We start from the raw sequence: 213,380 nt of genomic DNA on the forward strand, positions 1-213,380 counted from the left end.
GTCATCACACACTAGGTGGCCACAATAAACGTAGCTAGTTTCCTTCACATCAGTTCAGATATACAAATTCAGGAAAACTCCAGATGCCTAAGACATATATTTGGGAAAACCCCAAATGCCTTCTTAATGGAGGAAAGAATATATTATTATTTTTTTACTTAAAGTGGATACTTTAAGGGAAATTTGTGAGTGCCACTTGCTATGAAGCAAACTGCTCCAACTGAACTACGCCAGATCCAATATTGATAATGATACCTGTGGTATGATGCCCAGAAAATGACATTGAAAACACATTTTTGGAACTTTTGGGTCCCTGATATTAGATTGACATCTGGTGGTCACTTTTGGAAACATCCTAAAAGTGAAAACAGAGCGACTGCCAATAAAAAGCAAATTCTTGTTTTGAAAATAACCTATGTGGCATCGATATGAGTCAGAAACAAATTTATTCTAGCTCTGCATGGGACCTGATTGTAATGCCCATGGTCAATTTGGTTTGACATTTGATGATCTCCCTATGGGGGACAGAGACCATCAGTAAATTACACAATGTACATTGGACAATATTTAAAAATGTCAATACGTGTAGATTTCAATGACTTAAAAACATTAAACCAACTATAAATTGTAGAAATTCATATACAAATATTGAAAGCATTTAATATGTGCAACATGAAAATATTGTCCCATTTACATTGACGTTCCATAATTACCCCCGCTATCCAATGTCAAACTAACTTTGCCACAGTCGCACACCAGCTAGTTGAAGCTAATTGGCGAAAGAAGTTCAAGACACAAGACCTGGTTAGACTGTTTCAAGTTATCGAGAAGGGTGACTGTAACTGTGTACTGTTTTGGCAGAGTGAATGAACAAACCAAAGACTGCTTGCCAAGTGCGAACAAACACAAAAGAGACACCCACATTAACCCTCTCCCCAAGACAACTCTTTCTTCTTTACCATGGCCGCTGCATTTCTTAATGGCCAAGCCATATCAGGAAGTCAATTGAGACCAAGGGGGCCAGAGTTCTGGTCTAGAAGGTTTCGACTGCTCCTACAGACTTGCTTCGGTACTGCAGTTTAACTGACGCCCTGGCCCAGAAAGACAATTTCCATATACGGCCACATAAAGAAGTCAGATTTGAAAATTCCTAATAAGACACTTTAGTCATCATCTTTGTGCACAAAACTTCCATTGAATTATTCAAATAATTATTGCCTATGCCAATGTTTTTTTCCATCACTCACAGCCGAAGATAGAGGCCTTGTTCGACAGTGCAAGCAACTGCCAACAACTGACTGATCTACGGATATCCTTGCATCATACCGTAAATTCCGGACTACAAGCCGCAACTTTTTCCCCACGCTTTGAACCTCGCGGCTTAAACAATGACGCGGCTAATATATGGATTTTTCCCGCTTTCAATTTTTTTTTCCCAAAAAAACACATTCTGTGACGTGCTTAGTTTTTTGCCGGCATGAAGCTTTCATTAGACCAATGAAATTGCCGAACGGGTTAAGGTCAAACAACTTTTTTGTTTACTGTTTAGATTAAATCGAGTGCTCTCAAACTTCCCATCATTCTGATTACGGTAGTCATTTTGTCACCCTCATCATGGCAAAGACACGGAGAAATGCATATGATGCAGCTTTCAAGTTGAAGGCGATTGATCTGGCTGTTGGAAAAGGAAATAGAGCTGCTGCACGGGAGCTTGGTCTTAATGAGTCGATGATAAGACGTTGGAAACAGCAGCGTGAGGAATTGACTCAGTGCAAAAAGACAACTAAAGCTTACTGCTAATTTTTTATTTTTTGTTACAAGCCGTGTTTCGTTAAAGCCTATTTATTTTTGTTACAAGCCATGTTTCGTTAAAGCCTGTGTAAAGTTCATTTGTTTCAATGTACCGGTAGGCACCTGCGGCTTATAGACATGTGTGGCTTATTTATGTTCAAAATAATATATATTTTTTAATTCATTGAGTGCGGCTTTTATTCAGGTGCGCTTAATAGTCCGGAAATTACGGTAAATAACGACTCATTATTATTTGTAAATCAGTTGGTCACAATTTACCCATGATACATCATGGTTTTGATGCTCTCGAACACGGCCATTGACATTTCACATTAATCCAATGTCTGCCATGTTTTCGGATTACGTGATGACGTCGTCGCTGCTCACGCTGCTTCCTGTGCGCACTGAGTGCTAGTAGACAGATATAGACGTCCATGAATCGGCGTATACAAACAAAGGTCAGACATCTTGGACACAGTCTCCAGTTCTTTATGGGCTCATTAGAGCGGATCACTTTTGTCGAGTCGGTGACCAACGCCTTTCAAAGTGTGATGCATTATAGGGATAGAAAACTGTCTGAATTGCACCTACATGAACTTTCCAACAACCATGTGATCGAAGGTCATGAAATTTCAACTTCAGTCAACTGCGTTTGCTCATCCCCAGCTGCAACTTGCAGCCATTACATTTCAGTCATTTAGCAGATGCTCTTATCCAGAGTGACTTACAGTAGAGAGAGCATACGTTTTCACACTGGTCCCCTGTTGGAATTGAACCCACAACAACCCTGGCATTGCAAGTGTCATGCTCTACCAACCGAGTCATCACCTGCCTTGTGGAAGGCTCTATTGTCAACCAATCATTAGCGTGTTTTTGTTTGACCCACGAGGACGTGAGCAAAGACGTGACCGAAACAAGAACAAACTTTGCGCATTCATGTTTACAGTGGATATGTACAAATTAATTTGTGATATTTGAGGCTCTCTCTCACCAATTGATAGTACAATGTTCAGACATATACTGTATTTAGGCTACATTGTGTGTGTGTGTGATATGGGAGGTTGGAGACATTACAAAGAAAAACTTTTATAAACAATGGCAACCCTGCCGTGTTACATTGAGCCTTACTGATGGCAAGCCACATCAGTGTCCGTCTTTCGGCTGTCACAGATGCACCTCCCCTGACTTCACTCCTCGAATTTCATCTGCAGTCGATTACTTCTGCCTTACCACTCAAACAAGCCCATTACCTTGGTGATTGAGACGTTTTAGAGCCAATTAACCTCACTAGATGGGTCTGCCCTGGAATCTGTCAGCTCATACAAATCCCTGGGTATCTGGCTGGACACGGCACTGTAATTCCACTCATACCAATAATCCTCAAGCAAAGGTCAAATTCAGAATAGGCTTTCTCTTCAAATCTTCATTCACACCCTGCTAAACACACGCTGGTTTAATTGACACTACTCCCATGCTGGATTATAGGGATGTCATCTACAGGATGGCCCCAAGTCCGCCCTCCTTTAAACTGGACGTACTTTATCACTCTGCCATACGCTTTATCACTAGCGATCCATTCCAAACCTGAAAAATATGGGTAGATTGTAGAATCAAAGGACCATTCAAATAGGAGGAAAAATGTAGGTGCTGGTTTTAGGCCGGTAGTAACCACTACAAAATGTCAGGTTAGAACGAGGTATTCCAGTTTAAGGGGTTTTAATGGACAGAAAGTATCCACACACACACAGGTCTGACCACTCTTGAAACTAACAGACTATGGTTGTTTAGCTGCACGAACAAAAAATCATCAGAACAGCAAAGATATGTGACCTTGACCAATAGGAACTAAAATAAGTTTAGGACCTTCTGAATGGGGCTGAGCTGCCTGACTAAAAAACACCAGTAGAGCATGCTAGAACAGCTGACTGAAGCTGCCCGTCTTAACAGATGTGTTGTACCGATTTGAAATCAACAACAAATGGCAGCAAGGGCAGACAGTCACTGAGAGGGATGACATGAATACTTGTGGTCATCCAGCGAGGCAGAGACATAGACCAGATGGGAAACTGGTCCAACAGAAGACCTATCCCGTGGTGCACCTGGCCACCATGTCATGAAGTTACTTGAGGTCACCAGACCAGGGTGTTTGACGTGGTGGGGGCCAGTGGAGGCTTTAAGGCTGTTCTGGACGAGGGGAGCCAGCAGTGGTGGATCCGGTGGCAGTCACCCCCTCTGCCCAGGAACAGCCAACAGGAGGACCCTTAGCATTGAGGGCTTGTAAGATCCCCAGGTAAGGAGCAGGAGTCAGGAGACCAACAGGATGCAGTGTCCAGTTATTTCAATCAATTGAAGCATACATGTTTGTTTAATTAATAAGGAATAATGAGTAGAAAGCTGAGGTCATATAAGTAATATAGTCAACCATAGTTGAAAGAACATACATGATTTCTTTCAATCACGCTATATATATATATGTGTGTGTGTGTGTGTGTGTGTGTGTGTGTGTGTGTGTGTGTGTGTGTGTGTGTGTGTGTGTGTGTGTGTGTGTGTGTGTGTGTGTGTGTGTGTGTGTGTGTGTGTGTGTTTAAACAGTTTGTGATACATAGTGGTGTCAGATGGGTACACCAGGACTGGAGACATCATGGCCGCAGTGGCAGAGATCGGTCCCTGGGTCATGATACTTTGGTGGCTGGACCCACGAAGCAGCAACGGGCGGTGGCTGAAGGACAGACCGGACCCAGGCAGAGGGACCAGGTGAAGGCCCCGGATCAGAAGGTCTCAGCATGGCAGGCGGCGGAGGATCAGCCGCAGGTCTCAATGAAGGCCTGGAGACCGCATGGCCGCAGCAGCAGAGCTCGAAGAGGGCCTATGGAGTGAAGACGGCGAGGCCGCCCCATCAGCGACAGGAGCGGACCCAGGACAGGAGCTAAGGTTGGCTAGATCTCTACTGCAGTGGCGGGCTAAGATCTCAGAACAGCAGACGTCCGGACCCCCATGTCAGTGACAGAAGAGGGCCGCGGTTCAGGAGATAAGATCAGCTGGATCCCCACAGCAACGACAGGAGATAGCTGCACACCTGAAAAAGAGGGAGATAAAGACTCAAAGGTGGGAGAGAGCTGGATCGTTGGTCCAGGAGAAACTGAGTGCCCAGACCAGTTGATATGGGGCCTGACAGAGGTAGTAACTTGGGGCCTGATGGGGCTACAGACTGTGAGCTAGGGGAAGTTAGACCTATTGGGACAGAGAGCTCTGTGCCTACTGAGTTAGGAAACTGGGGACCTAAGCTTAGCAGGATACTGTGAATCCACCAGATGATCGGGGAACTGAGGGCTAAGATGCTATGGACCTTCTGGAGCTGTCAGGTCAGGTCTGAGTGGCAGGACTTGCTGCTGCTGCTGGAGGCACGGCTCCCACATTATGGACCAACTGACATTCTGAGGTGTCGGCTGGAGTAGGGGTAGACTTCTCCCTCAAGGTGAGCTCTGGCAGCTCTTCCGATCCTGGAGAAGGCACTGGAACCACTGTGAGGGACGTAACAGTGGGAGACAGCTGGAGCACAGTTGTATGGTACACCCTCAGGGTGAGGTCAGGTAGCTCCTCTGTCCCTGGAGAAGGATATAGGTCTTCCTGCTTACGAACAGGCAGGGAGGAGAGGATTGATCTTGGGTCGAGAACAGGGGTTGGCAGAAAATCTTTCACTGGACATGGTGATGGCACAACTGTGGGAATCAGATGCGACTGCAACAGGATCTGGTTGGAAAACAGTGGGGTGCTCCCCCAGGGTGAGGTCAGGTAGCTCCTCTGTTCCTTGAGAAGACTGTAAAACCGCTGTGTAGACCAGTTGAGACTCCATGGCAGGAGCTGGTTGAAGCACAGCGGTGGGAGTGGTGAGTTGAGGCTCTGTGGCAGGAGCTGGTTGAAGCACAGAGGTGGGAGTGGCGAGCTGAGGCTCTGTGGCAGGAGCTGGTGTAGTAGACCCCAATACTAACTTGAGTTCCATGGACGGAGCAGGCTGGATCTGAACGGTTGGAGCACAGTGGTGTGGTTCTCTCCCAGAGTGAGCTCTGATAGCTCCTCTGGCTCTGGAGAAAGCTGTAGCCCTGCTGTGAGGGACTCCACGTAGTAACCACTACAAACTGTCACGTAGTAACCACTACAAACTGTCATGTAGTAACCACTACAAACTGTCACATAGTAACCACTACAAACTGTCACGTAGTAACCACTACAAACTGTCACGTAGTAACCACTACAAACTGTCAGGTTAGAACAACGAGGTATTCCAGTTTAAGGGGTTTTAATGGAAAGAAATTATCCACACACACACAGGTCTGACCACACTTGAAACTGACAGATTATGGTTGTTTAGCTGCACGAACAATAAATCATCAGAACAGCAAAAGGCATGTGACCTCATGCAGGAGGACGAGTAGCAGGAGGGGATACGTAGTGCTCGTCTGGATAGGAAAAGCAAGTTTCTGCCCTGTCTGTGCTGGGGTCTTGCCTGAATGTCACGGCAATCTAGGCTGCTGATAGGCTAACATAATAATAAGTCCCGTGTAGCTCAGTTGGTAGAGCATGGTGTTTGCAACGCCAGGGTTGTGGGTTCAATTTCCACGGGGGACCAGTACTGAGAAGAAATGTATGAAATGTATGCATTCACTACTGTACGTTGCTCTGGATAAGAGTGTCTGCTAGATGACTAAAATGTAAATGTAATAATAATTGGTGTGACCTTGACCAATAAGAACGCAAATAAGTGTAGGACCTTCTGAATGGGGACTGAGCTGCCTGACAAATAAAACACAGCTAGAATGTGCTAGAATAGCTAACTGAAGATGCCCATTTTAACAAAACCCATCACTGTGACATATTAATCCATTGACTGGCCATCCCTACACGTATGACGTCAAACCCACAGGCTCATATTCATATACAAATCCCTTCTCAGCAAGACCCCCCTTTATCTCAGCTCACTACGAAGACTCCCCACCACCAACAGCAACCTCAGATCCAGCAATTACACAAACCTGGCAATCCTCACGTCACTCAGTTTCTTTGGTGAAACTGATTTTCAATTCTCCCGCTGCTAGAGACTGGACCATCCTTAAAAAAAACTGAAACTAAGCTGTTTTGTGTCCATTGGTAAAACAAATTCTAATAGATCGCCTATTTCAGTTAATGTGACAAAACAACCAAGTATACTGTAGAGAATCATTGTACCATCTAAACCGCTGTGAAATATATTTTCCATTGCCCAAAATATTGTATTTTCAGCCATTTGAAACGGGTGTACAAAACCAAAAGTAAAAGACGCAAAAATGAAACTTAAGAACATCAAGCATAGAAATAGCCACATAGAACATATATACGGATTGTTAGACTTGTTTTCAATTTGAATGACAGATCTATAACTCACATTTCTATTTGAATTAGGTCGGGTCGCCCAAAAAGTTACACATTGCAGCTTTAACTGATAACTGCATGTGTTTCCCCCCTGCCTCTTAAATGCTGCCTATTGCTGAATGTTTTACTGACTGTTTTACTGATTGTGCATTATGTGTATTTTGACTGTTGTTTGTAGGATATTGTTTTACTATTTGTGTGTTATATGTGCTGCCCCCATTCCGTTTTTTAAATGTTTTATTTAACCTTTATTTTACTGGGCAAGTCAGTTAAGAACAAATTCTTATTTACAATGACGGGCCATCAAATATATCACCATTTAGATAATCCATGGGTTGGATTAATGTATACAGTGTGTACTGTTGCTATCCTATCATAAATCATGTTTGACCTTATCAACATGGACACCCTCATCTGACACGTTTCTACGTAATTCATATAAACGTCATATCCGGCTAATGGGGTCCGTTTTGTTTCCCCGGATCCGCCATTTCATTTTTTGAAGTTACTTGTGACAAGTTACAAGATTTGATTCAAAATTGTATTGTTTTACAACTGGGTTGGGTAAGTTCTAATCGACATATTTTAATCGGGCGATCAGACACGTTTTGTACGAGGACCGACTTTTGCATTTTAAATTGATGGGCATAGGCAAGTTGCGGATGTCGCCTATTTTCCAAATGTGTTCTACGCGCTAAAGTTTTTGTATGAGTTGAATGCTGGTTGTGGATAAGGGGATTCAAAGGGAAGGCCCGTGAAGCCTCGGCTTTGGAGTGGGAGTCATGGCCGGAAATTTTGACGCAGAGGATCGTGCAAGTTGGTACTGGGGAAGATTAAGTAGACAGGAGGCAGTTTCACTTTTACAAGGACAGAGACACGGAGTGTTTTTGGTGAGAGACTCTATTACAAGCCCTGGCGACTACGTCCTGTCCGTTTCAGAGAATTCCAAAGTCTCGCATTACATAATCAACAGCATCAGCAACAACCGGCAGTCTGGCTCAGGTAAGAGAGACATGGTTTGGGGCAAGCCACTCCACGTTCATTTGGCTTTATTTGGAAAATAATTTAAGATGAACTTCCTACGAGTGAATCAAACAAACAGTGACATTTGGTTCAACCAGACGTCAAATATGTAGTCCGCTGCCTTTTAATGCGCCAGAAATGTGGTAATTCACATGCCGGTTAATAAGGCCTAATACCTTTGCCAGTGAAATGGTTTCGGTTGTTCTTTCCTTCTTTTCTACTCATCCCTCTTTCCCCACCCTCCTTTCCCAGGCCAGGCGCCTCCACGGTTCCGCATAGGTGACCAGGAGTTTGACGCCCTCCATTCCCTGCTGGAGTTTTACAAGATCCACTACCTGGACACCACCACACTGATAGAGCCCATCAACAAGGCCAAACACTCTCCCTTGGTCGGTGTCAACGCAGGTGCTGGAGGCCCGTCGCAGCGGCAGGAAGACGAGATGGTCCGTGCCCTCTTCGACTTCCCGGGCAACGACGATGAGGATCTGCCTTTCAGAAAGGGCGACATCCTGCGGGTCCTGGAGAAGCCTGAGGAGCAGTGGTGGAATGCCAAGAATTTAGAGGGGCGTGCCGGGATGATCCCTGTGCCCTACGTGGAGAAGTACCGACCGGCCTCTCCCACCTCGGGGGGCTCTGGAACAGGGGGTCCAGGTGGGGTGGGCTCGGTAGACGGCTCAAGTGCTCAGGGACCACCTCTGCTAGACCCGAGCCAGTACGCCCAGCCCACACCTCTGCCCAACCTGCAGAACGGACCCGTCTTTGCCAGGGCCATCCAGAAGAGGGTGCCCAATGCCTACGACAAGACCGCCCTTGCCTTAGAGGTACCTACCTAGCTGTGCTCTCTCGTTCTCTCATCTCCTCTTTCCCTTTATTCATCATCCCTCTCTCAGATTCTTTGATCCTCCTCATTTTGTCATGGATTTTCCTTTGTCCTCAGCCTTCAGTGCCATGAAGCTAATAATGACTGGTCTTGTTCAACATATATTTTCTTTGGCATTATGTTAAGATTGAGGCCAGAGAATCAAATCACTTATTTATTTATTTTTTTATGCCATTAAAAAAAAAACTATGATTTTAGAATGATATTGAATTAATGACATTTTTGAATGGTTGTCTGTACTGTTATATTTGTAATGCCAATATCAGTGTCTAATTGGTAATCCTCGCTACTGGGACTGGTTTCATCTGTTGGAAAGTCATAATCTGAAGAAGACCCTAGGTTCCTTCCCAGTGGGTCATTCCAAGTTACCCCTAGGTTCCTTCCCAGTGGGTCATTCCAAGTTACCCCTAGGTTCCTTCCCAGTGGGTCATTCCAAGTTACACCCCTAGGTTCCTTCCCAGTGGGTCATTCCAAGTTACACCCCTAGGTTCCTTCCCAGTGGGTCATTCCAAGTTACACCCCTAGGTTCCTTCCCAGTGGGTCATTCCAAGTTACCCCTAGGTTCCTTCCCAGTGGGTCATTCCAAGTTACCCCTAGGTTCCTTCCCAGTGGGTCATTCCAAGTTACCCCTAGGTTCCTTCCCAGTGGGTCATTCCAAGTTACCCCTAGGTTCCTTCCCAGTGGGTCATTCCAAGTTACCCCTAGGTTCCTTCCCAGTGGGTCATTCCAAGTTACCCCTAGGTTCCTTCCCAGTGGGTCATTCCACCTTTTACCCCTAGGTTCCTTCCCAGTGGGTCATTCCAAGTTACCCCTAGGTTCCTTCCCAGTGGGTCATTCCAAGTTACCCCTAGGTTCCTTCCCAGTGGGTCATTCCACCTTTTACCCCTAGGTTCCTTCCCAGTGGGTCATTCCAAGTTACCCCTAGGTTCCTTCCCAGTGGGTCATTCCAAGTTACCCCTAGGTTCCTTCCCAGTGGGTCATTCCAAGTTATGTCTTACTTTCCACTCACTGCTGGAAGGAATGAAGGAGTTGGTATGTGGCCTCTGTGACTCGTTGTCTGTGACTTCCTCCTCAGCTTCTTAACCAGTTGCATGCCCCTCAGTGTCCCAGCCGCTAGGTTTGTTAAACAAGGTAGTCCGGGTCGTGTCCATGAGTCACCAAACAGAAAATTGACTGAAACGGGGGGGGGGATTTTCCTGATCTTGTCCTATAAGCAAAACGTTTTGCCCTAATGAATATGACCCAGTGCATACAGGGTGGTGGTCAGTCAGTCTGAACTCAATGGCCAACTGCTCTAAAGCTCATTAGAGAATGCTGCCAGAGGCTCCCTCCCTGACTGTCTTAACTAACTGTCCGGAAGGGGAAAGAGGGCTTCCAAAGCGGAGGTCGTTGTGGGAAGGAAATACTTTGTGTAGAGGAACATTTCCTTTCATTTCTATGAGGACATTACTCTGAGCCAGAGCGGCCTCTGGGCAACAAGCCAGCGGTCTTAGTCTCAGCTTTCCCCCCTCTCCTCCTAACCTGCTTGGAGAGAGGGAAGAAGGGAGAGAAGGAACAGTAACACTGAAACAGATACACAATGTTCACTTTCTGGACTTTCTGTCTTGATGGAATGAGCTACAGGGTGGAAGTAGTCTGTTTGTCCTCTGTCTTTTGGAATACCAAAGTGTTAGGCTTCGTGCTTACAAGGACGAAAATTAATGTCAAAGACTTGTGTTAAAATGTTGCCTAAAGTTTATATACTTTTTGGTCCCAGACAGGTTAAATTTTCTATCCACCCAAGAATCAGTCAGCACAGCGCTCCAATGATAACAAACAGGATATTTACCCTCTATAAAGGTGTTTGCCAGTGGTATGACTCAGGAGGTATATAGGTTTAATGATTAGCCCCTGCACATACTTCCTGGTCACATCTTAGTCGATGAGAGAACTTCACTCTGTAGAAGAATGGTCCAACTGTAAAGAAGAGGGCCTACAGGGTGAACCAACAAATTAACCTCAGGAGTACTGGTTTGTGTTTAGTTGCGCTGCGATTTGTGTGTTTGCGAGGCCAAATGAACCGCTGCGATACATAGACAAAGTTTCACACGTGGCTATCAAGCTGCAACTACTGCAACAAGGTCATTACAGGGTGAACACAGTGTTCATTGGGCAGCAAACGGACTGAAACGGGGAGCGTCTCCCTGGACTTGTCCAGTTAGAAACGCGCATTTTTGTGTTCCGTTGAAGTGTTTTGAAATGTTTTCCGTCGCGTGCCCTAATGAACATGAGCCAGGTCTGTCTGTCTGACGAGTCCTTCTCCTCCTGCAGGTGGGCGACATGGTGAAGGTGACAAAGATCAACGTGAACGGCCAGTGGGAAGGCGAGTGCAAGGGCAAACGAGGCCACTTCCCCTTCACCCACGTTAAGCTGCTGGACCATAACAGCCCTGAGGAAGACGTGAGCTGAGAGTGGACACTGGGCTCCTTGACCTTCTCCCATCCCTCACCCTGCCCTTACACACACAGACACTCACTCCCTCACATGCCACCATCGCCCCTGTGCCAATCAGCAGCCTCCGCATGGCCACACTCAGACACACACACACACACACCACCACTTCCTCTCCCTCAGTTGGCCCTGTTAGATAATCATTACGCTGTGTCTTCGTCTCACACACACCACCATTATTTATACCACTTCAGCACCATGGCCAGCTCTATCAAAACACACACGTTCCCCTTCTAAAGAAGAAAGACTCAGGCCTTGTCTGATGGGATGAGGACAATACCAACAGGAATCGTACACACAGAGATCCATGGAGAAACACTTTCCTCTGGCTGTCGAAGAGAGCCGTCAGAATGACACTACACTGTACACAAAACTATCATCCTTACTACAAATCCACGACCAAGTAACTAGTCTTTTTGTAAGGGAAGAAAAATAACATATCGTTATGAAATTGTTGAGAACCATTACAGGCTAAAATCATGTCGTTTTTTTCTCTTTTTTTGCCTCGTTTTTCTGAGAAGTGAGATTACCAGTCCACCACTATTGCGGAGATCTCATCAAATGTGTCGGCTATGTTGTGAGCTTGCGGTATTGTCAGGCGCTAACCCTCTCTGTCTTACTTGTTTGTGTCTGTCTTGCTTGTCTGTGCTCTTTGACAAGCCTTTGTCTGCTCCACTCCTACTCCGAATCACTGAGACTTTGTTTTTTTTCCCCCACACACGGCTGTTAACTTGTTCTAAACATTGGAGATGCCTTTTGTGTATGATCAGCCAGGGTCGTGGAAACGTTCTGCCATATCATACCATAGCCAAGGATAGACTGTTAAAATGACATTTTTTTGTATGACTTAAGCTCAATGGTAACATGAATTGGCTTTCTCCTTGGAAGCTGTTAGATTCTAAACTGGTTACTGTAGTACTTGTTCTCCTGTACACGTTGGTTACAAAGTCAAGGCACTGCATTGACACCGAGTTCTCACTTTTCCGTTCTAGATTCCTGTCATCCACTACCTTTTGAGAATTGATGTCTGTCCCTATTCATTAGTGTAATAGAGCGAGCAAAACACCCTTTAATTTGCATGCATCCACAAACCACCACACTATTACTTAGACTGTCAACTTTGAATAGGTGTCCTCTGTTGATAAGAGATCACAGTTAAGTCCAGCTGTTGACACATAACAATAATCTTTCCATTCCTATCATGTAGGATACTGGCTACGTTTGCTCCCTGGCACAGCATCATACATGTTACATATATGTCCTAAACTGTACACTGCAGATTCGTATCTCTGTTCCACTATAAATGAAACCTGTATCTGAGCATTCTTACACTTTGCACCCCACTGAATGCGCCCATGAAATTCACTTGGATAACATCACCTCCTAGAGTGGTTTCCCATAGATTAAGGCAGAGGTGACTTGAGAAATGGGTTACCTCGTCTTCAGTGGAACTGGCCACTAGGGTGCACTGCAACAGCATTAGGCAGAGAGGTGCTGGGTGAACCAACGTGCTCGTCTGCCTCCTAGCTTTAGCCCATGTTGATCAATACAGTTGTCTGTGTTGAGGATGCTGGAGGTGAAATGTTTTATTTTCAGAATGCACTTTAATCAATCATTTCTTACAATTACTTGCCAGTTCAGGCCCCTCCCTTTCAATTGCGTTTCTTGCCTTTTCTGCTGTGTTCATTGTCTGTGGCAGAACTTGTGCTGGCTTTTTTTAATTTGTATATATAATCGAAGGTAATTTAGCCCCAAATTTATGACGCAGCTGTGGAAAATCCAAATGCATGCATTGTCAGGGTGTGAAGACTTGAGTATGGTTATACAAGTTAAACTCCAATTATGTAGTACCTCATCCAAAATACACCATCTGCTGTCCATAGATGTAGGTTCTGGGTAGTAGATGCTGCAGAGTCCAGAGGAATAGAATATATAACCTTTTGACAATTGGATTGTCCTCAAACCACAAGGGTTTTCCATTGTCCTCAAACTTGTACCATTTCTCTGTATAATTGTAGCTTTCGGACCAACTGACAAACTGTTTTATAGCCAATTTATGCCACAATCTATGTTTAAGGGCACGGTTGGGTAGGTTACTTTCTAAATGTAATCAGTTACTAGTTACCTGTCCAAAATTGTAATCAGTAATAACTTTTGCATTACCCAAACTCAGTAACATAATCTGATTACTTTCCCCTTCATAAGCATGAAAAGGTACCATCAAACACATTTGGGGTGTCATAGTGGTCTCTGACTTGTGGTCAGACCCGGTCAGGTATAACAAATCTAAACTTGCACCTTTTTTCAATGCGAAAATGAATGTCATTGAGAAAACAGAAAGGTGTCAATGTATTTTTTCCGCAAACGTCCTTTCTGAATTTAGAAGTAATATAGTTTTTCAAAAGTAACTAATCTGGTTAAAATATTTTAGCTGGTAATGTAACTGATTACAGTTAGTTTCTTTGTAATCAGTTACTCCGGTATTAACATCTGTTAAATCATGTCTGCTTTTTCATTCATTCTCTCAATGCATGCCTGTTTATGTAATCTGCCCTTATTTTTTATGATTTTGTTTTGTCAATCAGGCCTATAAATATTTTAAAGTATTGTATTTTTGTAACCCTGTGGAAGTCATTACCTTTCATAAGGGGGCTTGGTTGGCAACCGCAAATGGAAATTGTGATGATATCAAAATGTGCCATTGTATTATAACACTATATTCTTTCAAGACAATTGAAGTGACCATTTATTTTCTGTAGCATGTAATGTGTTAAGATATACATAGTAAATAAAGTCAAAGGATTGGCAAATGAAAATACTGTACCCTATCGATCTTGTGGATTGTCATAAATGTGAGATCAAACAGCAACGCCTTTTTTCATTCATAATTTCTCTCACTTGTCATACATACGCCAGTTGGCCTACTTGGGTGTTTATTTGTATTTAAATATCCAGACAGCTGATTATTATTGCAGGCCTGTCCACCAAAACTTGGTCCCAGATTTGTTAAAGATGTCACAGCCAGCCTGTTTCACGTGTTCTGGTTAAGAAGAAAGATTGAGAAAGCCTTATCAGGCTTTAAAAAAAAAAAAATGAATGTGATCATGCTCATCATGATCATGGTTACTGTGGGTGGAAATGGAAATGTCTGGAATCCCGAGTCAGTGGTTGCCAAGCCGTGCTAAAATGGGAGGGGGGGTTTCTGAGCCAGGCGGGGATCCTCAATGGAGGTGATGCGTGTGTGGTGTGAAAGGTTCCCGGATGTAGATTTTCGCCATTTTTTTTTTTTTTACTCCAGTACAACCGGTGGGGTGGAAACGCCACTGATCTATCCGTTGATTTTCCAGGAACCACCGACAGATTGACCTAGTAGCAGCTACTGTCGAGCCTTTTTTAGCAATTTGTCAGTTAAACTAGACTATTCGACACTCGGAACAAAATGGGCGATCGGGATGATTTAGTATATCAGGCAAAACTCGCCGAACAGGCTGAGAGATATGACGGTAAGAGACAATTGTATTATTCGATGGAGGGACATGTTCGTTGCTGGGGATTTTTCTTCACCAGTTAGCTAACGTTAGCTAGCTAGTAGCTACCAACATAGCTAACACTTGCACTCACTCATCCTCACTCCCTCTTGCAGGGGGCCTCTAGCGAGGACGGTGAAGTCAGTGCGCTAACGCATTAGCTTAACTAGCTAGCTGTGTAGCTAACATTAATTAGCCAATACGATAGCCACTTAACCAGATTTGTTTAAATATATGGATAATTTAAAGAGAATACAAAATGGCGGATTATTGATGGTGCGAGAGCTAGGTGGCTAACGTTAGCAAGCAAGTGGGGTGGTAGTTAGTTAACACGATAGCCAACTAACGTTATATGTGCTAGCTACGTGGGGGTTACTTTTCCCAAACAATGATGTCAGCCAATGTGAACATATACTACAGTACTAGATGGCAATCGAAATATGTAAATCTGTTGGCCTGCCAAATACCCTACCCTAGTTTACTAAACTTCTCGTGGTCCAACGTTAGCCATAGCCTGCTATCTGGGTGTGACGTATCGAAGACTGACCTGAAACAAAACCTACCCCAATGATAAGAAATTTTGACGTAGGTAGCTAAGTTAGCAAGCTAGCTAACGTGCCTGTCAATTGGCATGAAGCAGAAGCTGTTTTTAGATGTGTTATTACAGGGCATGGTCACGCCTGTCTGGCTGGCCACACGCAGCTTTGATTTGCCCCGAAGTAAAACCAGTTGAGCTGCTTCATTTCACCCTCAAATCAAATGCGATTATTCACAGACATGCTGCTCTCATTCTTGACACTGATGTAACTATCTGTTTCTGAAAGGTATGGTTATGTACCTTGTCACTGGGTATACGTTGATTGGGTATAGATGTAGTCTTGTAGAATTAATGCCTCGGCATGACTGAATTAAGCCTAAATGTTGCAGCAGATACTACCTTCCAAGATCGTTTGATCAAGAACCTGTATTTATCCGGCAGATCAGAGTAGGCATACTGATCTAGAATCAGGTCTCACCTGTCCTTATTCATATTCATTATGGTTGATTAGGCAAAATTGATCATAGATCTACTCTGAGACTCTGTGAATACAGGCCCAGGTTTAGGGACAGAGACACTTGTAAATAGGACTTTATATGATTGGGATTGTATTGTTAGGTTGAGAAATTCAAATCTGTAACTTCATCATAAGAAAAAGGAAGAAAAAAATCTCTGAAGTCAAACTTTGTCCCGTGGTTTTATTTTATGATCTTTCAGCCCCAATTACTTACGACTTCCTCTCTGCTCCCCACAGAAATGGTGGAGTCCATGAAAAGAGTGGCCGGGTTGGATGTGGAACTAACAGTCGAGGAGCGAAACCTACTATCAGTGGCCTACAAAAATGTCATTGGGGCGAGGAGAGCATCATGGAGGATAATCAGCAGTATTGAACAAAGGGAAGAAAACAAGGGTGGAGAAGACAAATTGAAAATGATCCGGGAATACAGGCAAACAGTGAGTAAGCCCAGAAGTATGAGTCACTGAGTGCATTCGTGTAGAACTGGTGCGAGAGAGATCTGACATGATGGGAGAAGCATTTGACCTGCAGCACTCTTAAATCAATATGGTCGCATTTCTACTGGAGACAATTGTGAACGATATAAAATAATTTAGGCAATTCACCTGAATGATAACATTTGTGTATTGTTGAGTGTTGCTTGTTGTGCCTAACATTGTGCCAGTGGCTGGTCATTCATTGAGTCATTTTCTCCTGCAGGTTGAGAACGAGCTGAAGTCAATCTGTAATGACATTTTGGATGTACTGGACAAGCATCTTATTCCAGCTGCCAACACGGGAGAGTCCAAGGTCTTCTACTACAAAATGTACGAGCCTCTTCACTTGTTTGGGAATAGATGCTTGATAGATGGTTATTGGTGGGGGGGTTTTATGACCCTGTTAGAATAGTATTCCACAACCATTTGTATTTATTTAATTTAACCCTTATTTTACCCAGTAAGTTGACAGAACACACCTAGGGAATAGTTACAGGGGAGATGAGGGGGGATGAATGAGCCAGTTGTAAACCGGGGCATGATTAGGTGGCCATGATGTTATGAAGGCCAGATTGGGAATTTAGCCAGGACACCGGGGTTCATACCCCTACTCTTAAGTGCCATGGGCTTTTTTAGTGACCACGGAGAGTCAGGACACCCGTTTAACTCCCCATCCGAAAAACTCTTAATGGCTCTAGAATAAAGCGTAGAGCAGGGATTGTGATTCCTCCAGCTAAATCAGGAATTCCTGCTTTGACATTTCTCCTCCATTTGTTGCTCATCGAAACGGACCTATCCCCTAGATTTTCTTCAGGTTGTCCTGTTCCCGTCCCTGGGATAGGAACGTAGTTGTTTCCCATGGACCCGTGTTTGCATGGAGCCTTATCTTTTACACCACGGTGACCCACTGATGCTTCTCTGTCTTGCTCTTCCCTCAGGAAAGGCGACTACCACAGGTATCTGGCTGAGTTTGCCACCGGGAACGACAGGAAGGAGGCTGCAGAGAACAGTTTGGTCGCCTACAAAGCTGCGAGCGACATCGCCATGATCGAACTGCCACCTACACACCCCATTCGCCTAGGCCTCGCTCTTAACTTCTCCGTATTTTACTATGAAATCCTCAACTCGCCCGACCGCGCCTGCAGGCAAGTACCTCGCATAGCTCTCCCTTGATAGACTTCTAACTTAAAATATCACATTTTTATGTTGATTCAATACGGTGACCTATTCTCTTGATACAAGTGTGACATAATCCCGTGTTTGTACTGCAGGTTGGCGAAGGCTGCGTTCGATGACGCCATCGCAGAGCTGGACACGCTGAGCGAAGAAAGCTACAAGGACTCCACACTAATCATGCAGTTGTTACGCGACAACCTGACACTATGGACTTCAGACATGCAGGGAGATGGTAAGCGTGAGTGAGAGGTCCCCCACTTGGACTTTTAGAATGTATGGAGGAAGTTGGTCATATTATGAAGGGGGGGAAATAGATTTGAGAGCATGCTCAATTCTGCCATTTCTTCCAGTCTGAGTTATGCTTGCAATATTACAGCAGTTAGCCTTTGCCATTTTTTTGTCAGTTAATCCATTACAATATGTTTGTAAACAGATGCTATCCTACCAGAAGAGTGTAGCACTCAATCTTGTTGAGTTGTGCTGTTGGTTATTCGGCTCTTTTCTAAGCTGCTGACGTGGATCATTACGCTAACCCGAACGTCTCCCTTCTCCATCCGTCTCTAACCCAACCTTGTGCCTTTCACCTTGCAGTTCCTTCTGCATTGCTTAGTGGTCTTCTCCCCCCTCTCTCTGCCCTCTAGAGTTGTAGCTTCTTCAACCTTCATCTTAACGTCCGACTCATCTCTCCTCTCTCCTTCCGTTTGTGTAGAATCCTAAAGGAACAAAACAGCCGTTTATTTCCCATAATCTGTACTTTGTAAGTGTTTTCTGCATTTAGTTTGACTCGTTTGTGTTCTGTCCACCTTCACTACTAAGTCACTGCAACGCCACTCACCTGTCATCGGTTTGTGTCATGGGGAAAGTTGTATGTTCACACTGTGTCTTATGAATCGTCCTTCTACGTAGTGATTGTTTTTAAATCACCGCTGTATCAGTAATGCATTTAGTTAGAGCAACTGTCTTTTTCATGTTCTGATGGACAGCTGACAGATTATTGGGTTCTGTAGGACAGCTCTGTAGGTACAAGGTGACCATCTTTCTCTGTGGGGCTGCAAGGTGTTTCACCAAGTTCCAACTTTGGTTTGTGTGTAGAGTCTGACGCTCTGAAGTTGCCTGCCTGGTCTCCGTAGCTATTGTAAGAGGACTAACAGCATGGCACCAGTTGTTGAGCAAGCTGTATGTGATATCCTGTCTGTCTTTGACTAGGTGACATTTATCTACATCCAGTCTCGTAATCGCTGTGTCATTCTGTCTGCCTGGCGTCCTGAAGCATGACACAAATAGACAGTTGTCTCACTAGCAACGGAACACCAGCACAATATAGTGGCTAATGTTGGGAATATAATACTTGGGTGTAGAGTCTTGGGCAGATCTATCCAAATATTCTATGTTACTGCATTAGCTAGATGGCTAAGGAGAAATTCACCAATCAAACTTGCTTCTCAATTATAAACGGAAGTCATCTATTAGGTTGTCAAGTATGGCCCAAATAGGACTTTTCGTTCGAAAGCTTTTTAGTTACTCTGAGATGTCCTTTTTTTATTTGAAGCACCACACTGGTGCGTTTTGATATGCTCTACGAGGTCGTAGTTAGTGGTTGAAGTTTCACTGCATGTGCTAAGATGTGACGTGGCACGCTGAATGAAACCACCGCTGGGCTCACTTCGGCTTGTCCACCTGCAACTTCGGAGACTTAATTTAAAACTGTCACAGGAGTAATGCAATACTTCCACAGCATCTCTGTTTGGACACTGATTCTGATCACCTAGACTGAGGGTTGTCTCTCTTGTAAATAACCTGAAAGCCCAGCCCTCACCGTCCATTGTCTCTTGTTTTCAAGCAGGTGAAGAACAACAGAACAAAGAGGCGCTGCAAGATGTGGAGAACGAGCCCCAGTAAGACCTCACAGCCAACTTGAGACCCCCGCCTCCACACTCACCCCTCCCCCAAAATGAAAACAAACCAGAGTCCCAACAGGAGCCACCACGCCCAAGTGACAGCGGCTCTCTAGAGATAATCAGTTCTCTTCATTAACATTTTATTTTTTTCCCCTTAAATTCAATTCAAATATAAATACCACTTAATTGAGACGACATACAATTTTGGAAAGACAGAGTCCCTGGATAATTTTATTTTTCTTGGTACAAGCATTTCTGATTTTTATCTTCATTATTGTATTTTTTGTTTTTGCTCTTTCCTCAATATTTTATCAGTTGCTGGATGTATTTTGAGAATTTTTTTTCTTAATGTAATTACAGAAATTAACTTTTATTACTGATATGTCTATTAGTTGTGGGAGCTGTAATATTTCTGTGTTAGTGAAAGATGCAAATCATTAAACCTTCTAAGGGCAAGTCTAAACAAAGTGCTCTTCTTAACTTAGTTTTTCAGAGGAAGTCGGCAAAATTCTTGATATCCACGTGGAGCAAAATGCTTAACTTTTACACCATAGTGATTCTATTGTGATGTTTTGGATTGTACTTTGTGCTAAAATACTGTATTGTGCGTACTTGCTGATTTCAGATGGTGGCTGGTAGCGGTTTTAAAACTCCAAGGGAGCATTGTTGCGTTTAGTGAAGAAACGGCTCTCGATTGGCTTCTGTTGCAAAATGACAGGGTTCTAAATAGATGACTTCAAGCCTGCATGAGTTAATGAATAGTTTTTCTGCCTCTTTCCCCTCCTTTACGTTGTTCATGTTTTTCTTTTCTTTTTGCTGCATTATGTGTAACTTAAAGCTAATTTGTACTACTGGATATCTGACTGGAGCCACAGATAGAGCACCTGTATTGTTCTTACTGAAACACAGCATGGAATTAACATTAAACAATCTAAATTAAACATACCTAAACGTCTGGTGTTGATTTCATCAAACGATTTAATTCGTGCTACTCGATTTTTGACTGAATGTTTATGGTAGGCGTAAAGACATGGAATTGGGTGTTTTAAACGTGGATTAGAAATTACTCACGAAATGGTACTTGCCTACTTTCGGTAGGCCATGTTAAGTCACTGTCGTTTGAGATGCACCGGAGGAAGGTTGGAGATGGACAAGGTGGTTTCGAACACCACCACAGACCTCATGGTTGGTTGGCCCCTACACTAAATCTCTAATTGGGAGTTTTTTTGTTGAAGATTAAGTTAAAACAATTTTAATGATGGATTTCATTTATTTGCTAGCACTTGTCATACATAAAGTGCTTTACTTGTATATCAGTTAAGCATGTATGGCAGGGAAATAAGTAGGCCTACATTACAAGAATGTTGGCTTTGACAAGTTATTCAAATGAAAAGGGACAAATAATCCTACAAAACGCTTATATAAATTGTCACCGTGACACTCCGGTGACAGGTGACTAAGACCCTAACTAGGTTACAGGGGCCCTAGTCTCAACAGCCACAGTGTCTATAAAGAAAGCCCTAGGTGCTGGTCTAGGTTTGTTTGAACACGTTAAGTCTTGAAATCATTAACAAAAGTCTAGTCGTTGATGAAATGTAGGAGTAGCAGAGCTTCCCCATCAGTGAGCTGAAGTCTGCCTCTTCCAAACGGGCATTTTCACTTTTTTTTTTTTTTTCTCCAGATGTTGATATTTCAAGTGTTGATTTAACCCAGTGTTAATAGTAATAACTTTCAAGAATATAAGGATTTATATTTGCTGGTCTTTTCTTGATTGTTTATTCTTTATGTGAAAGTGAGTGAGTTCATCTCATTCATATGAGTACACCTGGTGTGTTTATTTTGTCATTTGACAGTTGGTTATGTGTCAATCATAAGACTGACTTACATTAACGCGGAGTGAAATAATCTTTCAGGCAGGGCACATGTTGCGCAGAATGACACACAATCAAAGTGTGATTTTTCATCTGCGTCAATCAATACCACCAGCCGCTGGAGCTGCCTTGCGGTGACATTGGCCATGTACAGGTCGCATATGCCACGTTCCATTTCCTGCAATACAGAGAGACAACCCATTGTACGTGGTTTGTAAATTGTGATTCGATATAGATTTGTCCACAGCTGCTGTTTTGCACATAGTATTTTGTAACAGGATTATACATTTTAAACGGATTAAGATTCTCACATTTCATCCATAAACTAGTCAGTCTATTGTTTCTGCTGGGTAGGCGCCTGCTGGTGAGGGTTCCTCTCAGACCATCCGCTGTGGTGGGGGGAGCCACGTTACATGATGCCATTTGATTTGGATTTACCTTGAGAGAAAGCAGTCCATCTCTGTCCTTATCAAACTTCTCAAAGACTCTCCTGTAGAGGTTGCTTCTTCGCTTACACACTCCGACAGAACCTGCAGAGATAGCCCCGTGGAGAGAGGCCTGGCTGGGACACAGAGAAAGATGAGAATGACCTCCAAAATCGTGTCACTTCCACCAAATGAATGAATGACAGATCTCACATTCTGAATTGATCTGTGGCATATCCATCCAAGCCACTCTCCAGCTGTCTGAAGTCGATTGGCAGGTCAAATCGACGTATCGTTTTGGATGGACACAGCCTTGCCTCCATTGGTTGGTGTTTACCTCTCTGTTATTGGATGAATGTGATTGTCAGTATTGTTAAAGACAGACAGTGCCAACTCTTCAGTGAGTATTCAATGTATAATAAGGCAGTCTTACAGCATTGTCCAACTCATACAACTGTGTGCGTATGCTGTCCAGACTCTCCTCTCCCGCCTCACTAGTTACAGGGTGACACAAGAGCAGCTTCTTTAGCACCCCCAGGAGAACAAGACGTGTACATACAGAGGCTGCTTCCACTGAAACTCAGCTAAAACTACATTCGATATTTGAGAGAAGAGATCAAAGCTGATCTGTTGACTGTACCTATATTACGTTGTCAGAAATAGAAAACAGGTAAGGCATTTGTGAAAATCTGACATTTGTGGAAATATTTTGTAATTATGAGGATCCCAAGCTTGGAATAGGTCTGACCTTACCTGGGGGTCAAATATCGATGGACTGACAGGCAGAATCCTTTCCTTCTCCTCACACTCTATTTTCCTCTTCATTTTCCCACTCCCCCTTCCAGCTGAGATCTGTCCATCAGATCTAGGATGGCTGTAGATGATAGTTGACATGTAAAATAGGAGATGGATTTTATCATTAGTCATGTTGTACACCGAGTTTATCAAAACATTATGACGTCACCTCTTAAATCAGTGTAGATGAGGGGAAGGGAAGGAGACAGGTTGAAGAAAGATTTTTAAGCCTTGAGACAATTGAGACATGGATTATGTGTGTGCCGTTCAGAGGGTGAATGGGCAAGACAAAAGATTTAAGTGCATCAAGAATGGTCCACCACCCAAAGGACATCCAGCCAACTTGACACAACTGTGGGAAGCATTGGAATCAACATGGGCCGGCATGGGCTTTAGACACCTTGTAGAGTCCATGCCTGACGAATTGAGGCTGTTCTGAGAGTAAAATGGGGTGAAACTCAATATAAGGAAGGTGTTCCTAATGTTTTGTACAACTCAGTGTATGTATCTGATGTGTATGGTCAATACGTGAGTGATTCCTCTAATGTCCTATGGAGCAAACAGAAAAGACATTTGAATGGAGCGTGATTAAGAGGTACTTCACTCACCTTTTTGCACTTTTTCCCTCTTCAATATGACTTTCATGATACAGAGGAACACTCAAAGACCGGGATCTTCAGTGCTGGCAACATTTATGCATTGGGCCAAAAGGGAACGCTGTTCTTTCATAGAATCATTACCTGGTATACTGCAGAACTAAAACATGCCTTTTCGAAAAGTTTCTTTCGCTTTTTTTTTTTAATTGATTTTCTCAGCATTCATACTTCAGTCCTTCTCATTATAAACACTGTTTTTTCTTCTGAATGTGTTGCTTACCTAGTGAGTATGGAGACTAATCACCTAGCTACTAACTGTTTGGATTAGGCCTATAGTTGCTTGTAGTCTTCTTTAACTATACATTGGTGGGTTCTGGTCTCAACTGCTGGAGTGTGATTTCATTCTATCTTCAGTGGAGGCTTCAGATTTGTGTGCACAATAGATTTACCATGACACCATAATTAATTCCAACATTCATTGTGAGACTCATCGTGTGACTCAAGCTGTGTTTTTATCTGAAACCACAAGAGGGCAGCAATTGCTAGAGCTAGATAAAAAAAAAAGATTAGCTCAAATCGGCACGAGTTTGGCCCCATTCAAAGTTTTTATGGCAAATATAACCTACCGTAGGGGAAATGTAAGAAGAAAATAGAGTACCAAAATACAGTGTAATCTAATTAAAATTCATATTTTATTCATCTTTTGGACAAGTACAATCAGAACATTTCTGGGGAAATAAGAGTGAAGTCTACGCTGTAGTGTGAGAACAGTTCTTTGGGCTGGTGTTTGAGTGGTAGCCTAATCGGCGTCCCGTGCTTTCCTGTGGAAACGGCCCTGCTGAATCCTGCGTTGTCGGAGGCTGATAACGGCTTTTGAGCAGACAAGGAACAAACGGCATGGAAATATTAGGGATTTCCTTTTTAGGGTTAAAAGTAGACATGGCTATTTCCAGTCAACACTGTGATATAGCACCAGCCTATCCCAGTTTGTTAACTTCAGTACACAGTATGTTCTTGAACCTCTGCCCTACCACTCCCTGCCCTTTCTCGTTGCCGTGGCCACGTGCCATTTACTCACAGATTGGCCCATAACTCTCTCTCTCACACAAACAGGATGCAATTCCCTCTCTACATCCTTACAGACTTCTCTGTCAGTGACAAGTTGTGTCCGCGCCTAGTTCAGGAACACTGGCCCCTCGTGTAGGAGTTCTCCCACTGCGCCTGGCTCACCTTGACACACACTACCGTATAAAGGCTTTATAGGGCAATTCATAGTTGCCTTCTGTAACAGTTCTTGTTCTTCCCAGTATGTTTCAGGGATGTCTGTGTGTGTTCTCTCTCTCTTCTCATCCATAACAGTCTGCTAGGCTGAGCCCGGCCTGAGGACTTGCTGCGTCAACTCCACTGTTTCCTGTTGATGCCCAGCAATCAGGAATACCTTGAGCGCGGGTCAAAGGATGTGTGTCACTGTCACTTCCCCTCTCAGCAGCCCCCCAGACACTGTAGGAAGGCACACACCAATGGCCCACTACCACCACATGTACAAATAGCCGTGCTCTCACACACATATCTGCATGTTCACAAGGCCGTACACAAGGCTGTAATGAACACACACATCTAGGGAACACTGTGATTGAGGATAAGAAGGAACAATAACATAGAAGTTACAGAAGAGACACTGCCCACAGCCCACTATAGCGCAAACACTTTCCCCAAAACACTACTCAACACAACCACAATCAGTTTCTATACTTATTCTCAGTCACCCTCACCACATATCCCACCACTGACTGACCATATTGATGACCAAAAACATACAGTAATATAGAGCCATTGTTCCTTCGCCAATCATACACCCAAAACCATGCTGTAACTCCAGACTCAGCAAAACACAATCTATCGTTGATATTCAATCCATATCAGTGTTGATAATTAACATTTTGTGGTGGCATTGCTGAGATCGCTAGATGTCAGTGGTCCAGGGAGGGCAGCTTTTAAAGGGTTTGATTCTGAGAGGATGCTGAGATGATGCTGGTCGAGGGAACAAACAGGAACCTTGGGAGGGGTCACAAGGCACTGAGGGCAGTCAGTGTCACAGCAAAGATCAACGGGGTCATCAATCTGTGTGTGTGTGTGTGTGTGTGTTTACACCATTCTGTCACCGCAGACAGTGATATGGTCACAATGTCGCTGCTCCAGCCTCTGTCTGATACCCCCTGGCCTACTCCCCTCTGCCCATCTGCCTGTCTACATGAATTAGTGCGCCCCTTGGGGAGAGGAAACAGAAGACACTAGAAACACAAGAGGCACAAGTCCCTTATTTATTTCTGGAGAGGTGGGGGAGGCATGTGGTGTGTACGCGTGCCTCCCAGTTGTATATCCAGGGGAAATGTGGGGAAGCAGAGTGGGTTCCTCCGGTGTTTACCCTGTGAATGTTGAGAACGTCCGAGACAGGATGCATGGGTCCAGGAGGAAACCCTGATACCCGGGCTAACCCAGAGTGCACTGCGCCACAGCGATCTGGTGTGCAGGGGACATCAATTATACTGCTGGGCCAGCTGTGGAAAGAGAGCCTGACACTAACTATCTACACATATCCTTTGCCTGCTAAGGGAAAATTCGCACTAGAGCACTCTGCACAGAAGCAGGAAACATCCTTGTGCTTTGACTGTCTTGGCCTCGTTAGATAACTGAGAAAAGAAGCATACATGTAAATGACTGTATGTGCTGCCAGTAAAATATCTGTTTTTCTACTTTAGTTTTCCTTTCCTTCTTTCTATTGACAGTGTAACAGAAAGTGCCATATTCCTCTCGCAGACGTTAAGGGGAGGAATTTGTACAAACGTGCGAGGGGTGAATTCATTGCGACGCCGTCAGAAGGACCGAGTAAGTGGGCGGAGGACAGAGAGAGACAGAGAGAAAGGGATTGAGAAAGAGAAAAGGAAAGAGAGAGCGACCATGATGGAGCTGAGGATCCAGTTGATCCCTACAGGTGAGATCATCCTGTCCCCTGGGAAGAATGGAGAGAGCTACTGCCACAGCTGCACCAAGGTGAGTCCATCCATTCAACCTGCTGACTCCTCATACACTTGAAATAACTAGCTATCCTAGAGTAGGATTTCCCTAGCCTGGTCCTAGATCTGTTCGTGCTGTCTTGCTAACTTTGGCGAGACAGCACAAACATGTCTGGGACCAGGCTAGAATCTGGCTGTGTGGAAGTAGAGCTGGTGTATCATTTTAGAGGTTCACTGGGCACGGGGGAAAAAGTTGTTTACCGTGGCTGCCCACACTGTTTTTTCGCTTGACCACAGGAGGTTGGTGGCACCTTAATTGGGGAGGACAGGCCCGTGGTAATAGCTGGAGCGAAATAGGTGGAATGGTATTAAATAAATCCAACACGTGGTTAGATGCCATTCCGTTCGCTCCGTTCCAGCCATTATTATGAGCCGTCCTCCCCTCAGCAGCCTCCAAGCGGCTTACAGAGTGCAATCAATACCATCCTCATTCGATTTTTCCACTCAGTGCTAGGCTATTGATGTTGATTATGCATACTGGTTCAGCAGAGTGCCAAGTGAAAAAAGTTACATGTGGCTTATAATGTGCTGGCTACTTCAGTGTGTGAAGAGGTGTGAAAAGTTCATCCAATGTAAATGCAGATTCAGAAAAGTATACAAGACAAAATTGAACGGTGGAGAGGCACTGTCTTCACTTCAAGATAGAGGGCGTCATTTGAATAAACTAATTATAAACAATAAGAAAATCCAAACCAACTGAATGGTTGATTGCCACCTCAATAATGATATTAACATAACGTATGATCAAGTTAAAGAAGGGTTACATGTTTCTCTATGGAATGGGGAGAGCATTATTCTCTGCCAAGACATTTTGTCCATCTCTGTTGCACAAGTTCCTGGTGAATGTGAGAGTGGGTGGGACTGGTTCTCCAGTTCACGCAATCTAAGGAATGCAGGGTGTGGGGCTTTAAATCAGACAGCATATGGTGAAATAACAGGCCGTGCCATAGAAAGCAGTGCAGGTTAATGGAATGTTCAACTAGTACACAAACCAAATTTGACCAACTTGGATCTTAAGAATGAATAGAAATCTATAGTGTACAACCAGTGAGACGCTGTTTACTTTATACGTTTAGTTTGAGCCTTATGTTAATTCAGTGAGCAGGAGTGGCTAATGACGGGAACGGTATGGAATGTAGGTGAGGAAAAGACAGAGAAATTCCGGAACAGCACATGCGTTTCCCATACATCCCAACATTCCGCCACGGTCACATCACCCTCGCGTGCCTCTGATTTTGGGTGCGTGTGTGTGTGTGTGTGTGTGATTGAACATGTGGACTTGTGAACTGAAGGCACGTGTAGTGTGCGAGTTAATAAGTAGGCATATGCGCTATTTTCTAATTCCTTATTCGAGGAACAATGCCCTCTTCAAGTTTCACAAAGATTCTGTGGTGAAAGACAGAGACACTCCCTGGAGTACAGTCTGTCTTACCATTGAACAGGGCCTTGTCAACAGGATACAAGCTTTCCTCCCAGCATAGTTAAAGCAGAGTGAGGAGAGATAGCACAGTTGGGTGGTGTGTTTTTTAAGAGAGTGTGTGTGTGTGTTTGTCAGAGAGAGAGAGTGTGTTTGGGTGGTGGGAGGGGGGGGGGGGGTGTATGTGTGTGTGAGAGAGAGAGAGACATATTTCCCTCAGATTACACAGACCCACAAAGATATCGAAAAACAAATCCAATTTTGATAAACTCCTGTATCTATTGGGTGAAATACCAGTGTCCCATCACACCAGCAAGATTTGTGACCTGTTGCCACAAGAAAAGGGCAACCAGTGTGGCTCAGTTGGTAGAGCATGGTGTTTGCAACGCCAGGGTTGTGGGTTCGATTCCCACGGGGGACCAGTACGGAGAAAAAAATGTATGAAATGTATGCATTCACTACTGTAAGTCGCTCTGGATAAGAGTGTCTGCTAAATGACTAAAATGTAAGTGAAGAACAAACACATTTGTAAATACAACCTGTTTATTTATTTTCTCTTTTGTACATCCTTACAACACTGTATATAGACATATGACATTTGAAATGTCTTTATTCTTTTGGAACTTTTGTGAGTGTAATGTTTCCTGTACATTTTCTATTGTTTATTTCACCTTTGTTTATTATCTATTTCACTTGCTTTGGCAATGTAAACATATGTTCCCCATGCCAATAAAGCCATCAAATTGAAAAATTGAGAGAGAGAGAAAGAGAGAGCGGGGAGGTGGGCTATAGTAATGAATCGATCACTATGGTAGCGGTGCTATTGCAGTCCATTATCACATACAGGCAGGCAATTGAACTGCAAAGGTCACCTTCACATGGGAAGAGGGCGTGTAATATGCACCAATACAAATGCTGACAATAATAAGGCAATGCTGACAGTGGACTTTTGGTACAGTGTACATGCCTCAGACCTATAGTCTACTATGACAGTAGAATGTGTATAATAGACTTGAATAAGATTTACATTTATAGCAATAGCAAATTGTTGAATTCGCGCATGTGGCCACACCCTTTTCAAGAACCATGCAACGCATGGCAGAACGCGGACTAGTGTAGTGACAGGTCTATTGACAGTAGAGGGTAGAAGAACACTACTACGAAGTCAGCGAAGGGAAAGTGAGTTGAATACCGTCGGCGGTTGTTTTTTCCTCGTTCAGGTTAATTTTCAACTGCATATTCTCACCAGTACAACAATATTTACAGACACTCAACCCTTGTTGTTCTTAGGGTAGGAGCTATAGGCATACACTCCTAAAGGCATACATTCCATATAGACACACATAAAATAGGCGAATCAAAGCAAGGACGTGTGCTCTACAGTGCAAAATTAGGTTCACACATGGCTATCAAATGCAAACGTTGCATATGCTAGTCCCCATATAGCCTATTAAGTGTTACACCTGTTGAAAACTGTTTTAAAGGAAAGTTGTGACAGCATGATGTAAAACAAACAATATCCCACCTTAAATCTGTGGGATGGGTCTCGAGAACTTCCTGGTATCAATGATACGTTCATAACCAAGTGTGAAGGTGGTATTTACAATATACAACTGGTAAAAATCCACTTGAACTCCCCTCCAACACGTAATTACACGTGGGACTCTTCTATTGTCGCAGTCAAGTGCTAGTCGGAACTAGGAAACTCCGAAATGTCTGACTTGCTAGCTAGTTGAACGCGGCACGTGTATAACTATAACCGGAACAATTTCTGAGTTCCAACTAGCATATGAATGCCACATATATTTATAAAAAGCAATCTATTCATATAGTTTTTCAACGCTATAATTTGTTTACAACCATAATTTTTTTATTAACAACAAATATAACACAATATACCAAATAACACAGACAAACTTTATACACAGGGGTATACACATTTATACAAAAATACATAGGCTTCACTGGCATTTAGGATTCGCGTTGCTTTTACAAGCATGGTAGCTGTTTTTTTAGTTTATGGTTAATACACCTTGTTGATCATTAGCCAATCGGCGTTTCTCAACGAGTTCAAAGCACTTGAAGTCATCCAACATTATTTACGACTACAGAACAGGTAATTACCACCTTCCCAATTGGTTATGAACGCAGCATAAGCGCTGTTGCGTGTTTGAAAGAGGGAGGGGAAATTACTGACATTTGTTCCACGACTCACCAGGGGACTGAAATACTGAGTGGCTCAGAATAATGTAATCATATATATATATTTTTTTATGACTTGAAATTACTGTTGTATAATATAAGTATATTTGATGAACATCGTTACACTTAAAAAAAGAAGTGTAAATTAATTTAAAATAGATGAATAGTGGTGGATATTGTAGGCTACAAAGGCTGTGGACAGAGTTAGCCTATTGTATTTGAGAGAAGAAACCTTCACTGTAGAATTACAGCCCCAGATTGGAGTTGCTTGTGAGATCAGTAACGAGGAACCGCTAACAGGATTGGTCAACATAGAGACAGAGTTGAATCTGGGGCTTTTCACTATTGTGCTGGTCTAACGAGAGAGAGCAGTTTGCTGTCTTTTTGTAGCCTGCCGGTGACGAGACATCAGGGCGAAGAAGCCTACTGTGTCGCATTGACTTCGACTCATTGAAGGTAGGTATATCTTTAGGTACCTTGTTTCTCCTCCGTTTCCTAAACAGGCTGTTACGAAGTTATTTTGTAGCGGGAGGAAGGTTGCGTGCGTCGTATATGTGACAATGTAGCATGTCGGCGACGAGTCGCACGCTGGGTTGAAATCAGGTGTCGTACATGCAAACAAGTCTGTGAAAACAATCACTAACCTTCGAGTTTGTCTGATCAACCAAGGTGAATGAAATGAACTCAAGACACCTGTTGTAGCCTAACATTAAATAGTGGCTTAAAACTGTTTTAATAGATAGGCTTACTCGCACACCACCAGGCAGCTTAGTCCAGTTAGGTTGTTACCCTATTTAGTGATACTTATCTTGTGGTAACTACTACCATACATGTTTTAATTCGTCAATGTATGGGATCCTGAGACTATTAGGAGCGGCTGTCAGTCAGGGAAGCAATGACATGTATGATGTAACAACTTAACCACCTGAACAGCTGCCAATCCCATGCCCTAACCCTGATTTATGTGAGCTAGCTGTGTGAGTGTGTCTTCTTGGGTGACCTGTGGTTATGTCAACAAGACTGTGAGTGTCCAACCCCAACTGGATATAGGGTTGAGATGTGTCATGGCTCTCCACTCAGATCTTGTGGCTGTATGTGTAGATACAGTAATAAAATAGTGTTTTTCTTTATCAATTGTTCTATTAGGCAAGCACTAAAACCAATCCATGGGGTTGTCAATACTGTTTCCCACAACAGAACTTCTTGGTTTTTTTTGTCTGCTGTTTAACTAACTAAGACTTTCCATTAGACTAGCTCAGAGGGATGCTATGATTCCCCCCCCCCCCCCCCCCCCTCCAAAAAAAAAAAGTCATCACAACAAGGATTCCAGTTTTAGCCCACAGCAGAATCATTTGGGGATTGAGCTTTTTCTCGGCTGTCTGCGCTCTACAGACAGTTAGGCATCTCCCAGCTCTGTCTCACAAAGCTTAAGAGTGGCATTCACATAGCCAAATATAACCCACTGCTTGACCCCACCAAGTTGTTTGCATAATATCATTTTTGCATATATTGCTTTGTCATTGGGCAATTGTGTTTGTTATTTAAAGCTCCCGTCCTCCCGTCTTTGTCATCTGCTGCTACGTGTGTGTGTGTGTGTGTGTGTGTGTGTGTGTGTGTGTGTGTGTGTGTGTGTGTGTGTGTGTGTGTGTGTGTGTGTGTGTGTGTGTGTGTGTGTGTGTGTGTGTGTGTGTGTGTGAACAGAATGGTGGTGACATGGGCTGCTCTGAAGACCTTGTCTTGTTGTGGCCCTCTTGTCATAGAGCCAACTGTCAATGCTGCATAGCCTTACCCCAGGAGACTTAATAGGATACACCTGCCTCGGCATCTTCCACCTCTAACAGGAAACTCTCAGGGCTTACCACTCAAACTTGGCCAACATGGCTGCCTGGCTGATTGCTCTAAACTAGGTATTCCCAAACTACCCCCAGGGGTATGCGCAATGCCGTCGGGGTACGCCAAATAAAAATGTGATTCACGTTTAAAAAAAATATATACAGTTGAAGTCTGAAGTTTACATACACCTTAGCCAAATACATTTAAACTCAGTTTTCACAATTCCTGACATTTAATCCTAGTAAAAATTCTCTGTCTTAGGTCAGTTAGGATCACCACTTTATTTTAAGAATATGAAACATCAGAATAATAGTAGGGAGAATGATTTATTTTAGCTTTTATTTCTTGCATCACATTCCCAGTGGGTCAGAAGTTTACATCCACTCAATTAGTATTTGGTAGCATTGCCTTTAAATTGTTTAACTTGGGTCAAACGTTTCAGGTAGCCTTCCAAAAGCTTCCCACAATAAGTTGGGTGAATTTTGGCCCATTCCTCCTGACAGAGCTGGTGTAACTGAGTCAGGTTTGTAGGCCTCCTTGCTCGCACACGCTTTTTCTGTTCTGCCCACAAATTTTCTATAGGATTGAGGTCAGGGCTTTGTGATGGCCACTCCAGTACCTTGACTTTGTTGTCCTTAAGCCATTTTGCCACAACTTTGGAAGTATGCTTGGGGCCATTGTTCATTTGGAAGACCCATTTGCGACCAAGCATTAACTTCCTGACTGATGTCGTGAGATGTTGCTTCAATATATCCACATAATTTTCCTGCCTCATGATGCCATCTATTTTGTGTAGTGCACCAGTCCCTCCTGCAGCAAAGCACCCCCGCAACATGATGCTGCCACCCCCGTGCTTCACGGTTGGGATGGTGTTCTTCGGCTTGTAAGCCTCCCCCTTTTTCCTCCAAACATAACGATGGTCTTTATGGCCAAACAGTTCTATTTTTGTTTCATCAGACCAGAGGACATTTCTCCAAAAAGTACGAGGAGGCTGGAGATTCGTGAGAAGATCTTTGTCCCCATGTGCAGTTGCAAACCGTAGTCTGGCTTTTTTTAAGGCAGTTTTGGCGCAGTGGCTTCTTCCTTGCTGAGTGGCCTTTCAAGTTATGTCAAAAAAGGACTCGTTTTAATCTGGAAAAAGATACTTTTGTACCTGTTTCCTCCAGCATCTTCACAAGGTCCTTTGCTGTTGTTCTGGGATTGATTTGCACTTTTCGCACCAAAGTACGTTCATCTCTAGGAGACAGAACGTGTCTCCCCCCCTGAGCGGTATGACGGCTGCATGGTCCCATGGTGTTTATACTTGCATGCTATTGTTTGTACAGATGAATGTGGTACCTTCAGGCGTTTGGAAATTGCTCCCAAGGATGAACCAGACTTGTGGAGGCCTCTCTTTTTTCTGATGTCTTGGCTGATTTCTTTTGATTTTCCCATGATGTCAAGCAAAGAGGCACTGAGTTTGAAGGTAGGCATTGAAATACATCCACAGGTACACCTCCAATAGGCTAATTGATATCAGTTGAGTCAATCAGAAGCTTCTAAAGCCATTTAATCATTTTCTGGAATTTTTCAAGCTGTTTAAAGGCAAAGTCAACTTAGTGTATGTAAACTTCTGACCCACTGGAATTGTGATACAGTGAAATAATCTGTCTGTAAACAATTGTTGGAAAAGTTACTTGTGTCATGCGCAAAGTAGATGTCCTAACTGACTTGCCAAAACTATAGTTTGTTAACAAGAAATTTGTGGAGTGGTTGAAAAACAAGTTTTAATGACTCCAACCTAAGTGTATGTAAACTTCCGACTTCAACTGTGTGTATTTACATGCATACATGCATACACTACCGTTCAAAAGCTTGGTGTCATTTAGAAATATCCTTGTTTTTGAAAGAAGCACAGTTTTTGTCTATTAAAATAACATCATTGATCAGGAATGCAGTGTAGATATTAATGTTGTGAATGACTATTGTAGCTGGAAACTGATCATTTAAAAAAAGATATATTCATTCCGATTCCGGGATGCTGGCCTTCTAGGCAGAGTTGCAAAGAAAAAGCCATATCTCAGACTGGCCAATAAAAGATTAGGATGGGCAAAATAACACACACTGGACAGAGGAACTCTGCCTAGGATCCTCTGTTTGGACCACCACCCAGGACAATGGATCGGATCCCAGTAGGCGACTCAAAACAACGGCGCCGCAGAAGGGGCAGATGGAGCGGTCTTCTGGTCAGGCTCCGTAGACGGGCACATCACTCACTGCTCCCGAGTATACTACTCGCCAATGTCCAGTCTCTTGACAACAAGGTAGACGGAATTCGAGCAAGGGTTGTCTTCCAGAGAGACATCAGAGATTGTAACATTCTCTGTTTCACGGAAACATGGCTCACTCGGGATACGTTATCAGAGTCAGTACAGCCACCTGGTTTCTTCACGCATCGCACCGACAGAAACAAACATCTCTCTGGTAAGAAGAAGGGCGGGGTTGTATGCCTTATGATTAACGAGTCGTGGTGTGATCATAACAACATACAATAGCTCAAGTCCTTTTGTTCACCTGACCTAGAATTCCTTCCAATCAAATGCCGACCGCATTATCTACCAAGAGAATTCTCTTCGATTATAATCACAGCCGTGTATATCCCCCCCCCCCAAGCAGATACCTCGACCGCCCTGAAAGAACTTCATTGGACTCTATGTAAACTGGAAACCATATATCCCGAGGCTGCATTTATTGTAGCTGGGGATTTTAACAAAGGTAATCTGAAAACAAGGCTCCCTAAATTTTAGCAGCATATCGAATGCGCAACCTGGGCTTGCAGCGTTCTGGATCATTGCTACTCTAACGCCCGTGACGCGTACAAAGCCCTCCCTCGCCCTCCTTTTGGCAAATCTGACCACGACTCCATTTTGTTGCTCCCAGCCTATAGACAGAAACTGGGTCTCGACCCCGCCCTGTGCAACAGCGCTTCTTCAACCTAAGGAGGCTGAAGAAATTTGGCTTGTCACCAAAAACACTCACAAACTTTTACAGATGCACAATCGAGAGCATCCTGTCGGGCTGTATCATCGCCTGGTACGGCAACTGCTCCGCCCATAACCGTAAGGCTCTCCAGAGGGTAGTGAGGTCTGCACAACGCATCACCGGGGGCAAACTACCTGCCCTCCAGGACACCTACACCGCCCGATGTCACATGAAGGCCAAAAAGATCATCAAGGACAACAACCACCCAATCCACTGCCTGTTCACCCCGCTATCATCCAGAGGGTGAGGTCAGTACAGGTGCATCAAAGCTGGGGCTGAGAGAATGAAAAACAGCTTCTATCTCAAGGCCATCAGACTGTTAAACAGCCATCACTAACATTGAGTGGCTGCTGCCAACATACTGACTCAAATCTCTAGCCACTTTAATAATTAAAAATTGATGCAATAAATGTATCACTAGTCACTTTAAACAATGCCTCTATATATAATGTTTACATACCCTACATTACTCATCTCATATGTATATACTGTACTCTATACCATCTACTGCATCTTGCCTATGCCGCACACAGCCATCGCTCATCCATATATTTATATGTACATATTCTTATTCATTCCTTTACACTTGTGTTTGTATAAGGTAGTTGTTGTGAAATGGTTAGATATTACTGCACAGTCGGAACTAGAAGCACAAGCATTTCACTACACTCGCAATAACATCTGCTAAATGTGTATGTGACCAATAAGATTTGATTTGATTTAGAAGGCCAGCATCCCGGAGTCTCCTCTTCACTGTTACGTTGAGACTGGTGTTTTGCGGGTACTATTTAATGAAGCTGGCAGTTGATTTGTGAGGCGTCTGTTTCTCAAACTAGACACTCTAATGTACTTGTCCTCTTGCTCAGTTGTGCACAGGGGCCTCCCACTCCTCTTTCTATTCTGGTTAGAGCCAATTTGCGCTGTTCTGTGAAGGGAGTAGTACACAGCGTTGAACGAGATCTTCAGTTTCTTGGCAATTTCTAGCATGGAATAGCCTTCATTTCTCAGAACAAGAATAGACTGACGAGTTTCAGAAGAAAGGTCTTTGTTTCTGGCCATTTTGAGCCTGTAATTGAACCCACAAATGCTGATGCTCCAGATACTCAACTGGTCTAAAGAAGGCAAGTTTTGTTGCTTCTTTAATCCGCACTTCAGTTTTCAGCTGTGCTAGCATAATTGCAAAAGGGTTTTCTAATGATCAAACAGCCTTTTTAAAATGATAAACTTGGATTCGCTAACACAACGTGCCATTGGAACACAGGAGTGATGGTTGCTGATAATGGGCCTCTGTACGCCTATGTAGATATTCCATAAAAAAATCAGCCGTTTCCAGCTACAATAGTCATTTACAACATTACCAATGTCTACACTGTATTTCTGATCAATTTGATGTTATTTTAATGGACAAAAAATTTGCTTTTCTTTGAAAAACAAGGACATTTTTAAGTGTCCCCAAACTTTTGAACGTGTGTGTGTGTGTGGTTTTTAAATATATATATTTTTAATCTTCACATTTTCAAACAGTCGATTTATATTTTCCAACGGGGTTAAACATTTGGGTGGTTTTTTTCTCGCCTGAGTAGCCTCGTTTCACTACCAAAAATAAAATTAAACCATCTAGTGTTCAGAGAAATAACGACACAATGTCAAATACCGGTAGCCTGGTCAAATAATGAACATCCAATCACATGAACCGTTACTCTCTTGCGGGAATTCCGCTAACGGTCCGTAAGTAGCCAAACGTAGCTGCTGCTCATGTTGGTATCTGTACTGATGGCGCAAACCCATGACAGGGAGACATAGTGAAGTGGTAATGCGCGTGCAAGCAGTTGCTCTCGATGTCACTCGGGTACACTGCAGCATCCACCGAGAGGCTCTAGCTGCCAAGGGAATGCCTGACAGCTTGAAAGACGTTTTGGACACTACAGTGAAAATGGTTAACTTTGTGAAAGCGAGGCCCCTGAACTCTCCTATTTTCTGCACTATGCAATGATATGGGCAGCGACCATGTAACACTTTTATAACATACAGAAGTGCGCTGGTTATCAAGGGGAAAAGTATTGACACGTATTTTTTTTTTAATGAGAGACGAGCTTAAAGTTTTATTTACTGACCTTAATTTTCACTTGTCTGACCGCTTGCATGATGAAGGGTTTCTCACACGACTGGCCTATCTGGGTGATGTTTTTCCTCGCCTGAATGATCAGAATCTAGGATTACAGGGACTCTCCGCAACTATATTCAATGTGCGGGACAAAATTGAGGCTATGATTAAGAAGTTGGAGCTCTTCTCTGTCTGCATTAACAAGGACAACACAGGTCTTTCCATCATTGTATGAATTTTTTTTTTTTTTTTGTGCAAATGAACTCAAGCTTACGGACAATGTCAAATGTGATATAGTGAAGCACCTGAGTGAGTTGGGTGCACAATTACGCAGGTACTTTCCCGAAACGGATGACACAAACTGGATTCCTTATCTCTTCCATGCTCTGCCTCCAGTCCACTTACCGATATCTGAACAAGAGAGCCTCTTTGAAATTGCAACAAGCGGTTCTGTGAAAATATAATTTAATCAGAAGCCACTGCCTTGGTAAATCACACTGTTAAGACACTGATGCACTTTTCAACCACATACCTATGTGAGAGTGGATTCTTGGCCCTCACTAGCATGAACGAAATACAGGCACAGACTGTGTGGAAAAGAATTTAAGACTGAGACTCTCTCCAATACAACCCAACAGTGCAGAGTTATGTGCATCCATTCAAGCACACCCTTCTCATTAACCTGTGGTGAGTTATTCACCATTTTAGATGAACAAATAAGGTTTTATATGTAAGATGGCTAGATAAAGAGGGTCTGTAAGAGCTCTCTGTCACTGTCACAACCAGGCTCATGGGAAAACTCACACTCATTCTTCTGTTTATTAAACATATCGTGTAGTGTGTGAGGCAGGGTTACAATGATGGCAAAAAAACAACATTTGAGAGTACGCTGACCCTGGTGCTAGAGGGGGTACGCAGCTGGAGGTTGAATGTTTGAAGGGGTACGGGACTATAAAAAGTTTGGGAACTACTGATCTAAACCATTTCGTCACCCTCTGACGACACCCCCACTAAACACTTGCCACCAACACTGTAGTTTGTTGGATTACCTTGTTATTTGGAACAGATGAACGGTTGGATTTGTACTAGAGACTAATGAACAGTGATGGAGAAGGGAGATGATGAGGATGTAGAAACAGGAACATGCTAGGTCAAATAATGTATGGTCTTGACAACATTCATCCAGGCCTTGTGAATTGGTGGACCTCGGGACTGCTTGCAAAAGTACTGTACATTCTCAGTTGCTATGGTTTCACAGGTGTGACGTGTCACACTCCCTGACCGTGACTATTTTGAACATGCTCTTGGTGCCCAGAGTTTGAAACCCAAGCAGCAGCGAGCGAGGTCATGTCTGGGTCAAGCTGCCCTGATAACAGCCACATTGACGTACTTCTGTTCTTGTCTAATTAATGTTCTGTATTATATCATGTTGTGTGTGTGTGTGTGTGTGGACCCCAGGAAGATTAGCTGCTGCTTTTGCACCAGCTAATGGGGATCCTAATTACATACCAAATACTGTGATAGATAGTGAGGCCAAACTGATGTGTTTCACAACCTGGTAGAAGTGGAGGAGGGTATGGAATCTGGGATCCATAGCCTGCTTGAGCAATAAGTCCCGAGGAGGTGTGGTATATGGTCAATGTACCACGGCAAAGGGATGTTCTTATGCACGATGCAACGTGGAGTACCGGCACCTAAAATGAGTACCGGCACCTATTTCAGTCCAAGTCAAGCACTGGTTAGAGAGGTATATGTATGGAGTGAGTCAGTCTGGTAGAATGCGTGTCTGGTAGTGAGTCAATGTAGAGTGCTGCATGTACGCCGGTGAGTCATGAACTGAGCTGGTTGGACGATCTGGAGGATGTCTCATAGTTGTGGCTTTTCCACCAGAAATATCCTGGCCTTCGAGGAGAGAGCCCATCCCTCGTTGCTGCTTCCTATCAGGATCAAACTACTGTCTGACTGGGAAACCCATCTGGCTCAGGCAAACCTGGGTTGTGTTCATTTTAAGGCACAGTAACAAAACCTTTCAAAACGATGTGGAACAGAAAATGAAAAATGGCCTTTTTGTTATTAATACAGTTTCAGGTAGTACCTTCCTGTTTCGGTCAGTTTTCTTCCGTTTCGTGCCTAGTGACCATGACTAGTTGAGGTAAGATGTCTCAGAATTCACGACCTTTGTGGTTGCCTGAAAAGTTAGCCTCTAGCCTACCTTGACATTGTCTGTTATCAGACTACTGTCACTCGTCTGTGTTTGCCTGTTTAAGCCCAGGCACTGTGCGGACTGTGCATGTTTTAGATGTCAGACCCTGTTTTGCCTCACACACACACCGTGACTCACACTGATTAACCTGATGGTGTGAGATATTTGGTTAATCCTCTGTCTCTCATTCCCCGTGGCCTTCACCGTCAGGACAGACAGTCAGGGGTAGAGTGAAGGGCTGTGGGAAAGGAAAGGGGGTGGGGCTTAGAGATCCTCTTTCCATCGCTAATCCTTTACTTTGTGTTTTTCTGCTCCATTAAAGTGAACACAGGAATTGGTATCCATTGACTTAATAAGCCTATAGCATTCATGATGCCATGACTTGAATTGTGGTATTATTGTGACGTAGGGGTTTATAAAGCCTTTATGAATGAACATTTTGTTCATGTTTAACTTTGACCTCACTGACTGAAGTACAAAGTAAAAGCATTTTAGTGATGGTTTGTGCATGCATCCTTGTATCACGATAACCACCACGCCTTCTCTAACAAATGGGCAACACTTGGACGCAATGCCTTCTATCCAGACTGGAGACTCCTGTAGTTTCAGTACTGCTTTCAGTAACACTTTACTTAAAGCCTGCACGTACATTGCTTTATGCCTTGCTATAAGCATGTATGAGACTTTATAACGACTTTTCATTAACTTGTGGCTCGTTGTATTCCAGCCCTCCTGCTCTACTCCGATGAACGAGGTATGTGCTCACTAAAAAAATGGCCCCTTTCTGTGGTAGATGACCTGTAGCCTTATGGACCTATCTCTGTGGACCTGCACCTCCTTTTATAGGGCTGTGACAATACCAGATTCACATTTCTTGTTGTTGTCCGTGGCAAAAATGGAAATACGATGCAGGCAACTCTTTGTTTCGTTTTTTTCTTACCACCATACTAACAAGTATCGCGGTACTGGTATTGTCCCGGCCATACCCCTTTACCCATTGAATGTGACTTTACCACACCATACCCTGAGACTGTCTGTAAATGGCCCATTCACTCTCTCTCTCTGCTGGCACACCCACCTGTTGTGACCCACTGTTTGTGTTGGTTCCCATACACTCTTTGTACCAGCTAGAGCCCTACTTGTTCACCTTCCTGTAGTTTGTATTGTGGTCCTCCTGAGAAGTTAACCTGGCATGGATATAGCCTGGTTCCAGATTGTTTGTGTTGTCATGTCACGTTTGGCAAGACCGCACAAACGGATCTGGGACCAGGTTAGCATTACAATTTGGATACAGTGACTGTGTGTATATATAAACTTTGTTCCTTTCAGTGGTTGTCAGTGCTGGGACCTTGGCCAGCAGCACTGTGCCTGCCTGCCCCCCCCCCCCCCCCCCCCTCTTCCTGATTGGCCAGCCCTAACCTTTACCCAGGTCTACTCCATGACTGCCTGGGCCGTAAGCTGACAGCAATCCCAACCAGGTGTGTCCTTGTGTTGTCCCAGCCCTGTACTGTCAATGACTCAGCGTGGTAGAGGAAGGGTAGGAAGGGAGTGTATGGGTCAAAGGGGAAAAAACTATTCGGGGCGGATGGATCGGAACAGGGCTGCGTTCAGCAGGACACAACGTTGTGGAATGTTGCAGATAACGGTCACAAATAAAGCTGCCCCGATTCTATCTGCTACATGTCAGAGAAGCATGGTTGCAGCCTGGTCACGAGGACTGGCCGCGGCATTGAGCTAGCGCGCGATCCACCAGTGTAGCATGTTTGTTCTAAGTCATATAGTTCAATCTGAATGCCAGCCACCCACCCACAGGTGGCGGTGTAGAGGGAGGTAGTAGTAAAAATAGTAGGAAGTGTGTCTGTCAGTTAATTTGTTGCTGAATGTTAATGCAATTACAGTAGAGCCTCTGGATTGGCAAACCCATTAGCCAAACAATTCACAATGAGTTAACCACTGATCGGCTAAATTTAAATGTGGGGCTCTGAATTAGACAAGGACATTGCATAGATCCTCTGTCAGCAACACAGACCTCCTTTTTTATCTCTTCTGAAACATGTAATTAGACTTGCCGTATTGTCTGTTCAAACGAGACTTCCCAAAACCTCCATTCCAGTGTAATATCACATACTCTCAAGTAGTTTTTGCTTTTCATTCAGCTGCAACCGATGTGTGGGGGCAGGGCATGATAAGAGCTTGGCCCGTATGGGAGGAGAAGTCGGAGCGAGTGAAGGAATGCAAACACTGCCGAGGAGATGGGCTTGATAAGAGGTGGAACAAAATGGAGTTGACACCTGGCGTCATGTAGAAGAATCCCTCACTCCAATGGCCTATGTGTCTGTCTCTGTCCACACGGAACTCCCATGCAAACACACTAGTCTCAGCTCACTCTGAGACACGTCGAGGTACGTTCATACCACACCCAAGTCTACGTCCAACTATGTGCTTGGATGGATAGCCTGCTTAGTGCACGGAGCTGTTCCCTTTGGTGGGATCCATTCGCACGCTGCTGCCTATAGGCCTGTACCAGCTAGGCACGCTGCTGCCTATAGGCCTGTACCAGCTAGGCACGCTGCTGCCTATAGGCCTGTACCAGCTAGGCACGCTGCTGCCTATAGGCCTGTACCAGCTAGGCACGCTGCTGCCTATAGGCCTGTACCAGCTAGGCACGCTGCTGCCTATAGGCCTGTACCAGCTAGGCACGCTGCTGCCTATAGGCCTGTACCAGCTAGGCACGCTGCTGCCTATAGGCCTGTACCAGCTAGGCACGCTGCTGCCTATAGGCCTGTACCAGCTAGGCACGCTGCTGCCTATAGGCCTGTATCTCTCAATAAGCTCCTGTCAGCAGTCATCTGATCCTCCAATAACGCCGTCCCGACTGGTCCCTTGGGAGAGCTGTGAGCTAAGCCCTGTGTGTTCAGGTCCTCTGTGGGGGGGTGAGTTGGCATCCAGTAATTAGGGGGATGTGATGCGTAGAATGAGAGGGTGGGGAGGGCGCCCGTCTGTCCGTCTGTTTGTGTGCCATTGTGTTTTAATAATTCCAGTGCTGTCTGGTCATTCGTGGGTAGTAATATTACCCAATGACCTGCCACAGAGACTGGTGTGTGTGTGTGTGTGTTTTCCAGCTAGGCAGCCCTAACCCCTGAGTCTGCCCTCGGGGTGGTCAGGAACAACATTCCTGAGATGTTGCAACGTGAAGTGTGTTTGTCCCCAGACTGTTGAGATCTTCTGTTGGGAAAGAGGTCTATGCTTACATTGTGCTCTGTTAGGCCCAGATCCAAACCTCACCTTTCATCATTCCTAGACTGCTGAATTTATTATAACGTCGAACCACGCACAAACTCACATCGTATGGTGGGTTTAATTCTCACTCCTGCACAGTCTTTCTTTATCTGGCGTCGGCCAATGGGTGAACGTGTGTGTGTGTGTGGTGTCTGTCGTTGCATTGAACAATATGGACGCTCAAGTATCTAACCATATTCGCAAAGCAGCTCTGAGTAGGAGGGTTGCTCTACGATCAGTTTTTCCTTTCAAATCGTAATGAATGAGAGGGGACCTGATCCTAGGTCTGCACTCTTACTCTGAGATGCTGGATGAGTACGGACCCTGCTCTGTTGGGCTCCTGTCCCCTTGTCCGTAAACTGCTGTCCTATATGTTCCTGTGAGCAGCTGAGCACCCCAAACGACAATCGGAGCCTGTGTGTCTGGGTGTGGCCGGGTGTGCTGCATGTCTGGCACTCTGTCTGCTGTTGGGAGTCAATGCGGGATGTTGTAACAACGTTTTGGTTAGAGCAGTGAGGAGAAATGGCAGATATATGGGATGGGAGAACTGGTTACATCATTTGATATGCTGTCGGATAGATGGAGAGGACTAGAGGGAGTTGGATAGAGGATTTTTGGCAGCAGAATGCAAAATCCATTATTTAGTCCTTTGTGTCGGGCAGCGGTGTAGTCGTTATTGATGTGGAATCGGCACTCCAGAAACCATACTGGGAACAGGAAAGGCCGCGTTCGACATTTTGGCAACTCGTGCAAGAGCTTCTGATTCAATCCATTTACACTGGGTCTGTGATAGTAAGCAAAGGATTAACGTCAACAAAACAAAGTGACTCCGCCGGCCGACCGACAGCACACTACCTTTCACCAGAGCTGCCGGAGGAAGGGAGGAAAGTTTGTGTGGCCAGTATTGGTCTTCCATCTCAATATAGGACAGGGAGCTGAGAGGATAGGAGGTGGAGAGTATTTCAGCGGGAAGACTCTGTAGACTGTACTCTATACCCCTCAGCCTGCTGCCTGCAGCGGGAAGACTCTGTAGACTGTACTCTATACCCCTCAGCCTGCTGCCTGCAGCGGGAAGACTCTGTAGACTGTACTCTATACCCCTCAGCCTGCTGCCTGCAGCGGGAGCTGCCCATTATAAGGCTGTGTGGGTATAAATAAGCCTGAGAGGGCCCCTCTATCCTGGGGGAGGAGACCAGAGAGGGAGGAGGGAGGACAGGCCCAGCTGCCCTATTTGTACTGTACAAGTAGGAGTTCCAGCTGGATGGAGCCAGCCAGTGGTGTGCACAGCAGTCTCCCAGATATTGAGACGGGGACGAAAGCGAGGGAGAAGGGGTGTTGGGGGTGAAGGGGTGTTGGGGGTGAAGGGGTGTTGGGGGTGAAGGGGTGTTGAGGTGAAGGGGTGTTGAGGTGAAGGGGTGTTGAGGTGAAGGGGTGTTGGGGGTGAAGGGGTGTTGAGGTGAAGGGGTGTTGGGGTGAAGGGGTGTTGAGGTGAAGGGGTGTTGGGGGTGGGAATGAGAGAAATGTTTGGAGTTCCTCCTACTGCAAGTCTCCACACGCCCCTGTTGACTCCAAAGGCTTGTGTTCTCTATCTCTCTGTGTGTGTGTGTGAGAAAGAGTGTGTATTCCCTTTGTTGGGGGAATTGCCATTGCCCTACAGCCCTGTCTCTCGCATGTCTTCACACTGGACCAGTTGCCCTGAGGGCAGGGTCAGGCTCATCTCAACTGGGATGATGGAGGATTGGTGGGGGAAAGGTGGTGGATAATCCCTTGTCCCTAAAGGTCAGTTTAGCAGTTGAGCCTCTAATGGTGAATAGTAATAAAAAGCTGATCCCAGACCAGGGTGTAGCCTTATTGTGAGCTAGACGACTAGAGTTCACCTCGCCCACACAGAGGAATCTCCACTGATTGATTTAGACTCTGTGTGTGTGTTCAAACCTCTTCCTCCTCCTCATTCCTGCTGGGGTAATGGGGGGGAGAGAGAGAGAGAGAGAGAGAGAGAGAGAGGAGGGCTAGCCAGGGCTGGCTGGCTGGCTGGGATAACGTCTTTATGCAACACTGGAGACGCTTTAGGAAATGCCTGCTCGGCCCAAAGTGCTGTCTCAGGCAGAAAAGAGGAGTGTGTGGCAGCGTGTGTCTCTGGGCGAGAAGGAGAGGCAACCAGATGTGTTGCCCTCACGACGCCAGGACAGCGGAGTCAATCACCACCTTCCGGAGACACCTGAAACCCCACCTCTTTAAGGAATACCTGGGATAGGATAAAGTAATCCTTCTAACCCCCCCTTAAAAGATTTAGATGCACTATTGTAAAGTGGTTGTTCCACTGGATATTATAAGGTGAATGCACCAATTTGTAAGTCGCTCTGGATAAGAGCGTCTGCTAAATGACTTAAGTGTGTGTGTGTGTGTGTGTGTGTGTAAGAGAGCGAAAGCACTCGATTTTAGCCTGTTTGCTTCCGTTACCCTTGCAAGCTGACTGCTGTAATATTGCTTTGTCTAACTCTCCTTGGTGACAAGATAAATGTTGATGCTGTTGGCGTAGATAGATACCTGGGGGCTGTAAATGGCCCAGAGATTGTAAATGACCCAATGTGTACTGTGGTTATACTTGCTGATGCCAAAAGCAAAGATGTACAAGGATGCTTTATTCTTTCCTGCAGATGAGCAGCATTACACCGCTGTACAAATGAATCATGTTTGTGTCTGTTCTATTGCACAGTGGGTCCCGCCTTGTGATCTCATTGAATGATGTGTTTGTTTCCATGTTTTATCTGCTTTAACCAATACTTTCCGTGTGCATAATGAGCGCCCTCAGAGGAGGCTGGGGGGGGGGGTCTATAGGAGGACAGGCTCATTGTAATGGGTGGAATGGAGTCATGCTGTTTCCATGTGTTAGATGTGATTGGGACCATTCCAATGATTCATTCCAGCCATTGCAATGAGCCCGTCCTCCTATAGCTCCTCTCACCAGCCCCCTCTGGTCTCCCTGTTCTAGGGGGGGGGGGGTGTGTGTGTGTGTGTGTGTGCTTGACCTGCAGTAATTAATTTTTTAGTACCATTTTCATTATTTTATTTCACTTCGTCTTGTTAGATTTTCACTTCACCCTGCAGTCACACCTGCAACCCTGTACGTGTGCCTATTAATCCCTCTGAATCCTATAAGTACTATATTTTAGAGGAATGTAATGGAGTTCACTCACTGCCATGTATTATGGGGACAGATGCTCTGTAATATAGTCCCTCATCCCTGTGTCAGGCCTAATGGCCTGTTCACTGTGGAAACGGCTGTGTATGGGAAAGTAGACGGCGACAGCACACTCTCACAACCCGGTGCTGTCACAATGATTCACAAAACCCAGAGAGGAAGAGGGGCACAGCAATGGAGTCAGATGAGAGAGAGCGAGAACAGGTCAGTTTGAGAGTGTTCATCGATGGCTCGGGAAGCCCCCCATGTCAATATAACACTGTCACCAAAGAGACGGCGTTATGTTATGGCAGAGTATGAGCTCATTAGCATCCTCTTTGACCACACTCTGAGGCTGCGCGACTGAGGCTACAGCTCTCTCTCGCTCTCTCTTGTCTTTTGCCATCTTCTTTTCTTTACCTCTTTATGTTGCGCTCTCCTGTCTCGTTCTCTCCTCCTCGCTCCTTTTCTGTCTTCTTCCCTCTTTTTCTCTCTCTTTTTGACTGGCTCTTTCCCGCCCACATGGCTTACATTCTTCTGACCTGACATCATAGTGGTCTTTCATCTTCTCCTCCTTCGTCCCCCTTTCCCTCCCAGTCAAGCCTCCTCACATTGCTTCTTTAGCAAACGGAAGGTTACCGTCCCTCTATAGATATATTATCATATAGATTACAATATAGACCTCACTGCACCTTTCCCTGTTCTTTCAACTTAAGCTTGTCTGTCTATCAGTTATCACACACAAGCATACCACACACACTCGCAAACCCATGAGACAAGACAGAGACAGAGGGTAAGGTTAGTGAATAGGAGGCAGACGGTCTGGTTACTGTCATCGTGGGGGAAGATGGCTGTAGCTAATGGAGACCATTGTAGCATTGCGGAGGGCTGTGTTTGCAATTGCATGGCGTTTTAGATGTGTATCTAGTTAAATAGAAACTACAGTGGCAATGTCATTTATTTTAGCTGGGGATTTTAACAAAGCAAATTTGGAGGGAAAAGCTACTGAATTCTATCAACATATTGCCTGTGATACTCGCGCATCAAAAACTCTCAACCATTGTTACTCTCCCTTCTGGGATGGCTACAAGGCCCTCCCTTCGGCAAATCAGATCTCGACTCCATCCTGCTCCTCCCTTCCTATAGGCAGAAACTCAAACAGGAAGTACCTGTACTATTCAGCGCTGGTCTGACCAATCCGAATCGATGCTGCAAGGTTGTTCGGATCACGCGGACTGGGATATGTTCCGGGTAGCCTCTGAGAATAACTTTGATGTATACACAAACACGGTGACTATTAAAACCTACCTAAACCCTGGACAGATGGCAACATTTGCGCAAAACTGAAAGCGCGAACCACCGCATTTAACTACGACAAGTTGACTGGGAATATGGCAGAATACAAACAGTGTAGTTATTCCCTCCGCAAGGCAATCAAACAGGCAAACCGTCAGTACAGAGACAAAGTGGAGTCGCAACTCAACGGCTCAGACACGAGACGTATGTGGCAGGATCTACAGACAATCACGATTAGAAAGGGAAAACCAGCCACGAAGTGGACGTCTTGATCCCAACAAGCTAAACACCTTCGCTCACTTTGAGGATAACACCGACACGGCCCGCTCCCAGGGACTGGGCTCTTGTTCTCCAGTGGCCAACGTGAGTAAGACATTAAGAATGTTAACCCTCGCAAGGCTGCCGGCCCAGACTGCATCCCTAACCGCGTCCTCAAAACATGCGCAGACCAGCTTACTGGAGTGTATATGGACATAGTCAATCTCTCCCTACCCCAGTCTGCTGTCCCCACATGCTTCAAGATGGCCACCATTGTTCCTGTAGCCAAGAAAGCAAAGGCAACTGAACTAAATAACTATCACCCCGTAGCACTCACTTCTGTCATCATGAAGTGCTTTGAGAGGCTAGACCCACTTCAATTTGCTTACCGCTCCAATCGATCCACAGACGATGCCATTGCACTGCACACTGCCCTATCCCACCGCACACTGCCCTATCCCATCTGGACAAGAAGAATACCTATGTAAGAATGCTGTTCATTGACTATAGCTCAGCCTTCAACACCATAGTACCCTCCAAGCTCATCATCAAGCTCAGGGCCCAGCTATCTCAAGGCCATCAGACTGTTAAATAGCCATCACTAGCCGTCCTCCACCCTGTACGCTGCCCTGAACTTAGTCACTGTCACTAGCCGTCCTCCACCCTGTACGCTGCCCTGAACTTAGTCACTGTCACTAGCCGTCCTCCACCCTGTACGCTGCCCTGAACTTAGTCACTGTCACTAGCCGTCCTCCACCCTGTACGCTGCCCTGAACTTAGTCACTGTCACTAGCCGTCCTCCACCCTGTACGCTGCCCTGAACTTAGTCACTGTCACTAGCCGGCTACCACCCTGTACGCTGCCCTGAACTTAGTCACTGTCACTAGCCGGCTACCACCCTGTACGCTGCCCTGAACTTAGTCACTGTCACTAGCCGGCTACCACCCTGTACGCTGCCCTGAACTTAGTCACTGTCACTAGCCGGCTACCACCCTGTACGCTGCCCTGAACTTAGTCACTGTCACTAGCGGGCTACCACCCGATGACTATGTACATGAAATCACTGGTCACTTTAATAATGTTTACATACTGCTTTCCTAATTTCATATCTATATACTGTATTTTAGTGAATGGCATTCCGACATTGCTCATTCTAATATTTGTTTCCTAATTCCATATTTTTACTTTTAGATTGTGTCTATTGTTGTGAATTGTGAGATACTACTGCACTGTTGGAGGTAGGACCACAAGTATTTCACTACACCCGTAATAACATCTGCTAAACACGTGTATGTGACCAATAACATTTGATTTGAAAGATGGCAGAGAGGCTGCGATGTGTTTCTGGCCAGGAGGGTTCTGGGTCTATTTATTCTCCTCAGTGTAGCAGAGCTGTATGACAACACAACAGCCAGAGAATCTAAAGAACCCTAGTGACCAGCAAGACGGACAGGAGGAGAGAGGGAAGAAGAGACTGAGAGAGAGATAATAAGAATGGGATAGATAGGGAGATGAAACTACTTGAGAGCGTAAATATTTGTTAAGTGTTACAATTCTTCATATGTGACTAATTAGAATGTTTAATTTAAGAGGCCTGTCTTCCTGTTTTTCATTCCGAGGCTACAGAAGACACTGGTCGCGTTCCAGGCAGCCTGTACAATGCAGTCGCCTGCCAGATGTCATATCAGAGCTTCAATTGTGGCTGCATGCAGCTCATCTGCCATTAGTCGGTCTGGAACGTGGCCGCTGTCTGTAGCTACTCGGGCCGGTCTCCTGGGCTATAAAATGTTGGAAATGAGTGTGGGTTGAAATAGTAGTGTGCTGCTCTGTGAATGTGAAGGTAATGGATGGTGGACAGTAGCAGTGCGTTGGCACCGGGCCCAGCTGAATAGAACATTGTGGGTGGATGAAGCAAGCAAGGACGTGTGCCTGTGTGTTTCTCACAGAGCTGCAATTTCTCTCCCTATGACTCACTCTGTAAACTAAGCTGCTCCAGCTCAGCGGAGGGGTGGGGTCATGTTTACTGTATATACAGTACCAGACAACACCGTCATATTGTCCTTCAACCATATGTTGATTGAGCTGATGAGTCACCGGCAATAGTTGAGGGTTGTCATAGATTTGTGTCGCGCAATGAGCTATCTCCCGTACTAGCGATATGGGTTTGCCCCGACAACGGGGAGAGGGGATGGGAATTATGGGTTTATGTGTGTCCCTGTTATAGCAGCAAAGAGTGCTACAGAGAGAGGGAGGAAGTAATAGTGGGTCTAGATGAGGGGAAGTGATAAAGAAATAGGGGAGGGGAAGAAAATTAGGTTCTGTTTTTCCCCCTCAGCATTCTGTTTGGTGTGCTATCAGTGTTTTTCCCCCTCAGCATTCTGTTTGGTGTGCTATCAGTGTTTTTCCCCCTCAGCATTCTGTTTGGTGTGCTATCAGTGTTTTTCCCCCTCAGCATTCTGTTTGGTGTGCTATCAGTGTTTTTCCCCCTCAGCATTCTGTTTGGTGTGCTATCAGTGTTTTTCCCCCTCAGCATTCTGTTTGGTGTGCTATCAGTGTTTTTCCCCTCAGCATTCTGTTTGGTGTGCTATCAGTGTTTTTCCCCCTCAGCATTCTGTTTGGTGTGCTATCAGTGTTTTTTCCCCTCAGCATTCTGTTTGGTGTGCTATCAGTGTTTTTCCCCCTCAGCATTCTGTTTGGTGTGCTATCAGTGTTTTTCCCCCTCAGCATTCTGTTTGGTGTGCTATCAGTGTTTTTCCCCCTCAGCATTCTGTTTGGTGTGCTATCAGTGTTTTTCCCCCTCAGCATTCTGTTTGGTGTGCTATCAGTGTTTTTCCCCTCAGCATTCTGTTTGGTGTGCTATCAGTGTTTTTCCCCTCAGCATTCTGTTTGGTGTGCTATCAGTGTTTTCCCCCTCAGCATTCTGTTTGGTGTGTTTTCCATAAAGTGGTGTGACCAGTGGTTAGGGACAAGAAGTGTTTCCACAAAGTGGTGTGACCAGTGGTTAGGGACAAGAAGTGTTTCCACTCTGGGAACCAATGAGGGAGGAGCTGGACCCTAGTCATCATGTGTGTCTACTGTCGTCCTCTCTCCCAGATGTGTGTCTGTACAGTATGTCCTGCAGTGTGTGTGTGTGTGTGTGTGTGTGTGTGTGTGTGTGTGTGTGTGTGTGTGTGTGTGTCGGCTCTGCTACATTAACTCCAGCCCAGGTCCTGGCAACACTGTTGAACTGAGACAGACAGTGCTTGGCTGCTGTTTTTAAACTTCATAATGACCCAGGTTGTCATCACTTCAGACACACTTGGTGCACATCGTCCATCTTTGAAAATGAATCTCTTTAATTCATCAACTCTCTTTTTAATTTCAGACTTGATCCAGTAGGAGTGTGAGGGAGGAGTACTGAATAACAGAATAAAAGCTGTAGTGTAATGAAAGGAAGATAAGAGGATACAACATAAGCCTTAATATCAGACAGATGTGAAGAAATAGTCTCCTGACTCTTGATAACGTTGTTTATGTTTGTTGCGTTGCCAAGGTTATATCCCCTTTACAGTCCCTTGACAACAGTGCAATTTACAGCCGGGCCATAAAGGCTGAATTTGAATTAGTCCTAGACAGCAGACCTGGGTTCAAATACTATTTGAAATCTTTCAATTCGTTTTGAGTGTTTGCTTTAACCTGCCTGGGGTGCCAGATGGTTGGGGTTTGGACTTCTATTGGTGCCAGACAAGCTCAATCAAGCACAGCTAAAGTATTTGAAATAATTTAAAATAGTAATTGAACCAAGGTCTCTCTAGAGGGCATGATGTCCTGACTGAGAGATGTGGGAGAGGAAAGAGTTAACAACCAGGCCTGATGCATACTGGTGGTCAGAGACCCCCCCCCCCCCCCCCCTCCACCCTCTCTGTTCAGCACAAATATGCTACATCAGCATTCTGTCAACATACACTTGACATGGATTTAACCAACGCTAAAGTCACTGCAAATCTGTCAGATTTTTCTTGTTTTTGTTTGTTCTCTGTCCATTTCTCTTTGTTTCTTTTTCCTTCATTCTCTGTTTTGTTCTCATGCCCAGCGGTGCCCATGTGAGAGAGGGAGAGTGAAAGAGTGAGTGTGTGTGTGAGCGACCGAGAGAGCGCGTGACAGACCGAGAGAAACTCACACCGTCTGGAAAACATTACTCAGATTCCTGCAGGCGGGGGCTCTGATAATGTTGGCAGTGGTGAGAGGTAGACAAACGGGTATGAACTACAATCCCCGAGCGTAGTTCTGCAGCGTTTATTGGAGATTACAGACAGCTATAGAGTGTGTTTTGAAAAGTGAAGGTGAGGTGAAGATTCTGTCACATGCTACGACTGCCAGCTGAGCAGTAGGCTTGTCCAATAGAGGGGGCTGGAGAGCGCTGTCAGCAGCAGCAGCAAGCGGGGACGGCTGCAAGGCTGCAGACAACAAGTGTAAAAACGGCCAGTTTTTTTTTAAACCTGAGCTGTGTTAGGGGCTGGCCTGGGGAAGGCTGGGACCTGTCTGCAGGGTGGGGCAGGAAAGAGAGCCACCAACCCCCAACATCCTCACCTGGGTGCATGAAACGGAGGAAAACTGACAAACAGAAAGGGAATATCTGGCTTTCACACTACTGAGCCGAACTGAAACCAAGCTGTACTGAGCTGGCCTGGTTATGCATCACCTAGAACTGTGCTGAAAAGGACAATGTGAAAAAAAATATCTGAGCTAGATATTCCATTTGGTTCGGGTCAGAACGATAGTGTGGAAAGGGTATATGTGGCTTGGCTGTTTACTGCAGCCACCAGACACCACCACCTCCACAGACAGGAAACACTGACTCCTGCTAATGACTCTCATAAAGTTGGGATTTCCTGGGCCTTTGTGGTACACAGCCATCATACCCCATAACTCTGGAGCTCACCACCATGGTCATGATTTAGGGATTTCTGAAGTTTTCAGTTTATTTGCCCTCATTTTCACTCTTTGGGCCAGACTTCTGGACACAGATTAAGTCTACTACTGGACTAAACTCTTTCAATGGAGATTCTCTATGGAGCATCATTTTTAGTCCACGACTAGGCTTAATTTATGTCAACTGGCCCTTTTTGTGTTTAATCAGAGCTTGTTAAAGGGTTATTATAAATCAAGATGGTTTCCTTAAAAGCAGTATATGGACAAGAAGAGACTGCAATCCACACTGATCTTGTTGTTCCACACTGATAACCTTTTTTCTAGGTAAGGAAACCTATGTACTGTTGCTGAACTATCCCTTTTTAAAGCTGCAATACGTCCTTTTTCTGGGGACCTGACCAAATTCACACAGAAATGTGTGTCTATAGGTCATTTTCATTGAAAGCAAGTCTAAGAAGCGGTAGATCTGTTCTATGTTCGCTATTTCTATGTGTCCCGTTCTTAAGTTTTGTTTTTTTGCGTCTTTTACTTTTTGTACATCAGCTGAAAATATAATTTGCTTGGTTATGAAACATTTTATCTCACAGCAGTTTAGATGATACAATGATTCTCTACACCAGGGTTTCCCAAACTCGGTCCTGCACCCCCCCCCCCCCCCCCCCCAAAAAAAACAGGAAATGGCGGTGCGATTTCCGCATAGTGCATCTTAAAATGTTCAAGCTAAAATTGTGTGCTTATTTCTTTGATTCACAGCGAAGTGGCTGGTGTTGTGTTCAGTCTGACTGCCAGACTGCTTTGGACAAATTTACAGTGTCTCAAATGGCACCCTTTTTCCCTACATAGTGCACAACTTTTGACCAGAGACCTATGGAATAGGATGGCGTTTGGGTCACAGCCATGGTCATAATAACAGTCCTACTTAGTGACTTCTCAGGTGAGGGAGGCAAAGAAACTGGGAGCTGCTCGGCTCCGCAACATGGACTGTTCCACTCCCTGCCTGCCTTGGTTCCTGTTAAATCTCCATCTCCTAAAAGAAGGGAGGGAGAGGAAGGAAGAAGCGAAACTATATGATTCATCTATAGCTCATAAAACATTTTAGTAAACTACCGTTTTGTCTTTCTGTGTAAGTCGTCCTGTATTCTCCCATAGCCCCTCACAGGTCCCCCTCTCCTTGTACAGAGGGACACATTTTCCATTTCTTCTTTTTTCTCTCTCCAGGGGTGGTTGAGTCCAGATGTGTGCTTGGAGATGTTTTTGTGGGATTTTTTTTTATGCCCCATCTGCCTTGTTTTAAGAGCAGAGGAGGCAGAGAGAAACTAGAACTAGTTCAAAGCTAGTGTTTCACCTTCCACTGTAAATCCCTTGTTGGGCCCTGTGCTGGAGGAGAGACGGAACGAGAGAGGGAATGAAAGGGAGGGAGAGAGAGAGCAGGAGCGTGGAGTGTCACTACACAGGGACTGCTTACTCTGTAGAAGGAGGGAGGGAGAAAGAGAGAGAAGGTTGAGAGAGAGAGAGAGAGTGACTAACTGAGAGGGAGAAAATAAGTAAGAGGAGAGGTGACGGCAGCTGGGTCGCTCCTACACATGGCTCCGGAGAAGTTATAAAAACAAACGTTGCACGATCGCTCTGACGTGGACGACTCACATTCTGGTAGTATAAACAATTGTTAAAGCCGACCAATAAACAGGAAGGAGAGAGATGAAGTACAGAGCCACGGTAAGAAAAGAACTGCACGCTCACTGCTCATTCTGCTCAAAGGCAACACTCAGCAACAACAGTACAAGTTTCATGTTGAGTTGTGTGTGTGTGTGTGTGTGTGTGTGCGCGTGCTTCAGTTTAAGTTGTGTACTTGTGGCGGTGCTTAAGGGCAAAACATCTGTCTAGGGGAGAGGGAGCTGATCGGTGGAGGTTTCTCTAGGAGAAACTTAATTAAGAAAATGTTCGCAGTGTGAATTAATTGCGTCACAGCTTTGAAAGTCGGTGCTCTTGAACTGCAAGGACACAGGAGAGAGGGGAATGTAGCTGGGTTTTTGACCACAATGCAACAGTTTCACCTGACACCAACTGAGTTATCCATCTATGGAATTCCTATATCTAGCTCTCTATCCATCACTTGTAACTGGGGGGGGGGGGGGGGGGGGGGGGGGGTGTTCTGTGATGAATACCACCCTTCTATCAGTTCTATGCGGTATCCATGTGGAGGTATCTGTTTGTGTTGGTGTGTTTGCGCCACTACAGTGTTGCAATGGCAGGCCTGTGTTATGAGGCTGGGCCTGGATTCTTTGGCGCTGACTGGGAGTGAGAGGGATGATGTTAATGAAGCTGCTGTCAGTCTGTCACAGCACCGAGACAGCGCTCCAAGTCTTCCCCAACCCTACTGCTTGTCTTCCTGTCACTGTCACCTCCGCAGCCTGGGCACACATGTGACTCCGACTCTCTCTGGGGGAAGGGGTCTGGGAGGTACGACTGTGGGTGCATCCCAATAACCTCTGTTTCTTCCTGAAGTGTGCACTTGTTCACTTCAACCCACACATTTAAAACCATTGGATTGGTGAAGGCATAGGCTAGGCTAGGAAGTTTCCACCATTTCATATAATATCTTTTTTTGGACTGCATGCCCCAATGTGTTTGGCTCCTACCAGCATGTTGTCCTCAGCCGACTTTAAAACTCCTCTGAGGGGTGCGGTCACTTGAAAGAATTCCCATGGAAAACCATTGACCCAGTTCAACCCCTGGTTGTATGTCAGTGTTATGATGGGCCAAATATGATGATTTGCACCGTTTCCTGTGTGTTTTGTTGACTTCAAGGACACGGTACGTAATCAAGTAGTGCTAGTGTGTATGAACCAAGGCTGCTGTGGACCTCCAGCTAACTGCACTAATGAGGAAGACGTGGACCAGACCTTTTTGAACAGGGTCGTATTCACTAGACACCAAATGGAAGAAAACTGTCCAATAAGAAATTATATTTTTGTTGTTGTTGCAAAACCAGGTGCCTGATTCTCAGGGTCTCGTAAGGAGTGCATTAGAAGTTGTCCACACTAGTTTAGGTGGAATGAATACAATATTTTGACCAACAGCAATATGACCTGTCATTCCTGGGTCCTGCTAGTCTCTCAATGAAAGCAGCACTCTCTGAGACTGCAATCAAAGCTACTCATACTATATGAGTATACATTGTATACAATACTTGAGCCTGCAATAGATGACTCCACTATTTCCTCCCTCTCTCTCCCCATCAGTAGATCCTGATTAGAATCTCATTGGGAGGAAATGCTGTTTATTTTAGTGGCACACTGCAGTGAGGGGCTGGTACACAGAGAGACACGCACTGATTACAGAATACACTGAGTGTCCCCTGAGAGACTGAATGTGCAGTCGCCGCTGGCTCTTATTGGCCGTGCGGTTGCTTTTCTTCTCTTTTAATTGGCTGATTTGTTTGTAGTGAGGAAAGGTCTAGTTTGCGTGAAGGTAAAGTTTGGCAGAAAGAAAGAGAACCGAGCCATTTGAGTTGAACCTGTTGACTGGTCTTCTTGAAATGCTCTAACCCTACGTTGGGTCTGTGTTTCGGGACGGACGTGAATCCTATACCTTGTCCTTTTCAGGGGGATATTTTTTTCTACCTCAGCTGCCCGTATGAGTGGGAGATGGAGAATGTTTTCACCTGCTAATGTAGAGCTATTGTTGTCACACTAGTCTGTCCACTTTCCCCTATACACATATGTGGGTCAAAGACGTATAATGATTTCAAAGTAGCAAAAAATAAAACCGCAATTACAATTCCCTAAAAGGCTTGTTTATGTTCATTGGAGTGTTACGTATGCCCTTATATTAGTTATATGCAAGAATAAAGCCAATAATATTTTTTTTATTGTGATTCATATGAATGTACCCTAGTAAAATGTCATTTAGTATAACACAAGTGTGTTAAAAAAAATCACAAGGTTATATATCCATGCTTAGACTGGCAGAAATATAACTACCCAGAAAAAATGACATTTTTTATTTTGAATACCACGTATTTGATGTGTCATGGGTACAACTCAACATTTGTTAAGTTTTTTACAAAAACATCCTGCCTTACACTGAAAAAAAAATGAAAAAATCTATGAAAATATCTTTCACTTCATCCTTTGAGATTTGTTTTTGTCTCTAATGACTCAAACCAAAGTTATTGTATTTTAATATAAAATACTGGTGTTATACTGTGTTACCCTGAATGGCACAACTGTGCAAGAGGACAAATACATTAGTGTCTAGTTGGAGAAACAGACGCCTCACAAGTCCTCAACTGGTAGCTTCATTAAATCGTACCCGCAAAACACCAGTCTCAACGTCAACGGTGAAGAGGTGACTCCGGGATGCTGGTCTTCTAGGCAGAGTTGCTAAGAAAAAGCCATATTTCAGACTGGCCAATCAAAAGAAAATATTAAGATGGGCAAAAGAACACAGGCACTGGTCAGAGGAACTCTGCCAGCATCCCGGAGTCGCCTTTGCACTGTTGACTTTGAGACTGGTGTTTTGCGGGTACTATTTAATGAAGCTGCCAGTTGAGGACTTGTGAGGCGTCTGTTTCTCAAACTAGACACTCTAATGTACTTGTCCTCTTCCTCAGTTGTGCACTGGGGCCAGTTAGCGCTGTTCTGTGAAGGGAGTAGTACACAGCGTTGTACGAGATCTTCAGTTTCTTGGCAATTTCTCGCATGGAATAGCCTTCATTTCTCAGAACAAGAATAGACTGACGAGTTTCAGAAGAAAGGTCTTTGTTTCTGGCCATTTTGAGCCTGTAATCGAACCCACAAATGCTGATGCTCCAGATACTCAACTAGTCTAAAGAAGGTCAGTTTTATTGCTTCTTTAAATCAGGACAACAGTTTTCAGCTGTGCTAACATAATTGCAAAAGGGTTTTCTAATGATCAATTAGCCTTTTTTAAAATGATAAACTTGGAACTTGGATTCGCTAACACAAGGTGCCATTGGAACACAGGAGTGATGGTTGCTGGTAATGGGCCTCTGTACGCCTATGTAGATATTCCATAAACAATCTGCCGTTTCCAGCTACAATAGTCATTTACAACATTAACAATGTATTCACTGTATTTTTTTTTATCAATTTGATGTTATTTTAATGGACAAAAAATGTGCTTTACTTAAAAAAACGAAAAAAACATTTCTAAGTGACCCTGAACTTTTGAACGGTTATGTACTGTGTGTACGGTTATGCATGCGTACACACACACACACACACACACACACACACACACACACACACACACACACACACACACACACACACACACACACACACAGATAGCTTCACATGCGTCCCTCTTTTTCAAGCCTTGAGGGGGGACTCCATGGCAGTCAATCACCATCAAAACGTTACTATAAACTTGAAGTAGGCCACTGATTCATATCATGGTATCATTAGACCTCTTTTGAAACAGCTCTTCTGAAGTCTGTCATTGTAAACCCTTATTGATTTCACCTTCAGTATGTTTCCATGTGAAATATTTCTACAGTAACACTTCCTATGAATACCCGCATTATAAACATTTATGACAAGCTATCCATTCTAACTCACCATAAATGCACAAATGGCAGTTCAAACATTCTATATACTCAAAGATTATGCTTTAAAAGTGAAAGTGCTCAGGATACCCTGTTGTGCTTTGATACATATCTTGACTTTTTTAATCATTTTGCTTCCTTCCTAAATGGCCACGTGTGACCTCACTTGCGGCCATAGAAAACCCAGAAGCTTCACAGTCAGCCTATAACCTTGAGAGAGACACATGACCGCTATCCCCTGTCAGTTCTGTAGTGAGTCCCAGTATGTAGTCACGTGTATGATCCCTGAAGTATCCATCTGTGTTACTCCCTTTCCTTCTGTGTTACTCCCTTTTTTAATAACAAGGTAGAAGAGAGGAGAGCCAGACAACTGATTCATAGTAGAACATTTTTCAAAAGGGCAAAACTCTTGAGTGGCTAACCGTGCGCTCCGTAGAAGCAGATTATACCCATATTTGTTTTTAGTTACGCTGGCTGAAACAGAACTGGGGAAAGGCCTATATTCTCCACTTTCCCACAGACATAAATCCCTCCTTATTTTTACTCATGCTGCCTTTTTGGATGAGCCGAGGTAGACTGCAAACCGGATGTCATTGTTTTCAATGAGAGAACGATGCTGAATGCCGTTCAGGCTGCCGGTGAATGCCGTTCAGGCTGCCGGTGAATGCCGTTCAGGCTGCCGGTGAATGCCGTTCAGGCTGCCGGTGAATGCCGTTCAGGCTGCCGGTGAATGCCGTTCAGGCTGCCGGTGAATGCCGTTCAGGCTGCCGGTGAATGCCGTTCAGGCTGCCGGTGAATGCCGTTCAGGCTGCCGGTGAACGCCGTTCAGGCTGCCGGTGTAGATGGGACCAGGGGCGGAGCCAGAGGGGTCTCCGGGGGGCCACTGGACACCCCTGACATCTGATGTGCCACCCAAATGTCATTCGCTATTGGCAGTTTGATGCTGATTGACATCTCATTTCACCTCTTGTTGAAAGAAGCATTTACTTTGACGTTCGGCAGCGCAATTTTCAAATCGAGGACGAGAGAATATTAACATTGGTTGTGAGACAGAAGAATAAGAAGAACATACAGAAGAAGAGAATATTTCCATAGATCCACAAGCTCTTTTCGCGATTGGCGAAAGCATCATATTTGAAGTAAGTTTAAGGTTTAGCATCGGGTTTAGTTTTCCTGAGCAACTTCTACATAACTTACACAGCGATTCAACTTAACGTTAGACCTTTGGTTCCATTAACAGACAGTTAATCAGATAAGGGAGATCGGTTCCCAATTTAGCCTAACATTGTTTACATTTGTGCTAGTAAGGCACACATATACAGTGCAGTGTCCTAAATTAGAGTATACGAATGTTTAGCTAATGTGGGGTAACTAGTAGGCTACAGCTGTCAGTGTTCAGCAAGTTAACATTCAGCAATTTTTGTACTTGAACTCAAAACTAAGTTATTATCAATCTGTTAACGTTACTCAAAAGATTACCACAATTTGCAGATACACCTTTATGATAGCAAACAGGCTAAAAAAGTATAGCTAGCTAAGTTACTTACTGCAGAGTAGGGCTAGCCATGATCTAACTAGTAACTTAGGCTGGTAGTTGATTTTAAGGTACAGTTATGATAATGTGATTTGTAATTAAGATTGAGATTGGACTAAAATCTGGGTAATTGGATGCTTAGATGTAACCATAGACTGTCTTATTTTTGCATAGGGTCAATTAACATGAAAAGAAAGGGAGAGATATCAGACTTCTGTCCCTGAAGGACACAATGGTAGGCCAGGCCTATACTTTAAACTACACATTTTAGTTACCAGCTGTTAGTATCTAATCTTGTGGATCTCTTAATTATATATTTTGATAGAGATATGACACATTATTTAATGTGTATTTCAGACGTTTCAAGATCCAGAGAAGGGGGTCCTGTACAGCCGTGTCTGAAAACATTTCCCAGAACTCAGCATGGTACTAGGAAAAGGGCTTTCAACAGCTCCTGGTATAAGGACAATTCATGGCTTTAATATTCTCTAAATCAAGATTCTACTTATTGTTTCGCCTGTAGGCATTTTTCTCTGCCCAATACACCGGAATCTGCCTTCACATCACAGTCAGGTTTTTGTAACTGGAAAAAGGCACTGTTTAAAGATTCTGGGTTTAAGCTCCATTTGAAGGCAGAGCATCATATCAATGCCATGTATGCTTGGAATCAGCATAAAAGGGTTATTGACAGCAACTCAATGTTAGATGTCATAAATGAGGACCGGAAAAAGAAAGTTGAGAAACTGTACTTACATTAAAACAATTGCAGATGTGCTCCTATTAACTGCCACTCAAAATATAGTGCAGAGAGGTCATCGAGTATCTGACTCTTACAACAAGGGTCATTTCTTTGACAGTCTTAGAAGAAATAGCAAAGCATGACCCTCTCATAGAGGAAAGGATGAATGCATGTGGCAATGCTAAGTACACAAGCCACCAAATCCAGAAGGAAGTTCTTGAGGGCTGAGCTGAGACGGTACAAAGTGAAATAATAAGAGAAGTAAAAGAAAGTGAAGTTTTTTGTGTAATTGCAGATGAAACCAAAGATTTAAAGAAAAAATAACATGTCTTTTTATTTGTGAGGTACTATTACAACGGGGCCATCCACGAAAGCTTTTTACACTTTCAGTCAGCTGAAAGCTTGCAGCAGGTCTCACAAAAATTATAATTGATTGCCTTGAAAAAACATGGTCTGGACCACAGAAATAATCTTGTGGGGCAAGGCTATGACGGTGCATTCGTCATGAGCGGAAAGCATTCTGGTGTGTCTGCACAGATTAAAAACAGTGCAAGATTTGCATTTCATGTGCACTGTTATGCACATTGTTTGAATTTGGTTCTTGTCGATGCTGTAAAATCAGTGCCTGAGACAGTTCACTTTTTTCCTCTCCTGCGGAAGCTTTATAACTTTTGTATCTGGCTCGTACGTTCGTCTCAAGTGGCTTGCAGTTCAGAAAGAGCTGTATCCACAGCAGCAGCCCAGGGAACTACAGAGACTTATGGATGTAAGGTGGGCATGCAGATACATGGCATGCAGTTCTGAGAGTGCTACAGGATATCACACTTGAAAATAGTGGTGATGGATCAGTGGAGGCAAGGGGCCTTCTTTCTCAGATTTATATTTCATAGGGCTTTTGGTTACCTTTTGTAAAGTGCTTGGTGATGCCAAATCTATTTCTGACATGCTCCAATCAAGCTCCCTTGACCTAGCAAGGGCTGTGGATCTAGTAGGTGCCCTTACAGACACATTACAGGACTACAGAAGTGAGGGTTACTTTGGAAAACTATGGAAAGAGGTTGAAGAGATTGCAGTGCACTGCAAAATAAGTGTACAAACAGTGTGTAAAAGACAGCCTAAAACAAGCTTAAGATTTCACGACTCATTGAGCACTGTTGGACAGAAAAATAGTGACCAAAGTGATGGTGAGCGCTTCCAAAGAGCTATCTTTTATCAGGTGCTTGACAGTCTCACAGCTGAGCTGCAGAGGTGTTTTTCAAAGAAGAATTGCGAGACAATGTAAGGGGTCCAGTCTCTCAACCCACAGAGTACACCATTCTTGAATGAGGAGCCTTTGCCTTTGCCCAGACATTTAGAGTCAGATTTAGAGGACCTCAAACATGAGGGTCATCAAACCAAGCAGCTTCTTGATAGGAGAGAGAAAAGTGGAAGGGACAGACCGTCTACTCTCCTTGACTTTGTTGTGTTTCTAGAACCTTATAAAGGAGGTCTCCCATGAGTTATTTCGACTTGGTAAGATTTATATTGTTACACCAGTCAGCCGTGCTTCTTGCGAAAGAAGCTTCTCGGCTTAAACTGTTGTCCTAAGGTGGGTTTTAATCGGTGGTTGATGACAGGTTGTCACCTCGGAATTCTCAAGGTTGAGTCAAGGAGGGTATGCGCCCTCAACACGGATGAGTGTGTGAAACATTTTGGCAGTTTTCACCAGAACTGCAGAATTATGCTGTTTTTAAATCTACCTAGGATAATTTGGCACTTAGGCGGTCCCTCTGGTAAAACATGCACTGTGTACTAGCTAGTACACTGACATTCTAAAATGATACATCTAAAGGGTATCTTGTCACACATATTTAATTTGGTCTTGATTAGGCCAATTACAAAAAATGTCTTTGCTATTAGTTAACATATGAGCATAAATATGATACTGTAGTTTGTAATATTGATGGGCACCAAAATTATTTGTATTTTTCAAGTCCAATTCTGCTTGATACCTGGTTTGTCAAATTGCATTTTTTTTTTTTTTTTGTAAATAAACTATGCAATTGATCTCCTTGGTGCTTGAGCTTTATTTTCTGAAAATATTTGGGATATTCAACACTTTTATAGACCCAGATTATATATTAATGAAAACAGAGTGACTTGTGTGTGAGAGAAATGTAACTACAGTTCCGAGGTAGAGACACTGACTAGAGAATTCTAGTGAAGTAACCCTTTTGGACCACACTATCTGCGACATTGAAGAACTCCCGGTTAAGTGGATTATCACTTCTACCTCTAATCACCAAACAGGATACATTCATGCGCCTTAGATGCCAGGTTCGGGTTACACACACACACACATTTTCTGTCATGGTCTATGGACCCCCTGAAGTAGCCTTGGCCACCCCATGTACAAAACTCTAGTTCTGCTACTGGACGGAACTTGCCACCAGAGTTAAAATATTACAAATGTTTGCCGTCTGCGGTAGCACTGTTTGTTTGTTTACTGAAATCACGATAGCAACGCAGTCTTGATGGCTTGCTTTTACGGTTACCATCTTGCTTTCTTGTCCCGCTATGCCGACTGTTATGACGGTTTTGGCGTCCCTCGTCTAAATGCAGCATTAGTCTTTCTTTCTCTTCTATTAATATTTTCTCAGGTAAATAATCTAATCAATTAGTGACCTTTATAAAGCAGCCTTTATTCATTCATTTAACTATTCAACCCCCACCATTCTGAAAAGGATAACATAAAATGATATTTATTAAGTGATAATGCCCGAGAAGCCGGTGTTTGAAGGATATATTAGCACGGGTGTTGGCAAACCGTGACAATATGTCCTCCAAACATCGGCTTCGAGGGAATTATCACTTTTATACATTGGATTACCAACATATTCAAATCATTTACATTACAAAAAATTTACATATTTTCATTACTTTATTTGAGGAATTATTTCATCCATCCACAAGATATTGTCCCCACACAAATCTAGGGTTGCTACCCAAGCCGGCTGGTCGTTTGTTCTATCGGTTCGGTTGCCACAGACGCGACCCAGTAGTTTATTCTAAATGTTCTATTGCCATACTGGCTGGCTACGTTCTTATCCCTTGCTCGCTAGCTAGCCAACTACAGCTAACTTACTGTCATGTCAAACAGTGTAGCCAGAATAACATCATTAGCTGCATATCCTTTTGTTTACGCTGTTTTCTAGTGACATTTACTTGAATACATCCTTAAAAATGAGTTGAGGCTCTCTCGTCAGGACACTGTTGTTCAGAGCAGCTAGCCAACAACACAGCAAACACAATCACTTCAAACTGAAGCTGGAAAGACTGCAAACTAGCTGCACTTCGTTTCGTTTGACCTTTAAGTAAACATGTCTTTGTATATATCCATAAAAATGATGCCAGCTGATTAATGATTTCGACTGGCTGAGAAACGCTGCCTGCCTGTCTGTCTCGTCCCGACTTCCGACCCCTACACGTTAATTATTATGGGACAGCTGGAGATCGGATTTAAATATTGAAACAATGTGGCAAATGTCTGAGAGACAGGCAGCAAGGCTAATACACATCTCTGCTGTTGAAAACTAAATGTTAGCCTAAAATAATGTGAGAATGTCTAAATATTTTTTATAGTGGAGATCAAGTTTACAACTTCCCTGGCTGGGCTGATGAGACGGTGGATTACGCAGTCAGATTGAACAGAGTAAATAGGCATTTAAATCAGATTTAGCTAGTGGTAACTTGTGGAATAGACACCGGCTGGAATGCGGTTTTAATCAACCAGCTTTCAGGTTTAGAACCACCTGTTTTTATAATTAAGCAATAAGGCATGCGGGGCTGTGGTATATGGCCAATATACCAGGCTAAGGGCTGTTCTTATGGACGATGCAATGTGGTGTGCCTGGATACAGCCCATAGCCGTGGTATATTGGCTATATACCACAAACCCAGAGGTGCCTTATTGATATTATAAACTGGTTATCAATGTAATTAGAACAGTCCAAATCTGTTTTGTCATACCTGTGGTAAACGGTCTGATATATAGCACGTCCGCCAGCCAATCAGCATTCAGGGCTCAAACCACCAAGTTTATAATATTGTAATGAAACAGCAGGGAGCAGGTCTCGAACCCTCGACCTTCAAACCCGAAGTCCGGCGCGCTATCGACTGTGCCACAAAAGCATGCTCGAGCGGCACAGTCGATTTCCGCGCTTATAAACCCAGGGTCGTCACAATATGTAATAATATAACAGGATACATTTACATTTACATTTAAGTCATTTAGCAGACGCTCTTATCCAGAGCGACTTACAAAATGGTGCATTCACCTTATGATATCCAGTGGAACAACCACTTTACAATAGTGCATCTAAATCTTTTAAGGGGGGGGGTTTAGAAGGATTACTTTATCCTATCCTAGGTATTCCTTAAAGAGGTGGGGTTTCAGATGTCTCCGGAAGGTGGTGATTGACTCCGCTGTCCTGGCGTCGTGAGGGAGCTTGTTCCACCATTGGGGTGCCAGAGCAGCGAACAGTTTTGACTGGGCTGAGCGGGAACTGTGCTTCCTCAGAGGTAGGGGGGCAAGCAGGCCAGTGGTGGATGAACGCAGTGCCCTTGTTTGGGTGTAGGGCCTGATCAGAGCCTGAAGGTATGGAGGTGCCGTTCCCTTCACAGCTCCGTAGGCAATCACCATGGTCTTGTAGCGGATGCGAGCTTCAACTGGAAGCCAGTGGAGAGAGGATACCATGGCTAAGGACCACTTAGTTTATTCCCTTATAGCAACATAACCCTATAAGGGGTGGAAAAAGTACCCAACTGTCAAACTTGAGTAAAAGTAACGATACCTTAATAGAAAACGATTAAAGTAAAAGTGAAAGTTACCCAGTAAAATACTACTTGAGTAAAAGTAAATCTACTTAAGTATCAAAAGTATAAATAAATGTAAATTCCTTCGCAAACGGATAGCCAGGGGCACACTGCAACATAATTTATAAACGAAACGTGTGTTTAGTGAGTCCGCCAGATCAGAGGCAGTAGAGTTGACCAGGGATGTTCTCTTGATAAGTGTGTGAATTGGACCATTTTCCTGTCCTGTAAAGCATTTGTATTTATTATGGATCAAAATGTAACGAGTACTTTTGGGAGTCAGGGAAAATGTGTGGAGTAAAAGTACATTTTCTTTAGGAATGTAGCAAAGTAAAAGTTGTCAAATATAAATAGTAAAGTACCGATAGCCCAAAACTTTTGTACTATCAAGTGCTTTTACTTTACGCCACTGCTTACACATCACTCAATGTAACTGCAATGGATAATGTTTAAATCTCTTGTCTGTCACAGCTGTTGTTCATCGCAGACTTAAAGATGCTGATAGGAGACACGTGATGCCGCGGAGCTGAACAGACGTTGACAAACCGAGCTCTTGAAATTTATCCTATTATTACCTAAATAACAACGTTCAAACAATATTCTAACATCGGCTGATAAATTGTCAAATACTTACCTTCCCAAAGAGCCATGGACCTCCGACCGAGAGGCAAGAAGGACGACCAAAACGTCGTTGAATCCCAAGACAACGATAACGCCACAGCTAGCAAGTTTAGCATTAGCCCTCATATCTCAGACGACGGTTCCAGACTATTGCTCTCGGCAGCCTCGCAAGACATGCTGGCTACTCTCCTCCGGGAAATTCAGGATGGTAACAAAGGTCTTTCTATGAAAATTGACAAGAAATCGGCTGAACTCCATTCTTCCATCGACGACCTGAAATCCTCCATGAATGATCTCCTTCTGAGAACGACTGAGGCCGAGATGCGCATTAGCACAGTTGAGGACACCGTCGCTCGACATGACCAGGTTCTGATAGAACTGCAGAAGGATAATGCCTACCTCAAAAACAAAGTAGACCAGATGGAGAACCAGAGCAGACGCAGTAATATCCGTGTGGTGGGATTGAAAGAGGACAGCGAGGGCCGTGACCCGGTCCGCTTCTTCACTCAATGGATCCCGGATGTCCTAGGCATAATCAACTTCACCAAGCCGCTGGAAATCGAACGCGCCCACAGAACATCAGCGCCGAAACCCCGGCCAGAGGAGCCCCCACGTACCGTTCTGGTCAGGTTCCTCCGTTTCCAAGACAGAGAGAAGATACTGCAACTCGCAAGAGCCAAAGGGGACATCACCTTCGATGGCAATAGGGTCAGCCTTTTCCCGGACATGAGTGTTGATCTCGCCAGACGTCGCAAGCAGTTCAGACCTGCCGCCAAAGCACTGAAGGAGAAGAACATCACCGGCTACCTCATCCACCCTGCGCGGATGAAAGTTCAGTACAAAGGCGGATGCCATATCTTCAACACACCGGGAGAAGTATTCACTTTTCTCAAAGAACCGAACCGCGACTGAAAAACGGTCTCTCTGGGGGATAAGATCCAATCTGTTTGTTTTCTCTTATCTGGACTGATCTGCTGATATCGGATCCGTCTACCCCGCTATCCGGTCGCTATAATTGATTTGTACATTTTCAACTAACCGATTTTCCCCGGGGTGAGTTCTATTACATTTACAGGAGACTATATTTTGGTTTAGTCAATATCCACTGGACGAAGCAATAAGTGGGTTTAGGCCCACCGCTTCCCCCCCATTTATGTTTCTCCTCTCCCGAAAAGAGACTCAAGCAGCCCTTACCGTGGGCAGTAATTATTCAGCCATAAATGCTTATTCACAACGTTTGTTTTCAATTTAGAGAGCTCGCAGGTTTTAGTTTACGCCAAGGTTTAGCTAGTAAGAGTAAGGTGGAAAGCGAGCAGCAACGTATCTCTACAAGTGTATTCATGTTTGATTGTTGGGATTGTTGTTTTAGTCTGACAATCGGGGTGGGTGGGTTTTTTTCCCCCTTTTTTTCCATGTTTATTGTTGTTTCCTTCCTAAAGAGGCACATAGGTCACTTCTGTGTTCAAACCAAAGTTGAAACATTTCCTGACTATTTACATATGAGCGATTTCCATTCGGTTACATATTTCAAACCCAACCTATGCTTAATCCACTAAAATATGTCACATTCAACGTAAAAGTCCTTAACAGCCCGATTAAAAGGAAAAGAGTCTATACATGCCTTAAGAAATTAAAGGCCGATATTGTGTTTCTACAAGAAACACATCTTACAGCCAGCGAACACAAGAAATTGAAGAGGGAATGGGTAGGACAAGTTTTTGCGTCCTCTTTTAACTCCAAAGCAAGAGGAACTGCAATTTTGATAAGTAGACACATCCCCTTCTGCGTCAACAACACCATCTCTGATCCCTCGGGCAGGTTTGTTTTGGTGCAGGGGCATATGTTTTCAGAGTCTTGGACCCTGCTGAATATTTATGCTCCTAACTTCGATGACCATATGTTTATACAGAATGTCTTCCTTCAGGTCGCTCAAGCACCACCAGGATGGCTACTGGTTGGAGGAGATCTACATTTTTGTTTAGATACAGTCCTTGATAGGTCCTCGGATAAACCCTCCCTTCTTACCAAAGCCGCCAAGCTCACCATGTCATTCATGAAAGATCTTAATTTACTAGACATCTGGAGACAGTTGCACCCACAGGATAGGGACTACTCTTTTTATTCACACCCACACAAGACACACACACGCATAGATAACTTTTTACTATCGACCCAACTGTTTCATAGAGTGTTAGATATCGAGTATCTCCCCAGATTGCTTAGCGACCATTCTCCTCTGGTATTATCAATCTCCATTCCTAACAAGGTAAACGGAGCATATAGATGGAGACTAAATCCTACACTCCTAAAGCAACCAGAATTTTGTGCATTTATCAAAGAGCAGATCAATATTTTTACTTTGACAAACAAACCCTCCGCTCCTGACAGTTTCATTCTTTGGGACACATTGAAAGCCTATCTGAGGGGACAGATCATTTCCTATACTAAAGGGTTGAAGAGAAAATACGGTGCGGAACTGAATGTCCTTGAATCTGAAATCTCTGAGCTGGAGAAAACCTACCAAAGAGGCCCGACTAAAGATCTATATAGGCTTTTGGTAAATAAAAAACTGAAATATAATATTCTGAACACATATCAAGCTGAGAGGGCCATCACTAAATCAAAACAGCGTTATTACGAGCTTGGAGAGAAAGCTCACAAAGTACTGGCATGGCAACTGAAAGCAGAGGAAAGTAAGAGGACAATTAATGCTATAGAAACCCTTACTAATGAGATATCTTTCGACCCTACCGAAATTAATAATACCTTTAAGAAATACTATGAAGACCTCTACACTTCCCAATCAAGCGATGATCTGTCGGAGATCGACTCCTTTCTCTCCTCTCTCAACCTCCCATGCCTGTCAGAGGAAGACAGAGAGCGCCTGAGTGAAAACTTCTCTGTTCCTGAATTGGTGGAAGCCATTAAATCCTTACCTTCTAATAAATCTCCTGGGGAGGATGGCTTCCCTCCAGAGTTCTATAAAGAATTTAGGGAGCTGTTGGTCCCCTACCTCATGGAGGTACTTAAAAAAGCCGGGGAAGACGACTGCTTTCCAGAGTCTTTCTCTCAAGCAGTGATTACTGTAATCCACAAGAAAGGGAAAAACCCGCTAAAGTGCGCCTCCTATAGACCAATCTCTCTCCTTAACACAGATTGTAAACTGGTCACCAAGATGCTATCTAAGAGACTGGAGTCATGTCTTCCCCTGTTGGTCAACCCAGATCAGACTGGCTTCATAATTAATAGACTGTCCTCCAATAATCTCAGAAGGTTCTTTGATATAATTCACCTTGCTAACAAAAACAAAATACCTAGTGTCGCAGTCTCCCTCGACGCTGAAAAGGCCTTTGATAGGGTTGAATGGCCATACCTCTTTCGCGTCTTGGAAAAGTTTGGTTTAGGTACCGTTTTTGTAAATTTGATAAAATCACTCTACAAATCTCCTAAAGCTAGGATTGCTACCAATGGGATTACTTCCTCCTCTTTCCCTCTCTATAGGGGGAACAGACAAGGTTGCCCAATTAGCCCCCACCTCTTTGCCCTCGCCATCGAACCGTTGGCTGAGGCTATTAGATCGTGCCCTGACATACATGGCTTTGAGGTGGGCCCCCATACCCATAAACTATCACTCTTTGCGGACGACCTTATCTTATTTCTAACAAACCCAGAACACTCCCTCTCTCACTTGCAGATCCTACTACAGTGTTATAGCTCTTTCTCTGGATATAAGGTTAACTTCGATAAAAGCGAAATCTTACCGCTGTCTGTCTTTGACCATCATACCATCAAGCACAAGTTTCCTTTTCGATGGTCGCCTCTGGGCTTCACATATTTGGGCATAATGGTGGATGGTAACCTGAACAACCTCTATAAACTCAATCTGGCCGGCTTGTTGCAGAAGGTGGAGGGTGACCTGTGTAGGTGGATGGACTTGCCTCTCACCCTACTGGGTAGAATCAATGTGATTAAAATGAATATCCTGCCCAGATTTCTATATTTGTTTCAATCTCTCCCTATCCCTGTGCCCGCAGCATTCTTTTCCTCTCTTGACAAGCTGACCAGACGGTTTATCTGGCATGGCAAAACCCAGAGGGTTAGCCTGGACAAACTGACCCTGGATTACGGTCAAGGGTGCTTAAACCTCCCCAATTTTAGAATGTACTACTGGGCTGCTCAGTCTAGGTTTCTCGCTCAGAGGTTTGACAATGGTCCCTCCCCCTCATGGTTGAACATTGAAAAACTTGAGATGAATGATGACACGGGGGCAGAATTGTTTTACAAATGGGACAGAAAATCTATAAAAACCATCAGACAACCCTTTAATCATACATTCTGTCCTGGCATGGTGTAAACTGCATGAGCTGTTCGGACGAGGGGGATTTCTCTCCCCTAAAACCCCTTTATGGAACAATAGATTGATCCCTATGTTTTTCCAGAATAGTAACTTTAGACCATGGTCTGATAAGGGGATCACTCTTCTGGAACACTGTTGTGAGGAGGGAGTTCTTATGTCTTTTGAACAGCTGAAACAGAAATACCACTTGTCTAACAGGGACTTCTTTAGCTACCTACAACTACGAGACTTAATTAGGGTGACTCTCAAGGGACAATGGAACCTACCTAAGATGTCACCTATTGAACAATTCTGCCATGCAGACCAACCACTACTCAAGACCATTTCCCGTGTTTACGATGCTCTAATGTCAGTACTAACACTGCCTGAGCTAGATAAACCCCGACTTAGATGGGAAAAAGATCTGGGTATTGATCTTGATGAGGGCCTATGGAGTGACCTATGCAGGGATGGTGTTACATCCACATTGAACTCCAGATACAGATTGATCCAGTTTAATTTCCTCCATCAGCTCTATATCACCCCATCTAGACTGCACAAGTTCAATCCTGATATCTCCTCCCTATGTTTTAGATGTGGCTCAGATGAAGGAACATTCCTCCATTCCACTTGGCAGTGTTCAAAACTATATGGTTTCTGGCAGGGGGTATGCGATACCATATCCTCAATCCACGGGGTTGCATTCCCTTTAGACCCCGAGGTCTGCCTACTGGGTAACTATACTAACACCAATCTTAGGCAAAGTCATACTATAAAGCTAACAGAAATATTGCTAGCGATTGCCAAGAAATGTATTGCCTTGAAATGGAAATCGGATTCCCCCCTACCAGTGGCAATGTGGCTATCGGAAGTTAATAGTTGTATCCCACTGGAGAAAATCACTTACTGCTTGAGGAATAAGTTAAAGACATTTTACAGAATTTGGCAACCTTTTATTGACTATATGGAGAATCTCCCCCCACACCACATTGATTGAATCTCTATATAATTCTTATATAATGTTTCACACGTAATGTATAATATGTAGCTTACAGCAGGTGACCATATGAATCAATGTCTCATTATTATTATTAATATTTATTTTATTATGATTTATGTATCATGTATGTTTTTTATGTATTATGTATGCCCGTATATATAATTTTTATTTTTTATTACGCTCGTCTGTTACCGTCACTTTGTCCTTTGTTGTCTAACATATTTTCACTTTTGTTTTGAATGTTCTTAATTGGAAAATGCAAAAATAAAATATTAAAATAAAAAAAAAAAAAAAAAAAGATGCTGATAATACCAATGAACCCTTTTCAGCTGCTTGGTTCATCCTGTATATCACAATATAGACCTTTTTAAGCAACCAAAGGGCAATGCTAAGGTTAGGCAAAGGGCAAGCATTGTTTTGTGGTTATGCAGCAGACACACTCATTCCCCTTAGCCCCACCCGGTTGTTCACTGCTCTGTGAGAGCAGGTAGAGTGAACACCAAATTGACTCTCCATGCAGAATTCTGCAAAATTATCTTGTGTACAACGTAAAACACCAAATAATGCATGCAGAGCAGAATTAGACCGATACCCGCTAATTATCAAATTCCAGAAAAGACCCGTTTAAATTCTACAACCACCTAAAAGGAAGTGATTCACAAAACCTTCCATAACAAAGCCATCACCTACAGAGATGAACCTGGAGAAGAGTCCCCTAAGCAAGCTGGTCCTGGGGCTCTGTTCTCAAATACAAACAGACCCCACAAAGCCCCAGGACAGCAACACAATTAGACCCAACCAAATCATGAGATAACAAAAAGATAATTCTTTCCAATGTGTTGAGCAATTAACAAAAAAACAGCAAACTAGAATGCTATTTGGCCCTAAACAGAGAGTACACAGTAGCAGAATACCTGACCCAAACTAAAGGAAAGCTTTGACTATGTACAGACTCGGCGAGCATAGCCTTGCTACTGAGGAATGACGCCGTAGGCAGACCTGGCTCTCAAGAGAAGACAGGCTATGTGCACACTGCCCACAAAATGAGGTGGAAACTGTGCTACACATCCTAAACTGCCAAATGTATGACCATATTAGATTTTCATATTTCCCTCAGATTACACAGATCCACAAAGAATTTGAAAACAATCCCAATTTTGATCAACTCCCATATCTACTGGGTGAAAGACAGGGGGAGGGTAGGAGAGAATGGTTAAGAGGCGGAGGGCAGGAGAAAGAGGGAAAGGGTGGGAGAGAGGGAATGAGAAGTGTTGAGAGAGTGGGAGAGTGGATTAAAGAGGAGGTGGCCAGAGCAGGCACACAGCAGTAGGCCTAGGTCCTTTGTTTTCTCCACAGGATTTGGAAAAGGTGACCGCATGCTGGTAGTGGCAGTAACGGCATGTACAGTTGGTAGTGCAGGAGTGTTGGTGTGTTCAACAAGGACGTGTGCGTGCATGCATGTGTGTTGTGGTCGGAAGGGGCAGAGTGTGGGGAGGCAGGAAAATAACTAAAAGCCCCATTGAGGAACAATGAAGTAATGGAGAGAGGTGGTGTTGGGAGAACGCTGAGAGAATGGGAAACTGAAGCGGGAGAAAAGGGGTTCCTCATCCTCTCCCTGTCAGAGAGAACTCCCTCCCTGTGTTAAGAAGAATGTTGGCACTGTTCCATTGTTTCTTGAAATGGTTTCGCCATAGAAATAGAATCAATAGAACGGTCCACCCACCCATTGTGGCCTCATTAACTTGGATGGGGATGTCCGTTCTAGTAATTATATTTCTATGGCTTTCCCCTGTCTTATGTCAGTTACTGATAGTCAGTCAATTAGCCCATGTCAGCTAAAATGTTTTAGGTTGCTGAATTAGCCAGCTATCTGAACTTGTTATCGTGGTCGAATTACCAGTCGGGTGCACCCCATTGATTTTGTTAGTCAGTTTCATGGATGTGGGTATGCAGACCCGCAAGCAACTATGGCCCCTCATGATGAGTTCAGATTTGTTGTGGCCCTCACCCCCTCAAAGTTGCTCATCCCTGGATTAGATGTCCAGATAACAGGCTTCTCACTAATGAGCCCAACGAGCCCTGTGAGAAAGGAGATTCCTCTTCCTGTCAGAGAGCGAACTCCCTCCCTGTGTTAAAAAGAAAGAGAACAATGTTGGCACTGTTCCATCATTTCTTGAAATGTTTCCCCATAGAAATATAATCAGTAGAATGGTCCACACATGGCATCATTAATTTAGGTGGGGATGTCCATTCTAGTAATTCTATTTCTATGGCTTTCCCCTGGATGTCGGCGCAATTAGATGCCCAGATAACGGACTTCTCACTAAGGAGCCCAACGGACCCTGGGAGAGAACTTCTCTCAGCGCAGCACCGGCCCGAGACGGATCACTTTTTCCTCAGGAACTGCAGGCTCTTTGTGTTCCCCCGGGCCATGTGAAACGATGGCTCACCAAGGCTCAGGGCCCGTATTCCAAAAGCCTTTCGGCGTCGAAGTGCTGATCTAGGATCAGGTCACGCCTCTCCATATCATCGTATTTCAGTATGATCTGAAAAGGCAGAAAGTATTCCAGATCAGCCCTCCTACTCGGAGACTGTGAATACGGGCCTGCGACTTGAAGGGGGGATGATGGAGGAGAGAAAGGAGATGGAGGGGTACCTAAAGACCCTCGGAGGGATGCAGTGTGAATGAAGTGAGTTAAAAAGGCTGGAGTGAAAGCTTGAGTCATCACCCCATGAATCTTCATCTGAGCCAGTTTGCTACAGCATGAAAATAAACTTGCAGCAACCGGTAATGTGGATTATAATTAATGACTTTTTTTCTAAGGGTTGATACATTTTTTTGTAAGGGAAAATCAAGTCTGAAATTTCGAAGTGGAAATTCCAAACTTCAGAAGCCTTTTTGAACCTCAAATACACTGCATTACAGGAAGGTTCTCCTACAACAGGGTGATCTCAGTGAGATCCTACTTCCTGTAGGAATCATTAAGCTGGAACAACTCGCCCGCCATTAAGTCCTAACGCTGAAGTACATTAAATGGTGCTATTAGGTGTTGGTGTGTGGAGACTCCTCAAGCAGAGGCAATTCATTAGGTTTAAAGTCTAAAGGACGCTACGCAGTCTTCACAAACGGGGCCGGCGAAGGTCAGTCTCTGTTGCGCTCAAATGTACGGCTGATTTTTTTTGGAACCTCCGTCGACCTAGTTTGCGTAGACTGTGTAGAGCTCTTAACAACCACGGGTCGTCACAATTGGCACCCAATTCCCTACATAGTGCAATACTTTTAACCAGAGCCCTTAAGGGACCTGGTCAAAAGTAGTGCACTATATAGGGAGTTGGGTGCCATTTGGGACATATCTATTGCGACTACTTCACTATCTCTCCTGTCATCTCTCATTATAACTCACTGTTGCTTTAGGGAGAGGGGGAGAGAGAGAGGTAGCAGGGTAGGGTACTGTGTGAAGCAGGGAGTTGTTTTTGGAACGTTGAGTACAGTGATGATGCTGGATAAGGAATGGAATCACTTCCTGGCAACACACACACTGGCACACGTTTCTCTCCCGTCTCCTCTCCTCAGCTACACTCACGCGTTCTGTCTGCTTCATCCCTCCTCTCTCTCTGTTTTTCTCCTCTGTGATACAAGCTGCATTGTCAACAGCTGCCTCACCTACTGCAGCCCTTAATTAGGAGGAGGAGCACCTCTCTCTCTCCTTCCCCTGGGCAGGGCCCTACCCTGTCAATAACAAAACAACAACATATGCAGCTGCTCTGTACAGTGTGTGTGGTAATGAACATGGACAATGAACAATAAACGTGCGTGCAGTCAGTGTGTGTATGTGTGTGGACCCGTGTGTGTGCTGGCATAATCATCTGTGCATCCCTCCAGAGCGTAGTGACAGATCTGTGTAGTGATAGTGACTACTGTATAGCAAGCCATGGATCTGGGTAACATTTGCGGTCTGGTGCGTAAAACTCAAGCCTCCATCGTAGAAAACAGGTTCCTGGGCAAACGCATTGACGAGCTGAAGGATGTAAGTTAAGTGTTTGAATGCACGTTTTATTTTTTTAAGATCGGGATTCTAGCTTGGATGGAGCCCGTTGGATGGAGCCCGTAAGACTTTGGTGGAAGTGCAAACTTTTTTTATTTCGGGTTGGGTGTTCCTCCGCTTCTAGTTCTAGCATGCACAAGATTACGAAGTGAGCTGTTTTCTAAGGAGAGCTCCTTGGTATGGAACACTGCAAAACTCCACTTTCTACAATATCTTTCTGTCCGTGTATGTTATTGAATGTGGGAGAGGGAGCGCTTGTGCTAACTATTCTTTGTCATAGTTTGATGGAAATGGGTACCTTTTTGTGAAGCGTTGTGTCCATAGTGTGTGTTGAAGTACGTACTGTAGCTAGATTCCGGGGTACTGTAGCTAGATTCCGGGGTACTGTAGCTAGATTCTGGGGTACTGTAGCTAGATTCCGGGGTACTGTAGCTAGATTCTGGGGTACTGTAGCTAGATTCTGGGGTACTGTAGCTAGATTCCGGGGTCCTGTAGCTAGATTCTGGGGCCGTGATGAGCGCTTACTTGTCAGGCATAAATGAACACTGAGAGATGGATACTCGCACGCAACGATGATCTAACTTAACCAGAGTCTGCTTAGAATGTCTCTTCTGTCTTTTGGTCTTTTTTTGCTTCTCTCTCCTGCCTTATTTTTATGGTTCCTATTGCTGACCTCCCTCTGCTCCTCTTCTCTCTCCTCCAGACGTTGGGGAGTGACGGGGTGCGGATCACCATGGAGAGTGCCCTGACGGCCAGGGACCGGGTGGGTGTACAGGACTTCGTCCTGCTGGAGAACCACACCAGCGAGGCAGCCTTCATGGAGAACCTCCGCAAGCGCTTCAAGGAGAACCTCATCTATGTAAGACTCGTACCCCAATTACACTCACCTCCTGGGTCATGTTCATTAGGTAGCAAACAAAAGCAAAAAGAGGAAGGACTACCTGAACTTGTCCAATAAACAACGCTTGTTTTTCCGTTGCGTAACATGTTGCTGCCCTCATGAATTTGTGCCTGCTGAAGAGACACTATTTGTATGTAGATGCATTCCCCCACTGTGTTGTCACCTTAGAGAGAGAGAGTTCATGGTGTCTTTGTCTCTCTCTCAGACGTACATCGGCTCAGTCCTGGTGTCGGTGAACCCCTACAAGGATCTGGAGATCTACACCAAGAACCACATGGAGCGCTACCGAGGTGTCAACTTCTACGAGGTCTCTCCCCACATGTGAGTAGCCTGAACCCGGGTGTCCCAACCCACCATCTGTCCCCCTCCTCTCCCATCCCAGTTGACTGAGTCGTGGACTAACAGTTATGTAACGGGGGGTTTTCTGAGTGTCTGCTCGGCATACATTACGTCGGCCCTGTTTGTTTTGAGTTGCTAGGGGAAGAGGGAATTCCTGGCCGGTTCCTCTGACTCTCTGACCACGGACGAACAATGGACTGTATTATGGAAATTCCGCCATGCGCTCGACATTCCCGGCTTCGCTGCTCCTAGACTCCGTGTTTTTTCCCCCCGTTCTACCCAACTATGAAGCCAAATGTTTTCTGTCTGTCTGAAGGGGAAAAGAGGGATGTGGGGCTGCATCTCGGTGCTAGAGGCATCACTACAGACCCAGGTTCGATTCCAGGCTGTATCACAACCAGCCATGATTGGGAGTCCAATAGGGCGGCGCACAATTGGCCCAGTGTCATCCGGGTTAGGGGAGGGTTTGGCTGGGGTAGGCCGCCATTGTAAACTAAGAATTTTTTTCTTATCTGACTTGCCTAGTTAAATAAAGGTTGAATAATATATATATTTTAAATGTGTTTTGGAAGGGAGGGAATATGGAGGAGGGACAGAGACAAATGGGCGATGGGGTGGGGGATGGTGCTATCAGAGGTATTACATTTGCAGTGGAAATTGTTTAAGGTAGTCCTTGTGGAATTGTCCATATACGAGATGGTCAAAACAGAACTACACATAATAAGTAATATATAATAAACTAATGAACAGTTCAGGATTTGCGTGGAAATGTGTAGTAATATCCCCTCTACTATATCTACTCTACTATATCCCCTCTACTATATCTACTCTACTATATCCCCTCTTCTATATCTACTCTACTGTATCCCCTCTACTATATCTACTCTACTGTATCCCCTCTACTGTACTGTATCCCCTCTACTATATCTACTCTACTGTATCCCCTCTACTTTACTGTATCCCCTCTACTGTACTGTATCCCCTCTACTATATCTACTTTACTGTATCCCCTCTACTGTACTGTATCCCCTCTACTATATCTACTCTACTGTATCCCCTCTACTCTACTGTATCCCCTCTACTATATCTACTCTACTGTATCCCCTCTACTTTACTGTATCCCCTCTACTGTACTGTATCCCCTCTACTATATCTACTCTACTGTATCCCCTCTACTATATCTACTGTACTGTATCCCCTCTACTGTACTGTATCCCCTCTACTGTACTGTATCCCCTCTACTGTACTGTATCCCCTCTACTATATCTACTGTACTGTATCCCCTCTACTGTACTGTATCCCCTCTACTGTATCTACTCTACTGTATCCCCTCTACTATATCTACTCTACTGTATCCCCTCTACTTTACTGTATCCCCTCTACTGTACTGTATCCCCTCTACTACTACCTCTACCCCCTCTACTGTATCCCCTCTACTATATCTACTCTACTGTATCCCCTCTACTGTACTGTATCCCCTCTACTGTACTGTATCCCCTCTACTATATCTACTTTACTGTATCCCCTCTACTCAACTGTATCCCCTCTACTATATCTACTGTATCCCCTCTACTGTACTGTATCCCCTCTACTGTACTGTATCCCCTCTACTATATCTACTCTACTGTATCCCCTCTACTCTACTGTATCCCCTCTACTCTACTGTATCCCCTCTACTCTGTATCCACTCTACTGTATCCACTCTACTGTATCCACTCTACTGTATCCACTCTACTCTACTGTATCCCCTCTACTCTACTGTATCCACTCTACTGTATCCCCTCTACTCTACTGTATCCACTCTACTGTATCCCCTCCCCTCTACTGTATCCACTCTACTGTATCCCCTCTACTCTACTGTATCCCCTCTACTCTACTGTATCCCCTCTACTGTATCCCCTCTACTCTACTGTATCCCCTCTGCTGTATCCCCTCTGCTCTACTGTATCCACTCTACTCTACTGTATCCCCTCTACTGTATCCCCTCTGCTCTACTGTATCCCCTCTGCTCTACTGTATCCCCTCTACTCTACTGTATCCCCTCTGCTCTACTGTATCCCCTCCGCTGTATCCCCTCTGCTCTACTGTATCCCCTCCGCTGTATCCACTCTACTCTACTGTATCCACTCTACTGTATCCCCTCTACTCTACTGTATCCCCTCTACTGTATCCCCTCTGCTCTTCTGTATCCCCTCTGCTCTACTGTATCCCCTCTGCTGTATCCCCTCTGCTCTACTGTATCCCCTCCGCTGTATCCCCTCTGCTCTACTGTATCCCCTCTGCTATATCTACTCTACTGTATCCCCTCTACTTTACTGTATCCCCTCTACTGTACTGTATCCCCTCTACTATATCTACTCTACTGTATCCCCTCTACTTTACTGTATCCCCTCTACTGTACTGTATCCCCTCTACTATATCTACTGTACTGTATCCCCTCTACTGTACTGTATCCCCTCTACTGTACTATATCCCCTCTACTGTACTGTATCCCCTCTACTATATCTACTCTACTATATCCCCTCTACTGTACTGTATCCCCTCTACTGTACTGTATCCCCTCTACTATATCTACTGTACTGTATCCCCTCTACTATATCTACTGTACTGTATCCCCTCTACTATATCTACTGTACTGTATCCCCTCTACCCTACTGTATCCCCTCTACTATATCTACTGTACTGTATCCCCTCTACTCTACTGTATCCCCTCTACTATATCTACTCTACTGTATCCCCTCTACTCTACTGTATCCCCTCTACTGTACTGTATCCCCTCTACTATATCTACTCTACTGTATCCCCTCTACTATATCTACTCTACTGTATCCCCTCTACTGTACTGTATCACCTCTACTCTACTGTATCCCCTCTACTCTGTATCCCCTCGACTCTGTATCCCCTCTACTCTGTATCCCCTCTACTGTATCCACTCTACTCTACTGTATCCACTCTACTCTACTGTATCCACTCTACTCTACTGTATCCACTCTACTGTATCCACTCTACTCTACTGTATCCACTCTACTCTACTGTATCCACTCTACTCTACTGTATCCACTCTACTGTATCCCCTCTACTCTACTGTATCCCCTCTGCTGTATCCCCTCTGCTCTACTGTATCCACTCTACTCTACTGTATCCCCTCTACTCTACTGTATCCCCTCCGCTGTATCCCCTCTACTCTACTGTATCCACTCTACTGTATCCCCTCTGCTCTACTGTATCCCCTCTGCTGTATCCCCTCTGCTCTACTGTATCCACTCTACTCTACTGTATCCCCTCTACTGTATCCCCTCTACTCTACTGTATCCCCTCTACTCTACTGTATCCCCTCTGCTCTACTGTATCCCCTCTGCTCTACTGTATCCCCTCCGCTGTATCCCCTCTACTCTACTGTATCCACTCTACTGTATCCCCTCTGCTCTACTGTATCCACTCTGCTGTATCCCCTCTGCTCTACTGTATCCCCTCTGCTGTATCCCCTCTGCTCTACTGTATCCCCTCCGCTGTATCCCCTCTGCTCTACTGTATCCCCTCTGCTGTATCCCCTCTGCTCTACTGTATCCCCTCTGCTGTATCCCCTCTACTCTACTGTATCCCCTCTACTCTACTGTATCTACTCTACTGTATCCCCTCTACTGTATCTACTCTACTGTATCCACTCTACTCTACTGTATCTACTCTACTGTATCCCCTCCGCTGTATCCGCTCCGCTGTATCCGCTCTGCTCCGCTGTATCCCCTCCGCTGTATCCCCTCCGCTGTATCCCCTCCGCTGTATCCCCTCTGCTGTATCCCCTCCGCTGTATCCGCTCCGCTGTATCCGCTCTGCTCCGCTGTATCCCCTCCGCTGTATCCCCTCCGCTGTATCCGCTCCGCTGTATCCGCTCTGCTCCGCTGTATCCCCTCCGCTGTATCCCCTCCGCTGTATCCCCTCCGCTGTATCCGCTCCGCTGTATCCCCTCTGCTGTATCCCCTCCACTCCAAATTGAAGGTTTATGAGGATGACACAAAGTGCCTCTGTTTGCTAGCTGTCCCACTCCACTACAGTTCTTCACTGACTCATGCTCTTTCTCTCTCTGTTTGTTTGTCCCTCCTCCCAGCTACGCGGTGTCTGACAACTCCTACCGGTCCATGCGGACGGAGCGTAAGGACCAGTGCATCCTCATCTCAGGGGAGAGCGGTGCCGGCAAGACGGAGGCCTCGAAGAAGATCCTGCAGTACTACGCCGTGACCTGTCCCGCCAGCGACCAGGTGGAGACGGTCAAGGACCGCCTGCTGCAGTCCAACCCTGTCCTAGAGGTCAATACTGGAGGGGGAAATACCATGTCGTCCACTGCATGTGTCTAGCTCGGTCCAGTCTAAAACAAGACATCATATTTGTGCGTGTGTGTGTATGTGTGAGTGCGTGCGTGCGCGTCCTGGAGTGTAAGCAGGCTCTCTACTCATTTGGTGTACTGTATTGAGCTGTGGTGTGTTTTGGCTGGATGGGCTGTAGACTAGTGGAGTCCAGACAGATGGGGAGCAGATGTGTTAGGATCACAGCAGAGCGGTCCAGACAGACAGACCCACTGCCCTGTAATCTAGCCCCGTGTCTCAGCAACAGTCACAGCCCAGCACACCTCCTGAGCCTCTGTCACCACTTTAACACACCTGTCTACCCTCCCCACTCCTCTCCCTCTTCTGTCTACCTCTTCATCCCAATGTGTGACCCCAGGCTTTTGGAAACGCCAAAACGTTACGCAACGACAACTCCAGCCGCTTCGGTAAATACATGGACATCCAGTTTGACTTCAAGGTGAGTGAGTGGTCACTCACACACACACACACACACACACACACACACACACACACACACACACACACACACACACACACCAATGACAGAGTATGTTCCTATAAGGGGGAAACCAGTACATAAACACTGCCAGTCCTTCCATATTAACTTGTACAATATGTTTATTTTTCCACTCCTACGTTACTGTACTGTCCACGGGGCGCGTTCGTTTCCTGGGGGCGTGTACACCTGCATGTGGCTCTCTGTCTGTCTCAGTATCCCTGCATCACCACCCTCTCCTCCTCCCCCTTTCCCCGGTTCCCTCTCTCCTGGCGGCAGGGTGCTCCGGTAGGGGGCCACATCCTCAACTACCTGCTGGAGAAGTCACGGGTGGTGCACCAGAACCACGGAGAGAGGAACTTCCACATCTTCTACCAGCTGATTGAGGGGGGTGAGGAGGACCTGCTGCGGCGCCTGGGCCTGGAGAGGAACCCCCAGCAGTACCAGTACCTCGTCAAGGTGGGACGCAGCAGACTTTCACTCTGTGGTTGGGTCTGGAATGGGCCACTTCCCTAGTCTCCAACCTCTGACCGGAGCATGTGTCTAGCTGTTTGGGGCTCAGGTCAAAAGTTATGCAATCGTGTGTTTTTTCAGATGTATTCCCAAGTCTCTCCTTTTTGCTTTTACAGCAGGAAGAGGTGTGTGTCTTCTCTCGCTCTCGTGTGTGTGTGTGTGTGTGTGTGTGTTGGCTCTGTCCCAGTGGGAGTCCTGCTTAATGGACCCAGTGTGTTATTAGTGCTGCTATAGAGATGTTCTCAGGTGAAGGAGTCTCTCCCTACTCACTCCCCCACTGAGACCTACAATATCTCTGCAAACACGCACACAAACACTTATTTAGTCAGCCAATGAATGTGTGGGTGTTCAGTATCTGACGTGCACACGCGTGCATAAATGAGTGCACGTGTCTGTGTTTGCTGGACCTACAATTAGTACGCATACGGCCGGAAGAGATAAAACATGAACCTGCCGATCTTTCAAAAACGTCTGAACATGTCTTCATAGAGCAGCTTGGTAGATGATTTTAACTAACACCTTACTGTTGTACTTCTTACTAACACTGATTTAGATGTTGGCTGCTTTGTTGAGGAATGTTTTTACTTGCAATGTAGAATTATGGTGTTTTGGCTTCAACAGTGTTTTGTCTGTGTGGGTCTCTCAGGGGAACTGTCCCAAGGTGAGCTCCATCAACGACCGCAGCGACTGGAAGGTGGTGAGGAAAGCCCTGTCTGTCATCGGCTTCAACGAGGACGAGGTGGAGGTAAGAACCTGTTATTACAACACAGACACACAGACAATGTTAGCCACTTAGGTAGTGTGTTGTTGATTACCTTAAAAACTACTACTGAATACTTATTCCATTTTGACTGTCTGACCAATCACTGTCTGTGCTTTGGGTGCAACCCTCTGTTTTGTTATTGTAGTTGTGCAGTAGCATGCTGTATGCCCCTTCACTGCAGTCTTGTGTACATAGGCAGGTTGTGTGACTGTCTATATTGACCAATAAAGTGGTCTTATCTTATATGTGAGTGTGTTGGGACAGGGGGTGAAGAGAGGGTGTGTTTGTGTGTGTGGTGAGAGGGCTGATTTGTGCTTTGTGTGGATGTCTTTTGCATTTTCATGACTGTAGTCTGGGCTTTGGGCCAGAGCTCAGTATTTCTCAGTTCAGTGAGGGAAGAGGGAGAGAGCAGGTGGTTATATGTATACAGTACTCAGTGGTGGGAAAAAGTACCACATTTTCATATTTGAGTAAAGGTAAAGATACCTTTTTAATAGAAAATGACTCAAGTGAAAGTAAAAGTCACCCAGTAAAATACTACTCTAGTAAAAGTCTAAAAGTATTTGGTTTTAAATATATGTAAGTATCAAAAGTAAATGTAATTGCTAAAATATACTTAAATATCAAAAGTAAAAGTATAAATCATTTCACATTCCTTATATTATGCAAACTAGACAGCACAATTTTTTATGTTTTATTTGTATTTATGGATAGCCAGGGGCACACACCAACACTCAGATATAATTTACAAGCGAAGCATTTGTGTTTAGCGAGTCTGCCAGATCAGAGGTAGTACGGATCACCAGGGATGTTCTCTTGATAAGTGTGTGAATTGGACCATTTTCCTGTCAAAATGTAACGAGTACTTTTGGGTGTCAGGGAAAATGTATGGAGTAAAAAGTACATTATTTTCTTTAGGAATGTAGTGAAGTAAAAGTTGTGAAAAATATAAATAGTAAATTACAAATACCACAAACATCTACTTGAGTAGTACTTCAAAGTATTTTACTTAAGTACTCTACACCAATGACACACACACACACAAAAAGAGGCCAACTTCACTATATGTTGTATATGCATGCATGTGGGGGAGGATGGTTAGTTGAATTATATTTTATAACTCTTCAAGTCCAAGATACCCTAATCTAATACTTGTGGTCATCAAGATAACTATCTTCAGAACATCACAATAAAATGTCTTTAATCTCATGTCTAATGTTCACATGGCTTTTTTTCTCTCTCTGTGTCTCTCTCTCTGTCTCTGTGTGTAGGAGCTGTTAAACATTATTGCCAGTGTTCTTCACTTGGGGAACATTCAGTATGGAGGAGAGGACAGCGGCAATGCCTACATCACTACAGACACACAGATCAAATACCTGGCTAGGGTAGGACCTCTTCCTCCTGACTACAGTGTACCCATGGGGACACTACTCTTACTGCACTCAGTCACTCATGTACCCTGTCGATGCTCATGTACCCTGTCGATGCTCATGTACCCTGTCGATGCTCATGTACCCTGTCGATGCTCATAACACATTACTCTCTTCGTAACTCGGTAGTATCACTGTTCAATAGGATAAATAACATTTGATACTGGTGTTGAATGAGTTTGGAGGTGGGTTAAAGGTTTGTTGTCGACGTTGCAGTTACTAGGTGTGGATGGTTTGGTCCTGAAAGAAGCGCTAACACACAAAAAGATCATCGCCAAAGGGGAAGAGGTAGGCTGGAACCTTCTCTAAGTCAATGCTCTTTATAATGAACTCTATGAGAACGTTTCCACATTCTATATTCAACATAAATCGGCTCCTCTGTACCTCGGCAACTGAGAAATTGTAGAAGAACTGTTTCCATTCTTCTCTCTCTGTCTGATCTGTGTGTGTCTGTCCTCTAGCTGAAGAGCCCTCTGAACCTGGAGCAGGCAGCGTCGGCGCGGGACGCCCTGTCCAAGGCCGTGTACGGCCGTACCTTCACCTGGCTCGTCAACAAGATCAACGTCTCCCTGGCTTACAGGGTAACACCACACGCCCCTAACTAACTAACGCCCCATTAACTCCCCTCTTACCGATCGATGATCCCCCTCGTTGGCATGATATCCCTATATCTACCCCATTCTTCTGCCCCTCCTGTCAGCCTGCGCTTTTGACCTCTTAGCTGGCCGTTTATAGACAGTGGTAGGACTCCCCCTTGTGGATGTGTTGTAATACTACGTGTTTGACAGAGCAGTATTGTTGGTTCCACAACAATGCGTTTCTGTGTACACTATTGTCTGATAGGGGTTAGGTTATTGCATGTTTGAGCTGTGAGATAGTGTAATGCGTCTGGTCCATGTCTGTAGTGAGTTCATCGTTAGACAGTGCTTATCGTGCTTTATTAGGTATATATGTTAACAATTAATGGCCTGCTCATTTATTCCTAGTCTGTTGGCTGTCCACTGTTTAGAAACAGTTTATGAATGCTTCTTCATGAAAGCTATTATGAAGCGTTAACCGTTCTCTTTCATCTAGGATGAGACTTATAAGAATGCTTCTGTCATTGGTCTCCTTGATATCTATGGTTTTGAAGTCTTCCAGCACAACAGGTACCAGTGGAATATATATATATAACTCATTTTCCCATAATCCTGTGTGTTTTTGACAGCGTTTACCATTTACTGTCATTACGATTCGGTATATATTAATGTCAAGTTTACGTTGAATATCTTGTCACGTGAAAAGATAATCTGTAATCGTGTGTGTGTTGCAGTTTTGAGCAGTTCTGCATTAACTACTGCAACGAGAAGCTGCAGCAGCTCTTCATCGAGCTCACCCTCAAGTCCGAGCAGGATGAGTACGAAGCGGAGGGAATCACGGTGAGACTGCTCTCTTTGTTTTGTCAGTCCATCTTCTCCTTCTCCTCCTTACTCTGCCTCCCCTCAGCCCTCTGCCTCGACGCTTCTATCCATCTTGGAGGGACCTTACCCTCCCTCTACTGCTCTCCTCCATTTCTCTAGCTTTTCTCTCGCTCTCTCTCTTCCCACTTCTTCCTCTTTTCATTCTCCCTCTCTCTCCTTTTAGTCCTTTTCCACCTCTCTCTTTCTTCTCTGTCCGGTCCTATCCTTCTACACAGTGATTGGTGGGCCACTCCACTACGGTTCAGGGCCCATATTGGCAAAGAATCTCAGAACAGGAGTGCTGCTGATCTAGGATCAGTTTTGGCTTTTAGATCATAATGACTGAGATTATATGAAAAGGGTGAACCTGATCATACGTCAGCACTCTAACTCTGAGCCCGTGAGGGAGCTGAGTGCAGAGGGCCGTGGGAGAGAGATTCGCCTCCAGTTAGACACCCGTCAAAGGGGACATTGTTGTACAATGTGTAACGTGGGCCGTGTTCTGTGGTGTTTGTGATAATAATGTGGCGGTAAACTGCGTGTGTGCGTGCGGCAGCAAACGTCAATAAAGGTTTGATTGACAATGTGCATAAAGTGTGGGTTCAGAATGTCCTTCTTGTCCTGGATTCTCAGCATTCTGTGAATGTTTTCTTTTACAACCGTTAACATGTACACCAGTTCCGTTTTCTAAACAAGCCATTAAAAGATGCCGTTGTGTTCCTTGCTGTCTCGCAGTGGGAGCCTGTGCAATATTTCAACAACAAGATCATCTGTGATCTGGTGGAGGAGAAGTTCAAAGGCATCATCTCCATTCTGGTGAGAGTCCGTGTCAGTCTTTAATGTAACCCTGAGCTTTTCAAGTTGACCTTTCACCTTTCTCTCTCTTGGCCCCTCTGCATCTGGTATAGTCAACTGTCCAGCTAATGTATTTCTCTCTTTCATTCTCTCTGTCTCTCTGTCTCTCTCTGTCTCTCTCTGTCTCTCTCTGTCTCTCTCTGTCTCTCTCTGTCTCTCTCTGTCTCTCTCTGTCTCTCTCTGTCTCTCTCTGTCTCTCTCTGTCTCTCTGTCTCTCTGTCTCTCTCTGTCTCTCTGTCTCTCTCTGTCTCTCTCTGTCTCTCTCTGTCTCTCTCTGTCTCTCTCTGTCTCTCTCTGTCTCTCTCTGTCTCTCTGTCTCTCTCTGTCTCTCTCTGTCTCTCTCTGTCTCTCTCTGTCTCTCTCTGTCTCTCTGTCTCTCTGTCTCTCTCTGTCTCTCTCTGTCTCTCTCTGTCTCTCTCTGTCTCTCTCTGTCTCTCTCTGTCTCTCTCTCTCTCTCTGTCTCTCTCTGTCTCTCTCTGTCTCTCTCTGTCTCTCTCTGTCTCTCTCTGTCTCTCTCTGTCTCTCTCTGTCTCTCTCTGTCTCTCTCTGTCTCTCTCTGTCTCTCTCTGTCTCTCTCTGTCTCTCTCTGTCTCTCTCTGTCCTCGTGTCTCTCTGTGTCTCTCTCTGTCTCTCTCTGTCTCTCTCTGTCTCTCTCTGCCTCGGTCTCTCGTGCTCTCTCTGCCCCTGTCTCTCGTGCCCCTGTCTCTCTCTGTCTCTCTCTGTCTCTCTGTGTCTCTCTCTGTCTCTCTCTGTCTCTCTCTGCTCTCTCTGCCCCTGCTCTCGGTCTCTCTCGTCCTCTCTGCCCTCGTCTCTCGTGTCTCTCTCTGTCTCTCTCTGTCTCTCTCTGTCTCTCTCTGTCTCTCTCTGTCTCTCTCTGTCTCTCTGTGTCTCTCTCTGTCTCTCTCTGTCTCTCTGTGTCTCTCTCTGTCTCTCTCTGTCTCTCTCTGTCTCTCTGTGTCTCTCTCTGTCTCTCTCTGTCTCTCTCTGTCTCTCTGTGTCTCTCTCTGTCTCTCTCTGTCTCTCTGTGTCTCTCTCTGTCTCTCTCTGTCTCTCTCTGTCTCTCTCTGTCTCTCTCTGTCTCTCTCTGTCTCTCTCTGTCTCTCTCTGTCTCTCTGTGTCTCTCTCTGTCTCTCTCTGTCTCTCTCTGTCTCTCTCTGTCTCTCTCTGTCTCTCTCTGTCTCTCTGTCTCTCTGTCTCTCTCTGTCTCTCTCTGTCTCTCTCTGTCTCTCTCTGTCTCTCTCTGTCTCTCTCTGTCTCTCTGTGTCTCTCTCTGTCTCTCTCTGTCTCTCTCTGTCTCTCTCTGTCTCTCTCTGTCTCTCTGTGTCTCTCTGTGTCTCTCTCTGTCTCTCTCTGTCTCTCTCTGTCTCTCTCTGTCTCTCTCTGTCTCTCTGTGTCTCTCTGTGTCTCTCTCTGTCTCTCTCTGTCTCTCTCTGTCTCTCTGTGTCTCTCTGTGTCTCTCTCTGTCTCTCTGTGTCTCTCTCTGTCTCTCTCTGTCTCTCTCTGTCTCTCTGTGTCTCTCTCTGTCTCTCTCTGTCTCTCTCTGTCTCTCTCTGTCTCTCTCTGTCTCTCTGTGTCTCTCTCTGTCTCTCTCTGTCTCTCTGTGTCTCTCTCTGTCTCTCTCTGTCTCTCTCTGTCTCTCTGTGTCTCTCTCTGTCTCTCTCTGTCTCTCTGTGTCTCTCTCTGTCTCTCTCTGTCTCTCTCTGTCTCTCTCTGTCTCTCTCTGTCTCTCTGTGTCTCTCTCTGTCTCTCTCTGTCTCTCTCTGTCTCTCTCTGTCTCTCTCTGTCTCTCTCTGTCTCTCTCTGTCTCTCTGTGTCTCTCTCTGTCTCTCTCTGTCTCTCTCTGTCTCTCTCTGTCTCTCTCTGTCTCTCTCTGTCTCTCTCTGTCTCTCTGTGTCTCTCTCTGTCTCTCTCTGTCTCTCTGTGTCTCTCTCTGTCTCTCTCTGTCTCTCTCTGTCTCTCTCTGTCTCTCTCTGTCTCTCTCTGTCTCTCTCTGTCTCTCTGTGTCTCTCTGTGTCTCTCTCTGTCTCTCTCTGTCTCTCTCTGTCTCTCTCTGTCTCTCTCTGTCTCTCTGTGTCTCTCTCTGTCTCTCTCTGTCTCTCTGTGTCTCTCTGTGTCTCTCTCTGTCTCTCTCTGTCTCTCTGTGTCTCTCTCTGTCTCTCTCTGTCTCTCTCTGTCTCTCTGTGTCTCTCTGTGTCTCTCTCTGTCTCTCTCTGTCTCTCTCTGTCTCTGTCAGGATGAGGAGTGCCTGAGGCCAGGTGACGCCAGTGACATCACCTTCCTGGAGAAGCTGGAGAATACTGTGGGAGGCCACGCCCACTTGACAACGTGAGTCTACGCACATACAAACGCACACGCCCAAACCTCCCTCTGCTAACCTAGCAACAGAAGTTGTCGTGAGAGCTGGCTGTAAAAAATGCACTTGGAACAAAATGCATGCGAATTCATGGAAAACTTTCAAAATACAGAAATCATCCCTGCATCATAAGGAGATGATTTCTCTGTTGAATGTTACATATCTTGAAAACTTGATTGGTGACTGTCCCAAAATGTTTTGCTTATGTCAACAATTGACTAATAGTTTTTGGGTGGAGTTTTCTTTTAAGCTGTACACAACAGAAAATATGTAAACATAAACTCAGCAAAGAAAGAAACGTCCTCTCACTGTCAACTGCGTTCATTTTCAGCAAACTTAACATGTAAATATTTGTATGAACATAAGATTCAACAACTGAGACATAAACTGAACAAGTTCCACAGACATGTGACTAACAGAAATTGAATAATGTGTCCCTGAATAAAGGGGGGTCAAAATCAAAAGTAACAGTCAGTATCTGGTGTGGCCACCAGCTGCATTAAGTACTGCAGTGCATCTCCTCCTCGTGGACTGCACCAGATTTGCCAGTTCTTGCTGTGAGATGTTATCCCACTCTTCCACCAAGGCACCTGCAAGTTCCCAGACATTTCTGGGGGGAATGGCCGTAGCCCTCACCCTCCGATCCAACAGGTCCCAGACGTGCTCAATGGGATTGAGATCCGGGCTCTTCGCTGGCCATGGCAGAACACTGACATTCCTATCTGGCAGGAATTTGCGCACAGAACGAGCAGTATGGCTGGTTCCATTGTCATGCTGGAGGGTCATGTCAGGATGAGCCTGCAGGAAGGGTACCACATGAGGGAAGAGGATGTCTTCCCTGTAACACACAGCGTTGAGATTGCCTGCAATGACAACAAGCTCAGTCCGATGATCCTGTGACACACCGCCCCAGACCATGACGGACTCTCCACCTCCAAATCGATCCCGCTCCAGAGTACAGGCCTCGGTGTAACGCTCATTCCTTCGACGATAAACGTGAATCCGACCATCACCCCTGGTGAGACAAAACCGCGACTTGTCAGTGAAGAGCACTTTTTGCCAGTCCTGTCTGGTCCAGCGATGGTGGGTTTGTGCCCATAGGCGACGTTGTTGCCGGTGATGTCTGGTGAGGACCTGCCTTACAACAGGCCTACAAGCCCTCAGTCCAGCCTCTCTCAGCCTATTGCGGACAATCTGAGTACTGATGGAGGGATTGTGTGTTCCTGGTGTAAGTCGGGCAGTTGTTGTTGCCATCCTGTACCTGTCCCGCAGGTGTGATGTTCGGATGTATCGATCCTGTGCAGGTGTTGTTACACGTGGTCTGCCACTGCGAGGACCATCAACTGTCCGTCCTGTCTCCCTGTAGCGCTGTCTCACAGTATGGACATTGCAATTCATTGCCCTAGCCACTTCTGCAGTCCTCATGCCTCCTTGCAGCATGCCTAAGGCACGTTCACGCAGATGAGCAGGGACCCTGGGCATCTTTCTTTTGGTGTTTTTCAGAGTCAGTAGGAAGGCCGCTCTAGTGTCCTAACTTTTCATAACTGTGACCTTAATTACCTACCGTCTGTAAGCTGTTAGTGTCTTAACGACCGTTCCACAGGTGCATGTTCATTAATTGTTTATGGTTCATTGAACAAGCATGGGAAACAGTGTTTAAACCCTTTACAATGAAGATCTGTGAAGTTATTTGGATTTTGACGAATTATCTTTGAAAGACAGGGTCCTGAAAAAGGGCTGTTTCTTTTTTTGCTGAGTTTATGTTGTGTTCATTAGGTACCAAATGGAAGAAAACAGACTGCAACAGGGAGGGATACCTGAACGTGTTTTAATAAGAAAAGCTTGTTTTGGTTTTCCATTGCATAATGTTTGCTATGGTGTGCCCTAATAATTTGTCACTTAATGTTTGTGTAATCCTCGTAGTCACAAGCTGGCCGATGGAAAGACCCGGAAGGTGATGGGCCGAGAGGAGTTCAGACTGCTGCACTACGCTGGCGAGGTCAACTACAACGTCAACGGTGTGTGTGTGTGTGTGTGTGTGCGCGCGCATGGAGCAGCAGGATCAATTGTTAGGGGGAAGCGAGAGTGAGATGACCAGAGGGAGAGGAAGGATGTTACGTTTGTCCTTGGATATTCCTGTACTTCTTGTAGTGGTCTGTTTACTGTGTGTGTGTGTGTGTGTGTAATCATTTTCATCCGCAAACCATATTTGGTGTGCATGTTCTCTTACTCTCTCTCTTCCCCCTCTAGGCTTTCTGGACAAGAACAATGACCTCCTCTTCAGGAACTTGAAAGAGGTGAGAGAGAGAGAGTTCAGGACAATGGCAAAATGATTTAGATGGGAGATGGATGATATCATTGGAAACTAGACTCTAAGATTATGTTGTGTCACTGTGGTAGACTCTGTCTCTCTGTCTCTGTCTCTCTGTCTCTGTCTCTCTCCGTGTGTGTGTGTGTGTGTGTGTGTGTGTGTGTGTGTGTGTGTGTGTGTGTGTGCGCAATGTGTGAGTTTGAAGAGCAGTGTGGTAGTTCTAGTCGTAGTGAGTTGTACTCATTCTCCATGTGTTGTCCATCCACAGGTCATGTGTATGTCTGATAATAAGATTCTGACCCAGTGCTTTGACCGGGCGGAGCTGAAGGACAACAAGAGACCTGAGACGGTGAGAACAGCCACTCGGAGTGCAAAGGTCATACAATGTATCCCAACGCGTATACCGATACACAATCACAGACCCATATATACATGTCCTGTCTCATACACACTTACAAACAGCCACTTGTTTACGCTCTGTGGATCTTCCTTCCTCCACACTGTGGGGTCAAGTGAGTGACAGGGGAATCTCTGCTCCCCGCTCACACACTCAGGAATGCCCTGACACTCGGTTGCCCTCCACACACGCACGGTGGTCGAGGGTGCGTGGGTCGCTGGTGTCGAGTCCATTGGCTGTTTGTGTGCATTGTTGACGACGCATTCTCTCTCGCCGGCCCTGCCCCCAACCCTGTCACTGCCTGGGCAATGTGACCAGCACACTGGGACCTGTGTTCTGTCCGGTCTCAGCCTCAGTCTGGCCAGCAGCCGTCCTCCCTGCTCCTCTCCTCTTTCTGCTCCTCTACATCCCTCGCTCGGTGCTCACTCTTTCTTCTTTCCTTCTGTCTCTGCCTCCAGGCAGCGACCCAGTTCAAGACCAGCCTGGCGAAGTTAATGGAGATCCTGATGTCCAAGGAGCCGTCGTATGTGCGCTGCATCAAGCCCAACGATGCCAAGCAAGCAGGTAGGATGGAACCGATGCCTTGCTCATAACGTGCTGTCAACGGGGTTGTATTCATTAGGGCGCAACCGGGTCAAAATGTTTCAAAACGTTGTTCGACAGCGAACGAAAATGAGCTTTTCTGATTTGGTTGTGGTAGACCCTCCTTGCTTCAGTACCTTTGCTTCCGTTTGGTGCCTAATGAATACAATGTTTCCCCTATATCTATTTAGCAGTGGCGCACCGCTGCTGTTAAATCGTTGAAATAAAGTATGTATGTATGTATGTATGTATGTGTGTGTGTTTTTTTTTTCGGGATGTAAAATGCTTAAACTTAAAACTAAAACCAGATATAAAGTATGTAGAAAATATGTAGCAATATATTTTTTAAATAAGATCATCTCTGAGAACTAACAATCACCAAAATAAAAACTAGACAGTCGGAGAATAAAAAAATGGCATGGTGTGTGGGCCCCCAATTTGATTTTGTTATGTTTAAGTACAGTTGAAGTCAGAAGTTTACATACACCTTAGGTAACTACATTTAAACTCAGTTTTTCACAATTCCTGACATTTAATCCCAGTAAAAAGTCCCTGTCTTCGGTCAGTTAGGATCACCACTTTATTTCAAGAATGTGAATTGTCAGAGTAATAGTAGAGAGAATTATTTATTTCATATTTTATTTATTTCATCACATTCCCAGTGGGTCAGAAGTTTACATACAACCAACGAGTATTTGGTAGCATTGCCTTTAAATTGTGGTCAAACGTTTAGGTTGCCTTCCACAAGCTTCCCACATTAAGTTGGGTGAATTTTGGCCCATTCCTCCTGACAGAGCTGGTGTAATTTAGTCAGGTTTGTAGTCCTCCTTGCTCACTCACGCTTTTTCTGTTCTGCCCACAAATTTTCTATAGAATTGAGGTCAGGGCTTTATGACGGACACTGCAATAACTTGACTTTGTTGTCCTTAAGCCATTTTGCCACAACTTTGGAAGTATGCTTGGGGTCATTGTCCATTTGGAAGACCCATTTGCGACCAAGCTTTAACTTCATGACTGATGTCTTGAGATGTTGCTTCAATATATCCACATAATTTTCCTCCTCATGATGCCATCTATTTTTCTGAAGTGCACCAGTCCCTCCTGCAGCAAAGCACTCCCACATCATGATGCTGCCACCCCCGTGCTTCACAGTTGGGATGGTGTTCTACAGCTTGCAAGCCTCTCCCTTTTTCCTCCAAACATAAGGATTGTCATTATGGCCAAACAGTTCTATTTTTGTTTCATCAGACCAGAGGACATTTCTCCAAAAAGTACGATCTTTGTCCCCATGTGCAGTTGCAAACCGCAGTCTGGCTTTTTTATGGCGGTTTTGGAGCAGTGACTTCTTCCTTGCTGAGCGGCCTTTCAGGTTATGTCGATATAGGACTCGTTTTACTGTGGACATAGATGCTTTTGTACCTGTTTCCTCCAGCATCTTCACAAGGTCCTTTGCTGTTGTTCTGGGACTGATTTGCACTTTTCGCACCAAAGTACGTTCATCTCTAGGAGACAGAACGCGTCTCCTTCCAGAGCGGTATGACGGCTGTGTGGTCCCATGGTGTTTATACTTGCGTACTATTGTCTGTACAGATGAACGTGGTACCTTCAAGCGTTTGCAAATTGCTCCCAGGGATGAACCAGACTTGTGGAGGTCTACAATTTTTTTCTTGTGGATGTCTACAATATCTTTTCTGAGGTCTTGGCTGATTTCTTTGGATTTTCCCTTGATGTCAAGCAAAGAGGCACTGAGTTTGAAGGTAGGCCTTGAAATACATCCACGGGTACACCTCCAATTGACTCAAATGATGTCAATTAGCCTATCAGAAGCTTCTAAAGCCATGACATCATTATCTGGAATTTTCCAAGCTGTTTAAAAACGCAGTCAACTTAGTGTATGTAAACTTCTGACCCACTGGAATTGTGATACAGTAAAATAATCTGTCTGTAAACAATTGTTGGAAAAATGACTTGTCATGCACAAAGTAGATGTCCTAACCGATTTGCCAAAACTATAGTTTGTCAACAAGAAGTTTGTGGAGTGGTTGAAAAACGAGCTTCAATGACTTCAACCTAAGTGTATGTAAACTTCCGACTTCAACTGTAATTCAGATAGCATAAAAACACGGAAAAAGCCATTGCAGGAAATTTAGCTTTGACACTGCAATTTCTCTCAGTCCAATGACAAAATGTGTAGAATTGCAGGAAATTAGCTTTAAAACTGCTATCACACTTAGTTTTTCTGTGCCAGTTCTATATCTTTTTCTAACATCTTGTCTGTCTTGGATCTACGATTCTTAAATCTGACCATGTGTTTTGACTGTGTTCAGTAACATCAATGGCAGCACTGTACTTCACACTGTTTCTCAGTATATCGAGCTGCCCTTTGTCAATAGATGGCCTTCTGTGTCTTTGCTACTGTTGCTATTTCTCTCCTCACTCCATCCTTCCTTATTGTCCATTGTCTACTTTTCTGGGAATAAGTCGAATCAATTGTGTTTTATTTCTTTCATTTGCATAAGCATCACGCGTTACTGCTCCAGTATGCTAACAACTGTAACACCAAACCATTTAACAAAAAAACCCCCAGAAAACATCAATAACAATGTATTGCAATCTCACCAGTTATGTACTAACTCAGGCTGTGGTTTCTCTGTCTCAGGACGGTTCGACGAGGTTCTCATCAGGCATCAGGTGAAGTACCTGGGTCTGATGGAGAACCTCCGCGTGAGGAGAGCTGGCTTTGCCTACCGCCGCCACTATGAGACCTTCCTCCAGAGGTGACTATGGTTCAGAGCTAGTCCTGCCCGGCTCGGAGCTAGTCCTGCCCGGCTCGGAGCTAGTCCTGCCCCTATCAGGCTTGAATGTCGTTCCCTGACATTATAGGTTTATTCAATGGCAGATTCATGAATTATGTTAGAAAATCAATACACCTGCAAGTGATTAGTCAATCTCCACAACTATTCAAAGTTAATGATATAACCTAAATTGAATATTTTTCATATAATATACCAGTGTCTGTGTGTGTTGTTTTGTCCGTCCCTGGCAGGTATAAGTCCCTGTGCCCAGAGACCTGGCCTAGCTGGCAGGGCAAGCTGGCAGATGGAGTCTCCACACTGGTCAAACACCTGGGTTACAAACCTGAGGAGTACAAGCTGGGCAGGTGAGACCCTTATCCGGTGACAACAGTCAAGGCGGTACGCAAACACACAGATGCAGACTAACACACACACGTGTTAATTCTAGTGACATACAGTACATGTATCTCCCATTTGTTTATCTACATCCCATCTCCCTAACAAGTTCAGTGCCCACTTAGTGTTGATCTAATCCCATAACTTTGTCTACTCTCAGGGGAAGGCTTAAGTGACCAAAGTCAATTATCTCGTCAGGGCTGAACTAAATCCCCCCCGGTGTTGAACACTCTGACTGCCCCTGTGTGTTGTATAAAGCCACACTGCCAGCTTACTGGAGCTCCGTTTGCTTTCCAGATCCAAAATCTTCATCCGTTTTCCAAAGACCCTGTTCGCCACAGAGGACGCGCTAGAAACGAGGAAACACAGCCTTGGTGAGAGAGAGTCACATCACGTGGTCTTACTTGACGCCCATCACCTGCTGTCTGTCTGGACTGTAGTCTCTCCTCGAAGATACAGTAAGTAGAGTATCTGAACACTCTGAACATCTTTTGTCTCTCTCTCTCTTCAGCCAGCAAACTGCAGTCATCCTGGAAGGGCTACAGCCAGAAGACCAAATACCGCAAACTCAGGTCATCAGGTAGGAAGGCTTCTCTTCTCTTCTCACCTACGTCTATAGACCCATGTGTCATCAAGCATATACTTCCTCTATATTCACCGTGCATGTCTATTCGATTACGCTCGTCTTGTTCAGTTGGTCGATGGATTATTAAGCGTCTCAGAGTAGGAGTGCTGACTTCGGATCAGTTTTTAGCATTTTTTTTATTTGTTATCACAACGAATAAGATTGCTTTGACAGAAGGGACCTGATCCTAAATCAGCACTGCTTCTCTGAGACGCTTGATACATACAGGCCTACAGTGGGGGGAAAAAAGTATTTGATCCCCTGCTGATTTTGTATGTTTGCCCACTGACAAAGAAATGATCAGTCTACAATTTTAATGGTAGGTTTATTTGAACAGTGAGAGACAGAATAACAAAAAAATATTGAGAAAAATGCATGTCAAAGATGTTATTAATTGATTTGCATTTTACTGAGGGAAATAAGTATTTGACCCCCTCTCAATCAGAAAGATTTCTGGCTCCCAGGTGTCTTTTATACAGGTAACAAGCTGAGATTAGGAGCACACTCTTAAAGGGAGTGCTCCTAACCGCAGCTTGTTACCTGTATATAAGACACCTGTCCACAGAAGCAATCAATCAATCAGATTCCAAACTCTCCACCATGGCCAAGACCAAAGAGCTCTCCAAGGATGTCAGGGACAAGATTGTAGACCTACACAAGGCTGGAATGGGTTACAAGACCATCGCCAAGCAGCTTGATGAGAAGGTGACAACATTTGGTGCGATTATTCGCAAATGGAAGAAACGCAAAAGAACTGTCAATATCCCTCGGCCTGGGGCTCCATGCAAGATCTCACCTCGTGGAGTTGCAATGGTCATGAGAACGGTGAGGAATCAGCCCAGAACTACACGGAAGGATCTTGTCAATGATCTCAAGGCAGCTGGGACCATAGTCACCAAGAAAACAATTGGTAACACACTACGCCGTGAAGGACTGAAGTCCTGCAGCACCCGCAAGGTCCCCCTGCTCAAGAATACATATACATGCCCGTCTGAAGTCTGCCAATGAACATCTGAATGACTCAGAGGACAACTGGTGAAAGTGTTGTGGTCAGATGAGACCAAAATGGAGCTCTTTGGCATCAACTCAACTCGCCGTGTTTGGAAGAGGAGGAATGCTGCCTATGACCCCAAGAACACCATCTCCACCGTCAAACATGGAGGTGGAAACATTATGCTTTGGGGGTGTTTTTCTGCTAAGGGGATAGGACAACTTCACCGCATCATTTGACGGGGCAATGTACTGTCAAATCTTGGGTGAGAACCTCCTTCCCTCAGCCAGGGCATTGAAAATGGGTCGTGGATGGGGATTCCAGCATGACAATGACCCAAAACACACGGCCAAGGCAACAAAGGAGTGGCTCAAGAAGAAGCACATTAAGGTCCTGGAGTGGCCTAGCCAGTCTCCAGACCTTAATCCCATAGAAAATCTGTGGAGGGAGCTGAAGGTTCAAGTTGCCAAACGTCAGCCTCGAAATCTTAATGACTTGGAGAAGATCTGCAAAGAGGAGTTGGACAAAATCCCTCCTGAGATGTGTGCAAACCTGGTGGCCAACTACAAGAAATGTCTGACCTCTGTGATTGCCAACAAAGGGTTTTGCCACCAAGTACTAAGTCATGTTTTGCAGAGGGGTCAAATACTTATTTCCCTCATTAAAATGCAAATCATTTTATAACATTTTTTACATGTGTTTTTCTGGATTTTTTGTTGTTGTTATTCTGTTTCTCACTGTTCATATAAACCTACCATTAAAATTATAGACTGATCATTTCTTTGTAAGTGGGCAAACGTACAAAATCAGCAGGGGATCAAATACTTTTTTACCCCACTGTAGGTCTCGATTCTCTCTTCAATGGATCTCAATGAACTTTGTTAAATAACAAGTAGATTCATAAATTGTGCGTCCCTTTCCAGCGGTGGTGGTCCAGGCATGGTGGAGGGGCATCCTGGCCTGTAGGAGGGCACAGCGTAGAAGGGAGGCGGCCAACACCATCCGCAGGTGGGGCTCTTCTGGACACAAGATTTATTTAACTAGGATGGTGAAAGAAGGTTCATGACTATTCATTAGATTGCCCTATTGTCAGTGGTGTAAAGTACTTAAGTAAAAATACTTTTAAGTACTGAAATTGTTTTTTTGGGGTATCTGTACTTTACTTGACTATTTATATTTTTTACAACTTTTACTTTTACTCAGCTATATTCCCAAAGAAAATAATGTACTTTTTACTCCTTAGATTTTCCCTGACACCCAAAAGTACTTGTTAAATTTTGAATGCTTAGCAGGACAGGAAAATTGTCCCTGGTCATCCCTACTGCCTCTGATCTGGTGGACTTACTAAACACACATGCTTCGTTTGTAAATTATGTCTGAGTGTTGAACTGTGACCCTGGCTATCCGTAAATTTAAAAAACAAGAAAATCGTGTCATGTGGTTTGCTTAATATATTTTAATATATATATTTTAAGTTATTTATACTTTTACTTTTGATATTTAAGTATATTTAAAACCAAATACTTTTAGACTTTTACTCGTGTAGTATTTTACTGGGTGACTTTTTTTTACTATTACTTGAGTCATTTTCTTTTAGGGTATCTTTACTTTTACTCGGGTATGAAAATTGGGTACTTTATCCACCACTGCCTATTGTGACACTGCTTTCGGCTCAATGGGCTCCCTTGGATTACTGAAGTTATACGGGTTCTACTCATATGGAGAAACTAGTGGAAATCATTTACCTAGACAATATCCACACATGTTTTGGACACCTATGGTTTTGGCAGTGATGTGTGTGGCTGTATAGAAGTTCTTATCAATTTGTTGATTCATGTGTGCAGGAGTGTTTACAAAGCTCTCTCTCTGTTTCTCTGTCTCTCCCTGTCTTTCTCTCTGTCTCTCTGTCTGCCTGTCTCTCGCTCAGGTTCATCAAGGGCTTCATCTACCGCCATAATGAGCGTTGTCCTGAGAATGAGTACTTCCTGGATTATGTGCGCTACTCCTTCCTAATGAAGCTGCGCAGGAACCTCCCCAAGACAGTCCTGGACAAGAGCTGGCCCACGCCCCCAACCGCCCTCATCGAGGTAACGCAACTTTACACGAAACACTGTGTAAAGTTGCACTCAGGCCCTACTTCCTGCTTTGGGGAACATCCAGCGTCCCCCTTGCGCGTGCCACGTCTTTCTCTGGGGACAAGGAATCTTCATGACACAAACTGTTCACACCCCTCTTGTTGCTGGAGAGAACATTTTGCATGTTTAATGTATATTCGTGTGATATTTGACTGACTCAAACATTACAACAAAATCTATGGGCTAAGAAAACCTAGCTAAAAAAACGCTAGCTGGCATGGGCTAGTTGATCTGGGTATTTCTTACCTTAGAGAGCCATTTATAACTTGTATGTAATGACTGACAAGAGGAAAACCGATGGTGCACTACCCAATTTCTAAATTGCACCTTATAACTTTAAAGAGTAAGTTGAAAGCAGGACTGATATAAATATTTTATTTTGGGGGGGGGGGGACCCCGCCGACCCCTCGCGCCCAACAGTTTGGGAACCACTGCTGTAGGCTACATTTGAAATGGTCTGAATTAAGGCATTTTTCTTGATGACATGTTTGAGTAGTTAAAATGGTACGTGACAAGTCATTCTCCGTCCAATAGGCGTCGGAACAGCTACGTAAACTGTACATGCAGAACATGGTGTGGAGCTACTGCAAGAGGATCAACCCAGAGTGGAAACACCAGGTAAACAGGATACGATAGTATAGTAGTACATTTGATATCTTTCAAATGTATTCATAGCTCTTCATCAATCCGCAGAGTTCAGAACTTTAAAGACTGTCAATGTGGAGTGGTCTTCTCCTACTTCACCAATACAACTTTTCTCCAAACTATGTTTGTCCGTTCTCTCACTGTCTGTCAATGAAGTTGGAGCAGAAAATGGTGGCCAGTGAGATCTTCAAAAACAAGAAGGACAACTACCCCCAAAGTGTCCCAAAGCTCTTTGTGGGCACACGACTCAGTAAGTGCCTTGATTAACACAGACACGCGCGCGCGCATTCATGCCCCACACACACACACACACACACACACACACACACACACACACACCTAACGTTCTTCCTGTGCCTCTCTCTCCTCAGATGGAGAGGAGATTAACCCCAAGGTGTTGCAGTCACTTGGCAGTGAGAAGATGAAGGTCAGTACAGTACTAGCGTGTTAATATGGCCATTCAATTCTCTACTTGGGATTTATGTAAGGTTGGATATTTGTCTTAATATATAGTCAATACAGTATATTAATGTGTTATTGATTCTTAACTCTGATCATGGCTGGTCTAGCCTATTTAGTGCCGCAGACTACAGCTCAAATGTTTGAATCCAGCCCACTGCCTTTGACACACTGTCTTTCCTCCGTCCAATAAAATACAAAATCCTTCAAGATATATTACAACCCCCACTAATAATGTCCCCTTCCCACTCCTCAGTATGCAGTCCCAGTGACCAAGTACGACAGGAAGGGCTACAAGGCGCGACCAAGGCAGCTGCTGCTCACCTCCAACAGTGCCGTCATCGTAGAGGAGGCCAAGCTCAAGCAGCGCATCGACTACGCCGCCCTCAAAGGTCAGCGGTCACAGGGTCATGGGGAGAGGATGCTTGGGGGGTCAATAGCATTTCAAATGACATTTTTGTTTACTTCTTGAATTGAAAGGGAGTTGTTTTCTGGGGTCCTTACAGAGGCCGTACTGAATTGGTCTGAGTGATGCTCATAGTTCTCCCATTGACCATTTATTTCTCTTCCCGGTCTGTCTTGTCCTCAGGCATTTCAGTCAGCTCGCTCAGTGATGGCGTCTTCGTACTGCATGTGCCCACTGAAGACAAAAAACAGAAGGTGAGGCTGACCTCAGCTCTATCTTACACAGTCATAACATGGTCATAACCCCATTACACACTGGTTATTACATACTTAACCGATGTTATGTGAAGTAGCCTGATCCCAGATCTGTTTGTGCTGTCTTGCCAACACATATCGACATTGTCACGCCAAACACAAATCGACCTGGGACCGGCTAGTAGTGAAGCTGTATCTCTGTAACTCCTCTCCTGCCTCCTCTGGTCTGTAGGGAGATGTGGTGCTACAGAGTGACCACATCATCGAGACCCTGACCAAAGTGGCCATCTGTGCTGACAAGGTCAACAGCATCAACATCAACCAGGGAAGGTGAGTTGTTGCCCTGACACAGATACCTGGAACTAGATAAGCCATATACCGTGTTAATCAGCGGAATGTCAGCTTTCATTTAAAAACAGCTGTACGTTCCTAACATTTCCGGTTCAGATTTTATTAATATAAATATATAACACGCTCATGACGCACGGGTTCGTCAAGGGGTTAAAGGGGCTTACGTGGAATACTACCATCAGTTGTCAGGACCTGAATTCATAGACACCAGTGATACATCACCATCTGCAATCTGATTAGTTTCATTTAATTATCGTTTTTTTTTGGGGGGGGGGGGCTGTAAATGAACTGCAGCTCATCTCTTCCTCTCTCTCTCTCTCTCTCCCAGTATAACTTTCACCATGGGCCAAGGTAAAGAAGGGATCATAGACTTCACCTCTGGCTCTGAGCTGCTGGTTGCCAAGGCGAAGAATGGCCACCTCTCAGTGGTGAGTCGGAATAACGGAGGGATATAAAGCATCAGTCCTCCCCTACAGGACTAAGACAGTAGGTTGGAACATCAATACTGCATGATTGGAGTTGATTGATTCATTGTTGGAGTCCTGCACTAGTATTTATATAAGCTAACTGTACTTTACTTTTTAAGCTGGTTGTTGTTGTGGGAAGTATACAACAGTGTAGGACATGATTGTTTTGTTAACGCCCCCTGTTACACCTACAATGAAAATCAATGTACAGTTTATCTCAGGTAGAGACCATTTGTTCTGCATGTTTACATTGTAAAGATAACCAATCAATCATTGATTGATTGCTTGGGTGGTTAAGGTAACGTCTTTGTAAGGGTTACCTCTGATGTCTTCCCTGAACTGTTTTAGACTGCCCCTCGACTGAACTCAAGATGATAGCCATGACTGATCATCTGACCACGCCAAGGAAGTCCTTCCTAGAATACGCTCCCATTCACCAATCACAACCGCAGACCAGGCTCTGCCTAAGCCAATCAAATGCCAGCTCTCGCTACATGAACGGCATGTGCTTCCAACTAAGAAAAAGTCCAGCGAAACTAATTGATATTTATGTTTATATATTTTTGGGATTAATACTTGTTATTTGAATATCACGATTTTATATATGAAGCCAAGGAATAACAATGTTTTGGTGCATTTTTGCCTGCACTACTTATGCCTGTCTTGCTTAATTTGGGAACATGACCAAGCAATCAAGGGTCTCCTTTGCTTTTTCTTTCTGTCATTCTTTTTTCACAATATTTTCTCTGTTCAGCAGTGTAGACTTTACACCCTCTCTGATACTGCTCTGTTAACTGTTTGGGGAAGAAGCTTTTGTTAAAGTTGAGATGCAGTACATGGCTGATGGTATGTAGGCTAGGTTTGTTATAAACTATCGAGGAGCAGGGAATCTGGTAGAGAAGTTCATAAGAATAGTTTATTTTTTTCAAACTTGTTTAGACTCGGACGCAATACTCTTGAGGTTTTTGAAACCGAAGGATATCAACAGAGAAGTCATGTGGGTGTGTGACCTTTGACCCAGAGCATACTGTCCAGAATGTGGTCAGAATTTGGTCTGTGCCATAGATCACTAAATCGTTCTTTGATGTAGATGTCATGTAGCCCAAATGAAAGTGGAAACCAAAGCATTTTGGTGAGCAGAATGTTGAAATGAGATTTTATAATAGATTTATAATGGAAACACCATAGTGAATGGCCTTTACAATATATAAGAGATAAAGAAAGTGAGAAAGAAATTAGGAAAAAGGTGTGAGAATGAAAATGGGGGGGGAGAATAGAAAACCGTTTTGTCTTTCCATTTATCGCTTGTTTGTTCCCAATGATTGTGCCTTTCTCCTTTACTAAGTTATTGTTAATGGATTATTTATGTCGATACACCAATTAAACAATGACACTTTGGGGATGACGTTGAGTCCACTGTTGTTAGAGACAGATATGTCTCGTATACGCTCAGGATGGCCTACGAAAAATACTTCAGACACACACGTTTCACTCCCAAGTTAAACCCGTAGAGTAAAAGGTTTTTGGAAACATGTTATGATCCATTTGCTTTCCATTGTGTCAGGTTCCCAGGCTGCCATTTCCACACTCTGGTTATGTGTAGCAGCTCATCAGGATATAGTAGTAGTCAGAACAACATCCATTACTTATTTTACCACATTTACCATTTTACTTTCCTGATGAGGATTTTTGTGCTAGCTTTGTGACAGGGACAATGCTAAAGACGAATGCACTACAGATTTGATATAGCATTTTCACAGTGTTAGGCTATAATACAGCCAAGCTGATACTGGTGTCTCAACAAAATACAGCCTAGCCCTCTCAACATGCGGTTATTGTTTTGATTGGCACTTCCAAACCCAGGTCTTCAAGAGCGATGAGGCCCTAGGCACAGCATTCAAGTGCAGTTAAGTATTTTCCTGGTGTTTAATACCTACATCATAGGTTATACTCATAGCCAAGGGTGTTCTTCACAGAAAGCACATGGATCAATGGTAACATCCTTAGGAACACTTATCAATCTTTGTAACAAACCAGAGGTCTATTGGTATGACCCACGTGAGTGACACTACAGTTCATAGATTGAATCTACGCACCTCTCCCCAGCTGTGACTTTCTGAGCTACGTTTCGCTCTTCACGTTTCTGTGCTGCTTCTTCTTTGCATTGCCTCTCGAGTGCCCCTCCCATCCTCCTCCCTCTATGACCCAGCCTCTGAACTGTGTCCAGCTGACAACCCAATGAATGAGCGGTAAGACAGGTGCAATATGCCTAAATAAAGGTGTGCCACAGCACTGACACTAGACAAAGAAGCAATAGTGGATGCAATGTCTGTTAATTGTCTGTTGAATGATTATATGTCAATTAAAGTGTTATTTTCCTGGTTGGAGATGTGTTTGGTTAGCCTGGTCCCAGATCTGTTTGCGCTCGCTTGCCAATTCCAATGCCAGACGGCACAAACAGATCTGTGACCAGACTATTGTGTTCTGTGCACTAATAAGAAATTTGAGCCAAGTGAGGATTTGTAGAAGTGTAACATGCATTTTGTCTTCTTCAAAAACTTTGTTGCTAATGTGCCTTGAGTTTAATAGAAATACAACCAATTTTGTATGAAATTCAGTGACAAATACCTCCTTGACGATGTCACTTATTCCAGAGTAAAAAAAGTGTATATATACACCCAAAAATCTGATTCCTCCTTTAAAATGTCATAGATTCTCTGTAAAGCCTGTCTCCCCATGTTTAATCATTTACAATACACAAGTTCAGTCCTGAATTACTGTATGCACAAACATGTAGAATTAGACCAACACACTAAAGATGAATTACTAAAATGTCAAAATAAACTTATTGATTCTGTCTGGGTCCTTCATTACAAACGTATTTCCTTGATAATTTGGTGCATTTTAAATGGGGTAGTTCATCCAAATTACAAAATGACATATTGGTTTCTTTACCGTGTAAGCAGTCAATGGACAAGGTATAACAGCAATCCATGAGTTAGTTTTGCTAATATGGGTACCAGTTACTTGCATTGGGTTGTGCCTCAAATGCTAAAAAGTTCCATTTTTTTAAACAGTGACCAGGTACACAACCAAAGCATGGCTTGCTGTCATACGTTGTCCCGAGACTGCTTACAGGGTAAGGAAACTTATGTCATTTTCTAATTTGGGGGAACTATCCCTTTAAGTGTATTTGATAGAAACCTAATCAGGAGTTCAATGTTTTGATTAAATCCAAACTCTGGACAGAATATGCAGCCTTTTCTGGCACATCAGAAATGTACCCTAACTAGATTATGCAAGTAAAGTTAGGCCTACTCTGATTTTTACTGTGCAGTCTTTATAGTACCAAGCCAGAACAGCTGAAACGTACCATCTTGCAACATGTTGAAATGGGATTTTGATCTCAAGGGACTGTACGAAGTGATGCAATCCTCTGATTTGATGAGGAAGTTGACATCATTTCTAGTCATGAGTTTGAATAGTCTCTCTGCTTTATCGGTGTATAAAAAAACAACACACCAGGCTTTAATAATATTTTTGAACTGTTATTTAAAAATGTGGCATCGGCAGTCAATCAATGTTCACTTATAGGCTAGCTAGCTCAGTGGTTCATATCAGTGGTTCATCATTTGGGGAAGTTTTCAAGTCTTTGCTTGTTAGTTTCACTTTCAAAAGGGAGGGGTAAGTTGCTTTTTAGTAATCGTTCTATATTTATATTTGGACTCTTTATTTGTATATTTTACATTACATATTTTTACATTCATTTTACACTTTGTGCTGCCTTAATGTCACTGATGCCATGCTTTGTTTTGTAATAATCATGTAATTACACATGTTAAGTTCTTGTGATCTTAGTGGCATCGTAGGTTATTATGGAATCTTGCTTTGTTTTGGGAAGCCCAATATCACATAAACAAATATATTTATGCTATTTATTTTCTATTTATGTTGACTTAATAATTAGAATAGAATAACATACAGCAACATTTATAGTTGACAAGTTTGTTTTATAGCTTAAGCTACAATGTCACATGATTATTTTTAGGCTTACATCAAGTTTTGAAGTCATAATAATTGAATTTCTTAATGATATTTCCTGTTTTAGGCCATGTGGATCTGTATTGTGCCACTTTATGCTGAAAACAATTCCTCAATTTATGGAAAGGAAAGGGAAAGAAGACCTTCACCCACTTATTAAAACCACTGCCATATTCAAACCACTTTGCTTGTGAGTCTTGTGTGTTATTGAATAAGTGGACAATAGACAAATATATTCTGTTAAACCAGTCACCGCAAGAGTGAGTCTCCCCAGTCCCCACAATGGCGGTGGGGCCATGCACTATAGCACTACAGGAGCGTCGTGTGCAACTGGTGGAGAGCTGGAGCCAAAATGTCACCCACCTCCAGGAGCTTCTTTACCAGGTAGGGGCTCTTACTGAGGAGGACCTCAGCCTGGTGAGAGGGGGAGGTCGCCTGGGGGTGAGGGACTCCATGAGGAATCTGCTGGATGTGTTACACGGGCGTGGAGAGGAAGCCTGTCGAGCCTTCTTTCATGTTCTACAGTCACAGAGAGCCAACAAGGAGTCTGAGTCTATGGTGGCAGCTATCCCACCTGAGGGCTCTGGACCCAGCAGCAGTGGCTCTGGTCCAACCAACATGCAGGAGCACTTGACGAAACACAAGGACATATTAGGCAGGCAGCACAGTCCCGTTGATTACCTTAGTATCAGGACAATTAGGTGTAGTAGTTCAGAGAGTAGTGATGAGTCTTGTTCCTTTACAGATATCACATTGTCCAGGTGCGTGGGCTACACTGTTCCCCTGCAGTACCACCAGCACGAGGTAGCCATGGTGGGTGACGCCTTCCGGAGCCAGGACCAGGTCTGTACCTTTCAAGATGTCTGCCAGAGTCTGCTGTCTGTTCCAGCAGAGGACGTGAGTCTGCTCTCGGGGGTGGCTGGCAGTGGGAAGACCACGGTGGTGAGACGGTTGGTTCATGAATGGGCAAAGGACTCTGGATCCCAGAAGATAGTCCTGTCCCTATCCTTCAGAGAGCTCAATCTGCTCAGTGAGCCTCAGAGCCTGCAGGAGCTTCTCCTGGTGCACTACAGCCACCTCAAACCTGTTCTGCCCTGGGTCATTGACTCCCAACCTGGCCGGATCCTACTCATCTTGGACGGGCTCGATGAGTTCCGCTTCCCCCTGGAATTTGAGCGGAGCCCCAAGTGCTCGGACCCAGAGCGGAAGCTGGGCATGGGAGAGATGGTGGTGAACTTGATCAAGGGTCACCTCCTCCCCGGTATCTCCATCCTGGTCACATCGCGGCCCCACGCCGTCTCCAAGGTCCCTCCCCTGCTGGTGACCCAGCTCTACAGCATCCTGGGCTTCTCTAAAGACCAGCAGAGGCACTACTTTGAGCAGAGCTGCAACTCTCCCCTGGTGGCATCTGCCGTGTGGGGCTACGTTTCCTCCTACCAGCCCCTCCAGCTCATGTGTCGTATACCAGCCTTCTGCTGGATCGTCTCCACTGCCCTTTGTGATAGAGCCCCCTGCTGCCTTAGCCAAGTCACCACCACCACTCTGCCCAATACAGCTAGGACAACGCCAGCAGGCTCCAGTGATAGCTCCGCCTCCAACAACAGGGCTGAAGAAGCCACTCCAACACCTTCAACCTTCTCCTCCACTGTTCCCAGGGTGATGTTAATGAGCGGCCATGTCAAGCCCATCACCATCACAGAGATCTACTGTTGCTTTCTCAAGTCCATCCTGGTGTTCCACGGAGAGGGCCACAGTCAGGAAGGCTGCAGCCCTCAGTGTCTTCAGGAGGCCCCGCGGGTCCTACGGGAGATGCAGCCCACGCTGAGAAACCTGGGAGCCCTTGCCTTCAAGGGCCTGCTGGAGCGACGTTTCCTCTTTGACCAGGCTGATCTGAGCTCTTTCTCCCTGGACTGCAGTGGGCTGTCCAAGACCTTCCTGGTGGAGATCCTCCGAGAGGACCGGGCCTCGCTCACCTGCCAGAGGAGCTTCCATTTCATCCACACTAGTGTACAGGAGTTCCTGGCTGCTCTGTACTATGTCCTGCAGGCCCTCTCCGGCTCAGACCCGTTCTCAGGGCTCAAGTCAGCCGTTGGTGTAGCCCTGTTTCCAGTCGCCCTGCACAAAGTGTTAACCTCCACTGCTAATAAGCTGCTGAGGCCCAGACGGCTCCTGCGCAGATATGTCAAGAAGGCTTTCTCCTGGGGTGGACACCATCAGTCTGGTCACATGGACCTCTTCTGCAGGTAGGTCAAATAATGTGTACATACAAATATATATATCTACAAATACATAGGCAAAAGTAGTGTTGTGTTTTCTCATTCACTTCATCCCATATTAACGTTCAGAAAATGTCTCTTTGTTAATTTATTTTTCTCCCTCCATTAATTGTACATTATTTTGCATTTATCTCCTTGGGTAGATTTGTATCTGGCTTATTGGTACCTCAAACCCGTGTCATCCTGGATGGACTATTCCGAGGCAGATCACAAATACTCCCATCTCCCTCCTCCTCTCTGTCCCTTCCCTCTTCTCCTCCTCCTCCCACCCCTCCCTTTCTTCTGAGCCTGCTCCACTCCCAGCTCCAATATGGCAGACTGAGTCCAGAGAGGCAGGTCAACGTGTGCCACTGCCTGTACGAGGCCCAGGACCCAGGCCTGGCCCAGCGTCTACAAGGCTGGCTGCAGGTCCTGGCCCAAAAACAGGTCCCAGACCAGTCTGGCCCAGCCAAGAGGGACTGGAGCGAGCTGGCCTTCCTGCTGCAGCTGATCCCAGACCTGCAGGATCTGAATCTGGAGGCCCAGGGGCTGGACGCAGAGGGCCTGCGCAGACTGCTGCCTGTACTCCCTCTCTTCAGCACCCTCAGGTGGGCTAAGACGTGTAACACCTTAAATCATGCTTATTCCAAACACAAAAAAGGAAGTTATCTTTTTTTTCCCAACTGTATTTGTTTCTTGATACATGAGAATGAAAACCCTGTGAATTTATCTCCTGTATTCTTTCCTCATAAAGGCTAGGGCAGAATCCACTGGGTCCAGAGGGGGCAGTTGTGTTAGCCTGTGCCATGCAGAGCCCAGACTGCCGTGTCGAGAGACTGTGGTGAGTACAGTATAAGGGCTAATTGATGCAGAGAGAATAGTTGGATGGGTTAAATGACATCACCACCTTGGAAGGACTACATAGACTACATGGCACAATAAAAAAACAAAAAAAAATCATTTTCTGTTGCAAAGCGGTTTGAAATGTTTTCCATGGCATGCCCTAATGAACACGACCCTGTGTAATTGTTCTGGTTCCAGGGTGGTGGGAACAGGACTGGGTTGTAAGGGACTCAAGGTGCTTACAGAAGGACTGAAAGACAACCACACAGTGGTCGACCTCAGGTAACACAGGATATCAATGCTCTGATAGGCTACAGGTAGTCAATAAAACTCATTATAAAGCAGTCTCTCACCAATCATTGTCTGCAATCATTCCATGGTTTAAGGATGGCCATCAATCACATTGGCGATGTGGGAGCGGGCTGTCTGGCGGATCTACTGCGGACCAATCATACACTTAAAGATATCAGGTGAAGATGAGAAAGCACTGCTATGAAAGATATCATACTTTGCGGTTAAAAACAGCCTAGTTACACATCTGTGGTCAAGTTCTCTCATATTCTCATGTCAGTTCACACTAGGTATTTACAAGAATAAGGCCTTGGTTCAAACAAACACAGATGTGCACTATTGCTGTACCTAGGTTGTTAATCTGTCTTGGATTGACCCTCGACCATAGGCTTTTTGTCAAAGAAATCAATGTTAGCAACAGACTTGTTTTTGTGTTGCTCAGGCTCCGTGACAACCAGATTACTGATAAGGGAGCAGAACTCCTCCTGGAAGCACTGACTGAGAATACCACTCTGGAATATCTCTGGTGAGCAGTACACACACACACACAGTGACACACCATGTACTGTAAATGCTGTAATTAATACATTTCTTATAAAACATTGAGGCATTCCAATTCTAATCTAGAGGTATGCGTCTGCAACCTTAACATTTGTAATTTAGCTTACTCCGCATTGATACTGTTATCTGCTCAATTTCCTGCTATTTGAACAAGATAGTCTTTTACATATGTTGACATTTCATTGTGACTTTGTCTCTTTGCTCAGGATGTTTGACAACAAGTTGTCGAAGGAGGGAGTCAGGAAGCTGAAGGAGTTCGCCAGGGGCACCTCTCATCTGGACATCAAAGTGTGCATCTGATTTCATCTGCCTTTCCTGTTGCTGATGATAAGACTCCAAGTACTTTATCATTGGTGGATGATATAGTTTATAATCTGTGTCGTATGGTACTTTTGCACATATACGTGGTATCAAAGATGTTATTAGTATTTCATTCTTATTTTTGTTCAATCAACTAAGAGTTTACATTTGGTTGTCAGGTTTTAGTAGGTCAATGAATATAGCCATTGGTCAATGAAATCGTCTGCAATAGGTTTACACGGTTTTTCAATAGTTTGCATTCTTGTGTGTCAGAAATGCCTCCAAGTAAAGAGCTTAAACGTTTAAACAACACTTCCATGGATTGCCAGCAGAGAGCAATATACCTGCATACACATTACCTACTGGAAGGCTAGGGTCATAGTCTACTATGTGCAAATGAAATGATCATGTTTCCTCTCTAACAAAGCTGGGCATTAATGGTTAACAATAATTAGTTGGTACACAACTAAATTTCACTACCTAAAATTAATGTTGAAATGTATGAAGTTGAGGGTGAAAAAACGAAGTTGAGAGTATTTCTTTATTCTACCACAAGATGTCCCCCTCAATATACACATTTTTGCAGTGTTTTTGTTTGCATCCTTCCTAGTCTGGTCCATAGGGACATGGCATTATCCTTTGTTTCCCAATATGTCACGTTACCTGAATAATAAGGTCATTTTTTTTCATGCCCACTCTTTGATTTTATTTAATGAGGGACAGTGCTACTATTACTACACATCTAATTCTAGATTTTCTCACCTGTTAAGTTAGAAACTCATATTACCCTTGTTATGCACTTTGGAAAAAGTTTGTCAAAAAAAAAAAAAAAAACATTAAACAACTACTACTGTTTTTGTTTTATCTATAAATAGACTAGGCGATGTACAAACCTCAAAATGTAATTGAAAATAAATAATGAGTGCACCGGTCCTTATTCAAGTTAATCGTATTTGTCATAACCCCCCCTATTTAAGTTCATCGTATTTACGATAACACCCCACCCCACCCCACCCTGTCTTTGTGTCAAAACATTAGCTGGCTGTTGTCACCAATTAATTATTTAATTTAATCATTTAAGAGCTCTCTGATTGGTTTGCGCTCGTCTCTAGCTCAGGACCTGGCCAATGGAGACCCGGGCTTGTTTGTGCAGCTTTCGGTGCGAAAATAAAAGCAGGAATCTGCGCTGAAGAGAGATGTTGATGCAAAGAAACAAAAGATTGAGTATAGTCTAAAGTCTACAGTATATAGCTGTTATTTGTTTTTTGAGAATAACAACTACAGATTTTAAGTCAAAGACAGAGTCCAGTCAGTGGAGAGGCAGGCGACCTTGTTCGTGGTTCCAGACACTCAGGTATGGTACTGCACTTCAGGGATGCGCTACTGTTATTCTACGGGGAGGAATCTGTAAACTCTCTACTTTTGCATTTATTGAGAATTGATCACTGAAAAAAAAGATATAAGCTATGTTACACTGAGTGTGCAGAAAAGCAACATTGTTTTTATTCTGTCATATCTTCGTAGCCGACCCTGAAATGATGTAGACTGATTATCCTAGACAAAACATGCAACAATGTTTCAATGGAAACTTATCTTAAGATGATAGTGTGTGTATAGGCGATCAAGGAAAGTATGAGTCAATTACACAATGAATTGGATGTCACATTATGTGTTTATTGTTGATTGCAGTGGTGTTAGTTTTCCCTATAGCAACTTTACTGTTATATGATGTGTAGTCAACATGATTTTAGAGGGGATGACCATCCCAATTATGTTTTTGTTTATAGTGTTTTGCTTGAGTAGACTATACACCGTCTCGAAATGTTACAATTATTATAGGGAAATAACAGCATGCAGATAACTTATAAAATGTATTTAAATGTCGACGTTTTCACAGTGTCATGTTATCATTTTATTTGCTTCTCTGCAGATTGAGTTTACGAGTTTAGAATGGAATAATAGAATATAATAGTAAAAAATATATATTTTTAATGTCCATAGAGAAATTTGCTCTTTGCAACGAAGTACAGCCATATTAGGTAATACTGTCTTACTTGTGCGTCCATGTATTCCTCTTTTAATAATAACATTAACATTGCGGGGAAATGTTCTGCATGTTAATAGTGAAACCATTAAATGTCGTTGCTACCAAAACAGCACCAATAAAGGACAGAGAGATTTTTGGAATTGCATGGAAGCTGTAGGCTAATTGCAGCTTTGGTGCGTATGGTGAGACTATTCATATGCGCGGCGTGCTGTGTTTACGATACTGAACAGCTGAGCTTCATGAGAAAGAGATTGGGGTGGGGGTGCAGGAGGAGGCTGAGGCGCATTGAGACCGCTGATGATTTCAGTCCAGTTCAGACCAGTTTACAGAGCTGCTCATTTCCCGCACCATACTGTTATTGTTTAAGAATCCCATAAGGACAAGGCGAATGAAAATATAGGCTTAATACACGTTGTCCATAGTACCGAGGACCTGACCTTCACACATATCGATAAAATAACGAACACACATAAGCAAATATGCAGTGAAAATAAAATTACAGTGAAATCAGGAGAAAATAATACGACCTCATAGACTAATATAAAATGCCATGCATGTCTAATAGTTAATTGGCCAGTGTGGGTTTGTGTTAATGAATAAAAGGTTTGTTGTTCATCGCTGGTCATACAATTATTTGTGAATGAATTTGAAAAAAATGTAAACACTTTTTAGGCTACATTTCGTGATACATAGGCATAGTAGAGGCAAATGATCCTCATTATATATAACGTTCCATTATTAGCCCATAGGCATGTATTTACGTCGGATGAAGATGGCGATGGGAACAAAAAAGGAGATGTCCTCGCTGAGAATCTCGCGCCGCACTGGTTCGAACCGGCTGGAACTTGCCCTCACGTGGAGTCATTCTTGGTAGCTTTGTTAATATGCAGCCAATGGTAGAGGTCCAGAAAACGACCTGCCAATCAGAAGGAGCTAGGGCGGGGTTTTGGGACATTAGTAGGAGGGGTTTTGTGGTCCAGGCACGCTCCTGTAAGAGCTCAGCTGTTTTGTAATAGTGAAAAATTATTATCCTACAGGACAAAGACGAGGGATGCCCAGTGACTTAAAGACGGATAGCTTCGTCTTCTACTGTACACATACCATAATTGACGTAATGTTCTGTTATTTGCAATGGAAATTCATGTTTTGCATCCTTGTGTAGGTATATCCCCCTTATGTATAGGCTACCTCTGAAGTATCCCTCAACAACTCATGTCAAACAACTACTAAATGTGTCTCTTCACACTCTTAGGCCTGGCCCTTACCATGTATCAACCTTATCTTCCAGGCCACCAGCCCTCCTTTGTTCTACGTTCCCGTTGTGCATCTCTTCTACCTGTGAAGATGGCACCCTCCCTGGCCACAGCCTTCTCCAGGCGCTGGTGGATGGCTGTGACTGCAGTCATAGAGAACCTGCTGTTTTCTGCTGTGCTGCTGGGCTGGGGCTCCCTGCTCATCATGCTCAAGTCTGAAGGCTTCTACTCCTACCTCTGCAGAGAACCTGGTAAGGCTGTGTAGCATGATGCACTACAATACCCATAATGCTCTGTGTTACATATCCTGTTTTTTTCAATATAGGGGGTTGGGAAATGAAGACAAATGGTTGGATTTATACAGTATAACACTATTCAAGGTGCTAAAATATATTTTATGTTGTAGACCGTTTTTACTACAATGAATAAGAAACCCCAAAAAGGATGCCATAATTATATGTATTATACTTGTGTTATTACACAAGTATTGTACATATGAAAATGATGGAAGGTTTTTTTGCTTCAATGAATGCTTGGTTTATGTTGCTTTAAATGCTTGTTTCATTGTGACATTTAGCAACATTTGTTTTTATGACATTTTTTCTATATCATACTATTGCAGTCTCACTCAGCAAGTGAGACATGTGAATGGATATCACTTGGGCTTGGAAGGTCTGACAAGTATTAAGTGTGTTCTAAGCAATCCTACTTATTATGCTTATTTAATTCAGCAACAAAATGTGTTTCTATTTCACTACTGTGAGACAAAGATGACTTTATGTGTCTGTGTAGTTTTAATTCAATCACGTTGGTTGGAACGGTCCAACACTTCAATAGTGCTCTTTAGAACAATACCATAAGTTCTTTCATTGGGGGTTACAATAGAATGGTGTGATAGAATGTTCAGATCAAATGGATATTCTGTGGGCGAGGATGGGATGAAGTGATGGGGGTTTCTAATCCAATCACATTGAGCAGATTAATTGTATGAGTTTCCACTTACATTTGACATGATCAGTTCCCCCATGAGGGTCAACGCAAACGAAATCAGGGCCACATTCACAAAGAATCACAGAGTAGGAGTGCTGAAAAGAAAAGGCGGGCCGAACAGGCACCCATTAACATCGACGGAGCTGTAGTGGAGCGGGTCGAGAGTTTCAAGTTCCTTGGTGTCCACATCACCAACAAACTATCATGGTCCAAACATACCAAGACAGTCATGAAGAGGGCACGACAAAACCTTTTCCCCCTCAGGAGACTGAAAAGATTTGACATGGGTCCCCAGATCCTCAAAAGGTTCTACAGCTGCACCATCGAGAGCATCCTGACCGGTTGCATCACCGCTTGGTATGGCGACTGCTCGGCATCTGACAGTAAGACGCTACAGAAGGTAGTGCGTACGGCCCAGTACATCACTGGGGCCAAGCTTCCTGCCATCCAGGAACTATACAATAGGCGGTGTCAGAGGAAAGCCCATAAAATTGTCAGAGACTCCAGTCACCCAAGTTATAGACTGTTTTCTCTGCTACCGCACAGCAAGCGGTACCGGAGCGCCAAGTCTAGGACCAAAAGGCTCCTCAACAGCTTCTACCCCCAAGCCATAAGACTTCTGAACAATTCATAAAATCGCCACAGGACATTTTACATTGACCCCCCCCCCCCCCCCCCCCCCCCCTTTTGTACGCTCACTGTTTGTTTGTTACCTATGCATAGTCACTTCGCCCCCACCTACATGTACAGATTACCTCAACTAGCCTGTGCCCCCGCACACTGACCGGTGCCCCCTGTATATAGCCTCGTTATTGTTATTCTTATTGTGTTACTTTTATTATTACTTTTTATTTTAGTCTACTTGGTAAATATTTTCTTCTTCTTGAACTGCACTGTTGGTTAAGGGCTTGTAAGTAAGCATTTTACGGTAAAGTCTACACTCGTTGTATTCGACGTATGTGACAAATAAAGCCTGATTTGATATAGCATCAGTTTCTCCTTTTAGATCATGAATAAGATTACATAGACGGGGGGGGGGGGGGGGGGGGGCTGATCCTAGATCAGCACTTCTGAAATGCTTCGTGAGTACAGGCCCAGAACAACTGCTGCAGATGATTACCTAAATTGGGGTTGTTGTGCAGTTTTATTGATGACGTTGCCATAAAGGAGAGGGAATGGCCTTATGCACCTATACAGCCTGGCTAGTGTTGAAAGTGTGTGAGGGGGTTTTACTAGATCATTGGCCAAGACTATTGCGTTGTTTTCATCTCCGCCAAAGTTGAGCTTTGAGAAAAACGAACACGTCAATAGTGGTCAGCCTGTTTAACAAGCCTCTAATGCAGCTATGGTTCAGAGCTCTCTCTCTCTCTCTCTCTCTCTCTCTGTCTCTGTCTCTCTGTGGGGATTTGATGGTTCCACTAAATCATACACATCACAGAGATGATGGATGAAACCAGGGGTTGGTGGGCGAGGGATCTGGGGTGAAAGTACCAGGTATATTTCTGTGTGCTCATAAGGGTATCTGTTTTGTTGGTTTATTTGCATCCAAATGCTACAGTGAACCGGTGACTTGGTTCTTTCTCCCCTCTCTCTCTTTTTGTCTCTCTCTCTCTCTCTCTCTCTCTCTCTCTCTCTCTCACTCTCACTCTCTCTCGCTCTGTTCTCATAGTCTATGACTCATCTGTCCTCCTTTCATCTTTCAAACACACAGACACTTAGGGAGGCAGTGGGCCGGAAGTGGGCATGAGGGAGAGGGAGGGGGAGACAGAGGGAGAGAGAGAAATATGTGTCATCACTGAGACCTTGAGATGACAGGACAAATAAAGCACATCATCATTAGGTAGGTCGTAACCTAATATCATTAAAACATGGCCTGTGATGGACTAGATGACATGATAATATTGATAGATCATGGCCTGTGATCGACTCAAGAGTCCTTTGATCATCTGCCACAATGCTTTCTATTTGCCAGGCAGCATTTAACATGTGAATAGGCCTTTTCATTTATGCAAATCAGGTCAGTCTCTACACTCTTTCATCCTTTTCTTGTCTTATGTTTTAAAATATGAATGCGTTCAAAGGGCATCTGTTAAACAGATTGCTGAGAGTCCTTTATGTGTTTGGTGTCATGGTGACCTTAGTCCCCATATCATTGGTTCCATTTAAAGGATCTGAGATTGGACAATGGGCTGCTTCTGTTTTGGTCTGCTAATGGAAAAGTGTGTGGTTAGGCTGAAACTGTGAATTGTGAGGCTCGCATTCCTCCTACATGCAACACTGTTGACTCCCAGTCCCTTCATCTCTCTCTCTCCGGCAGCTCTTGTGTTTCGTCACATAAACTAGCCTGTCGCCATGCCCCCATTGCATTTATCTTGGTAGAGTCTGTTAGTTTAACACTGCAAGGTGTGTACTGTTGCCTTAGTTCGGTTTACACTCAGTTTAGTTAAAGACATGGTTCACTGACAACGTGGACAGAACATATTGCACAGGAAATATCAAGCCTCTTGTTTTTATTCTTAGTATGAAGCATCCAGTGCCAGAAATAATACAACTACCACCAAATACCCCATTAGGTTTTAAGTGTACCAATAAGCATACCAGTCAATACAATAGAATATAATAGAACAACTTTATTTTTCTGTAATGGAACTTGGAAAAGCACATTTTTCATAACTCTTTCCTCATCATGTATGGTTAAGGTCCTAAACGATATCATAACCTCCATCGATAAGAGACAATACTGTGCAGCTTTATTCATAGACCTGGCCAAGGCTTTCGACTCTGTCAATCACCACATTCTTATCGGCAGACTCAACAGCCTTGGTTTCTCAAATTACTGTCTCGCCTGGTTCACCAACTACTTCTCAGACAGAGTTCAGTGTGTCAAATCGGAGGGCCTGTTGTCCAGACCTCTGGCAGTCTCTATGGGGGTGCCACAGGGTTCAATTCTCGGGTCAACTCTTTTCTCTGTATACATCAATGATGTCACTCTTGCTGCTGGTGATTCTCTGGTCCACCTCTACGCAGATGACACCATTCTGTATACTTTTGGCTCTTCTTTGGACACTGTGTTAACTAACCTCCAGACGAGCTTCAATGCCATACAACTCTCCTTCCGAGGCCTCCAACTGCTCTTAAACACAAGTAAAACTAAATGCATGTTCTTCAAACGATCACTACCAGCACCTGCCGCCCGTCCAGCATCACTACTCTGGACGGTTCTGACTTCGAATATGTGGACATCTACAAATACCTAGGTGTCTGGTTATACTGTAAACTCTCCTTCCAGACTCGCATTAAGCATCTCCAATCCAAAATGAAATCTAGAATCGGCTTCCTATTTCGCAACAAAGCATCCTTCACTCATGCTGCCAAACATACCCTCATAAAACTGACTGTCCTACCGATCCTTGACTTCGGTGATGTCATTTACAAAATAGCCTCAAACACTCTACTCAGCAAATTGGATGCAATCTATCACAGTGCCATCCGTTTTGTCTCCAAAGCCCCATATACTACCCACCACTGTGACCTGTATGCTCTCGTTGGCTGGCCCTCGCTTCATATTTGTCGCCAAACCCACTGGCTCCAGGTCATCTATAAGTCTTTGCTAGGTAAAGCCCCACCTTATTTCAGCTCACTGGTCACCATAGCAGCACCCACCCGTAGCACGCGCTCCAGCAGGTAGATTTCACTGGTCACCCCCAAAGCCAATTCATCCTTTGGCCGCCTTTCCTTCCAGTTCTCTGCTGCCAATGAATGGAACGAATTGCAAAACTCACTGAAGCTGGAGACTCATATCTCCCTCACTAACTTTATGCACCAGCTGTCAGAGCAGCTCACAGATCACTGCACCTGTACATAGCCCATCTGTAAATAACCCATCCAACTACCTCATTCCCATACTGTTATTTTTTTTCTTCTCTTTTGCACCCCAGTATCTCTACTTGCACATTCATCTCCTGCACGTCTATCACTCCAGTGTTTAATTGCTAAATTGTAATTATTTCACCACTATGTTTTGCTTTATCTTGGCCAGGTCGCAGTTGAAAATGAGAACTTGTTCTCAACTAGCCTACCTGGTTAAATATATATATATTTTTAAATGGTGTCCCTGTCTTTGACCCCCTTCCCCCTCCCCCTCCTCTGCTTTAACCTGTTAGGGACAGACGTTCTGCTAGAGGAACACCTCACCAATATCCAATGGTATAGCGTGGCGCGAAATACAAATACCTCAAAAATGCTATAACTTCAATTTCTCAAACATATGACTATTTTACACCATTTTAAAGACAAGACTCTCCTTTATCTAACCACATTGTCCGATTTCAAAAAGGCTTTACAGCGAAAGCAAAACATTAGATTATATCAGGAGAGTACCCTGACAAAAATAAATCACACAGCCATTTTCAAAGCAATCATATATGTCACAAAAACCAAAACCACAGATAAATGCAGCACTAACCTTTGATGATCTTCATCAGATGACACTCCTAGGACATTATGTTATACAATACATGCATGTTTTGTTCAATCAAGTTCATATTTATATCAAAACCCAGCCTTTTACATTAGCATGTGATGTTCAGAACTAGCATACCCACCGCAAACTTCCGGTGAATTTACTCAATTACTCACGATAAACACTGACAAAAAACATAACAATTATTTTAAGAATTATAGATACAGAACTCCTTTATACAATCGCGGTGTCAGATTTTAAAATAGCTTTTCGGTGAAAGCACATTTTGCAATATTCTGAGTACATAGCCCGGCCATCATGGCTAGCTAATTTGACACCCACCAAGTTTGGCCCTCACCAAACTCAGATTTACTATTAGAAAAATTGGATTACCTTTGCTGTTCTTCGTCAGAATGCACTCCCAGGACTTCTACTTCAACAACAAATGTTGTTTTGGTTCGAAATAATCCATAGTTATATCCAAATAGCTCCGTTTTGTTCGTGCGTTCATGTCAGTATCCGAACGGTGACGCGCGGGCGCATTTCGTGACAAAAAAATGTCCAAATATTCCATTACTGTACTTCGAAGCATGTCAAACGCTGTTTAAAATCAATTTTTATGCTATTTTTCTCGTAAAATAGCGCTAATATTCCAACCGGGCGACGTTATATTCATTCATAGACTGAAAGAAAAACATGGAGTCGTCTCGTGCACGCGTACTCCATTGTCATTGTTCCCTGCCTCACCACTCACAAAAACTCCTGCTTTTTTTCGCCCAGAGACTGCAGAGACGTCATTCCGCTTTCTGGTGCCTTCTGAGAGCCAATTGAAGCCTTAGAAAATGTCACGTTACAGCAGAGATGCTGTATTTTTGATAGAGATGCCCTAGAAGGAGAACAAATTGTCAGACAGGGCACTTCCTGTTATTTCAGCAGACTTGAGAGAGTAGAGAGGACTCCCCGCTTAACCCTCACCTCACCCACCTTGTGACCCAAAGCACTTACCTGACAGAACTCAGCCTTACTGGCTTCCTTAAACTAGCCTGGTCACAGATCTGTTTGTGCTTTCTTGACAACTTTTGTTTGGCTTGCCCATAGGAGTTGCCAAGACAGCAAAAACAGACCTTGAACAAGGTACTTAACCCTGATTTGCTCCAGGTGTCACACTCGTTGTTAGAATGAGAAGGGGACCAAAACGCAGCGTGGTAAGTGTTCATGATATTTATTATTTAATAACAAAAGGCGAAAATGCACAGTTCCGTCAGGCACAGACGCTAAACAGAAAATAACCTCCCACAAAACTCAGGTGGAAAACAGGCTGCCTAAGTATGATTCCCAATCAGAGACAACGATAGACAGCTGCCTCTGATTGGGAACCAAAAACAAAGAAATAGAAAACATAGATGTTCCCACCTGAGTCACACCCTGACCTAACTAAACAGAGAATAAATAAGATCTCTAAGGTCAGGGCATGACAGTACCCCCCCCCCCCCCCCCCCCCAAAGGTGCGGACTCCGGCCGCAAACCTGAACCTATAGGGGAGGGTCCGGGTGGGCATCTCCTCTTGGTGGAGGCTCCGGTGCGGGACGGAGACCCCCCTCCGCTTGGGGCTCCCCCCACTTTCGTGGATCCGGACCGCAGTACGTCGCCGGAGGAACCGGACAGGGGACAGTCGCCAGAGGCTCCGGACCGGGGACCGTCGCCGCAGGCTCCGCGCCATGGATTGTCACTGGAGGCTCCGGGCCATGGATTATCACTGGAGGCTTCGTGCCATGGATCATCACTACAGGCTCCGTGCCATGGATTATCACTGGAGGCTTCGTGCCATGGATCATCACTACAGGCTTTGTGCCATGGATCATCACTACAGGCTCCGGGCCATGGATCATCACAGGAGACCGGGTGCGTGGAGCTGGCACAGGATATACTGGGCCGTGGAGGCGCACTGGAGGTCTGGAGCGTTGGGCTGGCACAACCCGTCCTGGCTGGATGCTCACTTTAGACCGGCAAGTGCGGGGTGCTGGCACAGGACGAACTGGGCTGTGAAGGCGCACTGGCGACACAGTGCGTAGAGCTGGCGCAGGATATCCTGGACCGAAGAGGCGTACTGGAGACCAGGAGCGCTGAGCCGGCACAATCCGTCCTGGCTGAATGCCCACTCTAGCATGGCAAATGCGATGCACAGGCACAGAGCGCACCGGGCTATGAATGCGCACTGGAGATATAGTGCGCATCACCGCATAACACAGTGCCTGACTGGTCACATGCTCCCCATGGAAAGCACGGGGAGTTGGCTCAGGTCTCAACCCTGACTCCGCCAATCTCCCCGTGTGCCCCCCCCCCCCTTACATTTTTTTGGGGGAGCTGCCTCTCGGGCTTCCGTTGTTACCGTGTTAATTCCTCGTAGCGTCGCCGTTCCTCCTTTGCTGCCTCCCTTGGACAGCGATATTCCTCAACCCGCGTTCAGGGTCCTTTGCCGTCCAGGATCTCTTCCCATGTCCAACTATCCTGGCCACGCTGCTTGGTCCGTTTTTGGTGAGAGGTTCTGTCACGCTCGTCGTTAGAATGAGAAGGGGACCAAAACGCAGCGTGATAAGTGTTCATTATTTTCAAGAAACACTCAAACAAAATAACAAAAGGCGAAAACGCACTGTTCCGTCAGGCACAGACGCTAAACAGAAAATAACCTCCCACAAAACTCATGTGTAAAACAGGCTGCCTAAGTATTATTCCCAATCAGAGACAACGATAGACAGCTGCCTCTGATTGGGAACCACACTCGGCTCAAAAACAAAGAAATAGAAAACATAGATATTCCCACCCGAGTCACACCCTGACCTAACCAAACATAGAGAATAAATAAGATCTCTAAGGTCAGGGCGTGACACCAGGGGTGCCGTACTACTATGGCTGACCCTGTAAAACACCACATTTCACTGCACCTATCCGGTGTATGTGACATTAAAACATAATTGTTTCCTTTTTTTTATCTGGCACCAGGCTAGCTTCCTTCCAGCTCTTATCAGCCAACTATTTTTTATCAGTGTTGTCTCAGTGTTATTAGCGCTCAGTAACAGTGGGATGTTTGTGGTGTTAGGGAGGACAGAGATGACATTATCTGGAGTTGATGAATCTTCTGTCTGCTCACTGCTTTGAAATAGATAGAGCTTTAAATGCTGATGATGATGATGATGGAAAATACTGTCAGTTGGTTATCTCTGGCTTCCTCCGATGAGTCAATGTGAGGAAATGCAGACATTCTACGCCGATGGCAACCATTTTCTAGCAACAAGGCTAGTCCGCTTGATTCTGTCAGTCATTTACATGTATCACTGATAAGTGATCGGGTCAGACGCATTGAGATTGACACAGCATCTATGGGCAGATCGAATGATAGATTAGTTGAAGATTGATTAGTTGATTATTACACAAAGCAAATTTTTTTTTGACATGAGTAAGAAACACATCCATTTCCCCTTGATGGATGATCAGGTTAAAGATGACAAATAACACATTATGTTCTCATTATGTTGCTGATGTAATAATCTTGTTGGAGCTTGGCCTTAGAGATAGCTGCAGGCCCCAGCTAGATAAATGCGGAAAAAGTTTTATTCTAATATTTTAGGCTAGGTGAACTGTAGTATCAGAACAATAACGTCGCAGTCATTTTTGTGTCATATGATTTCAATGAAACTGGATGCTTTGCGAGTCATTAGAATCACGGTGTAAACCCTCAGAACAGAGAGTGGAACTGTGTTTTGTTTGAAGGCATTATAAGGCCATTGTTGCGCTAACATAGTGTTTGTGCTCTGCATCGCTCAGGGAACTTCCCTTATTGACTCAGCAGCAGTACAGGCTCACATTGTCTGGATTACTCAGCAGTAAGAGCCCCCCAGCCAGGCAGGCTCAGCTGCCGTTGGCCTTCTGCTAACCTATGTGTTAACTACCATCTACCATGACCTTTAACCTACATATTATATAATACAGCCATGTCTACTCACAGCCTCATCCTCAAGAAAACAACAACCTGCTTTTCAAGACTGCTTGAAAAACATATTGTTACCAAAGGTTTTTAGAGAGGTTGTCCAAAGTCACATCACCTGAAAAAAACACTGAAAAAATAACAGTTTGTCTTGCGTCCTATCCTCGCCCAGGCCCTTACTCAATGCCTTACTAGCTCCCCTAGGCCACCAAACATCATTTTTTTACGAGACTTGTCACTGTCAAGGCTGTCATCATAGTCTTTTGTTTTATCTGTTATGTCTGAGTTAAACTCATGGAGACTAGTGTGTTGTCTACTGTTCTCTCCTCAACAACAACAGTAACAAGCCTCATAACCAGTCCTTATAACAATCTGCACTCTCAGAATGTTTTCATCATTCAGATGGCCCATAACATTCTCCCAATAGGCACATTCTATCTAATCAAGCTAGAATGTGAAGTTTTGGAAGGAACTTTAGAGTGATTGTTTCGTCTGTGGGTCTTCTGATCAAATGAGCATGACTGTCTTTTCCAATCCCATCTTGATAGTCTGATCATGCTTAATTTCTATACCAAAACATCAGGAATCTCTTTTTAATGTATGTTTTGATATCTTCTATGTATGATGCTAAATCTATTTCCCTCTGGGATCATGAAGTTGAATTTGAAGGTTCCATAAAGTTCTCTTGTGCCTCCAGGTAACAGCACCAGTCAAAACCAGTCTGAGCCAGTCCTGGTTGGGGATGAAGAGGGGATCACCCAGAGCCTCGTGGTGGAGGAGGAGTACCTCCAGATGAATGGCTGGCCCATCTGTAAGGACCAGGATGAGATGCTGAACTTGGCCTTCACCGTGGGCTCTTTCCTCCTCAGTGCCATCACCCTTCCCCTGGGCATTGTCATGGACAAGTATGGCCCCCGCAAGCTCCGGCTGCTCGGCAGGTAAGAGAACAGAGACAAGGTGGTATGTACAGTTGCGGCCACTATCATTTAAGCTAAGGTGTTGGGGTGACAGTCTCTGTACCCAGGTTTGAGTCCCGGCAGGGGCTGGACCCCAAATTCGCTATATATATTTGCCGCAAACACGGCACTCTAAAGTTTTATTGAGATTGTCACAAAAACCTCAGTACAGGGTTTAATACTTTTTAGTCCCCGCAACTTCCTGCTGCATATGTTTTTATGTTCTGTTTCTGACTTGGGTGTGTCTTCGTATGAAAAGCCTTCCTCATATTCAACCTGTTCTGTTATTTCAGCACCTGCTTTGCCTTCTCATGTATCCTGATCGCTTATGGATCGAGCGACCCCAAGAGTATGTATATTTCTTCATTCTTTCTTTATTTACTCAACGTTCTATTCTAGTACAGTGTGTATGTCTGTTCCACCCTGTCTCCTTAACACGTGTGTGTTCCCTGTACAGATCTGTCCATCCTCATATTCTTTGCTCTGGCACTGAACGGATTCGGAGGAATGTGCATGACCTTTACTTCCCTCACGGTAAGTGGTGTCTTCTCCTGTACTGCAGGGAGAGGCTAGGGAGGGGAGAGAGGAGAGTGAGCAGAGAGAGTTGGGGACAGTGGCGGAGGAGGGGGGAGAGCGCTAGGGTGGAGTAGGGAGCCAGGGGAGCAGAAAGAGGGGTGAGGAGAGAGGCGTGGAGAGCGGAGTGGAGAGGGGAGCGAAGAGAGAGGGGTGGGCGGGCGGGACATGTCGTAAACCCTTCCATGGGGGTGTCATCAGCATGGAGAAAGTGCTGCATCACAGGGAGGCCACGTGCAGAAGGAAAGGGAGAGAGACAGACCCTGCGTTAGAAATCAATTATTCAACCGTGCTCTGGTCCAGCTGAGAGCCTAAAAATGACACCTCCTCATTACTTATTCATGTTCCTGACAGGGACGCAGCCCTTTGATTGGGTGGCCCAGACCGCCAGGGTTCACAGGCAGCTAGACTAAATGTTCTGATTGTTCTTGCCTTAGGACCGGCCGGGTTTTCACTGACACAATGGTGTTTACAGATAACGTGATTTCATTGTTTCATTGTTTATCTGCGTAGATAAAACAGACAATGACACACGCACAAGAATTTTGAGAGAAAAGAGACACGGGGGGCTGAGCTGACAAACAGGAAGTAGGAAGGCAGTCACACTTAGCGCTGCTGGGGTTCGTTCAACCCCTCCCTGGCAGTTTCCTGCCCCTGGCCTCCCCACCACCCCCCACTGCAGGGGTTCAGAGGGGCTCTGTCTGTTTGTCTGTCTGGCTGGCACACTCACACACTACCACCCAGAAGCTGCCCAGCTGATTTCTTCTGCCCCCCCCCCCCCCCACTCCCACTCCCACTCCCACACTGTAGGTGTTTTAATTTTCTCTGGTTTCATTCATTCCCCACGCCAGCATGTCTCAGCCTGTCCTGCTATGGCTGTTTAGTTCCCTCACGTGTGTGTGTGTGCTTGTGTGAGTGCCAAAGAACTGGCCTCTGGCATTGTTTCAGCTGTTCTGTTGCAGTAACCTCACTGCGGTAATTCCTTGCTCTGACTAACAGTGTGTTTTACACTGCTGGTCTGGGTTCATGTTGTTCTTGTACAGCGGGACCTTTTTTCTTCTGAACGTTCTTCTTCTCCTCCCGGGTGTGGGGGTCAAAGGTTTTCACAGAAGATTTTGTAAAAAACAAAAAAAATATTCAAATGTACCCTTTTTCCCCACAAAAGACGAAATGGATACATTGTAACTCATTCAATCAGTCTGAACTCATTGAGTTTGTCCCCCACAGACAGTTGGTATGATTATGTTTAGGTTTATTCTGTGTTTTGAAGTCATCTGGGTTGTAGGTTTACACAAAAGGAAAGGTATGCACCGCGATACCCCAACTCCATCACCTTTTTTCTTTGTTTCTATGTGTTTTCTTCTTCCTGGTTCTTCTAATTTACTGAAAGGGGGTGGTTTGGCAGCTTGCCCCCTCCCTCCTTCCCTCCATCACTCCCTCCCTCTCCCTATGATTGCACACTCAGCACTCTGTGTCCCAGGCAGTACAGCTGCAGTAAACAAGTGGAGGAGAACCCAAGGCGGTAAAAGAGAGCTCTCCTCTACACACCTCTGTTTTCTATCAGTAAAGTGCCTAGCCGATCTCTGTCTGCCCGCAGCCCTTCTCCGGTTACCAGCAGCAGGCTGTCAGTCTCTCCCTCTCTCTTCTCCTTCCCCCCCTCCCTCTTCTCTTTAATAGCTTTGAACTCAGTCTCTCCCTCAGTCAGCCATAGTATTAGTAATCACCACTGCAGATATCTCTCCTAACCTTTCTCTATCCATCTCTCTCTCTCAACCAGACCTCCCCCAGCCCCTCTCTCCGCACTCTTCCCACACACACACACACACACCACACACACACACACACACACACGCACACACACACAGATGCACACACACACATGCACACGCACGCACAGATGCATACACACGCACGCACAGATGCATACACACGCACGCACAGATGCATACACACGCACGCACAGATGCATACACACGCACGCACAGATGCATACACACGCACGCACAGATGCATACACACGCACACACGTGCATACACACGCAGCGCTCCCCCTCTTGTACATTGCAGCACGTGTTAAGATGGTTCTATTATCTCTGAGTCATGTTTTGCATGAAACACTAATCCTTTCTATTTTAGGACTTCTTCATTGGTCCCAATCCCTCTCTGGGATTTATGTCATTAGGTCCTCGGGGGGAATTAAGTTTCAGTCTGGCTCGATTTACCTACATGATTATTTACTACTTCCTGGCACTTGGAAAGAGAACGATGGAAGGGGTAGAGAGATGAATGCCGAAGCTGAGGTGGACTAATGATAGCCTGGGCCCAGATCTGTTTGTGCTAGTCCCACATTTGCATATGTCGTTCTCTTGCCAGGAAAGCACAAACAGATCTTGGACCATGCTAGACTAACAATAGCTCTTCTCTACTCAGACAGGGTCGCCACCACCAACACCGACACCCCCCTGCCTGTAAAATGTCCTAGCATCAGATGTTGACTTGCTAACTGGTGCTTGATGACACTATTCGACTGTGGAGGAACTGATCTCAGGGTCATATTGATTTCCTTATTAAAGGACATGGATGGATCGTAGAGGCAGTCAACTGCTGCACATGCTGTTGTTTTTGCTTTCACTGAACACTCAGCTTTAGGTTTAATGTCCAGTAGGAGTGGATTGGGATTCACAACAAGGCCAGTACTGCAAAACAAAGTGTTGACGACAGAGAGAAAGAGAGACAGAAAGAGGGAGAGAGAGAGTGGTAGAGTGATGGCACAGAGATGGAGATATTCAGGCCGGTGTTGTCTGCGTGTGGTGGTCAGGGACACAGCATGTTGACTCATTTTATGATGGAGTTGTGTCCTGTCAGGATTGGACTGGTTTGTACTGGTTCCCGTTGGCTGCTGAGAACCAGCCCAGTAAGCACTACAGCTTTTACGCAACAGCAGTCCCTCTTCTCTCTTTCACTTCTCTGTTTCCCCCCTTCCGCCCATTTCCTCCTTGTCTGTTCTCTCTGGTCTTTGTGCCTCAGAGGCTTTTAGTTATTCCACTCTTCCACTCTCCTCTTTTCTCTCCCACTTCTTTCTGTCTCTGTCTGCTGCACTAAAGATAACAATCATTGCTGCCGTCACACAAAATAATCAGATGAACCCAGAAGCAATGGGTTGTTTTCTGGCTAGGGTTTGTTTTTCAAGTGGAACTGCAGTGCACACATTTGAGACACTCATGCACCTCTCCTTGTAAGCAACATGTTGATATGCAAAGTGTAGAATGTGTAGTATTTACTTAGATAGGAATAGGATAGGACTGCGTCCTTAAATGGCTTTAGAGGAAAACTGCCTACCACAGGCATTCTTTACTGTCTGCAAACATCACTCAGCATTTCAGATAGGGATTTTCTCAATTTTCTCAAGTGATATCTACTTGCACGTAGCCTAGTTTCACCGCTGTGAGTGTCTGAACGTGTATTGCAGACATTTTGTTATCTGCTCAGGGCACAAACACGGCACTGACTGCAGGATATAGAGCCATAGTTATCAGCCCGTATCGGTTAAAGACTACTGGATTGCCCATCATGTTGTTGCTCCCCCACAACAAATGTTATTGGTCACATACACGTGTTTAGCAGATGTTATTGCGGGTGTAGCAAAATGCTTGTGTTCCTAGCTCCAACAGTGCAGTAGTATCTAACAATTGACAACAATACACAAATCTAAAAGTAAAAGAATGGGATTACATAGCAACCTTGTTTAGCTTCCAGTACATCCTATAGAGTTAGACACTGTTCATAGTCCAACACTCTACAAACAGACTTTTATCTCCATGACTGTTCAGATCCTAAAATGGAGCCAAATAGAGATTGGTAGGTGAATGCAGACAGTCCACCATTTGTATTGACCTTTTCTTCCTGGCTCTAGCATAGCTAACAGAGATGGATCTGTGCCCCAAATGGCACCCCATTCCCTATACTGTGTTTTTTTCCCCCCCCTTTTTCCCCTAATTTCGTGGTATCCAATTGTTAGTAGTTACTGTCTTGTCTCATCGCTACAACTCCCACACGGACTCGGGAGAGGCGAAGGTCGAGAGCCGTGCGTCCTCCGGAACACAACCCAACTAAGCCGCACTGCTTCTTAACACAGCGCGCATCCAACCCGGAAGCCAGCCGCACCAATGTGTCGGAGGAAACACCGTACACCTGGCAACCTGGTCAGCGTGCACTGCGCCCGGCCCGCCACAGGAGTCGCTAGTGCGCAATGAGACAAGGATATCCCTGCCGGCCAAGCCCTCCCTAACCCGGACGACACTAGGCCAATTGTGCACCGCCCCGTGGGCCTCCCGGTTGCGGCCGGCTGCGACAGAGCCTGGGCTCGAACCCATAGTCTCTGGTGGCACAGCCTTAGACCTTAGACCACTGCGCCACCCGGGAGGCCTACTGTGCACTCCTTTTGACCAGGGTCCATAGGGTCTTGGTCAAAAGTAGTACACTATGTAGGGAACAGGGTACCATTTGGGATGTATCCAGAGACAGTATTCATGAAACAGGTAATGTCTCAGGTTAACTGAGATTGGCCTAGAGAGAAAAGAGTTGGCCAATCATTAACTAGCCCTGGGTTGTTGTTTCTGCATCTAGACACTGTATTTAGTCATGCCTGATGGAGTAGAATTCAGGAAGTGTTCCGAAATTGGATCACTGTACTGTGGCCAGGTAGATTAGGAAGACAAACTCATGGCTGCACTGCTATCAGGGCCAGGGTCAGTAGGCAAACATTGTTCAACGTTGCAGAGAGAAATGTCATTATTAGTGCTGACGTGATTTCCTTTTTCTACATCCTATAAAGTATTTATATCTGAATGTTCTACAATGTAGCGCCCCTGGACTTTTTAACTAAGTGACCCAGATCCTGTTTCCCAACCTGATCTTGCCTGTTCTCACAAGCTGTAAATCTACCTCCTTCATTACATTGACAGTTGGATATCCTTCGTATTATGTCAGAGTTATACGACATAATTATGTGGTTTGATTTCTGAACGTGAACGAGAAACTTGTCTGTGGTGGTTTGTTTTGGGAACCACCACAGTAACTCTCAGTCAAACTGACTTCAGACCACTAAAACTAATGAGGCAACTACAGTAATTGCAGCACTTAAGCTGGGAGCTGGTTTGGACCTTCAGATGCTGTTGATGTTTTAGGCTCTACCTTCTGTTGACAATTCATTATTTTTCCTTCCCCCCCATGTCCTTAATTTGATCAAAGGCAGGTGTGACTCGTTCCATTACATCCAAACCTGGGTTAGTAACTGTTTTGGACTGCTTTGGTCTGTCTGTCTGTCTGTCTGTCTGTCTGTCTGTCTGTCTGTCTGTCTGTCTGTCTGTCTGTCTGTCTGTCTGTCTGTCTGTCTGTCTGTCTGTCTGTCTGTCTGTCTGTCTGTCTGTCTGTCTGTCTGTCTGTCTGTCTGTCTGTCTGTCTGTCTGTCTGTCTGTCTGTCTGTCTGTCTGTAACTGACTCAGTGAGGTCATTGAAAGTCATGTGATAGTCTGATGACACACTGATGGTCTGGTGGTGACAGATAGATAGGGGAACTGAGGAGAGCAGAGCAATGGAAATCACATCCCTGATGACGCTCAAGCACATTATTCAGCATATTCCATATGAGTTTATTCCAGGGCAATGTCACAGCTAACACTGCTGATTGAAGCTGTGCTAAGTGGAGGTTGGTCGGGTGCTTGGAGTGATGGTGGAGAGGTAGCCTTGCATAAGACCAGTGTTTCTCTCTTCTATCTGCCAGCCTGATCTCTCACACACACACACACACACACACACACACACACACACACACACACACACACACACACACACACACACACACACACACACACACACACTATCCTTGTGTAGACCAAACAGTTGATTCCCATTCAAAATCCTATTTTCCCTAACCCCTACACCTAACCCTTACCCATAACCTTAACCCCAAGCCCCTAAACCTAAGCCCTAGCCCTAATTGTAACCCTAACACCTAAGCCTAAAATACCCTTCTTCCTTGTGGGGACTGGAGAAATGTCCCCACTTCTGGTCCCCACAAGGATAGTAAAACAAACACACACACACACACACACACACACACACACACACACACACACACACACACACACACCACACACACGAACACACACACACCTCTTCTTGTCCTGACAACGAGGCACCAGTGCTGAGTTGCAGTAGAGTCTTACAGTAGGAGGAAGTAGGTGTCATAATAGAGATGGTCCCAGCTCATTTCACTTCTCCAGGAGGACTAGAATGTGATTGTTAGTGTAGCTGTCATGTAGGACGTTTTGATTCTGCCGTTAACCTTTGTTCAAATTAGTGGTCAAGGGTAATGCCGTCTGAGGAGGCCATGGCACGAGGTGAGAGATTTCCTCCATGGCTCAGACAAGCAGGAAACCTGTGGTGAGGGTGGATGGACGGATGGAGAGATTGGTTTCGGAGGAGTTCTTGGCGAACTGTTGAACTATGACCCAGTTCAACAAATATGCCATGAAACAGCTCTGTTCAGGAGTTGCTGTGCTGGTGTTTCTATCAGTTGCGTTTTTGTTCTCCCTCTCTTTCCCTTCCCCGACCCGTCATGGGAGATTCAAGTGCACACACAGTGGATATATGTTGTTTTTTAAAATTGTATTTTTCTTACTCTCTCTCCCTCTAACTCCTTCCCTGCTTCCTTTCCTCCCCTCCCCCTCTCTCCTTCCTTCTCTCAAGGACAGTTGTTTACAGTTAGGAGTTTAGTTGGGAACAGACTGTGCTTTAAGCTCAAGAAGAGGGCTACATATGCAAGCTGCTCTGGACTTTCTCTCACTCTGTCATAAATAGTGTGGGGAAAGCATCACCAAGACTCCACCCACATCACTCATTCTCTGTCAACAACCTCCCAAAAACATATTTTACGATTTCCTAATATAATGTCATGCCTTACATTTTTGGAAAAACGATGACTGAGCGTCTCTATGGCTATTCATGCGTTTTTACTCAAGAGTCTTTATGCACGTGTTTTTAGACAAGAGTGTCTGGTGGCACAGCCTTAGACCTTAGACCACTGCGCCACCCGGGAAGCCTACTGTGCACTACTTTTGACCAGGGTCCATAGGGACTTGGTCAAAAGTAGTACACTATGTAGGGAACAGGTACCATTTGGGATGTATCCAGAGACAGTATTCATGGAACAGGTAATGTCTCAGGTTAACTGAGATTGGCCTAGAGAGAAAAGAGTTGGCCAAACATTAACTAGCCCTGGGTTGTTGTTTCTGCATCTAGACACTGTATTTAGTCATGCCTGATGGAGTAGAATTCAGGAAGTGTTCCGAAATTGGATCACTGTACTGTGGCCAGGTAGATTAGGAAGACAAACTCAGACTTTATGCACGTGACTGCATTGGTCTGATTCAAGTGTGGCCTAATCTTATGTCCTGTCTCTTTCTTGTGTTCTCTCCTCAGCTTCCCAATATGTTTGGTGACCTTCGTTCCACCTTCATCGCTCTCATGATTGGATCGTATGCATCCTCCGCTGTCACCTTCCCTGGGATCAAGGTAACTTACTCACACACACATCTACTTAGCTAGTCTACACACTCATGCACATCATTATGAATGCACACCATTATGGAGGTTAGCTATCAAGGCTAACTATGCTTTCTACTATCAGGGTTACCTGTTTGACTCTACTTTCCTATTCCCTCATGTCAGTGTGAAGGTCGGACACAGAGGCTAATGTTGTGGTTGTTGGTCCCTGCTCCCTCTCTCGTCAGGTGATCTATGACCTAGGAGCCACCTTCATCACCATCCTGCTGGTGTGGGCTGCCTGCGCTGGCCTCGTCTTCATCAACTGCTTCTTCAACTGGCCCCTGGAGCCCTTCCCTGGACCTGAGGATATGGACTACACGTAAGACACTCCTAAACATCACACTCCTAAACTTCACACTCCTAAACTTCACACTCCTAAACTTCACACTCCTTAACATTAGTTCATTTAGTTATTATTAGTTTTACAGCATTTTTTCATTCCTGGTAACCTAAAAATAGCAGACATCCCTGTAACCTAATGCTAGTTTAGTATTACTAGTATTTGCTACTTATATCATGAATTATGTGATATGACTTATGTTATTAGTTACAGTATAGCATTAGTTCTAACCTAATATTAGCCAACAATAACATGTTTAGGGGATAATACTAGGACTTGAGGTTCATCTACTTAAGCTGGAGTAGGAATATTAAGGCCGTCCATAGAGTCTCCATTCTCCTTGGAGCTCAGTACATTACATCCCCAGCACACATTCCTCTGCAGCATGGCGAAGGCTTGAGGCCCTGTGTACAGGAAAGCTAATGAGATGAGGAGTTCAACTGGCTTTGCTCTCATACAGCTGGATTTAGTCTCATCCTTTCCTCTGTTTTGGCCTCTTCCCCTGCTCCCTCTCTCTCCTCTGTCTGTCTGTCTGTCTGTCTGTCTGTCTGTCTGTCTGTCTGTCTGTCTGTCTGTCTGTCTGTCTGTCTGTCTGTCTGTCTGTCTGTCTGTCTGTCTGTCTGTCTGTCTGTCTGTCTGTCTGTCTGTCTGTCTGTCTCTCTGTCTCTCTGTCTCTCTGTCTCTCTGTCTCTCTGTCTCTCTGTCTCTCTGTCTCCCTCCATCCCTCAGTGTGAAGATCAAGTTCAGCTGGCTGGGCTTTGACCATAAGATCACTGGAAAGCAGTTTTACCGCCAGGTGACCACGGTGGGGAGACGACTCAGCGTGGGGAACAGCATGAAGCAAAACCCCACGGAGCTGGCCCTACAGGAGGGCAACAAGCTGTGTCTCTCCACCGTTGACCTGGAGGTCCAGTGCAAGTCCCAGGAGGAATGTAAGTGTCTGGCCAGACCACATCTGTTCATCCCAGACCAGAGAACACTATGCATTTGATGTCTTTCAGATGGAGAGTAGGAAAATAAATAATGACTGTGCATTTTCTGTGCACACTGTGAGTGTGATGGGGTTCATTCACAAAATGGATTTGCCATAATGGGTTTCAAGCTCTGTACCTCCACAAATCCATACTCCATGAGGCCAAAAGCCATCTTGCCAGTTTCATTGTTACACATCATTTGGACACAACAAAGGACATGTCTGCCAGAAACCTGTCTGATGTTAAAAGACCCACAAAAACTGTCCAACACAACATCCTGCTCCAGCCATGGTGTAGAATTTAGATAGGAGAAAAATAGATCCAACAATACAATGGATCATTGTAGCCCTGCTTTATGGGTAAACAGAGGTAAACAGTCGACCATATGCTAGATCTGGGCCTGTAGCTTGTACTGATCTAGGGTCACTTTTTCATATAATCATAAATATAATAGGTTCAACTGATCCTAGACACAGGCCCAGATCTAGAATATGGTCGACTGTTCCTCTATGATGGATTCTATTCCATACTCTATAACTCTTTGTAAATACGGACTCTAACTGCAACGGTGCAATGTTGATGTTTCAGAGTGGGCTCATCCACCAGCCAGTGTTTAGGTCCCAGCCGCCAGCTTGTCTGAGGGAGTGCTGTCATTGGCTCTGAGGTCACCAAGGCCATCCTCCCTCTCCCAAATTAAATCCTGCAAACGCGCAACTGGCTGTGAACTTTGCCTTAACCCAGATTTGTACACTGCAATTAGCCACAAATCTCCAAAACACCCTCAAATCAGCCACGTGCCCCCTCCACGCCCCTGCTGTGCCCCCTCCACGCCCCCTCTCCCCCTCGGGCTCGGCCCTCGGGTCACAAACTCCCAGCGGGGCGCCCTGTGGTTCTCTGCAGGCTCTCTTTGGTACCAAATGGACCGTGCAATCGATTCGGACCGCATTCCAAGAAGTGCTGCTCAAGTGGCGGTGGTGGGGCGGGCCAGAGGGGCCAGAGGGCAGGTAGCAGTCAGTAAGGGTTCTGGGGGGGGGGGGTCATTATACACACAGGATGGATGCCCGCGGTTCTGTAACCCTGCTGGACAAGTTCCACGTATCAGGAGGTTTTCAAGGGGCCCGTCTCCCTCTCTCTCCCTTTCTCTCCCTTTCTCTCCCTTTCTCTCCGTCTGTCTGTCTGTCTGTCTGTCTGTCTGTCTGTCTGTCTGTCTGTCTGTCTGTCTGTCTGTCTGTCTGTCTGTCTGTCTGTCTGTCTGTCTGTCTGTCACACTCTCTCTCCCTCTCTTTGTCTCTCTCCCTCTCTTTGTCTCTCTCCATCTCTTTGTCTCTCTCCCTCTCTCTCTGTCTCGCTCTCTGTGTCTCTCTCGTCTCTCTGTCTTTCTCTCTCTGCCTCCGTCTGTCTGTCTGTCTGTCTGTCTGTCTGTCTGTCTGTCTGTCTGTCTGTCTGTCTGTCTGTCTGTCTGTCTGTCTGTCTGTCTGTCTCTCTCTGTGTTTGCCCACTCATCATTCTGATGTATGTGATGGTGGTGATCTATTTGGTTGTAAGGATGATGCCAGGGACTTCTTTTTGTGGATTGGTTCTTGTATCAACCAACCCATTACGAGACTGTTTTGTGTCATGCGACTGTTGATCCCGCTGTGGTCACATACTGTAGTGTGCCGATCAGATCCCCCCCTCTTATTCATTACGATCTGCAAGACCAAACTGATCCCAGATCCTACTCTGAGACCCTTTGTGAATTGCACATATTTTGGGTCCAGCACACAGGGGAGACCCAGTGTTATAGACGGAGACAGACTGTTAGAACCACCTGCTCTCATGTACCAGCCTCTTAGCCCCTTGTCCAGCCGGTATGTCAACTATGGTCCAGTCTCCAGAGCATTGGAGAGATACCTGCAGCACTGGGTAATAAACGCCGGACACATCCGTGGCGTGACCATTAAGACTTTTCCACTGCCCTTCCGCAGCTTTTACAGCTTTGAGATCAGTAGATGATTAACGGACCATGGCCCCAGGCCCCTTTGCTTACAGCGCGGGCCCCCACATGTTACCTTGCCATCCAGGGACCCGTGGACTATTTAGACTTCGAGCTTCCCTATTTCCCTACCTCCATGTTGATTCTGAGGTGAAGCAGCTTGCCTTGGTAGTTTTCCGTCACAGCATGTGGAGGAAATGAAAAGAAGGTCTATCCTGTACAGTACACACAGTGAAACCTCACTCCAATCTGATGCTAAATATTAGAATAGTCCTGTGTGTCATCCTCCATGTTCTGTTGCTGTTGTTTATCTGTCTCTCTTCCTGTGTGTCCACAGCCCAGTCCTTCATGAAGAGTATCCTGAGTCCTATCTTCATGCTCAGCCTGATCACCATGTGTGTCACCCAGCTGAGGCTTATCTTCTACATGGGAGCCATGAACAACATCCTCGAGTCGCTGTCCGACAGAGACTTCAGCACAGGTGTGTGCGTGCGTGCGCGTCTTGAAAATGTGCCTGGAACACGGACATGAAAAGCTATCGATCCTTTGTAGTGTTGATATAGTAGTTTACTTCACGACTCGTCACATAATTGCGATTTTTGTCATTCTTGCAATCTTGTAACCTCCTTTGTAATCTCGCCCACCCTGGAGTTGTTTCACACTGCCCTTATTTCAGTCTCTGAATTGCTTCGGCTAATTCTTCTTGGTCTGTCTCTCTTCCCCTTCCACTTCCTCTTCCTGTCACACTGACTTCTTACTGCCTCTGCAGAGGAGAAGATGGAAGTAGGTAAGACTTCAGGCTAGATTAGATGAGCACAGCCCATCTATTCCCCTCTCTGCCTCTGACACTGATTCACTTTGACTCAAGACTCTGGCCTACCCCATGAATCATAACCTAAACTGCAACCCTGTCCATTTTGCTGTAAACACCATGCTATTTTGCTTTTGGAGGCAGTAGTCCTGGGGAATAACATGTCTCTGTCTCTCCTGCCGTTCACAGTGAGTGTGTACACCTCCATTTTCGGAGTGCTGCAGCTGCTCTGTCTGATGACCGCTCCTGTGATCGGGTACATCATGGACTGGAAGCTCAAAGAGTGCGAGGATGAGAACGCGAAGCCGGGCACAAGGTGAGTTTCGCACGCTCGAACGCGCCCAAGCTCGCACGCACGCACACGCTCACTCATGCACACACACTCCAAAAGAGCATTCCCCTGCCTCCCACATACTCCTCTAGCATCCACAAGACTGTAATCTGTATAACCAGAGAGTATAAGTCTGTGTGTAACATGTGATGTCCCCTCTGATAGAGATCTCACCCAGCCCAAGCGTCGGGACAGACAGATCCAGAAGATCACCAACGCCACCCGGGCCTTCATCTTCACCAACCTGCTACTGATAGGCTTCGGGGTCACCTGCCTCGTCCCCAGCCTCCCTCTCCAGGTAACTCGTCCCTCTGTTTTCTCTCCTCCGTCTCTCTCTCTCTCTCTCTCTTTGCTCCAGGGGCGGTGGAGAAGCGCACATTTCACTGCGTGTATCCCAGTGTTTTGTAAAGCCCACCTAGACCCAAAGGGAGTGATCTTGGTGCAGAGAAAGAAAGAGGGAGAGTGACTCACGTGTTATTGCAGCTGAGCAGTTATTTAATGCAACAGTGTCTCCTGGCGGACAGAAGTGTCATTTCAAGTTATGCAAGTTATTTCCAACCCAGTTCTGGGAACATCTCAGTCCAGCCATTATTTATTAAACATGGACTCCATTTTAGGATGGAGGGACAGGGCACCATGCATGACCTGGGTCTGTAGATTCTACAACACATCATGTTGAACTATTTCTCTTTCTCCTTTCTTCTCTGCCCTCTCAGATTCTATCGTTTATTCTGCACACCATTGTGAGAGGATTCATCCACTCTGCAGTTGGAGGGCTCTATGCTGCTGTGTAAGTGTGTGTGTGTGTGTGTGTGTGTGTGTGTGTGTGTGTGTGTGTGTGTGTGTGTGTGTGTGTGTGTGTAAGTGTGTAAGTGTGTGTGTGTAAGTGTGTAAGTGTGTGTGTGTGTGTAAGTGTAAGTGTAAGTGTGTGTGTGTGTGTGTGTGTGTGTGTGTGTGTGTGTGTGTGTGTGTGTGCGCACAGTCCCCTCCACACATGCTCCTCATGCTGGTTGTCCTCCTTAGGTACCCGTCGTCTCAGTTTGGCAGTCTGACAGGCATGCAGTCCCTCATCAGTGCCCTGTTTGCCCTGCTGCAGCAGCCCCTCTTCATGGCCATGATGGGCCCTCTGAAGGGAGACCCCCTATGGGTAAGAGAGCCACAACCTTTTTTTCTTTTTTTGTTGTTGAAATTTCACCTTGTTCTAAAGTAATCTGCCCAGAGTACATGTCATAGCACACACTGCTGTCCCGTGGTGAAAACAGCAGAGCTGTTCGCTCCTTTCTTCTGACTGATGACGTCACTTCCTGTGTGTGGTTGTGCGCAGGTCAACGTGGGCCTGCTGGGGCTGACGGTGCTGGGCTTCTGCCTGCCTCTCTACCTGCTCTGCTACAGCCGCCAGCTCCAACGCCAGAAGCAGGAGCGCGAGGAGGACCCCAAGATCTACGTCCAGATCAACAACGGCAGCACGCCCGAGGCCTTCGTCTAGAGAGACCGACTGACGGACGGAGATTTTTTTTTTTTCAACAAAGAGAAGGAGGAACGGAGAGAGTGAGGAGGGGAGAGGTCACAGGTGTGACTGAACTGTATGATGAATCGCAACCTCACCCACCAACTCCGGTCCCTCTAACCGTCTGCACTTGCACTCAGACGATACTCTCTCTCACACACACACACACACGCGCGCACACACACACACACACACACACACTTCATGTCCCTTACATTCCCCCCTCACACACAGACACAGACACACATACGAACACATACACGCACACACACACACACATACACATGACACACACACACATACACATGACACATACAGTATATGATCACAAATCTCAGAGAACTACTATGATAAACACACACACACACACACCTTTACACTCCCCAACACATCATCGACTATGTACACTGTGAAAGAAACGCAACAACACACACATCCACGGTTCCTTTCCCAGGGACACACCACTAAACGGACATTGTTCATCTTCTCACAACTGGAATGAGAAAGGACAACCGCTGGTCTGTGAACTGAGGAGAAAGGAGAGAAAAGGGAGGAGGATCTTCACGGCGTTCTCCTCCCTTCCAGTCCCCCCTTTCTTTCAGTTCTCTGTTGTTTTTTTTTATTTCATTTTTGTCAACGATGCCATGCTCACTCTTGCCTGCCTGTCAGTGCAAAAAGAGGACACTGGTTCTCCGTGTCGCCCAGCAAAAAGAACCAGAGAGGAAGCAAGCATTCAACGCCATGTTGAAGTCCTCCTCACAGTTATGATCCCCCACCACCAGTGTTTTTACGTGTGTTTTCAGTGATGCCAGTAACGACATCGCCTCACTTTCTAATTCTGATTCAACTTAGTTTCATACTGCACTGGAGGTCCTCTACTTCACACCCTGAGAACTGGTTTTATGATTAGGACGTTATTGGAGCGTTATTGGAGCGTTATTGGCGATAGGTCTGTATTTTTCTCCGTGGTTGTTACACGCCAATGCCTCTCTATCGTCGCAAGTGGTTTGAACTAGAAGTAAATGGTGCTAAGAGTTCATACCGCCATAACGTTCCCATTAGGTTCTGTAACGTTGCCGTAATGTTGGGGATAGTCATCATTGTAAATGAATTGGTAAGAATGGAACCTCATACAACCTTCAGAAGCTAGTCGACGTAATCTTCTCATCTAGCGAGTGTTCCTTCCAGTGTCTCAAAGACCAAACCTGGTGACTCAGTCTTCGAGTTTTGTTGTTGAAGACAACAGAGGCGTGGAGGGTTAAAGCCACAGAGAAGCTGTCGTTTGAAGACTGTTCCAACAGCTCTAGGGAGACAAGAAAGCAAAGGCTTGTTTTTTTGTAACATCAGCACTCTAGATAAAAGCCTGAGTCGATAGCTGTGCTTTGAGCCCATTTGAGTAAGTGATTAGGCCAACGGGTTTCCAGTGTGCAGGCCAGCGTTTTACTTCTAGGGAATACTATGTGACTGTGCTAGTGGCTGTGCGTCAAGCAAAAGCATGGCACAGGTTGAAACAAACCTCTTACCAGTTATAATGTGCCACAACAACATAGGCTACAGCACAGCTACACTCTTACAAAAAAGGGTTCGAAAAGGCTTCTTCGGCTGTCGCCATAAGATAATCCTTTTTGGTTCCAGGTTAGAACCCTTTTTGGTTCCAGGTAGAACCCTTTTGGACAGCCGAATAACCCTTTTAGGTTCTAGAATGATAATCATTTGTTTTCTAAGAGTGTAGGCTTGGTTATCAAGCTCCAATGCATGGGCCTATATCACTCTCACCGGATACACTGACTGGTCTTGTATTGGCAGTCCTCTTTGTAGTGCAGAATGAATTTCTTATTGAAAAAGTAATAGTTTTATCAACTGTATTTTACCTGCAATATGATACTGACATACCCTTCAAGGTTTTGTTCTGTTTCAAGACAAATGTGTTTTGGTACAAATGGTTTGACGAGATATGGTTTTAGATAGAGAGGAGATGTGTAGTTTAAGGTGAACTGTGGTTGCTATGGGCTTATTACATGGCACTGTTCTACACTACCTGAATTACATTGATGCATTTCAATTCTGATTTGCTGTAGCAATAAGTACTTCTCTGAGTTGCTGAGCAATCCTCTACTTTTCCCGGCAACACATAACCCTATGAACAAACACTGTTGTCCAACCACACACATACAGACACACAATGCAAGAATGTGGATTGATATAATGCAATGTTTATTACAAAGGTGCTTCTCAATGACAGGAACGTAGACTAGTTCATCTATCTATCAATCTAGCTATGGTCTCACCTACAAAGCCTCACTTTGTGGTGACAAATTACTTGAATTATTGAATTCCAACTTGAAGTTTGATTCACTTTTTGATTCAGAAAGGGAGACAGAGAGATGCTTGAATATGATATCTGTTTCTAAATCCACATTCTTGCAGCTGTTGTGAACAGTGTGATCGTGGGACCCAGGTGGGCGGGCAGGCAGGTCATGACAGGACTTTATGTTCCTGAATGATCTGTTGCGATTAACATATACCGGAGAGAGAGAGCGTGACAACTTGATTGGTGTAGCTCTACGTCCGCCGATGCAGTATTTAGACTGGACGGGACACCTGCTTTTCCTCAGTCACTCACAGAAGCACTTCCAAAGACAGCCATGTAACCAGCAGATTGCCACTCTGTGTGTAGATGATTTGAGATGTTGGTGCCCCACCCTCTCTCATCATGACCCATCACGTTGATCCATCCATGTCCAAACCACTATCCTGACCTGTTTCTCTACTGCAGTCTCACCCAAACACAACCACCCACCCAAGAGATCCTTCACATACTGGCGACGGAACTGAGAGACAATGCTAGAATCCCCAAAAGCTTCATGAATGAAATAAGTGAGAACTGAATGGCACATATGCACCTTAGTCCTCTTATCAGGATCTCATTGCTATTATTCTGAATGGCCTGCACTGAAATATAACATAGACAGTGCACCACTTGCTAGTTCTGCATGTTAGCATAGAATGTATTCCCAGTCTGTTTTTTTATTCATAGAGAAATGACATTGGAACTGCAAGAAACGGTTATTTTTATATTCAGTCAAAGTTACTTACCTTGAGTGGTCTTAGTCTCTCCTCTTGTATGCCCTGTCCAGTAGGTCCCTGTCCCGCAATGTAGAATGGCTCCTTGCTACTGCTCTTTGGGCCTGTCTGTTTGGGTCTCTTGGTTTCAAGGATCTACACACACACACACACACACACACTGATAGAGAAACAGGTCTAGGCATCCTCAACATCCTTACATTGAACATCACTCTACTTGTCGTTTACATGAATTTATTTTGCAAAAGGAGGAAAGACTTGTGGGGAGAATTCATGTATAGCCCTGGATAGACTGGTTCTTGTGGCTTGAACATATGACTAGAGATTGCAGGTGGATTCTGATAATGATGCTATACTGTACTCCAGCACAATGAATGTGGGGTTGGGATGATCTTCATTCCCTCAGTATGGGAGAATCAGCACTTTTTACACTGCCATACCTTAAACTGTCATTCTACTCAGAATGCCATCACCGTAGTTCTTTTCTAGACGTGACATCTTTTTACTACTATCCCCTTCCCTTGGACGTAAAGTGTGATTGATTGACTGTTTTATTCTCTGACGACGAAAGACGAGCAATGATTTTTGGATAGAAGGTTTTAATGATTGTGTGTCACCTTTAGACATTGATCGGGAACTTCAGCTGAAACACCAATGTTTTTCCCTGACTTGTACCTTATTTTTTTACTGAAATGTTTATTTTGTTGTTTTACATTCTCCTTTTTGGTGTTTGTTTCAATATGTATTTAATGTCTATATGCTGTATATTGGAGCTCATTTTTGTTGTTGTCTTCTATCACATTATAGCCATTGTTATTGACATTTTGAGTCGTTGTCTAAATGAGAAGAAAAAAAAATCAATATATGAAAGAATAAACAGAAACAGATTAATTTGTAAGATAAAGTGTCCGTTTTGTAATTATTTGACCTTGTTTGACGTTTTTGCACGTTTCCTCAAAGTGTGGTGGATTGTCAATCACTATTAATGCAAAATGTGTTAAATAACCTATATTATGACATATCCCATGTTACAGCTGTATGCAATATAATGGACAGAAGAAAACATGGATGGTCTGCTTTAAGTGGCGGAAGCCTGCAGATGCCACCTCATTCCTAAATCCAACCAGCCTAGGGGGAAATCCCACTTCCCAGGGTTAGGCTATTGTGGATTTCATATTAGCCACATTTTTGTGGTCAGGATCAAATCAAATCATCAAATGTTATTGGTCACATACACATGGTTAGCAGATGTTAATGCGAGTGTAGCAAAATGCTTGTGCTTCTAGTTCCTGACAGTGCAGCAATATCTAACAAGTAATAGCTAACAAATTCACAACGACTACCTAATACACACAAATGTAAAGGGATGAATAAGAATATGTACATATCAATATATGGATGAGCGATGGCAGTGCGGCATAGGCAAGATGCAGTAGATGGTATAGTATATACATATGAGATGAGTAATGTAGGATATGTAGACATTATTAAAGTGGCGCTATTTAAAGTGACTAGTGATTCCTTTATTAAATCAATTTATTACATTTATTAAAGTGGCCAGAGATTTGAGTCTGTATTTTGGCAGCAGCCACTCTGTTAGTGATGGCTGTTTAACAGTCCGATGGCCTTGAGATAGAAGCTGTTTTTCAGTCTCTCGGTTCCAGCTTTGATGCACCAGTACTGACCTCGCCTTCTGGATGTTAGCGGGGTGAACAGGCAGTGGCTTGGGTGGTTGTTGTCCTTGATGATGTTTTTGGCCTTCAAGTGACATCGGGTGGTGTAGGTGTCCTGGAGGGCAGGTAGTTTGCCCCCGGTGATGCGTTGTGCAGACCTCACTACCCTCTGGAAAGCCTTACGGTTGTGGGCGGAGCAGTTGCCGTACCAGGCAGTGATACAGCCCGAGCAGGATGCTCTCGATTGTGCATCTGTAAAAGTTTGTGATTCTAGGATGTTACATTAATCATGTCCGTAAGGGCTGGCAACATTACATTAATCATGTCTGTAATAGCTGGCAACATTACATTAATCATGTCCGTAAGGGCTGGCAACATTACATTAATCATGTCTGTAATAGCTGGCAACATTACATTAATCATGTCTGTAACGGCTGGCAACATTACATTAATCATGTCCGTAAGGGCTGGCAACATTACATTAATCATGTCTGTAATGGCTGGCAACATTACATTAATCATGTCCGTAAGGGCTGGCAACATTACATTAATCATGTCTGTAATAGCTGGCAACATTACATTAATCATGTCTGTAATAGCTGGCAACATTACATTAATCATGTCTGTAATGGCTGGCAACATTACATTAATAATGTCCGTAATAGCTGGCAACATTACATTAATCATGTCTGTAATAGCTGGCAACATTACATTAATCATGTCCGTAAGGGCTGGCAACATTACATTAATCATGTCTGTAATAGCTGGCAACATTACATTAATCATGTCTGTAATGGCTGGCAACATTACATTAATCATGTCTGTAATAGCTGGCAACATTACATTAATCATGTCTGTAATGGCTGGCAACATTACATTAATCATGTCTGTAATGGCTGGCAACATTACATTAATCATGTCCGTAAGGGCTGGCAACATTACATTAATCATGTCTGTAAGGGCTGGCAACATTACATTAATCATGTCCGTAATGGCTGGCAACATTACATTAATCATGTCTGTAATGGCTGGCAACATTACATTAATCATGTCTGTAATGGCTGGCAACATTACATTAATCATGTCCGTAAGGGCTGGCAACATTACATTAATCATGTCTGTAAGGGCTGGCAACATTACATTAATCATGTCCGTAAGGGCTGGCAACATTACATTAATCATGTCTGTAATAGCTGGCAACATTACATTAATCATGTCTGTAATGGCTGGCAACATTAAATTAATCATGTCTGTAATGGCTGGCAACATTACATTAATCATGTCCGTAAGGGCTGGCAACATTACATTAATCATGTCTGTAAGGGCTGGCAACATTACATTAATCATGTCCGTAAGGGCTGGCAACATTACATTAATCATGTCCGTAATGGCTGGCAACATTACATTAATCATGTCCGTAATGGCTGGCAACATTACATTAATCATGTCTGTAAGGGCTGGCAACATTACATTAATCATGTCCGTAAGGGCTGGCAACATTACATTAATCATGTCTGTAATGGCTGGCAACATTACATTAATCATGTCTGTAAGGGCTGGCAACATTACATTAATCATGTCTGTAATGGCTGGCAACATTACATGAATCATGTCTGTAAGGGCTGGCAACATTACATTAATCATGTCTGTAATGGCTGGCAACATTACATTAATCATGTCTGTAAGGGCTGGCAACATTACATTAATCATGTCTGTAATAGCTGGCAACATTACATTAATCATGTCCGTAAGGGCTGGCAACATTACATTAATCATGTCTGTAATAGCTGGCAACATTACATTAATCATGTCTGTAATGGCTGGCAACATTACATTCATCATGTCCGTAAGGGCTGGCAACATTACATTAATCATGTCTGTAAGGGCTGGCAACATTACATTAATCATGTCTGTAATAGCTGGCAACATTACATTAATCATGTCCGTAAGGGCTGGCAACATTACATTAATCATGTCTGTAATAGCTGGCAACATTACATTAATCATGTCTGTAATAGCTGGCAACATTACATTAATCATGTCTGTAATGGCTGGCAACATTACATTCATCATGTCCGTAAGGGCTGGCAACATTACATTAATCATGTCTGTAAGGGCTGGCAACATTACATTAATCATGTCTGTAATAGCTGGCAACATTACATTAATCATGTCCGTAAGGGCTGGCAACATTATATTAATCATGTCTGTAATAGCTGGCAACATTACATTAATCATGTCTGTAAGGGCTGGCAACATTACATTAATCATGTCCGTAAGGGCTGGCAACATTACATTAATCATGTCTGTAAGGGCTGGCAACATTACATTAATCATGTCCGTAAGGGCTGGCAACATTACATTAATCATGTCTGTAATGGCTGGCAACATTACATTAATCATGTCTGTAAGGGCTGGCAACATTACATTAATCATGTCTGTAATAGCTGGCAACATTACATTAATCATGTCTGTAAGGGCTGGCAACATTACATTAATCATGTCTGTAAGGGCTGGCAACATTACATTAATCATGTCTGTAATGGCTGGCAACATTACATTAATCATGTCTGTAAGGGCTGGCAACATTACATTAATCATGTCTGTAATAGCTGGCAACATTACATTAATCATGTCTGTAAGGGCTGGCAACATTACATTAATCATGTCTGTAAGGGCTGGCAACATTACATTAATCATGTCTGTAAGGGCTGGCAACATTACATTAATCATGTCTGTAATAGCTGGCAACATTACATTAATCATGTCTGTAAGGGCTGGCAACATTACATTAATCATGTCTGTAAGGGCTGGCAACATTACATTAATCATGTCTGTAAGGGCTGGCAACATTACATTAATCATGTCTGTAAGGGCTGGCAACATTACATTAATCATGTCTGTAAGGGCTGGCAACATTACATTAATCATGTCCGTAAGGGCTGGCAACATTACATTAATCATGTCTGTAAGGGCTGGCAACATTACATTAATCATGTCTGTAATAGCTGGCAACATTACATTAATCATGTCTGTAAGGGCTGGCAACATTACATTAATCATGTCTGTAATAGCTGGCAACATTACATTAATCATGTCTGTAATGGCTGGCAACATTACATTAATAATGTCCGTAATAGCTGGCAACATTACATTAATCATGTCTGTAATAGCTGGCAACATTACATTAATCATGTCCGTAAGGGCTGGCAACATTACATTAATCATGTCTGTAATAGCTGGCAACATTACATTAATCATGTCTGTAATGGCTGGCAACATTACATTAATCATGTCTGTAATAGCTGGCAACATTACATTAATCATGTCTGTAATGGCTGGCAACATTACATTAATCATGTCTGTAATGGCTGGCAACATTACATTAATCATGTCCGTAAGGGCTGGCAACATTACATTAATCATGTCTGTAAGGGCTGGCAACATTACATTAATCATGTCCGTAATGGCTGGCAACATTACATTAATCATGTCTGTAATGGCTGGCAACATTACATGAATCATGTCTGTAATGGCTGGCAACATTACATTAATCATGTCCGTAAGGGCTGGCAACATTACATTAATCATGTCTGTAAGGGCTGGCAACATTACATTAATCATGTCCGTAAGGGCTGGCAACATTACATTAATCATGTCTGTAATAGCTGGCAACATTACATTAATCATGTCTGTAATGGCTGGCAACATTACATTAATCATGTCTGTAATGGCTGGCAACATTACATTAATCATGTCCGTAAGGGCTGGCAACATTACATTAATCATGTCCGTAAGGGCTGGCAACATTACATTAATCATGTCCGTAAGGGCTGGCAACATTACATTAATCATGTCCGTAATGGCTGGCAACATTACATTAATCATGTCCGTAATGGCTGGCAACATTACATTAATCATGTCTGTAAGGGCTGGCAACATTACATTAATCATGTCCGTAAGGGCTGGCAACATTACATTAATCATGTCTGTAATGGCTGGCAACATTACATTAATCATGTCTGTAAGGGCTGGCAACATTACATTAATCATGTCTGTAATGGCTGGCAACATTACATGAATCATGTCTGTAAGGGCTGGCAACATTACATTAATCATGTCTGTAATGGCTGGCAACATTACATTAATCATGTCTGTAAGGGCTGGCAACATTACATTAATCATGTCTGTAATAGCTGGCAACATTACATTAATCATGTCCGTAAGGGCTGGCAACATTACATTAATCATGTCTGTAATGGCTGGCAACATTACATTAATCATGTCTGTAATGGCTGGCAACATTACATTCATCATGTCCGTAAGGGCTGGCAACATTACATTAATCATGTCTGTAAGGGCTGGCAACATTACATTAATCATGTCTGTAATAGCTGGCAACATTACATTAATCATGTCCGTAAGGGCTGGCAACATTACATTAATCATGTCTGTAATAGCTGGCAACATTACATTAATCATGTCTGTAATAGCTGGCAACATTACATTAATCATGTCTGTAATGGCTGGCAACATTACATTCATCATGTCCGTAAGGGCTGGCAACATTACATTAATCATGTCTGTAAGGGCTGGCAACATTACATTAATCATGTCTGTAATAGCTGGCAACATTACATTAATCATGTCCGTAAGGGCTGGCAACATTATATTAATCATGTCTGTAATAGCTGGCAACATTACATTAATCATGTCTGTAAGGGCTGGCAACATTACATTAATCATGTCCGTAAGGGCTGGCAACATTACATTAATCATGTCTGTAAGGGCTGGCAACATTACATTAATCATGTCCGTAAGGGCTGGCAACATTACATTAATCATGTCTGTAATGGCTGGCAACATTACATTAATCATGTCTGTAAGGGCTGGCAACATTACATTAATCATGTCTGTAATAGCTGGCAACATTACATTAATCATGTCTGTAAGGGCTGGCAACATTACATTAATCATGTCTGTAAGGGCTGGCAACATTACATTAATCATGTCTGTAATGGCTGGCAACATTACATTAATCATGTCTGTAAGGGCTGGCAACATTACATTAATCATGTCTGTAATAGCTGGCAACATTACATTAATCATGTCTGTAAGGGCTGGCAACATTACATTAATCATGTCTGTAAGGGCTGGCAACATTACATTAATCATGTCTGTAAGGGCTGGCAACATTACATTAATCATGTCTGTAATAGCTGGCAACATTACATTAATCATGTCTGTAAGGGCTGGCAACATTACATTAATCATGTCTGTAAGGGCTGGCAACATTACATTAATCATGTCTGTAAGGGCTGGCAACATTACATTAATCATGTCTGTAAGGGCTGGCAACATTACATTAATCATGTCTGTAAGGGCTGGCAACATTACATTAATCATGTCCGTAAGGGCTGGCAACATTACATTAATCATGTCTGTAAGGGCTGGCAACATTACATTAATCATGTCTGTAATAGCTGGCAACATTACATTAATCATGTCTGTAAGGGCTGGCAACATTACATTAATCATGTCTGTAATAGCTGGCAACATTACATTAATCATGTCTGTAATAGCTGGCAACATTACATTAATCATGTCTGTAAGGGCTGGCAACATTACATTAATCATGTCTGTAATAGCTGGCAACATTACATTAATCATGTCCGTAAGGGCTGGCAACATTACATTAATCATGTCTGTAATGGCTGGCAACATTACATTAATCATGTCTGTAAGGGCTGGCAACATTACATTAATCATGTCTGTAATAGCTGGCAACATTACATTAATCATGTCTGTAAGGGCTGGCAACATTACATTAATCATGTCTGTAAGGGCTGGCAACATTACATTAATCATGTCTGTAAGGGCTGGCAACATTACATTAATCATGTCTGTAAGGGCTGGCAACATTACATTAATCATGTCCGTAAGGGCTGGCAACATTACATTAATCATGTCTGTAAGGGCTGGCAACATTACATTAATCATGTCTGTAATAGCTGGCAACATTACATTAATCATGTCTGTAAGGGCTGGCAACTTTCCAAAAAGAAAAAGGGCCTTTACTGATAAAGGAGGTGTTTCATTATAAAGTAATGCTGCTGAGTCTCGAGTCTCCACCAGAGGACAGGCTATTACATTTTACTACTACACCCGATCTCAGTTGCCCAATTCAAACGATTTAGTCTTGGGTGTCGTCAACACACCTACTAAGAGAGTTGGAGTGAGAACTGGATGTTTCTGTTGCAGAACACTTGAAGTGATACCTAAAAAAAGAACAACGTGATCCCCCCAAAAAAACATTTATGCATTTTTGATAATTGCTTGATCACTGGGGATTAATAGCTGTGGGGTAATTCAAGTAAACATTAACATTCAAGTGAAAAGCATAATACTGTAACAATGCATGTTTTCAACTCTCATCTAAAATCATTATGGTAATAGGGTGTTACACAAGTACAGCAGTGGAGACTAGTGGGAGGAGCTATAGGAAGACAGGCTCATTAGAATTGTTGAAAAGGGGTAAATGGAATGGAGTCAAATGTGGTTTCCATATGTTTGATGTGTTTAATTCCATTCCAGCCATTAATACGAGCCTGTCCTCCTATAGCTCCTCCCACCAGCCTCCTCTGACGTACAGCGAGATGAAGTTAGCATAGGTGGTTGACAATAGTAGCATCCACAGTTTCATGTTGCTCCTGACCTGACCTTGATAGTGGAATAAGGTAGGTCTGGAATGGATGGATTCTTTGTGTTGCTGTAGTCTTGCTTTAGCTTATTGAAGGCTGAGCCACTGGTTTGACTTGCTGGGGTTGCTACTAACCTGTTCCATCAGACCAACACGAGTAAACACAGGTTGTTAATGGGTTCACCCTCCACCAACTGTCACAGCCAAGAAGCCTGAATGAAGAGTGAAACCAGGAGTACTGGAATAACATTTGGTCTCAGTGAAACTGAACCACTGTGACAGGTGAAACAACTTAAAACCAAATGCACTTTACTTAAAAAAAAAAAACATTTCACCTAGGTAGATTTCAGTTGAAGAGCCTACAGTTTTCCATAAGTAGGCTATCTACAGTACATGCCTCTCTGTGGCATGTGGTACAGGCCAGGCATAAGAAGAAATAATCTGACCTCTGTCATTAGAAATAAGAATGTGTGTGTGATCAGCGCAAACAATGGACAATAAATAGTGTGTATGTATCAGGTTTGTCTGTTTTGTTTAGAATAAGGATGGTTACTGGGTTACTGACTGGAGGTGTGGTCGCCACCAGAACGCCGCGCCCCTTTCAGCGTCTGTCAGGAAGTGAATTAAAGAAAAATCGGAGCGCAAAACCGCGGAGACCGTGGGGCGCAGCGGGTCAAACATACAGGGTCCGATTTAGAGTTTTTACCAGTAAACTACGAATCTGAATGCTGCATATACACGGACAACACTGCAAAAATGCTCATTAAAGAATTGTAAGTAAAAATGTTTGGAAATATATGCTGTTTAGTCAAAACGTGTTACGCAGGAGGACGATGGATGTGCTGTCATACACAGGCAAACATTGGCAAAATTCATTGCGTGACAATTATCCTGCTCTGTTCGTTTATAGTGGTTTCTTTGTTAGTCTAGTATTGCCTACTTACTATTCGGGAATTCGAAAAACACGTGTGTAAGCTGGTATTATCTGTTTTGTCATTGCGTAAATTGTCAAGTTTGTCAATGGAGAGGGCTATTGACTGACTGCTTGTTGCCTGTGTCCTCCCTGTATGGACATACTCATTGAATGAATGCATCAAGTAAAATAATAATTAAGACATTATGCCAAAATGGAAATGTATTGTCATTTTACCAAAACTATTTAATGATCTTAACTGACAAAGTGCCACTTTAACATTGTAACTATAACTTGAATTATAATCATTATAATGCATCATCAGGCCTACTAAAACACATACAAGGGTGTGCCTTTATACGCTCGTATGCCAAGTATACACTTGCATGCCATGTCATCTAAAGCATTGGTTACTGAAGTCAACAACTGCCATATCAACATGTCATCCTGATGCCCCAAACCTGCCTGTATAAATACAGTATAATTACTATGGTGCCTGTCTGGGCTCCCATTACACCCAGATCTGTTATAATGAAATATTCAGGGGTGCTTAGACTGGGAACAAGTGGTGATTATTGCCTATTGTATACTGGTATACTGGCAGAGGATAGAGACAAACCTAATTGTTTTCTGACAATAGAGATCTACATCTGGCTCCAATTTCCTCCATGACAATATTACAGCTAGCATCAGTAGCATGTTCCGGCTTGCAATGTTCATAGTTGGTAGGTAGAGCTGGCCAATATGGTCAAATATCCATAACGCAATAAATTGCCTGACTTGATGCAATAATGATAGATAGAACATTAATGTGCACCACATTTTATTATCCTTTAAACTACTGTTACTAGTTTGATGGTTGTAGCCATCTATTGTCCCATTAAAAGTCACCCATATTAGCAAACTTATTTTATTTCAAACTTCACATTTCTCTAGTACAGGCTACTTATTTTAATGAACGATATCAGCAAAATGCCTGCGATAAGTGATCAGTATGGTCGGTGTCGATTAATTTTTGGTTTATCGTCTATTAGGCTAAACGTGTTTTGATTAGCCTACTATTTGAAGTTCATACCAGAGAATTGTCAGTCGAACTAATAAATCAAGTGGTAAGTTAAATGAGCAATAACATTAGTCATGAGCTGCAGGTGTAGTTGGTTTTTAAATGTGTTGTTGTAAAGTGATGTTGCGCTCTCTCTCTTCTAGTCGAGTCATCCTCCCCGTATCTGTGGAAGAAGTAAGTACTGACTGAGTGTCATTTCTTTGTGTCTTAAACTTTTGCTTCGTGTCACAAATCAAGCTGGTTAAGCTACATTCTCGTTTTCTGATGCGACCGTCAAATTGAGCTCAACCATTAGCTAGCCCTATAAATGTGCCGTATACACCAGGGGAACATTCATGGGGCCAACCCATTACCTAGCATGCCTATGCTCTTGAGGAATCAGGGCAGTCTATGTCAAGCAGTTGGTCTGCATTATGTTCCTCTATCCTTGAAGTTCCTGTTTGTACACGCCTTTTTATGATGATGATGATGATTATGTGTGTGCAGGCAGTTGGCATGGTTTCCATTATGTTCACATTGGCAGCATATTGGTTGCAGTGGTTAGCCAGCCACACACACTCAGGTCAGACATTGTCAGAAAGTATTAGCCATGTTAATTATAACAGAGCACCGTATTCTGACTGAAGCTTTGCAGTTGAAGTCATTAGTTGTGGGTCGTTCCATGTCATTTCAGCAAGCCAGAACACCCACCATCTCCGATTGTTCTGGAATCATTTCTGTAATTAGAAACAGATAGGATTAGCAGTCCTGCAACATTATTTTGTTGAAATACAGTATAATCTCTGAGAAATTAAGCTAATTGATCGCACCCAAATTGGCCAATTTAATTTATAGGATTTATATAATATTCAATAAATATAGTACCTGACATCCGATTTGGGCCAAACCTTTTTCTAACAATGAGCAAACCATGAGGAATCCAGAGAAATGGTTAACAGCCACCCACGGACCCCACACCAATCCCAACCCAGTATCAGTTCTCAATGTCTGACAGGTAGTATGGAGCTGCGGCTCTGAGTATTTTTTTCTTCATCCTATGTAATGTATTCTCAGTGAATTTGTTGATGTTTTTTTCCCCCCATGTTCAGAGAAATGTGTCATTTAACTTGTTAGGTTTATGGCCCATCCTATATCCTGATATTACCAGGTTCTGACCACTAGATGGTGCTGTTCCTGCTATTATGTGAAAAAAGTTTGAAGAACTTTTCCTTACCCCTGTAAGCAGGTATGACAGCAAGGAATGCTAAACTTTCGATTAACCGAAATGTTGGTTATTTTTTTGTTTTTTAAACAACTAATTGACTGATGTCGGTTCAATTACTTGAATTCTATTTCATTCTGTTTTTTTTTCTGTGAGCTCAATGCGCACATAGAGCTGCAGTTTCTCTAGAGATAAATCAGATCATGCCCGAACTGTGCGACTTAGTAAGGAGTTGTAGTTTCTAAAAGACCAATGTTCCACAGAAAACGTGATAATTAACTACAATGACCATAATCCATTGCACGGCTCCTTGTCCAGTATGTTTATTTTACCCCTGCTACGTAAGAGTCAGAAGAATGTGCAATCAAGAGGGCATACATAGGGAGAAGTTTCTTCGAGAGGTATCACTACCTCGTTTTTCCCCAATTAAGATCACGTATCAAGGATCATAACTCTATATTCCATTCATAACCTTACATACGGGTGGTTCCTCATGAAATTAGAACAGAAAAATGCCATGCTTTTCGCAATTTTTTCCATAGAAGGGTCCTTTTGGAGGAAGGATTGTTGAAATATATTTGACAATTGTATCTTTATGCATAATTAATTGAGGTTGGAATATTTGTGATATTTTGGTCTTACCCAGGCCTCTTAAGACTCCATAATGTTTAATCTGTAGGTGCTACAAAACAAAAGTTGGTGTCATATGAAGCTTTACCCCTTGCTTTGTAATATGAATAGTATTTTGATTTAAATAACAGATTTCTTACATAAATGTAGGAATATTAAGTAGGAATGTTGAAGAATCTTAACATGATTATTGAAAATAAACCTTTATGGATTTTGCAAATGTTTCAATATATTGTTGAACACAATATACTCTAGATGCATATCAAAGTTCCAGAGTGGGATCTCTGCTACTTTTACATGTGAAAATGGATTCAAAATGGTTGGATTCTGCTGATGATTTGCAGGATGTGCAATGATACAAGTAAAAGGGGGGCTGTGATTGGTTAAATTGCCTACTATGCCAATTTCTCTGTATAAAATAGGCCATACCTTTAAAACTTCCTTGGCCAGCCTGAGGAACACACTTAGGGGGACAATAGGTGTGAAACTGGTTTTAGACGTGTTGACACATTCCTAACCACCCACTCCTGCATGAGATGGAGCCACCAAAATAACTCTATTTGGTAGACGATGTGATTTTACAACCCCCCCCCCCCCCCCCCTTCCTCCAAACAGAGCTGTTTCACCTGTTGAAAGCGTCTAAATCAGCCCGGTACGAACTACCAACCATACACGCTGCACTTAAAACGCCACCGCTGGCGCACTAATGCCCTGTAATTGGAAGGCTAGTCTGTGATTTAATTGTCAGTTGGCTGTTGGTTCCTGAGTAGTGTTAATGTGTAGCAAGTGAGTCACCAGTTCCCTGTGATTCACTAGCTCCCTGACACACAGTGGCCACGTTCCAGCACAAATGTATTGTAGTCACGCTGCACACAGCAACCAATGGTCTCGTTCCACGTCATCGACTGCTGCTGAGTGACTCAAGGCCTGTGCTGGTGGATGGATGGGGTGTGCTGCCTAGGCTGGGACAGCAGGGTTGGAGACTGTAATCTACCTGCCAAATGTCTTCGACAGAGCTCTACATCCTCATATCACTGGCGAGCAGCCAATGAGAGAATAGTTGGCAATCTGTCATCTGAAAAGAAAACCTGCCACAGAGGGCTATTACAGTATGTTCCTTATGCTTGCTGACAGTCCTGTTATGCTGTTATGCTGTTAAGCTGTTATGCTGAAGTCAGTGTCTGTCTGGGCTAAATGCTCAAGGAACGTCCGGCGGTGTAAACAGAAAACTGTCCCTGTCCAGGTGCTCTGAGAAGTGAACGGTCAGGGATGGCAATGTGGGGAACTGAGTTAATACAATCCCCCTTGTTCGTGAACTAATTTCCCCCACATTTGTACCCACTGAAGTGGTTGCAGCTGTCTGTTAATGCAACTGGTGAACAATGGGGATTATTTAGTCTGTGTGTAACTGTCGGTCACTCCTCTGTCTTCCTCTCCACAGTACCAAGTGGGGCAGCTGTACTCTGTGGCTGAGACCAGTAAGAATGAGACGGGTGGAGGAGAAGGGGTGGAGGTGCTGAAGAATGAACCCTATGAGAAGGACGGAGAGAAGGGCCAGTACACCCACAAGATATATCACCTGCACAGGTACGATTGGTCCATCCATTCATCCATCTACCCACCTACTCATCCATCTACCCACCTACTCCCAACCACCCACCCACACCACCCACATGGATAAAACTATGAATTTGTGAGTGGTTACATTTCTCCAGCCCCATCCCTCAGCTGTTTCCTGAAAAATTGGTGGGGTGGTCATTTTATTTCAATTGCCGATTGCCCCTTTATACAGTACATAAAAAAACATATTTAAAAAACCAAAAAAAAAGCTTTCAAATTATACTGAACAAAAATATAAATGCAACATGCAACAATTTCAAAGATTTTACTGAGTTATAGTTCATATAAGGAAATTCGTAAATTTAAAAAAATTCATTAGGCCCTAATCTATGGATTTCACATGCCTGGGCAAGGGTGCAGCCATGGGCTCCCACTGCGGAACCAGGCCCAGCCAATCAGAATGAGTTACCCCCACCTACCCTCAGACCCACAGGTGAAGAAGCCGGATGTGGAGGTCCTGGGCTGCTGTGGTTACATATGGTCTGCGGTTGTGTGGCCTGTTGGACGTACTGCCAAATTCTCTAAAACAATGTTGGAGGCAGCTTATGGTAGAGAAATTAATATTTAATTTGCTGGCAACAGCTCTGGCGGACATTCCTGCATTCAGCGTGCCAATTGCATGATCCCTCAAAACTTGACATCTGTGGCATTGTGTTGTGTGACAAAACTGCACATTTTAAAGTGGCCTTTTATTGTCCCCAGCACAAGCTGCACCTGTGTAATGATCATGCTGTTTAATCAGCTTATTGATATGCCACACCTGTCAGGTGGATGGAGCCTAGTGGTTAGAGTGTTGGGCCAGTAACCGAAAGGTTGCTGGATCGAATCCCCAAGCTGACAAGGTAAAAATCTGTCATTCTGCCCCTGAACAAGGCAGTTCGCCGGTAGGCCGTCATTGTGAATAAGAATTTGTTCTTAACTGACTTGCCTAGTTAAATGAAGGTTAAATATTTTTTACTTAAAAAAAATCTTGGCAAAGGAGAGATGCTTGCTAACAGGGAGATTAACACATTTGTGCACACATTTTTAGAGAAATAAGATTTTTGTGCATATGGAACATTTCTGGGACCAACACCTTACATGTTGCGTTTTATATTTTTGTTCAGTGTACATCAAATTCAACTGTTTATCTTTTTCAGTGTTGAAGATACAGATCTCTCATGGTAGGGTGGGCTATACAAATAGGGTGAACTTTGAGCACCTCTATCTCCTGAATGTTTTGGCATTTAGGGCCATAAAATCACTTTCTCACCACTTCTACCATGGGCAAGCATGTGGAGAGTTTTGTTCAAATGGGTGTGTTCGTTTGGGTGCGGTGGATGTGGTTCAAAAGTGATCGAATTCATATGGATCGACCCCATAATAATATCTTCCTTTCTCTCTGCAGTAAAGTGCCAAACTATGTGCGCATTCTGGCACCATCAACTGCTCTTAACATCCACGAGAAGGCCTGGAATGCTTACCCCTACTGTCGGACGGGTAAGTCCCCTGCCCTTTGTTACCTACCCCTTCTCTAGAGACAGAAGATGTTGAATAATTAACTCGGGCATACATGCTAGCAGCCAGCACTGTGAGGACATGCTATCAGAATCTTTGTAATGTCTGAACCTATAGCCAGAAATTAATAGCCAGGGTATTAATAGTGTACAGTGCCTTCAGAAAGTATTCAGACCCTTGACTTTTTCCACATTTTGTTACGTTACTGCCTTACTCTATAATTGATTAAATTCATTTTTTCCCCTCATCAACTTAAACAGATATTATTTTGGAAACATCTGTTCCCCTAAACATTGTTTACTCTCTGTCTCCTCATGTCCATCTCTTCCCCTGTTGCAGTTATTACAGTAAGTACTGTTTTCTTCTATACATTTACACATACAGTATGTTGCTGTTTACTTGCACACTATTCAGCTGTAAACATGGTGAAAGAGGAGCTGCTAACCTTGCCTGTCAAAAGGAAAGAAGAGAAGCGGATGGGGATGACTTAACACTTGGGGCTCCCGAGTGGCGCAGCGGTCTAAGGCACTGCGTCTCAGTGCTTGAGGCGTCACTACAGACACCCTGGTTCAAATCCAGACTGTATCACAACCAGACGTGATTGGGAGTCCCATAGGGCGGCGCACAATTGGCCCAGCGTCGTCCAGGTTTGGGCGGTGTAGGCCGTCATTGTAAATAAGAATTTGTTGTTAACTGACTTGCCTAGTGAAAGAAAGAAAGAAAAGAAAGACTGACACTGGTTTCGCCAGCATCCCTGTGTGTCAGTGGTGTAAAATACTTTTACTTTACTATTTATATTTTTGACAACTTTTACTTCACTACATTCCTAAAGAAAGTAATGTACTTTTTACTCCATACATTTCCCCTGACACCCAAAAGTACCCGTTACATTTCGAATGCTTAGCAGGACAGGAAAGTGGTTCAGTTCACGCATTTATCAAGAGAACATCCCTGATCATCCCTACGGCCTCTGATCTGGAGGACTTACTAAACACATATACTTTGTTTGGAAATGATGTCTGTGTTGGAGTGTGCCCTGGCTATCAGTAAATATAAAAAGAAAGAAAAAATGAAAATGGTGCTGCCTGGTTTGCTTAATATAAGGAATTTGATTTATACTTTTACCTTTGATAATTATGTTTTTGCGATTACATTTACTTTTGATACTTAAGTGTATTTAAAACCAAACACTTTTAGACTTTTACTCAAGTTGTATTTTACTGGGTGACTTTCACTTTTATTTGAGCCATTTTCTGTTAGGGTATCTTTACTTTTACTCAAGTATGACAATTGGGTACTTTTTCCACCACTGATATATGTGCACATGCGTGTGCTTATGTGCCTCTTTCAGCTGTTGTTCCTTGTACCACTGCTCTTAGCTAATGTATCCCTTAAGTTGTAATCACTAACAGTCCATATATTAGACTCAGTTTTAGACCTGGGTCTGAAATCTTTCAAATCATTTCAATGTTTGCTTTAGCCTACCTAGATTACCAGATGGGTGGGGTTTACAGGTTAGGGACTATTCTATTGATTTATTAAGCCAGGCGTGCTCAATCGAGCACAGATCAAGTATTTGACATGATTTCAAATAGTGTTTGAACCCAGTATGTGTTGGTCACTTGAGACTAATGTTGTATTTATTTATTGCTCTTCCTTCCTCCCGCAGAATGAATACATGAAGGACAATTTTCTGATTAAAATTGAGACGTGGCACAAGCCCGACATGGGGGATCAGGACAATGTGAGTGAGCAGCTAATGTCATGAGTCTGAATGTATACCATGTCAGCCATGGACCTCCAGCACATCTAATTCAGTTAGCAGATGTCACTAGTCCTTTAATTTGACCGTTTCCTCTTTTACTGTATCTGTCTGACTCTTCCATTGACGTCATTTCAGACACTTAATTCCACTGACGTCATTTGTGTCCATCCACTCACTTTGTGAAAGGATACAGAAACCCTTCTCGTGTGCATTTTTTTTGTTCTCAGACCTGCTTTGTTGGGCATGACACTGAATCAACATTTACACAATGTATCAAAGTGCTATGTTATCAGGGTTGGGATCAATTCTGTTTCAATTAAATTTCCCTTGAAATTGAATTTAGAGTTGCAATTTCAGTTTATTTCCTGAAATGAGTGGATTTAAATTGGCCACAACCCTGCATGTTATACCTGGTCTATGTAGTGACGACGAGTGAGGCATTCTTAGCTCTTGAAGTTGGTAACTTACTATAAATGATTCCCTGCATAGGTACACGGACTAGACCCAGAGCAATGGAAGAAAACTGAAGTAGTCTACATTGACATAGCTGACAAAACCCAAGTGGATGCCAAGGTGAGAGCAGTGGTGGATCCGTGAGAATGTACTAACAACTTATTATTAGTAATAAGCATGCTTTAAACTCTCTTACTTTTCTAAACCCAGATGCAGCAGGGTTGTACTCTTAAGGCAGTAAATGGAGGGGGAAAAAGCGACAAACAGGGAGGGACAAGTCCAATAGAAATTCCCTTACCGAGAAAGCAGGCTTCTGGCAAACAGTTGTGGCAAATCTTTGGCAAATTTGCGGCCAGCTCATATTTTCAAATGAAATTAGTTGCAACAAATTTTCAGGCGACTTGTGAACGTCAGGCAAACAATTCTGGGAAACTTGTGGTGAACTTTCTACTATTTGCTGCAAATTTTCTTCAAACTGATTATGAATATGCAAATTAGATTAGGTTTTTGATTACTTTGTGTATTAACAACATTTCAATGTTGTATCTACATAAACCAAGTCACATACACATTTAAATGAACTTCATTCTCACAGAGAACTAAACATACTAAATGTACTACAGTGCCTTCAAAAAGTATTCACACCGCTTGGCTTTTTCCACATTTTGTTGTTACAAAGTGGGATTAAAATTGATTTAACTGTCATTTCTGTCAACGATCTACAAAAAATACTCTGTCAAAGTGGAAAAAGAATTCTAACATTTTGTAAAATAAAAATAAAAAGTTAAATCTTTAAAAATTCAACCCTAATATTGTATATCTTGATTAGAAAAGTATTCAACCCCCTGAGTCAATACATGTTAGAATCACCTTTGGCTGCGATTACAGCTGTGTCTCTCTGGGTAAGTCTCAAAGAGCTTTCCACACCTGGATTGTGCAACATTTTCCCATCTTTTATTATTTTCAAAATTCTTCAAGCTCTGCCAAATTTGGTTATCATTGCTAGACAACCATTTTCAGGTCTTGCCATAGATTTTCAAGCAGATTAAAGTAATCCATCGCCAAAAGTGAAGTTTTGCTTTGATGTCATCTCATGTGTCATCTCATCACCTTAGCTGTTGTGGTAGCTAACATGCTACTGAACAGTGAAACTAGCATATTGACATGCATGTTATTGGTATTAGCTAAAAGACAGAAATGTATTCACCTAAAAATGTAAGTTAGCTAGCTAGCTATCACATCAATTGTGAAAAATATGATAGCTATCATCGCTAGCTAGCCAGTCAGTGATGCTGACAGATTGAATCTGCTCTAGCTAGCTAGCAACAAAATGTGTTTCACTCTATCCCATAAAACATTACATTTCTTACCAGGCATCAATTAGCTTAAACTATTTAAGAGTTTATTAGCAAGTTTAATAAGTTAAGACACTCACCAAACAACTTTGGTAGGTAGCTAGATGGCTTGGTATCCATTTTCCAACAAATTTTTCTTCTCCCTCTGACTGGTCGTCATCAACTGTTACTGGTCTTGGAACTCAATGTTTACCAGACATGGCAACAATAACTATTGTTGCCACAGGTTTTCTCTTAATGTCTATGGGTTTGCCACAGATTCAAATACAATCTTGAGCGAATTGTTTGCCAGAAAAAAAACCTTTGGCGAACTGTTTGCCACTATTGGCAATACATATTATTGTTGACAAAGGTTTCCCGCTGCTTCAGCACTAGTGGCAAACTTCTGGCAACATTTTGTGGCAAGTTTGAACTTTGCCACAATTTTTGTTGTTGTAAGGCTTAACAATTGTTTTTATTTACAAAATGTTCTACGTTTTGCAACGGTGTGCCCTAATGAATATGGCCCAGTTACCTGAACAGAATTAAATAAAACACTGTCATCTTTGCATCTTACGCATCTGCTCACTCTGCTCCACACAGGACTATAAGCCAGAAGAAGATCCTGCCATATTCAAGTCAGAGAAAACAGGCAGGGGCCCCCTGGGGCCTAACTGGAAGGTACTACCAAACCAATATTGCAACATTGTTGTCATATTTTTCACATCAGCTAATTTCACAAGGAGCTGTATCATGAGTCATACAGTATATTTAGAGAGTTGGGCCAGTGCGGTGTTTGTCTGAACATTCCGAGAGAGACAATTTCACCTCCATAGTAGTTGCTAAGTGTTAATTGATGCTTCCGCATTGTGCTGTTTATTTCTGATAGTTTTCCAAACCTATAAAGATGTCCAGTGAAAGCAGATATGCTATTTGTTGACACCACAACACAGTACCAACTTGGATACGCATTGTCCCGAATGCTATTCAGTAAAAACGTCAGTAAAATTCGCTGATCTGTTTTGTTTGTTTACAGCGGGTCATTTCATGGGGAATTGTCGGAGGTGCTCTCGTATTGTTATATCACCCAAATTTCGAAAATAAAGGCGCCAACATGGCGTCTGTTCTAAAATCTGTCCGTGGCACTCTTAATATACTGTATGGCTCTGGCTGTATCCATTCTGGTTCTGAAGCTCCATCGTTATGTGTGTTATGAACTATTCTGCCTCTGTCTGAGGGTGTAATAACTTTGTCTTTACCTCTGCAGAAAGAGCTTCCCAGCAACACAAACTCTCCTCACATGTGCGCCTATAAGTTAGTCACAGTCAACTTCAAATGGTGGGGGGTCCAGAACAAAATTGAGAACTTCATTCAGAAGGTGCAGTAAGAGAAAGAGACTCGTCAATTATTCCAGTATTTGCATCATATTCTGTTATGGTGCCTTCATATCAACCACTGTACATGCAAAAAATGACTCTGCCCTGAAACCGTGAAGAAGAAACTAGTAGACTCATTTGGCTGAGAAATAAGATATCCGAAGCTGTGCGGTCTCTATGGGTGTGACTAAAGACACGTTTACAGTAAAGACAAGGTGTTTTCTGTCCTTTAGTGGCCAGACAGTGATTTGCCATAGAAATGTTACTCCAAGTTGCACATAATAAATGCTGATATTAATAGTATTTGTTCCTTGTAATTATTTTTTAAATGTCTTCCCCTCTTTGATTTCCAGCAAGAGAAGCGATTGTTTACAAAGTTTCACAGACAGCTGTTCTGTTTGATTGATAAATGGATCGGACTGACGATGGAGGACATTCGACGTATTGAAGAGGAGACCCAAAAAGAGCTAGACGAGGTAATGTACATTTGTTTGGTCTTTGGCATTAATTAACTCCGAATGAGATGTACTACTGTCTTATCAGTTTTGTCATTAGGTTACGGAAATTTGCTAAATGCTTTGTTGTTGTCCTAGATATCCTACTTATTGACGTGTCTGTGTGTGTGCGTGCGTGTGTCTTTCAGATGAGGGTGAAGGATCCAGTCAAAGGGAGTTCTGCTTCAGAGGACTGAGGCTGTGCATCTGTGACCCGTGAGTACCGCTCTGTCTGCTCATCAGTGGCCATGTTCAGGGTCGCTTTAAAGCGATTTGCAACTGAAAATAATGAGTTTCTTATTGGACAAGTCTATGTAGTCCCTCCCTGTATAAGTACATTTTCTTCCGCTTGGTACCTATTGAACAAGACCCATGAAATGAGGAGCCTGCACCTTACCCCACATGACTCAGCTACCGTGTCAGTGTAATCGCTCCCATCTCATACTCTATATCAGGGTTCCCCAAATTTAGCCCGCATTTGATTTGATTTGGCCCTCCCAAGTTTTCTGAGCAGGAAAAAAACATTTTTAAATGTTTATTTTATTTTATTGTTCTATATAAAAGACTGTAAAAACAACAGCAAATCAGCTCCAAGTGATTTTAACTTTGGAAATGTGTTTCCACGCATAATAGAGATACTTTCTGTGATTGTATACAAATGTATGCAAGGTTTGAAATGATTATGTTTTAGTCAAATATATTATTTTCGGGTTTCTTGCGGTGCGGTTGTTTTTTTTTTTTGGTTTGTTACTTTTTACCCGTTTTTCTCCCCAATTTCATGATATCCAATTGGTAGTTACAGTCCTGTCCCATCACTGCAACTCCCATACGGACTCTGGAGAGGTGAAGGTCGAGAGCCATGCGTCCTCCGAAACCCGACCCTGCCGAGCCGCACTGCTTCTTGAAACACTGCTTGCTTAACCCGGAAGCCAGGCGCACCAATGTGTCGGAGGAAACAGCGTACAACTGGCGACCGTGTCAGCGTGCATGCGCCCGGCCCGCCACAGGAGTAGCTAGAGTGCGTTGGGAGAAGGAAATCCCGGCCGGCCAAACCCTCCCCTTACCCGGACGACGCTGGGCCAATTGTGTGTCGCCTCATGGGTCTCCCAGTCCTGGTCGGCTGCGACACAGCCCGGGATCTAACCCGGATCTGTAGAGACGCCTCAAGCACTGCAGTGCCTTAGACCGCTGGCGCCTCTCGGCAGGCTCGTGGCACAGTTATTTTTTCTTTCTGCCCCCGACCACCCGCTCAAGAAAAAAATCGGCCCGCGCCTGAATCTAGTCGATGATCCTTGCTCTATACCCTCAAGCAATATGTCCTCTTATAATTATGCGCAAGGAAACAAGACATGTCCGTCTTGCAGATTTGCATTTGATAGAAGACTATAATCAAGTCTGACAAATCTTTCTCTCCTTCCACTTTTTCAGATCTGTTACTGAGACACCAGCATCGCTGCCCTGCCCCAGTCCTTGGGAATTGTATGGCTGTATGCAGACTTGACCCAAGGCTCTCTTCATCTCTGTCCCAGTCCTCTAAGGTCCTCCTATACTGTCCAGGCAAGCCATGGAGAGGCCCCAGCAGCCCAGAGGTCCACAGGCCCCAGCAGCTCCAGTGGGCCATCACATTCCTAACTAATTAGGTCATTTGTCAATTTTTTTTAAGTTTTTTTTTTAATGGGAATTTTGTTTGAGTTGTAATGATAGTATTTTCTATTTTCTTAAGTCCTCCATGTGTTTTGTGGACAAAGCTGAACTTGTTGGTTACTCCTCCTGTCTTTCAAAACACATTGTCTCTCGTCTCTGTATTCCCCTCTTGGTTACAGTAAATGTTTCTAGCCCGAGGCCAACCAGACAACCTGCATCAGCAGGCTGAAATCCTGTTGTAGTGTTATGGCTTTGGGCTTTTTGGGGCAAGAAATATGGAACAATGTACCTGGTCTCTCTTTGAATAGAGATCTGAGTTAAAAAGCATATCCTTGTACTGTATTTTTCTGTATTTATTCACAGGTCATTTTCTCTGTTGGATTGCGTAACACTTTTGTGCTTTAATGGATTGAGCAACATGTAGTTGTTCTATGCGACCTATATTATTGAATATTAAAAACAATATATTTATACTCTTTGCGTTCTGTGATTGTATTCATTTAATGGGTCAAAAGAATTTCACCATATTTCACAAATATTTAAAAGATCAAGATAACTATATCTCTTAACCCATTGTTCATATGGTTTTTCAAAGTGGAACTCATATCAGCAGTTTCCTAACTCTAACACTTTTTAATCTCACTTATTTTCCCACAAGGTTTATGTAGATCTACAGACAATCATTTAGACTGCAGATAGACTGACTGAACAGAAGCAGAGACACTCATTTAGACTGCAGTTAGACTGACTGAACAGAAGCAGAGACACTCATTTAGACTAGTTAGCCTGACTGAACAGAAGCAGAGACACTCATTTAGACCGCAGTTAGACTGACTGAACAGAAGCAGAGACACTCATTTAGACTAGTTAGCCTGACTGAACAGAAGCAGAGACACTCATTTAGACTAGTTAGCCTGACTGAACAGAAGCAGAGACACTCATTTAGACTAGTTAGCCTGACTGAACAGAAGCAGAGACACTCATTTAGACTAGTTAGCCTGACTGAACAGAAGCAGAGACACTCATTTAGACTAGTTAGCCTGACTGAACAGAAGCAGAGACACTCATTTAGACTAGTTAGCCTGACTGAACAGAAGCAGAGACACTCATTTAGACTAGTTAGCCTGACTGAACAGAAGCAGAGACACTCATTTAGACTAGTTAGCCTGACTGAACAGAAGCAGAGACACTCATTTAGACTAGTTAGCCTGACTGAACAGAAGCAGAGACACTCATTTAGACTAGTTAGCCTGACTGAACAGAAGCAGAGACACTCATTTAGACTAGTTAGCCTGACTGAACAGAAGCAGAGACACTCATTTAGACCGCAGTTAGACTAAACAGAAGAAGCAGGCTGCCAGATGAGAAGGCTCTATGCTGTCATCCTGAGTAAATCAAGGACAACTATAGAAGGTTGAACGGGGAAAATATACCTACGTTGATAACATTCAAAATTGTATTTTTTTTTTAAATTGAAAGATGTGGAGTGATTTATTTTAAAGTAACTTGTGACGGAGAGCAGTAAATATGCATTTTTGGTGCACATCCCCATAGTTGCCGTTTCATGAGGGCGCATTTATTCCAAATTGTGGCACTGACCGAGTTGAGGAAGTCAGAGAAAGAGGCAAAGCGAGAGGATTTACTCCGCCCTAAATCTGTCTGAGTTAATCTCTTTTTTTTGTATGGCAGTCTATGAAAGAGGGTTGAATTACGTGAGGCTTATTTGAACGAATAGAAGTTTCATAATGTTTAGGCTGTTAAAATTTACTGAGGTAAGTGGCATTCAAATCAAATCAAGTTTATTTGTCACGTCCGCTGAATACAACAGTGAAATGCTTACTTACGGTGCAATTTCTAAGTAAAAAAATAGTTATTAGGTAAACAATAGTTAAGTAAAGAAATAAAAAAAACAGTAAAAAGACAGTGAAAACTTTGAGAAAAACAACTTTATTGTGCCTGTCGTTCACATGCTTGCCTGCCCTCTCATTGGCTAGAATGGTCCCACTGTCCTGACCTCACTTGTCTTCACTCATTGAGGATATGTATTGTAGGGAATATGACAGAAATGGATGCTCTGTTCGAAACTGATGGCGGGTCAGGTAAAGATGAGTGAGATGGAGTGGGCTACAGTCGTGAAAAAGAAAGGAAACAAAATAAGTAATGTTGTGATGGAAACAAAGATATCCCTAGATTTGTTTATAGTAGGAGTTTTGGATCAATGTTACCTGGGGGATCCCTTTGAAGTCACGAGGAGTATCATGGATGCATAGGGTGAGGTGACATTGGTGAGAGTCACAAGAGCTGGTCTTATTCAGATTTCCTGTGTGTCCACGGAACAGAAGAAGCTTGCTTCGTAGCATTTATTGCAATGGTCATAAACTACACAGCACAAACAAAGAAGAAATCAGAGAAAATTAGAATTATTGTGAGTGCAGCAGAACGTTTTTTGGGACTCGGTGATCTTACAGCAGAGGCATTGCATGAAATCCTGTCGAAGGATGTTCCGCCCTCACAGGCCCCTGAGCCTGTGTAGGGATGTGACTCGAATTTTAATGTAAATGGGATGTTTTTTTTTTATTTTGTATGATGTCGGTTTTTTCCCTGTCCTATAATATTTTTATATATATATATATATATATATATATATATATATATATAGTTTACTAACCATACAGTAGGTGGCGGCATTCACCTCTAGCGCTTGTTTGTGGACTCCCATAATACCGCAGAAGAAGAAGCGCGGTCACTTGGCTGTCTTCTTTGAGGAAGCGCATGTGCAAAACGTAAACAATGTGTTTTGGGTAATCTCACACCCAATTGTCATTTTTCCTGGAACATTTCTGTAATCCGAAATAGAGTAGGCTACAACAACAACAGGCATTGCCAGGTAGTAAGAACATTGTAAATGTATTATGTGTACTATTTAGTATTATCTGTACTATATTTTAATCTGTGGTAATCATTAACACAGATCAAATAAATTAGCTAGCTAACGTTAGCTAGCTAATTTAAAGGAACGAAGCTAATTGCTAGCTAACTACTGGCATAGCTAACTTCTCATCTAATGTGTAAAAACATTCCTAACATTCCTGTCTTGACATTCAATACTTAGAAAAAAATTCAAACAACATATTGCTGTGTGTTCATATCATGCGTTCAGTGTTTAGTCTTCCCTGTGGCTCAGTTGGTAGAGCATGGTGTTTGCAACGCCAGCATGGTGTGTGCAACGCCAGCGTTGTGGGTTCGATTCCCACGGGGGGCCAGTACAAAAAAAAAAATCCATGAAACGAAATGTATGCATTCACTACTGTAAGTCGCTCTGGATAAGAGCGTCTGCTAAATGACTAAAATGTAAATCTGTTTGTATCGTTATCATGAGTCAATTATTTTGCAGCTGGTGAGATTATGGAGAATGATGATGGTACCAAAGAAGACACCCAGTCACAAGTCAATAACTCAGTCAGCATGGAGAACTGCTGCAACGAGGACACTTTCAGGTTTGAACATCTCCTTGTGGTCATATGAGCTCCGGCTAACAACTTTTATTAGAGAAGATATTTTGTGCATAAGGAGACACTGCACATTTCATTTGTTTACGGTCAATGGACACTACCCACCCAGTATCCTTTTCAGCAATGCAGTGGTGGTGGTACAGCCAGCATAGCATTTGAACTGACAAAGAACTGCACATGGTTGGATTGTTGGTTACATCATATCTATGCAGGCTATTCAAAAATGTAATTGGAATGCATGCACACAGGTTTACTATTTCCTTATTAGGTCTGTGTTTCCCCCAGACATAACACAGTGCAACCTCACATTGTCTGCCAGTGCCAGTACCCAATACAAAGCTGAGAGCATAATATTGGAGTATTATTCTGATTAGGTTTCCCAATGCATTGCATTCCCACACATATTAGAGAAATAATCCATGCCACTCTTTCCAAATCGAAGGAAAGTTCAGTTAAGCAGATGATTGGGCCCAAGGTCTACTACCACCACTTGCACTTTGTGTTTCTCTTCTAAGCCTTGCTAGAAGTTTCCTCATTCTGGACTGGTGTTGAGCAAACGATTACAGACTAAGTTGCATTTTCTAGCATTAAGGGGTCGTTTTCACATAGTGGGTCTCACGTGGCCCCTTCTTGATCCTGCTTAGCCCGTAATCCTTCTCAGTCTACTTCAGACCCTCCAAAAATATCCTCAGGTCCCTCATTCACTTTGAGGCTGGATATTATAGGCATCATTGCGCCTCCAAAAGTATACATTAGTCGTCAGATATGTCTTAACTGGTCTATCCTACTCTTCTTCCACCTGTTATACTGTAGCCATTTCTGTGCTTTTGCGACATTGGGAGTTCTGTATGGTCTTTCATATCAAATTCAGACTCACACAGGATGCCAAGGGAAAGTGCAATGATGAGGGTCTCCCATTGATGGATCCTGGAACAAGAAAGAATTGCCAAGGACATAAATCTGCAGTTGGACCACTGTAGAAGACGCTGCCTATGATCTCTACAAATATTAAAGTATTCAAATCTCCATTAAAGGAAAAACTATTGATCTCCAGTGAAACGTTCCCCTTGTGAACAAGGAAGAACCACCTGCCTTTCTGAACTCATCATCACATCAGTGACCTCCTCCATATTTTCCTCCTCTCTTCCCGACACTGAGATTCCTTCCAGAAGTTCACCCACAATGGATGAGATCCGCCGGGTGTTCGGTTCGCCCATAGGGCGCGTCCGCTCGGACAGCATAGCCAGCTCTGCCACCCAGTCCTCGGGCAGCCGCTTGCTGCTGCGCCAGCGCCTCGCCCAGCTCATGACCTGCGTGGACGACCTGGACCCCTCGCCCCAGCTCCAAGAGCAGGTGGTACGCAGCTTGGACAACGCCTTCCTCGTCTGTGGTAAAAGGGCCAACCGGACCAAGAAAGACAACTTCAGGTGGACATTTTATAGGCTTTGCCGAGTTCCTCTTTTCTGACTCTTTGGCCTTATTTCGACTTGACTTCCTCTTTCTCTGTTTGTTTAACATCAGAGTTGTTTTAAATCAAAATGCATTGCACATGGTTCTTCATTGCAAGGGTTTAGTTGATAAACACAAAGTACCGTAAGACTGGATACTAATGATTCTTCTTGACTAAAATGCCCAGCAATGACTTCTCCATTTTATTCCAACGTTGTCTGTCTTTATCTGAATACAGAGGGTCGAAGTTGATAGAGAAGTTAGACACATTTTTCATGTCTTGATTTTTAGGCCTCGGACCTTTGGTTGATCACCCTTGAGCTCAGAGCAGGCAGTGTGTGCTGTCTCTTCCGTTCTGGATCGTAATCTCTGGCATGCTTATCTTTTGATTTGATAACGCAAAATGTCCTTTTGTTATCAGAACTGAAAGGCTATGATGTTAGGACCATAGAGCTCGTAAGTCAATGTTCAGTGTTCTATTTAGTTCTGTGCTTAGGACATGGAAAGGGATGGGCTTTGTTCTTTGTTGAGAAGTGTTCGTCTTTCAGTTTTTGAATTGATGTAGACTATGGTTAGAGAGATGTGACTAGGCTTTATCAACCACCATGGTCCATTCAAGACTGGCTAAACATGTGGTTGTTGCTATGTAACTAAATAAGCTTTTGGCAGTTGCAGTCCAATTTGTCAGGCTTTTGCGCTAATGAGTTTTCGGAGAAAACTGCTGTGCAAGTGAATCATGATCTGCTGTTCTTTCTTTCTTTCTCCCTCTCGCTCGCTCTCTTTCTCCCTCTCGCTCGCTCTCTTTCTCCCTCTCGCTCGCTCTCTTTCTCCCTCTCGCTCGCTCTCTTTCTCCCTCTCGCTCGCTCTCTTTCTCCCTCTCGCTCGCTCGCTATCTCTCTCACTCCTTCTCACTCTCTCGCTCGCTCTCTTTCTCCCTCTCGCTCGCTCTCTCTCTGCTCTCTCTTTCTCCCTCTCGCTCGCTCTCTCTTTCTCCCTCTCTCTCTCCCCCTCTCTCTCCCTCTCTCTCGCGCTCTCGCGCGCGCTCTCTCTCTCTCTCTCTCGCGCTCCCTCCAGGCTTCACATGGTCACGTGGAATGTCGCTACAGCTGATCCTCCAGATGACATCAGCTCCTTGCTTCACCTGAACTCCCCAAAGACCCCAGACCTCTACGTGATTGGGTGAGTTAGGGAGCTACGGCATGCTGATTGGACATTGATTGAGACAGACGGTACAATGGCATGACAGGAAAATCCGTTTTTTCCTGTGTAAAGTCTACAAAGTTTATTCAGTGGCATGGAGAAAATGCTTCAGTAGGTTTATTTGTATGATACTAATGTTACTGGCAACAATAGTTATAAACTGTGTGTGTGTGTGTGTGTCTTTTGTAGTCTCCAGGAGGTGTACGCTGCTCCTCACAGGTTCATCATAGACATGGCCGTTGAGGACTCCTGGAGCCATCTCTTCATGTCCAGCCTGGCACCACGAGGCTACCTGAAGGTACAACAGTGGGACAATATGGCTTCATAACACTAACAATACCACTCCAGCACCATAGACCGGTTTGAACTAGTTTTATGCCACTAGCCTTAGTCTGAAGTAACAGAAAAATGTCCTCTCGACATAATTTGTCCTCACAGTTTATATTCACCTCTTTGTCTTTCAATGCGATATAATTAGCATCTTATGTGTCTCTCCACTTCCACCCTTTTGTGTCTGCTATTTGTCTTTCAACCGGTTACATAAAGACCCTGAGAAATTGCCCAGGTTTAGATGACACAGTCTTAGGGTGTCTTGTTGTGTTTGCGGGTGTCTTGTTGTGTTTGCAGGTGTCCTCCGTCCGAATGCAGGGCCTCCTGCTGCTGGTCTTCTCCAAACTAGCCCACGTTCCATTCATTAGAGACATCCAGGACACGTACACACGCACAGGCATCTTCGGCTACTGGGTAAGATCAGGCTCAGTGGATGTTATTACTTATTATGGCGGCTTATAGCAAGTGTTACAATGCACTGTAAGTGTATTACAAGGCATTATACATGCACTTATAAGGCATTATGTGTGTGAACCTCGCAGAAAAAGGGTGTTATTCGTACGTTTGATTGATTGACCTTGCGCCCAACAGGGGAATAAAGGCGGGGTGTCCATCCGTCTGTCTTTCTACGGCCACATGCTCTGCTTCCTCAACTGTCACCTGGCAGCACACATGCAGTACGCCTCGCAGCGCGTCGACGAGTTCGAGTACATCCTGGACACACAGACCTTCGACCCCAAAGAGTCCTCGCACATCCTCGACCACAAGTCGGTATACATTAAACGCACGTTGTCAATTGAGGCAATTGGCATTTTCTGTATTCACACTGTTGCTGCCTCAGTGTTTATAAATGGAGGAGCTTGGCATCTGCTTGTGATATGATTTTAAGTACTACTGTGCTCTCTCTTTGTTCAACTTTCAGTGGCCTTTCTCTCTCTCATTCCCTCTCTCTCAGGCTGGTCTTCTGGTTTGGGGATTTGAACTTCCGCATCCAAGATCACGGCATGCATTTTTTGCGCAACTGCATCACCAGCCATAAGTTCAACTTGCTGTGGAGCAAAGACCAGGTCAGACTCATGGGAGATGCATTTGTTTTGCTCTGTCTTGGAGAATACTATACCTAGATTTGACTGGTGTGGGAAACGGACAGTGGCTTTTCATTTAACACGTGTGCGCTCGTCTTTGTTTTCATGCATGTAAGACATTGGATGTGTCCCAGATGGAACCCTGTTTGTTCACTTTATACGTGCACCACTTTTGACTAGGGCCCTTAGGGCTCTGATCCGAAAGAAGTGCACTCTTACGGGAATGGGATGCAATTTGGGATGCTACCATCGTATCTCCTAAGGATGTTGAATGTAATGCTTGTCTTGTCATTCCGTGTGGTTGTACCAGCTGACCATGATGAAGAAGAAGGAGGCCGTCCTGCAGGAGTTTGATGAGGGACCTCTGGACTTTCAACCGACGTACAAATTCGATAGGTTCTCTGACCGCTATGACAGCAGGTAACTCTTTGCCTCTATAAAGCATTCACCGTTGTTTTCTTTCAGACTTCCCTCTTTTGCGTCGTCTTTTCTGCCTGCTCTTACTGAGCTGACTCCCCGCTCTCCTCACAAGACACTACTATTCAAATGCACACCCTCTGCTCTCTTTTGACTTCACAGGTCCCACCGGACATGGTTTGGTTTTCAGTAAGCAGCTCAAAACACCCCTCTCTTAATGCCACCCTAATCCACCTTACGCAGTATTCTGCTCCTGCACAATAAGCCCACTAGAACTGTTGTAAGACGGTGATGGATAGATTTATGCTATGGAAAGTCTCCCACAAAACAATGGCACCTACAGGACAGCAGACCTTGCTGTCTTGTTTTTTGTTGTTGTGGTTGTGGTTTTCTGCTGATGTGAATGCTGTGTTACATACTATAGTTGTCTACAGCTAACACAGTTGCCTCTAACAGTACCTGCCGTGAATCAAAGTCGCTTTTATCTTCATATGAAGCCGTTTGAAAATCCCATTGAAACCTTTCAGCGCCGTGGCTGCCATGCTCAGTGGACACAGTATTCTGGATTTGTTAAGGTTCATTAATTTAACCCCCACAATACCATCTCTGTCATACAGAGAGAGAGAGAGAGCAGCTTTGCTAGCTGACTGTACCATTTCCTCTGTGTGGGCGTAAGCAGCTGTCTGGTTCTAACAAGCATGGTTACTAGCAATATACAGCACAACCTTCCCTGCTGCTTGGATTGTTCACTATGGACTTCTAACGAATTGCTATATACAGTGTGTTCGGAAAGTATTCACTTTTTCCACATTTTGTTACGTTACAGCCTTACTCTATAATTGATTAAATGTTTTTTTTTGTTTTTCTCCTCATAAATCTACACACAATACCCCATAATGACAAAGCAAAAACAGGTTTTTAGAATTTGTTGCAAATGTATAAAAAAAATGTAATAACGGAAATATCACATTTTACATACAGTGGGGGGAAAAAAGTATTTGATCCCTGCTGATTTTGTACGTTTGCCCACTTACAAAGAAATGATCAGTCTATAATTTTAATAGTAGGTTTATTTGAACAGTGAGAGGCAGAGTAACAACAAAAAAATCCTGAAAAACGCATGTCAAAAATGTTATAAAATGATTTGCATTTTATTGAGGGAAATAAGTATTTGACCCCCTCTCAATCAGAAAGATTTCTGGCTCCCAGGTGTCTTTTATACAGGTAACAAGCTGAGATTAGGAGCACACTCTTAAAAGGGAGTGCTCCTAATCTCAGTTTGTTACCTGTAAAAAAAGACACCTGTCCACAGAAGTAATCAATCAATCAGATTCCAAACTCTCCACCATGGCCAAGACCAAAGAGTTCTTCAAGGATGTCAGGGACAAGATTGTAGACCTACACAAATAAACCTACCATTAAAATTATAGACTGATCCTTTCTTTGTCAGTGGGCAAACGTACAAAATCAGCAGGGGATCAAATACTTTTTCACCCCACTGTAAGTATTCAGACACTTTACTCAGTACTTTGTTGAAGCACCTTTGGCAGCGATTACAGCCTTGAGTCTTCTTGGGTATGACGCTACAAGCTTGGCACACCTGTATTTGGGGTGTTTCTCCCAGTCTTCTCTGCAGATCCTCTCAAGCTCTGTCAGGTTGGATGGGGAGCTTTGCTGCACAGCTATTTTCAGGTCTCTCCAGAGATGTTCGATCGGGTTCAAGTCTGGGCTCTGGCTGGGCCACTCAAGCACATTCAGAGACTTGTCTCAAAGCCACTCATACGTTGTCTTGGCCGTGTGCTTAGGGTCGTTGTCCTGTTGGAAGGTGAACCGTCGCTGCAGTTTGAGGTCCTGACTGCTTTGGAGCAGGTTTTCATCAAAGATCTCTCTGTACTTTGTTCCGTTCATCTTTCCTTCAATCCTGACTAGTCTCCCATTCCCTGCAGCTGAAAAACATCCCCACAGCATGATGCTGCTGCCACCACCATGCTTCACCGTAGGGATGGTATATGGCCAGGTGGTGAGCGGTGTCTGGTTTCCTCCAGATGTGACGCTTGGCATTCAGGCCAGAGAATCTTGTTTCTCATGGTCTGAGAGTCCTTAGGTGCCTTTTGGAAAACTCCAAGCAGGCTGTCATGTGGCTTTTACTGAGGAGTGGCTTCTGTCTGGCCACTCTACCATAAAGGCCTGATTGGTGGACTGCTGCAGAGATGTGTTTCCTTCTGGAAGGTTCTCCCATCTCCACAGAGGAACTCTGGAGCTCTGTCAAAGTCACCATCGGGTTCTTGGTCACGTCCCTGACCAAGGCCCCTTTCCCCCGATTGCTCAGTTTGGCTGGGCGGCCAGCTCTAGGAAGAGTTGTGGTGGTTCCAAACTTCTTCCATTTGAGAATGATGGAGGCCACTGTGTTCTTGGGGACTTTCAATGCAGCAGACATTTTTTGTTACCCTTCCACAGATCTGTGCCTCGACATAATCCTGTCTCTGAGCTCTACAGGAAATTCCTTCGACCTCATAGCTTGGTTTTTGCTCTGACATGCACTGTCAACTGTGGGACCTTATGTAGACAGGTGTGTGCCTTTCCAAATCATGTCAAATCAATTGAATTTACCACAGGTGGACTCCAATCAAGTTGTAGAAACATCTCAAGGATGATCAATGGAAACAGGATACACCTGAGCTCAATTTCGAGTCTCATAGCAAATGGTCTGAATACGTATGTAAATAAGGCTTTTCTCTTTTTTATTTTTAATACATTTGCAAAAATGTCTCTATGGGGTATTGATGAGGGGGGGGGAAATGATTTAATCCGATTTAGATTAAGGCTGTAATGTGTAAAAAGGGATAGGGGTCTGAATACTTTCCGAATGCACTGTTGCTGTATGTGTTCATGTGTGCGCACGTGTTTGGGTGGGGGCGTACGTGGGTGTTTGTATGGGGGGTGGGGGCGTACGTGGGTGTTTGTGTGGGGGTGTACGCGGGTGTTTGTGTGTGTCAGCGTCATTACGTACAGTCTCCACCACTGTGCACTAATCAGTACAGCTGAGAGGGCACTCACTGCATGAGTCACCCACTGAGACGGGTGGCAAACTAATCAGCTGTGAGAGACGACTAATGAGGGATGTGAAAGGATACAAAGCACTGTGGAATCTGATCCATCATGTAGAGCAGACTGAAGTCTTTTTAGTCCAGGACAGTATGATTAATGGATAAAACGCTACAGAAGTCCAGCTACCTTATGAGATTACTTATCATACTCTCTCCATCTTTAACACACTCTCTCTCATGTCATTCTCTCATACACAGGCTTTGTTCAAATATCCACACTAGCGTACTACTAGAATGAATAAATGTGTTGGGCATGCATTCTAAGTGATCTACTTATTTACTTTCTGTTTCTCTACATCTGCCTCCTTGATCGTCTCTCACGAAATCTCTTCGCTTGTCCGTTTGCCTGTTTCTCTCCCATTCTGACAATCATTCTCTTTCTCTCTTTCCAATTCTCTCACTAAATCCCTGTCTCTTCTCTCGTCCACCCGTCTGTCTGTCTGTCTGTCTGTCTGTCTGTCTGTCTGTCTGTCTGTCTGTCTGTCTGTCTGTCTGTCTGTCTGTCTGTCTGTCTGTCTGTCTGTCTGTCTGTCTGTCTGTCTGTCTGTCTGTCTGTCTGTCTGTCTGTCTGTCTGTCTGTCTGTCTGTCTGTCTGTCTGTCTGCTCAGTGGTAAGATGCGTAAGCCGGCCTGGACAGACCGGATCCTGTGGAGGGTGAAGCCTAAAGAGCCACCCCCAGAGGAGGAGAAGGACGAGGACAGGGACTCTGGTCTGGATGAGAAGAACACCAAGCAGCAGCAGCAGCAGGAGGAGGAGGAAGAGTTCCCTCTGAGACTCAAGCAGGATTCGTACACCAGCAACATGGAGTACGGCGTCAGCGACCACAAGCCTGTCATCGGCATCTTTACCTTGGAGGTGGCTGAGACAGCGGCATTTCCCATTCCCACATCTGAGACTATATTAACAGAGTCTTAAGAGTAGCAGTTCTGATCTAAAACCAGTTCCTTCCTGTCCATATAATGTTATTCATTATGATCTAAGAGGCAACACTTACTGACCCAAGATCAGCACTCCGACTTTGAATACAGGCCCTGGAATGCTTTTCCAATGTGACTCTTGATAGTGAAACCGTATGATGCAAATATACTGCTTTATACTCCTTCACCCTCTAGCCAATCCTGACTACCTCTTCCCTCCGTTTGTTCTGCCGTTCCCTCCTGTCTATCCCCACACTGTAGTTGAGGAAGATGTACGAGACGCCGTTGGTGCGTGTGTATGCCGAGGGTGAATGGAGCGCCGACTTTGACGCCATGGTGATCTACAGCCCCCTTCAGCCCTTCCCTTCTAGTGCCTGGGACTGGATAGGCCTCTACAAGGTCAGAGTCGACTTAACCCTCTGATGTTCTTTTCAATCATAGTCGTACTGTATCATCGACGTGTACTTTTTACAGATGTGTATTTGTGTGTTACAGGTGGGATTCAGGAGTGTTTCGGACTACATTACCTACACCTGGGTGAAGGATGATGAGGTCTCGTTTAATGACGAGCTCACCCAGGTAATATGACTGCGCGCGTGTGTCTTTTGTGTTTTATGACACGGTGATGCTCGACTATGTTTCTGTGTTTTATCCAGGTCTATGTGAGCAAGGATGAGATTCCGGTGCTGGGAGGGGAGTGTGTGCTCTGTTACTACTGCAGTACACTCCAATGCATTGTGGGTATTAGCTCACCCTTTAAGGTAAGTACAGGTTTACTGTAAGCCACCAAGGACAGTCCAGACATGGAGAATATACATACGTGCTCTTATACATTCACATACATTTTGGGACAGTTTTCAGGATACAGGTTCAGCCATGTCCTGGACTAAAAAGATGGGAGATTCTCCATTGAAGTTTGGATTTATAAATGTCTCCGTCTGGTTTTAGGTACAAGAGTCCAAAGTGGCCGTTGAGGAAGGTCTAGCGCCGGAGAACATCAACGGCCTTGACAAGGCCACAGCCAGTTAGGACCTGTGAGTGGACCAGACATGCCCTCCAACACTGTCTGTCCGTCTATGCTGTTACACATCTGCCCTTTTGACCTTTGGTGGCCTGTCTGCAAGCTGCGGTGCAGCTGGAGTCATGGAATGTTACTTAAAAATGATAGGCCAGTGCACTTTGTATTTAATTAATCATACTGTTTAGCTGTCTTGTTCGCCACTGCTAGTTATGGTGGCAACAGTAACCTGTGTTTATTTCTGTTCTGTTAAGATGTTGATCCCGCTTTTAAAATCAGTCGCAGAGAGATATTGGCAGTATCGCTTTAAGAAAGGTTCAGTGTTAGTTTTGTTCAGTGTATTTCTTTGTTGGTGTTTTGTCTCTTTGGATTCATACATAACACATTGGACATTGTCAGATGTTCCAGGTACCTTGTACAAAAGTTGAACATTGACATCAAAGTCGTGGCTGTTTCACTTGAACATTTGACCAATCATCTAATGAAATCATTAATGCATGATTATCACATAATTATTTTTTAAATAATGCTTCATATATTTTTATTTTCCCCTTGCAAACTTAGTTGTCTGTTAACAAAACCCTTTGTGCTATGCTATTCTATTTCAATGCAATTTCTAATAGAGGATATGTTTGAGAAATACAGTGAGCACCATAATTCATTGGACAGTGACCATTATTTTGTTATTTTTGGTTCTGTACTCTAGCACTTTGAGTTTGAAAGGATACAATGACAATGAGGGTGAAGTGCAGACTGTCAGCTTTAATTTGACGGTATTTTCATACCTATCGGATGAACCGTTTAGAAATGACAGCACATTTTGTACATGTTCCCCCCATTTTAAGGTACTGCAAGTATTTGTTGAATTGGCTTCACAGATGTGTGTCGTTAGGCAGGTGTATTAATTTGTGTCGTTAGTGAATGCAGGAGAGATGTTGATGAAGAGTATTGATTCTAGACTTTGCTATTGCCTTTGGAGGTTGTTGTTGGGGTGTGACAACATGAGGAAGACAGCAGTGTCGATGCAAATGAAGCTGGCCGTCATAAGGCTCAGAAATGAAAATCAATCAATCAGGAACATTGCAAAAACCCTGGGCATGCCCAAGTCAACAGTTTGGTTCATCATTAACAAGAACAAAACAACCGGTGAACTCAATTATGTCAAAAGACCCGGTAGACTGAGGAAGACCGCTGTAGTGGATGACCGGAGAATACTCTCTATGGTGAAGAAAACCCTCCTGACAACAGCTCAACAGATCAAAAACACTCTCCTGGATGCAGGTGTAGATGTGTCAAAGTCAACCATACGTAGAAGACTACACCAGCAGGACTACAGAGGGTACACTCCAAGATGCAAACCACTGATAAGCCTGAAGAACAGAAAGGTGAGATTACAGTTTGCTGAAAAGCACCTAAAAGAGCCCCAAGAGTTCTGGAAAAAAGTATTGTGGACAGATGAGACAAAGATTAACATGTACCAGAGTGATGGGAAGTGTGGAGAAAAAAAAGACATACCCATGATCCAAAGCATATCACCTCATCTGTGAAAGATGGTGGAGGGGGTGTTATGGCTTGGGCCTGTATGGCTGACAGTGGAACAGGCTCACTTGTCTTCATCGATGATGTGACTGCAGACAGAAGTAGAACAATGAATTCTGAAATCTATAGAAATATTTGATCTGCTCAGATAAAACCAAATGCCTCCAAACTCATTGGACGGCAATTCATCATGCAACAAGACAATTACCCTAAACATACTGCTAGAGCAACGAAGGGGTTTTTGATGGCCAAAAAGTGGAAAATCCTTGACTGGCTGAGTCAATCACCAGATCTGAATCCAATTGAACATGCATTTTACATGCTGAAGAGGAGACTGAAAGCAATAAGTCCCCGAAACAAGCAGGAACTGAAGATGGCTGCAGTACAGGCCTGGCAGAGCATCACCATGGAAGATACCCAGTGTCTGGTGATGTTGATGCATCGCAGACTTCAAACAGTCATTCCATGCAAAGGATATGTGACCAAATATTAACAATGATTACTTTATTCTACATTATGTTAAACTGTCCAATGTTTTTTGATGCCCGAAAATGGGGGGGGACTATGTATTAAAGCTTTATAATTTCTAAACGGTTCATCCGATATGTATGAAAATAGCCTCAAATTAAAGCTGACAGTCTGCACTTCACCCTCATTGTCATTGTATCCTTTCAAACTCAAAGTGCTAGAGTACAGAACCAAAAATACAAAACTATGGTCACTGTCCAATGATTTATGGTGTTCACTGTATATTGCAGTTTGATCTTGTTCATATTCATGACCATGCCCTTTTTTTTTATAGATGTGCGTAAAGGTTACTGGTTTTATGGATATTATTAAAGTCAGGTTGGTTCATCTGGGGATGAAAAGTTATTTAAGAAAAAGTGGAATCAACAAGTGCCTCAATGTTAACAACCTGTAGATCACTGTTCAACTGATACTTTGGTACAAAACTCTGTCATTCCTATTTGATTATTTATTGCTACATTTGAAAATCATGAATAATTAGTGTTCTTATTCTTAAAACATATGCAGGTCTTGCTTGTACTGTACACATCAACATATCATCTGTAGAACTACTTGTAGCTTTCTGCAACCAATTTCAGCATAAGCGAGACCTGTTCAAATGTCTTTATTAATGTCTTTTAAACGCTTGTACATTTACTTGTAAAGATTACTCAAGCCACTTTATTCAGTATTTACAGTATATTGAAAATCAGGAGTGCTCTATTTTCTCAGTAACAAATGTGGTAAATGAATGAATACAAATGTTATACTGTAACCCATTTAAGGCTTAAATGAAATAAAAAATCGAAATGATGATGCTTGTCATTTATCACTAGTCAGGAACAGAAATACAATCAGTCATTTCTAGATCTTCTTTGATACAATGTAACCTCTTTTTATTTTATTGTAATAAGATTTTGCTTAATTTACAAACTATCATCTTAGTTGGAAACAAGAAATATACATTTCTAGAACAAGAAAGCTTTTTTTTAAATTAGCGGGTATTTAGAAGATTTATGCAAGGATAATAATAATGGACATTAGGAACAACAATTCCCAAGAGTCTCTGAACATCAAAACGATCTAAAGTATTTTAAACCAGGCAACTGATTTACACTTTAGTCAAAGAGAGAAAAACATGTCCAAAAATTCAAAGGTTGAGTGAGTAAAAAAGTTATAAACAGTTATAAAGGGCTTTATAAAATACATTCATTGATTGATTGATCAACTCATTGGCTTGAAGCAACGTTCCTTACAGTATACAGTAAGCGCTATTTCCAGTTTGATGGCCAAATCCGATCCAGGAGCAATCCAGGACCAAGGTACATATAGAGGAATGACATTTGACTCTTCTAAACACACAGACGCAGTGCACAAAGTAACCATGGCATTGCAGCTGGCGTTCGCACCAGCTATAACATTTTGAAAAGGGAAGTTTAGTGTGTTTTAGAATGGTAAAATGTCACCCCTAGCCTATTCCAGACTTTTCCTTATTGGGGTGTGTACTCCCAGCCATAAAAATAGGACTCGATTCTAAATCGATTGGATAAATCTAGGCCTACTTCTATGCATCCAGCCCTGTTCAGCCCAGACAGTATTTACAGACAGTGTTTACAGACAGTGCTCGAGGTGGGCCAGCAGCTCTCGGTGGTGGCTGGTGGGGTACTGGGCTCGGCAGCTGGGGCACTCTAAGAAGCTCTCTTCCAGCATCTTGGGGACCTGAGAGTGGGAGGTGACGCTCTCTTTGGAGGGCTTCAGGGGTGCTGGGGGTCTGCAGTGAGCGCTGGCCTCGTACAGGCAGGACAACTCCCTCTGCCCCTTCTCTGACTGGAGCCTGGCGACGTGGTCCTTTGCCTTGCGTAACTCCTTCAACACCTTGTGGAGCTGCTGTTGTAAATACTGACAGTCTCGCTTCTCATCCTCCAGGTCTTTGGCGGACACCTGGATCTGCTGTTCCAGAATTGTGACGCGTTTCTGCTCCTCATGCAGGCTCAGTAGGGATTTCTGCAGTAGATTCACCTGTACTAGGAGCTCAGCAGACCTGGTCTCCTTTTCCTCTAGTCTAGCCTGGAGCTCTTCCATGTCACCCCACAGATGGCCCTCTCTGTCCCCAGAGCGACGCTTCTCCTTCTGGACACTCTGCCGGATACTCAGCCTCTCCGCCTGGAGCTGCTGCCTCACCTCTCCCACCTCTCTCTGCTTCTCCTCATACCTACACTGCAGTTCAGACAGTTGTCTCTGGGCTGTATTGACCTGCTCTCTCTGAGTTTCCAGCTCCCTCTTGGTCGTCACTAACAATTTCTCATAGTGCTTCTGTATTTGCACTGACCTGTCTTCTGAATGGGCGTCTTTATGCTGCTGTGTGAGGGCCTGCTTGGCCTGGTTCAGCTGCTGTTCCAGCCCAAACACCCGGGCCAAAACCACCTTCACGTAGGCCTCTCTCTGCTGGTCGTAGGCCAGCCACTGCTGGTTCTTTTCCAGGGCATCTCTGAGGTGGTCGTGGCTCATTGCAGTACTGGTGTTGAGTACCTGTCCATCTGATGGGCGGCTCTGCTGCCCAGCGCCAGGTCTACTACTCTCCAGCTCCTGGCACTTAGCAGACACTGGCACCAGCTTGTTCTTAACGTCCTCTGTCTCGGCTTGGAGTGACTGGAAGAGTTTTTTTCTCTGGTCGGCCTCCCTGACATAGTGGTCTATCTGGGCTTGCAGACCGGCCACTGTGTCACCCCCTGCCGTATGGGCCTGCTGCCAAAGAGAGCAGATTTCCTGATCTCTGGCCAGCAGCTGCTGAGCGTTCTTCTCCCGTAGAGTCTCCAGTGACAGGATTTTCTCTAATAAAAGCTTGTTATTTCCCGAATCTGATCGTTCTCCTTTCTGAGGAGACAGCTCATCCAATGACTTCCTGAGATATGCATTCTCCTTTCTGAGTTTACTGATCTCCATATCATTTTTAGAGCAACACAGCCTTCCACCTATCTTGTCGACGAAGTTGTCCTTGTTTTTGTTGCTGGATGACATCGTTGCTAAGATAGCTAACGGCAGCTAGCAGCTAGCCTCACGCAGACGTTGTTGGAATCGGATTCGGATCCCTCCGCTGGCCTTTTAAATGTCCCGCGGTTGATCGCTCCGCCCAGACTACGACGTCATGCGTTGATCTAGCAACCGTTTGTTTACAACCTGTTCTTCAGTTCATTCATGGCAGGCAAGACGGGCAACGTTGTTGCAACTTTTAACACGAACCAGTGTTTCACACCGCACAGTAGAGGTATAGTAGGAAGAGAGATTTAGCTCACTACTTATATTTCGCTGACATCTTGCATGCCATGTTTGTTAGCTAGTTTGCTCAAGTTTATATGACAACTCGCTAGCTAGCTAGCTTGCTAACATTACTGTAGCTAGTCCAAAAAAAAAATGTCCATCCTAGTTAGCTACTGTAGCTAATTGCTATTTAGTTGGTAGTTTGTTAGGCTATTTACCGGTTTTGGTAAAACATGATCTGCCTTATTAATCTGCCTTATTGTGTGACATTTGTGATGTTGTTGCTTTATTGAAAGGAAAGATGATTGTTTTTGCCCCTTCCAGGCTGAAAGAATTGCAGTAGAGAAATGTCTAGGTTGATGGACCCTCCGCCCAAGTTCCTGCCACCAGAATGGAGGCTTGCAAACCAAATACATTATGGGAATGCGGAGGCTGAGCGTTCACGCTCTGAGCGACTCACGGCTGAGAGTAAGAGGCTGATAGAGGAGAGTGGCATGGCAGCCAAACGCATGCAACAGGATGCCAGCAAGAGACTGGGTAAGATGACATCAATTAGAGGAGATGATAACAGAATCTGTTTCTGTCAAAGTAGTGGTTGATCCATCACTGCAAACGAATGGTTTGTCTGTTCCACTTTGTAATGACACATACATTACATGACAACCTCTGATAATACCCAACCACACACCATTCTTTGCATCCTATCTCTGTGTTCAGAGCAGAGAATCCATGACATCAAGTTCTGGAGGACAGAGCTGGACCAGAAGTTGGAGGAGATTGTCCAGGAGATTGAGGTGCTGATATCCTATAAGAGCCGGGTGGAGAGAGCCTTGGAGAGCTGTGCCGAGCCCCTCAGAGTCGCCCTGCAGTGCATGACTGAACGGTGAGGAGTAAACTCCCAATCAGTCAGTTGGAAAATGCAGTGATACACAATTAGGTGGGAAGGAGTCTGCTCACTGTTCCAACAGAGTCACCAGACTAAGACCAACAGATAGGAAGGAGATACTTCAGTAGTAGTGCAACCTGGTATCAGAGCATTTTGTATTATGCAGTATGTAAATTCTAGGGATTCCATTTAGTATGATATGTTACATTTCATATGGTATGTATTAATTTGTGGATATGCATCACCCATTTTGTTTGATATGTTACGAATTACAATTCATATTATATGTTACCAATTTGTAAAATGTACAATATGTTATGGATTTGCAAAACATACAGTGTTACACATTTTTAAATGTATGATATGTTACAAATTCTGGCTAGGTGGCTAACTTTAGGTTTAGGCTAGGGTTTGGGGTTAAGTTTAGGAGATTATGGTTATGGTTAGGGAAAGGGTTGACTGAAAGGGTTAGCTAACATGCTAAGTAGTTGCAAAGTAGCTAAAAAGTTGTAAGTAGTTCAAAGGTTAATTATTAGCGAAAATGCTAAAGTTATCCATGATGAGATTTAAATTCACAAACTTTCAGTAGCTTGGTGGGTAGGAGTGTTGGGACAGTAACCGACAGGTTGCTGGATCGAATCCCTGAGCTGACAAGGTAAAAACCTGTCTTTCTGCCCCTGAGCAAGGCAGTTAACCCACTGTTCCCCAGGCGCCTATGACATGGATGTTGATTATGGCAGTCCCCCGCAGCTGTCTAATTCAGAGGGGTTGGGTTATATGCGGAAGACACTTCAGTTCAATGCATTCAGTTGTACAACTGACTAGGTATCCCCCTTTCCCTAGACATTCGCGTTATACCCTACTTTTGCTTTTTGCCTTAAGTAACCATCTGTCTCCATGTGTGTTTCAGGCAGAGGCGTGTTTCCATTGACCTGGTACATGACGACGTGGAGCGGGAACTGATGAAGGAGAGGGAGGTGATCGAGGGAGTGACATCACTGCTGAACCGCACCCTGGAGCAGACCAATGAACAGATCAGGTGTGTGAGGGGAGGAAGTGGTTTGTCACACACACACGATCAAGTCTCATTATCTCATTATTTTTGTGTTCTGGCTCCAGACTGAACCGCTCTGCAAAGTACTACCTAGAGAAAGACCTACGGGACAAGTTCCAAGCAGAGCAGATTGATGGTTTCTGCTCCATCCTCACAAACACCTCCCCGAATATTGACAACGTGACTAGTCAGACATCACTCGCAGTACCCGGGTAAAACGATGACACTTGTGTTTGTGCAATGTGGGGCAGTAGGAAATACAATGAAACAAAAGATCCTCCCTTCTGTTCACCAGGAATGCAGTCTCACCTGCAGCAAAAGTCATAATTCTACAGATAGAAATAGAAGGCCTGTCACTGCGCTTTGTAATGGATAGTTGGGGCATTCTGCATACAGTAGGTCCATTAGAAGCATTACTCCCCTCAGCCAGCAGAGGTCAGTGTAATACCTCCTCTATCCACCCTACTTATCTAAACCTTTTCTACAGGTTTTTCGTTTTTATTTAACCTTTATTTAACTAGACAAGTCAGTTAAGAACAAATTCTTATTTACAATGACGGCCTACCCCGGCCAAACCCTAACGACGCTGGGCCAATTGCTGCGCTGCTTTATGGGACTCCCAATCACTGCCGGTTGAGATACAGCCAGGTTAATCTGCCATCCTTTCATGACACACTGAACAAAAAAACATACAACATTTAATCCCTCCAATCCTAGTGCCACTGTGACACCAGAGGAGTGGGAGACCTTCTCCAACATCAACATCCTCAAAGCAGAGCGTGAGAAGAACAACTCCCTGTCGCTGAGGGCTCTGGTGGACAGCCTCCTGGAGCAGACGGCTGCTGACATGCGCAGGCAGCACAACGCTATGGGCACTGCCCTCCGGCTGCAGGTCCAGGAGACCAAAACAGCCAAAGGACAACTAGAGGACCACTTGGTAAAGGTAAGCAGGAATGTGAAAAAGCGTACTTTATATGCATAACCCAAGCCATTCCCCCCTATGATTAGTTACTGAAGCAATTCCCCCACATTTTAAATTACAGTCATTTAGCAGACGCTCTTATCCTGAACGACGTATAGGCGCAATTAGGGTTACGCGTCTTGCTCAAGGGCACGTCGGCAGATGTTTTCACCTAGTCAGCTCAAGGATTTGAACCAGCGTCCTTTCAGTTACTGGCTAAAAGCTATCAACCACTAAGTTACATGTCACCCTGGGATTAGTTACTGGAATGATTCCCCCTATGATTAGTTACTGGAATGATTCCCCCTATGATTAGTTACTGGAATGATTCCCCCTATGATTAGTTACTGGAATGATTCCCCTATGATTAGTTACTGGAATGATTCCCCTATGATTAGTTACTGGAATGATTCCCCCTATGATTAGTTACTGGAATGATTCCCCCTATGATTAGTTACTGGAGTGATTCCCCCTATGATTAGTTACTGGAATGATTCCCCCTATGATTAGTTACTGGAATGATTCCCCTATGATTAGTTACTGGAATGATTCCCCCTATGATTAGTTATTGGAATGATTACCCCTATGATTAGTTACTGGAATGATTCCCCTATGATTAGTTACTGGAATGATTCCCCCTATGATTAGTTACTGGAATGATTCCCCCTATGATTAGTTACTGGAATGATTCCCCCTATGATTAGTTACTGGAATGATTCCCCCTATGATTAGTTACTGGAATGATTCCCCCTATGATTAGTTACTGGAATGATTTCCCTCCGTTCCCCCTGAAAAGGTTCTGTCAGAGGTGGCCAGCCAGGAGTGCAACTTGGAGGCCCTGCGCGTGGCCATCGAAGACAAAGCAGGTCCCCTGAAGGTGGCCCAGACGCGGCTGTCCGCCCGCAGCCAGAGACCCAGCATCGAGCTCTGCCGTGACCCGGTCCAGGTCCGCCTGCTCTCCGAGGTCCAGGAGCTCACAGCACACATCAAGAGGTGACGATGAACTCCACTTTCCTGTCTACTGTACCTAACTCTTCCTACTTATCTCTTCTAACCTATCTAGGATCTCTGGACACTATTTTCACTTCAACTACAAGTCAAGCTATTTTGTAGTACTTTACAGTCATGATTTAGCTCTGTATGAAGTATAAGATTAGTTATCCTGACACAACCCAGTGATCAGTGATTCCCTATACTCATGGTTTTGTTATACAAACAGGATATCACAGTTTTCATTTCAAGTATTTTTGTTTAGTAGATACAGCTACAGTATCTCTAGTTAAGAGACTTTTCCGAATGTATTATGTGAATGACATAATGAATGTTTTGCCTATTTGCCATGAGTTGTAGTAGTCTTCCATTGTCCTGTGTCAACCCTGTGACCCCACAGACTGCGAGAGGCCCAGGCCCAGTCAGAGATGGAGCTGCTGGCCCTGACCCGCTCCCAGCTGATCCTGGAAGAGGAGATCCAGGTCAAGTCCCACTCTCTCTACATCGACGAGGTCATCTGCACCCAGCTCCGCCAGCCCATCTCCATCCACAGCTTCTGAATACCACTCCCACCATGACAAGCCGGGTCCCTGATCTGTTTGTGCTGTCTTGCATTAACAGATCTGGGACAAGCCTAGACCATGGCCACACTGGAGGGACTTTATAGTGGTGTTCTTTAGCTGATGCTGACATACCCAGGCTAGCATTTTACAGATAAATAAAATATGAGGTATACATTGTGATGGAAAGTTGGAGTGCTTGTATTGTTTGCAGCAATTTTAGTACAATATTTGGGTTTGAAGAAAAGGAGGACCAGAGTTGTGGAGCGTGTGTTTATCTACAGCGATGGCGGTGTGTGTGTGTGTGTGAGTGTGTATTTGCCAGACCCATCATGATTGTGTATCAAATTGTAGTTCCTTCCTCCTCTTCCTTTAACTGGTGCTATTTTTAAAAGAAAAGCTGTCTTTATGGGCCCACGTGTCTGTCAGGCAGGAGTCAGAGCATGGGGTAGGAGATGGCGAAGTAGTGGAGCTCTGAGTTGATGAGTTGTCTGTAGCGAGAGTACACCTCCTCCAGCTGCTCATCCTCGTCCTGAGTCTCATATTTGTTGATGTAGATCCGCACCTGGGACACAAACACAAGCAGCTTATAAACCAGACAGTATATTGCTCACATAATACAGTAATGCACATTGCTATAGCTAGGTACAACACATGAAGTGTTAGCAGTATTAGAGAAAGTAAAATGGGACCTGCCCCTTTAAGAACTGACAAAGATGACTGCCCAGCTGAAGGCTGTTTCATTTATGACCCAAACAAACTTTAAAATGCCTGCAATATCCCAGTTCACTGGGCAGGAGAACACAGCAGGCTAGTGTGTGGAGCTTGTTTTAGTAAATCGCTTCAATGCCAGGACATAGATTGGTACGCAGGTCGGTAGGCCTAAATGGCCTTGGCCTAGCTCCCAGAGCTCTGGCTCACCTTGATGGTCCTTAGGATGATCTTCTTTTCCAGGCGTTTCTGCAGCAGCCGGTCCAGGAAGCTGATGTCCAGGAATGCCCAGACCTTCATGTAGACCAGCTGGCTGCACAGCAGCACCACATCCAGCAGCTCCTCATCCACAGACTCATGGCTGTTGTTCAGGTCCAGGGTCAGTTTCTAACCCACGGAATGGGGTGGAGAGAGATTCACAACACTTCAAGATGGACTCATGTTTCTTGTTAAAGTATGAGCGCCACTGACTTCCTATTGACAATTCATTCATTCCGTGGATTCATTCCGTATCGCAGAAGATCTGCGTAACAATGTAAAGGTCGTTTCTGATTGAGCTGACGTATGCAGCGTTTACTGTGAATGCAGTCTCCACGAACGTGGCAACATTAGCTTTAAAATGTACATTTTCCGCGATACTTCTGCAATACAGATTGAATGCAGTCCTTAGAGTCATGTCTCTTGGGACGGTTTCCCTGACATAGATTAAGCCTAGTCCTGGACTAAAACACATTCTCAATGGAGATTATCTTAGTCCAGGACTAGGCTTAATCTGTCTGAACTGCATGGATATAAAAAGACAATGCAGGTACATGAAAAACACTTCATACAGTGCACATACTGTGCAGACTTTATCGCCACACCAACCAGTAGCCTAAGTGGTGCCATCATCGCTCCATAGCTGACTGCTACTGTGTATTGACGGGTAGAGAAACCAATCCTCACCTGTAAACAGCTCCTGTAGCAGGGCACTAGGTTGGTAAGGGCTGGCTTGGCACTCCAGTCCTGTTCACTGAAGTAGCAACTGGTTAGACTGAGCGAGCGCAGCGGGATCTCTCTGAGCAGAATCCTCCCCAGCTTGTCCATGTCGAGGATCCGCTCCACTGTGATATGCACACGGAGGTCGGGACAACACTGGGCCAGCTGGGACCAGGCATCCCCCCAGACCACCTGGATGTGGGGCTCGTGGATGTGGCATCGTATGGTGAATGTCTGCAGGGACCCTCCCCCGCCCAGGCTCCTACACGCTTCAGACAGGGCCGCCAGCAGCTCGGCCGACAGGCAGCTGTAGTTGAGGGTAAGGGTGCAGAGGCCCTGGAAGCGGTTCATGACCTGGGGGAAGGCGGGGCTGATGAAGACGGCCAGCGGCTGTGAGAAGAAGTCCTCCAGGTTGAGGTGGGTGATGCCGGGCCGGCGGCACAGGTGGTTCTGCTGCTGAGATGCAGCCACGGCCTCCAGCACCTCCAGGCCCTGGGGCAGGTTGAGGCGGGCCCCCCGCAGGCTCAAGTAACCCAGGCGGGAGCTCTCGCGGCGCAGGTAGAAGGTGAGGCTGCGCACCAGTGCCTTGCGTACGCTTCGGCACCAGGCGGCGCGGTCCAGCTCCATGTGGTTGACAGTTAGACGGCGTAGTCCGCCTCTGGTTTTACGCAGCGCGGCGAGGAAGGTCCTAAGCGTCTGCTGAAAGCGCCGGGACACCAGAGAGTTGAGGGGGTGCGAGAAGCGGATCTCCAGATCCTCCAGGTATGCGCCGTAGGTCTTGGCGTAACACACGGCCGTCTCCAGCTCCGAGCGGCGGGTCCTGGAGATGCGGCCGGAGAAGTTGAAGGTTCGAACCCTCCAGAGAGAGGGCGAGCGCATGACGTGGTGCCAGTGGAGACACACCAGGGCCGCCTTGACACGGTCACGGTCACGCAGCCACCAGAACACCTGCCGCAGACACACGTCCGGGAGGTTTGCCCAGCCCAGTTTAGGCTCCTTATCTTCCTCCGCCTCGCCTTCTTCCTCCTCCTCATCCATTATCTCTATTCCTTCATCCTCCCCCTCCTCTTCGTTTTCATCTTCCGAGAGCTGTTCCTCTGGATCCTCGGGGTAATTCATTTACAAGGAAGAAGTTTTGCCAAACCACTAACGTCTCTCAGTATTCATCCACCAAACGTAAAGAAAAAGTTCTCCCTGTAGTCTGAAATGTATTCTATGTGACTCTGGGGTTCACTTGGACTACAGAGAAGCAGAGGGCACATGTCCGTTGGGTGGCCATCAATGTGTCCCAGTTATCACCTGGAAATGATTAGACACCAAAACTGAAGCTCTGGAACCTTGACAGCTTTTATTGTTGTCACCATGAAACCAAAGGGACACCTTGTGACATCACAATAGGAGAAGACAAAACTGGACGGCTCACAGTATTTGGATGCATTATTAACAAAAATATAATATCCTTAAGTGTGCGTACAGCAAAACATTTTATTGTAAATCAGTTATGTACATTAGTAAACAAATATTAAAATGTAAAACTTTTGAGTTCAATGATGGAGAAAAGATTCCGATTTTCAGAACATACTGTATTTCAGTTGTAAACAATGTATTATACAACAATCATAAAATAGGTCTCTTGTCCTCTTGTAGAGAAGAATCCTGACTAATATAATAAGTCCTAATCTCTTACTATTAACCAACCTGCCCAATCACCAGAAATACCTCAACTGCCTCTGAAATACAGATTTTCGGCAAAGAAAACTTGCGATTTGCTCAAATAAATCACAACTAACACAACTTCATTGTGTTATTAATAATTTGTCAACCACTACACCAATTCACCATGGAGTGTTCCTTCAGAAGTTCTGAGCACATTTCTCATTTCAAGTTGACATGGATCTGACATTTGGCCTGAAAGAAGAAACAAAAGATCCAGTTAGTTTGTCTCTTTTTCATCACTCCAAATTATTAAAAAGGGGACCAGAGTTTGGGTCAATTCCAGGGTTGGAGACTGAATTGAAAAGGAATTGACCCAACCCAGAAGGCTACTGTGTTTTTGGGACAGCGCTGTACCTCATGCCATCGTAGTGTGACTACGGGGAGAGCCAGGTGACAGTGGGGACAGGTGCTGATCTGGTCAACATCCCCCTCTCTCTCCTCTTGCCTCCTGCCTTGGGCTGAGAACAATGCAGACTTCATAAAATTGGTCATACGAGGACTAGGCTGTTCCTGTTCAGCCTCCTCTGATGTGTGGTCACACTCCAGCTAGCAGTTGGGGAAGAGATTTGAACAAGTCATTTAAACACAGAACCTGCTTTGAGAATACTTGTTTGTCCAGAAGTAGGCTTAATATAGGTACCGGAAGCGGGCAAAACAAGGAGGAATGATCTGATGATGATAAATTGGGTTCATGCTGTTAAATAAGAACATACCTGATGTTCTGCCATCTCCTCCAATGGGAAAGACCTCATACAGCTCCTGCAAACAACTGCTGTTCGCCTGCCTGCATCCAGAAAAGACCACATTAGTTTGAATATAACATAACATTGATCACCATTATATCAAACTCATCTGACTGGATAGTGATTATGATTTCCATTTCCCAATGTGTTGAATATTACATATGGCAAGTCAAGTTAAACTGAAGTGTAGGGGGTAGCCTCACTGTTGGAGGATGGCGGGGAGGGGTTATCGGGAACATGGAGGTCAGGGCACATCTGGGCATGCTCCGGCTGGTCCCTCAGAGTGACGTAGCGTCCGCAGTCGGAGCAGCGCTCTGTGCGACTGCCACACGCCACACTGTGCTCCACCATGGCCGACAGCGGCAGCTCCAACTGGCAGAACTCACAGCACTGCAGCCTTTCCTTACACTCGTCTGACTGAGAGGGGGGGGGGAGTGATTAATTCTGAATGACAATCGTTATTATACACCTGTATCAATTACAATTTGATTATGACGATCATGAAGAGGAACTCATTCCAATCCATTCACTGAAACGGCATCGTCATGGTGTGTGTGTGTGTGTGTGTGTGTGGCAATGCGGGTGACCGTTGAGCAGTCTCACCTCATGGTCCAGTAGCTGGCAACGCTCCACCTTTTTGTTGCACTTGGTGCATTTCACCTGTGGGAGTGACGAAACGACAATATATCGGAAATAAACAATTGGGCCCTTTATCTATCAACATCTACTCAAGTATTTGGAAGTGATCCTGGTTTCATTACAGCAGAGTGGTTTACCTGGGCGTGCTGGTTCTGATGGTGCAGCTCCAATAGCTCTCTGGGAACCGGCTCATCACAGTCTGGACACAGGCATAGGAACCGCCGGCAGTGGGACTCGTGCAAGGCAAAGTTGGACACAGCCACCTCCTTGTGACTGATAGTGGAAAACGAGCAGAGGAGAAGTGTTAGACGCACGACAAGACCACAGACCTGTGTGTGCAGTGGTTTAAAGTAAAAATACTTGAAAAGTAGTACTTATGTCGTTTTTTGGGGTATCGGTACTTTACTTGATTATTTATATTTTCGACAACTTGCACTTTTCCTTTCAAAGATTCTAGACTAGGATTCCATGTATTGACTGAAATGCCTCTTGTAAAGATGAAATTATGGCAGCCCAGTGAATATTATTGACAATGTATCTTATTATGAAGTGAACAGTCTCTCTCAACAAACTAATGGTAGGTCTTTAGGAAAATAAAAGTAGACGATGCATATATTCTACCAATTCATGCTGAAGAATATCCACTGTTACTTTGATGCTTTCTTTTGAACGTTTTAAATATTAAATGTTTTAATTATCTCACCACTGGTCACAGACACGGGTTGTGTCCTCTTCCTTGTCTGCCATCGCGGAAACCTGTCAATTCTGATTCCAAAACCAGTAGCTACGCCCGACCGAGCGTATAAAACCAATCGTTTTACGCCCAACTGGTGCGACCCGTCCTAGGAGACATAGGAAATAGCATTGTGAACCTAGCGACATTGAGGTCATGTGATCATACGGCAAATTTTCTAAATAAAAGTCAACCTGAATAAATGTTACTTGGCTGTTACATTACGTTTTTAGATTTAAAATCACACAGCAAATATTGTTTAAAGTTACGTAAACATACATTTATTGAAAATAGAAACTTGATTTTTTCTCAGTATATATAACCTGAACAAAAATATAAACGCAACATGTTAAGTGTTGGTCCCATGTTTCATGAGCTGAAATAAAAGATCCCAGAAATGTTCAAATAGGCACAAAAAGCGTATTACTCAAATTTTGTGCACACATTTGTTTACATCCCTGTTAGTTAGCGTTTCTCATTTGCCAAGATAATCCATCCACCTGGCAGGTGTGGCATATCAAGAAGCTGATTAAACAGCATTATCATTACACAGGGGCACCTTGTGCCGGGGACAATAAAAGGCCACTCGAAAATGTGAAGTTTTGTCACACAACACAATGCCACAGATGTCTCAAGTTTTGAAGGAGCGTGCAATTGACATGCTGATGTCCATGCAATGTCCACCAGAGCTGTTGCCAGAGAATTGAATGTTAATTTCTCTACCAATGTCGTTTTAGAGAATTTGGCAGTATGTCCAACCAGCCTCACAACAGCAGACCACGTGTAACCACACCAGCCCAGAACCTCCACATCGGGCTACTTCACCTGCGGAATCGTCTGAGACCAGCCACCCAGACAGCTGATGAAACAGAGGAGTATTTCCGTCTGTAATAAAGCCCTTGGTAATAAAGCCCTTGGTCACCATTACAAAGGGGGTGTTTTAGTATCCTCAGAACCTCTCCTAATAACATCCAGGTTAATACCATAGAGATTGACCACATAAGAAACATTTTTCAGCAGAAATCTACTGTCACTTGATAGCAAACATTTTTTTCCATTAAAGGTTTTCACGTCTAAGTTCTACTGTACCATTTAATACCATAGAGATCTATGGCCAAAATCTACCATCACCGCTGACAAAAATGTACATTCTCAACAAACTATGCAGGTATTCCTAGGAATCACCCAGAGAGCTACCATTCCTTCATCTGGAATATATTCTTTAAGCACATTGACATCAAATCTGGGTCCACCCATATTCTGGATGATAACGCTGCCAACCTCATAGAGGAGTGTGATTCCTTCTAGGAGAAGATCAAAGCTGCTGAAGGAATTGACCTCTTTGTTGGAGGCTGGGAGGATAATGATGATAGGATAGAGTATATTATTATATTTATTCAAATCTATTCTATTCTAAAGCTGCTGGAGGAATTGACCTCTTTGTTGGAGATACGGAGGATGACAAATTACACAACACAACTGCTCAATCAAACAGAAAGACGGACACACCCATGGTAGAATAATATTTCAAGTTTATGATCTTGTTCAGATATGTCATTGTTACAACAGATAAGATAATGTTTTGTATTGTGGGACACATACTTTTTCAATGACATCCACATGACATGTTGTCATTAAGGCAATAAACACCACACGCACTAACCAGTCCAGAAAACAATAAAACACTATATACTATATGGGGAATAGGACGCAGCCAGTGTTTGTAGGAGTGTCCCCTCACAGCACTGTTGTACATTACAAATGCATCTGTTATCAATGACAAAGTCTGGTGAGAGTAAACACCAATATAGTTATAATATAATATAATTATCAATGCTGTTATGGTAATACTACTGCATTACTGGCCATATAATGTAACTGTGACTGCTATGCTAACCAAACTGTATTCACTCTCTCCCTCTTCCCCTCTCTATCACAGGAGGGGAAGAACAGCTCATAATAATGGCTAGAACGAAGCAAATGGAATGGCATCAAACATTCACATTTTAGTCATTTAGCAGACGCTCTTATCCAGTGACTTAGTGAATGCATACATTTCATTTCATGCATTTTTATTTATTTACATTTCTTTTTTTTTTGTACTGGCCCCCCGTGGGAATCGAACCCACAACCCTGGCGTTGCACACACCATGCTGGCGTTGCAAACACCATGCTCTACCAACTGAGACACCTAGAAATCTAGTGTTTGATGTATTTGATACCATTCCACTGATTCCGCTCCAGCCATTACCACGAGCCCGTCCTCCCCAATTAAGGCGCCACCAACCTCCTGTGCTCTGTATATCCATCTCTCTCTCCCTCTTCCCCCTCTTTCCCTGCCTCCCAGGTGAATACGTTGTTTCTAGGGGAGTGTCTGTACAGGAGGCAGCGCTGTCTCTTTCCCTGGGACTCCCAGTTCATCTGGGCTGTGCTGCAGAACCTCAGCGAGATGGCCATCTACTTCTGGGAGATGGTCGGAATGATAAACAACATGCTCACTCAAAATCCTGTCTTAATAAGTGTTTAGGTGCTTTATCTTCATAAAAAAATACAGCATGTCTAACAGTGATGCGATTCAAGAGCCTAAATGATTGATTTCTCTCTCTCTCTCTTTCTCACTCCCCCATCTCTGCCTCACTCTCCCCTCTCTCCCTCTGTCTCTCTTCAGTCGCTCTGTCTGTCTGTCTCTCTCGCCCTCCTCCTCTCTCTCCCAGGCAGGAGAGTCCGTCCTTAGTGGTCTGGAAGGCTGTAAGATCCTGATGGTGCTGTCAAAAGTTTGAGACAGAGACCAGGCTTTCCATGAAGGAGTTTGATAAACTGGCCAAAGGTAGGTTAGCCTTTATCTTTGCTAAAGAAAAGTTACAGGATAATGCATACTACAGATAATTATGTGCTGCAGCATTTTGGGCTGAGAAGTGTTGAGGGTTAACCCCTTCCTCTCTCTCTCTCTCTAGATGTGTTCAGTGTCTGCTACCAGAGCAGTGAGAGCTGCTCCTTCCCCCTCCTTATAAGGAAGTCTCCCGTGTGGGGCGGAGCTACCTGTATGCAAATGGCCACCGCAGCCGACACCCGTCCGCCTCTTCAGCCACGACGGCGTGCAGCTCAGAACTAAACACAGGGGTCAGGGTGTGTGTGTGTGTTTGTGTGTGGTTTGTCATTCATCTTTATAAAACTAACCAGACCGTTAGATTTGAAGTTTGTCAGGGCTAATGGCTACATTTTTCTTGAAATGCTTGTAGAACAATAGCTATTAAATGGGAAATGTTTTGTGTTGTACTGTTCAAGCAGAAAACAAAAAAACTAACTGATACAATAACGCCATTATCAATTATTCTCAGTGCATTATGTCACCGTCAGGTTTGAGAAACATATCTACAGCACATCTCTCTCCCAGACGAGCCCGCTAGGAGCCAGATGTTCCAGCTGCACCTGGGCAACACCACCCACAGCCTGAGTGACGCAGACCTGCAAATGCTCGCCAAGAAGACAGAAGGCAACTCTGGGGCCGACATTAGCATCAATGTACGAGATGCCCTCATGCAGCCTGTCAGGAAAGTGCAGTCAGCCACACACTTCAAAAAGGTCATTTATACACATGATATAGTAAGTCTATTGCAGTCGACTCTTGCATACCACACTTAAGGTGTTTCTTTATCTCTACTTTTAAGATTTATGATAGTTTTTTTTTGCTTGTGATGGTACTATAGGTGCGAGGGCCATCCTGTACCAACAGTCAATTGATGGTGGATTACCTTCTGACCCCGTGCTTGCCGTCTATAGAATTGACCTGGATGGACGTGCCTAGCGACAAGCTGCTGTAGCCCATCGTCTGCATGGTGAGAAACATACAGTCACCGCACAGAGATACTCATTATGTTCATTTACTGCTCACAAACATACTGGAACATTGTGTTTCAACATTCACTACTCCTTACACTGTCTTACCTCTCAAGGCCCATCCGTTATTATACTTTTGTGTTTCTGTATTTGTTTTTATTTTTATTTCTATTATTTGACGATTTTTTATTTGGAATTCAGTTTAAATTTCAGTTAGTCTTCAGATCCAATTGACGTGTTTTTATTTCGTTTAAAAATCTGTTCAGTTTTAATATGATCGTTGTTTTAGTTTTAGTGTTAGGGACAGAAAGAAGCCTATGCAAGGGAGGATAGGATCCACTTACAATGCTTTCAGAAAGTATTTACACCCATTGACTTTCTCCACATTTTGTTGTGTTAGAAAGTGGGATTAAAATGAATCTGTCATTTTTTTTTGTCAACGATCTGCACAAAATACTCTGCAATGTCAAAGTGGAAGAAAAATTATAACATTTGTAAAAAAAATATGAAAAATAAAACATATATCTTGATTAGATAAGTATTCACACCCCTGAGTCAATACTTTGTAGAAGCACCTTTGGCAGTGATTACAGCTGTCAGTTTTACTGGGTAAGTCTCTCAGAGCTTTCCACACCTGGATTGTGCAACATTTTCCCATTATTGTTTTAAAAATGATTCAAGCTCTGTCAAATTGGTTGTTGATCATTGCTGGACAACCATTTTCAGTTCTTGCCATTGATTTTCAAGCAGATTTAAGTCAAAACTGTAACTCGGCCACTCAGGAACATTCACTGTCTTCTTGGTAAGCAACTGCAGTGTAGATTTTGCCTTGTGTTTTAGGTTATTGTTCTGCTGAAAGGTGAATTAATCTCCCAGTGTCTAGTGATAGCAGACGAAACCAGGTTTTCCTCTAGGATTTTGCCTGTGCTTAGCTCCATTCCGTTTCTTTTTTTATCCTGAAAAACTACCCGGTTCTTAACGATTACAAGCTTACTCATAACATGATGCAGCCACCACTATGCTTGCAAATATGGAGAGTGGTAGGTACTCAATAGTGTTGCATTGGATTTGCCCCAAACATAACATTTTGTATTCAGGACAAAAAGTGAATTGCTTTGCCACATTTTTTGCAGTATTACTTTAGTGCCTTGTTGAATACAGGAAGCATGTTTTGGAATATGTTTTATTCTGTACAGGCTTCCTTCTTTTCACTCTGCCAATTAGGCTGGTGTTGTGGAGTAACTACAATGTTGTTGATCCATCCTGAATGTTCTCCTATAACAGCCATTAAACTCTGTAACTGTTTTTGTCACCATTGGCTTCACAGTGAATTCCCTGAGCGTTTTCCTTCCAATCTGGCAACTGAGTTAGGAAGGATTCCTGTATCTTTGTAGTGACTGGGTGTATTGATACACCATCCAAAATGTAATTAATAACTTCACCACGCTCAAAGGAATATTCAATGTCTGCATTTTTACATTTTAAATTACCAATAGGTGCCCTTCTTTGCGAAACATTGGGAAACCTCCCTAGTCTTTGTGATTGAATCTGTGTTTGAAATGCCCTGCTTGACTGAGGGACTTTGCAGATAAGTGTGGGGTACAGAGATGACAACACTATTATTATGTATTTCATTAGATGTGATTTATGTCCCTAATTACGTTTTTGAACATGCACTGATTGCATCTTTTATTTCATTTACCCACCTTGGCAGAGTACCTATTTACACATAACCACTAGAACTCAACAATTAGCCTCAATACCTCCTGAACAGCATGAAAAGTTGAGGGTAGGATCAGAAAAACAGAACGCATATCTAAACAGGCAAAATGTTAGTCTACTAACTACAATTTGTGATATTGTGTTAAAGTAATCGGAAGATTTTTATTTTGAAGCTTTTTTCGCGATTTGGACCCGTTAATGACGCTTAATGTCGCTTATTTCACGGAGCTATGAGAAAGACAGGTTGTGAACAAGCTCGTAGTTTCACTTGTCTGTTCATCATAAATAGAAACCGAAAGCATCGAATCAATGACTCCCTCTCTCCATTCCTCCGCAGCTATGAGAGGCGCGCCACCAAATGGCCTGTAATAACCCGTCATTGGTGACCGTGTTGCGACTGAATTACGGTAATAACCTAATTTAGGTTTGCCATTGCGGTGCTAGCCTACATCATTACTTTTTTATTTTATTTTCTTTAACCTTTATAGGCAAGTCAGTTAATAAGAAATATATATATATATATATATATGACAAAACACACATCAAGACAAAAGAGACAACACAACACTACATACAGAGAGACCTAAGACAACAACGTAGCAAGGCAGCAACACATGACAACATAATTACATGGACATGAACTATTTTCCTACTTATGTTCAAGTGCATCCAAACCAGGTATAATTTGAAATGTGATGCTGTGTTGTTTTACTGTGCATGCATGGCCCTTTTTAGGGATAGCCAGGCCCTACACGCTAACTGATTATCAGTGCGCTTCCTGCCCCAGTACTCGGCCATCACCTCCCCTCTGCGTTGGCTATTGAAGAAGGAGGTGTACTGGGCCTGGACACCCAACTATGCACAGGCTGTCCACTCTCTCAAAGAACTGCTGACCACTCCACCTGTCCTGGCCCACTTTAACCTCACCAGCCCAACTCTGGTCACCTGTGACGCGTCAGCCACAGCAGTGGGAGCGGTCCTCTCTCAACTTCAGGATGGTGTTGAGATGCCAGCGGCTTTCACATCTCCCACATTGAGCCCCACCAGACAGAAGTACTCCGTTGGAGAGAGGGAGGCATTAGAATGCGTCTGGGTCTGCGAGCGGTGGCACATTTACCTCTACGGACGTTCTTTCACCCTACGCACCAACCACCAAGCCCTCACACCCTTGATGTCTACCTCCGGGTCTTGTCACAAGACCCTCGGCATGTACCGCTGAGTAGACGGCCTCCAGCAGTATAACTTTAAGCTGCAGTTTACGCCGGGCAGGGACAATGTGGTGGCCGACCTCCTTTCGCACTCAGTTCCCCTAGACTCCACTTGTGCCCAGGTTGACTCCGAGGAGGACCTCATCCAGCTCCTACACTCACCTCTCCAAGACACAGTGTCGCTCAAGGAGCTGACCCAAGAATCAGCCAACGACCCCATCTTCCTGACCTTGGGGGAATACGTAGCCTATACGTAGGCAACCCGACAGCCTCGACAGTCAATGCAGCAGTGCAAAGCCAACAGAGTGAAAGTCAGGAGCGCTACAACCAAAGAAAGAGAGCACAGCTTCCAGCTGGGCCTCCCGAGTGGCGCAGAGGTCTAAGGCACTGCATCGCAGTGCTAGCTGCGTCACTACAGATCCTGGTTCGATCCGAGGCTGTGTCGCAGCCAACCACGATCGGGAGACCCATGAGGCGGCACACAATTGGCCCAGCGTCGACTCCTGCGGAAGGCCGGGCACAATGCACGCTGACACGGTCGCCAGGTGTACGGTGTTTTCTCCGACACATTGGTGCGGCTGGCTTCCGGGTTAAGCAAGCCTTGTGTCAAGAAGCAGTGTGGCTTGGCGGGGTCGTGTTTCGGAGGACGCACAGCTCTCGACCTTTGCCTCTCCCAAGTCCATACGGGAGTTGCAGCAATGAGACAACACTGTAACTACCAATTGGATATCACGAAATTGGGGAGAAAAAGGGGTAAAAACATCAGCTGGGCCCAGCAACATTTCAACTGGTTGACGGCTCTCGCTGGCATGCCAGCCGACTGAGGAAGGTGCCACCTCCTGTATGTCCACACTCTGCCATTGATGCCACTTTGAGTGGTTCACTACCGGTTGCACACACTCCCTTGGCCTCAACTGAAAGGGGGATACATAGTCAGTTGTACAACTGAAGGCCTTCAACTGAAATGTGTCTTCCGCATTTACGCTCTAACCAATGCTCTAACCATTAGAAGTACAAGTGCCAGCCCCACAGCACCTGTTGCTGACACTGCAGCACCCGTTCTGCAGGCCTGTAAGGGTGCGCTCTCGACCTGCTCACCTTCAAAGACTTGATCAATTCCTTTCATGCCTAGTTTAAAAGAGGGGGGGATGTTGTGTTCGTCACTGATTGTCTAATATAACATCCAGGATTTGTATCATCGATTGGACATTCTATTTTGTTTATGTTTTTTTTATCGGAATTGACTAGAGATGCTACTCGTTGAGATAAACGTCAGCTTCAACTGAGAACAAGTGTTTATTGTTTATTTTATAGTTAACTTGTTTTCTTCTTTTAATTTTCCGTTTTTTTTATGTGGTAGATCAACTTTAATATTGCAGATTGTAGCTTCCATCAATGTAATTGTCTGCATCACTTCCAATCCCCCATATATTTTTGTAAATATATATATATATATATATATATATGCAAACATACTGTACATATACATATATATACACATCTTTCTTTTTATATATTTCCTTTATTACCCTCCAACCCTACCACCCCACCCCAAATTGGAGTAAACTAGTGAACAACAACGCTTAGGCCTCTACTTACATTTTACATTTTAGTCATTTAGCAGATGCTCTTATCCAGAGCGACTTACAGTAGTGAATGCATACATTTCATACATTATTTTTTTTTTGTACTGGCCCCCCGTGGGAATCATACCCACAACCCTGGCGTTGCAAACACCATGCTGGCGTTGCAAACACCATGCTCTACCAACTGAGCCACAGGGAAAACGTCTTATACATACTATATACATTTTATGGACACAGTTTATTTTACAATAGTTGTATGTTGTTTGTTTTTAACTATTGTCCTTGCTCTACCCTCAACCTCTCCCATATATTTATGATGTCCATCCAGTTGGAATTCTATTTGCCATGTCTTTCAAACTGTGCTCTTTCAAAAACGTTATTAACCTGTATATGTTTTACGAGCACAGTATGTTTTACATGAGTTATCTTGTTATTATTAGTTGTTATTAGTCCCAACCTTCAGCTCTATTCAACCCCTCCCATCTATCGCTTAACACCATCCATATTGGATTCCTATTTGCCTGTGCTGTGAAGTTTCACACAAGTTCTGAACCTTTCTATTCTCATTCTTTCTACAGATTGTAAATTGAAAAAAAAACATTTCTTGTTAAAAGTATTATCATGTTATTGATCGATTGACTATGACTTTTCAGATCACCCAGTAGTGCTATCTGCAGGGTTAGCTCAAGGTAAATATTGCAATTCTTCAGCCATTCCTGGATATGTGACCAAAAACCATCTACATGGACAGTACCAAAACAAATGATCTAATGATTCTGCCTCTTCGCAGCAAAATCTGCAGAGCTGGGAAGGTAGTAACCGCCATATAAATAACATTCTGTTGGTTGCAAGAATTCTGTATAATAATTACAAATTCAAAGTTTTGAATCTGGCGTTGTTTTGCGTATCAGTTTATAAACCATGTGCCATGGAATCGGTACGTCAAAAATCTCTCCCCAACTATTTTACAATCTATATGGCACGGCTGTCAATTTTTTGGTCCTTAAATGAAACTGGTATACTTTTTATTTATCACGATTTTATTTAACCAATTATGGTCTTTAATACAGGGCCGACAGACCAGACAAGTTGCTTACTTTTTCCCCCTTCCACTTTCCTCTTTCATTTTTGCGGTAATGCTACAATTAGTTGGTTGTAATTTTGGGTAGAGTAGACATTTCCATATATTTTAGTTAGCTGCATGTATGACATAACTCCACCAGTGGTATTTATGATATAATTTACGAAGATTATACCTTTTTTTTTATTATATATATTTTTTAAGTATATTTTAGTATATTTGAGTTTAACCACAATATTTGTTGTATTATTTGTTCTGTCTTTTCTGGTGGATTAAATTGAAATTACAACCAACTTTCTATGGCTTGTTTTAAAAATAGCGATATTTGGGAGATGATTTCCTTTTCAAATAACTGAAAGTGAGATGTTATAATCTGAATAAAGGGAAAAAGGCCTTTCTTGAACATAGGGTGAGACGTTCTTATTAATTTTCTAGAGAACCAGTTCAGATTTTAGAATAAATAACAAGTGTTTGTTTTTATTTTTTTTAAACATAACAAGCTCGCCTTGACTGACAGCTCTTTGAAACTTGTGGTCATTGCCAGGTAAACAGTTGGCCACATGTCATTGTTGACAAGGTAAACAATGGACCACATTTTCTCTGCAAAAGGCTCTCATGTTCAACAGAGCTGATCATGTGTTTGGATATCAGACAAACAGCAGCAATACACAATTGAATTTCTATTGTTTTGTAACTACACTGAACAAAAATATAAACGCAACATGTAAAGTGTTGGTCCCATGTTTCATGAGCTGAAATAAAAGATCCCAGAAATGTTCCATACGCACAAAAAGCTTATTTCTCTCAAACTTTGTGAACAAATTTGTTTACATCCCAGTTAGTGAGCGTTTCTCCTCCAAGATAATCCATCCACCTGACAGGTGTGGCATATCAAGAAGCTGATTAAACAGCACAATCATTACACAGGTGCACCTTGTGCTGGGGACACTAAAAAGTCACTCTAAAATGTGCAGTTTTGTCACATAACACAATGCCACATATGTCTCAAGTTTTGGCATGCTGACTCCATGAATGATAATTCTAGAGAATTTGGCAGTACGTCCAACTGGCCTCACAACCGCAGAGTGTATGGTGTCGTGTGGGCGATTTGCTGACGTCAACATTGTGAACAAAGTGCCCCATGGTGGGGTTATGGTATGGGCAGGCATAAGCTACGGACAATGGACACAATTGCATTTTATCGATGGCAATTTGAATGCGCAGAGATACCATGATGAGATCCTGAGGCCCATTGTCGTGCCATTATTCCGCCACCATTACCTCATGTTTCAGCATGATAATGCATGGCCCCATTTCGCAAGAATCTGTACACAATTCCTGGAAGCTGTCCCAGTTCTTCCATGGCCTACACACTCACCAGACATGTCACCCATTGAGCATGTTTGGGATGCTCTGGATCGACGTGTTCAACAGCGTGTTTCAGTTCCCGCCAATATTCAGCAACTTCGCACAGCCATTAAGAGGAGTGGGACAACATTCCACAGGCCGGTTCATATGAACTGTAACTCAGTAAAATCGTAGAAATTGTTGCATGTTGCGTTTATATTTTTGTTCAGTATACATGAAAAGAGCATACAATAAGTGTACTGGACAATGTATTGGTACCTCTGCATTAGCATTATAAATGACAATATGTTCAGAATTGTATGTATTGATCAGACATTTACTTGATAATTTACAGCATAGCCGAAATATTGATCAACGTGAACACTCATGAGAAATAAAGGTGATAAATAATGGTGAGACATCATTTTACATTTTAAAAAAATGATCAGCACCATAAGCCTAATATAGGCACCCAGCCACCCTACAGTGTGCAGGACCCATTGATTCTTACAATTTGTAACACTCATCTACCGTCCGAATGCTTGAAGAAAACAATACAAAGTAACGAAATGTGATATCATATCCTGTAAATGTGAATTACTTGTGCCTTGATCACACTGACAGTGTCATTGCGTTTTGATACACCAGAAGTCCATTCATTTCCAATGGAAATGGCAGCGTTTGCCTTGCAGCACTGCGTTGCAGAGGCAGTTGCAGTGCGTTCGGTGTGGTGCATACATTGGATCTATAGAACGTAAGCGTCAAACTGTCTGCGTAGACGGGTTGACAGAAATGATAAGAGAAGGTGAATGTTGAACTTTTGTTGTACACATATCCAGATGATGCTGAGTACCATTGTGCGCAATGACGCTTTAGGAAAATCAACAAACTACAGAGATTGATAAGGAGGGAAGCGGGCTTCAGTCAACCACTTGGCTTCAGTCATCCCCAAAGACTGTAGCGGGAGACAACCAGCAGGCCCCTCCGCAGGCCCTCCACTGGGCGCGGGGTCCGGGTGGCGCTCCTGTCAGGCCTCTCACACTGGGCAGACAGGGGTCCTGGGATGGACAGCTCCTAGTCAGGCCTCTCACACTGGGCAGACAGGGGTCCTGGGATGGACAGCTCCTAGTCAGGCCTCTCACACTGGGCAGACGGGGTCCTAGGAACGACAGCTCCTAGTCAGGCCTGTCACACTGGGCATACAGGGGTCCTGGGATGGACAGCTCCTAGTCAGGCCTCTCACACTGGGCAGACAGGGGTCCTGGGATGGACAGCTCACACAGCTTCCCCACATACAGCCCTGGATCAAGGGTGACCTCGTTGAAGAGGAGATCCAGAAGCCTGTCTACGCAGCCTGTAGTGTTTTTGAAAAGGGAAATATTTAAGTGGGTAGTGAATTTCATTTCCTTTTATTTACTTAGGATGCTATCAATTCATTGATGTAGCGATCTACTCATTCTACAATATGTTCTCCGATATTTTTGTAGTACCCAATTTGAAATATGCAGTATTTGGTTGTGCGCTTTTTTTGGTTCAACTTTTCTATGTTTTTATTTGGATAAGTTTGTGTGCCTTAAATGCTGAATTGATGCAGATTTGAAATGAATAACTATGATTTACAGTATGCTGGGTCTGTCTTTACAGGCGTCACATCACCTTCTTTGCCTTTAGGAAAGCAGATTTTTTTTATCACAGCATTCCTGCTGTGGTGGTTGCCTGGGAAGCTGTGCAGACAGAGTAGATGTCTCTGCTTGGTGATAAAAACAAAATGAGATGGAAAGTGATTAGCTCCAATGACACAAGCCATTTTAACTGTAAGACAACAACCCACACACTGGAATGGCAAAATATGATTTTCAGGAGTAAATTACAAATACTATACACACCGCAACACCTTTTGTGGACAATGTTCCTTCATGCTGGCAGTACTCAGACTCAGTGTAGGGGGCTTAGGGATGGAATTCAGGGATATCATCCAATTTGATGAAAAACATGATTTACATTGTTCGGGACCTTTAAGTGTGTACACGCGTGTGTGAATGCGGATGTGCGTGTGCCTGTTGTGTGTGTGTGTGTGCGTGCATTGGTGCCTCCCTAGGCAGATGGGTTGGCTCCCACAATGTTAACAATATAGGGCAGGGATTCCTGAGACTAGGGTGTGGTGTGTGTGTGTGTGTGTGTGTGTGTGTGTGTGTGTGTGTGTGTGTGTGTGTGTGTGAGAGAGAGAGAGCTGTTCAGTATTCCATTAATGTATGACACTATGACAGTATTGATGTCCATGCCACCATTTGCCTGTCTAGTAAACGTGGTTATGTTATTAGGGTGATTGACCCCAGACAGAGCAGTGCACATGTCAGTGAGATGGAGAGCCTGTGAACTGACAGTATGTCTCAGAATATCTCCCAACAGAAATAGAGAGGGAGGTTGCATCCCAAATGGCAACCTATTCCCTTTATAGTGCACTACTTCTGACCGGAGCCCTCTGTGTCCTGGTCAACAGTAGTGGACTATATAGGGAATAGGGTGCCATTTGGGATGCAGCTGAGTGTGTCATGTGTCAGCCCAGGGTAATGCTGATTATGCTGTTAGTTTTCTTATTTATATTCTTCAGACGTTTACATTTTATATTTTTTACATTTGACATTTTAGACAGACGCCATAGGTGAATCAACGTGTGGCAGGCTGGTTCATTTCCTCGTTCAGCCTCAGTAATCAACTGTTAGCTGCAGTCAGTGATCAGGATACAGGCTAGAGCTCTACTCTACCCTCACAGTCACAGAGAAAGGGTAGGGCTCTACTCTACTCTACCATCACAGTCACAGAGAAAGGGTAGGGCTCTACTCTACTCTACCATCACAGTCACAGAGAAAGGGTAGGGCTCTACTCTACTCTACCATCACAGTCACAGAGAAAGGGTAGGGCTCTACTCTACTCTACCCTCACAGTCACAGAGAAAGGGTAGGGCTCTACTCTACTCTACCATCACAGTCACAGAGAAAGGGTAGGGCTCTACTCTACTCTACCATCACAGTCACAGAGAAAGGGTAGGGCTCTACTCTACTCTACCATCACAGTCACAGAGAAAGGGTAGGGCTCTACTCTACTCTACCATCACAGTCACAGAGAAAGGGTAGGGCTGTACTCTACTCTACCCTCACAGTCACAGAGAAAGGGTAGGGCTCTACTCTACTCTACCCTCACAGTCACAAAGAAAGTGTAGGGCTCTACTCTACTCTACCCTCATTGTCACAAAGAAAGGGTAGGGCTGTACTCTACTCTACCCTCACAGTCACAGAGAAAGGGTAGGGCTCTACTCTACTCTACCCTCACAGTCACAAAGAAAGTGTAGGGCTCTACTCTACTCTACCCTCACAGTCACAAAGAAAGTGTAGGGCTCTACTCTACTCTACCCTCATTGTCACAAAGAAAGGGTAGGGCTGTACTCTACTCTACCCTCACAGTCACAGAGAAAGGGTAGGGCTCTACTCTACCCTCACAGTCACAGAGAAAGGGCAGGGCTCCACTCTACTCTACTCTCACAGTCACAGAGAAAGGGTGGGGCTCTACTCTACTCTCAGATTTACAGAGAAATGGTAGGGCTCTACTTTACCCTCACAGTCACAGAGAAAGGGTGGGGCTCTACTCTACCCTCACAGTCACAGAGAAAGGGTGGGGCTCTACTTTACCCTCACAGTCACAGAGAAAGGGTGGGGCTCTACTCTACCCTCACAGTCACAGAGAAAGGGTGGGGCTCTACTCTACCTTCACAGTCACAGAGAAAGGGTGGGGCTCTACTTTACCCTCACAGTCACAGAGAAAGGGTGGGGCTCTACTCTACCCTCACAGTCACAGAGAAAGGGTGGGGCTCTACTCTACCCTCACAGTCACAGAGAAAGGGTGGGGCTCTACTCTACCCTCACAGTCACAGAGAAAGGGTGGGGCTCTACTCTACCCTCACAGTCACAGAGAAAGGGTGGGGCTCTACTCTACCCTCACAGTCACAGAGAAAGGGTGGGGCTCTACTCTACCCTCACAGTCACAGAGAAAGGGTGGGACTCTACTCTACCCTCACAGTCACAGAGAAAGGGTGGGGCTCTACTCTACCCTCACAGTCACAGAGAAAGGGTGGGGCTCTACTTTACCCTCACAGGCACAGAGAAAGGGCAGGGCTCCACTCTACTCTACCCTCACAGTCACAGAGAAAGGGCAGGGCTCCACTCTACTCTACCCTCACAGTCACTGAGAAAGGGCAGGGCTCCACTCTACTCTACCCTCACAGTCACAGAGAAAGGGCAGGGCTCCACTCTAGGGTAGGACGGTATCCATATTTTCATACCTTCCTACCGTTCCTGTACCGAACTGAGGTATTTGGTGTTAGCGGCAGTGCACACATGGGGCGCTATTTCTCTCAACAACAAAAAAGCGAAACAACTTGACACACAAAACAAATTATCCAGGAGGGGATTGATTGTCTTTTCAAGAATGAGTGATCACATTTTCTGGTGTATTCATGTCCTTTACCCGTTTTCCAATTCAATGTGCCTGTTTTATACACAGCAGTATTCCTGTCTTACAGCCATCCCTGATCTCCCTCTCATTTTCACTAGTAAAATATGACCCTTAGTGAAGGTTAAAGAATTCTATTATATTACACCCAGGACTGTGCACACAGGAGCTCTTGAATGGTTCTACCATAACTGACATAACCTTAAAAGCACGGAGTTCAACCTCGATGAATCTCATTTTACTTGTACTTACATTTATGATATAGCCCATAGGCAGCTGTGCTGTATATCATTTCACCCTTCATTGCTGATAGACAATGGCATATGCATAATGGGCATAATGCTTCAGTATTTTGGAAAGTTTTCAACAAGAAATCATTAGTCCAGTCATATCATTTGAATTGTAGTCATTTCAAATCAGCTCTAGCCAGTCATGTAGTTGAGGTTGTTGTACTGACCATAATATCTCTCATTTGGATGGATGGACTCGTGTTGCATTCCAAACCTATGATGAACCAAAAACATTGTACACTACTGGCCATTAGTTACATCATCATGGCTGTGACAAAGCAGTGCTGCTCTCTATTGTCCGTTTGAAAGCTTGCTTCATTTCTCTCCACTTTGAAACCTTGAGTGTAATGTTGTACATAATGTTTGTGTTGTTTGCTTTTGTTTGGGCGTTGTGTTATACAATAACCAAACCTTGGGTGGACCTTCAGAGAACCCTCTCAAAAAGGTTTCCAAGGCAACCCCAGAACCCGCACCAATTAGAACTCACAAAGGCTCCCCCCAACACTAAACTGCCTGGAGATTAGAGAGGAAGGAAGATCAACCGAAAGGACACAGCATTAAACAAACAGACAAATGGACTGACTGTGTGGGTGTGAGAAGATTTGATTTGAGCATGTCCTGTAGGCTTTGCTCCGCTCACTGTGTGACACACACACACACACACACACACACACACACACACACACACACACACACACACACACACACACACACACACACACACACACACACACACACACACACACACACACACACACACACACACACACACACACACGCACACACACCTTATCAGGGTTCATGCTCTGTTATTACCAGAGAGCTCTTAGAACGCCACAGGGAAAATCAATAGCAAATAGTTTAGAGTGGCTGATATGTGAGAACTCTGTTTAGAGTATTGATGGGTGACTGCTGTGGCTGGTCTGCTCTTTGGGCATACATGTACTAAGGCAGGCAGGAGGCAGCTTTGTTGAAATAGCTGATTTTCATTGGTCCCCCGTTTGTGTGCGCGCCAAACGTGCTTGAGTGCACGTGTGCACATGTACCTGCGTATATATTTGTTCCTGGATGTGTGTGTCTGTGTATGTGCTTGCGTGTGTATGTGGAAGGGTGTGGATATAACAGTGTGTGTTTTTTGTTGTTGTTGGTGTCGCTGACATCAATGGTGTCCCCCCCCCGCCCCCCGCCTTTGTGTAGTCTCATTTGGCTGTGAGCGTGGACTGTGCGTGCATGGGGGTGCATGGGGGCCTGGGGGTGTGTGAGCGTCTGCACTGACCTGTGACTAAGGTGAAGGTACTGAAGACATCAACCATTGTCACACTATTGACTTTAACCCTTCCTTTCTTCTCTCCTCTAGGTCATCACCCAACCAGGGAAGAGCTTAGGCGTATCCCTCACCATGGCAACAACATCTTCCCACGCATCCTGCATTCTGACACACACGCTCCTCTTGTGTGTGTGTGTGTGTCTCTCTCTCTCTCTCTCGCTCATCTCATCTTCTCCATTACCCCAATCCACTTTCTTACAACACCCTCCCCCTATTTGCACTCTCTCTCTCTCTCTCTCTCTCTCTCTCACTCCCACTCCCTCTCTCGCTCTCTCACACACTCTCTCTCTCTCGCACTCTCTCCCTCTCTCTCACTCACACACTCAGTCAATCTCCCCTGTCCTCTCATACTCTGCCATTCCACTCGCTAATGTTGGACCAGCCACTGGCTAAGACATGTTCTCTACAGCATGCAAGGGATCCGTGGGCGAGTCAAGGTAGGCTTTGACATGAACCTTGAGGAGGACAGTACTATAGAGGTCATGCCATATACTCTCTATTCCTGTTTTGCTTTCTCTGCCTGCTGTGACAAGAAGACAGTGGGAGGTGGCATGAGTGCGTGTGAGAGACCGTGTTAAACTGTTGCTGTGTGTTTGTCAGTGTGAGAGCACCGCCAGCTGCAGCCTGGCTGCTGTGTGTGTGAGAGAGAGAGAGAGAGAGAGCGATGGAGAGAGAGAGAGAGAGATAGAATGTGGGTCTGCTTAGCTGCCAGTCATATCTCAGGTGCTGCCTGTGCAAAAGTATTTACTTCTGTGTTTTTGTGAGTGTGTGGGTAAAGGCATTTTGCGGATGTTACATTATGCAGCTGTGTGTGTGTGTGTTCATCAGTGTGTATGATTATTCCCTCTGTGTCAATGGAAGCTTCTGAGGGAGTGTGTTCATCAAGACACACACACAAGCGCGTGCATGGAATCACACACACAAAGTGTTCGTATCTTCTGAAAGCCAGCCCATATGAATGAAGTGGCTGATTGACGGTTCAATTTACACAGCTTCATCTCTGGAAATGGAAATTAACAACACAAGCCACGTTCCGGTACATCAAGTGCAAGATGGAACAGATTGAGCTCCCCCTGTCTCATATATACACCCAGTCATGCAGCTAAAGAAAGGATGTGTGTGATAGATGCACATCTCCCATTGTAATGTTCTGCAGCGTCTTGGTTTCTTCCTCGCCATCCTCTTGGTGACAGCTGGAAATAGACCTGTAATGGGATCTTCTCAGGTGTACTGCTGCCTCTCAGATCTCTGCCAGCTGGGCTCCAGCTACAGGAGGTGTTATGTAGATCAGTGGAGGCTGGTGGCAGGAGCTATAGGAGGATGGGCTCATTGTAATGGCTGGATTGGAATTAATGGATAGGAGTCAAACATGTGGTTTCTATATGTTTGATGTGTTTGATACGGTTCCATTTATTCCATTCCAGCCTTTAGAATGAGCCCGTCCTCCTATAGCTCATCCCACCACCCTTCACTGATGTAGATAAGGACTACGCTCCACAGATTCATTTAGTTGTTTGGTAAAGTGTTGGCTGTTTCTGAGCAGGCATCATGTTTCTATAAATGACAGCAGATGAATCTTTGAAACATGATGTTGGCCTTTACAGCCTAGCCTGGTCTCAGATATGTCTGTGCTGCCTCGCCAACTCCTATGGTCTTTGACTTGACAAGGTAGCACAAACAGATTTGGGACAAGGCTATATATAAAGCCATTCTCCCTCTTTCATATGTACAGTGCCTTGCAAAAGTATTCATCCCCCTTGGCGTTTTTCCTATTTTGTTGCATTACAACCTGCAATTTAAATTGATTTTTATTTGGATTTCATGTAATGGACGTACACAAAATAGTCCAAATTGGTGTAGTGAAAAAAAAAAAATAGCTTGTTTCGAAATATTATATATTTTTTTAAACGGAAAAGTGGTGCATGCATACAATTGAAGTCGGATGTTTACATACACCTTAGCCAAATATACACTGCTCAAAAAAATAAAGGGAACACTTAAACAACACAATGTAACTCCAAGTCAATCACACTTCTGTGAAATCAAACTGTCCACTTAGGAAGCAACACTGATTGACAATAAATTTCACATGCTGTTGTGCAAATGGAATAGACAACAGGTGGAAATGATAGGCAATTAGCAAGACACCCCCAATAAAGGAGTGGTTCTGCAGGTGGGGACCACAGACCACTTCTCAGTTCCTATGCTTCCTGGCTGATGTTTTGGTCACTTTTGAATGCTGGCGGTGCTTTCACTCTAGTGGTAGCATGAGACGGAGTCTACAACCCACACAAGTGGCTCAGGTAGTGCAGCTCATTCAGGATGGCACATCAATGCGAGCTGTGGCAAGAAGGTTTGCTGTGTCTGTCAGCGTAGTGTCCAGAGCATGGAGGCGCTACCAGGAGACAGGCCAGTACATCAGGAGACGTGGAGGAGGCCGTAGGAGGGCAACAAGCCAGCAGCAGGACCGCTACCTCCGCCTTTGTGCAAGGAGGAGCAGGAGAAGCAATGCCAGAGCCCTGCAAAATGACCTCCAGCAGGCCACAAATGTGCATGTGTCTGCTCAAACAGTCAGAAACAGACTCCATGAGGGTGGTATGAGGGCCCGACGTCCACAAGTGGGGGTTGTGCTTACAGCCCAACACCGTGCAGGATGTTTGGCATTTGCCAGAGAACACCAAGATTGGCAAATTCGCCACTGGCGCCCTGTGCTCTTCACAGATGAAAGCAGGTTCACACTGAGCACGTGACAGACGTGACAGAGTCTGGTGTCGTGTCTTTGGGCCACCATTAAACTGAAGACATGTTTATCAATTAACTCCCTGTAATTATTATCACGCGATTAAACTGATTAATCGTTTAATTGTAATTAACTAGGAGATCGGGGCACCAAGGAAAATATTCAGATTACAAAGTTATAATTTTCCTAATATAACTTTCCTATATTATAACATTATATATTATATTATAGTATAGGCCGATTATCTTCTGGTTTAAATGGTATATTTTACCTCGCGTCCAGTCTCATTCCAAACGTCGTAAATTGTTGTATCTGCACGAATCCAGCCTTTACTAAAGTCATCCATACATCAATTGTCTTAAAATCATTTATTTACTAAACTAAGTAATTCACAGAAAGCATACAAACAGTAATTATCGTCACAAAGAATTGGTAGAGTAATGTGCCCTAGTGGACTAAACAGGCATGGCTGGTGTCTTGTTAAACAAAGGGTCATAAAAGGTCAGCTGAGGAGGCACACAGAGTTCATTAATATTAATAATTGATATGCTAATCCTTTGCACATGAACGCTCACTCATTCGGGAACAATTGCAATCAATATATATTTACGCTCAGTGTGTCGTCGGGATCCTTGTTGGAGAGTCGTTCTGTTGGAGAGTCTCTCTCTCTCTCTCTCTCCTCTCTCTCTCTCTCTCTCTCTCTCTCTCTCTCTCTCTCTCTCTCTCGGTTAGAATGGATCTTTCAAAGCGACATTCATTAATGTCGTCATAGAATGGATGTTTCGTTGGTCTTCGTGTTCAATGATATAATTTACTTAGTTGCAGACTAATAATTAATAACAAAGACTTGTTCTTATTCTGTCAGTCTCGATAGTCTAAAAGTTTAACCATGTGGTATAGTTAACCTTCAGTAGAGGAATTGGGGGTCAAACCTTGGCTCTCTCTTCTGAGGTAAGCTGGTCTCAAGAAAGTAAATCAGGGTGGGGTTTTATAGTGAACATAGAACAGGCTTGTCACATGACGCCTGGTCCTGTCTGTGTCCCTGGGGGCGTGCCGATGACTGAGTTAAGCTTGGTACAGAAATACAATTCTATCACATTAACATCAGTACATAGCATCTCAATGTATTACAAATAGCTTTATCCTTATTAATACATTTTATACCACCATTTGGATGCAAGTCCCCTAGCTGAGGCTATTATATAAACAGTTTTATGGTAATATGGCTATATTGTCTCTTCTGAGTATCACAAAATTGTACCAAGCGGACCAGTTCGTAGCTGGATTCTTCACCAATCTTTTATACCTTCTCCAGAACATAAATGTCGTTCGGTTCCCCAATTCTGTGAGTTGGAAGAATTTCCTGTGTCTCTCTATGAAACCCCTCTGTGTCTCAACTGGGCCATGTGGCAAGAGATTCTCCTCTAGAATTTTACAACCCCTTCACACAGGGCCTGGGTGGGGGGAGGTAGGTTGGGGGATGGTGCAAGGGGGAGGGGGTCAACTGTCCTCCCTGTACTCAAAGAGGGCAACGTCATGACACTGGAGACACCGTGGAGAACGTTCTGCTGCCTGCAACATCCTCCAGCATGACCGGTTTGGCGGTGGGCCCGCCCGTTCCCCAGACCTGAATCCAATTGAGCACATCTGGGACATCATGTCTCGCTCCATCCACCAACGCCACGTTGCACCACAGACTGTCCAGGAGTTGGCGGATGCTTTAGTCCAGGTCTGGGAGGAGATCCCTCAGGAGACCATCCGCCACCTCATCAGGAGCATGCCCAGGCGTTGTAGGGAGGTCATACAGGCACGTGGAGGCCACACACACCACTGAGCCTCATTTTGACTTGTTTTAAGGACATTACATCAAAGTTGGATCAGCCTGTAGTGTGGTTTTCCACTTTAATTTTGAGTGTGACTCCAAATCCAGACCTCCATGGGTTGATAAATTGGATTTCCATTGATTATTTTTGTGTGATTTTGTTGTCAGCACATTCAACTATGTAAAGAAAAAAGTATTTAATAAGATTATTTCTTTCATTCAGATCTAGGATGTGTTGTTTAAGTGTTCCCTTTATTTTTTTGAGCAGTATATTTAAACTCAGTTTTTCACCATTCCTGATATTAATCCTATTAAAAATGTCCTGTCTTAGGTCAGTTAGGATCACCACTTTATTTGAAGAAAGTGAAATGTCAGAATAATAGTAGAGAGAATGATTTATTTCAGCTTTTATTTCTTTCATCACATTCCCAGTGGGTCAGAAGTTTACATACACTCAATTAGTATTTGGTAGCATTGCCTTTATGTTGTTTAACTTTGGTCAAACGTTTCGGGTAGCCTTCCACAAGCTTCCCACAATAAGTTGGGTGAATTTTGGCCCATTACTCCTGACAGAGCTGGTGTAACTGAGTCAGGTTTGTAGGCCTCCTTGCTCGCACACGCTTTTTCAGTTCTGCCCACAAATTTTCTATAGGATTGAGGTCAGGGCTTTGTGATGGCCACTCCAATACCTTGACTTTGCTGACCTTAAGCCATTTTGCCACAACTTTGGAAGTATGCTTGGGGTCATTGTCCATTTGGAAGACCCATTTGCAACCAAGCTTTAACTTCCTGACTGATGTCTTGAGATGTTGCTTCAATATATCCACATAATTTTCCTCCCTCATGATGCCATATATTTTGTGAAGTGCACCAGTCCCTCTTGCAGCAAAGCACCCCCACAACATGATGCTGCCACCCCCG

The 213,380-nt window shown here is 44.1% G+C and overlaps 11 protein-coding genes and 1 pseudogene across 22 annotated transcripts in view; 9 read left to right on the forward strand and 3 right to left on the reverse strand.

The window, feature by feature from the left end:
• Positions 1 to 7,663: 7,663 nt before the first annotated feature.
• LOC106580783 (adapter molecule crk) lies at positions 7,664 to 14,418 on the forward strand. The gene is made up of 3 exons (XM_014162190.3): positions 7,664 to 8,199; positions 8,473 to 9,041; positions 11,411 to 14,418. The coding sequence occupies exons 1-3, from the start codon at positions 7,980 to 7,982 to the stop codon at positions 11,546 to 11,548; spliced, it is 927 nt and encodes a 308-aa protein (XP_014017665.1). The 5' UTR covers positions 7,664 to 7,979; the 3' UTR covers positions 11,549 to 14,418.
• Positions 14,419 to 14,792: 374 nt separating this feature from the next.
• Positions 14,793 to 20,667, forward strand: LOC106580784 (14-3-3 protein epsilon). Of its 4 annotated transcripts, none has more exons than XM_014162194.2 (7): positions 14,793 to 15,093; positions 16,410 to 16,609; positions 16,872 to 16,978; positions 17,587 to 17,793; positions 17,920 to 18,056; positions 18,534 to 18,581; positions 19,665 to 20,667. In XM_014162194.2, the coding sequence occupies exons 1-6, from the start codon at positions 15,030 to 15,032 to the stop codon at positions 18,539 to 18,541; spliced, it is 723 nt and encodes a 240-aa protein (XP_014017669.1). In that variant the 5' UTR covers positions 14,793 to 15,029; the 3' UTR covers positions 18,542 to 18,581; positions 19,665 to 20,667. The 4 variants fall into 4 exon arrangements, with proteins under 4 accessions (XP_014017669.1, XP_014017670.1, XP_014017667.1 ...); XM_014162195.2 differs by having other exon boundaries at positions 19,668 to 20,667; XM_014162192.2 differs by lacking the exon at positions 18,534 to 18,581.
• Positions 20,668 to 26,016: 5,349 nt separating this feature from the next.
• LOC106580786 (unconventional myosin-Ic) lies at positions 26,017 to 103,993 on the forward strand. Of its 4 annotated transcripts, none has more exons than XM_014162197.3 (32): positions 26,017 to 26,460; positions 75,594 to 75,749; positions 75,997 to 76,112; positions 80,236 to 80,434; positions 80,850 to 80,930; positions 81,249 to 81,428; positions 82,129 to 82,227; positions 83,517 to 83,630; positions 83,892 to 83,963; positions 84,137 to 84,256; positions 84,750 to 84,823; positions 84,988 to 85,093; positions 85,850 to 85,930; positions 88,203 to 88,294; positions 90,246 to 90,340; positions 90,573 to 90,619; positions 90,902 to 90,982; positions 91,489 to 91,594; positions 94,272 to 94,389; positions 94,659 to 94,772; positions 95,101 to 95,177; positions 95,315 to 95,383; positions 97,343 to 97,427; positions 98,347 to 98,506; positions 99,089 to 99,172; positions 99,356 to 99,449; positions 99,571 to 99,626; positions 99,915 to 100,050; positions 100,248 to 100,318; positions 100,551 to 100,648; positions 100,998 to 101,097; positions 101,485 to 103,993. In XM_014162197.3, the coding sequence occupies exons 1-32, from the start codon at positions 26,368 to 26,370 to the stop codon at positions 101,509 to 101,511; spliced, it is 3,201 nt and encodes a 1,066-aa protein (XP_014017672.1). In that variant the 5' UTR covers positions 26,017 to 26,367; the 3' UTR covers positions 101,512 to 103,993. The 4 variants fall into 4 exon arrangements, with proteins under 4 accessions (XP_014017672.1, XP_014017671.1, XP_014017674.1 ...); XM_014162196.3 differs by having other exon boundaries at positions 26,020 to 26,460; positions 100,998 to 101,155; XM_014162199.3 differs by lacking the exon at positions 26,017 to 26,460 and adding an exon at positions 30,077 to 30,558 and having other exon boundaries at positions 100,998 to 101,155.
• A 124-nt stretch (positions 103,994 to 104,117) lies between these two features.
• LOC106580787 (protein NLRC3) lies at positions 104,118 to 110,369 on the forward strand. The gene is made up of 8 exons (XM_045703596.2): positions 104,118 to 104,820; positions 105,245 to 107,420; positions 107,597 to 108,040; positions 108,187 to 108,273; positions 108,474 to 108,557; positions 108,662 to 108,745; positions 109,009 to 109,092; positions 109,334 to 110,369. The coding sequence occupies exons 2-8, from the start codon at positions 105,460 to 105,462 to the stop codon at positions 109,425 to 109,427; spliced, it is 2,838 nt and encodes a 945-aa protein (XP_045559552.1). The 5' UTR covers positions 104,118 to 104,820; positions 105,245 to 105,459; the 3' UTR covers positions 109,428 to 110,369.
• A 211-nt stretch (positions 110,370 to 110,580) lies between these two features.
• On the forward strand, positions 110,581 to 141,224 carry LOC106580788 (large neutral amino acids transporter small subunit 4). 2 transcript variants are annotated; one of them, XM_014162202.3, is made up of 15 exons: positions 110,581 to 110,781; positions 112,763 to 112,978; positions 122,859 to 123,099; positions 123,411 to 123,466; positions 123,575 to 123,651; positions 131,173 to 131,265; positions 131,484 to 131,617; positions 132,368 to 132,570; positions 134,925 to 135,068; positions 135,357 to 135,374; positions 135,588 to 135,714; positions 135,895 to 136,027; positions 136,446 to 136,519; positions 136,753 to 136,876; positions 137,054 to 141,224. In XM_014162202.3, the coding sequence occupies exons 2-15, from the start codon at positions 112,819 to 112,821 to the stop codon at positions 137,213 to 137,215; spliced, it is 1,746 nt and encodes a 581-aa protein (XP_014017677.1). In that variant the 5' UTR covers positions 110,581 to 110,781; positions 112,763 to 112,818; the 3' UTR covers positions 137,216 to 141,224. The 2 variants fall into 2 exon arrangements, with proteins under 2 accessions (XP_014017677.1, XP_014017678.1); XM_014162203.3 differs by lacking the exon at positions 135,357 to 135,374.
• Positions 141,225 to 149,292: 8,068 nt separating this feature from the next.
• Positions 149,293 to 163,156, forward strand: LOC106580789 (phosphatidylinositol transfer protein alpha isoform). The gene is made up of 12 exons (XM_014162204.3): positions 149,293 to 149,466; positions 150,813 to 150,843; positions 153,942 to 154,087; positions 155,508 to 155,599; positions 155,957 to 155,964; positions 157,287 to 157,361; positions 157,872 to 157,955; positions 159,773 to 159,850; positions 160,437 to 160,547; positions 160,899 to 161,021; positions 161,189 to 161,255; positions 162,468 to 163,156. Exons 1-11 carry the CDS (start codon positions 149,450 to 149,452, stop codon positions 161,234 to 161,236), a joined length of 813 nt encoding a protein of 270 aa, XP_014017679.1. The 5' UTR covers positions 149,293 to 149,449; the 3' UTR covers positions 161,237 to 161,255; positions 162,468 to 163,156.
• Positions 163,157 to 165,425: 2,269 nt separating this feature from the next.
• LOC106580790 (inositol polyphosphate 5-phosphatase K) lies at positions 165,426 to 178,577 on the forward strand. 4 transcript variants are annotated; one of them, XM_014162207.3, is made up of 14 exons: positions 165,426 to 165,570; positions 166,078 to 166,180; positions 168,719 to 168,823; positions 169,034 to 169,142; positions 169,472 to 169,588; positions 169,766 to 169,941; positions 170,130 to 170,241; positions 170,570 to 170,679; positions 170,839 to 170,865; positions 174,392 to 174,638; positions 174,962 to 175,099; positions 175,196 to 175,279; positions 175,357 to 175,461; positions 175,649 to 178,577. In XM_014162207.3, the coding sequence occupies exons 2-14, from the start codon at positions 166,089 to 166,091 to the stop codon at positions 175,727 to 175,729; spliced, it is 1,503 nt and encodes a 500-aa protein (XP_014017682.3). In that variant the 5' UTR covers positions 165,426 to 165,570; positions 166,078 to 166,088; the 3' UTR covers positions 175,730 to 178,577. The 4 variants fall into 4 exon arrangements, with proteins under 4 accessions (XP_014017682.3, XP_014017685.3, XP_014017680.3 ...); XM_014162210.3 differs by lacking the exon at positions 170,839 to 170,865; XM_014162205.3 differs by lacking the exons at positions 165,426 to 165,570; positions 166,078 to 166,180 and adding an exon at positions 166,206 to 167,622.
• A 199-nt stretch (positions 178,578 to 178,776) lies between these two features.
• On the reverse strand, positions 178,777 to 180,852 carry LOC106580792 (centrosomal protein of 55 kDa pseudogene; annotated as a pseudogene).
• A 41-nt stretch (positions 180,853 to 180,893) lies between these two features.
• On the forward strand, positions 180,894 to 185,662 carry tekt1 (tektin 1). 2 transcript variants are annotated; one of them, XM_014162212.3, is made up of 8 exons: positions 180,895 to 181,029; positions 181,347 to 181,559; positions 181,740 to 181,905; positions 182,819 to 182,947; positions 183,028 to 183,174; positions 183,680 to 183,905; positions 184,720 to 184,916; positions 185,314 to 185,662. In XM_014162212.3, exons 2-8 carry the CDS (start codon positions 181,370 to 181,372, stop codon positions 185,471 to 185,473), a joined length of 1,215 nt encoding a protein of 404 aa, XP_014017687.2. In that variant the 5' UTR covers positions 180,895 to 181,029; positions 181,347 to 181,369; the 3' UTR covers positions 185,474 to 185,662. The 2 variants fall into 2 exon arrangements, with proteins under 2 accessions (XP_014017688.2, XP_014017687.2); XM_014162213.3 differs by lacking the exon at positions 183,028 to 183,174 and having other exon boundaries at positions 180,894 to 181,029.
• A 59-nt stretch (positions 185,663 to 185,721) lies between these two features.
• On the reverse strand, positions 185,722 to 188,488 carry LOC106580791 (F-box only protein 39). The gene is made up of 3 exons (XM_014162211.3): positions 187,130 to 188,488; positions 186,395 to 186,571; positions 185,722 to 186,038 (listed from the first exon to the last, which is right to left on the reverse strand). Exons 1-3 carry the CDS (start codon positions 188,279 to 188,281, stop codon positions 185,910 to 185,912), a joined length of 1,458 nt encoding a protein of 485 aa, XP_014017686.1. The 5' UTR covers positions 188,282 to 188,488; the 3' UTR covers positions 185,722 to 185,909.
• A 6-nt stretch (positions 188,489 to 188,494) lies between these two features.
• On the reverse strand, positions 188,495 to 191,125 carry xaf1 (XIAP associated factor 1). The gene is given in 7 exon segments (NM_001141454.1): positions 188,495 to 189,070; positions 189,233 to 189,424; positions 189,592 to 189,662; positions 189,825 to 190,038; positions 190,225 to 190,281; positions 190,398 to 190,533; positions 190,964 to 191,125. Coding segments are annotated over 7 exon segments (747 nt in total). The 5' UTR covers positions 191,008 to 191,125; the 3' UTR covers positions 188,495 to 189,037.
• A 17,084-nt stretch (positions 191,126 to 208,209) lies between these two features.
• Positions 208,210 to 213,380, forward strand: part of LOC106580794 (rap1 GTPase-activating protein 2) — a 109,244-nt gene continuing 104,073 nt past the window's right edge. Inside the window, exon 1 of the mRNA XM_045703602.2 lies at positions 208,210 to 208,334. Coding sequence (XP_045559558.1) covers positions 208,294 to 208,334 — 41 coding nt within the window. The 5' untranslated portion in view covers positions 208,210 to 208,293. The remainder of the gene's footprint in view (positions 208,335 to 213,380) is intronic.

Source organism: Salmo salar, chromosome 20, assembly GCF_965601325.2.
Source record: "Salmo salar chromosome 20, fSalSal1, whole genome shotgun sequence".
Lineage (NCBI taxonomy): Eukaryota > Metazoa > Chordata > Actinopteri > Salmoniformes > Salmonidae > Salmo > Salmo salar.

Coding starts and splice junctions, on each gene's coding strand:
- LOC106580783 (XM_014162190.3), top strand. CDS start 7,980: ATGGCCGGAAATTTTGACGCAGAGGATCGTGCAAGTTGGTACTGGGGA. Junction 8,200..8,472: donor CAACCGGCAGTCTGGCTCAG/GTAAGAGAGACA, acceptor CTCCTTTCCCAG/GCCAGGCGCCTCCACGGTTC. Junction 9,042..11,410: donor AGACCGCCCTTGCCTTAGAG/GTACCTACCTAG, acceptor CTCCTCCTGCAG/GTGGGCGACATGGTGAAGGT.
- LOC106580784 (XM_014162192.2), top strand. CDS start 15,030: ATGGGCGATCGGGATGATTTAGTATATCAGGCAAAACTCGCCGAACAG. Junction 15,094..16,409: donor ACAGGCTGAGAGATATGACG/GTAAGAGACAAT, acceptor TGCTCCCCACAG/AAATGGTGGAGTCCATGAAA. Junction 16,979..17,586: donor AAGGTCTTCTACTACAAAAT/GTACGAGCCTCT, acceptor CTCTTCCCTCAG/GAAAGGCGACTACCACAGGT.
- LOC106580786 (XM_014162197.3), top strand. CDS start 26,368: ATGATGGAGCTGAGGATCCAGTTGATCCCTACAGGTGAGATCATCCTG. Junction 80,435..80,849: donor AGTCCAACCCTGTCCTAGAG/GTCAATACTGGA, acceptor GTGTGACCCCAG/GCTTTTGGAAACGCCAAAAC. Junction 97,428..98,346: donor GCGGCCAACACCATCCGCAG/GTGGGGCTCTTC, acceptor TCTCTCGCTCAG/GTTCATCAAGGGCTTCATCT.
- LOC106580787 (XM_045703596.2), top strand. CDS start 105,460: ATGGCGGTGGGGCCATGCACTATAGCACTACAGGAGCGTCGTGTGCAA. Junction 108,274..108,473: donor TGCCGTGTCGAGAGACTGTG/GTGAGTACAGTA, acceptor TTCTGGTTCCAG/GGTGGTGGGAACAGGACTGG. Junction 109,093..109,333: donor ACCACTCTGGAATATCTCTG/GTGAGCAGTACA, acceptor CTCTTTGCTCAG/GATGTTTGACAACAAGTTGT.
- LOC106580788 (XM_014162202.3), top strand. CDS start 112,819: ATGGCACCCTCCCTGGCCACAGCCTTCTCCAGGCGCTGGTGGATGGCT. Junction 131,618..132,367: donor CCTGAGGATATGGACTACAC/GTAAGACACTCC, acceptor TCCATCCCTCAG/TGTGAAGATCAAGTTCAGCT. Junction 136,877..137,053: donor TGAAGGGAGACCCCCTATGG/GTAAGAGAGCCA, acceptor GGTTGTGCGCAG/GTCAACGTGGGCCTGCTGGG.
- LOC106580789 (XM_014162204.3), top strand. Junction 150,844..153,941: donor TCCCCGTATCTGTGGAAGAA/GTAAGTACTGAC, acceptor TCCTCTCCACAG/TACCAAGTGGGGCAGCTGTA. Junction 161,022..161,188: donor CCCAAAAAGAGCTAGACGAG/GTAATGTACATT, acceptor TGTGTCTTTCAG/ATGAGGGTGAAGGATCCAGT.
- LOC106580790 (XM_014162205.3), top strand. CDS start 167,378: ATGGATGAGATCCGCCGGGTGTTCGGTTCGCCCATAGGGCGCGTCCGC. Junction 168,824..169,033: donor CCAGACCTCTACGTGATTGG/GTGAGTTAGGGA, acceptor TGTCTTTTGTAG/TCTCCAGGAGGTGTACGCTG. Junction 169,942..170,129: donor TCGCACATCCTCGACCACAA/GTCGGTATACAT, acceptor CCTCTCTCTCAG/GCTGGTCTTCTGGTTTGGGG.
- tekt1 (XM_014162212.3), top strand. CDS start 181,370: ATGTCTAGGTTGATGGACCCTCCGCCCAAGTTCCTGCCACCAGAATGG. Junction 182,948..183,027: donor CAGACCAATGAACAGATCAG/GTGTGTGAGGGG, acceptor TTCTGGCTCCAG/ACTGAACCGCTCTGCAAAGT. Junction 183,906..184,719: donor TAGAGGACCACTTGGTAAAG/GTAAGCAGGAAT, acceptor CCCCCTGAAAAG/GTTCTGTCAGAGGTGGCCAG.
- LOC106580791 (XM_014162211.3), bottom strand. CDS start 188,281: ATGAATTACCCCGAGGATCCAGAGGAACAGCTCTCGGAAGATGAAAAC. Junction 186,572..187,129: donor GCTACAGGAGCTGTTTACAG/GTGAGGATTGGT, acceptor TCCGTGGGTTAG/AAACTGACCCTGGACCTGAA. Junction 186,039..186,394: donor TCATCCTAAGGACCATCAAG/GTGAGCCAGAGC, acceptor TTTGTGTCCCAG/GTGCGGATCTACATCAACAA.